At 43.4% G+C, this 245,613-nt stretch overlaps 9 protein-coding genes across 12 annotated transcripts; 1 reads left to right on the top strand and 8 right to left on the bottom strand.

Annotated features, from left to right (window-relative positions):
- Positions 1–3,935: 3,935 nt before the first annotated feature.
- On the bottom strand, positions 3,936–8,445 carry LOC121846383 (melanocyte-stimulating hormone receptor-like). Its single transcript, XM_042321100.1, has one exon. It carries the CDS (start codon positions 7,825–7,827, stop codon positions 6,811–6,813), a length of 1,017 nt encoding a protein of 338 aa, XP_042177034.1. The 5' UTR covers positions 7,828–8,445; the 3' UTR covers positions 3,936–6,810.
- A 6,770-nt stretch (positions 8,446–15,215) lies between these two features.
- On the bottom strand, positions 15,216–45,628 carry LOC112249246 (transcription factor 25). Its single transcript, XM_024419040.2, has 18 exons — positions 45,261–45,628; positions 44,730–44,879; positions 44,499–44,567; positions 43,583–43,704; positions 43,375–43,440; positions 43,207–43,289; positions 38,096–38,226; positions 34,950–35,049; positions 33,430–33,523; positions 33,193–33,285; positions 30,211–30,316; positions 29,851–30,010; positions 29,593–29,680; positions 27,408–27,566; positions 25,987–26,077; positions 25,239–25,318; positions 20,271–20,346; positions 15,216–16,457 (listed from the first exon to the last, which is right to left on the bottom strand). The coding sequence occupies exons 1-18, from the start codon at positions 45,480–45,482 to the stop codon at positions 16,290–16,292; spliced, it is 2,058 nt and encodes a 685-aa protein (XP_024274808.2). The 5' UTR covers positions 45,483–45,628; the 3' UTR covers positions 15,216–16,289.
- Positions 45,629–46,848: 1,220 nt separating this feature from the next.
- On the bottom strand, positions 46,849–50,914 carry LOC112249245 (cytochrome b-245 light chain). Of its 2 annotated transcripts, none has more exons than XM_024419039.2 (6): positions 50,784–50,914; positions 49,337–49,406; positions 49,006–49,080; positions 48,548–48,631; positions 48,259–48,340; positions 46,849–47,865 (listed from the first exon to the last, which is right to left on the bottom strand). In XM_024419039.2, exons 1-6 carry the CDS (start codon positions 50,803–50,805, stop codon positions 47,668–47,670), a joined length of 531 nt encoding a protein of 176 aa, XP_024274807.1. In that variant the 5' UTR covers positions 50,806–50,914; the 3' UTR covers positions 46,849–47,667. The 2 variants fall into 2 exon arrangements, with proteins under 2 accessions (XP_024274807.1, XP_024274806.1); XM_024419038.2 differs by lacking the exon at positions 50,784–50,914 and adding an exon at positions 49,837–50,074.
- A 3,614-nt stretch (positions 50,915–54,528) lies between these two features.
- Positions 54,529–58,675, bottom strand: LOC112249244 (diphosphomevalonate decarboxylase). The gene is made up of 10 exons (XM_024419037.2): positions 58,461–58,675; positions 58,077–58,147; positions 57,854–57,968; positions 57,600–57,746; positions 57,246–57,445; positions 57,049–57,123; positions 56,748–56,966; positions 55,766–55,881; positions 55,583–55,691; positions 54,529–55,329 (listed from the first exon to the last, which is right to left on the bottom strand). Exons 1-10 carry the CDS (start codon positions 58,534–58,536, stop codon positions 55,249–55,251), a joined length of 1,209 nt encoding a protein of 402 aa, XP_024274805.1. The 5' UTR covers positions 58,537–58,675; the 3' UTR covers positions 54,529–55,248.
- A 3,857-nt stretch (positions 58,676–62,532) lies between these two features.
- pdcd5 (programmed cell death 5) lies at positions 62,533–72,681 on the bottom strand. 2 transcript variants are annotated; one of them, XM_024419035.2, is made up of 7 exons: positions 72,488–72,681; positions 65,941–65,970; positions 65,110–65,153; positions 64,756–64,817; positions 64,536–64,627; positions 63,711–63,782; positions 62,533–63,635 (listed from the first exon to the last, which is right to left on the bottom strand). In XM_024419035.2, the coding sequence occupies exons 1-7, from the start codon at positions 72,551–72,553 to the stop codon at positions 63,588–63,590; spliced, it is 414 nt and encodes a 137-aa protein (XP_024274803.1). In that variant the 5' UTR covers positions 72,554–72,681; the 3' UTR covers positions 62,533–63,587. The 2 variants fall into 2 exon arrangements, with proteins under 2 accessions (XP_024274803.1, XP_024274804.1); XM_024419036.2 differs by lacking the exon at positions 65,941–65,970 and having other exon boundaries at positions 72,488–72,680.
- A 170-nt stretch (positions 72,682–72,851) lies between these two features.
- Positions 72,852–75,456, bottom strand: LOC112249755 (5-hydroxyisourate hydrolase). Its single transcript, XM_024419530.2, has 4 exons — positions 74,870–75,456; positions 74,387–74,526; positions 73,948–74,083; positions 72,852–73,719 (listed from the first exon to the last, which is right to left on the bottom strand). Exons 1-4 carry the CDS (start codon positions 74,945–74,947, stop codon positions 73,630–73,632), a joined length of 444 nt encoding a protein of 147 aa, XP_024275298.1. The 5' UTR covers positions 74,948–75,456; the 3' UTR covers positions 72,852–73,629.
- A 1,806-nt stretch (positions 75,457–77,262) lies between these two features.
- Positions 77,263–161,792, bottom strand: LOC112249242 (RNA-binding Raly-like protein). The gene is made up of 7 exons (XM_024419033.2): positions 161,490–161,792; positions 138,355–138,430; positions 86,977–87,027; positions 80,048–80,217; positions 79,660–79,773; positions 78,856–79,007; positions 77,263–78,258 (listed from the first exon to the last, which is right to left on the bottom strand). The coding sequence occupies exons 1-7, from the start codon at positions 161,527–161,529 to the stop codon at positions 78,220–78,222; spliced, it is 642 nt and encodes a 213-aa protein (XP_024274801.1). The 5' UTR covers positions 161,530–161,792; the 3' UTR covers positions 77,263–78,219.
- A 21,325-nt stretch (positions 161,793–183,117) lies between these two features.
- On the bottom strand, positions 183,118–207,178 carry LOC112249587 (C-type lectin domain family 18 member A). Of its 2 annotated transcripts, none has more exons than XM_042321098.1 (12): positions 206,930–207,178; positions 206,000–206,091; positions 198,885–199,115; positions 198,529–198,626; positions 198,196–198,317; positions 194,631–194,738; positions 194,379–194,471; positions 192,594–192,700; positions 192,386–192,515; positions 192,152–192,248; positions 191,514–191,605; positions 183,118–183,605 (listed from the first exon to the last, which is right to left on the bottom strand). In XM_042321098.1, the coding sequence occupies exons 1-12, from the start codon at positions 207,054–207,056 to the stop codon at positions 183,406–183,408; spliced, it is 1,497 nt and encodes a 498-aa protein (XP_042177032.1). In that variant the 5' UTR covers positions 207,057–207,178; the 3' UTR covers positions 183,118–183,405. The 2 variants fall into 2 exon arrangements, with proteins under 2 accessions (XP_042177032.1, XP_042177033.1); XM_042321099.1 differs by lacking the exon at positions 183,118–183,605 and adding an exon at positions 188,815–189,345 and having other exon boundaries at positions 206,930–207,174.
- Positions 207,179–216,823: 9,645 nt separating this feature from the next.
- On the top strand, positions 216,824–233,668 carry LOC112249241 (fibulin-7). The gene is made up of 8 exons (XM_024419032.2): positions 216,824–217,084; positions 220,467–220,626; positions 221,138–221,308; positions 222,091–222,216; positions 231,515–231,697; positions 231,818–231,955; positions 232,440–232,575; positions 232,696–233,668. Exons 1-8 carry the CDS (start codon positions 217,019–217,021, stop codon positions 233,057–233,059), a joined length of 1,344 nt encoding a protein of 447 aa, XP_024274800.1. The 5' UTR covers positions 216,824–217,018; the 3' UTR covers positions 233,060–233,668.
- The last annotated feature ends 11,945 nt before the right edge of the window (positions 233,669–245,613 follow it).

The raw sequence follows: 245,613 nt of genomic DNA, 5'->3' as shown, positions 1-245,613 counted from the left end.
CAGCCACCACAACCCCCTCCTCTCTGCCCCCTCAGTGTCTGCCAACCACTGCTGCTTAGCAACTAGATCTACACAATGTGAGCGAGCCTCCATCGCTAATCAGCCACACAGTGTGGGATAGCTGTTGATTTCCTGTTCGTCTGCTAATATAGCTGAGCTAACTGCTTTAGCAGAGGGGCGTTCACCTGTTAGAACATCAATGAACCATAGTGTCCCTCTAAAGATGACACTAACACCAATGATTACGCTATTGACCACACTGCCATAGACAAGGGAGTGGAAAACTAGATCAGAGGGATTATGTATGGAATCCGACTGGGTTTGAGAGCTGAAAGTTGAATCATGGACTATGTCACTGTTCTTTAATCCCAAAAGTATCCACATCCTGTGGGTCTCCAAGACCACATCTGTAGAACACTGGCCCATGCACTGCCAATTCCGGGGGTAGTGAGAAAAACTGAGGCTAAATGTTTTGCCAGCACTGGTCAAGAGTTGCTTGTCCACCCCTCCCATGTCTCAAAGCCAATATGGCCATCTAGTGGTCAGAAACTGCCAGAGCCTCTCTAACATGTTTGATGTAAAGGGCCCCAATAGTGGCACAGAGTGTGGTGAAGCTGATCAAATTGATGCTACTGTCATATAACCCTCCTTCAAAATGGTTAAATCATGCATCTCATAACTTATCTATCCTTCTCTGACTCTGCATCATGCCAGTAAGGTTAGAGAGGAGGATTGCCATGATGAGTCACACAGCACCAGTGGACTTGATGACAGGGTTATCTGGTCAACAGTTATAAAATGGCAGTTCACATCATGAAGCACTGTTGATGAGACAGTATCCATATTTGAAAGGCCTTAAGTGAGTTTAAGACTCACTTAATTTTTGGTCGATTCTGAGGACCTCTCTTATTCATGACAAAACCACTATTGAGATGTATTTTGAATGTCCGGTGGGAAATAAATTGTAAACCAATACATCTGAAATAACCTCTGTATAACCTCTCACCTCAGAAAGGGATTGAATGTGGAGTTTTCGAAACCCACACAAACACAATTAAACTGGGCACTTGGTATGACCCCATACCTAACATTTTGTCTCCCTAAGAGTTTCAAACTGTCCTTTATCTAACCTCTCTTTAAAAATGAGCATACCAGCTAATTTCAGCATTTCCCAGTAATGTCTCACTTTCAAATGAACCTATTGCTGACGAGAATACTGTAGTTAGATTTTCATGGAAGCTTCCATGCACAGAACTCAAACAAATACTTGTGCTATTTTTTTGATTGGGGTCGTATCATACAGTTTACAGTTTCATACTTACGTACAGTTGATTGTATAGACCATTGTTGAAAATATAACCTATACCGGGTTAGGCAGAAGGCATCAACAGGCAAGTAAGAATGTTGGTTACCTAATTTGATTCCAGTGTAACTAGGAGTCATTGGGTTCAGACCAGACTTTCTTGGGGAAAACACGTACAGTATGGAGCCGTACAATGGAGCCTGTACAATCAGGTCATTGTCAGGATTTCAAGCTCTCATTTGGATGCCAGCCACTAAATGATTACTGCACCCATCTCACCCCAACCTCAGTCATCCATCCATAACCCCTACATGCCTAATCGCCTCTATCGATGTTCTCTGATTGGATGTGGTGACCTCAGGGGCACTCAGTGACTGTGTGCATGCAGAGACACCCGTACATAAGGAGTGTGTTCCAGATACACATTTTCTGAGCAGTTTTCTGCGTAGACCCTTCCATCATTTTTACATGGTTCCTGAGATGTTGCACTTCTACTGTCATTGTACTGATTTATCTGCACAGACCTGCATAGAATCCCTGTACTTGGAGTGCACCCAAGGTCAAAAGGGGCATGACTGAGGTTACACTATGTCCACATTGACTTCATCATGTACTACACTAAAACCGAACTATTATAAAGCACTATGATGAATTTGAGTTTGAAGAGGAAATATTCTTCATTTATAGGACTCATTTGTCAGGAAGGGGTTTAAGCTTCCTCCATAGGTTGCAACAATGAGGGCAAGCATGTTGGTTCTTCAAGCCAAAGCAGTGGAAGATGTGAACAGAGCGGCTTTGTGTAGCAGAGCTAATGGAGAAGACACCAGTTGAGCGTCAGCCCCCCTATTGCTTCAGTGAAGTGACAAGAATTCCTATTTGATGCCTAATAAAGGGCCCCCGCAAAAAATTGTTGATATGAAAGCCCTCTGTTATTACAGTGCATTCCAGGCGCTCAGTCCTCCCAAAATACACAGCCTACCCCAGGGCCCACAACGACTGGCTACCACATGGAGAGGGTCCACAAAGTTCCAAAGGTTACAGTATCATCAGCACACTCTCAATCTCAGATGCTGCTCAACCACTTTTCTGTTTATTTGGTAGAAGGCTCCTGTCACATCTTTGCCTACAGCATATGGCTTTGGTTGATTTGGTTGACTTTGGTTGCCAATTGAAGTCATTCAACAAACAATAGTGCAAAGGAAATCTAGAAAGCTCACAGACAAACACGCTTTTCATTTCACCCCGAAGGAAAGGAACTAGGTGATTTGTGAAGGTTATGGTTCAAAAGCTTTGATTTTAAAACGGGGATCAGCAAATTATCCAACTTAATTAAGACGCCCAGAAGCAGCTTTTAATTTTCCCCATCAGTTTAAAAATGTCTCCTTCCATTAAAAAGCACCCCGGGGTCAGCTAGTTGAATGGACCTTGTGTATCAGAGGGCAGCTTAACTAAAAATAAATGCATTTTAAAATACATTGAAAATATAATTTGTCAATCCCATGATAGCAAGTATACAGCTGTATAGCCTGGCTCAAAACAAACTGTCCTCCTCTCTTCCTGGTCTTGTATCAGCCAGGCTAATTACAGCTGTATATAATTGTATTCTTATATTAAAAATAGTGTCTCCAAATATATTGATACCTGAAATAGAAAAAGGAAGTCATTATTATATTTCAAAATGATTTAATAATATATTAAAAGTGATTGAATCTTTCTTTGGAGGACTTAAAAGAGCAGTGGACTGTAGGCCTAGATAGAGACCTCTCCTCTTGTCTGAGAGAGGAGGCAGTTAGACAGACGGTCAGCCCAGGTTACACTGAGGACCTTCATATGGACAAGAGAGACACATACAGTATTTCAGAGGGAACTAAATTAATTCTCACATAACATCACTTGTGGCTTGAGAAAAGGTTGAAATTACACTTCTGGACCAAAATATTTTTTTAATGAAAATGTTTTTTTTTTATCCACAGGATCACATGCTGACAAAAAAAAATGAGGATTGACATCAACAAACATTACACGATTAAGAAATGTATGACATGCAATATGTACACTGTACATACAATAACAAGAGCAATACATAATTTTTGATTAATTATGTTATTATTAGTATTGCAATAATAATAGTAATTATTAATTATCAATATTACAACAATATTATAGCAACAAATGATATGACAACAATAATGTTATAATTATATTGTTATCATGCGTACTATCACTGTCCTCATTACTGATGCTGTTATTAAATAACACACAATCATGAAATAAAAAATAAAAAATCCCAGAAATGTTCCATACACACAAATAGCTTATTTCTCTCAAATGTTGTGCACAAATTTGTTTACATCCCTGTAAGTGAGCATTTCTCCTTTGCCATTATAATCTATCCACCTGACAGGTGTGACATATCAAGAAGCTGATTAAACAGCGGGATCATTACACAGGTGCACCTTGTGCCGGGGACAATAAAAGACCACTTTAAAATGTGCAGTTTTGTCACACAACACAATGCCACAGATGCCTCAAGTTTTGAGGGAGTATGCAATTGGCATGCTCACTACAGGAATGTCCACCTGAGCTGCTGCCAGAGAATTTAATGTCAATTTCTTTACCATAAGCTGCCACTAACGTTACTTTAGAGAATTTGGCAGTATGTCCAACCGGCCTCACAACTGCAGACCCCGTGTAACCACGCCAGCCCCTCCACATCCGGCCTGGGTGGTGGGTAGGCCTGGCTGACAAGTGGTTGGGCCTATGCTCTACAAGGCTCAACTATGGCTGCACCCCTTATTGGCTGGGCCTGGCTCCCCAGTGGGTGGGCCTGGCTGGCAAGTGGGTGGGCCTATGCTCTCCAAAGCCCACCTATGGCTGCACCACTGCCAAGTCATGTGAAATTCATAGATTAGGGCCTAATGAATTTACTTCAAATGACTGATTTCCTTATACAAACTGTAACTCAGTAAAATCTTAGAAATTGTTGCATGTTGTGTTTATATTTTTGTTCAGTACATATCAGTACAATTTGACCATAGCAAGACCATATGTTGAAATAAGGTAAAAAGTAATCAAATGTACACATTTACAATGAGATAAGTTTGAGCCTTGGTTTTGACACATAGCCATAAAATAGCATGGATTGTTTAAAGAGATGAATATTGATACCCTCGAGGCTTTTGAACATTTTATAAATATGTTGAAACATTCAAAGTATTCAGTACATCCATAACACAATTAAAAAACTTGCCTAGCCTACATTACATGTGCTACTTGTGAAATAAACATTGAAATAAACATTTTGTTTCTGTCTATGCATACATTATTATTTGCATTAAAATGGTGAGGATAATCTTAAAATGTCTGATCTGTTTTAAGATTACAGTAAAACTTTTTTTACACCAAATCCCAAAGATTTATTTCAATTTATAGGCAATTTTCGTCAAAGGCCTAAATCATACCGTGAAACTTCTTTGTACATACTTGGAAATGGGATGTTTACAAATAATGAGTGAATAAATAAAAATACAACTCTCTATATAGACCAATTAGGCTATTATTGGACTTCACAATGCACTCATTTTATTTAATCAAAACTTGACAGAATTGTTCTCTTGTACAAAACAACTTCATGACTAATTTTTGTGCATCTTTATTTGACTCCATACAAAGCATCAGGGCTAGTGTATATCATTAGGCCCATGGATTTTCCTTCAATAATAGCCTCTTTCAAACAACATCCTTTTCCCAACAACATTCCCGGGAAATTCTTTCCTATTTTAAATAGAACACTTTGCTATATCTTATTTAAAGTATATTTCCAGTGTTGGCTATATGATTAAAGCACACATTACTATTTGTCCTACATAGTACACTGTAAAATAATCATGTTGTTTTTATGCTAACTTACTGGCAGCCAGTTACCTGTAAATTACTTTAACACATTTTACAGTATGTTACCGTAGATTCCAAAGCAACTTTGGTTTAACAGTACATTAATGTAGAGCATTACTATAAAGTTTACAGTAATGTACTGTTAAACCTAAGTTTCTTGGTGCCTGAGAAAACTGGACCCGCAGCTTTTACAGACATTGGCATCTTTGAAAAAGTTGTGTCAGTTGCTGTTGTATGGAGATGATAACTACACAGCAAATTTGAGGGTGTTAAAATCTCAGTGTTGAGGTAAAAAGTGTTGTGAGTGTTATATCTGAGTGTTGATTCTGGTGGGGATAACACCAGTGGGATTGAAATAAAAAAAACACCTGCAGTGAATAAATGAAGATACTTGAATCACAGTGGAATCAACACTGTGTGGTGTTGTTGTTACTCGGCTGTGTTGAGTTAATTTCTGTTAACTCTCTCAGATTGAAGACATGGGAGGGTCCTCATTATCGTATTTCCCAGCATGATTTGTTGCAGGTTGCTTTTTAGAATAGTTTGTTTTAATATCTAGACCTATGTTTCTGCATGCACCTTGATTGATTCATTGATCTTATACTAAACAAAGATAAATAAATAAAACATCTAACTAATCCAATCTGTAAGTAGTTGGCCTTATTTCACCCGTTATTGAGATGATTGTTCCAGTTTAGATGGTTAAGGAAGTCTCATTTATCAATCTTTCCTACCTTGGCAGTCATTCTAACTGCAGTTGTGGGTGTTGGATATGCAAACTGACTAGATTCCAATAGGAATTATACAACACTTTGAAAGACAGAATAATGTGACTTGCTAATGTGGCCTGTACTGGGCACAGACTTCAAATCAATGTTTAGTCCATGTTGGTTCAACATAATTTAAAAAAAGGAATGTATATGTATTAACATAAATAATTACATTTTTATGATCAAATATTCACTTAGTCACTCACTAGGTGAAGGCTAGAAAACTAAAAGCCATCGAATGCAACAATCATTTCTCTGTCACTAACAAATACACAGAAAAAATAGTAACACTGGGAAATAAATGTGCAGTCTTTACACCCTAAAGTGTTAAAATAACACTCCAAAATGAGTTACTGTAACACCACAGGTGTTAATTCGCTAACACTGAGAAAGTAAAACAGCATCAGCTCTTATAAAGTGTTAATTTAAGTGGGAATTCGCAACACCCATTGTGCCAGGGTTGTTGATTTATCAACACATTTAAAAGTGTTAGTTTAACACTAGGCTATTTGAGATGGTAACATATGATTTCCAAGAAAGTGATACATTTAACACTATGGGTGTTACAATTCTGATCACACATTTGCTGTGTATAATTAGCTTCAGATTATGATTCAAGTATTTATTCGACACGCAAGAATAGCACATATGTATGGCTTGGCCTGCAACATGGAAGAGGCCAGGGGTTGGTAAAAGGTCCCATTCGTGGCTGTGCCGTTGTGCGCAATCCAACCTGAGGTCTCATTAACCATGTATTTCAGTTAATTCAACAACAACCGCAGGCATACGCCTAATAGTGCCGCAAATATCAAATAATCTTTTATTCCTGAACAAATCCTGCAGTCACGTGAACTTCCATGGAAATAGACACTCAAGTATGGAATCGCATCGAAAGGTGACGCAGGAGCAGAAGAGCAGCTCCTTGAGTGTCTTGCGCAGCTCCTGGCTCCTATAGGCGTAGATGAGAGGGTCGATGAGCGAGTTACAGATGATGAGGATGAGAAAGAGGTTGAAGTAGCTGAAAAAGCAGGTGCAGAATGGGGTCGTGGGGCAGGTGAGGATGAGAATAAGGTGGAGGAAGAAGGGTCCCCAGCAGAGGATGAAGACCCCTAGCAGGATAGTGAGCGTGATGGCGCCCTTCATGCTCGTGCCCTGGCGGCGAGACTTGTAGATGGCCATGATGCGCCGCGAGTGCACGTGCGCCAGGATGAACATGTGCATGTAGAGCACAGCGGTGAAGACGAGAGTGATGCAGAAGAAGGTGACGAGGCATACAATGACGGCGGTGTGCGAGTGGTAGACAATAAAAAGTATGCTGGCGGTGATGCTGGTCAGCCACACCATCGCGATGATGGTCACGGCGCGCTGCGTGGTCATAATGCTGTGGTAACGCAGCGCGTAAAATATGGTGATGTATCGATCGGCGGCGATGGTGCACAGGAAGGACAGCGACGACACCACCGAGCTGCAGTTCATGATGTCGATGACGTTGTCCAGGTGCCGCAGCATTTCAGGTGTGACAACTAGCAGCCCGTGTTCGGTGAGCAACATGACTATGGTCTCCACCACGTTGGCGACGCTGACCAGCATGTCGGAGACGGCCAGGCAGCATATGAAGTAGTACATGGGCGAGTGCAGATTGCGGTTCTTGATGATGGCCAGCACCACTAAAATGTTCTCCACCAGACTAATGAGGCCCAGCGTCAGGAACAGCTCCTGTGGAATGCGGAGCGAGCAGGTCGTGGAGTTCTGCTCCCTGGCGCCGGTGTTGTCGGTGCTGTTCTCACTGTACACGGTGAGGGTGCTCAGCTCCATGTGGTGGTGCATGATGAAGTTATGTTGAGACGTGTTGTCCGCCATGTCTGCTACTCTCTGCTGTAATAGGCTGCTGAATGAGGTGAAAATAAAATACCTTGAAATATTTTCTTTGTGGTCTCTATAGTGTAACAGAATTAACAAGTTATTCTATAGACATCATATCCTATTCAACTGGACTGTGACCGCAGGAAAAAAAAGAGCACAGAATGTGTGAGGTGAAAGTAGTTTAGGTCACGTTTATGCCGCAACCCTGAAATTGGAGTGATATTTTCCCACAAACGGAGGTCTCCAGAACGAACTTTAACACAGAGTGAAGAGCCCAGATGCTCACAGTGGAGAATCATCCATGTGAAATTGTCTCTTTCCCAAGTAACTGTTTAGATTCAAAGGTTTATCCAACTGTATTTTGCACATAGCCCATATATGGTACTTCCAAGTGATGAGAATCCTAGTCTGAGTCTGAATACAGCTACTTGGTGCTGGATCGCATGAGAGAAAATCCTCTACCATTTGGACGTCCAAGTAGGCTCCAAGCAATCCTAATGTGTGAACTGAGGCCTATCCAACTGAGCTCTCAGGCGCACAAAGTGACAGTGTGTTCTTAAAAGGGTCCACCGCCTCTCTAACTCCTCCTTTCTCATAGAGAAAGCCAACCGCATGATTCTCAGACCGACACAAACTCTAATGAACGCGTGATCCCGCATGGAAATATTTAACAAGATTAGGGAGTAAAATGGATGGAGAGTGTGTAGTATGGATGTACTTACTAATCTCCTGAGCATAATTAAGTAATTCAAAGACGTAATTGAGAACATGTCCCCCAGCACTAAAATATAATTTACCGCGCACTGTGCACAACTGATGTGGATGTGGTCAATTGATTTAGACAAAGCATACTTCACTTGCATCAAATACACTGTAAAAAACATTAGGAACACCCATGGGACACTCCAGACACTATGGAAGGGCTATTACTACACATGCATCTGCCTCAGCCCTGTGTCTTAGGCCTTTAGCCTTTATCTTATCTAGGATGTGGTGGTCATGGTATACACTGCGTGTACAAAACATTAGGAACACGTGCTCTTTCCATGACATAGACTTACCAGGTGAAAACTATGATCCCTTATTGATGTCACCTGTTAAATCCCCTTCAATCAATGTAGATGAAGGGGAGAAGACAGGTTAATGAAGGATTGTTAAGCCTTGAGACAATAGAGACATGGATTGTGTATGTGTGTCATTCAGAGGGTGAATGGGCAAGAAGGTGCCAGGCGCACCGGGTTGAGTCTGTCTAGAACTGCAACGCTGCTGGGTTTTTCACGCTCAACAGTTTCCCGTGTGTATCAAGAATGGTCCACCACCCAAAGGACACCCAGCTAACTTGACACAACTGTGGAAATAAGCATTGAAGTCAACATGGGCCAGTATCCCCGTGGAACCCTTTCGACACCTTTAAAAGGCCACGCCCCTATGAATTGAGGCTGATCTGATGGCAAAAGGGGGTGCAACTCAATATTAGGAAAGGGATTCTTAATGGCAACAATAATCAGTTAATTTAAAAATGACACGCTGCGCTCATTCCCCTGGCCTTTATCTGTATTTGGATGGGAACTTTATGCACCGTGCGCAATTGCATATGCATATAATTGATATAATTGCGAAATACATGTGTAATTACAATAAAGTTTTAAGAATAAATGTTGTAAAGGCTCGCAAACAAGATGTTTGTTCTCTGCCACATCAACGGTAACGCGCGCTATTACCCAAAACAAATGGGAGGGGATTTGGATAGACAAACCCGATTGAATGGGTTGGTTCATTACGCACGAGGGTTTTTGTAGTGACCTAGTTGCAGCAGAGCCATTAGGCATTTTGACAGGTTTTGTGTGTGTATGTGTGTGGGGGACTACCTGTCCTGTGTACGGAGCCAATTATAACAGAAGGTCGGGCTCTTTTCTCCGCTGCATTGAATCGGAAGTTTGTTTTCTTCTTCCTTACATCACTATTTGATTAAATGTTTTTATACCGTGTGGTTGAGCCACCAAGAAAGCGTTTTCCAACTTCAGAAACCCTTCGCCACACTACAAGCGGAGCCTCAGGTTAATGACGACGCATGAAGCTGGCCTCCAGGGAACACGTAGGCTACAGTAGCCTGCCTACACATGGACAAATTGAGTTCGTGTGTTGAACCTCATCCCAACCCCCCAATAACAACACACAGTGATCCATTCAGGACAGAGTTCTGACTCATGAAGCAACATCACTTTAAACCAAACCTAAACCATAACATGAAATATATCATTTAGTTGACAATGTTCATAAAATATGTCCAAAACAATATATATTTGTTAAAACTTGTGACAGCTGAGAAGTGAACACTCACTGCTGGAGGAAACCACATAGAGTTCTGAACAAAGTGCCAAGTGTTATGGCTCCAGCCTTTGAAACAATCCTTCTCAGTGCTTGCATACCCAGCCTCTTCCTCTAGCGATTACATGGGAGATATAACACACACAAACTGCAGTTTGTGCTAAAGGCAGCATTCTCTCACCTGTGGAGAGCAGCAGTGTCAACTGTAAGCAGCCAGACTGTCCATAGTCAGTGGGAGATAAGGAGTATCCTCCATTCAGTCAGAGCCAGACACAGATCTGTATCAGCCTCTAGCTGAGGAGCACCAATCCTACCTGGGACTACAACTTCAGACCTGACCAGACTGACTCAACATCTGGGCCTATCACACACACTCTGCAAAAGAGGCAACCAACTCCCATATGTGTGTCTGGACTGTCACCCTGTCTGTCCAAGAGAGAGACAAGAGGGGTTGGATGGGGTAGGGGGGACCCAATAGGACAGATGATAAGTGATGTGGCAGAGCCCCACCTGCTTTTAGCCCCATGTGTTTTGAATGTAATTTTGGCATTAATGATGTAACAATGTAAAAACTTGTTGTTTTTTACTTAACAAAGCCACATTCAAACATCTCGTTTGCTTTCTTGAGGAAGGCAGCTCCAAAATGCAGGTGTTTCAGCCTAGCTCAATGCTTTCTGTGGTGGTGGGACAGCCAGCAGAAAATATGGAGCGTAGGGGTTGGTAATGTTCTCTAGTTGCGCTGTGATTGGCTCAGTGTTCTGTCACTCATGGGGACACTTGAAAATTAAAGCCCCAAGAAAGCTCAAGGTCATTAGGTCACAGATATAACGTGATTTGACTCTTTTATCTACAGTAGCTTTGATTGGACTGATCATGTCAACATCATACTTTAAAAATCTTAGCTAGCAAGATAGCCGTCATCATCATGAATCAAGTCGACAATCTGGCAAATCCTTTTCAATCCTTGTTGTAGGAAGAGAAATAATGAAGATAATTTTTTTTGTGGTTAACTGCAAGCATTGCAAAGCAATCACTAGCCTGCTATTCAGTGGAGTGTGTGTGTTGTCCAAGTCTGCATTCAAGGGTCTCTTTTCCAAGCTTAAAAGGATAAACATTCAACATTGGCCATGCTGTCAATCCAGAATGACTTCAGCCGCGCTCAAAACTGTAAACTTGGAAAATCTCAGACTTCAGTGAGTTCAAAACAACTGTGAACTCTGAAAAGAATTAGCTCAGACTGGGGTAAAATACGCTTTAAACGAGTTCCCAACGAGTAGGGGAACTCGGACTCCTTTCTCGAGCTCCGACCTGAAGATCACGGACATCATCATGATTCAACCTTTTCCCCCCCAAGTTCCCAGTTGTATTGAAAGCACCAATATTCCAGAGAATGCCCGACTTTGATGACAAAATTTGCCCATAAAGGACAGCCGTGCCACCTTTCTGTTCAAGTGAGCACAGCACAGAGAGAATGCCAAGTGTGTGTAAAGCTGTCATCAATGCAAAAGGTGGCTATTTGAAGAAAATAGTAAAAATAAAGAAAAACCCTTGAATGAGTAGGTGTTCTAAAACGTTTGACCGGTAGTGTACGTTAACCCCAGTTCAACCTCAGTACACCGTTAAAGGTCTATTACAAGTGCTGATCAATGCTCCTGCTGTTTCACAGGGTGTTTCTTAGAACAACGTCTCATAACCAAATATAGTTATTTTACAATGGGCGTGAACTAACCATGTAATAGTACATCCCAGCAGGCAAAACTGTACCAGATTTAACTTTAAAATGCTAAACACTTACAATCAGGGGTGGAGATGGAAGAAGTCTGGGAACTCACCATTGTAAAATCTTCTACGTAACCCCCCCCCACACACACACACAGTTTTACATGACAAAATGATTTCACTTTGGAAACTTTCTAAAGCATTCCCCACAATTCCAACCATACTTATAATAAACCATTAGTAAAACATACTAATTAACACCTGTCTACATAACTGTAGGTGAAATGGAAAATATGTATACATCATTTAAACTTTTCTACCCACAGTTGATAGAAGAAAGCAATATGGAGAATGTTACAAGAAGAAACTGAATAGATCGAGATGTACTGAATTTATCGATTTCCCTGGATTTAGTTATTTACAGTTCTGAATGTTCAGTAGTTTCTCTAATCCAAGAGAAAGATTTACCCACGTTATAGATTTCTCTAGATTTCTCCATGTACTGTGATGTAGGACTTCAGTTAATTTTGAATGTTAAGAACCTTTGTCTTGCCCCAGAGGGAGATTTGACAAATTATAGATATGTCTCTAATAGTCCCATCCTCCTCTGACCCCGAGGCTCACATAGAGCTGGGAATGTACTTCATATCACAGTGAACACTACCAACCATTTGCTCGTGGGGACATGTCTTAGCAGGGAAGAGGGTAGACTTCACATGAACACCCCTCGTGACCCAGGCACTGCAGTAGCTCCAGGTAAACTCTGGAACAAGGCCCTCGTTTGAACAGCAGTCTACCAACTGCACCCACAGCATTACACGATGTGGTTCTATTCAAAACAGTACAGAGTGGATGTATGTGTGTTGTTGATGTGGGTGTCTTTTAAGCGAGTATGGTTTTTGAGTGTGTGTGTGAGCGGCGGTGTACCCTTTGACTCTGCTTTCATTTATACATCCTCTGATAGGAAACAGCATATTTCTGGACTATTTCAAGGGAATGAAAACTAGGCAATTATGCAAATGAGTATCATGGGATGGTCTCTTCCTTTTGCCAGATGGTCTTTCAAGGACAATAACTTGGACTCTTTTAAATCCCCAGGAAACATCTCACTTATCAAATTACTTGGAAGAATCAGCGACACACAACCAAAAGATGGAGGAAATAAATAATCAAAAGTAATATGGAACAGTGGTGGAAAAAGTACCCAATTCTCATACTTGAGGAAAAGTAAAGATACCTTAATAGAGAATGACTCAAAGTAAAAGCAAAAGTCCCCCAGTAAAATCCTACTTTAGTAAAAGTCAAAAGTATTTGGTTTTAAATATACTTAAGTATCAAAAGTAAAAGTATAAATCATTTCACACTGCTTATATTAAGCAAACCAGACAGCACCATTTAAAAAAAGTTTATTATTTACAAACAAAGCATGTGTTTAGTGAGTCCGCCAGATCAGAGGCAGTAGGGATGACCAGGGATGTTGTCTTGATAAGTGTGTGAATTAGATCCTTTTCCTGTCCTGCTAAGCATTCAAAATGTAAGGAATACTTTTGGGTGTAAAAAGTAGTTAAGTAAAAAATACTTAAGTATTACTGAAGTATTACTTAAAATTTTATACAACTTTTAAAAGTACAGATACCCCACAAAACTACTAAAGTAGTACTTTAAAGTATTTTTACTTAAGTATTTTACACCATTGCTATGGAGAAGGCAGTGGTGTAAAGTATTTAACCAAAAATACTAGCCTTAAATAAATAAATAAAACAAGAAAATGCTCCTGTCTGGTTTGCTTAATATAAGGAATGTGAAATGCTTTATACTGGGTGACTTTCACTTGAGTCATTTTCTATTAAGGTATCTTTACTTTTCCTCAAGTATGACAATTGGGTACTTTTCCCACCACTGTTCCATATTACTTTTGATGATTTATTTCCTCCATCTTTTGGTTGTGTGTCACTGATTCTGCTAAGTAATTTGATAAGTGAAGTGTTGTCCGGGGGTTTAAAAGAGTCCAAGTTATTGTCCTTGAAAGACTATCTGGCAAAAGTAAGAGACCATCCCACTTTTACTTTACTACATTCCTAAAGAAAATAATGTACTTTTTACTCCATACACTTTCCCTGACACCCAAAAGTACTCGTTACATTTTGACAGGAAAATGGTCCAATTCACACACTTATCAAGAGATCATCCCTGATCATCCCTACTACCTCTGACAATTTACAAACAAAGCATGTGTTTAGTGAGTCCACCAGATCAGCAATTCCATTTACTTTTGATACTTAAGTTTATTTAAAACAAAATACTTTTACTTTTACTTTAGTAGTATTTTACTCTGTGACTTTCACCTTTACCTGAGTCATTTTCTATTAAGGTATCTTTACTTGAACTCAAGTATGAAACTGAGTACTTTTTCCACGACTGGGAGATAGAACATTTGGTTGAAAATAATATAGAATATTCCCCCCAAAATGGGGAGCATAGCCAGCTAAAGAGGACACATGGCATCTTGAATTCATGAGAAATACAACACACCACATTTCAACGAATGAAGTTAATACTGAATATCATAACGCTTCGGTGGACAGATATTCCGTTAGAAACAGGTTAGCTAAGGTCACCAACAAGATCAAAGCAATGCTGTCAAAACAACTTTTGACACCCATGAGACCAGACAGAGAGAAAGAGTGCTCATGAATGCAGGCTGGCAAAATATGACTAATAAATATTCTGGTCATTCCAGGGTCATAAAAGGACACTAGGGATAGACTCAGTCATTTCCCTAGTAAACTGATATTGGAACAAGCTCCAATAGAACATACGTAAGACTCTCTATTGCAGGGCTTCCCAAACTCGGTCCTCAAGACCCCATAGAGTGTCCGTTTAGTTTTTCCCCTAGCACTACACAGCTGATTCAAATAATCAACTAATCATCAGGCTTTGATCATTTGAATCAGCTGTGTAGTGTTAGGGCAAAAACCACAACATACACCCCTTGGGGTGCCGGGGACCAAGTTTGGGTAACACTGCTCTATTGTAATGGGAACCTGAGAAGCAGATTGAGTAGTGGCAGATGCATTAGCAACAACTGACTGACTGCATATCAGATAACACTTACCAGTTAATCTTCTCAGCATCAAAGACTTCAAGAGAAGTGTAAGGACAGATATTTTGGGATGGTAGACACAAATAGCCTTGTTATTTCTAGACTGATTACCACTCACCATGCAGCGAACACTCATGATCAGGCGGCTTGGGAGGCTAAGACACAGAATTAACCCTCTATTGGCCTGGAAAGAGATTTAATTATGAAATATAATGTATTTTTACTCAAGTCAATATTGAACCATATGCACAGCAAGTTTATTGTCTTTACATTAGCTTGTGTAATAAATGATTTCTAAGCAGAGTATTTACAGTAGTGGGTTGGATGCAATCCCTTCCTGGTATTAACAGATGACTTGGGCCAGGAGTTTTTCCTGCCAACGTGACCTCATTGGGACCAACTTCGGGCCCTAGTTAAGAAACAGCCTAGAATTGATTTCAGGTAAGGTCAAAATACCTCTTTATAGAGAATCACAACAGAAAAATATCCTGATTAGTTTGAATTTAATCCTCAAAATCAGATAGAATTTAAAATGCTGTTGTCTTAGCAATAATGAACAGGGTTAATTGGGAGTCAAAGTTAAAAATAAAAGTTATGGCCAATATTAAAAATGGAATAAGAAGTTAAGTCCATTTGTTCCACTCATAAGGTGAATTACTGTATAATTCTGACTTTTATCAGACACTCATTAACCTTTAACCTGACTCTCATCAACCCATATGGCAGTAGACTGTCAATGCGTGTACGTTGGGTTGCTAAGACAACACCATAGGGATTTATTCAATCAGAAATGATTCCACTTCAAATATACTGTAGCAGTAGGGCATAATTATCCTTCTGATGAAACACAATATTCATTTTTTTGATAAGCAATGTTCCTTTAAAAAAGATTTAAAGAACAACTGAACACGTTTATTTGTTAATGAACGCAGCCTCCTGATCTTCTAGATCATTAAGAACAACTGTCCTGAGGAAAGAGAATGGGACAACATGAGGAAGGAGAGAGGACTGATGGACTGACTATGACAGGAGGAAGAGGTGATACTACTGTGCCTATATCAGAAAGGGAGAGTTGGTTTGATGTTTGGGTCATATAGATGACCTGCCATTTCTTTCTTTAAGGTTACAGTACATCTGTTATTGCTACCCTCACTGAATCTATTCCCTCACTCACTCTTCATCCTCCTACCACCCTGCTGTACTCCATCTCCATTCATCTTAATCAACCTTTTATTTTCTTCTATCCATTCCCATCTCTATGTACCTCTCCCTCAAGTCGCACTCCACCTCTCTCTGTATCCTCCTCATCTCAGTCCCACTCCCCCTCGTCTCTGTCAGGGTTGTCCTCTCTAGGTGGCTCCTGAAACTGGATGTTGGCCAGCATGTCCCTCATGGCCACCATCAGACGATTTACTTCCTGGTTCAGCTCCCGACCCGCTTGAGCTACTTCCAGGTCATCCTGCGGCATCGGCTCACCCTGCAGAGACAGTGACTAGAGAGTGAGCAGTAATTATAATCATCACTGAACATGATAATACGGAAGTGTGTGTGTGTGTGTGTGTGTGTATACAGTACCTTTGGAAAGTATTCAGATCCCTAGATATATTCCACATTTTGTTACGTTACAGCCTTATTCTAAAATGGAATAAATGGTTTTCCCCCTCATCAATCTACACACAATACCTCAAAATGACAAAGCAAAAAAGTTATATATTTTTTGTGTACAAAAAAGAATGATGGAGGCCCCTGTGTTATTGGGGACCGTCAATGCTGCAGAAAATGTTTTGCATCCTTCCCCAGATCTGTGCCTCAACACAATCCTGTCTTGGAGGTCTACGGACAAGTCCTTTGACATCATGGCTTAGTTTTTGCACTGAAATACACTGTCAACTGTGGGATGTTACAGACAGGTGTGTGCCTTTCCAAATCATGTCCAATCAATTGAATTTACCACAGGTGGACTCCAATCAAGTTGTTGAAACATCTCAAGGATGATCAATGGAGGGGCCTCCTGAGTGGCGCAGTGGTCTAAGGCCACTAGAGATTCTGAGTTCGAGTCCAGGCTCTGTTGCAGCCGGCCGCGACCGGGAGAAACATGGGGCAGCGCACAATTGGCCCAGCATCGCCCGGGTTAGGGGAGGGTTTGGCCGGGCAGGGATGTCCTTGTCCCATCCCGCACTAGCGACTCCTGTGGCGAGCAAGGCGCAATGCACGCTGACAAGGTCGCTAGGTGTATGTTGTTTCCTCCGACACATTGATGCGGCTGGGTTCAGTGTTAAGTGGGCATTGTGTCAAGAAGCAGTGTGGCTTGGCTGGGTTGCGTTTCGGAGGATGCACGGCTCTCGACCTTCGCCTCTCCCGAGTCCGTACGGGAGTTGCAGCGATGAGACAAGACTGTAACCACCAATTGGATACCATGAAATTGGGGAGAAAAAAGGGGTAAAAAAATACAAATAAATAAAAAAGGATGATCAATGGAAACACGATGCTCCGGAGATCAATTTCAAATCTCATAGCAAAGGGTCTGAATACTTATGTAAATAAGTTATTTGTTCTTATTTTTTTATAAATTTGGAACAACAATTTATTTTATATTATTTGATATTGTCTGTAGAAAATGTATTTAATCAATTTTAGAATAAGGCTGTAATGTAACAAAATGTGGAAAAAGTCAAGGGGTCTGAATACTTCCCGAATACACTGTATGTGTATGTGTTGCTTAAATTCACCAGGGAAAGCACAATGCCATTTCTAAAGAGCACCACATTATTCTCTCCTGTCTCTCTCAGGTTCAAAAGGTTTCAAATTCATTTTAAGAGACAAACAGGACCTTTGTACGAGCCTTGGTGACATACAGTATGTCAATGTTTTGTTTCTCAGGATTTTCACACAGAACATTCATTTATTAAATTAATATACTTTCCAACACGCAGGTCCTCTGTGATCATGGGCTGACTTTATTTTCCACACCTAAATTGTGATTTCAGACCTGTTGGATAACACTAACTATTCTAGTGCATTAAAACAACTGCAAGCAGACGGCATCTCTTCCTCCTAAACAGCCTCATTCTTATCCTAATTGCATCTCTTCCTCTTCCTAATCAGATAAGTCTCAAGATGCTTTAAAACTAGCTGCATAAAAACGCTGGGCATTGGTTAAAAAGCTGGGCATGTGTGCTTCTGTTGGTCAGTGGGTGTTTCTGGAACTTAGGTCGTCCTGTGCCACAACTGGCCATGTGAGGACACTGGAGCGCCCAGGTTGGTGGTCCACATTAGTGATTATCTTTACAATTAGCCACATATCCTCTAATCACGAGCATGGATAGCTACACACCGAACTAGCATGGGCATTGGAGTGAGTAAAATGGGACACGATGTTTGCTTCCTTCACATCACGTTGCATCCCACTGCACAAGGTTACACGGCAACACACTGCCAGTCAGTGTAGGACACCTTATCAAATGTAAAAAAATCACTCCCACACATGTATACTGTCCATTGATCTTTTGATCATGTGGATCTTTTTTTTATAGACAAATTTATGTTCTGAAGTAGGTCAACATGACGAGAGACAATGTGGTGTGTAAATATAGGTTATCCTCTGGTTGCTGGTGCCAGGCTGCTGAGTGCTTATCCTCTCCTCTCCAGGGGTGTTTGTCACCATCTGTCTCTTGTGTATTTCACCCTGTGTGACACTGCCCACTCTTTACCTCCTCTCCACTCTGCATGAGAAGCAGGGGGCAATGGGGCGGACAGTACATGCCCTCTCATTGGTTGCCATGGACAACACTGAGTCAGAGAGGAATCAAGACTCTCTCTTGAAATACAACAGTTTTCTGTTCTGCTTCAACAGGACTCAAGTAACGCACCATTACAAACAGTGCATCAAATAGAGGCTATGTTAGTCAATCCATAGCAGTAAACGGTTTCAAATCAAGCTTGACCATACAAAACACAGAGTCAATCAAGAGTTCTTGTACCAAAAGCCAAGTTTGCCTCGTCATCATGTCTCCACGATCTGTGCTGTATCAAATGATAGAGCCAAACTTTGTTCGGCCTCCGATGTCTCGTCACAAAGTGTCGGTTGTAGATCGTGATCAGATTGTGTCATCGGAAATCAGATAGAGGTCAGAGTCAGACACTACATAACATCATCAATGAGTCAACATCGTTCGGACCTGTCCAAAACGCGCCAGCAAACACTATTTCAAGACAAGAGCATGTTCTTCATGGGCCATATTGGTTACTTCCAACAGAGAAACCCGTTGTTCTGTGGCAAAGTTACGCTACTATAGACAATGTGGATAAGCTGCAGTAGATCTAGTGGAGTAGGAAGCTACTTAGAAGCACTTTCTCAGGCTTGGCCACAGCACAAATAGGCATGAAATGAGTTGTATGGTTAATCCATTCAGAAACCTCCAGAGTGTTAGGGAATAGCTACCCAAACTCCAGCTAATCAATGTTCCCTTCCATCCTGTCAGAACCCTATGATCCAACAGTAGCCCAGGATGTCTCCATTAGCTCAGCATTCCCAGAAATGTAAACAAAAACGTTTCGAGATGATTATGATGATGTCTCATCCCGCTGACCGTGGCCTTGCAACAAACTGGGCTAGTGTACGTGAGGAATCTGGGAGCTCTGAGGAGGACAGACCAGGTTCTCTGACTCTCGGTACACTTTATGAATGTTTTCATTGTCTGCTGCAGCAACGTGCCAATTGAAGGATCCTGTGATCTTTCTAATCTCTTTTTACACTCTTCCGTGTGAGGGAGGTCATATGCCTCAACAGCTGATGTTCCCTATTGGTCTCCCATTGGGAAAGGCACGGTGGAGATGCTAGCTATATTATCATTATAAGGCTGTGTTTCCCATGCCATCTTATTCAAGATCCCTGCCCTATGTTAAAAAACACAGACACACACACAGGCACACATTAGTGGGTTTTTATGAGGTCATTAACGGAAGATGGGATATTGGGGTCAAAGAACAAGCAGTCATGATGTTCTATGAAGCAGGGGACCTTTTCTTAGGTTTGCCACGCTTGGGGGCATGCAGCTCTGTCCTTAGGGACCACAGTGTCTGCTGATGTCCTCTTCCTCTGCTACTTCTTTGTCAAATCAATATCCATTAATGTCACTGATTGGAATCAGAGTTTTCCAGATCTAAATAATCAGGCACGGACTTGAACGAAAGAACCCAAGCCATCTGCCTGACACTGCAGCTCCTGAGGACCATGGTTGCACACCCCTGGTCTACTGTAGCTCCCCCTTGGCCTAGCTCACTCACTTACCTGCAGGTTGAAGTTTGGCAGCAGAGAGCGGAAGAACAGTGACAGGGTGCTCTCATTGGATTCTCCCAAACTCTGCCTGCAAAGACAGAGACAAGTGAGAATGCTAACAAGATAACACAAGCATGCAATATGTTTCTCACTCTCTTCTGCTGATAAGGATTCTCCCATGACCATAAATTATATCAACCATCATATACAGTGAGGTCCATGTTTTGTTGTTTTCACTCTGTACTCCTGCACTTTGGAATGTGTACATAGACCACACATTTTAGAGAACCAAAAGTATTGGGCAAATGTACTTATATGTGTATTAAAGTAGTCAAAAATGTCATATTTGGCCCCATATTCATAACACGCAACGACTGCAACAAGCTTGTAATAACTACAAAATTGTTGGATGCATTTGCAGTTAGTTTTGGTTATGTTTCAGATTATGTGTGCCTAACAGAAATACATGATAAATCATGCATTATTAACCATTCCAAAAATGGTGCCATATTCCAAGTACTTTTGGACCTCATTGTAGATGATTATAAGTAGGTCCAATAGTTTTTCTGAACCCAAAGAATGCTCTTCTTTTATGTTAACATTACTTCAACCACTTATACACCCCCAGTTCTTTATCAATCAAAACACTTCTCAGTGGCCATGTTTGTAAAGCTTGTATGGAAAAAGCAACCATCAGGAAGAAATAGGTGGGCTGTCCTCAGACATGGGTGGGCTGTCCTCAGACATGGGTGGGCTGTCCTCAGACACATGGGGGTGGGCAGGCTGTCCTCAGACATGGGTGGGCAGCTGTGGGCCTCAGACATGGGTGGGCTGTCCTCAGACATGGGTGGGCTGTCCTCAGACATGGGTGGGCTGTCCTCAGACATGGGTGGGCAGTCCTCAGACATGGGCTGGGCAGTCCTCAGACATGGGTGGGCAGTCCTCAGACATGGGCAGGTGGGCAGTCCTCAGACATGGGTGGGCTGTCCTCAGACATGGGTGGGCAGTCCTCAGACATGGGTGGGCAGTCCTCAGACATGGGTGGGCTGTCATTCTAAGTAGTTCTCACCAGAGATCATCAGGACAGGGTACAGTATGCTCCACACAACAGCCCTCAGAACATTAGGAGGTCTTCCCCACTTAAAACAAATACTACACTTTCTCTTGACTAGGAGTCAATTTGTCATGTTTTTAATTATCACCGTATTCACCTCTCTGATGGTTTGATGCCTCCCTACCATCCACCACTGACTCCGCTGGTTAACAGCTATCACAAGATGGGAGGAAAGAGGCCTCAGTCAGGAGCCCACAACACTCCTATAACCACATGCTATTTCAGAGAAACTGATGACAGCGAGAGGGGAGAAGAAAGAGATTGAAAAGAGGGATAGGTGGGAGGGAGAGAAAGAAGGGAGGTAGAGAAGGAAGGGTGTGTCAGGGATAGACCACCGAGAGGAGAGGTGCAAGCTGGTGAAATCAAGGCTACTCTTTATGCCAAACTTACATCAATGGCGTTTGCCACCATTGGCAAAGACAGAGAGAGGGTTAACTCACCTCCCCCGGTCTACATAACCGTGTGCCTTCCAATGTCCACACTCCTGAACATTACAAATGCATCACCACCATCCCCTTACACTGTACTCTAATATACCTTCTTTAGAGATCCTCAATGGAGTCAGTGGCCAGTGGGCCAGTCAGCCTTAGGTAGACTGAAACAAACCCAGCCTTATTGGTTCTGCTTAGGAAAACACTCTTGGTTTTCAGTCCAGAGGCACCAACATGATTGCTGATCCAAGTAGACATAGAGAAGAACCTAGTGATCTGAAGGAGCCACATTCAATAACTAGCTACAGTGCATTCGGAAAGTATTCCGACCCCTTGACTTTTCCCACAAATTTATGAAATTAATTGTTTTCCTCATCAATAACCACCAAGATACTATACCCCATAATGACAAAGCAAAAACAGGTTTAGACAAACATGTAAAACCTTCTTTACACAAGTATTCAGACCCTTTGCTATGAGACTCGAAATTGAGCTCAGGTGCATCCTGTTTCTATTGATCAACCTAGAGATGTTTCAACAACTTGATTGGAGTCCACCTGTGGTAAACTCAATTGATTGGACATGATTTGGAAAGGCAAACACCTGTCTGTAACATCCCACAGTTGACAGTGTATGTCAGTGCAAAAACCAAGCCGTAATGTCAAAGGAATTGTCCTTAGAGCTCCGAGACAGGATTGTGTCGAGGCACAGATCTGGGGAAGGGTACAAAACTATTTTCTGCAGCATTGAAGGTCCCCAAGAACACAGTGGCCTCCATCATTCTTAAATGGAAGAAGTTTGGAACCACCAAGACTCTTCCTGGAGCTAGCCGACCGGCCAAACTAAGCAATCGGAGGAGAAGGGCCTTGGTTAGTGAGGTGACCAAGAACTCGATGGTCACTCTGACAGAGCTCCAGAATTCCTCTGTGGAGATGGAAGAACCTTCCAGAAGGACAACCATCTCTGCAGCACTCCACCAATCAGGCCTTTATGGTAGTGGCCAGACAGAAGCCACTCCCCAGTAAAGGCACATGACAGCCCGCTTGGAGTTTGCCAAAAGGCACCTAAAGACTCTCAGACCATGAGAAACTAGATTCTCTGGTCTGATGAAACCAAGATTGAACTCTCTGGCCTGAATGCCAAGTGTCATGTCTGGAGGTATCCTGGCACCATCCCTACGGCAGAGCATGGTGGTGGCAGCATCATGCTGTGGGGATGTTTTTCAGCGGCAGGGACTAGGAGACTAGTCAGGATCGAGGGAAAGATGAACGGAGCAAAGTACAGAGAGCTACTCAATGAAAACCTGCTCCAGAGCGCTCGGGACCTCTGACTGGGGGCGAAGGTTCACCTTCCAACAGGACAATGACAAGACAACACTGGAGTGGCTTCGGGGTAATTTTCTGAATGTCCTTGAGTGGCCCAGCCAGAGCCTGGACTTGAACCCGATCGAAAATCTCTGGAGAAACGTGAAAATAGCTTTGCAGCAACGCTCCCCATCCAACCTGACAGAGCTTGAGAGGACCAGAGAAGAATGGGAGAAACTCCCCAAATACAGGTGTGCCAAGCTTGTATCGTCATACCCAAGAAGACTCGAAGCTGTAATAACTGCCAAAAGTGCTTCAACAAAGTACTAAGTGAAGGTTCTGAATACCTATGTAAATGGATTATTTTAGTTTAATATTTTGAATACATTTGCAAAAATGTAAAAAAACAACAGTTTTTGCTTTGTCATGAGGTATTGTGTGTATATTGATGAGGGAAAAAATAGATGTAATACATTTTAGAATAAGACTAACGTAACAAAATGTGGAAAAAGTAAAGGGGTCTGAATACTTTCCGAATGTACTGTATATATGGTGTATATATATACAGTTGAAGTCAGAAGTTTACATACACCTTAGCCAAATACATTTAAACTCAGCTTTTCACAATACCTAACATTAAATATTCTCTGTCTTAGGTCAGTTAGGATCACCACTTTATTTTAAGAATGTGAAATGTCAGAATAATAGTAGAGAGTGATTTATTTCAGCTTTTATTTATTTCATCCCCAGTGGGTCAGAAGTTTACATACACTCAATTAGTATTTGGTAGCATTGCCTTTAAATTGTTTAATTTGAGTCAAACGTTTCAGGTAGCCTTCCGCAAGCTTCCCACAATAAGTTGGGTGAATTTTGGCCCATTCCTCCTGACAGAGCTGGTGTAACTGAGTTAGGTTTGTAGGCCTCCTTGCTCGCACACGCCTTTTCAGTTCTGCCCACAGATTTTCTATAGGATTGAGGTCAGGGCTTTGTGATGGCCACTCCAATACCTTGACTTTGTTGTCCTTAAGCCGTTTTGTCACAACTTTGGAAGTATGCTTGGGGTCATTGTCCAATTGGAAGACCCATTTGCGACCAAGCTTTAACTTCCTGATTGATGCCTTGAGATGTTGCTTCAATATATCAACATAATTTTCCTGCCTCATGATGACATCTATTTTGTGAAGTGCACCAGTCCCTCCTGCAGCAAAGCACCCCCACAACATGATGCTGCCACCCCCGTGCTTCACGGTTGGGATAGTGTTCTTCGGCTTGCAAGCCTCCCCCTTTTTCCTCCAAACATAATGATGGTAATTATGGACAAACAGTTCTATTTTTTGTTTCATCAGACCAGAGGACATTTCTCCAATAAGTAGGATCTTGACCCCATGTGCAGTTGCAAACCGTAGTCTGGATTCTTTATGGCGGTTTTGGAGCAGTGGCTTCTTTCTTGCTGAGCAGCCTTTCAGGTTATGTCGATATGGGACTTGTTTAACTGTGGATATAGATACTGTTGTACCCGTTTCCTCCAGCATCTTCCCAAGGTCCTTTGCTGTTGTTCTGGGTTTGATTTGCACTTTTCGGACCAAAGTACGTTAATCTCTAGGAGACCTTGGCTGGTCTTGGCTGATTTCTTTTGATTTTCCCATGATGTCAAGCAAAGAGGCACAGAGTTTGAAGGTAGGCCTTGAAATACATTCACAGGTACACCTCCAATTGACTCATATTATGTCAATTAGCCTATCAGAAGCTTCTAAAGATGTGACATAATTTTCTGGAATTTTCCAAGCTGTTTAAAGGCACAGTCAGCTTAGTGTATTGTAAACTTCTGACCCATTGGAATTGTGATACAGTGAATTATAAGTGAAATAATCTGTCTGTAAACAATTGTTGGAAAAATTACTTGTCTCATGCACAAAGTAGATGTCCTAACCAACTTTCCAAAACTATAGTTTGTTAACAAGAAATTTGTGGAGTGATTGAAAAACAAGTTTTAATGACTCCAATCTAAGTGTATGTAAACTTCCGACTTCAACTGTATTGTGTGTACTATATAAAAACCTGCACTGGTACATACCTTACCTTGCATAAGATATGTATAATGACACAAGTTAGGACATGTTTGGAGGGTTACCTCTCAGGCCGGGTGTATGAGACCACTGAGTCCAGCGGGGGGAGAGGATCGAACCCCATCACCGACTGAGTGGTCACCTCCTGGGAGAGAACACACACAATTCCCCATTACAGTAAACATATTGAAGGCCTATCCTCACTAACACTCTGTTACTGTTGTAATTGTCATGCATCCAAAACATCAACGTTGATCTTGTTTGTGTTATGAGGACCTCTCGATGAGGATGTCCAATCATTATATTGGATTGCGTTCTTCATGCAACCAATAAGGAAGCCGTATGCCAGTGGTTAATTCCCTCTTTCAACTAGAGAACTACATTCTCAGCATAATTTGGCATGCTCTGTACTGTAGCGGTTGTGTATGTGTACGCTACGCTCATGCAAACCACATTTACTCTGTGGGACATTTCATGTTATAAACATACAGGATAAACATTGTACAGAATGAATGAATACAACCATTCATGATCATGTGATAAAGCGGTAAGGAAATTATACTATGATTAGATAAGTCACTCTATTCCCCTATATACTGTGTGCTACTATTGACCAGGGTTATGGCTGGTCAAAAGTAATGCAATATAAGGGGATAGGGTGCTATATGAGACACAGACATAATAATAGAGTAAAGCTGGTTGCCAAATCCATTTCTGATTGAACAAACAACATGGCAATGAATGACTGGGCTAAATCAGAAACAGAACTGGTGACCAGGGTATAGTAGAGTGGCTGTTGCCTGAGTCTCTCACCAGCGGTAGAGTGGAGGTGGCCTCTTTGATTTCAGACAGAATGACGTGGCGATGGATGTTCAGAGGGGCACTCTGGTACCTCTGCTTCCTCCTAGGGGGGGGGGGTGGAGGAGACAGGAGAGGAAACCAAAGTCAGAGACACATAGGTCGGGCCTCTTGAGTGGTGCAGTGGTCTAAGGCACTGCATTGCAGTGCTTGAGGCATCACTACAGCCCCGGGTTAGATGCCAGGCTGTGTCACAGCCAGCCGTGACCGGGAGACCCATGAGACGGCGCACAATTGGGCCAGCGTCGTCCAGGTTAGGGGAGGGGTTGGCCGGCCGGGATCACAAAAAAGGGGTAACAGTACAAAAACGATATAATAATAATAACATCAAAAAGAGACACAGGCTATGATGCTGCCACCACAATACTTGAAAATACAGTGGGTTTCACTCTGTGTTGTGTTGTATTGGACCCAAGCCTGTCATTTGTAATAGAGGCAAAAAAGCACATTTCTTTGCCGTGTTGTCTTGCAGTATTACTGAACGGCCTTGTTGCAAACAGAACGGATGAAGTGGACTGTTTAACACAGGCTTCATTCTTTTCACAATGCCATACATGCCAGATATGTGGAGTGAATGCAATGTGGTTTATCCTCTGTATTTTCAAGTTATGTGCTTGCAGCATCATGTTATGTTCATGCTTGTCACCTGCAGGGACTCGGGAGTTTGTCAGGATCAAAATAAATATGACAGGAGCAAAGCCCAGATAAAAAGTTAGAGGAAACCCTGTCTCAGTCTTCTGAACACATAACCCTGGTATAGTTTTATATTTCAGCAGGACAATTACACAAATTGTAATGCCGTAATTGTAATGCAAAGAGGTGTTGAGTGTTTCTGAATGGTCCATTCGCAGTCCTAATTTAAATCTGCTTGAAAATCAGAGACAAGGTTTGAATATTGCTGTCCATCAATGACTTCCAATCAAATTGACTGAGCTTGAGAAATAAAAAATATGAATAAAAAAATGGATATATGTTGCCCTAACATTTGTGCAAAGTATGTAGATTCTTATTCCAAATGTTTTACAGCTGTAATGGCTGCCAAATGTGCTTCCACCAAGTATTAACCCTGGGGTGTGAAGACATCCAGACATCTTAATTATATTTTATTAATTTGGAAAATGTTCTATAATTTTTCTTTCACATTGGAAATGTGGAGTGGAACAATGGTAGAAAAACAATATATTTTTGTATTTAATTTTAAGGCAGCAAGCTTGGAATCCACACTGAACATTGCTCCACTGAATCAATGAATATTACTTATTGAACAGAAAAACTCAGTGTGAATTTGAGGATAAAGGTGAATGGGGTAATGAGGAACAGTTTGCCCGGTTGGAAAGGTAATAATGCCAGTGGTCTAGAGTCCAAGGGGCTCTTACTTGTTTTGGCAGTCCTCCACCAGAGGGTCTTTAGCGTCGACTCGACGTAACACCTCCCTCACACACTCCTCCAGCCACAGCAGGACCCCTCCCTCTCTCCACAGGGTGTGCGTCCGCCCCACGTACAGAGACACCAGTTCAGCCAGGGCAGGAGTCTGCCTAGAAAGAGGGAAAGAGATGGGAAAAAGGAACAATTCAATTTGTCACTCTAATACAATTTCATGACAATAAATGATGATTCAATTCCATTAGGCTGACTGACACAGAAGAGGTGCATAGAGGGAAGACATGACAGACAGTGAGACATGATTCCATTAGGCTGACTGACACAGAAGACGTGCACATAGTAAAATGGCAGCAAAAGAAATGGCAGCAGTTTTACGGGCGCCTAACCAATTGTGCTATTATGTGGGTTTTTTGCGTTATTTGTAACTTATTTTGTACATAATGTTTCTGCCACCGTATCTTACAGCAAAATAGAGCTTCTGGATATCAGGACAGCGATCACTCACAAAGATTTTTCTTCAACAAGCGGGAAGCACAGGATATAATACTATGCTAACACCCGACAAGGACAACATCCACGTTATGGGCAAGAGAAAGAGACGCAGGTACAGAGGACACAGGGCAGGGTGCTTTGTAAGGATCCGCAGAAGACGAGTGTGAAAGCTGCCGTTACCTTCAATATTACTCGTCAATGTACAATCATTGGACAATAAATTAGACGAGGTACGACCACGAATACCATACCAACGGGACAAAACTGTAACATCTTATGTTTCACGGAATCGTGGCTGAATGATGACATGGATATTCAGCTAGCAGGATATTCTTCCAATTGCATCGAGGACGTCGTCCCCACAGTGCAGTGACTGTACGTACATACCCCAACCAGAAGCCATGGATTACAGGCAAAATTTGCACTGAGCTAAAGGGTAGAGCTGCCGCTTTCAAGGTGCAGGACTCTAAGCCGGAAGCTTATAAGAAATCCTGCTATGCCCTTCAGACGAACCATCAAACAGGCAAAGCACTAATACAGGGCTAAGATTGAATCGTACCACACTGGCTCCGACGCTCGTCTTATGTGGCAGGGCATTCAAACTATTACAGACTACAAAGGGATACACAGCCACGAACTGCCCAGTGACACGAGCCTACCAGACGAGCTAAATCACTTCTATGCTCGCTTTGAGGGAAGCAACACTTAGGCATTCATGAGAGCATCATCTGTTCCGGACGACTGTGTGATCACGCTTTCCGTAGCCGACGTGAGTAAGACCGTTAAACAGGTCAACATTCACAAGGCTGCGGGGCCAGACGGATTAGCAGAATGTGTGCTACTGGCAGGTGTCTTCACTGACATTTTCAACTTGTCCCAGATTGAGTCTGTAATGCCAACATGTTTTAATAAGACCACCATAGACTGTTCTCTTTACTACCGCATGGCAGGTGGTACCGGAGTGCCAAGTCTAGGACCAAAAGGCTTCTAAACAGTTTTAACCCCAAGCCATAAGACTCCTGAACAGGTAATCAAATGGCTACCCAGACTATTTGCATTGTGTCCCCCCCAACCCCTCTTTTACGCTGCTGCTACTCTGTTTATCATATATGCATAGTCACTTTAACCATACCTACATGTACATACTAGCTCAATTAGCCAGACTAACCAGTGCCTGTATATAGCCTCGCTACTGTATATAGCCTCGCTACTGTATATAGCCGCGCTACTGTATATTTTTTTATTTTACCTTTATTTAACCAGGCAAGTCAGTTAAGAACAAATTCTTATTTTCAATGACAGCCTAGGAACAGTGGGTTAACTGCCTGTTCAGGGGCAGAACAACAGATTTGTACCTTGACAGCTCGGGGGTTTGAACCCGCAACCTTCCGGTTATTAGTCACACGCTCTAACCACTAGGCTACCCAGCCTCGCTACTGTTATTTTTCACTGTCTTTTTACTGTTGTTTTTAAAAATGGTTTTACTTATCTACTGCTCACCTAATACCTATTTTCTACTTAAAAATTGCACTGTTGGTTAGGGCCTGTAAGTAAGTAAGCATTTCATTGTAAGGTCTACACCTGTTGTATTCGACGCACGTGACAAATAAACTTTGATTTGATATAGGGCCTGTAAGACATGAAAGACAGGGAGACATGATGCCTCGGTTGAAGCAGATGTTTTACCCCAACTGGCTTCTGGGTCCAAAGAAGTCATGTGACGATACAGCAGCGTCTGGCTGCACTGTGCACAGGTCCAACAGAGGCATCAACACTGGGGAACACACAAACAAACAGATATCAGGCATAGGTCTCTTTTCTGTGTGTGTGTGTGTCTGTCTGTGTGTGTGTTCTATATAAGCATCCACGGTAGAACACATTCTGACGGCTGTCCCTCTCAGGCCTGTGCATGTGTGTATGTGTGTGTGTGTGTGTGACTTTAACCTCCAGGGAACATGATGAGAGCGTCCTGCAGCAGCAAGTCAGCCTTGTGTTTGAGCCGTTCCCTCTCCTTTGACTCAGTCTGATCCTCCTGACTCAGGTGGAAGTGGCTCAGAGCCACAGAGAAGGCAAAGTTTGGCAACTGGGACAGGTTTCTGTGCACCTGGGAAACACACACACACACACAGGAATCAGACAATACACACACTACACAGAAATCAGACAATACACACACAAGCAGAAATCAGACAATACACACACTACACACAGAAATCAGACAATACACACACCACACACAAAATTCAGACACACTGTTATGAGGTCACACACACAGGGAAAATCTTGCACACACACTCGTCTCACCTCCCAATCCTGGTATAGCCGGAGGAGGAAGTTGTACTCTCGTGAGCGCAGGGAGAGGAAGTCAATGAGCAGCAGCATACAGAGGGGATCGCTGTCGGGGTCCAGACTTGGGAGAGAAAGGAGATGACGGAATAAAGCACACAACAGCTCCTCTTCTTCAATGAATACTTCATTCAGTTTCGCCTACATAACTTAGACAACATAACTATTATATAAATAAACATTACAGAAATAAAATAAATGGTTTCTTTATTAAAAGTGGACCCATGACAACCCGTGACCAGAATCTGTGCCATTGGAAATGTAATTGAATTGACACGGTCTCCAATCAATCAATGTCTGTGGTGCGTGTGATATAATTATTTACTATCATTTGGCAGGGAATACTATTTGTAGATTAGTGATTCTACACCTTATTTTGCTCAAGCTGATCCTCTCCAACAGACTTGGAAGTTGTAGCTAAAAATTCATAAATTGGGGTCAGTTAAAGGGGAGATTCAATGAAACCAACCATTGAAATACACTGTATGTAATTCGGGGGGTAGTAGCCCCAACAGATTCAAACCCGGATCCAGCAACTATAAAATCAACACCTGTTGGCTTGACAGTCACTGGATCTGGGTTTGTGGATCCGCGTTTGAGTCCCGGTCAGAGCTACCCTCCAAATTTGCTACATTGGTGTCAGAAGTGGGATTGGTGCACATTAGGCCATCCAAGTGGCATGTACTCGTGAGGGACTAGGCATAGCTTGGGGACACGCTCTCCCGAAGGAAGGGGGTAGTGAAGCAACCATAATCCAACACCTAGCGAGCTCGTCAAGAGGTTCGGACCTCTTGGAGTAACAGGTTAAGGGCTTGGCAGTCGCTGGACCTGGGTTCGAGTCACGGTCAGATATTGATTGGAGACAGCTTGTGTCAATTAAACAAGATTTACTATGGTTTTCTACCTCCAACACTATTGGATAATTCTGGAAATATCAGTAAAAGCAGTGCCTCCATTTCCACAACAAAAAGCAGGGCCCTCTATGGGGTATATGACAGAGCTGCTGCGGGCGGCAGGGCCGTTCATCTGGTATTCCTATCAGTCATCTACTGTAGCAGAGATAAGGTCCTCCTGATCATAACACAGCAGGCCTGAGAGGGCCAGCCGTCACAATGTGTTCCACCCTGGATGCTTATACAGAGCAGACACACACCACTGTGAGGGGAGGAAGCCAGTGTTTGACGGAAATCATAGATAAACTCTGAGTGTACAAAACATTAGGAACACCTTCCTAATATTGAGTTGCACCCGCTTTTGCCCTCTGAAGAGCCTCAATTAATCTGGGTATGGACTCCACAAGGTGTTGAAAGTGTTCCACAGGGATGCTGGCCCATGTTGACTCCAATGCTTCCCACAGTTGTGTCAAGTTGGCTGGATGTCCTTTGGGTGGTGGACCATTCTTGATAAACACAGGAAACTGTTGAGTGTGAAAAACCCAGGCACCTACGACCATACCCCAATTCAAAGGTACTTAAATATTTTGTCTTGCCCATTCATCCCCTGAATGGCACAGATACACACTCCATGTCTCAATTGTCTCAAGGCTTAAAAATCCTTCTTTAACCTGTCTACTTCCCTTCAATAAATGGCATCAATAAGGGATCATAGCTTTCACCTGGATTCACCTGGTCAGTCTATGTCATGGAAAGAGCATGTGTTCATAATGTTTAATACACCATGACCACCACATCCTAGATAAGATAAAGGCTAAAGGCCTAAAACACAGGGCCGAGGCAGATGCATGTGTTGTAATAGCCCTTCCCTAGTGTGTGGACTGTCCCATGGGTGTTGTACTGTCATACCGCTTAGCCAGGTTTTATGACCAGTAATGGATCCTTATAGAGGAGTCATTCCTGGGTAATATATAGAAATCTGACTTGGGTTTATGTTTGTTTAGTTGATATGAAGTGTGGTAAGACCTTTATTATGATAATATATGAGAATGAATCTTTAGAAGAGGACATTTTAGTTAACAATTGGGATCGGGCGCAGATTAGCAAAGCGCAGCCTTTGTAACATTTAATAAACTATAAATATCTCATCATTAATATATTTTATTTAAATTGTTTGAACAACCTGTTTTTTATAAATGACCAAAAGTATGTGGATACCTGCTCGTCAAACATCTCATTCCAAAATCATGGGCATTAATATGGAGTTGGTCCCCCCCTTTACTGCTATAACAGCCTCCACTCTTCTGGGAAGGCTTTCCAATAGATGTTGGAACATTGCTGCAGGGACTTGCTTCCATTCAGCCACAAGAGCATTAGTGAGATCAGATCTTAGGCTTGTGTGCGGCTGCTCTGCTTCAGCACTTAGCGAACCTGTTCTGTGAGCTTGTGTGGCCTACTACTTTGAGGCTGAGCTGTTTGCTGCTCCTAGATGTTTCCACTTCACAATAACAGTACTTTTTACAGTTGACCAGGGCAGCTCTAGCAGGGCAGAAATTTTATGAACTGACTTGTTGGAAAGGTGGCATCCTATGACGGTGCCATGTTGAAAGTCACTGAGCTCTTTCAGTAAGGCCATTCTACTGCCAATGTTGGTCTATGGAGATTGCATGACGGTGTGCTCGGTTTTATACACCTGTTGCAACATGCAACAATTTCAAAGATTTTACTGAGTTACAGTTCATATAAGGAAATCAGTGAATTAATAAACATGTATTAGACCCTAATCTTTTAAATGCACACATTTAGTCTTTCAATTGGCTCTTTTTGTCTGAATAAATAACACACATTTAGTCTTTATCTGCACTGTTTTGTCTTTCAATGGCTCTTTTTGTCTGAATAAATAACACACATTTAGTCTTTATCTGCATTGTTTGTCTTAGACCGTCGCTGTACTTCTTCCATTATGCGATTCTCACCTTCCCTCTACCCCTGACACCTGGGGTGCACACTGCACACTGCACACACACACACACACACACACACACACCTCAGGATGAGTCTGCAGTACTCCAGGGCTGTCCGGGGGCATCCCCTCCTCTCCAGGAACATCATGTGCTTATAACCAGCCAAGTAGAATGCCCTGCAGAGAGGATAAATATACAGACAAAGAATATACTTATTTAATAAACCTTGTCAAATTAAATATTCAATGGAAATTTAAGAAAAAGGCCCTTCATAACAGTGTTTGTGGAATGACCTGTATAGCAGAGATTTATTATCTAACCTGTTTTCTGGTCGCAGGTAGTCCAGTCTGCTGGTTCCTGACGTCAGACTGCACACAGGGTGGAATGCACACTCAAAGCTGTACAGGGCACGCTCTGAAACACACACACACACACACACCACACAGTCTTATATCAAAGACAAGTGAAAATATATAACTTTAGCCAGCACTACCTGGCTGCTAAATAGTATCAGTGATTCTCAAATGGTAGATCACCATACCCATACCTTCCACCTGTCTGTGTTTGTCTTTTGTAAAAACATAAATGTCTCCCTCTGCTGGAAGGCATGAAAACAGCTTTAAGTGAAACACCTCACCTTCTCCCTTGCAAGTTCCGGTGTCAACAACTACATCAACAAGACTAGCTACCTAGAGGTAGCAGCACTGGTAGGATCCCAATGTAATAAGCCCCTGCAAAATAAGATTATACAACTGTATAAAAAAATTCCAGAGCTGCTGTAATGAGTTGATTTGAGTAGGACCTCATTAGCAAGATCAGGAGCAGCTGACAGGATGAGAGGGGCTACACCCACACATCGAGAATCTTGACATGCACTTTCAGTCGCTATATTGGAACAATCAGTGGGTTGTTTGAATGTATTGCGTACAGTGCAAACACGTGGCTAGATAAACAATAAATATTCTAGATGGGTTCAATTCAGTTACGTGTGGTTGAAAATCTACTTTCACCTTGGAGGTCAGAGAGAAGTCACTGTAAATGGAAGCTGCTTTTGCTTGCCCTCTGTATTGATGTGATTTAGCCCTGACCAAAGCTCTGCTCAAACCTTAACTGTATTTATCAACTCATTTATAGATGATGTTAGCAGGCTAGTAGCGACAGACTTGGAGTAACAGTATGGTAACATTTCCTGCCTAAATGCATTACCTGAGGAATCTCAAATACGCTACATTGCATGCTGGCCCCTTGTTGTTATTTTCCCCCCCCAAGTTAGAGTCTTTCAGAGAATAAACATGCTGTGGATACAGCGGACTCAATTTAACTATTAAACCTTATCTAGATCAATTGCATAAGGCAGAGGTTCTTAAGCTTTTTCAGCTCGAGACCCAAATGAGAGATTTACTGTCCTCAAACCACCCAAATTAAGAAGAAATAGTGTGTGTTTATAAATGTTTACTCCTAACTCGCGACCCACCACTCACATGCTCAGGGCCTACTTTGGGTCCCAAACCATAGTTGAAGAAACCCTGGCATCAGGTAATATCTGACATACTAGAGCAATGTGTGGTATAGGTGTAACATGTACTGCCCAAAGTACACCAATGTTTATCAAGAATGTTGCATAAACTTATTCCAACTATTTATCTCGGACCGAGATTAAATTGTATAAGAGTCCAAGGAAACAGACCAAAGGGGTCTCATGACACATTTACAAACCTTGAGCAAGAGGATACAGCAGAGAGGATCCCCAACTAACCAATCAGAGCTTTGAGTATGATCCTCCTTGCCAACCAGAGCAAAGACTGGAGTCCCACTCACCAATCAGGTCCCTGATACTCACCGATTAGGTCCCTGGCCATTTCCTGATCCTCCTGTATGCGGCAGACATCAGAAAGCTGCAGCAGGGAGTCAATGTGGTAGGGGTTCATCTGTAGCAGAGCCTGGGGAGGGCGTAGGATGGGGGAGAACAGGGGGAGTATGGAGTGGACAGGGAGAGGTTGGGGAGACAAGGAAAGGGTAAGGGAGACAGGAAGAGAGAGGGAGATGGGGAGGGCAGGGGGACAGGGGGAGAAAAGTAGAGGGTGGGGGAGAGAGGGAGAGGGTAGGGTGGACGGGCAGGGTGAGGGAGAGGGAGAGGGGGAGACGGGGAGGTTGGGGTGGACAGGTGGGGAAGACAGGGAGACGGGTAGGGGAGTTGTGGGGGGGGGACAGGGGGAAGGATCACCGTTTGTCTAAACATTAGAAACCATGTTCAGTGGCAAGAAAAAGTATGTGAACCCATAAATTGTTGTGACCTGTGTAAACATTCACAGTGCAGGATGGAAAAGTATGTGAATCCTTGGATTTAATAACTGCTTGACCTTCCTTTGGCAGCAATAACCTCAACCAAACATTTTTCTGTAGTTGCGGATCAGACCTGCACAACGGTCAGGAGGAATTTTGGACCATTCCTCTTTACAAAACTGTTTCAGTTCAGCCATATTCTTGGGATGTGTGGTGTGAACTGCTCTCTTGAGGTCATGCCACAGCATCTCAATCGGGTTGAGGTCAGGATTCTGACTGGGCCACTTCAGAAGGCATATTTTCTTCTGTTGAAGCCATTCTGTTGTTGATTTACTTCTGTGTTTTGGGTCATTGTCCTGTTGCAACACCCAACTCCTGTTGAGCTTCAATTGGCGGACAGATAGGCTAACATTCCCCTGCAAAACAACTTGATAAACTTGGGAATTCATTTTTCCGTCGATGATAACAAGCTGTCCAGGCCCTGAAGCAGCAAAGCAGCCCCAAAACACAACGCTCCCTCCACCATACTTTACAGTTGGGATGAGGCTTTGATGTTGGTGTGTTGTGCCTTTTCTTCTCCAGAAATAGTGTTCCTTCCAAAGAACTCAACTGTAGTTTCATCTGCCCACAGAATATTTTGCCAGTAGCGCTGTGGAACATCCAGGTGCACTTTTGCAAACTTCGGATGTGCAGCAATGTTTTTTTTTGGACAGCAGTGGCTTCTTCCGTGGTGTCCTCCCATGAACACCATTCAACAAGAGCACCTCCTCCCAGCTGCCCACTGCACTGAGGCTAGGTAACACGGTCACCACCGATAAATCTGTGATAATCGAAAACTTTCAACAAGCATTTTTTAACGGCTGGCCATGCCTTGCTCCTGGCTACTCCAACCGCGGCCAACAGCTCCGGCTTTCGACTCTGTCAATCACCATATTCTTATCGGCAGACTCAGTAGCCTCGGTTTTTCTAATGACTGCCTTGCCTGGTTCACCAACTACTTTGCAGACAGAGTTCAGTGTGTCAAATCGGAGGGCATGTTGTCCGGTCCTCTGGCAGTCTCTATGGGGGTACCACAGGGTTCAATTCTCGGGCCGACTCTTTTCTCTGTATATATCAATGATGTTGCTCTTGCTGCGGGCGATTCCCTGATCCACCTCTACGCAGACGACACCATTCTGTATACTTCTGGCCCTTCCTTGGACACTGTGCTATCTAACCCCCAAACAAGCTTCAATGTCATACAACACTCCTTCCGTGGCCTCCAACTGCTCTTAAACGCTAGTAAAACCAAATGCATGCTTTTCAACCGTTCGCTGCCTGCACCCACACGCCCGACTAGCATCACCACCCTGGATGGTTCCGACCTAGAATATGTGGACATCTATAAGTACCTAGGTGTCTGGCTAGACTGCAAACTCTCCTTCCAGACTCATATCGACTTTGGCGATGTCATCTACAAAATAACTTCCAATACTCTACTCAGCAAACTGGATGCAGTTTATCACAGTGCCAACCGTTTTGTTACTAAAGCACCTTATACCACCCACCACTGCGACTTGTATGCTCTAGTCGGCTGGCCCTCGCTACATGTTCGTCGCCAGACCAACTGGCGCCAGGTCATCTACAAGTCTATGCTAGGTAAAGCTCCGCCTTATCTCAGTTCACTGGTCACGATGGCAACACCCACCCGTAGCACGCACTCCAGCAGCTGTATCTCACTGATCATCCCTAAACCCAAAACCTCATTTGGCCGCCTTTCCTTACAGTTCTCTGCTGCCTGCGACTGGAACGAATTGCAAAAATCTCTGAAGTTGGAGATTTTTATCTCCCTCACCAACTTTAAACATCTGCTATCTGAGCAGCTAACCGATCGCTGCAGCTGTACATAGTCCATCGGTATATAGCCCACCCAATTTACCTACCTCATCCCCATACTGTTTTTATTTATTTACTTTTCTGAACTTGTTCTCAACTAGACTACCTGGTTAAATAAAGGTGAAATAAAATTAAATAAAAAATACATTCTTGCTTACTGTTTTACATATCAAAGACTTGTCAACAGAGATGTTAGCATGTTCAAGAGATTTCTGTAAGTCTTTAGCTGATACTGTAGGATTCTTCTTAACCTCATTGAGCATTCTGCACTGTGCTCTTGCAGTCATCTTTGCAGGATGGCCACTCCTAGGGAGAGTAGCAACAGTGCTGAACTTTCTCCATTTATAGACACTTTGTCTTACCGTGGACGGATGAACATCAAGGCTTTCAGAGATACTTTTGAAACCCTTTCCAGCTTTATGCAAGTCAACAATTCTTTATCTTAGGTCTTCTGAGATCTCTTTGTTCAAGGCATGGTTCACATCAGGCAATGCTTCTTGTGAACTAGCAAACTCAAATGTTGTGAGTGTTTTTTAATAGGGCAAGGCAGCTCTAACCAACATCTCTAATCTCGTCTCATTGATTGGACTCCAGGTTAGCTGACTCCTGCCTCCAATTAGCTTTTGGAGAAGTCATTAACCTAGGGTGTTCACATGCTTTTTCCAACCTACACTATGAATTCACCTCTAGTTTCTCATGCCGTGACCTAGAATCTTAGTCGGGATTTATCTAGAATCTAAATTCATGCATATCAGTTGTCCTAGATATTTGAGACATGCATCATGGCTTTGCTGATCAATCTCCCTGAGACCGTGGGTGTAGCCTTACCACAATGTTGTTGGGATCCATGGACTCCACTGAGTCCAGGAATTTGAACTGAATCTGCTGGTAGTCCCGGCTGTGCTCGAAGGTGAAGTACTGTAGACCATCCCTGGACTCCAGTAGGGTCATTGAGATACCTGAAGGAGGAAATATTACGGACAGTATTATTCTATGTGAGTTATATGCAATGACGTATATAAACCCTGGATTGCTGATGCTATGTATTGCCCATTCAGAGGCTAAGTTTCTGCAACTGGGTCCTGGACTTCCTGACGGGAACAGGGTTGGAGAACAACACCCCCACTTCGCTAATCCTCAACACTTGGGCCCCACAAGGGTGTGTGCTCAGCCCCTTCCTGTACTCCCTGTTCACCCATGACTGCATGGCCATGCATGCCTCCAACTCATTCATCAAGTTTGCAGACGACACAACAGTAATAGGCTTGATTACCAACAATGACGAGACAGTCTACAGGGAGGAGGTGAGGGCTCTGGGAGTGTGGTGCCAGGAAAATAACCTCTCACTCAACATCAACAAAACAAAAAAAGCATTAATAGCATTAAAGTATTAATAGCTTCCAATTTTTTTATACAATTGAGGAGGAGTACCAAGATGGCTGCGCGGTGGCTTCAATACAGCGCCCCATCAGTCATCCAGGATTTATACACATTATTGATTAAATGTGAGCAGGTTTCATCAAGGATCACTCTGTACTTTACTCCGTTCATCTTTACCTTGACCGTGACTAGCCTTCCAGTCCCTGCCACTGAAAAACATCCCCACATCATAATGCTGCCACCAGCATGCTTCACGGTAGGGATGGTGCCAGGCAGCCTCGAGACATGATGCTTGGCATTCAGGCCAATCTTGGTTTCATCAGACCTGAGAATCTTGTTTCTCATGGTCTGAGAGTCTTTAGTTGCCTTTTGGCAAACTCCAAATGGGCTGTCATGTGCCTTTTACTGAGGAATGGCTTTCATTTGGACACTCTACCATAAAGGCCTAATTGTAGAAATGTTTTGGTATCCTTCCCCAGATCTGTGCCTCGACACAATCCTGTCTCGGAGCTCTACGGACAATTCCTTTGACATCATGGCTTGGCTTTTGCTCTGACATGCACTGTCAACTGTGGGACTTTATATAGACAGGTGTGTGCCTTTCCAAATCATGTCCAATCAATTGAAATTACCACAGGTGGAATCCAATCAAGTTGTAGAAACATCTTAAGGATGATCAATGGAAACAGGATGCACCTGAGCTCAATTTCGGGTCTCATAGCAGAGGTTCTGAATACTTATGTGAATAAGGCATTTCTGTTTTTTATTTTGAATACATTTCTATAACTCTATTTTCGCTTTGTCATTATGGGTCGATCGATGAGAAACAAAATATTTAATCAATTTTAGAATAAGGCTCTAACATAACAAAATGTGGAAAAAGTCAAGGGGTCTGAATACTTTCCGAATGCACCGTAGATATTTAAGTGGAATAAAAATTGCAATCTGTCCCATTCATTCCATGCCCATGTACAGTATAGCACCCTAGAATTTGAATGAACACACTTTGGGCTAAGGAGAGGGAAGCATTTCACGGTGACACAGCAGTCCTGGTGTACCACATTCAAGCCAAGGCACTGAGACCACTCAAAAAGTGAGAGGTAAAAGATAAAATCACCCATCTATATTTTGGGAGGGAAATGATATTTCCCAGACCAAATCTCCAGTCAGGTGATTGCATAAGCCTTGAGCTTTGGGAGCTTTAACACCCTGTGGAGTAGCTAACACTGACATAACAGAGACCCTGATTCTTCTCCAACTTCAGCTCTGGGTTAAACAGCCCAGTATCCCACAACACCAGGGGCACTATGGACCCAAACATCAATGGAGTCTTTCCCAAACATCAATAGAGTCTTTGAGGTCGAGGGCTAGGCAGCACTTGATTAATGATATGTGGTGATTGGACTGTTTTTTAACAAGACGTCATAGGGCAACGTTTAAAGCCACAGAACACAGCCTTTAGTGTGATCCTACCCAGAAAAGCTGTCTCTGTCAACAAGGCTTCAGGTTCCCACTGCTGTTAACATGTACTTTCTTCTGCTGCTACTCTTGATTGGTTATACGCTACCTAAACTGAACCAGGAGTTTTAGAGTCCCACAGATGACAATTCTAAATGTGATAATGTCGTCTTGTTGCTCAACACAGAGGCGTTAGCACGAGGAGATGGGGATTCAAATAAGCATAATTGATTAAATCCTAATAAATAGAAACTGGCATATCAACATGTATTTCAGAGAACTGGAGGTACAGTATAGTGGAGTCTGGAGCTATAGCGTGGTTGGCCCTTAAATGTACATTACACATAGAGCTCATTTCAAAAACTTGCCTGTAAATCTCTCCTGGCTCAAAGTAGAGGAGAGACTGACTGCATCACTACTTGTCTTTGTGAGAGGTGTTGAAAGCACCAAACTGTCTGTTCAAACAGCTAACACACAGCTCAGACACCCATACATACCCTACAAGACATGCCACCAAGGGTCTCATCACAGTTCCTAAGGCAGGGGTCTCCAACCCTGTTCCTGGAGAGCTACCCTCCTGTAGGTTTCCGCTCCAACCCCAGTTGTAAATAAGATGGTTCAGTTTACCAACCAGCTAATTATTAGAATCAGGTGTGCTAGATTAGGGTTGGAGTGAAGACCTGCAGGATGGTAGCTCTCCGGGAACAGGGCTGTAGAGGCCTGCCTTAAGGCCAGACCAGAGGTTGGGAAACGCACAGTACTTCATAGAGCCAAGACTACATGGAACTCTCTCCCACATCAGGTAACCCAAACTAGCAATACAATCAGATTAAAAAATATATAAAACAACACCTCACAACGTGGAGTGCGAAGAGATAGACATTGTAATATTGTATTGTTGTAAATTTTAGACTGTACATTTGTAATGGTGGAGCAGTGTGAATTTGTATAGTACACAATGTTTGTTGTAATGTATTGATTTATTTATGATGTAGACTATTGTTTTGATGTGTTGTTTTGTAGGGTTGGGCAGTATCCAGATTTTCTTACCGTCATACCGTTTCTGTACCATATCGGGGTATACGGTATTACCCAAAATGCATATAAGGGGCTCTATTTCAAATAATAATTAATATAAATAAAATAAAAATATATATTTTTTAATTTACACACAAAACCATTTAGGCAACATGGATCTTGATCCAGGAGATGATTGAATGTCTCTTCTGTAACCAAGAACCTTGATCTTGACATCTAGCCACTTAGCTAGAAAGTTAGGAAACCAAATGCATAGCTGGAGCCATGAGCTGGATATAATTTATTTGACACATCTTAGATTTCTTATAGTAATACTTAAATTATATTTATAAGCAGTGAAGTAGTATGCAACCTCACGAGGCAGGGGTGCCCTTAACCCAAAAAAGTATTTTTTATTATTCATTTCTGAACGGTATTGAAAATCATACAGTCGGTATTTTGAAATAAACCATTTATACTGCATACCGGGGTATCGCCCAAGCTTATTTGTCTGTTCCTGTTTGGACCCCAGGAAGGATAGCGGCTGCCTTGACAGCAGCTAACGAGAATCCTGTCATGCCTCTCGATTGTTTACATTAACTTAATTTATGCCATCATAGTTACAGTATTTTAGTGTATGAGGTAGGGCTAACCTCATTTAGTCGACTGGTCGATTGTTTGGTCGACCAAGATTTCTTTAGTTGAGCAGAAGCAAAGAAAAACAACAACAAAAACAATCATGCTGTACATGACACCTGTCTGATTTGCGCTTCTCTGAGTGGACTGATCCATTGTGAAGGCCGCGGGGATGGAACAGCCCATCAGTCTAAGACGTGATACTGGAATTGTATATGCTTATACTATGTAAGAACAATGGTGCAACAAAAATAAAATTATATTATTTTATAACTAATGTACTTTCTCCTGCGTTGGACAATGGTCGCTGTCTGCGGTTCTGAAACATCAGTGCGCTGTTGAATTCTCGCCTTTGCTTAGACCATGTTGCTAATAGCAAAGTTAACCGGCATATTGGTGTTGATAACAATGCAACAGAGGCAGCAGCAGAGTTAGGAGATGAGAAAACAGCCCTTGCCTTAATTGACTAAGTGAGGAGAGAGGAAACCTCAACTTAATTAGGTCTATAATCAATAGTCTAACTGTTAAACGTGCCTGGCTTTATAAATCATCCATATATATATCTACAGAAATAAGGCAGTTCCTGCTTCTGTTGCCTGTTTGAGTATTTATGTTACGGTGTTTGTCTTACGGTGTTCAGAGATTGTTATAACCAATTTATTGATGTGATTATGATATGCTATATGTCAGGCCCTATTGGTCACGTGCATGCTTTGCATACATGTGTCACGTAGAGAGAGCAAGGGTTGAGGGAATAGGGAATGTTTTTCCTAAACAAATGAGGGATTTCGGTAACATAACTTTTCAGTCAGAAATGGCTTCAGCAACATGGACAGTGCTATACACTGTTGATGTGTGTCTTTTGTGTGTCTTAAATATTTAATCAAACAGTTCGCTTAAAGCATCAGACAAGCTCAGTGCATATAGTTGATTTGATTAAAACACATAGCACATGTCATATATATATATATATATATAAAATTTATTTATTTAACTAGGCAAGCCAATTAAGAATAAATTCTTATTTACAATGACGCCTACACCAGCCAAACCCGGACGACGTGGGCCAATTGTGCGCCGCCCTATGGGACTCCCAATCATGGCTGGTTGTGATACAGCCTGGACTCGAACCAGGGTGTCTGTAGTGCCTTAGACAGCTGTGCCACTCGGGAGCCCAAAATATATGGAAAAATGCACGTTTTAGAATTTAGACCAATCAACTGCTCGAAAGAACAGACGACTCTTGGTTGAATGATCATTTTTGGGGTTGGGGACAGCCCTAGTATGAGGGCATTATCTTTTGTTTTGTGACTTTGTCATGGGAGATACTTAATTACATTTGCATCCACAAAAACATTTATGTTAAATGTTGCATAAATAGTATTTATTCACAAGGCTTTCAGCGTTCTGAGCGATGCCGAGTGTGAGAAGTTGAGTGTAGGTCTGACCTGGGCGACTGAAGCGTGGCCAGGTGTTTTTAGGGATGGTCATCCAGGTGCTGCGATGGAACTGTCTCTGTCTCTGACGAGGTCTGAGGAAAGAATGAAGAGATGTCCTCACACTGTAACCTTTAATAGTAGTAGTCCCACAGATAAGGAGTTCTGTGAAGATCTTACCTTTGATCTCCAAGAACTGCTCGAGCTCCAAAGTATCTCTTCAACTCCGTCTCAGGATTCAGGTTCCTAACAAACAAAATAGGGTATGTCCCAATAAAATGTATCACTGGTAAATGACTGCCATAAATTAAGTATATTATGATTGTATGACATTACCCCACTAAAAGACCTGATGTCTGAATGGCTGCTGTGCTGTTAACCTACTCACCTGTGTTCCACATAGAGCACAGGCCTGTTGTCCGAGGCTCCACAGCCCTCACTCTGCAGGGTCAGTCCATTAGACTGCTCTATGGTCTCCAGCAACGCGTCAATGTCATCCCCAGCTCCTTCCTGACAACCACACATAAGACAGAGCAGCCTATGTGACGGAGTGAGACGGCGTCAGGGCAGCACCCCCATAGCCTCAATACACAATAAAATGCTGCTAAAGCAAGTGGTTAATATGGCAATGTGCACAACAGTGGTTAATATGGCAATGTGCACAACAGTGGTTAATATGGCAATGTGCACAACAGTGGTTAATATGGCAATGTGCACAACAGTGGTTAATATGGCAATGTGCACAACAGTGGTTATATGGCAATGGCAATGGTTAATATGGCAATGTGCACAACAGTGGTTAATATGGCAATGTGCACAACAGTGGTGATATGGCAAACAACAGTGGTTAATATGGCAATGTGCACAACAGTGGTGATATGGCAATGTGCACAACAGTGGTTAATATGGCAATGTGCACAACAGTGGTGATATGGCAATGTGCACAACAGTGGTTAATATGGCAATGTGCACAACAGTGGTGATATGGCAATGTGCACAACAGTGGTTAATATGGCAATGTGCACAACAGTGGTTGATATGGCAATGTGCACAACAGTGGTTAATATGGCAATGTGCACAACAGTGGTTAATATGGCAATGTGCACAACAGTGGTGATATGGCAATGTGCACAACAGTGGTTAATATGGCAATGTGCACAACAGTGGTTAATATGGCAATGTGCACAACAGTGGTGATATGGCAATGTGCACAACAGTGGTGATATGGCAATGTGCACAACAGTGCCCTCACATTGGGGGACATATGTGGAAGTGATTTGTCAAGATGGACTGATGCTTTATACCTGTTTATCTCCTGTAGTGTTCTTTTTCTTCTTCTTTTTCTTCTTTTTCTTGCTTGTTTTATCTCCGGACTGACATCATAAGAAAATAAAAACTATTAGACAACTCTTCAAAACATTTTGACTAGATCGAGCATCCATAATAACAACAAGACTGAGGAGGAATGGGGCTCACAATACCCCATAGTACTGTGGAGGCTACAGTGTATCAGGGGTGTCCGTCTCTCTCCTCACCTTCGCAGCACCCGTCTCAGGCTGTGCATCTCTCTTCTCTGTTTCCCTGCTGTCGCTCTTCTCCTTGCTTTCATCACCATTCTGTTCTTCTGGCTTCACTGTGTCTTCATCCGTCGTGGCTTTCTCTGCTTCATTCTCTGCGTCACATATCTGCAGTGATGTGGTTCCAGCAAGAAGGACAGAAAGGCTCAGGTTAAGGTTGTATATCAGAGATTAAATCTCTACATTGCACAGTTTTAATTCATCTCTGGTCAGTCTCTGCCTTGATTTCCTGCCATTGGGATTCCAACCTATCATCGTGACATTCATATGGTCAAGGCATGTCTGGCCAGGCAAAATCGGTTAGTCAGTATAATGCTGGTTTGAGTGGTGACAGTCTGCAACTGTGTCCTGCTGCTTTTTTCATTGACTAGCATAGCTAGCTAGCTTTGTCACACAGTTATGTAGCCTAGGGGGTGGAGCTACGTGGCAGTTAGCGAGACATTTCTTAAACATTTTGCAATGTGTGTTAGAAAAGGAGAAACACTCCACCAGTTCGTAAATGTTGCTCAAGTTTTTCTTATTCTTCTTAGCTTTTCTGATGCTGCTCTTAACAGACTGGAGAACAGCTTCATCCGGTTCCTCTTCTTCTTCCTCAACATCCGCAGCCTGCTCCTCTGGCTCTGGCCCTTCACCTGGGACAAGATCACCGAGGTCCAGGGCCTCCTGCCCCCGCTGTTTCCCCTTCAACCTCCTCAGAGCACGGCTCGACATCTTCCCGGGACAGAGTTGTCACGAAGATGGGTTATGGTTCAGCTGGGATTTGACCCAGCTTCAGCCATGAACAACATGAGCAAAATACGCATGCCATAGAGTTTATTCTACGGGTGCTCCATGTAGACAAACTTGTAGCATGCCAACTATTTTCGTTTAAATTATCACAGTTCTCTGCCGTTTACCTTTGTACCACTAGGCAGCAGTAGTGCGTAAGGACAAACGCTTTGAAAATTCCTGAAATTCGTTAACACAAATGGGAACTACAGACGATTATTGGGAAATAAGACGATGGGAAATAAAACGATTATTTGCATGCTGGATGAGTGGCAACCACTGCCAAGGCTGTTGGTGTAAAGTCAGTTAATGGTTTCAAAGCCTATGACCAATGCATATTTTTGTTGTAAACAAGAGTTGCCATGGGTCTATCAATAACTTTTATTTTGTAAATTTTATTTAACCTTTATTTAACAAGGTAGGCTAGTTGAGAACAAGTTCTCATTTGCAACTGCGACCTGGCCAAGATAAAGCATAGCAATTCGACACATACAACAACACAGAGTTACACATGGAATAAACAAAACATACAGTCGATAATACAGTAGAAAAAAAGAAAACAAAAAAGTCTATATACAGTGAATGCAAATGAGGTAAGATAAGGGAGTTAAGGCAGTAAATAGGCCATGGTGGTGAAGTAATTACAATATAGCAATTAAACACTGGAATAGATGTGCAGAAGATGAATGTGCAAGTAGAGATACTGGGGTGCAAAGGAGCAAAATAAATAAATACAGTATGGGTATGAGGTAGATAGATGGGCTGTTAACAGATAGGCTATGTACAGGTGCAGTGTGTCAAGAAATGGCCGTTATAACTAATAAATTAGACGGAGTATAACACCGATAAATCACTGAGGAAGTTTCACCTGTTCCTGCTGCTGTTATGATGTAATGGTTGCTAAACTCAGAGCACTCAAGGAAACACACATTATATTCCTCATTCTTGAGGTAAAGGTCAACTGTGAACATAGGAATGAAGAAGTTGCTTCATATGGAGAAAATAAATGTATGTGTATGTCACAACCTCTGGAAATGTCATTAGGGTATATAAACATAATCTGTATAATCTGTTATAACTAATGTATGACATCTCTGTGGCTGTGTATGATCTGAATAGTGCACAAACTTCCAATGTGTCGTAATAAAGTGTGTGTGAGCGTCTTTGTGTGTTGCGCTGTGAGAAGGAACCCGTTAAATGCATAGGGTTCATAGGAACTATTAGAAAAGAGGAAATGTACAACTTGAGACATGACACGTAATTGTCATTCCAAACCCACAGTTCATCAATGATGAAACAGACAGAAACATTAATTGTTTCATGGTAAACATGCACATTTTAAATAACTAGAATAACAGATTGTATCAAAAGCATAAAACATAGACATACATTATTTTGTAGAGAGGTGAATACACAACTGTCCATAATACAGCTAGTTGACCACTGACATAGTAAACCGACCAAAAAGAGAAATAGATAAACAGCGCTTGCTTATAAACAATTAACATTCCAGTGTAAAATAATACAGTATATTTTGAGGATACAAAATGTAGAAATAGCTCTTCATTCTCTTTTTAAATAATTTCATTAGGTCTGTGCCAGTTAATGTGGTTGATTCTCATCCACATCCATTTGTTCAATTGCTCTCAAAATAACTTACTGTCGCAACAAGAATACAAACTTTTCCATTTACATTCCAAAGCCTTTTGGGGACCAAAATTATAACTGAAAGAGATGTGGCAGATGGTGCAGAGATATAGGACACAACCCTTTTGCAGTAACTAAGGCACAGCAACATCTCAGTTCAATACAATCCATTATACATCATCAAACACCAGCAGCAGTGTGTCCTCTCGACAACCCTCTACTCTCCGAGGCCTGATTGCTAACTTGATACCAGTCCATAAAAAATTCCCATTGACGCCAATTCCCAATTTACACAAAACCTAAGTTATGCAAGCTTATCCATCTCAATTTAGGATTCGGCCCTCAGCCAAAGGCAGTCGGGACTGAGCATGGCCTGGGTGGGGCTCCACTGTAGATCTGTTTTGGTTGGGGCTCAGTGGAACCATAAGCTAACCTGAGTGCGCTTAGCCCAACAGGCCTGAAGGAGGAACAGTAAGGGGATCTAGTCATCATTGGCAGTGACAGCGATGGGGTTGACATAAGCAGCCGCCTCCAGGTCCTCTGCCCGTTTCCTGCGCATCTCTGCGGGTGGGCGTGGTGGAGGGTTCTGGGGAGGGAGCTTGATGCTCTCTCCCACCGGTTTACGGGCACTCTCCTTCCTGGGCAGGATGGGCTCCCACTGCTCCCCTCGGATGGCCGCCTGGAAGACATACAGACACAATAGACAAAAGATCATTCAGGCTCCCTCAATAACATAGATAAATGGGATGCTCTGGTGCTGCTCTCTAGAAACATGCATGCAGTGGATTCCCAACAACAATAGGTGATAACAGCCAAGTTACTCCCCTGACAGGCTAGTTTCTTAACTAGCTAATAATGTTTCAACAAAAATACCAGAGGGAAAACAAACGCTTCCTTGTAAATCAAGTACAGTAGGTTCATACAGGAAACCTGAGTGTTGCATCAACTGATAGCATCAGCAGATATTGCACCAATTAGATTTATCACACTGCCTCTATATGGCGGTCAGACAACAACACTACCTTGTTGTTGTCTGACCACCTAACTTGGGTCAAATACTTGAAATACTAACCGCAAGGTAGATGAGGCTAGCTATGCCGAGGCAGACACAGCCAAGAACAGCTGCAAGGATGAAACCACCAGGAACGCAGATCCTATAAACACCCACAAACAGAGAAAGAGTGTTACAAAGGCAAGGCACTGATAATATGCAATGTGATATTTAAACAATGAAGATGGTGTCGAGAATGACTGTGCACAATGACACAACCTGTCTCTGATACAGCTGGAAGGAGACAGTGAAGGAAAAGAATGTTGTCTCAGCCCAGAGATCTGACTAGACTGACACACAATGTACTCACGCTGCATGTAGAAATGCTCTGACATAGTAGTTCCTGGTCAGTGGGCCGAATGACTTCACACAGACAGTGAAGCAGTACTGACCCCTGGAAGAATCACAATATTAAGAGTTATTTATCGTGAACTTTCAGTAATAAAGACTTGCTTATGACTTGCTTTCAACTGGTGGACTCATATCTGTTGCATCACTGTCAGAGTGACTTCAGAGTGTAACCGATGTGAAATGGCTAGCTAGTTAGCGGGGTGCACGCTAAATAGCGTTTCAATCGGTGACGTCACTCGCTCTGAGACCTTGAAGTAGTTGTTCCCCTTGCTCTGCAAGGGCCGCAGCTTTTGTGGAGCGATGGGTAACGATGCTTCGAGGGTGCCTGTTGTCTGTGTGCAGAGGGTCCCTGGCTCGAGCCCAGGTAGAGGTGAGGAGAAGGACGGAAGCAATACTGTTACATATGTGGGTACTCACGTCCTTTCTACACTGGTGCCCTTGTTTCTCTTGCCCCTTGGGTACTCTAGTAGACAGACAAACACCCCTGCAGCTCTGGGCACACCAGTCAAGGTTACTCAACAACAACAGGTACAACTGGACCTCACTATACAATGCAAATATACATTTGGGTCTCATCTTGACATAAATGCACAAATAAGATAAATGATGGTGTAGATGTCTATAATGCATCTACAAACATTTCCTTGTGACGTGTCAATGGTAACTCAGCATTTAATCACAACAATAGATACAATTTTGTTCATTGAATTATACTGTGAGAGACAGCTTTGCACCAGTGAAAGGATACATAGAATAAGCAGCAAACTCCCAGTCCCTGAACTGGCCGGCCACCCCCACTATGCCACCAGTAAGGAGAACTGAAATGAGGAAGTAGGAAGAAGAAATGTTTTGGTTTATCAAAACAGTTCCTGCAAGTCACAGATGAAGACACTTTTTTATATATATACTGTAACTTTCAAATCAAAATGTGCCAAGAACCAAATAATTTGTATACTTTTTTCCCCAATTTGATTTGGTGTTTTATACAGATATTTTTTACTTTTCCAATATTCTCACTACCAATATAATTTCATGATTTATAATACTTTTGTCTGGAAAATTTTATACATTTTGTTTTTGGTCGGTTTTAATGACCAATGTTTGTTACTCGTACCCTACTGGAAAAAACATATATTCTTATACAGTAATAACTCACACGTAATGGGATTATACATTCCTTTAACAGTTGATACCATTATACAAATGCCAAACTCAGATGTCTAAACTTGGCAAAAGTTCTCTACTCACTGAGCCCCGCCGCCAGAGCCTGTTCATTGGCCCACATAGCCCATTCTATTTTCCCCATTCTGTCTCCGTTCGGACCAACAGAACCCTCTCCGCAGTTATCCAACTGATCGCGGTTGTCACGTTCGATTATTATGGAAAGTGAAAATGTATAAATTTTGAAGGAAGAAAGGTGGGTGGTAGCAGCCGCCTTGTCCGGCCCTCGGTCTCGTAACTTCTGAGCGATAGGTAAAAGGGTTGGGGATGTGACCTGGGTTGAGTAAACCTTAAGCAGAGGAAGAGGCGAGGCGAAGCGAGAGCGCCTACTCGGCCAAAAATCTGTATGATACAAGCAGGTGACGTTGTTTGCACACACAGTATATAGACTTGTTTTTATATTGTGTTATTGACTGTATGTTTGTTTATTCCATGTGTAACTCTGTGTTGTTGTTTGTGTCGCACTGCTTTGCTTTATCTTGGCCAGGTCGCAGTTGTAAATGAGAACTTGTTCACAACTAGCCTACCTGGTTAAATAAAGGTGAAATACATGTTTTTTCTCGAGGTGGCTATGCATGAAGCTAGCAGCATCTCTCTTTCCATTGAATAAACGCGGTTGACATCAACAACACTCAACGAATATTCAAAAATTGTTAAACATCATGAGATGTATCCACCAAATCCAAAAAGAGGATAGGCAGAAGCTAGACAACCAGCTATACTTATTAACCTGTTCCGTTTTGTGGACAACGACTCCATTGTTAGGGTAGAGAGACAAGTAATTGCGCTCCGAACACTTAAAAGACACACCCTATACCCTCAAATTAAGTGGACACTTCTGATGACGTGTTTTATTTCTACAATTTAAAAAAGATAACCAAACAAAAACGTATTTACTTCTTATTTGACTTGTTTGTGCTGTCATGTGCATTAGTAGCACAATTTCTAATTGATTTGTATTTGTTTTTACTTACACGTGTATGTTGACTTCTCCATTGATGTTGTTTTTGAGTTCTCTGACTTCTCTTAGCGGACGTACAATCGTCGCGAATTGAATAGGGGCGTTTCAGGCCCTGGAGTGAACATAATTATACACTCGCAAAGCCGACTAAAAACGAGGGCTAAGGTGCTTACGTTGCAAATCCTCCCTTTCTTTGCTAATAATTTGGACCGCCACACCAAGGCAACTGGGATTCCCCCAAGGCCATAAGGCGAGGGTAAGTGGACGAGGGTGCGTCTTTTAAGTGTTTGGACCGTAACCCTTGTCATTCTATACATAATCTTTGCCTTAACTAACTTTGCTGCCTGACATGATTTGGTCAAAGGGGGAAACGTTTACCTGTTGTAATATAGAGCAGGCTCAACTTGCCCAGCAGACATACATTGTCCAACTTGCACTTAAACCAGGGTTTCCCAAACTTAGTCCTGGGCCCCCCACTGGGTGCACATTTTGTTTTTTGCCCTAGAAGTCAACAAAGCTTGATGATGAGTTAGTTATTTGAATCAGCTGTGCAGTGCTGGGGGAGAGGGGCACAGGACCATGTTTGGGAACCCTGTGTCACGTTCTGACCATAGTTTTTGTGTGTTTTCCTTGTTTTAGTGTTGGTCCCTGGGTAGGCAGTCTATGTTGTGTGTCTAGTTTGTCTATTTCTATGTTTGGCCTGATATGGTTCTCAATCAGAGGCAGTTGTTAGTCATAGTCTCTGATTGGGAACCATATTTAGGTAGCCTGTTTTGTGTTGGGATTTGTGGGTGATTGTTTCCTGTGTCAGTGTTTGTGCCACATGGGACTGTTTCGGGTTTTCACTTTGTTATTTTGTTTATGTGTTCATGTTCAGTTTTTCTCATTAAAAACCATGGACACTTACCACGCTGCATTTTGGTCCGATCCTTGCTACACCTCTTCAGAGGAAGAGGAGGAAATCTGCAGTGACAGAATCACCCACCACAACAGGACCAAGCGGCGTGGTGACAGGCAGTGGCAGCAGGAGCAGCGCAAGGAGGAATGGACATGGGAGGACGTTTTGGACGGCAAGGGTTGCTACACATGGGAGGAGATCCTGGCAGGTAAGGATTGCCTTCCATGGGAACGGGTGGAGGCAGCTAGGAGAGCAGAGGCAGCCGGAGAGAGGAGCTGGCGATACGAGGGAACACGGCTGGCAAGGAAGCCTGAGAGTCAGCCCCAAAAATGTCTTGGGGGGGGCACACAGGAAGTGTGGCGAAGCCAGGTAGGAGACCTGCGCCAACTTCCTGTGCTTACCGGAGAGCGAGAGAGACCGGGCAGGCACCGTGTTATGCTGTGGAGCGCATTGGTGTCCCCTGTGCGGGTGCATAGCCCGGTGCGGTACATACCAGCTCCTCGGCCGGGCTAGAGTGGGCATCGAGCCAAGTGCCATGAAGCCGGCTCTACGCATCTGGTCTCCAGTGCGTCTCCTTGGGCCGGTGTACATGTTACCAGCCTTACGCATGGTGTCCCCGGTTCGCCTGCAGAGACCAGTGCGGGCTATTCCACCTCTCCGCACTGGCAGGGCGACCGGGAGCATTCAACCGACCGGGAGCATTGGGCAGGCTCGGTGCTCAAGAGCTACCAGTGCGCCTGCACGGTCCGGTCTATCCAGTGCCACCTCCACGCACTAGCCCTCCGGTGGCAGCTCCCCGTACCAGGCTTCCTGTGCGTATCCAGAGCCCAGTACTCCCTGTTCCTCCACCCCGCACTCGCCCTGAGGTGCGTGTTCTCGGCCCAGTACCACCAGCGCCGGCACCACGCACCAGGCCTAGAGTGCGCCCCGCCTGTCCAGCGCCGCTAGAGCCTTCCTCCTCTCCAGCGCCGCTAGAGTCTCCCGCCTGTCCAGAGCTGCTAGAGTCTCCCGCCTGTCCAGAGCTGCTAGAGTCTCCCGCCTGTCCAGAGCTGCTAGAGTCTCCCGCCTGTCCAGAGCTGCTAGAGTCTCCCGCCTGTCCAGAGCTGCTAGAGTCTCCCGCCTGTCCATAGCTGCTAGTCTCCCGCCTGTCCAGAGCTGCTAGAGTCTCCCGCCTGTCCAGTCTGCAAGGAGTCTCCCAGAGCTGCCAGTCTGCAAGGAGCCGCCAGAGCTGCCAGTCTGCAAGGAGCCGCCAGAGCTGCCAGTCTGCAAGAGCCGCCAGTCTGCAAGAGCCACCAGTCTGCCAGAGCCGCCAGTCAGCCAGGATCCGCCAGTCTCCGCCAGAGCCGCCAGTCAGCCAGGATCCGCCAGTCAGCCAGGTCGGCCAGGATCCGCCAGTCGGCCAGGATCCACCAGAGCCGCCATTCAGCCAGGATCTGCCAGAGCCGCCAGTCAGCCAGGATCCGCCATTCAGCCTGGATCAGCCAGAGCCGCCAGTCAGCCTGGATCCGCCAGAGCCGCCAGTCGGCCAGGATCCGCCAGAGCCGCCAGTCGGCCAGGATCCGCCAGAGCCGCCAGTCGGCCAGGATCCGCCAGTCGGCCAGGATCCGCCAGAGCCGCCATTCAGCCAGGATCCGCCAGAGCCGCCAGTCAGCCTGGATCCGCCAGAGTCGTCAACCAGCCTGAGCTACCTCTCGGTCCTGAGCTACCTCTCGGTCCTGAGCTACCTCTCGGTCCTGAGCTACCTCTCGGTCCTGAGCTACCTCTCGGTCCTGAGCTGCCCCTCGGTCCTGAGCTGCCCCTCGGTCCTGAGCTGCCCCTCGGTCCTGAGCTGCCCCTCGGTCCTGAGCTGCCCCTCGGTCCGGAGCTGCCCCTCGATCCGGAACTGCCCCTCGGTTCAGAGCTGCCCCTCAGTCCAGTGGGGCCCTTTGTTAGGGTTCCCAGGCCAAGGTCGGCGGCGAGGGCCGCCACTCAAAGGACGCTAAGGTGGACTAAGACAATGATGGAGTAGGGTTCACGTCCAGTGCCAGAGCCGCCACCGCGGACAGATGCCCACCCAGACCCTCCCCAATAGGTTTAGGTTGTGCGGTTGGAGTCTGCACCTTGGGGGGGGGGGTACTGTCACATTTTGACCATAGTTTGTGTGTTTTCCTTGTTTTAGTGTTGGTTAGGACGTGAGCTGGGTGGGCATTCTATGTTGTGTGTCTAGTTTGTCTATTTCTATGTTTGGCCTGATATGGTTCTCAATCAGAGGCAGGTGTTAGTCATAGTCTCTGATTGGGAACCATATTTAGGTAGCCTGTTTTGTATTGGGATTTGTGGGTGATTGTTTCCTGTGTCAGTGCCACATGGGACTGTTTTGGGTTTTTACTTTGTTATTTTGTTTATGTGTTCATGTTCAGTTTCTCATTAAAACCCATGGACTTACCACGCTGCATTTTGGTCCGATCCTTGCTACACCTCTTCAGAGGAAGAGAAGGAAATCTGCCGTGACACCCTGACTTAAACAATGGGGGATGAAGCAGAAAGATCAGTTTTGGGCTATGCCTATTGGAATTCCTTACGGTTTTGTTGTTTTCAGTAAAACATTTTTAGCTGGGGCAACTTTAAAGCAGACTCAACTTGCCTGAAAGCTCAGTTCACTTGCCCCAGGCAATAGGGCAACCCTTAAGGTCCCTGCTAACACTAGGTTGTAGAGTTTTTGTAGTTTTACCTGGTTACCATCAGGAGAGAAAAAAATGCCCCCACCACTCTGGGACCTGTGGTGCCACCTCTGAAGATGACATGTAGGCTATATATCCAGCTCTTATACTAAAGCACTGACATTGTTCTCAATACTGTAATTTATAATCCTTTTGAATGGTTAACAATTTCAATTAGATTCTTATGATTCACTCACTCTAAAGGTGACTGTTAACCATTATATTTGAATAACATGGACATAATCTACATAAATCAAATCAACAGTTTACAGTTATCAAAGTACTAAAACATTTCTGATCATTCTCACAAGGCATCGCTACATCTTTAACATTACAAAACGTTTAATCCGAACTCGCAATAGGAAAAGTGTCCGAATGAAGCACTAGTCAACAGTGTTAGAGGTATTCAGCCGTGTGTGGTTGTTTCGCTCCAGTTAAAGGGGCAATCCTTAGTTTTGGTAAAAAGCTGAGGGATGGGGCTGGAGAAATGTAGCCACTCTCAAAATTATAGACAGTGCTATGGATGCAAGGACTGACCATGCATGATGTCAAAATTATAGTTATAACCATGTTTTAAATGTTTGTTTACATTTACTTTGTTTACAAACATTGTAGTAAAACAAGCTTATATTTTGAGTTCTGATGGGGTACGACAGTTGAACTAAACTCATGCAGCATTTATAAGTTATCTTCTTCAATGATTACATATAATACATTTATAAGTCCAAAAATGGATATAGCAACTGCAGATTGCCCCTTTTATGACTACATCTATGCATATGTATCCAATTGATTGAATTGGAATTGTTGATTGTTAATATGTCTGGTCTTTCTTTTCATCAAAGAGTTCTGTCTCTGCCCAGCTGGGAGGCTGGCTTGCATCATGCACTCTCCTTGGGCAGCCCGTCAGATCCAAGCAGATGCTCACTAGGGTCCTCCACCACGCGAGGTCCAGGTCCAGCCTTATACACAAATCAGAAATAATCCCTCAGACAAACCAACTTAATATCACATCAAAATGTAGCAGATCCAAACATAATGTGTGTGTTTATAGGATCTGCATTCCAGGTGATTTCCCGTAAGCTGGTTGGAGAGAGCATCAAGCTCGCTCCCCAAAACCCTCCACTACGCCAATGCGCAGAGATGCACAGGAAACGGGCAAAGGACCCGGAGGGTGCTGCCTATGTGTATGTGGTTATGTATGTGTGTGTGTACCTTAGTGCTGATTATATAGCAGATTCCCTTCACCATGGGCTCCATACCAATGGCCTGCTTCAGCTCCTCAGATAGTGTTGTTGGGGCAACCGGAAGACCCTTTAGAAACCTGACGTGGGACAGGTAAAGTCACAGGAGGGAGTGTTGTCTGACTGTCTGAGTGTGTGTTTGTGAGAAACTCACTGTCCTCCATTGGTCTCTGGTGGGAAGAAGTATTTGACCACCTGGACAAACTCTTCCACATTCTGCTGAAGAGTGTAGATCACTGCATTGGGACCTGCATCAAATGTGTATGCCACCTGGTGGAGAAGAGAAAACACCGGTCACTGCTTATACTCATGAAAAGAACTCTGGACCAAAGTTATAGCTTTGTTACAGCAGTGTTATAACAGTGTCAGAAGAAGGAGGGATGTGATGCTGCACTAGTCCTCTGAGACTCATGAAGAAGTACTAAGTCATAGACACGGTAAAGAGGTCAATAGAACGCAGAAGGATGGCGGACTGGTGCACATTCAACAAATCTGATCTAACAAAAGTGGATATTCGTCAAATCCGTCATGATCAATGTATTGTAACAGGCCCACAACGTGTTTACAAAGTCCGATTTGGATATACTTGGCTGTTTTCAATGCATAACATTTACAAGTAGTCTCTTTTCAGGTTCAGAAGAAGTGACTGCTAAATGCTAACTCCCGTTCGTATAAGCTGGTAGCATAGAGAAATCAGTGGTGGTAGTCAGTCTTTTTCTAACTGTAATGCAGTTGATTGGTGACGATGACATGAACATGTATTGTTGACATCAATACAAGCATTATACTCCGATTTTTACCACAATATAGTGTGAAATACACATAAACAATAGCCTAAATGTAGGCTAATTCCACTTAGGGGAAATAAGGAGGATTCTGGATCTTTCCATGGCGTTTCCATTGTTTTGGTCAAGTTCCATTGACTTCTTTACCACATCTATACTTGGGCTTGTTAACACATTTTCTGTTCTTCTTGAACTGTAGAAATACTACCAGTTTCATAATCTCTGAATATCAACAATTACTGCACCTTGTTCTGCTTCTTAGCTTAGACCCCTTGTAGAACTGTCAATGTTCCATATGACTAGCACATTTCCCTGACTAAAAGAAAGAACTAACTCCCTGATGGTGCTCACCTTTGTTTCCCTGTAGTGACGGTTATAGCGGTGCACAAGGTTGATAACACGGCGCGACACGTCGTTGAGGTAGAAGATGGGTGGGTAGGTGTCCAGGCAGGTGGCATGGAACTGATTGCTGTCCTTCATGGTCAGTTCAGCGAATGCAGTAAAGTCCCGCTTATGTACAGCCTCAATCATCTCCTTCATCCTGGCTGGGACCACAGAGTCTGCCCGGTGCTGAGGGGGAGAGCGCAAGGGTTAAGGGTAAGGGTTAATAACATATAACTCTGTGTGTGTGTGTGTGTGTGTGTGTGTATACCTTCAGGAGAATGCTTGTCTCTACACTAGTTTGCATGCCAGAAGTGCTGCCAACTGGTTTCCTCTCAGCACTGACCTAAAAAGAGAGAGGGAGACAAAGAGATGGGGGTGTTGAGATTATTAAAGACATGGGAGAAATGTATATGCCAACATTTGCTACAGAAAAAGCCAACTTCAGTAATGATCAGAGAGACCTACCACCAGTACAAGGACCCTGAGCTCAGGCCAGTGAGTCTCTGGTTCCACCTGCTGGGCCAGACTGTCCTTGCCATCTCCTTGCTGGCCCATAATCCACTGGACGAAGCCCCCATACATACTCCTACAGGCACTGCCTGAACCCTGCCTAGAAACCACAGACAACTCCCCCTCCACTCCCATCACCCGGGACAGGGTGTACACTGGAACAGGAGAGTGGAGTGAGGAGACAAGATGGAGAGACAAAAGGAAAAGAAGGAGTAAGCATAAAACTAGTTTCACACAAGCTTTTACTTCATTTGATCCATTTAATACTGTGTTAGGTACAAACCATTATGACGGGACACAGTCTCTTACCCAGACAGGCATAGCCGGCAGCAGAAGAGGCAAGTCCGGCTGCAGTTGGGAAGTTGTTGACAGAGCAGATGTGGACTTTATGGGACAAACCGGCCGTGTCTACATCAGCCTCCCCATCACTACGTCGCTTACAGGCCAGGCACCGAACTGAGGAAGGAAACCACCAAAAACAACACATCATTGCTTGTCCTCCCCCTTTGCCCTCTTACTCTTCCCCCTCTACCTCTATCATATCATTGCATATAGTAACTGACTCTCCCTAAGGCAGGACTGTAGTCTGGGCTGGGTTATGTCCTCCTCTTTGCCGTTGAGCCAGATACGATCCTCCTGGAACAACCTGCTGCACGCCACTGTTGTGGTCGTCTTGAGCTGGGAGGAATAAGGAAACAAGGCAGTAATCGTTAGTTTTTGTTGTTTTAACAAAACAGTAATATTTTGATATTATGCTGAGTGTCTGGTGTACAGTATTAGTCTTACCTGGTCTTGATGTAATGTGACACTCAAAGATGAATTTATGGGTAGAATCAACTCCTCATCCCTCTTCCCCCCTTTGAATCAGCAATAACAACAAAGCATTTACAATTCAATACATAGTTATTTTCAAAGATTGTACAGAGAACATTCTTTTCACATCATTGTGGCAATACATTTGTCATGTACCAATGCACAAACATCAAAGCCTGGCTACAGTGTGGCGAGCAAGAACTTTAAAGATTCAGTCAATGTTACAATTTACGTTACATGAAGCTAGATGTGGCCATCTAAGGACAGGCTACACTTGGTTGACAGTGTTCTTTGGTTGACTGAGTCAGACGATCAGATAGATGTCGTTAGTGGATTATACGAACATACGATACTCACAGTATTTGATAACAGCAATATTCACAGGCGCACTGCATGTTACCATGGTGAACTCTTTGCCGCTGTCCTCGTGCATTTTGATAAAAAGTAAAACCCGTATCAATAAAATAACAAAAATGACTAGAAACGCGAGACTGTCTACTATTTTGAGATCCACTGATAAAGTAATGTCTGCACAACTTTAGCGCTTTACAAAACGTCTCTGTTGATTGGAGGGGTAGCGCACATGACTAAACCTCCCACCAATTAGAGCCACTCATGTTCCTTAACTGAAACGAGGCAGCCAATCCTTTCGATCAGACCACGGTCGCCTGAAAATGAGGCCAGAGACACATTTAGAGGGCGTATCATGATCACAGCCATAAATGCAGTACAGTCGTGGCCAAAAGTTTTGAGAATGACACAAATATTAATTTCCACAAAGTTTGCTGCTTCAGTGTCTTTAGATATTTTTGTCAGATGTTATTATGGAATACTGAAGTATAATTACGAGCATTTCATAAGTGTCAAAGGCTTTTATTGACAATTACATGAAGTTGATGCAAAGAGTCAATATTTGCAGTGTTGACCATTCTTTTTCAAGACCTCTGCAATCCGCCCTGGCATGCTGTCAATTAACTTCTGGGCCACATCCTGACTGATGGCAGCCCATTCTTGCATAATCAATGCTTGGAGTTTGCCAGAATTTGTGGGTTTTTGTTTGTCCACCCGCCTCTTGAGGATTGACCACGAGTTCTCAATGGGATTAAGGTCTGGGGAGTTTCCTGGCCATGGACCCAAAATATCAATGTTTTGTTCCCCGAGCCACTTAGTTATCACTTTTGCCTTATGGCAAGGTGCTCCATCATGATTGAAAAGGCATTGTTCGTCACTAAACTGTTCCTGGATGGTTGGGAGCAGTTGCTCTCGGAGGATGTGTTGGTACCATTATTTATTCATGGCTGTGTTCTAAGACAAAATTGTGAGTGAGCCCACTCCCTTGGCTGAGAAGCAGCCCCACACATGAATGGTCTCAGGATGCTTTACTGTTGGCATGACACAGGACTGATGGTAGTGCTCACCTTGTCTTCTCAGGACAAGCTTTTTTCCAGATGCCCTTTTTTCCAGAAAGGGGATTCATCAGATAAAATGACTTTACCCCAGTCCTCAGCAGTCCAATCCCTGTACCTTTTGCAGAATATCAGTCTGTCCCTGATGTTTTTCCTGGAGAGAAGTGGCTTCTTTGCTGCCCTTCTTGACACCAGGCCATCCTCTAAAAGTCTTCGCCTCACTGTGCGTTTTATTTCACCTTTATTTAACCAGGTAGGCTAGTTGGGAACAAGTTCTCATTTACAACTGCGACCTGGCCAAGATAAAGCATAGCAGTGTGAACAGATAACAACACAGAGTTACACATGGAGTAAACAATAAACAAGTCAATAACACAGTAGAAAAGAAAGAAAGTCTATATACATTGTGTGCAAAAGGCATGAGGAGGTAGGCGAATAATTACAATTTAGCAGATTAACACTGGAGTGATAAATGATCAGATGGTCATGTGCAGGTAGAGATACTGGTGTGCAAAAGAGCAGAAAAGTAAATAAATAAAAACAGTATGGGGATGAGGTACAGTGGGGCAAAAAAGTATTTAGTCAGCCACCAATTGTGCAAGTTCTCCCACTTAAAAAGATGAGAGGCCTGTAATGTTCATCATAGGTACACTTCAACTATGACAGACAAAATGAAGAAACAAAATCCAGAAAATCACATTGTAGGATTTTTAATGAATTTATTTGCAAATTATGGTGGAAAATAAGTATTTGGTCAATGACAAAAGTTTATCTCAATACTTTGTTATATACCCTTTGTTGGCAATGACAGAGGTCAAACGTTTTCTGTAAGTCTTCACAAGGTTTTCACACACTGTTGCTGGTATTTTGGCCCATTCCTCCATGCAGATCTCCTCTAGAGCAGTGATGTTTTGGGGCTGTTGCTGGGCAACACGGACTTTCAACTCCCTCCAAAGATTTTCTATGGGGTTGAGATCTGGAGACTGGATAGGCCACTCCAGGACTTTGAAATGCTTCTTACGAAGCCACTCCTTCTCTGCCCCGGCGATGTGTTTGGGATCATTGTCATGCTGAAAGACCCAGCCACATTTCATCTTCATTGCCCTTGCTGATGGAAGGAGGTTTTCACTTAAAATCTCACGATACATGGCCCCATTCATTCTTTCCTTTACACGGATCAGTCATCCTGGTCCCTTTGCAGAAAAACAGCCCCAAAGCATGATGTTTCCACCCCCATGCTTCACAGTAGGTATAGTGTGTTTTGGATGCAACTAAGCATTCTTTGTCCTCCAAACACGACGAGTTGAGTCTTTACCAAAAAGTTATAAGTTTCATCTGACCATATGACATTCTCCCAATCTTCTTCTGGATCATCCAGATGCTCTCTAGCAAACTTCAGATGGGCCTGGACATGTACTGGCTTAAGCAGGGGGACACGTCTGGCACTGCAGGATTTGAGTCCCTGGCGGCGTAGTGTGTTACTGATGGTAGGATTTGTTACTTTGGTCCCAGCTCTCTGCAGGTCATTCACTAGGTCCCCCCGTGTGGTTCTGGGATTTTTGCTCACCGTTCTTGTGATCATTTTGACCCCACGGGTGAGATCCTGCGTGGAGCCCCAAATCGAGGGAGATTATCAGTGGTTTTGTATGTCTTCCATTTCCAAAAAATTGCTCCCACAGTTGATTTCTTCAAACCAAGCTGCTTACCTATTGCAGATGCAGTCTTCCCAGCCTGGTGCAGGTCTACAATTTTGTTTCTGGTGTCCTTTGACAGCTCTTTGGTCTTGGCCATAGTGGAGTTTGGAGTGTGACTGTTTGAGGTTGTGGACAGGTGTATTTTATGCTGATAACAAGTTCAAACAGGTGCCATTAATACAGGTAACGAGTGGAGGACAGAGGAGCCTCTTAAAGAAGAAGTTACAGGTCTGTGAGTGCCAGACATCTTGCTTGTTTGTAGGTGACCAAATACTTATTTTCCACCATAATTTGCAAATAAATTCATTAAAATCATACAATGTGATTTTCTGGATTTTTTTTTCATTCTGTCTGTCATAGTTGAAGTGTACCTATGATGAAAATTACAGGCCTCATCTTTTTAAGTGGGAGAACTTGCACAATTGGTGGCTGACTAAATACTTTTTTGCCCCACTGTAGGTAAATTGGGTGAGCTATTTACAGATGGACTATGTACAGCTGCAGCGATGCACTCACACCTGCCAGCTGCCATTCCTGAGCAAGCTTTGTACTGGTGGTGCCCCGATCCAGCAGCTGAATCAACATTAGGAGACTTGCTGGACCTTCTTGGGCGCCCTGAAGCCTTCTTCACAACAATCGAACCGCTCTCCTTGAAGGTGCAATCTTACTGGCAGCAATATCATTGCCTGTGAAGCCCTTTTTGTGTAAAGCAATGATGACGGCACGTGTTTCCTTGCAGGTAACCATGGTTGACAGAGGAAGAACAATGATTCCAAGCACCACCCTCCTTTTGAAGCTTCCAGTCTGTTATTCAAACTCAATCAGCATGAGAGTGATCTCCAGCATTGTCCTCGTCAACACTCACACCTGTGTTAACGAGAGAATCACTGACATGATGTCAGCTGGTCCTTTTGTGACAGGGCTGAAATGCAGTGGACATGTTTTGGGGGGGGGGGATACAGTTCATTTGCATAGCAAAGAGGGACTTTGCAATTCATCTGATCACTCTTCGTAACATTCTGGAGTATATGCAAATTGCCATCATACAAACTGAGGCAGCAGACTTTGTGAAAATTAATATTTGTGTCATTCATAAAACTTTTGGCCACGACTGTACAGTGACTGGATATGAATAGTAGTGTGGGGTATTTTTACCATATGCTGTATATTAACAGCTCTCGTGTTGTGTTCTTTTTGTACCGTCTGTGAAATTCTGTTATATAAAATTATGGTTACAAGGGAAGGAAAAACATACAGCCTGTGTAGTATAGTATTCTAGTGTATCATATCAGGAACACTTATTTTATGATCAAGAAGAATGACTCCTTGTCTGCTTTATCAATGCTGGCATTGATTTATTGGAGTGAACACTGAACATGAAACCAAATCTCCCATTAACCTATCTCCAAATATTCAGTTACATCTTGCTTGTAAGAACATCAATGTACTGTCAGATATTTAGTATTACCTGTGGCAGGTGTACAATAGAAGCAACCATTCATATATCTGTGGTCTCACCATACACCTGTACAATAAGAGTGAAGCAGGAAGTTCGTCAAGTGCTGTCGTAGACTAACAACTGAGATAATTTAACAAATCCTGCTACAAATACATCTCAGCCTCTTAAAGCACATATCGCATACATTTCAGAAAATAGCCTTTGAACCTAGTGAGTCAAACCAACTATGTCAAGCCTATACATTTCAATGTAATGCAACGTATAGCCTAATACACGACCTAGGAGGCCTTGTAAAGAATATTGACTAAATTTTAATACAAACTATATTTTAGACTTTTTTTCTTACAACATTGCTCTTATGTGATTATACTTGCATTTTTTTTAATGAAAGCAAATATAGTGCAAACCCATATGACCAATCAATGAGTCTTCAAGCACTCAGCTCAAAGACAAAATATCATCATGATAAAACTGTGTTGATTATTTGTGGAATAAGCATTCAAATGTAAGGCTTTTTTATTTTTTAAATGTAAAACTGTTGAAGATACAGGTCAGCAAAAATGAATGAAAAAACAATGACTATACCCATGTGCTCTGTCCAGTTTGATGGTTTCACTATTGCTGAGTAGCAGCACACAGACAGTATTCACAAAGCAGTCTCGAAAAATGCAGCAGCAGGAATATACCCTAAGTTGCATTTTGTTCTGCTTCTTCTGGTGGAGAAAAAGTAAAACGTGGTGAAAATTAATATAAGAGAGAATATAGTAACGAGTTCCAGATGCACACAGGGGCGGATGTGGTATCCCAGGGTACATCACTAATGCAGGGCCTTTGGCCGCCAACAAACAGAGCCCTGCTCCAACCTATGTCCTGAATCCCGCCCTAAGCCAGCCGTCTAACTGGCTCCTGGGCTCCTTTCAACGCATCAATCATCCTCCTCATCATCTGAGTCCATCACCTTTCGTCGGTTGAACTGTGGGTAGGAAGGGACACAGTCAGTTAAAAGCCTGTCGGAAATTGTGAAATTGTATTTGATCCATGGACTCACCTTGACAGTTGTCTTTTTTTCTGTTTGTTGACTAACTTTTTCTAAGATGTCGATCAAACCAGTCTCTGAAATCTGAAAGAGACAATCCAAATGTAAGGAAGAGCCAATAGCAGATGGGTCAAGTCAGTGCTTTTCATAGGGAATTTTTCTTAACGTTTAAAACTTTCTGTTAAACGATAAGAAAAAAAATCTGAAAATATTATGTGAATTCACGAGGAAAAATATGGTCCTGCGTATGCTGCTAGGGGGCAATGCAGTCACTAGTGAAGAGGAAGAACCGGCAGGCCTTTTTTTGTCCAAGCAGTTTAAAAAATAAATAAAGTGTTTACAAAACATTAGGAATACCTGCTCTTTCCATGACAGTCTGACTAGGTGAATGCTATGATCCCTTATTGATGTTACTTAAATCCACGTCAATCAGTGTAGATGAAGGGGAAGAGACAGGTTAAAGAAGGATTTTTAAGCCAAGAGACAATTGAGGCATGGATTGTGTATGTGTGCCATTCATAGGATCAATGGACAACACAAAACATGTAAGTGCCTTTGAACAGGGCATGGTAGTAGGTGCCAGATTTTTGCAACACTGCTGGGTTTTTCACACTCAACAGTTTCCTGTGTGTATCAAGAATGGTCCACCACCCAAAGGACATCCAGCCAATTTGACACAACTGTGGGAAGCATTGTAACAACATCAGCATTCCTGGGAAACACTTGACACCTTGTAGAGTCCATGACCCAATGAATGGAGGTTGTTCTGAGGGCAAACACAATAATAAGAAGGTGTTCCTAATGTTTTGTACATTGCTTTAGGTCCAGTTCTCTCACCTTTCCTCCCAGCTGGCCCATGCGGGCCATCTGTATGAGGTAATTCTCCACTGCTTTGGCCTTCTCTGGCTTCACCAGAGCCAAGTTACTCACTGCAAAACAACAACACATAGCAGACGTTTAGGCAATGGCGCCACCTATTGCTAACCATGTGTAGATACCGAAAGTTCCAATATCAGATCAATGATTCGTTCAAACCAGGGGGATATGAAAGACCTACATCTGGCGCGGGCGGACTGGTCTAGAACCTGAGCCAGCATGGAGTTCCTCATCTCTGTTTCCCTGTGAAAAGACCGAACAGAAGATTAGATAGGCCACAATGGCTGCATTTACACATGCAGCCTGTGTTAACGAAGCCAATTGTTTTATCACATTGACTAGCTTTATAAATAGTCTGTCACATAGTTCTTCATAAACCAGAGCTGCAAACTGCAGGTCAAGACATGCAACATTAGCAAACTACTGTGAACTAAACCAACATCAAGGGAGACATCTGTGTCTCTGAAATGTAGCTATACTCAGCGCAGAGTTGTGAATGCATGACAGGAATAAAAGATCGATAATGAAAACTAACCTCTGTTTGGCCTCCTGCTGCCCTTGCTGGTCATTTGAAGAGTCCTGGGAAGCGAGAGGAGAAAGAGACAGTCAGAAAGTCCACACATTGCTCTGCCTTTTTCTTAAATTGCATAAAATAAATATTTATTTTTAAAACAACAACAAGAGAACAGACCAGCCACTGAATACGGGCTATTTGAGAGAATGTGTTTTTTATTTGCATTAGCCAATAGGCTACTGTATCACACAGCCATGCTGAGAGCGCAAATCAGCTCGCTCTTGAAGAGTAGCCTATCCTAATATTGATATTCATTTTTCACACCCATGGCAAAGCGTTATAAAACAATGGGATTAGATCCTTGAACAACACAGTTTAACCTGTACCAAAACGTGGTTCAGAAAACAACCCTTTGCCCCCTCCCCTATCCCTACTCCTTTGGAGCTTGCAGATCTGAAGGAACCTATTGGTAGACTGGGTGGAGCCATCCCTGTATTGATTACACCTACCCGGTTCCTTCAAATCTAGCCTACCTCGAGGACAGGGATAGGGAGTTGGACTGTATTAGAGTAGAATAGAAAGTTAATATTTACAGGTTTCTGGAAAATATTTTTACACAAAAGCTTTCAAAATAATACAAGCTTGATAACCATGTCCCAAACCATTCACAATACTCCACGGTCTGGCATTCAAACATTTTATTGCAAACATACTTGGGTCACATTTCTCATGGAGCACAAGCAGAACTCCCAGACATGCTGCATTGCTCAGTCCAGGTCATTAATTATACAGCCTTTTGCCATGTCACCGCCATCACACAATGTGCAGTACAGTAGCTGTACAGCAGCTTACCCCCGGATTCATTTGGTTCCAAGACAGACTCTGAAAAATTAGCAACTCAAATTCAATGAAAACATCTGTTGGATGAAAGGATTCCTAGTGTGACTATGTCCATCCCATTCCCAATCTTTTGATTGATAATCTCTGTCATCATGTCACTCATATTTAGGTTTAACCCATTCATAGACGCTAACAACCTTTAGCGCCTATTGAGGATAGTAGGGGTGCATGATATATCGGTGAACATATCGGAACCGGATGATATTAGCTCAAAAATGCCAACATCGGTATCGGCCGATGTCTAGTTTAACACTGATGTTAAAAACCGATGTCAAAGATACTATGCATACCTATATAACGGCACGTAAAATTTTGCGCTACACGTGCAACACAGCATTCCTAACCTAGCCTACACAATGTCTGCTGTGTGGATCGAGCAGTCAAAAAAGTCTAGCAGTCATTCGAAAGACTAAGAACATTTCAGCGAGACAACTCAAAGGCGAATCCATTAAAGCCAAGATAATGGGATTCATTGCCCTTGACAATCAACCGTTCTCTGTTGTGGATGATGTTGGCTTTCGCCGACTGGTCGAGCACCGGTACACACTACCAAGTGTGCTATTTATCAGATGTTGCCCTACCAGAGTTACACATTGATAGTGTTACTGCTATTAGCTTCACAACATACATACTATGGAACGCCGTTTGGGTCTTTGCGTGTCAAAGAATATACAGTAGCACTGTCAAATATGTAAAAAAAAATCTGCAAACAAGCAAACCCTGGCCACAAACGATGTGTTTACAATACCACGTTGGTAATAAAGCATAATTTCTTCGATCGCAACTTCTGGGGTAGTTAGCTTTAGCTTGGTACCTAGCTAGAACTAATACAACCAGCCTGAAAACAATGACCAGTAGAAACAAACTGCAGTCCTTTTCATTATTCTTAGCAATGATTTAGGAAGCCTTGTGAGTAAGTATTAGCTAGGTTGCCACTTGTTGTTCGCCTATTGAAATTGAACTTCAGTTCATGAAAATAAAAAGCTAGCCAGCTACTTAACCCTGTTGCCCAAAGCTAACGTTATAAGCAGCCAGCTAGCATCAACTGGCTAGTGAGGCTCGACCGACCGGACCGGGTTGTGACGCTAGCCACAATAAGGATTAGGCACAATAGTGGAATTTGCGGTTTGCCTTCAAAATAAAAGTATATCATTGACAGTGATACAAATGAATACAAATAGAATTATGCCATACTTTTATTTAAGGCTAACCGCAAAGTCCACTATTGTGGCTAATCCTTATTGTGGCTAGCTTTATTTCTGTATAGGCAGTGGCGACCCATGATATCTCTAAATATATAATTATTTATTTTTTGGGCTGTTTTACATGTTATTTTTGCATTATTGCGTGTCACATATCAGTTTGCAAACAATGTCATGTTTTGCTTTCTTGAGTAAGGCAGCTCCAAAATGCAGGTGTTTCAGCCTAGCTCAGTGCTTTGTGGTGGAGTGTCAGAGCAGAAAATACTGAGCGTAGGGGTTGGTAATCTTCACTAGTTGCGATGTGATTGGCTCAGTGTTCTGTCACTCACGGGGACATGGGGACAAGAAGGCTCAAGGTGATTGGCCACAGATACAATGACGTCAAATCACGTCCAATCAATAACATGTCATCATCATACTTTCAAAATCTTAGCTAGCAAGCAGTCATCATCATGAATCACGTCGACACGTCTACTGACAAATCCTTTTCAAGCCTTGTCATATGAAGAGATATTATAGATAAAACGCATTGGTGCTCATCGGCCATAAATATTACACAACAAATTGGAAATCGCAAATTCATCAATGTGTGATTTGGAAGGAATCAGTGGCTAACTGCAAGCGTTGCAAATAAATCACAATGTTGCTTCCCCTGCTATTCGGTGGAGAGGGTGTGTGGTCCAAGTCTGAGTTTAAGGGTATCTTTTCCAAGCTTAAAAGGAGAAACATTCACACGCAACACCATGGGCCAGAAAAGGTTGAATACATTGGCCATACCATCAATCCAGCATGAGTTCTGCCGCATTCAAAACAACTGGAAACTCGGGAGGGGGAAATCTCAGACTTCAGTGAGTTCAAGACAACTGGGAACTTGGGAAAAAAACGAACTCTGACTGGGAAAAAAGATTTTGAACGGTCATCCAACTCGAAATTCCAAGTCGAGAACTCTTTCTAAAGCTCAGACCTGAAGATCACTGACGTCATGATTCAACCCTGTTTTTTTCCCAAGTTCCCAGTTGTCATAAAAGCACCATAAATCCAGACTTTGATGACAATGTTTCATGACAAAATTTGCCCACAAGAAGGACTGCCGCGCCACCTTCCTGTTCATGTGAGCACAGCACAATGGTGAATCCAAACATGTATTTTATTAAACTGCATAAATTATGCAATATGCCAATGAGATATGCATAATGTAGCTACGAAAGTAAATACTGAGTGTATGTTGTGTAGTAAGCCGTTACTAGTCCATGTGCCTCACCCTAATAATTTGGTCCCTTTCCCCTTCATAACTTAGCCTACTGTTCTGACTTGGTGGTGCACATGTAGCCTATAGCCTGTTTTAGAGAAATGTCATCATTGAATATTGTATTAGCTTTCATTGTCTGCTTATATACCCCCTTTATTTATCCCAAGGTTCTGACTTGGTGTACAGGAATAATACTGTAAGAATGGCCAATGTTCTGAAATCTGTTGCTGTACATTTCAAAAGTGCTCAACAAATAGTTACAGTGCCTTGCGAAAGTATTCGGCCCCCTTGAACTTTGCGACCTTTTGCCACATTTCAGGCTTCAAACAAAGATATAAAACTGTATTTTTTTGTGAAGAATCAACAACAAGTGGGACACAATCATGAAGTGGAACGACATTTATTGGATATTTCAAACTTTTTTAACAAATCAAAAACTGAAAAATTGGGGTGCAAAATTATTCAGCCCCCTTAAGTTAATACTTTGTAGCGCCACCTTTTGCTGCGATTACAGCTGTAAGTCGCTTGGGGTATGTCTCTATCAGTTTTGCACATCGAGAGACTGACATTTTTTCCCATTCCTCCTTGCAAACCAGCTCGAGCTCAGTGAGGTTGGATGGAGAGCATTTGTGAACAGCAGTTTTCAGTTCTTTCCACAGATTCTCGATTGGATTCAGGTCTGGACTTTGACTTGGCCATTCTAACACCTGGATGTTTATTTTTGAACCATTCCACTGTAGATTTTGCTTTATGTTTTGGATCATTGTCTTGTTGGAAGACAAATTTCCATCCCAGTCTCAGGTCTTTTGCAGACTCCATCAGGTTTTCTTCCAGAATGGTCCTGTATTTGGCTCCATCCATCTTCCCATCAATTTTAACCAGCTTCCCTGTCCCTGCTGAAGAAAAGCAGGCCCAAACCATGATGCTGCCACCACCATGTTTGACAGTGGGGATGGTGTGTTCAGGGTGATGAGCTGTGTTGCTTTTATGCCAAACATAACGTTTTGCATTGTTGCCAAAAAGTTCAATTTTGGTTTCATCTGACCAGAGCACCTTCTTCCACATGTTTGGTGTGTCTCCCAGGTGGCTTGTGGCAAACTTTAAATGACGCTTTTTATGGATATCTTTAAGAAATGGCTTTCTTCTTGCCACTCTTCCATAAAGGCCAGATTTGTGCAATATACGACTGATTGTTGTCCTATGGACAGAGTCTCCCACCTCAGCTGTAGATCTCTGCAGTTCATCCAGAGTGATCATGGGCCTCTTGGCTGCATCTCTGATCAGTCTTCTCCTTGTATGAGCTGAAAGTTGAGGGACGGCCAGGTCTTGGTAGATTTGCAGTGGTCTGATACTCCTTCCATTTCAATATTATCGCTTGCACAGTTCTCCTTGGGATGTTTAAAGCTTGGGAAATCTTTTTGTATCCAAATCCGGCTTTAAACTTCTTCACAACAGTATCTCGGACCTGCCTGGTGTGTTCCTTGTTCTTCATGATGCTCTCTGCGCTTTTAACGGACCTCTGAGACTATCACAGTGCAGGTGCATTTATACGGAGACTTGATTACACACAGGTGGATTGTATTTATCATCATTAGTCATTTAGGTCAACATTGGATCATTCAGAGATCCTCACTGAACTTCTGGAGAGAGTTTGCTGCACTGAAAGTAAAGGGGCTGAATAATTTTGCACGCTCAATTTTTCAATTTTTGATTTGTTAAAAAAGTTTGAAATATCCAATAAATGTTGTTCCACTTCATGATTGTGTCCCACTTGTTGTTGATTCTTCACAAAAAAATACTGTTTTATATCTTTATGTTTGAAGCCTGAAATGTGGCAAAAGGTCGCAAAGTTCAAGGGGGCCGAATACTTTCGCAAGGCACTGAATATTGACTACATCCATCTTACCTCGCTCATTAATGTCTTAGTCAAAATTACAGATTTCCTCTTATCCGCTCATCATTCCTTTAAGCCATAGTTCGTACATCTCAATTGTCAGTAGAAACCACATCTGTTTAAGCAAGTCAGCCATATAAGCTATGTTTTTAAAAAAGGCAGTAAATGTGGCCAAATTAACTGTTTTGCTGCCAGACAAGGCTCAGCTGATAGCCAGGTGTAGCGGTGGTAAGGATTCACCCCATGGTGCTGAAAAGAAAGCTCTGCAGTTGGGACTGATTTATGTAGGCCCTAACAGTTTGTGGGTAGTGTTTGTCACTGTTATAGTGCAATTAATATATTGTTTAGTGTTGTGGCTTTGCTGGCGTACATAAAACATCATAATAATGAGTTTTCCCCACCAAGATTTACATGCTAAAATCACCATTTTTATACAGATAATCAATCTTTACTTGCAACTCTTTCATTTTTTAAAGGCCAACTTATCATCAATCCAAATGCCTAGCTACTTATAAATGGGGACGTAGCTAATTTTGGGCTCCTCTCAAGGTCTTATGCATCAATTTTACGAGACCTGGAGAAAAACAAACGTGGTTTTATCAACATTTAGCATTAATTTAAGACCGGCAAGCAATTCTTGAATTGAATCAAAGCCAAGCTGAAGGTCATGAATGGCCTGCTGCACTGAGGGGGCACGGGAATAAATAACTGTCATCTGCATGGAGATGTAAGCCCCAGTTATTCTTCTTCTTCTTCTTCTTCTTCAGGGACAGACCAACATTATTCATGTAAATAATGAACAGTAAAGGGCTTAGTATTGAGCCTTGTGGCACTCCTTTGGTTATGTTAAGAAAATTAGACTGAACTCCATCAGAAGATATACATTGACTTCTGTCGTGCAGTTGCCTGAAAACCGGACGTTGAAATGCATTGAATTCTAAGTTGGGCAGAAATGAGCGGTTCAGTCAAGAATGTTTCCTCTCACGGCCTCTACAAGCTAGAATCTTGAATAAAATATTATAATGTACTTAACCGGCAGTAGGAATGTGAAACAATATATCCACAGGAAAGTATAATTACATAAATGTTTCAAAGCGCTGGTAATGTGTTCAGACTTTATCACATGAAGCATGAGCAGAACCATGTAATCACATGCACGAGCTCAGCAAGTACCCACACTTCTCGTGCATGTATTTTTATCTTCTGTGACTGTTTCAGGTGATAGAAATCTGAGAAGCACTTGTTGTGCTAATTAGCTCTCTGCGCTTTGAACACCTGTGCGTAAACAGAAGGACGCCACAAACGTGTTGTCACTGAAAAATACTATTGGCTGCAACTGTTAAAACAGAATACAGTAATGTGTACATTTTGCATTTCTGAAATTATTTAAATGTGATTTGAAGGTTGAGGGCTTTAAGTTCTGGTGACTATTTTGGCTGCCACAGCCAATTCACCTCTAAACAGAACATGTAAGGTCCTTGGACTAAAAGGTGTGATTTTAGGCACCTTTAGTCCAATATTGGGCTAATCTAGGTATATCTATTCAGTAAAGTGTTTTGCTTAATGAGCTGTAGAAATCAGTGCCAAACAGGCTTGCTAGATAATCCAGACAGAGGGTGGGCTACTAACAATGGTGTTCAGTTTATTGTTACAAACTAGGTCTGAAAAACTGACATTCACACTACTCTCGCACATGTTCACCTAAACACCTGGGCACATGCACTCGCACCAGGGGAGTGGTAGGGCGGGCACGCGATTGTCAACGCAAGCGCCAAAGTCAGCTAGTTAGCTGATCATTGTCCTGTTCATTACTTAAATGTACGTTTGTTTCGTCTATTCATAAATGCTGATTACATTATATAGCTTACTAGTTACTGGTAGTATAATTCGTTTCTCACTATGGCATGAGTTAGCAAGCTAACGTTAGCTAGCTATCTAGTTACAGTATCTTATAACTACTTTAGCTAGTTAAGTACAGAATTATCTGGCTGCTATGCAAACATGCAATGAACAGTAATAGAGAATTCGTTAGGTTAAAATACTATAAACTTGAACTATAAAGCTAACACTAGCTAGCTAGCGACAGACTGAACAGTGGATCTCCATATATGGTCGGAACTATGCATTTTTGGTCCCCTCAGGTTCTCTCCTTACCCCATGTTTTGACTGCAGTTCGGCCATGCGTTGCCGTCTGATAGCCTCCAATTCGTCGTCTGCCATTGTGTTCGAATTGATAAAGAATAGGCTTTATCAATGGTAAAATAAGAAAATCTCACTTCACGAGTTTTGTGGATCTGTTTCGTTAGGGGCCGGGCCCTGTTTCAGTATAATGTAATCGATCTCAGAATAATCCAATATGCATCCAGAATAAAGCAATCGAGCCACAAACGGATGATCTAGGTAGAAATGATGAGGGGCTGGACACCTTCGGCCTGCCCATCAACCAGTCACACTTACAACATCAAATATAATTAATGTAATCATACAAAAACATAAGATTGTAATTGTTTATTTTGCAACCCTACTGTCCAATAAAGCTTATACATTTTGTTAATATCAGATCAAACTTTTTAAAAAGTGTTTGCCGTCATCTAAAGGCCGGTGAAACAAATGACTGGGATCTCAGAGAATGTCTACTCTCTATCCTTTCTAGGTACCACATAGAAAGGATAGATTTATTGTGTTCTGTACTCAATAACTATAATAGTATAACTAGTATTACAGAAGAGAGTGCTTTCTTAGGTACATTTCTACCCATTGTAACTGAAGGATGACTTTCAACCACCTGAATAGGCCCAGGTGACAGGTGCTGGTCACAGTCAGCCCGGGGAGCATTCATCAGGACACAACGTTTTGGAACGTTCAGATGTTTATTCTTCATAACATATTTCTATCTGACATGTAGAACAAGGAATCATGTCAACTGGTCATGGAATTTCTATCTGCAACGTTCGACAATGTTTAATCTCTCGTGGACAGACTACGTAAACATAAATGGTTCCGTAGATCTGGCATGATTACAACGGGGTGCGTGAGATAATGAGCAGCATTAGTTCCGGTGCTTTGAATTAATCTCAAATCGAATTTTGGAAGGAGACATTTGAACCACAGACTGGCAAAGCGAGAAGGGTGGAGCTCTTTGTTCCGGTTCCGATCTCTTCCTTTTACACATATGGACCCGGAATTTAATCAAGCATCTGACAATTACGCAAGACATCAGTTCTGGGTTACCCGGGATTAGACAACGTTTGGCAACTGAACGTGGCCCAGGTGAGAGATGGTGAGTGACAGACTCTCTAGCTTCCCCGGTAGGTAGTGTAGGAGAAGCGGCTGCAGAGCAGAGGAACATGGAACTTCTGACTGTGGACCGTTATGGTGAAGATTATCTGCAGATAAACACAGACCACCGATGTGTTAGTAACCACTCAGCCAACCAATAGGAGTTACTGAATCATTTAGCGTTCAGTTAGCGATCGCATAGCTGACAAGGAAATAAACATAAGCTGATTCTGTAGATATAAAGAAATATTTATGTCTAACTTTATATGTCCAACAGTTGTACATTTAAATACACATATTATTTATGATAAAAGCATTGAATGTCTTCAACTAACCTCGACGTATGGGTAGAAAGAGCTCTCTCCCAGACTCCCCCAGTATTGGCCCGTCTCAAAGCGCATCTTGTACACGGCTGGGGTGATATTTTCTCTGGTGATGAGTCCTGGGCAGCGCCCATCATCATTCGTAGTCCTGAGAATAAATTATATAAAATACTGAATACATTCGACATTGTATTGATGTGATCCTGAAATAAGCTTTGGCTCCTTAACATTACTACCGGTATATATTTATATTTGATAATATTATGCAGCCCTACTGAAAGAGGCTGTAGGGGTGAATCTGAAATTGCTAAAATAAATACTAAATGTGTATTTGTCAATTAAATGGATTATTATGAGGCTGCTAAGAAATGATTGTGTTAATTTCCATTCTATGTCTGTTAATTGGTGCTACAGCACCCTCTGTGGTGAAATTACCCTGTGTTGAGGTTACCCTGTGGTGAGAAGGTTCCAGAGTGAAGTGGAGGGATCCATGCGATGCAGGCTGAGGGCCACGTGGGCTCCAGGGACGCCCATCCCGGTGTTCAGGACGTGAGTGGTCAGGGGGCAGTATGGAGCTGCCATCTCTGCACTCTACAGCGCATACACCGACAGCATAGTGAGTAAGCATTATGGACATATGGCTACTGTAACTTTGCACAATATATACAGAACGCTGTAGGCTAACTGTAGCCTATAAATTATGTATTATTTGGGTTAAAATAGAAGGTAGGCCAAGCTGAACACTTAGTGTTTATGAGCTGAACAAACCCAACATTTGTTATATTGCCCATCTTTTACTTTCGCTTTATTACTTTCAAACATTTCATAACAATCCTGCAGACAAACGAATGTCACATGCCAATAATGTAGGTTTATAATATTGTAATACAAAAAAATACTATTTCTAAAAATCAAAAGCAATATATTAGCCTACCGTGTATTCACCCCCCAAAAAATAATCCTTTATGTGCTGTAATCTGCTGGTACTCATGTGCGCTGCTTTCAAAGTCATCCCAAACCAGTTTCCCCCTCTCGTGAAAAGTATGGCATTTACAGTGAATTAACTGTAACAGATTTTAAGCACAAGTTCAAAACTCACAAGGTTATTCATATGACTAGGGCTGCTCTGTTTTTTGTTGTAATTGACATATCTCGTTGGGAGGAACATCAGCATTTATTAATGGTTAAGAATATGCAAACATCCCAGTCACAAATGGCCCTTTAACATTTTTGGAAACAGGCTTGGGTCAAAGTGCACACTTTAGATAAGTCCTTAATAATGATAATAGTGAGGATGTTAGGCCTAAATGTCATTATTAGCATAATTGTGTAGCCTAACATCTGTTCAGTCAGGGTGAATAACATATCGCCTACTGCTCTACACAGGGGAGCAAGCTTAAAAACATCCCAACACTGCTCTATAAGTTGCTTTATTTCCCTTTCAATCCAGTTTAGAAGCTAGTTGTATATAATGAACTGTGCATTCAGAAAGTATTCAGACCCCTTGACTTTTTTCACATTTTGTTACTTTACAGCCTTATTCTAAAGTTGATTACATATATTTTTTCCCTCATCACTCAACACACAATACCCCATTATGATAAAGCAAAAACAGTTTTTGTTAGAAATGTTAGAAATAAAAATAAATAATTACATTTAATTACATTTAATTTACATAAGTATTCAGACCCTTTATTTAGTACTTTGTTGAAGCACCTTTGGCAGTTATTACAGCTTCGAGTCTTCTTGGGTATGACACTACAAGCTTGGCACACCTGTATTTGGGGAGTTTCTCCCATTCTTCTCTGCAGATCCTCTCAAACTCTGCCAGGTTGGATGGGGAGCTTCGCTGCACAGCTATTTTCAGGTCTCTCCAGGGATGTTCGATCGGGTTCAAGTCCAGGCTCTGGCTGGGCCACTCAAGGACATTCAGAGACTTGTGCCGAAGCCACTCCAGTGTTGTCTTGTCGGTGTGCTTAGGGTCATTGTCCTGTTGGAAGGTGAACCTTCGTCCCCAGGCTGAGGTCCTGAGCACTTTGGAGCAGGTTTTCATCAAATATCTCTCTGTACTTCGCTCCATTCATCTATCACTCGATCCTGACTAGTCTCCCAGTCCCTGCCTCTGAAAAACATCCCCACAGCATGATGCTGCCACCACCATGAATCACCGTAGGGATGGTTCCAGGTTTCCTCCAGACGTGACGCTTGGCATTCAGACCAAAGAGTTCAATCTTGGTTTCATCAGACCAGAAAATCTTGTTTCTCATGCATGGTCTGAGAGTAATTTCGGTGCCTTTTGGCAAACTCTTAGCAGGCTGTCATGTGCCTTTTACTGAGGAGTGGCTTCTGTCTGGCCACTCTACCATAAAGGCCTGATTGGCGAAGTGCTGCAGAGATGGTTGTCCTCCTGGAAGGTTCTCCCATCTCGACAGAGGAACTTTGGAGTTCTGTCAGAGTGACCATTGGGTTCTTGGTCACTTCCCTGACCAAGGCCCTTCCCCCCTGATTGTTCAGCTTGGCTGGGCGGCCAGCTCTAGGAAGAGTCTCAAGGATGATCAATGGTAACAGGATGCACCTGAGCTCAATTTCGAGTCTCATAGCAAAGAGGGTCTGAATAATTATGTAACATTTTTTAAATATATATTTTTTAATACATTAGCAAACATTTTTAAAAACTGTTTTTGATTTGTTATTATGGGGTATTGCGTGTAGATTGATGAGGGAAAAAATGTATTTAATACATTTTTGAATAAGGCTGTAACTTAACAAAATGTGGAAAAAGTTAAGGGGTCTGAATACTTTCCAAATGTACTGTATGTAAACTTTGTTGAAACTCCACTGTCTGTATTCTGTCTCTAAATGTTGTCTATCACTAGCAGCTGCAACAACATATCACCAAATAAAATTCTGAGTATGTGTAAATGTACTTCGCAAATAAAGGTGATTCTGAGAGATAAAAAGCATCTTGCTCTCCCCATCCTCTCTGTAACACTCACATACTGTACACACACAGTTTACACAAGTTCCGCTGTGTCTGATATTGAGCTTTACAATGTTTGTTGTCCAGGCAGCATTACACACACTACAGCATTGCCTTTCATCCTGTTTCCCTTTATTACACACACAGACACGGGAACCAAGCAACTGATTCCTATTTTCCCTAACCACAAACTCTAAATCTGACTCCTAACCCTAATTGTAACCCTAACCGCTAAGCCTTAAATAACCTATTTTCTTGTGGGGACTGGCGAAATGTCCCCACTTGTCGAAAACATCCTTCTGGCCCCCACAAGGATAGTAAAACCAAAACAAACAAACACACACACACACACTAAAAAAACACTCCTCCCAGAGGTGTTTTTAATCAATATGAAAATACCTTTACTACTGTGACAGTGTGAGTAGTGTTTCCACTTGGCTTCTTCATGAATGCAAACAGAACTAACAAAACATCTAACACCACTGGAATTATAATAAACAATTATCATTGTTGTTTTCTTCTCGCTTTAAAAAACACAAACAAATAAAAAATAAAAATGCTGGATTAAAATCGTACAGCTGACCTAATACAGTAAAGTTTTACAGTAATACACAATATTACGCATGGACCGGGCCGGGGCCTCTCCTCAGCTCATAGCGCCAGGTACATAGAGGAAGAGATGGGCTACTGTCTCCTCATACCTAATACAGACAGGTAGTAATACAGCAGGGAGATAACATTACACAGACATAAGGGGGGGGGGGATTAACTGATGGACAAGTATCAACTGATGGACTCATGCTCTGGCAGTGATATGATACACATAAAACAAAGTAACTCAAGTCACCGAAAAACTATGATTGCGACATCTACAGTATGCTCATTTCAAATACCCTCAGTCTCTCAATATACATGTCAAATTCATACGAACTGATAATCAGAATGTTTTTCTGGAAAATATGAAAACGGGCTAAAAAGAACATAAGAAAATTATGAATATAGAAATTATTTCACTTTCCTGTTCTGGTTAAGAATTACACTCTACAGATAAAATGTGTGTGTAATCTAAGCTGATCTCAGTGGTGAATATCCAAGGGAGATACTTGATTTCTGATCAACTGTAATTACAGCGTGTCTGTGTATGTGTGCTGTTGATGTATATGTGGATATAGAATACAATGTAACTGGTTGGTTCGACAGGAGTGGGGCCTCTGAATCAGTTGTTGGCATGGTAACTTCTTGACAAGACAGATGTTCTCTTCCTCTATGTCTGGCGCTCCTCCGTTTCTTCTCTGTTTCCATCCTCACATCTCGTCCTCAGGGTCAGAGCTGTGGTTATTCATCTGTAACACACACACACTCAATCAGCAACAGTGTGTCAAAACACCAAAGAGTGTTTTGTTCAGGTAAGGCTCCCCTCTCCAGGGTGATTATACACAGTGATGAGGAAGGTCTGGAGGATAATAGTCTTCTATATAAACACCCACTCATCTGTCAGGGTAAGAGTATCCTGTCCTGCTTTCGTTTGTCCTATTTTCAATCTCTCTTTCTTTCGCTCTCTTGCTTTTACTCTCATATGTTCTTTGTGTGTTTGAGTTGCATGTCAGTTATGAGTGTGAACTGTGCGTGGGTGAGATGAACCCAGAATGAGCTCTTCAAGTCTCATGCTATTGATGTGTCTGTATTACTCAAAATGACTGATGGCTATGGATTTGTTGCTCTTGTCACTGTTCTCTTTGTGTGTATGTGTGTGTGTGTTTCTGTGTTTATGTGTGTGGCGATAAGCACTTTATTTCTGCTGCATGGCGAATCACTCAGACAATAGCTAAATCACAGCCATCCATAGGACATGCTTAGGTCCTCATGTTGCTCTGAGACAAGGAGAAAGCACTCCCACACACATTCAGAGATTCTCCACACACAGACATCAAGCCAGTTACCGTGTGATCATCGTCGCTGGCCTCCCCCAGTTCGGGGCTCTCTCTCTGGATGCAGTGGCGTGGGGGGGATAGGGGGGAGGGGGAGCGGTCACCGCTGCTGGCGGAGGGGGGGTACGGTGACCCGGCCAAACTGCCCTCCCTCACGGGAGACCCTAAAAAACATGGCGAGAGAGGGAGTGAATAGGAGTGAACATTCACTAAGTTCCCTCTATAGGGCAGATAAGTGTTGGTGTGCCTGTGCTCACTTTCAATCTAAACTATTGATGGTCAACTTTAATACACTATTTGACAGACGAGAGGAGAGAACAAGAATGACAGGATTAGGGAGAGATGTGGAAATAGAGTGAGAAATGGGAGAGGTGAGAGGGAGACAGAAAGGAGAGATGAAGGAGTGGGGGACTGAGTGGAGGAGGATCGTAATTTACGCTGGAATAAATGAATATGAAGATGAGATCAGTCAATCACCCAAAGGCAATGCACACAGATAAGAGATAGAAAGGATGAGATGACACACCCACTTCTTTCTTTATTTGTCGGTACAGTATGTGTGTCATTGAAAGGGCAAAGGTGCAGTTTGTCCATGTGGCCACATGAGAGCAGCAGCTACAACACTTCCCTGTAGGACTTTGTATTTATTCTCCTATAAGCCTTCTTTCGCCATCGCTGTACTTCTCACTGTCATTCCTCTGCACTGATTCATAAGAACTATACAGGTGAAAGCACACACTGTGGCTTCCCCTATCATGCTTTACTGCTGTTTCCCCTGTCCACTCCCCTGTCTCTCTTTCTGATTGGTTGTCTCACCTGTGTGGTCCTGCCTCTGTGTGTCCATCCTGTCCAGGTTGTCGAGCAGCCCGTCAATCTGTGTCTTTATCAGGGTCAGCTCCCTCTTAATGACCTGCAGCTCCTCCATCCGCACTACAAGGAGGGAGAGGTTGAGGGAGGGGGGGGATATAGAGAATGAGAAAGGGGGAGAAGGAAGAAAAGGATCCAAAGCAAGTTTCTCAAGGTGATGAGGGTGGGTATTAGAACAACATATACACTGCCTATTGGTTCTGCTCTGTTGATTTGGCCTAATAATGCGACCTGATTGGCTAGGATCAATTAAGGAAAGAGGCTGCTATGGAAGTGTTGTAATGAGAGAACCATTTTGAGTGTAGTGTGTGACTGTGTGTGTGTGTGTATTACTCACACTTGGCCCTGTTGGAGCTGGTGGAGTGGGCTCTGGAGCTCTTGGAGGGGGGCCTGTCTCGGCTACGTCTGTGCCCAGAGGAAGTGGAGGAGGAGCGGGGTCGTTTGGCCAGGCTAGGTCCCTGGGACAGGGGAGGTAGGGAAGCTGGCACACGCTGGTAGTCATACATCCTGAAGAGGGAATCATCCATACACACTGTCATCCAACTACAAGTACTTTGTGTAGTATTGTCAGTGTGACTAGATGTGTATGTGTACGCATGTCAGAAAAGTACAGTGGCAGGATGTTTGTGAGTGAGTGTGTGAGCAGGCAAGCATGTGTGTGTTTTTGCGTGTATGGACAGTGGTTGGATGGATGTGTGTGTATTTGTGAATGTATGTCTCCTATGATGAAGGACACAGAGGGAGAGGGTTGACAGGATGGTGTAATACGATCTGACAAGCAGAGGGAATATACACACACATACAGAATGTGTACACATGTGAGAAAATAATAAGAAATAGTATCTGATAAGGTGAGGCAGAGGATATCCAAGATAGGGAATGAGGAAATGAAGTTGAGCAGGTTGTAGACCCTTGATACTCCTCACACAACCATTATAGTATTACCCTACAGGTTGAAGACCCCTGGTACTCCTCACACAACCATTATAGTATTACCCTACAGATTGAAGACCCCTGGTACTCCTCACACAACCATTATAGTATTACCCTATAGGTTGTAGACCCCTGGTACTCCTCACACAACCATTATAGTATTACCCTACAGGTTGAATACCCCTGGTACACCTCACACAACCATTATAGTATTACCCTACAGGTTGAAGACCACTGGTACTCCTCACACAACCATTATAGTATTACCCTACAGATTGAAGACCCTTGGTACACCTCACACAACCATTATAGTATTACCCTACAGGTTGAAGACCCCTGGTACTCCTCACACAACCATTATAGTATTACCCTACAGGTTGAAGACCCCTGGTACTCCTAACACAACCATTATAGTATTACCCTACAGGTTGAAGACCCCTGGTACTCCTCACACAACCATTATAGTATTACCCTACAGGTTGTAGACCCCTGGTACTCCTCACACAACCATTATAGTATTACTCTACAGGTTGAAGACCCCTGGTACACCTCACACAGCCATTATAGTATTACCCTACAGGTTGTAGACCCCTGGTACTCCTCACACAACCATTATAGTATTACCCTACAGGTTGAATACCCCTGGTACTCCTCACACAACCATTATAGTATTACCCTACAGGTTGAAGATCCCTGGTACTCCTCACACAACCATTATAGTATTACCCTACAGGTTGAATACCCCTGGTACTCCTCACACAACCATTATAGTATTACCCTACAGGTTGAAGACCCCTGGTACTCCTCACACAACCATTATAGTATTACCCTACAGGTTGTAGACCCCTGGTACTCCTCACACAACCATTATAGTATTACCCTACAGGTTGTAGACCCCTGGTACTCCTCACACAACCATTATAGTATTACCCTACAGGAAAACAGTGCCACTGGATATAGAAGTCTCACCACATCATGTGACAAAATACAAACAAACTACAAATGACTAATGAGTGTAATGACTACTAATGACTGAACATACTGAAGGAGAGGCGAGGTATGGAGGGATTGAAGGAGAAAATGGGAATGGAGATGAGTTGAGGAGAAGGGGAGAGATCTACTATGTGACAGAAGTTAGATTTGGATCAGTCTCCACTGTCAGTCCCCCTTCCTCACTCGTTCCCCCATCCCCTAGCTCCGTATGCCCATCTATAGCTAAATCTAATTGGTTCTGTCAATAGCCAATCAAATGCTCTCTGGCAGTGCAGCGAAGCAGGTGACAGGAGAGAGTGTATCACACACTCACTATATTACAGAAACATGAGAGAGTGTATGTTGTATGTGCATGTGCGTGTGTGTGTGTGTGGGATTGGAGAGGCCAGAGGCTGTGACAGAGAGAGGTGGCGTTCAGCCAGGGGGAAGGACAAATCAAATCAAATTTATTTATATAGCCCTTCGTACATCAGCTGATATCTCAAAGTGCTGTACAGAAACCCAGCCTAAAACCCCAAACAGCAAGCAATGCAGGTGTAGAAGCACGGTGGCTAGAAAAAACTCCCTAGAAAGGCCAAAACCTAGGAAGAAACCTAGAGAGGAACCAGGCTATGTGGGGTGGCCAGTCCTCTTCTGGCTGTGCCGGGTGGAGATTATAACAGAACATGGCCAAGATGTTCAAATGTTCATAAATGACCAGCATGGTCGTATAATAATAAGGCAGAACAGTTGAAACTGGAGAAGCAGCACGATCAGATGGACTGGGGACAGCAAGGAGTCATCATGTCAGGTAGTCCTGGGGCATGGTCCTAGGGCTCAGGTCCTCCGAGAGAGATAAAGAAAGAGAGAAGGAGAGAATTAGAGAACGCACACTTAGATTCACACAGGACACCGAATAGGACAGGAGAAGTACTCCAGATATAACAAACTGACCCTAGCCCCCCAACACAAACTACTGCAGCATAAATACTGGAGGCTGAGACAGGAGGGGTCAGGAGACACTGTGGCCCCATCCGAGGACACCCCCGGACAGGGCCAAACAGGAAGGATATAACCCCACCCACTTTGCCAAAGCACAGCCCCCACACCACTAGAGGGATATCTTCAACCACCAACTTACCATCCTGAGACAAGGCTGAGTATAGCCCACAAAGATCTCTGCCATGGCACAACCCAAGGGGGGGCGCCAACCCAGACAGGATGACCACATCAGTGAATCAACCCACTCAGGTGATGCACCCCTTCCAGGGACGGCATGAGAGAGCCCCAGTAAGCCAGTGACTCAGGTTAGAGGCAGAGAATCCCAGTGGAAAGAGGGGAACCGGCCAGGCAGAGACAGCAAGGGCGGTTCGTTGCTCCAGAGCCTTTCTGTTCACCTTCCCACTCTTGGGCCAGACTACACTCAATCATATGACCCACTGAAGAGATGAGTCTTCAGTAAAGACTTAAAGGTTGAGACCGAGTTTGCGTCTCTGACATGGGTAGGCAGACCGTTCCATAAAAATGGAGCTCTATAGGAGAAAGCCCTGCCTCCAGCTGTTTGCTTAGAAATTCTAGGGACAATTATGAGGCCTGCGTCTTGTGACCGTAGCGTACGTGTAGGTATGTACGGCAGGACCAAATCAGAGAGATAGGTAGGAGCAAGCCCATGTAATGCTTTGGAGGTTAGTAGTAAAACCTTGAAATCAGCCCTTGCTTTGACTTGCGAGTCAGGACACATGTCAACCTACTGTTAAAGGCTAAAAACGAACCAATAAAACCCCCGAAAGGGGTCTCAGGAGCACAGCCAGCCAATCAGATTCCTCCGAAGGGTCAGAGCTAGCCAATCACACACACCACACACTTTACAGGAGTCAGCACTCCAATCAGATAACAACCATAGGCTGTAAGTCAATTTAGTCACAGCTTGACTGGGACCTATGTTAACCTGTAGGCCCTATAACCACAGCTTTAATGAAAGTCTTCCACTCTAAAATGAAGTACAGGACTGCCTACCTGGCTCCAGTCTACATTATCTAAGGGCTGGCTTTCATCCTAACTTAAGCTCTGCCACCTAATTAAATCCTGCGAGTCTGACTGAGTCAGACTGAGTCACATTCCAACCTGAATGCCTTTCATATGGTATCTGCTTACAGCATCAGAGAGCCATTAGGGCTGAGAGCCAGACAGACAGAGACCTGGGCACTGGCTCCAGTTCTTAAAAACTGAGAGAGAGGAGGGAGGAGGAGGGGGAAAAGGAGGTTTGGAGCAAAACAGAAAGCAAGAGCGAGAAGGACACACCACCCTCCATACACACCAAGAAGATCCCGCACCACCAGAAACCCACCCCAGGAACCATAGCCCTGTTATCCAGTGCCCTGACTGTAGCCTACAGCAAAGCAGGGCTCAGAGACTCATGGACAGATTGGTTATTGTTTATTTACATGTCCTATGTAAGCCTGAGTGGCCTTTACACAGGCAGGGCTGTGTGGAGATAGCCACCCTCTCTGCAGTAAGGCTCCAGGCAGAGTGCTGAGGAGAGAGAAACACACTTTAAACCAGCTGCAAACAGGATGCCAGTCGGGAAGCCTTGAGGTGTGATATCAGTTTGGGTTCAGTGATTGAGCTGTAAATCGCCAAGAGAGACAAGACTTTAGCGTTCAGTTGAGGAACGTGTGTTACCCTTTTATTGAAATATATCTCACACTTCAGTTCCCTTGTCTCAGGATAATGTATTACCAGTATATAACCAGATACAGCCACCTCACTGTGCATAAAGTATATCAACCGGCCACCAATGTAGTGAGAGGGCTGGGACCGTTGCCTTTCAGCAGAGACGCTGGGAGACTAAAGACTTATGGGAGTTTAAAGTCCTTTAGTGGAGTTTGCAGTGTGCTGCTACTGTCACACCCTGGTTCTCAATCAGAGGCAGGTGTTTATCGTTGTCTCTGATTGGGAACCATATTTCGGCAGCCATATTCTTTGAGTGTTTCGTGGGTGATTGTTCCTGTCTCTGTGTTTGTGTGCACCAGATAGGGCTGTTTCGGTTTTTCACGTTACGTTTAGTGTTTTTGTATTGTTCGGTATTATCTTTATTAAAGATGTATCAAGATAACCACGCTGCGTTTTGGTCCAATCCCTGCTACACCTCCTCTTCAGAGGAAGAGGAAGAAGAAAACCTTAACAGCTACAACGACTTTGAAGTGTAGTTTCAGAGAATAGGAGCTCGCGAAACAGACAACGAGAGAGTGTAGATGTGTGAGGATTAGAGAAAACAGAGCGAGAGTGTGTAAGTGTCTGTGCGTGTGTGTGCGTGTGTGTGTGTGTGGATTAGAAGAGAGATTATAAAAGAGGCTTTGTCTCTGCCAGAGCTGTTATCTGTGTGTAGAGGCAGACATTTTCTCATATGCACACAAACAGATGTACAGACACACACGCACACACAGACACTAACACACACAAGCTGTCGATGGAGAAAGCCAGCCACGTAGGGCAAAATCATGTACCGTGTTTGAAGCAAATTGAAAATCAGTGGTGAGGGTTTTTCCTGTGTGAAGACAGAAAAATGCAGAGCGTGGCAAAACAACAAAATGCAAAGAAAAGATGACAGCGTCAACTCACAGCTACAGTACTGTGTGTGTGTGTGTGTGTGCGGAACTCGTGTATGGACATGTTTAACTAGAAGTCCCCACTAGAATAGTAAAAAAAATGTTTTGACCAACTGGGGACATTTTGTTAGTCCCCACGAGGTCAAATGCTATTTCTAGGGGGTTAGAATTATGTTAAGGGTTAGGAGCTATGGTTAATTTTAGGGTTAGGAGCTAAGGTTTAGGGTTAGGACTAAGGTTAGGTTTTTGGGTTAAGGTTAGGGTTAGGGTAAGAGTACGGGTTAGGGTTAGGTTAGGGGTTAGGGAAAATAGGATTTTGAATGGGACAGAATTGTGTGTCCCCCACAAGGTTAGCTGTACAATACTGTATGTGTGTGTGAGAGAGTGAGAGAGATAAAGGGAGGTGGAGTTGTAATCTCTATGTTTGACAGCCTGTTTCTCTAACCACCCTCCTTACACTCTCTTATTTTATTTCTGCATGTTTGTTTAAACTGAAGATAGAAACATAAACATAGAGGACGTCCTCAACTCTTCTGTGCATAACTACATCTACAGCATCTGACTGCCTCTGAGTGCATTCACACAGAGGACAACAAGGTTGTTCAATGTGTGTGTGTTGTGTGTGAGAGAGAGAGAGAGAGCACTCTTTATTCAAATGTGCTGAGTGCTGTGTTTATGAATGAGCCGTGTCACCTTCAGTGTGCCTGATGGAGGTGGAGAGCTCCCATAGCAATTACCTGAGTGACTGACCTGGGTGACGAACCAGACAGAACCGGACTCAACTGGACTTGGCATAACTGAGTCAGACTGAACAGGACTGAGCTGGGTTAAGCCATGCTGAACTGGACTGATATGGACGGAATCCAACGGGATCAGAGATCATCAGACTGAAAGGCATTGAGCAAGACTGGAGTGGACTGAACGGGATTGAACTGTGACCTGGGTAGGGCCGTACTAAACTTGAATTAATTGTGTTGAACCGGACTGACTGTCAAATTCTGGCTTGGAATCTGAACTGAGGTCATGATCTCTTGGCTGGAGCTGGAGCGAAAACACTCCACAGCTCCATGTCAAAACACAGTACCATCTACAGTACAGTACCGCTGGAAAGTGAACAGGTACTTTATGGCAGTTTTCCAGCCTACAGTTAATTCTCTATATGCTTCAGTTACTGTAATGTAGCCACCCTGACCCACGGCCCAGCCTCTGCTGTGAGCCACAGAAAACTAACCTGAGCTTTAATGGAACTTGTAATATAAGCTGCTGCACTTAGAACAGTTTAAGCTGACTCATAATTATTAGAGACTCAGCTAGCGTTAGAGTGGCTTACAACCTGACTGGTTTCCTTATAGAGGCCACACAGCACATATCAGCTCCCTGTGTGTTGATGTGTGTGTGTGTGTGTGTGTGTGTGTGTGTATGTGTGTATGTGTGTGTGTACGCTTGCACAGGATGTGGGTTCTTGTACAGTATGTGGGTGTGTTTGTTCATTCATATGTGTGTGCCTCAAGCACCTGCCAGGCCGAGTGGAGTGAAGATTTACCAAGGTACGATTAGTGGGCAGTGACAGGCAGCTCTGTTAGCAGAGACACATGACTGACAGCTCAGTGACAGGCAGGGGGAGGAGGGAGAGGGCCAGCAGGAGACAGGGGAGACAAGAAGGGTTAAGTGTGTGTTTTAGACTTTTCCTTTGTCCGACTCTGAAAATTCAGGGTTTGTGTGAGAGGTGCGGTGCAGAGCGGGCTGACAGTACCTGTCATAGAGGTCCTCCTGATAGCACTCATAGTCCAGGTCATAGTCAGATCTGCAAAGAGAGGGGGGAGAGAGAGAGAGAGAGAGAGAGAGGAGAGGGATAGAGAGAGAGGAGGGGGATAGAGAGAGAGGAGGGGATAGAGAGAGAGAGAGAGGGGGATAGAGAGAGAGGAGGGGATAGAGAGAGAGGAGGGGGATAGAGAGAGAGAAGGGGGATAGAGAGAGAGGGGGGAGAGTGAGTTGACAGTGGCCTGACACAAAACTGAGAGATCAAACAACATCTATCTCGGATACAAGCAGCCTTTCAGATCTGTTCCTCATTAGGTGAGCTAAATATGCCATCAGAGATATTTCACTCTGTAAGCAGGCTGCTGGAATAGTGTTTACATAGTTAGAGCAGGGCTCTGGCAAGTGGAAGGAATATGCTATTCATGATTTCTAGCCAGCTGGAAAAAGACATTGGATTTGTTGTGCAACAGCACCCAAGGTGAAAAATCCATAGAAATTGTCCTGCGTTATGCACCAATGACCACAGGCTGCGCACTATGTGCTTCTACATATTCCAGCTCATTTACTGTGAAGTTGGACTGTCAGGTGAGTGTGTATGTGTGTTGGAGTGTATGCACCCATCTGTGTATGTGCCTGTGTGTGTGTTTGTGCATCTCTGTGTGTGTTTGATTAGACTCAACTTGCTCACACCTTTCCCTATAATATATGGGCAGAGTTTGCTGTAGGTTGTAGTTTATAGTTTACCCTATACGGTTTGCTGTGTAGAGCAGACCAGGGCAGAGAGAGGAGTGACACTAAGCCTGATGGTAAGTAGCACATACCCTGGTGTGTAGTTAAATAGAGCTCAGCATTTCTCTGTGCGTTTAATCCCTGCCTGGCCACTGATACCCCAGCCCTGAAGTCTACACACACACGCATGTAAGTACGCACACACAAGCATACACACACATGCGCGCACACGCAAGCATACACACATAGACATTATCAGCAAACACCCTCCACTTTTGCTTTCTGTAAAACTTTCAACCATAGAGAAGCAGTGTATTTATAGGTGCTTGAAAGGTGACTCGTTCCCATACTAATTCCTATTTATTACACATATATTTATACACTGTATAAATAGAGCCATCAGCATGGCCTCTACTGAATCTAATACATGATCACCTCAAAGTGAGTAGCATACAGTACATGGGTTCATCAGAGGCTCTCAAACAGATGGATCAAACCAGACACACACGACATACAGATGACACACACACACACACATGAATGACAGACACATAACACACTCTCATCACACACACACACACACACATGAATGACAGACAGACACATAACACACTCTCATCATGTCCACACACACACACACACACACACACACACACACACACACACACACACACACACACAAACACCCCTAAAGCCCCTCTGTCCTATCTATCTCAGCAGAGTGCTGTAATCATGCTGTTGACTGGAGGAAAGTGATGTATCAGTAAACATGTCAGGAAGTACAGCAGGAGACTAAACAGCTAAAAACATACAGTACACACATGCATGAGCGCAGACACACAGACAGATGTGCTGCACACACACACAGACACACACTTTCTCTCGCTCACTCTGTATGTAAATGTGATTCAGAATGTAGCAACCCTGTCTCTGAAGTGTTGAGATAACTAGCAGTGTTGGTATAAAAGTGTGTGTTTGTGTACCTGAGGTGTGTGTGAATTCCTAATGAATTCTCCTCCAGCTACCCGCGCCAAACTGTTTCTGGTTTTCTCCCCTCGTCTGAACACACACACAGAAGACAGTTGGTTTTTCTGAGCTCCAGATTCTGACAGCTTCAAATAATCTGTAATAAGTGTAAACATTTACACCTCCCTCATCATGCTCTTCTCCAACTTTGTTTTATGATTTAGCTTGAGGTCTGATCAATTTGCAGAAAGCCTTCTGTTATTCTAAATAACGGTAGGCCTTTCATGTGAAATGGTAGACATCTATGTTTCCAGCTATCCCTATTTAACACGATGGAAACTTAGTCCTCTGTAGGGGAGCACACTCTGGTTGAAGGTTTCTTTCCATGTCCATATGTGTATGTGGGTCTGCACAGTGCAGTGTTGGCTGTGTGGATTAGGGGTTACAGTATGTGCGTTGTACTACTGAACCAAAACAAAACCACTCTACTTAGCCAGTTTGAAGACCCTGACAAAACTGTTCTCTTTAGCCACCATTGAAACTGAACTTAAGCAGAACCTCTCCACTCAGTCTGCTAATAGGACCCAACTGAACACAACCTCTCAACCTCTACCCACAGATCCCCTGCACTCAGCAGAACACCATGAGCTAACAGATCTGGCGGCCAACAGAAGTTCTGTGATCAGGCAGGGAGGAGAGACAAAGTGAGCAATCGGGAGAGAGAGAACAGCGCCACGGTCCCCGGCACAGATGAGGGGCTCTGTGTCCTAATGGGGAACTCGAGCGAAAGACAGAGAAAATAACAACTATTTGCCAAACTCTCACAGCAGGAAAACTAAGACAGACTGACTCACTCTAACTCTCTTTCTCCCTCTTTTCCGCTATCATTTTCTCTCCCTGCAGCAATGTTCTAGTTGGTAATCTGTGTCATTTAGCACTGGGAGGAGAGAGAGAGAGTCAGGACAGAAAACAATTTCCAATTCCTCTTCCATTATCCAAGCCATCTTCTGTTATTAGAGTGGCTAAACTCTTCAACCAAGTCTGAGACAAGCAGACAGACATGCCAGGTATTAGTGCCTTTCTGCAGTTTGAAAACATAGGAGACCATACAGTGCATTACAGTATCATCATCCTTTTAGCCGAGCACTTCGGAGAGGCATTGTGATTGTAACACTACCTGCCTGGTGAAAAGACTGATTCCCGGCTCCAGAATGGTCACTATGACCAAGATGACTGCTGGGAGACCATAAATCAGTGCTATTCCCCTAGTGGGGTCGTGGGGGACTTCAATGGGGTAGGCATTTTTTAAATATATTTTTAATGCAATGAATTGAAGGTTATTTGTTGATGTAAAATTCGAAATGTACCAATTTTAAGGTCTTAAGGTTTAAGGTTAGATTTGGCGTGGGATCACTAGAATTTTTTGGGGAAAGAAGAAGAAGAAATGAAGAAGAAATTCTGGCGGAAAAATGGGGTCCCCGCTGAAAAAGTTTGAATACCACTAGACATAAACGGTATCTATTAGAACCACAGCACATCTCTCGACCATAATGTTGAGCGATTAGTGCTTTTTTTGAGTTTCGGTTCGATTCTAAAAATAAAAAAATCTCATTTTTTGATACCACTAGACATAAACGGTATCTATTAGAACCACAGCACATCTCTCGACCATAATGTTGAGCGATTAGTGCTTTTTTTGAGTTTCGGTTCGATTCTAAAAATAAAAAAATCTCATTTTTTGATTTCGGTTTCAAATGATACTTTTTAAAATTAATTACACTGCGTTATGTGGGTTGAATGCTGTAACAACAGATAATAAAAGTCCCATGATGGTAGTACATGACAATTACTACTTATCATTTATTCACTTTACTTTAATAAAATATTTTAGTTGTGTATATTACATTTGTTTTATTTGATGACTTTATTATTTCATTCCAAGTCATCCTCTCATCTCTATAGAGCTGTTGCCTATGCTGTCTGACAAAATCCCTATTTTTTTCCCAAAGTAAATAAGGCATACTTTTACGACTGCTGAATACCAACTATCAATCCCTTATATCATGTATTTTCAGAAAGAGATACCTAGTAAAATGTTGGTTTATTACTCAGCACTACTCATACAGCAACACAACCACCTGGAGTAAACCAATCACACTCTGGATTGTCTCTTTAATGACATAATGGTCTCTGGAATGGAAGCTTTGTTGCATAGACAAAGCAAGGTGCCCCTGCACACATGAAGCTTCCATTCCCCCTATCGCAAGGTATTTATAGCTCTATAGAGCTGCTGCCTATGCTGTCTGACAAAATCACTATTTTAGTAGTTCTTCAAAGTTAATAAGGCATAATTTTATGACTGCTGAATACTAAATATCAATCACTTAGATCATGTATTTTCAGATAGAGATACCTCGTGAAGCAACTGCTCTCTATCTCTCTCGACCATGCATTCTTCTGTCTCTTCTCTCCGTGTCTGTGCGCTCACGCATAGATCGGACAAGTAGGCGAGCAAGGGATTGTGGTCATTGTAGTTAATTACCAAGTTTTCAGCACCAAACTAGTAGAATATTGGCCTGTTGGAAACTACAACTCCCTACTACATTGCACAGTTCGATCTGATTTATTTCTAGAGAAAATGAGCTTTGAGCTCACAGAAAAACAAAAAACAAAATGGAATTCTAATAACTGAACCAACATTGGTCAATAAGTTGTTTATAAAACAAAAAATAACTGACATTTCTGTTAATGGCTCAGCAACAGAACCACCTTAAGTAAACCAATCACACACTGGTTCTCTTTAATTACATAATGGTCTCTGAGTTTGTGAGTGGAAACATCTATTTGAGATTTGAGAGAGAGAGAGGGGTAGCTTAGTGAAGGGTAGTGTGTGTGTGTCTGTGTGTGTGTGTGTGTGTGTGTGTGTGTGCAGGGACAGCCAAATGGACAGCGGGGTCGCTAAAGTCTAATTAATTAATTTTCATAATTTCTCGAGTGCCCCGGCAATCCATTAGACATGCCTGGCTACAAATCATCTCACCTTGCTGGTCGCATAGCGTGTGTGTGTGCGAGCGCAGATGTGGAAGGTGGAGGTGCTGTCTGTGGTAAGCATTGATACTTCCCCCTGTCAACACACAGCATATACTAACACATCCCTACATACACTATATGTTGATATAAACAGGATGCCATGATCATCAATCCCTTTGATCAGGAAACTGGCCTCATGAGTATGTGCTCATTGCTCTTAGGGGATTAGCCTAGGGAGGAACATGCGCCCTCATCTACTCTCTCCACACTAACAGCCAAGTCATCCCATGGCATAAGGACACAACCTTACTTACTCTCACTCCAACTCCCCCAGAAACAAACACTCTCATAAATATCCTCCCCTACTCCCCCCTCTCATTCTGTCCCAGTAGTTTGTCGTCATCAGTGTAATGGTGTGTGTCAAGTGTTCATATAGATCTGTGTTTGACGAGCCCCGTAGAAGAGTGAGCACAGTCCCACGTCATCCACAGGATGGATTGCAGCTCACAAAACAAATGCACACACGAACGCACACATGCTTTCTCACGTTCTTCCCCCTTTCCCTCTCTCCCCTTCCTTTTCCTTGTCACGTTCTGACCTCAGTTGTTTTGTTATTGTCATTGTTTTAGTATGGTCAGGGCGTGAGTTGGGTGGGTTGTCTATGTTAGTTTTTCTATGATTTGGTATTTCTGTGTTTGGCCTGGTATGGTTCTCAATCAGAGGCAGCTGTCAATCGTTGTCCCTGATTGAGAACCATATTTAGGTAGCCTGGTTTCACTTTTGAGTTGTGGGTGATTGTTTTCTGTTTTGTGTCTGCACCAGACAGGACTGTTTCGTTTCGGTCATTCTTCTTTGTTATTTTGCTTAGCGTTCTTGTGATAATAAATTATCAGTATGGACACTTACCACACTGCGCATTGGTCCTCCTCTTCTTCCACCAACAACGGCCGTTACATACCTCTTATTCTCTCTCTCTCTGGTTTTCACTGTGATGGTTAATTGCTCATCTGGCTGGGGAGTGGGGCAATGGGCCAGACAGAGCACATATTTATCTATTCCAGAGAGCCGCCAAGCCCAATCTGCCCCCTCTGCCCAATCACACGACAGGGGGAAGGGTCAGAGGGCATTTTGCCCAATCACACGGCAGGGGGGATGGGTCAGAAGCCACAGAAGTGATTTCAGCGTAATAATTGTTCTGCTGTTCCGGGTCGTTCCATGAAAGGAGACCCTTTTGCGTCACTTTGATATTTTAAGTACCAATTGTGCCCCAATATTGAATTGTAAAATACTGTTATATTAAATAAAGTCCCTTTTAATATAGACCACATGGATAATTCAATAAATATGATTTTTTTTATATGAATAAAGAATTGCTAAAATGACAAAATTCAGCATTTGACATTTCACTTTGTGCACCCTCTGTGACATCTAGGAAGATTTAAGACTCTTAGGGGAAATCTGTAGTTGCTTCATCCATTTTGGGACTTCTGGATTAATAAAATGTTCCCATATTGATGAATATAATTTATAAATGCCTCATGAGCTTAGTTCAAATGTCATACACCATCAGAACCCAAAATAAGCATTTTCACTCCAATGGTTGTAAACAAAGTAAGGTAAACACACACTATGAAGCCTCAAAACATAGTTAAAACTAAACTCAGCAAAAAAAGAAATGTCCTTTCACTGTCAACTGTGTTTATTTTCAGCAAACTTAACATGTGTAAAAATGTGTATGAACATAACAAGATTCAACAACTGAGACATAAACTGAACTAGTTCCACAGACGTGACTAACAGAAATGGAATAATGTGTCCAAGAACAAAAGGGGGGTCAAAATCAAAAGTAACAGTCAGTATCTGGTGTGGCCACCAGCTGCATTAAGTACTGCAGTGCATCTCCTCATCATGGACTGCACCAAATTTGACAGTTCTTGCTGTGAGATGTTACCCCACTCTTCCACCAAGGCACCTGCAAGTTCCCGGACATTTCTGGGGTGAATGGCCCTAGCCCTCACCCTCCGATCCAACAGATCCCAGACGTGCTCAATGGGATTGAGATCCGGGCTCTTCGCTGGCCATGGCAGAACACTGACATTCCTGTCTTGCAGGAAATCACGCACAGAACGAGCAGTATGACTGGTGACATTGTCATGCTGGAGGGTCATGTCAGGATGAGCCTGCAGGAAGGGTACCACATGAGGGAGGAGGGTGACTTCCCTGTATCGCACAGCGTTGAGATTACCTGCAATGACAACAAGCTCAGTCCGATGATGCTGTGACACACCACCCCAGACCATGATGGACCCTCCACCTCCAAATCGATCCTGCTCTAGAGTACAGGCCTCGGTGTAACGCTCATTCCTTCGACGATAAACACAAATCCGACTAACACCCCTGGTGAGACAAAACCGCGACTTGTCAGTGAAGAGCACTTTTTGCCAGTCCAGTCTGGTCCAGCGACGGTGGGTTTGTGCCCATAGGCGACGTTGATGCCGGTGATGTCTGGTGAGGACCTTCCTTACAACAGGCCTACAAGCCCTCAGTCCAGCTTCTCTCAGCCTATTGCGGACAGTCTGAGCCCTGATGGAGGGATTGTGCGTTCCTGGTATAACTCAGTCAGTTGTTGTTGCCATCCTGTACCTGTCCCGCAGGTGTGATGTTCGGATGATCCTGTGCAGGTGTTGTTACACGTGGTCTGCCACTGCGAGGACAATCAGCTAGCTGTCCGTCCTGTCTCCCTGTAGCTCTGTCTTGGGCGTCTCACAGTACGGACATTGCAATTTATTGCCCTGGCCACATCTGCAGTCCTCATGCCTCCTTTCAGCATGCCTATGTCACGTTCACACAGATGAGCAGGGATCCTGGGCATCTTTCTTTTGGTGTTTTTCAGAGTCAGTAGAAAGGCCTCTTTAGTGTCCTATGGTTACATAACTGTGACCTTAATTGCCTACCGTCTGTATGCTGTTAGTGTCTTAGCGACCATTCCACAGGAGCATGTTCATTCATTGTTTATGGTTCATTGAACAAGCATGGGAAACAGTGTTTCAATGAAGATCTGTGAAGTTTTACAATGAATATCTGTGAAGTTATTTGGATTTTTACGAATTATCTTTGAAAGACAGGGATCTGAAAAAGGGCAGTTTCTTTTTTTGCTGAGTTTATCATTTTGATATCATGGTCAGTCCTTACTTCCATAGCTCTGTCTATGAATTTGAGAGGGGTTCAATTTCTCCAGCCCTATTCCTCTGACCGAAACAGGGGTGGGGAAGAACCCGTATGTCACGGTCGTCCTCCTCTTCATCTGAAGAGGAGAGGCGAGAAGGATCGGAGGACCAAAATGCAGCGTGGTATGTGTTCATGATGAATATTTAATAAAAGAAAGTACTGAACACTGAATACAAAAACAATAAACCAATAACGACTGTGAAGCTATAAATGAGACCTGTGCTGACACAAGCAACTAACATAGACAATCACCCACAAACAAACAGTGCAACCCAGGCTATCTAAGTATGATTCTCAATCAGAGACAACTAATGACACCTGCCTCTGATTGAGAACCATACTAGGCCGAAACATACAAATCCCCAAATCATAGAAAAACAAACATAGACTGCCCACCCCAACTCACGCCCTGACCATACTAAATAAATACAAAACAAAGGAAATAAAGGTCAGAACGTGACACCGTAGTTATTTTGTTGCTTTGACAAAGTTATTTCTGAAGAGTATTATTCATTTCATGTGATTAGTGATTCATATTAAGGTTTAAAAAAATGACGGCAACCCTGTTGCTGTCACACCTGCTTCCGCTCCCCCTCCCTGGCACTCAAAGGCACCAGGCTCCCCAGCGTTACTCACTCCTGCCACCATCATTAGGCTCACCTTCACGAGCATCAGCAATTATTGGACTTACCTGGACTCAATCACCTGTGTCACTACCTCCCCTATATCTGTCTGTTCACAAGCTCTGTTCCCTGCTTCAGGATTAATGTTAGTATGTAGTTATGTTACCCGGGGCTGACGCTGTTCCTGTCCTGTTTAATGTCTGTGCTGTGTTAAATGTTGACTCCCTGTACCTGCTTCTCACCTCTAGCGTTGGTCCTTACCGTTGCATGAAATTATTTGTTTTAATATGGTGAAACTATTCCTTAGAAAAACAATCTAAAGAAACATTGAACATCTAATAGCCAAATCCTTGTGTAAAAGCAGGTGAGCTGGTTCTACTCTTTTTGGCCAATGTCTGGTGTTTTGTGGTGGGAAACCGAGTGGGTCGAGCACAACACGTCAACCCTGTTACCTATAGACAGGCTAGAAATGTTTTAACAATTTATATTTTGAACCATGCATTCAATTGCCCATCCCTGTTGCACACAAGCTTCCATTTATGACTGATTTAAGATTAAATCATTAACCCTGTTAAGATCAACCCGGTTACTTTATTTGGCACTTAATAAGCACTTACTATAGTATTTTTTTAAATTGAACTTGAGATGGGAAAACCTGTTTTTTATTAAGTTGAACATGTGCTACCAAGTGACACTACCAAGTTACACTACCAAGTGACACTACCCAAAAGGGACTAATTTTGTGGAACAACCCTTCCACTGTTTGCTCTCTTCCTACTGCCTTCCACCTCCCTCTCTCCTTCAACATCCTCCCCCCTCCCCCTCCTTCAACCTCTCCCCCTCCCCCTCCTTCAACCTCCTCCCTCCCTCCCTCCCCCCACCTTCCACCTCCTCCTCCCTCCCTCCCTCCCTCTCTCCTTCCAATTCCTCCCCCCTCTCTCATTCCATCTCCCCTCCCTCCCTGGTGTATTAGTTGTGAAGTGCTGTCTTCGTCCCTCTCCTCCCTCAGGCCCTTGTAGGCAGGTAGCAGGTGATTTATGTTCAGATAAAGTTCCCACTCCGACCTGAGCCATGCTGTGCTGGTGTAAATCATATCAGTCTAATGCAAGGGGAATGGAACTAGCCTCTTAAACACAGGGGAGGAGCATCAGCCCTAAGTTATGACTGCCAACGGTCAGAGAGTCGTACAAGCATGCTCACACTCAACTCTTACAAGAGAACGTCCAGAGAGCCCAGTCCAAGTCTCTAGTCTGACACAGAAAGGAGAGTGTGGTAGAGGAATGGAACACTCTGAAGCCTTAACTCAGGTGTGTTTTACTGAGCTTGTAGCGCCTCACTGCTCTCTGCCAGCTTCACACTTCTCTTTGATGTACTGAGCCTTTCCTGCTGGCCGTGCAGGACATCTCCGCTTATTGCTACTAACGTGGACGTAGTGGAGGTAAGAGACATCAATCTCACTGCCGTGACTTGTCGAGTGCTGTACGGGCAGGCTAGGTTATAGAGTTGGGGGAAATGCTCTCTCTCTCCACTGGGGCTGTGTTTAGAGGGCTATTAGAGAAAAGTGCTGACCGCTCCTGCATTGGTAAACATGGGATTTAGCAGGGCTCCTCTGCTCTCAAGCTGGGGCACAACTATCTGTGCTGTACACTCTGTGCACAGCAGGGGGGAAGAGTATCATGCAGTGTTAAACACGTACATGTATACATACAGTGAAGCACAGTACACTGACATTTTTGCACTGTATATAGTTTAGTACTGAACACAATCCAAGTGGGTGCATTCTATAGGCTCCTACACAGAACATTTGAGATCAGAATTTTAAACACCCACAGTGTTCCATTTAACACTTTCTTAGTGTGTATTTGTGACCCACCAAAAGAGTATTACATTAACACCTTTCAAAGTGTTGATAAACTAGCACCCCTAGGGTGTAGGGTCCCTAACACCATGGGTCTTGCAAATTCCAACTTAAATTAACACTTTATAAGAGTTGATGCTAACACCTGTGGTTACACCTTATTCCCAGGCTGCCTTTTGAATGAATTGTCTAGGTACCAGTACCAACCATAACAGTTTTTGCTAGTGACAAGAGACATTATTTTTTGCATTTGATGGCTTTCAGTCCTGTAGCCTTCACCAGGTGAGTGCCTAAGTTAATATTTTATCGTAAAAATGTAATTATTCATTACAATAAATTACCTTTTTTTGACAATATCATACTTTGACAGCCTAGTTTTACCCTAACACAGTGGTCTGAAACTCCTGGTTTGCAGGCCACATCGGCAAGTCATATTATGCTCTCTTGCAAGGTGTAATATACAGCGCCTTCAGAAAGTGCTTCTACAAAGTATTGACTCAGGGGTGTGAATACTTATGTAAATTAGATATTTCTGTATTTGATTTTGTAAAAACTTGCTCTCTCTTTGTCATTATGGGGTATTGTGTGTAGATGGATAATAAAAAAAGACTGCAACACAACAAAATGTGGAATAAGTCAAGGGGTATGAACACTTTCTGAAGGCACTGTAATTCCTATTGATATCCAGCCAGTTCAGATATCCAACAATTGGAACTTTTAATCACCCACAATCTCCCATTAGAATGACTGCCAAGGTAGGGAAGATTTTGAAATTAGACTACCTAAACCATCTAAACTGGACAAACCATCTCAATAACGGGTGAAATAAGTCCAACCACTTACAGATTGGAAAAGTTTAGAAAAATGTATATTATTTATGTTTGTGTAGTAATATATCAACGAATCAATCAATGTGCATGCAGAAACATTGATATTAAAACAAAATATTCCAAAAATCTATCTGCAACAAAGCATGCTGGGAATTAAGATAATGATGCCCTTCCAATGTCTTTTTCACTCTGAGAGAGTTAACGGAAATTAAGTAAACACATTCAAGTAACAACAACACCACGTGGTGTTGATTCCACTTGATTCAAATAACACTTAATTTATTCACTGCAGGTGGTGTCAATTTCAATCCCACTTGTGTTAACCCCACTAGAATCAACAACCTCATATATATATAACACTCACAACACTTTTACCACTTTTTTAACACCAAGATTTTCTAACACCCTCACATTTTCTGTGTATGATAAAGGTCAAATTCACCACAGTGAGAGCTATAGGGAGTTGGGCTCAGAGATAAGAGCTCTCCACTCTGCTTGTTTCTCCCTACCACCCTCTCTTCAACCCCCCACCCCCCTCCATGAATCTCCCCTCTCTTATCCTTTCTCTATGATCTCCTCTCCCTCCTCCCCTTTCCTATTCTCTCCCAACTTTTCCCTTCCCTATCCCCCTTTCATTCAGTCTCCCCTCTCCTCTCTGCTCCTGTCCTCTCCCTCAGTATGGTCCCTGCAGTGTGTCTATCTGTGGGACTGGCCTATTGGACTCTAGTTGGATTAGCAGAACATTGAATAGAGTCAAACTATTTCACACTGACTCATCTGATAATCTGTTGATCCTAGCCAGAGACTCCAGGCAGACAGACAGATACACAAAGAGACAGACAGCTGCAGAGATACAGCAAACCTGGAGGCATTTCCGCATCATCAGCCACAGCCAGAGGAATACGTTATTGTTTTGTTGCTGTGGCCTTTCCAACTTTCCACCATGTGCCCAATAATGTTCCCTCGTAAACCCCTGATCCCCCACTGTGAGCCCTGGGTAAGAGACCGGCCCAGGCTGGTAGTGCTCTGTGTGGTGCTGGCTGTGCACCCTGCCCAGCACTATTATTACCAGTACCATGCTGCAACTAAACTAAGCATGCAGCTGCAGAGCTATACAAGGCAAGGTGTAGGCTCTCTGTGTAGGCTCTCTGTGTCTAGGCTCTCTGTGTAAATCTCTAATTTTTTGTCATGCTCTCCATTTTTCTCCCTCTTTACAACTCAATGTTTTTCTCTAAACTCCACCACTTTCTCCCCCACCCCACCCCCACCCCACTCTCCCCCACCCCACCTCATATGCCCCTTTCTCTCGGCTTTCCTCCAATCTCTGTTTCCATCGTTCTATCTCTATATCTCTCTTATTTTGCCATTTCAGAGATAAAGCATAGAGGAATCCATGCGCAGCTTACAATTTCTCCTGCCTTCTATCAGATGGTATATCTGCCCCTGGCTCTCTCTCTCTATCAGTCATATCCTCAGCCTCTATCCATCTCCATCATCTCGTCCAACACCATACATCAAACCACAAGGGACATGGACTGATAATGGAAAGAGAGAAAAACCTCCCAGAGAGGCTTTGTATCTCATATTGTCATCATAGGAACATGCACTGAGTCTCTCTCACTGAGTCTCTCTCACGGAGTCTTTCTCTAACATAGACAGACAGTTCCTCTTTGGAACATCAGTGTGCACTGTGCATGCTAAGGGATAAAGAATTCCCCCTTAAATATTACACTAACCTCAACACTTCTGTCTGACTGTGCCTGAGTTGCAGAGTGACATATGGTGACTTCAGTTTTTAGATGTGCATGAGCAACTAAGGCCGTGTCCAAATTCTGTCTTACCTACTACTTACTAAAACTGTACTAATCGTACTAAATAGTATTTAGAATGTACTGTTAAGTAAAAATGTATGTAGTAAGCAACAACAACATACTAGCTTCATCTATACTGAGAATGTGTCATCTAATGTACAGTTACATTGTTTTATCGCCATATGTTCATTTTGGTACAGCCAGTCCCCTTACCTGATTATCAGCTGTTGTCAACACACGTGGGTCGGCTGGGACTGCAAGTTTATGTTCCTTTTTTTGCGTGGATTCCGCGAATGCTAGCTGGCTGTACTACAGATACCTGTCATCGTCGTGGGAATGACTCATTGCTATTTTTTCGTAAAACAACTGGTTGCAGTAAAGAGCCAATCTGGATACTAAGGAGATCCGGAGGGAAATCGCAGATTACCAACAGCTTTACGCTATGGAGGAACAACATACTCCATCATGGAAAGATCCGACCACCTCACAAAAGAACTTTAACCTGACAAAAAAAAGAAAAACAGATTCATGTACAGACATGGACGATTTACTTACCATTGAGGTAGAGGCTAGTGCTCTGGCTGGAATCCATGCAACACTAGAAAAGTTGTGTGAGGAGGTAGCAGGGCTGAGGGGGAGTTTAGAATTCAGCCAGAGTGAAATTCTCATGCTCCAAAGAGAAAACAAGACACTCGCAGCCAAGGTAAAAATCCACGATTCCAACATGGATTGTTTACTCAGGGAAAACAGGGTGATGAAGTAGTCGCTACTAGACATACAAAGTCGTAGCATGCATGAAAATCTATTTTTTTTTCTGGGATTCCTGAGGACGCATCCAATAATCCAGAGGGCGCGATCAGAGAATTCATGCAATCCACCTTGAAACCTTTTATAGAGACTGTAAACAAGGTGGCTTTCCACCGAGTACACAGACTTGGAGCTCAGAGCGACAAGACCAAGGGTCCCCGACCGATCATCGCAAAATTGAAACACTACCAACAAAAGGAGCTCATCAAAAGCAGGGGAAGGGAGCTTAAAGGGACCAAATTCGGTCTCAATGACCAGTTTCCAAGGGTGATAAACGAATGTCTTATTTAAGAGACTGTATCCGGTACAAAGACAGCAAAGGGAGAATGGTAAGTGTGCCTTTATCATTGTGGACAAACTCTTTATAGATGGACAGCTATCCCGAGACAGCTCCATAACACTGTGGCTGTACTAAATTCTACAGGGTCTTCAGGTTACGGGGAAAAAAGAAGGTATGGGAACTGTAACAATATCTGAACATTATGAAGTGGATATGAACACACACGTACTCAATTACATGCTTGCTTAGACATACAGACTTATACTTACACACACACACACACACCTGATCTCGCTCTCATCTCTCACTCTCTCTCTCTTCTCTTCTCTTCTCTCCCTCTCTCTATTGTCGAGAACTGTTTTATAATTTAATTTGTTTATTTTTTGTCTATTTTTTATGGATTTGTCTTCAAGTTTATATACATTTATAACAATCAAGGGGAAGATATCAGAATAGGGGCATTGGGGAATAATAACATATTGTACGGAATACATTTGTACTGTAGTGAAGCCGTCTCTAGAGTAATGCAAGGTCTCTTTCATGATCATGGGAAACGTCAATTACTATGGAAATGCTGGGATGTGTTTTCAATTATGTTAATGGTAATTATGATGCAACTATGATGGTGATACGATATGGATTACAAATATCATCATGAATATTAAGACTATACGCACTACATTTTACACACAAACACTCAACCATGCAAATTGGCAGAGTTATTATTTATTTGGACATCACACACTATAGTCTTACTCTTATACAGACATCGTACACACTCACTATATCACATCCAATATCATACGCATCAACCTACTCAGATTTGCTACACATAAAATATCTTGTCTCAATGTTCTAACATCTGTGGCATTGACTCACAGGAAAACAGGCAAGGGAATAAAACAAATATTGCTAGAACCTATTTCTTGAATTCTAAATATCAGACATTTGAAAGCACTAGTTTTGATCTTTAGCTCAGTTACCTCTGTCAATTTAGCCTGAGAATAGTATCTAGTTATGGTAAGGGGTGAAATAAGTATAGCCAGTAATAATTGTAATGGTTTAGTAGGTTATAAAGAAGAAGATCAGTCTTTACATGGCTAAAAGAAAAGGAATGTAACATATACTGTTTACAGGAAACTGGTGAAGGTGAAGTTGTGTGGAAAAAGGAATGGGATGGTGAAATTATTTTCTGTCATGGACAAAGGAACTCAAAGGGTGTGATGATATTAATGAACAAAAATGTTGATCTGAATGTGCAAATAGTCAGGAATGATTCGCAAGGAAGGTGGATCCTTTTAAATATGAAAGGGGATGAAAAAGAGATTTGACTCATTAATCTTTAAGGTCTAAATCAGGATGATCCACACTTCTTCGAAAACATTTATAACAATTTATTGAACTTACAGGCAACAAATGATCTAATCGTTATGGTAGGAGACTATAACACAGTGTTAAGTACCTCAATGGACCGCAAAGGTAATCACTCTACAAACTATCATCACTGTGCCCTTAAGGAAATCACAAATATTATGGACACATTATAAATAGTGGATATTTGGAGACTAAATAACCCTGACCTAGTGAGATATACATGGAGGAGACTTAATCAAGCTAGTCGTCTTGACTACTTTCTTGTCTCTTTCTCTCTTGCATCAAAGGTTAAAAAAGTTTTAATAGGAGACAGAATGCGATCGGATCATCATCTAATTGGCATTCACATAACTCTAATAGATTTTTCACGTGGACGGGGATATTGGAAATTTAATTAAAGTTTACTGGAGGACAACTTATTTTTAACTAAGACAAAATCATTTATAACTGAATTTTTCCAGTATAATATACAGTTGAAGTCGGAGGTTTACATATGCTTAGGTTGGAGTCATTACAACTCGTCAAGATGGGTTAGGGCAGTGTGCAGTGTGATTGCGATTGCGTCGTCTGTGGACCTATTGGGGCGGTAAGCAAATTGGAGTGGGTCTAGGATGTCAGGTAGGGTGGAGGTGATATGGTTCCCTCCGCAAGGCAATCAAACTAGCTAAGCGTCAGTATAATTCAACGGCTCAGACACAAGAGGTATGTGGCAGGGTCTACAGTCAATCACGGATTACAAAAGGAAAACCAGCCCCGTCGCGGACCAGGATGTCTTGCTCCCAGACAGACTAAATAACTTCTTTGCTCGCTTTGAGGACAATACAGTGCCACTGACACGGCCCACTACCAAAACCTGCGGACTCTCCTTCACTGCAGCCGACGCGAGTAAAACATTTAAACGTGTTAACCCTCGCAAGGCTGCAGCCCCAGACGGCATCCCCAGCCGCGTCCTCAGAGCATGCGCAGACCAGCTGGCTAGTGTGTTTACGGACATATTCAATCAAACCTTATCCCAGTCTGCTGTTCCCACATGCTTCAAGAGGGCCACCATTGTTCCTGTTCCCAAGAAAGCTAAGGTAACTGAGCTAAACGACTACTGCCCCGTAGCACTCACTTCCGTCATCATGAAGTGCTTTGAGAGACTAGTCAAGGACCATATCACCTCCACCCTACCTGACACCCTGGACCCACTCCAATTTGCTTACCGCCCCAATAGGTCCACAGACGACGCAATCGCAACCACACTGCACACTGCCCTAACCCATCTGGACAAGAGGAATACCTATGTGAGAATGCTGTTCATCGACTACAGCTCAGCATTTAACACCATAGTACCCTCCAAACTCTTCATCAAGCTCGAGACCCTGGGTCTCGACCCCGCCCTGTGCAACTGGGTCCTGGACTTCCTGACGGGCCAGGCCCCAGGTGGTGAGGGTAGGTAACAACATCTCCACCCTGCTGATCCTCAACACTGGGGCCCCACAATGGTGCGTTCTCAGCCATCTCCTGTACTCCCTGTTCACCCATGACTGCGTGGCCATGCATGCCTCCAACTCAATCATCAAGTTTGCAGACGACACTACAGTGGTAGGCTTGATTACCAACAACGATGAGATGGCCTTCAGGGAGGAGGTGAAGGCCCTCGGATTGTGGTGTCAGGAAAATATAACCTCACACTCAATGTCGACAAAACAAAGGAGTTGATCGTGGACTTCAGGAAACAGCAGAGGGAGCAGCCCCCTATCCACATCGACGGGACAGTAGCGGAGAAGGTGGGAAGTTATAAGATCCTCGGCGTACACATCACAGACAAGCTGAAATGGTACACCCACACAGACAGCGTGGTGAAGAAGGCGCAGCAGCGCCTCTTCAACCTCAGGAGGATGAAGAAATTCGGCTTGTCAAAAACACTCACAAACGTTTACAGATGCACAATCGAGAGCATCTTGTCGGGCTGTATCACCGCCTGGTACGGCAACTGCTCCACCCACAACCGCAAGGCTCTCCAGACCTCCAGCGAGGTCTGCACAACGCATCACAGGGGGCAAACTACCTGCCCTCCAGGACACCTAAACCACCCGATGTCACAGGAATGCCAAAAAGATCATCAAGGACAACAACCACCCGAGCCACTGCTTGTTCACCCCGCTATCATCCAAAAGGTGAGGTCAGTAGAGGTGCATCAAAGCCGGGACCGAGAGACTGAAAAACAGCTTCTATCTCAAGGCCATCAGACTGTTAAACAGCCATCACTAACATTGAGAGGCTGCTGACAACACACTGACTCAACTCCAGCCACTTTAATAATGTAAAAATTGATGTTATAAATGTATCACTAGCCACTTTAAACAATGCCACTTTGTAAAATGTTTACATACCCTACATTACTCATCTCATATGTATAGACTCTACTCTATACCATCTACTGCATCCTGCCTATGCCGTTCGGCCATCACTCATTCATATATTTTTATGTACATATTGTTATTCATTCCTTTACACTTGTGTGTGTATAAGGTAGATGTGAAATTGTTAGGTTAGATTACTTGTTAGATATTACTGCATGGTCGGAGCTAGAAGCACAAGCATTTTGCTACACTCGCATTAACCTTTGCTAACCATGTGTATGTGATAAATAACCACTCCACAAATTTCTTGTAAACAAACTATAGTTATGTCAAGTCATTTAGGACTAGAGGTCGACCAATTAATCGGAATGGCCGATTAATTAGGGCCAATTTCAAGTATTCATAACAATCAGTAATCTGCATTTTTGGACACCGATTATGGCCAATTACATTGCACTCCACGAGGAGACTGCGTGGCAGGCTGACTACCTGTAATGCGAGTGCAGCAAGGAGCCAAGGTAAGGTGCTAGTTAGCATTAAACTTATCTTATAAAAAACAATCAATCCTAACATAATCACTAGTTAACTACACATGGTTGATGATATTACTAGTTTATCTAGCTTGTCCCGCGTTGCATATAATCGATGCGGTGCCTGTTAATTTATCATTGAATCACAGCCTACTTCATGAAACGGGTGATTTAACAAGCACATTCGTGAAAAAGCACTGTCGTTGCAACTAAAGTGTACCTAACCATAAACATTAACGCCTTTCTTAAAATCAATACACAAGTGTATATTTTTAAACCTGCATATTTAGTTAATATTTCCTGCTAACATGAATTTCTTTTAACTCGAAAAATTGTGTCACTCTCTTGTGTTCTGTGTAAGCAGATTCAGGGTATATGCAGCCGTTTGGGCCGCCTGGCTCGTTGCAAACTGTGTGAAGACCATTTCTTCCAAACAAAGACCATAATTAATTTGCCAGAATTGTACATAATTATGACATAACATTGAAGATTGTGCAATGTAACAGCAATATTTAGACTTAGGGATGCCACCCGTTAGATAAAATACGGGGGGGGACAAAGTTCTAAGGTCAGGACGTGACACTGAGACCAGAAACAGGCTACCTGAGGGCAATATCAAAATAAATGGTCTATTGATTCTGTATCCTCACAACAAAATCTGCAGAGTTTCGATGATTTTATGCCCTCAATATTCAACATTTTGTTGGTGGCAAGAATTCTATATAATAATTTTAGCTGAAAAGCACAACGTTTTGAATCTTGCATTGTTTTATATATTAACTCAACATGGAATCGGTAAATCAAAAATCTCTTCCCAATGATTTGGCAATCTGTATGGCACAGTTGTCAACATCCTGGTCCTCAAATGAAACTGGTATACTTTCCCATTTATGCTATTTTTATTCCTCCGCAAGTTTTGATCCTTTATATTGGGCAGACAGACCAGTTCCCTACCTCCTCCCGCTGCCACCTGCCTCCTCCATTTTTGGGGTAATGCTGTAAACATTTGGTTGTACCCTTGGATTGAACAGACCTTTCCATAAAATTCTGATAACTCCACGAAGGACATAACTCTACCATTCCAATTTACAACATCATTTAAGAACAAAATACCCTTTTCAAACATCTTTCCCATAAATACAGGTATTTTATCAACCAGCACATTTGAGTTCAGCCATAATATTTGTTGTAATATTTGTTTTATCTTTTCAGGGGATGAAATTGAAATTGTAGCCAGCTCTGCAATGCTTGTTTGAAAAAGAGAGATACTTTGAAAAATGTATAATTTTCAATTAATTGAAAATGAGACATGGCAATCTGCATAAAGGCAAAAAGGCTATTTTTAAACAATGGATGAGCTTTTTTAGTAATCTACTTGAGAACAATTTAGGTTTCAAATAAAACTTTTGAATGAGTGAAGCTTTTAGGGAGGTTTAGTGCTTTTATATTTATTAATCTCAACCCACCCAATTCATATTCATTATATAGATAGGCACATTTTATTTTGTCTGGTTTAGAGTCCCAGATAAAGCTAAATATTTTTTGCTCATATGATTTGAAAAATGAATCATCAGGAGTAGGCAGCGCCATAAGTAAGTGAGTAAACTGAGATATGACTAAGGAGTAAGTCAGGGCAATTTTTCCATAAATAGACAGGTATTTACCTCTCAATAGTTACAGGATCTTGTCTATTTCTACAAGTTTTCTATTTAAATTCATTGTGGAGAGGTTATTTATGTCTTTTTTGATATAAATACCGAGTATGTCTACTTCACCATAAGCCCATTTTATTGGTAAACTGCAGGGTAATGTCAAAGTTGTATTTTTTAAGGATCCAATACATAATATTGTACACTTATCATAATTAGTGTTTAGTCCAGAGAATACAGACAAGTTATCTAGATCTTCAATGAGACATTGCAGGGATCTAGCTCGCGGACTTAATATAAAACTTGAGTCATCGGCATACATGGACACCTTTGTTTTTAAGCATAGGATATCTAATCCTCTAATGTTGTTGGATCCGATTTTAATAGCTAGCATTTCAATGGCCATAACGAATAGATATGGTGACAGTGGACACCCTTGTTTAACTCCTCTTGAAAATTCAAAACTCTCTGAGAAGTACCCATTTTATAAGAGAATTACCCAAATTGATCAAATCCAGGCATCTATAAATAAAATCCAGTCTTACTTTATCAAATGCCTTTTCAAAATCCTCTATAAATACCATTCCTGGCTTCTTATATGTTTCATGATGTTATATTATTTCTAGTAGTTGTCATATATTATCTCCAATGTATCGTCCATGTAAAAAAAAACCTGTCTGATCAGGATGAACAATACCTGGTAAAACCCTTTTAATTCTGAGTGCTATGAATTTTGCTAGTGTATTTGCATCACAACATTGAAGTGTAAGGGGCCATTTTTTTTAGATAGACTGGGTCTTTATATTTTCCACCTGGGTCTTGTTTTAATAATAGAGAAATCAGACCTTCCTACTTAGTACCTGACAGACTACCATTTCTATAGGAGTAATTAAAACAATATAACAATGGAGCTTTTAGTATATCAAAAATTACTTGATATACCTCTACCTGTATGCCATCAAGTCCTGGGGTTTTTCCAGACTGAAAGGATTTAATAGCCTCAAAAACTTCTTACTCTGTAATTTGGCCATCACACTGATCTTTCAGTACATTTGTTAATTTAAATTTTTTTATATTACAGTGCCTTGCGAAAGTATTCGGCCCCCTTGAACTTTGCGACCTTTTGCCACATTTCAGGCTTCAAACATAAAGATATAAAACTGTATTTTTTTGTGAGGAATCAACAACAAGTGGGACACAATCATGAAGTGGAACGACATTTATTGGATATTTCAAACTTTTTTAACAAATCAAAAACTGAAAAATTGTGCGTGCAAAATTATTCAGCCCCCTTAAGTTAATACTTTGTAGCGCCACCTTTTGCTGCGATTACAGCTGTAAGTCGCTTGGGGTATGTTTCTATCAGTTTTGCACATCGAGAGACTGAAATTTTTTCCCATTCCTCCTTGCAAAACAGCTCGAGCTCAGTGAGGTTGGATGGAGAGCATTTTGAACAGCAGTTTTCAGTTCTTTCCACAGATTCTCGATTGGATTCAGGTCTGGACTTTGACTTGGCCATTCTAACACCTGGATATGTTTATTTTTGAACCATTCCATTGTAGATTTTGCTTTATGTTTTGGATCATTGTCTTGTTGGAAGACAAATCTCCATCCCAGTCTCAGGTCTTTTGCAGACTCCATCAGGTTTTCTTCCAGAATGGTCCTGTATTTGGCTCCATCCATCTTCCCATCAATTTGAACCATCTTCCCTGTCCCTGCTGAAGAAAAGCAGGCCCAAACCATGATGCTGCCACCACCATGTTTGACAGTGGGGATGGTGTGTTCAGGGTGATGAGCTGTGTTGCTTTTATGCCAAACATAACGTTTTGCATTGTTGCCAAAAAGTTCAATTTTGGTTTCATCTGACCAGAGCACCTTCTTCCACATGTTTGGTGTGTCTCCCAGGTGGCTTGTGGCAAACTTTAAATGACACTTTTTATGGATATCTTTAAGAAATGGCTTTCTTCTTGCCGCTCTTCCATAAAGGCCAGATTTGTGCAATTATACGACTGATTGTTGTCCTATGGACAGAGTCTCCCACCTCAGCTGTAGATCTCTGCAGTTCATCCAGAGTGATCATGGGCCTCTTGGCTGCATCTCTGATCAGTCTTCTCCTTGTATGAGCTGAAAGTTTAGAGGGGCGGCCAGGTCTTGGTAGATTTGCAGTGGTCTGATACTCCTTCCATTTCAATATTATCGCTTGCACAGTGCTCCTTGGGATGTTTAAAGCTTGGGAAATCTTTTTGTATCCAAATCCGGCTTTAAACTTCTTCACAACAGTATCTCGGACCTGCCTGGTGTGTTCCTTGTTCTTCATGATGCTCTCTGCGCTTTTAACAGACCTCTGAGACTATCACAGTGCAGGTGCATTTATACGGAGACTTGATTACACACAGGTGGATTGTATTTATCATCATTAGTCATTTAGGTCAACATTGGATCATTCAGAGATCCTCACTGAACTTCTGGAGAGAGTTTGCTGCACTGAAAGTAAAGGGGCTGAATAATTTTGCACGCCCAATTTTTCAGTTTTTGATTTGTTAAAAAAGTTTGAAATATCCAATAAATGTCATTCCACTTCATGATTGTGTCCCACTTGTTGTTGATTCTTCACAAAAAAATACAGTTTTATATCTTTGTTTGAAGCCTGAAATGTGGCAAAAGGTCGCAAAGTTCAAGGGGGCCGAATACTTTCGCAAGGCACTGTATTTGGAAAGAATTCCTTACCATAATATTCTTTCAGTGGGAAAGGATGAGACGGAAAAGAGAACATCTGCCTAAAATAATTATCTTCCTCTTTTAAAATATAATTCGGAGAACGATAGATGACTTCGTCTTCAGTAACGAGTTTCTGCAAATTCTTTTTGTTAGCGTTCCTGTATTGGAGATTCAGGAAGAATGTTGTGCATTTTTCTCCATATTCCACCCAGTTTGCTTTATTTTTGGAATAGATTACATTAGATAGTTCTTGAATAAGGTCCTCAAGTTCTTTTTGTTTTTCCTCTAACTTATTTTGTATCTCAGTAGTATCGTTTTTATTGCTATCTACTTGTACTATTTGTTCATGGATTTCCCTTGTTAGTCTTGTCTCTTTAGCTAGAAACTGCTTATTAATTATTGATCAATATTGAATTGGATGACCCCTGAAGGTACATTTAAAGGTATCCCAAACAATAAGTGGATTTGCTGAACCTTTAGTTGAAGTCGGAATTTTACACACATCTTAGCCAAATACATTTAAACTCAGTTTTTCACAATTCCTGACATTTAATCCTAGTTAAAATTCCATGTATTAGGTCAGTTAGGATCACCACTTTATTTTAAGAATGTGAAATGTCAGAATAATAGTAGAGAGAATGATTTATTTCAGCTTTTATTTCTTTCATCACATTCCCAGTGGGTCAGAAGTTTACATACACTCAATTAGTATTTGGTAGCTACCCGACACATTTGACCCAAGTTAAACAATGATATATATTTTTTTTACAACCAATTCCGTGGTATCAAATTGGTAGTAGTTGCAGTCTTGTCTCATTGCTGCAACTTCCATACGGACTCAGGAGAGGCGAAGGTCGAGAGCCATGAGTCCTCAGAAAACACATCCCAACCAAGCCACACTGCTTCTTGACACAATGCACATCCAACCCGGAAGCCAGCCGCACCAATGTGTCAGAGGAAACAATGTACACCTGGTGACCTGGTCAGCATGCACGGCGCCTGGCCCGCCACAGGAGTCACTAGTGTGCGATGAGAAAAGGATATCCCTGCTGGCCAAACCCTCCCTAAACCGGACAACGCTGTGCCAATTGTGCGCCGCCCCATGGGCCTCCCGGTCGCGAACCCAGAATCTCTGGTTGCACCGCTAGCACTGCAATGCAGGGCCTTAGATCACTGTGCCACTCGGTAGTCTCAAGTTAAACAATTTAAAGGCAATGCTACCAATTACCTATTGAGCGTATGTAAACTTCTGACCCACTTGGAATGTGATGAAAGAAATAAAAGCTGAAATAAATCATTCTCTCTACTATTATTCTGACATTTCACATTCATAAAATAAAGTGGTGATCCTAACTGACCTAAGACAGTGAATTTTTTACTAGGATTAAATGTCAGGAATTGTGAAAAACTGAGTTTAAATGTATTTGGCTAAGGTGTATGTAAACTTCCGACTTCAACAGTAGATGGGATGGCCTGAGGGAAGCTGAGGGTTGGTATGTGTAATTTTATTTATTTTATTTTATTTCACCTTTATTTAACCAGGTAGGCTAGTTGAGAACAAGTTCTCATTTGCCACTGCATCCTGGCCAAGATAAAGCGTAGCAAATCGACACATACAACAACACAGAGTTACACATGGAATAAACAAAACATACAGTCAATAATCGAGTGGAACAAAAGAAAACAAAAAGTCTGTATACAGTGAGTGCAAATGAGGTAAGTTAAGGAAATAAATAGGCCATGGTGGCGAAGTAATTACAATATAGCAATTAAACACTGGAATGGTAGAGCGGCAGAAGATGAATGTGCAGGTAGAGATACTGGGGTGCAAAGGAGCAAAATAAATAAATAAATACCAGTATGGGGATGAGGTAGGTAGATAGATGGGCTGTTTACAGATGGGCTATGTACAGGTGCAGTGATCTGTAAGCTGCTCTGACAGCTGGTGCTTAAAGCTAGTGAGGGAGATGTGAGTCTCCAGCTTCAGAGAATTTTGCAATTCGTTCCAATCATGGGCAGCAGAGAACTGGAAGGAAAGACGACGAAAGTAGGAATTGGCTTTGGGGGTGACCAGTGAGCTATACCTACTGGAGCGCGTGCTACGAGTGGGTGCTGCTATGGTGACCAGTGAGCTGAGATAAGGCGGGGCTTTACCTAACAGAGACTTGTAGATAACCTGTAGCCAGTGGGTTTGGCGACAAGTATGAAGCGAGGGCCAACCAACGAGAGCATACAGGTCGCAATGGTGGGTAGTGTATGGGGCTTTGGTGACAAAACGGAGTGCACTGTGATAGACTGCATCCAGTTTGTTGAGTAGAGTGTTGGAGGCTATTTTATAGATGACATCACCGAAGTCAAGGATCGGTAGGATGGTCAGTTTTACGAGGGTATGTTTGGCAGCATGAGTGAAGGATGCTTTGTTGAGATATAGGAAGCCAATTCTAGATTTAATTTTGGATTGGAGATGCTTCATGTGAGTCTGGAAGGAGAGTTTACAGTCTAACCAGACACCCAGGTATTTGTAATTGGAGACAAGTGGGAGTGGAGTTGCTGTGTAGGAGATAGAATGATGGTCGAGGATAAAAGTTTAAACAATATATATTAAAAAAGTCTAAATAAAACATAATAAAAAGTACATTTGAATGACACTAAGTGGCAGTGTTTTTACAACTAATGTTTGCCTGAGGCTGATGCCATGCAGGTGTTTGTACATATGCATATATACACACACTCTCATTCAAATAAACACAGACAAGAACACACACACATACATGTAATAGTGCCAGACATGCACACAAACATATACAGTTGCATTGCTGTTATCATTTTAGTTGTCCTTGATGTCCTTTGTTTAAAATGTATTATTTTGTTTAATTTGTATATATTTTTTTGCATTGTTTGCTGTTTTCTTCTGTCTTTTCCTTTTTTCTCTTTAGCTCATTCTCAGGGTTGTTGGTGCATTGGGGGGTTTTTGGGAGTGGGGAATGGAATTCGTTGTATTTTTTCTTCTTCCTGGGAGGGGTGGGAGGGGTCTCGAATGGTTGAGGGACAGCTATTGGGGAACTGTGGGGGGATCTTGGAGGGTTCAGGTTCACGTTTTTTTGGCCTGGTGCTAGATCTGTCAACATGCCCTTGAGCAGGGATTTGACCCTGGACGCTTCTGTGTGTCGCTCTGAATGGGAGTCTGTTGGATGACTGGTATGATGTTGTTGTTAAGTGGCTTCACTGCAAGTATATTCTATGTTTCGAAAATTAAATGTAAAAAAACAACACAAAAAACACACGTGGGTCTGAAAAGACGGTTCTCTTCCTAAATAACATGCTAGATAGATTCATAGATTCATCCTAGATAAAAACCTGAAAGGAGTATGGCATCCTGGTATTTAAAGCATACTCAATCAAAATGTGACATACGATAAAACATATTTTCAAACAATGAATCAGCCTACTATTTAGAATGCAAGTATGGATATTTGGACATGACCCAAGAGATGTCCCAGCTCAAAGTAAACATACATGTCCCCTCTTTAGGAAATAATGAGATATTTATTTCAATGAAGGATGAAATAGAATGAAGGATGAAATAGAATTAAGGATGAAATGGGTAAAAAGAGATGGAACTAAACATGCTGCTGGAGAAAGGCTGGTACATTATGTGAACTAAACGTCAGAGCAGGCCACATTATGCAGAAAGAAAGAAAGAAAGAAGAACAAAATACTGAAAAAGAAATACTGGTAGCTACAGGTCAGTATGACCCAGATATAGGTGGAGAGAGGTGTGGGTGTAGGAGGGAGAATGGAGGAGGGAGAGGGCACTGAGGCATGGGATTTCAGACCAGCCTGTTCTCCTCAAACAGCACACACCCTAGGGAGATCCTCCGGACAAGGCTAATCTTCTCTCTCCCTCATTCAATAACTCTCCCTCACCCGCACTCATCTTCTCTGGTCTTCTCTCCTTTACTCTCTCTCACCCCTCCCCCTCCAGACACACACACACACACACACATTTCCCCCCATGTTGAGAAGAACAGTCAGAGACACAGCACGTCTACAATTCTAGACATTAGGTTCTGAGAGAGACATAACCTTAAATCTTTCAATCTCTCATCTGAGCCACTACCAGTGAGAGGCAATACTTAAACAAACAGTTATCAGCATCATGCATCATCAATGGCCCCTTACACTAAATCTGAATTTGTCCTGCTAGGTGACCTAAACTGGAACATGCTTAAACCACCTGACCAAGTCCTAAAGCAATGGGAGCTAAATCTTTCTCAGATTATTCAGAATCCCACAAGGTATGACTCCAAACACCCAGAAAAGGCTACTCTCCTCGATGTTATCCTCACAAATAATCCTGATAGGTATCAGTCTGGTGTTTTCTGTAATGACCTTAGTGATCACTGTTTTTCAGCCTGTGTTCGTAATGGCTGCTCAGTGAAACGACCTGTCTTGATTTGTCATAGATGCTTGCTAAAAAACTTTAATGAGCAAGCCTTTGTAAAATGGTACAGAATCAGCTTGATCCCCTCTGTCAAAGATGCTTGGACCTTCTTTTTTAAACATTTTCAGTGGTATTGTTAATAAACACACCCCATAAAGAAAATTTGAATTAATAACAGGTTCAGCCCCTTGTTACACCGTGATCTTGCAGAGTTACTCCACCTCAAGAATTGCACTTGGTGAAAGGCTCAGCACATGCATACTCAGGCTGACTGGCTATCGTTCAGGCAAATGAGAAATAAGTGCACTCAGGCTATCTGGAAGGCCAAAGTTAGTTACTTTAAGGAGCAGTTCTCTCTCTGTGGGTTTAACCCCAAGAAGTTCTGGAAAATGGTTAAAGACCTGGAGAATAAACCCTCCTCCTCACAGCTGCCCATGTCCCTTAATGTTGATGATGTGGTTGTTACTGACAAGAAGCACATGGCTGAGCTCTTTAATCACCACTTCATTAAGTCAGGATTCCCATTTGACGTAGCCATGCGTCATTGCCTGTCCAACATTTCCTCATCTCCCACCCCTTCTAATGTGACTATCCTCGACGCTTCTCCCTCTTTTTCCCCTGCCCCGCTACAAAGTTTCTAACTGTAGATAGTCACTGAATCCGAAGTGCTAAAGGAGCTCCTTAAACTTGACCCGAAAGAACCATCTGGGTCAGATAGTTTAGACCCTTTTTTCTTTAAGGTTGCTGCCCCTATCATCGCCTATCTCCAACCTTTTAACCTGTTTCTCCTTTCTGGGGTGGTTCCCATTGCTTGGAAGGCAGCCACGGTTTGTCCTTAATTTAAAGGGGGAGATGAAGCTGATCCTAACTGTTAGGCCTATTTCTATTTTGCCCTGTTTATAAAAAATGGGTTGGAAAAACTTGTCAATAAACTGACTGGCTTTCTTGATGTCTATAGTATTCTCTCGGGTATGCAATCTGGTTTCCGCTCAGGTTATGGATGTGTCACTGCAACCTTAAAGGTCCTCAATGATGTCACCATTGCCCTTGATTCTAAGCAATATTGTGCTGCTATTTTTATTGACTTGACCAAAGCTTTTGATACAGAAGACAATTCCATTCTTGTGCTCCAGCTAAGGAGTATTGGTGTCTCTGAGGGGTCTTTGGTCTGGTTTGCTAACTGCCTCTCTCAAAGAGTACAGATTATAAAGTCAGAAAATCTTCTATCTCAGCCACTGCCTGTCACCAAGGGAGTACCCCAAGGCTCGATCCTAGGCCCCACAATCTTCTCAATTTACATCAACAACATAGCTCAGGCAGTAGGAAGTTCTCTCATCCATTTATATGCAGATGATACAGTCTTATACTGAGCTGGCCCCTCCCTGGATTTTGTGTTAAATGCTCCACAACAAAGCTTTCTTAGTGTCCAACAATCTCTCTACCCTTAACCTTGTTCTGAACACCTCCAAAACAAAGGTCATGTGGTTTGGTAAGAGGAATGCCCCTCTTCCCAAAGGTGTTATTACTACCTCTGAGGGTTTAGAGCTTGAGGTAGTCACCTCATACAAGTACTTGACTAGACGGTACACTGTCCTTCTCTCAGCACGTATCAAAGCTGCAGGCTAAAGTTAAATCTAGACTTGGTTTCCTCTATCTTAATCGCTATTCTTTCACCCCAGCTGCCAAACTAACCCTGATTCAGATAACAATCCTACCCATGCTAGATTACGGAGACATAATTTATAGATCGGCAGGTTGGGGTGCTCTCGAGCGGCTAGATGTTCATTACCATTCGGCCATCAGATTTTCCACCAATGCTCCTTATAGGACACATCACTGCACTCTATACTCCTCTGTAAACTGGTCATCTCTGTATACCCGTCGCAAGACCCACTGGTTGATGCTTATTTATAAAACCCTCTTAGGCCTCACTTCCCCCTATTGGAGATGTCTACTGCAGCCCTCATCCTCCACATACAACACCCGTTCTGCCAGTCACATTCCGTTAAAGGTCCTCAAAGCACACACATCCCTGGGTCGCTCCTCTTTTCAGTTCGCTGCAGCTAGCGACTGGAACGAGCTGCAACAAACACTCAAACTGGACAGTTTTATCTCAATCTCTCAATCATGAACACTCTTACTGACAGTTGTGGCTGCTTTGTGTGATGTATTGTTGTCTCTACCTTCTTGCCCTTTGTGCCATTGTTTGTGCCCAAAAATGTTTGTACCATGTTTTGTGCTGCTACCATGTTGTGTTGCTACCATGTTGTTGTTATGTTGTGTTGCTACCATGCTGTATTGTCATGTGTTGCTGCCTTGCTATGTTGTTGTCTTAGGTTTCTCTTTATGTAGTGTTGTGTTGTCTCTCTTGTTGTGATGTGTCTTTTGTCCTATATTTATATTGTGTTGATTTTTAATTTTTAATCCCAGTTGCCCGTCCCCGTTCCCATCCCTGTCCCCGTTCCCGTTCCGTTCCGTCCCAGTTCCCGTCCCCATTCCCGTCCCGTAACAATTCCCGTCCCCCGTCCCAGTTCCCCGTCCCAGTTCCCCGTCCCCGCAGGAGGCCTTTTGTTTCCTGGTAGGCCGTCATTGTAAATATGAATTTATTCATAACTGACTTGCCTAGTTAAATAAAGGTTAAATACAATGAAATGGTGCCTCCTCTACAAAGCCTAATCAATAACACAGAACAATGTTTTAATTTTTATTAATTTAACCAGGCAAGTCAGTTAAGAACAAATTCGTATTTACAATGATGGTCTACCTCGGCCGAACCCTAACCCGGACGACACTGGGCCAATTGTGCACCTCCCTATGGGTCTCCCAATCACGGCTGGTTGTGATACAGCCTGGAATCAAACCAGGGTCTGTAATGACACCTCTAGCACTGAGATGCGGTGCCTTAGACCACTGCGCCACTTGGGAGCCATGTAATCTAGTGCTCAACATCCATTACTGACCGACCCACTGGTCAGCAGCAGAGGGACACAGGGTGGTCTGGCTGCTGAACATCGACTCTGGATGATCACAGCAGCATCTTCTAGTACATGGTGCAAATCTCCCTGTTACATCAGTGCATGATTGATGCAAAAGTCTGAAACACGAATATGGATCTGGCGAGATGATTTGTCCCTGAGAGAGTAAGTGAGTGCACCACAAGAGGCAAGTGATGTATTAAGTCAGGATAAATGCAGTATTCATCATTAGCTACTCAGAGTCAGACTGAGTGAATGAATTGAAACCTCAAGGCACCCTGTGTCTGCTGCTCTGTACTGAGTAGGCCTGACTGATGCCCCTTCACAGTTTGACTAGAAGAGCACAACTAAAAGAGAAGTTAAAGAGGTTGATAGAGATGAATGGGAGTGTGCTGCATTGATAAGGCATTGGAGCTAGAGTAAACGCTGGGCCCGGAGCAGCACAGATAGAGCAGACAGCTGTGCACTGGAACACAGGAGACTGGGACAGACAGAACACAGAGGAACACAGGAAATTGTTTAGGATAGGAGGTTGTGAGGAGTTGGAGTTTGTCTGCAGGGTTTGGGTCTTGAACATAGAATGCAGGTATGCAAGCACAAACACATGGACACATGATGCACCTACACACACGCGCGCGCACGCACACACACGCGCACATGCGCAAACAAGCACACACGCACGACACACACACCTCTCCCTGGGGGGTTATTGCTGTTTCCTGAGAATGAGCTGACAAACCAACTGGGAGGGACCAGCCAGTGTGGTGTGGGTTTGTGCTTGTGCAGAGAGTCAGATTGTTCACTCTCTGTCTGAGTATTGATGGTCAACAGTGGGGGGCCCTGTCCTGTCCTGCCCCCTGCTCCTCTGACATTCACCTGCTACTATCTCACCAGTCACTCCCCTTTCACTGCTGTGCTCTACTGTGTTGTGAGGGAGCAGGACTATTACTGCTTCTGTATCCTTATTTCCACGAAAAACCCACCACTGGTGTGCGTGGCCAAAGGGCTCTATTTTCATGTAATCAAACAAATGTAAATGCCTGGAGTTTTCTAAACGAGATTGGCACTTGGAACCGGTGCTACGGTCAGATGACATGAAAATAAATCTCTTTGGCCATGTACACCAGTACCTACTGTAAAATAGTGTGGTGGATCTTTGATGTTACGGGGCTATTTTGCTTCCACTGGTCCTGGGGCCCATATTAAGTTAAATGGCATCATGAATTTTACCAAGTAAAATCAACATTTTGCAATGGCCACCTCAGTCTCCGGACATGAACACCATTGAAAACCTGTGGTTTGAACTGGCAGTCCATAAGTGCAGACGAAGGATGTATGGAGGAATGGTGGTCTAAGATCCCTCCCAATGTGTTCTCCAATGTCATACAACAGTATCGTTATCCCCGCAAGGTGAGGTATTGACAAGTACTGGAGACAGGGGTGCCAATAATTTTGAAAACATATTACTTGCTAAACAAAATCTATTTCTCTGAACAATCGTATTAGAACAAAATATGATTTGTGAGATAACATTGTAACAAATTATGTTTACAGAGGTAAAATATTAAGAGAAGGAGGGAATAGAAAAAGAAAACAGGAGATGAGGAAGAGAGGAGGACCTAAGAGAAGATAAGAGAGAAACAATTAAATCAAAAGGAGAGAAGAAGAGGGAACAAGAGGTCCAAATGACTCCCTCCATAGTGTGTGTATCAAAGCAGTAGTGTGGTCCAGTGTATGAAAGTATATTTTAAAGCGAGAGAGGGAGAGAGAACGAATTCTGGGCAACAAAAGCTCTGGCTGGTTAAACAACAGATTAGCATTCATTTGCCTTTCAAATCAGCCCAGGTTACAGGTGTTTACTGTGATTACCAACCAAACGCTGTTATTATAATTACTCACTTAGGCTCCTGGCAGAGAGAGAGAGAGAGACAGAGGGGGAGAGAGAGAAAGAGAGAGGGGGGGTATATGCATACCATCCTGCCTTTTCCTGGTGGAAACACCTACAGGTAATCAGATACAATGATAGATTGAACTAATCTCTTTGTGAAACAGGAGAGGACGACAGGAGGCTGCAAACAAGAGGGTGCTTTACTCTAAACACTCGCAACAAAGGAAGTACATCTTAAGGCATGTGTGTATGTGTGTGTGTGTGTGTGTGTGTGTGTGTGTGTGTGTGTGTGTGTGTGTGTGTGTGTGTATCAGAGACATTCCTCTTTTGGTTTTTCACAGACTAGATTCATCTTTCTGGAGGCAGAGGGCCGTTTGGTGTGGGATGGGCCTGCATGGCTAGAGACCATCTGGACAGATCCCACAATGTCCTCAGGCTAGCTTTGAGCTAACTTTCATCTAACTTTGGCAAAGAATCCAATATGTTTTGCTTATTGCCACAGAAGAGGGACAGTTCTATCTATAGAGAGAATGAAGGACCCGTTATTGTCTCATTGTTGACATCTTTATTCAAAAAAGGAGAGCTTTTTGGCCACTCAGAGCTTCGGTACCCTCTTCCACTGAGAGAGAAAGTGGAATGATTACTGTATTTGACAATGATAAAGCCCCAGAATCATCTCACTAAAACACCCCCTATGTCTGGAAGAGGAGCACAGTCTACAACATCTCTGACTGCTTGTATGTCCTAAACAATGTACCTCAGATGGCATCCTAAAGGTCTTTGTTCCCGAGAGACCCCCCCCCCGCTACCCACCTCTCTCTCTCCAAACCCCCACTTTCTCAGACTTTTAATAATCAGGTATAGTATGACCTCGCTGTAACCATGGTGACACATGACCCTCATAATGTTCAGCGAAGATTATGAGTGCGTGTGTGTGAGTCTCCTCTCCAGTCCCAGTCACAGCTTTGTCCCTTTATGGTCTGTCTGAGCCCAGGAACAAGGGACAGAACAGTAATTGGACATTTCAAATATGAAAAGCATTCATTAGGATGGTTAGTGTTAATTAGGAGCATTGGACAGTAGTAAGGTGACGAGTAACAGTGGAGGGTAGTGTGTGTGTGTGTGTCCTTCCCCCCCACCACATCTCTGTCTCTAGGAGAGGATACTGTTCAGGGAGATCAGAATGTTCTCTGTTAGAGATACCTTAAAATGTCACTGTAAAAGTAAAAACACTAAATTAAAAGGTTGTCAGAAACTGGCATCCTTTAATATGCCATACCCAGATAAAGGAGAGTTTAGCTCTTTCATGTCCCTGTAAGTTGTTCTGAAATGATCTAGCAACCCTAGTCTATGACCATGTCCAAATCTGTCACAGTGAACTACAAGTCAAAAATATGAAAGCACTACTTGAAAAGTGAAAAACTCTTCCTAACTTGACTTACTAACCACTCACAGAATGAAAACTGTGAGAGCCCATCTGTAAACCCTCTACACAGGACACATCCTATTTAAGACAGAAACCAGCCCGCCTCCTTCAGTTCCTGACCCTTTAAGAAGGACAGTAAAGCATCAGCTCAACAGTAGAGGAGAAAACTGGGGGGAAAAAACCTCTAGGGCAAATAATAAGCTGTCAATCAGAGCAAGGAGCTATCAGGGGTTTAGCTGTGATTGACAGGTGGGACATTTGCTGAGTCGACCCCACACTGCAGTCTGAGATCCTCACAGGAGGAGACTTCCACCTGGGCCAAGAGCTCCCCAAAACTTACTGACCCCCCTCACTCCCTCTCTGTCTGTCTGTCTCTCTCTCTACTTCACTCTCTCTCTCTCTCTCTCTCTCTCTCTCTGTCTACTTCACCTCTCTCGCTCTCTCTCTCTCTCTACTTCACCTCTCCCTCTACTTCACCTCTCTCTCTCTCTCTCTGTCTCTCTCTTTCTCTCTACTTCACCTCTCTCTCTCTCTCTGTCTACTTCACCTCTCTCTCTCTGTGTCTACTTCAACTCTCTCTCTCTCTCTACTTCAACTCTCTCTCTCTACTTCAACTCTCTCTCTCTCTACTTCACCTCTCTCTCTGTCTACTTCACCTCTCTCTCTGTCTACTTCTCTCTCTCTCTCTCTCTGTCTACTTCACCTCTCTCTCTCTCTCTCTCTCTCTCTCTACTCAACTCTCTCTCTCTACTTCACCTCTCTCTCTACTTCACCTCTTTCTCTCTCTCTCTGTCTACTTCACCTCTCTCTCTCTCTCTCTGTCTACTTCACCTCTCTCTCTACTTCACCTCTCTCTCTCTCTGTCTACTTCACCTCTCTCTCTCTCTCTCTCTCTCTCTCTACTTCACCTCTCCCTCTACTTCACCTCTCCCTCTCTCTCTCTCTCCCTCTCTCTCTACTTCACCTCTCCCTCTACTTCACCTCTCCTCTCTCTCCCTCTCTCTCTCTCTCTCTCTCTCTCTCTCCCTCTCTCTCTACTTCACCTCCCTCTCTCTCTCTACTTCACTTCTCTCTCTCAATTCAATTTAATTTCACGGGATTTATTGGGATGGGAAACATATGTTTACATTGCCAAAGCAAGTGAAATAGATAATAAACAAAAGTGAAATAAACAATAAAAAATTAACAGTAAACATTACACTTACAATAGCTCTAAAAGAATAAAGACATTTCAAATGTAATAATATGTATATATACATAGTGTTGGAATGATGTGCAAATAGTTAAAGTACAAAAAGGAAAATAAATAAACTGGTTGCCCTTTTCACTGGTTGCCCTTTTCTTGTGGCAACAGGTCATAAATCTTGCTGCTGTGACCACACTGGTATTTCACCCAATAGATAAAGGAGTTTATCAAAATTGGATTTGTTTTCGAATTCTTTGTGGATCTGTGTAATCCGAGGGAAATATGTATCTCTAATATGTTCATACATTGGACAGGAGGTTAGGAAGTGCAGCTCAGTTTCCACCTCATTTTGTGGGCAGTGTGCACATGGCCTGTCTTCTCTTGAGAGCCAGGTCTGCCTTTGGTGGGCTTTCTCAATAGCAAGGCTATGCTCACTGAGTCTGTACAGAGTCAAAGGTTTCCTTCATTTTGGGTCAGTCACAGTGGTCAGGTGTTCTGCCACTGTATACTCTCTGTGTAGGGCCAAATAGCATTCTAGTTGGCTCTGTTTCTTTTGTTAATTCTTTCCAATGTGTCAAGAATTTAATGTCTCTTTTCTGGATTTGGATAATTAGCGGATATCGGCCTAATTCTGGTCTGCATGCATTATTTTGTGTTTTATGTTGATATTTAGCGTTTTACGTTGATATTTGGTCTTTTCTCATGATTTGGTTGAGTCTAATTGTGTTGCTGTCCTGGGGCTCTGTGGGGTCTGTTTGTGTTTGTGAACAGAGCCCCAGGACCAGCTTGCTTTGGGGACCATTCTCCTTATTTATTTCTCTGTAGGTGATGGCTTTGTTATGGAAGGTTTGGGAATCGCTTCCTTTTAGGTGGTTGTAGAATTTAACGTCTCTTTTCTAGATTTTGATCATTAGCGGGTAACGGCCTAATTCTGCTCTGTATGCATTATTTGGTGCTTTACATTGTACACAGAAGATACATTTTCAGAATTCCGGTGAGCGGACCCCAGATCTCACAACCATAAAGGGCAATGGGTTCTACAACTGATTCAAGTATTTTTAGCCAGATCCTAATTGGTATGTCGAATTTGATGTTCCTTTTGATGGCATAGAATGCCCTTTTTGCCTTGTCTCTCAGATTGTTCACAGGCCGAGGTATCTATAGTTTTTTTGTGTGCTCTAGGGCAACGGTGTCTAGATGGAATTTGTATTTGTGGTCCTGGGAACTGAACCTTTTTTGGAACACCATTATTTTTGTCTTACTGAGATTACTGTCAGGGCCCAGGTCTGACAGAATCTGTGCAGAAGATCTAGGTGCTGCTGTAGGCCCTCCTTGGCTTGGGACAGAAGCACCAGATCATCAGCAAACAGTAGACATTTGACTTCAGATTCTATTAGGGTGAGGCCGGGTGCTGCAGACTGTTCTAGTTCCCGCGACAATTCGTTGATATATATGTTGAAGAGGGTGGGGCTTAAGCTGCATCCCCTCTCTCTCTCTTGCTCTCTCTCTATGTCTGTGTGTCTCTATGTCTGTGTGTCTCATATACACACACTTTTTCACAGCACAGAGCACACACACACACGCACACACGCACACATACAAGTCTGTCCTAGAGCTAAGAGAAACCCACTGAATGCCAAAACGTCCTAACACACCTTCACTGAGAAACGCAACAGAGAGAAGGGGTGGGTGGGTTTAAAGACAGAGCTGCTGTGAATACAGAGGAGCAAGGAGGCCTGCTGCTATCAGAGCCAGATAACAAATAACAGCCATTAACAGAGAGCTGCACAGTGTCTCAGGGCTAATGCAGCAGAACTAAAGGCACAGATATGGCCCACCCCTACTGCAGCTCTTCCTTTGTATATGGAAATGTACTGTGAAGAAATATGAGTGTATGAGTGTGTGTGTTTGGGGTTTTGCGGGGGGTACAAGTGGTATACAGATAGTGTGCATAGTGTGTGTGTGTTGTCTGAAGGACATCTATGTGTTCATTGGTAGGCACCTCAGGTCTGTGAGTGGGAATAAATGGAGTGTGAAGCAGGGGAGCGGGGGATGGGGGGCTTTGAGAAGACAGGGTGTGTGTGTGTGTGTGTGTGTGTGTGTGTGTGTGTGTGTGTGTGTGTGTGTGTGTGTGTGTGTGTGTGTGTGTGTGCATGCGTGCGTGCGTGGGTGTATGTGGCCTTCGTGGCGGCCAAAGATCAACTGGGGTCAAACCTAATTTTCCTGCAGAATTAATTTCCAGATGCACACAAACCTCTCCTCTGTCTCTAAGAATTCCCTCTAAGAGTTTTAGCTCAGCAAGGTTTTGTGTGTGTGTGTGTGTGTGTGTGTGTGTGTGTGTGTGTGTGTGTGTGTGTGTGTGTGTGTGTGTGTGTATGTGGGTGTGGGTGTGTTTGTGAGCGTGTAGGGTTAGATTTTTCCCTGGTGTCAGTACTGTAGTCCTGGGTACAAGCATCTCTGATGGGGTCACTGGCACCACACAACAACACACACGCACATACATACATTCTCCCCCATTACCCCACAGTGCTGACTGGGAGCTGTTACAGGACACTCAAACACTGACACACTCAAACTCCCTCTGTCTCACTCTCTCTCTCCCTCTATTGCCCTTTACTCAATTCCTCCATCACTCTCTCCCTCTGTCCATCCGTCACTGGATTGAATTGGACATTATTTTCAGTGTGTTATCGTTTCTGATCATGCACTCTTAAAAAGCATGTCAGCTCCACTCTGGTGACCTAAGCACATCGGACAACGAATACAAAACACGTTCTAGCTCCTCCCAGCAGCCTCCTCTGGTGCTGTAGCCACAGTGTTGGTGGTTGAAGATATCCCTCAAGTGGTGTGGGGGCTGTGCTTTGGCAAAGTAGTTGGGGTTATATCCTGCCTGTTTGGCCCTGTCCGGGGGTATCATCGGATGGGGCCACAGTGTCTCCTGACCCCTCCTGTCTCAGCCTCCAGTATTTATGCTGCAGTAGTTTATGTGTCGGGGGCTAGGGTCAGTCTGTTATATCTAGAGTACTTCTCCTGTCTTATCCGGTGTCCTGTGTGAATTTAAGTATGCTCTCTCTAATTCTCTCTTTCTCTCTTTCTTTCTCTCTCTCGGAGGACATGAGCCCTAGGACCATGCCTCAGGACTACCTGGCATGATGACTCCTTGCTGTCCCCAGTCCACCTGGCCGTGCTGCTGCTCCAGTTTCAACTGTTCAACCTGCGGCTATGGAACCCAGACCTGTTCACCGGACGTACTACCTGTCCCAGACCTGCTGTTTTCACCTCTCTAGAGACAGCAGGAGCGGTAGAGATACTCTTAATGATCGGCTATGAAAAGCCAACTGACATTTACTCCTGAGGTGCTAACTTGTTGCACCCTCGACAACTACAGTGATTATTATTATTTGACCCTGCTGGTCATCTATGGACATTTGAACATCTTGGCCATGTTCTATTATAATCTCCACCCGGCACAGCCAGAAGAGGACTGGCCACCCCTCATAGCCTGGTTCCTCTCTAGGTTTCTTCCTGGGTTTTGGCCTTTCTAGGGTGTTTTCCTAGCCACTGTGCTTCTACACCTGCATTGCTTGCTGTTTGGGGTTTTAGGCTGGCAGGAGCTGAAGTAGTCTCCTGAAGCTGTTATAACCCAGGAAGGTTAGACTGTGTGTTTTCTCTCCTTTTCTTGTCCTTGACTTAACAATGAATGAGAAAGATGTATGAACGTATTTATGTTCAGGCTTTTATGTGCAATGCCTTCCCTTGATATTCCATGTTATACTACAATAGAAGCACCTGGCCATGTTTCCACAGTCTTGGGGTGGCAGCGTAGCCTAGTGGTTAGAGCATTGGACTAGTAACCAAGAGGTTGTAAGTTCAAATGACAAGGTACAAAATCTGTCGTTCTGCCCCTGAACAGGCAGTTAACCCACTGTTCCTAGGCCGTCATTGAAAATAAGAATTTGTTCTTAACTGACTTGCCTAGTTAAATAAAGGTAAAATAAAAACATTTTCTGAAAGTCAGTGTTTATTTATGTGTTTTATACAGAGAGAGAGAGAGAGACAGAGACAGAGAGAGAGACAGTGTCACACCCTGACCTTAGTATTCTTTGTTTTCCTTGTTATTTTGGTTAGGTCAGGGTGTGACATGGGTGATGTATGTGTTTTTGTCTTGTCTAGGGGTTTTGTATGTTTATGGGGCTGTCTTCTTTCTAGGTATAGTGTATGTCTATGGTTGCCTAGATTGGTTCTCAATTAGAGGCAGCTGTCTATCGTTGTCTCTGATTGGGAACCATATTTAGGCAGCCATATTCTGTGGGTACTTTGTGGGTGATTGTTTCCTGTCTTTGTGTTCTCTGCACCAGATAGGTCTGTTTTGGGTTTTGCCACGTTTGTAATTGTGTTCATGTTGAGTTTCTCATATTAAAAACCATGAACTCTAACCACGCTGCATTTTGGTCCTCCTCTCCTTGAGAGAGAGAGAGATTTATTTTCCCTGGGAGCTGATTCTCTGTTTAAATGCATGGCTGTATTGATCTTCCACCTGGGCCTCTCTCAGAACAACACTAAGACCCGCAGGTCTCAAATCACACCTGTCGGACTCATCATGCATCCATATGTAGCACTCCTGCTAACCTTTCAGGACATAGTCTTTGGTTGTGTACAGATGACCGGGTTGTGTATGTGCCTGTTTGTTTGTGTAGTTGGAAAGGGAATGTGCGTGTGAGAGATTCTGTGTCTGTTTCACCTGGGGTGTGTGTTTTTGGGTTGTACTGTGTCGGTGTGTTTGCATTTGTATTTGAGGGCAAGATATACATCTGAAACATTTGGCAACGTGTATCATGTGTGTGTGCGCTCTCATTGAATTAAGTGTGTGTAGCAGGGAGCTGGTTGGGTCCCCTTGCCGCCCTGGGGCTTCAGAGCCCATTTCCCGTTGTGCAGTGTGATAAGTTTCTCTGTCAGATCCTCCCAGCACCACTATATTTCTGATAAGCTCCGCTGCTAGTTTTCCAGACCTCTGGCACAGAGATCAATTTGAGATTGATTCGGAATGCCCTGCTGGGCCGAGCTGGGAGATCAATTTGAGATGGATTGTTCACGCCAGGGGGCAAACGGCACACAGCTCTCTCTCCTTCTCCCTTACTTGCTTTCTTTACCTCCCGTCACACTCCCCCCTTTCTCCTCATCCCTCTCTCCCTCCCTTCTGCTCTATCTTTTTCTCATCCTCCATCACTCTAGGTCCTTTCCTACATTGCTCTTCCCTCTCATCTCTCTCTCTCTCGCTCTCTCTCGTGACAGTAGAATCTCTCATTTCCATCTCCCCTTCCCATACTCTGTAACTCTCTACCTCTCCTCTCCCCCTTCTCTCCTCTCCCCCTCTCCCAGGGTGTGTATGTGTGTGTCAGGCAGACTGAGGAGCAGTAGGGGTAGGAATGACTCCATTAGCTCAGGGCCAGCTCCTGTGGAGTGATAAGCCTCAGGCCACCACAGATAACTCATCTGGCTTGGTAATGTACACACACACAGACCACAGAGAATACGAATGGATACCCCCCTGGCCTCACAAACACACAACCACACACAAACAAGGAAACACACACACACATAGCATAGGCCAGTTCCATTATCCCCAGCCAAGTGACCATGGTCAGCCAACCTCCTAGCCTGTCACCCCCAATGGATTCTGAACGTATCTCCACACAATTTTTTAAACATTTTTTTATTTAACCAGGTAGGCCAGATGAGAACAAGTTCTCATTTACAACTGCGACCTGGCCAAGATAAGCAAAGTAGTGCGTCAGAACCACAACACAGAGTTACACATGGGATAAACAAACGTACAGTCAATAACATAATAGAAAAATCTGTATACAGTGTGTGAAAATGAAGTAAGAAGGTAAGACGATAAATCGGCCATAGTGGCGAAGTAATTACAATTTAGCAATTAACACTGGAGTGATAGATGTGCAGATGAGGATGTGCTAGTGGAGATACTGGTGTGCAAAAGAGCAGAAAAACAAAAACAAATATGGGATAAGGTAGGTAGTTGGTTGGATGGGCTATTTACAGATGGGCTATGCACAGCTGCAGCGATCGGTAAGCTGCTCTGACAGCTGACGCTTAAAGTTAGTGAGCGAGATATAAGTCTCCAACTTCAGGTGATTTTTGCAATTCGTTCCAGCCATTGGCAGCAGAGAACTGGAAGGAAAGGCGGACAAAGGGAGTGTTGGCTTTGGGGGTGACCAACTAGACCCTGACCTTATCTCCAACTAGACCCTGACCTTATCTCTATCTAGACCCTGACCTTATCTCCAACTAGACCCTGACCTTATCTCCAACTAGACCCTGACCTTATCTCCAACTAGACCCTGACCTTATCTCCAACTAGACCCTGACCTTATCTCCAACTACACCCTGACCTTATCTCCAACTAGACCCTGATTTTTCTCCAACTAGACCCTGGCCTTATCTCCAACTAGACCCTGACCTTATCTCCAACTAGACCTTGAACTTTTCTCCAACTAGACCCTGACCTTATCTCCAACTAGACCCTGGCCTTATCTCCAACTAGACCCTGGCCTTATCTCCAACTAGACCCTGACCTTATCTCTAACTAGACCCTGACCTTATCTCTAACTAGACTCTGACCTTATCTCTAACTAGACCCTGACCTTATCTCCAACTCGACCCTGACCTTATCTCCAACTAGACCCTGACATTGTCTCTAACTAGACCTTATCTCCAACTAGACCCTGACCGTATCTCGAACTAGAACCTGACCTTATCTCTAACTAGACTCTGGCCTTATCTCCAACTAGACCCTGACCTTATCTCTATCTAGACCCTGACCTTATCTCCAACTAGACCCTGACCTTATCTCCAACTAGACCCTGACGTTATCTTCAACTAGACCCTGACCTTATCTCTATTGAGACCCTGACCTTATCTCTATTGAGACTCTGACCTTATCTCTAACTAGACCCTGACGTTATCTTCAACTAGACCCTGACCTTATCTCTATTGAGACCCTGACCTTATCTCTATTGAGACTCTGACCTTATCTCTAACTACACCCTGACCTTATCTCTAACTAGACCCTGACCTTATCTCCAACTAGACCCTGACATTGTCTCTTACTAGACCTTATCTCTAACTAGACCCTGACCTTATCTCCAACTAGACCCTGACATTGTCTCTAACTAGACCTTATCTCTGACTAGACCCTGACCTTATCTCTAACTAGACCCTGACCTTATCTCCAACTAGACCCTGACCTTATCTCCAACTAGACCCTGACCCTATCTCCAACTAGACCCTGACCTTATCTCTATCTAGACCCTGGCCTTATCTCCAAATATACCCTGACCTTATCTCCAACTAGACCCTGACCTTATCTCTATCTAGACCCTGACCTTATCTCTATCTAGACCCTGACCTTATCTCCAACTAGACCCTGACCTCATCTTCAACTAGACCCTGACCGTATCTCTATTGAGACCCTGACCTTATCTCTATCTAGACCCTGGCCTTATCTCCAACTACACCCTGACCTTATCTCTAACTAGACCCTGACCTTATCTCCAACTAGACCCTGACCTTATCTCCAACTAGACCCTGACCTTATCTCTATCTAGACCCTGACCTTATCTCTATCTAGACCCTGACCTTATCTCTATCTCTAGACCCTGGCCTTATCTCCAAATAGACCCTGACCTTATCTCCAACTAGACCCTGACCTTATCTCCAACTAGACCCTGACCTTATATTCAACTAGACCCTGGCATTGTCTCTAACTAAGGTCAGGGTCTAGTTAGAGATAAGGTCAGGGTCTAGTTAGAGATAAGGTCTAGTTAGAGACAATGTCAGGGTCTAGTTGGAGATAAGGTCAGGGTCTAGTTGGAGATAAGGTCAGAGTCTAGATAAAGATAAGGTAAGGGTCTAGATAGAAATAAGGTCAGGGTCTAGTTGGAGATAAGGTCAGGGTCTATTTGGAGATAAGGCTAGACCTTATCTCCAACTGTACCCTGACATTGTCTTTAACTAGACCTTATCTATAACTAGACCCTGACCTTATTTCTATTTAGACCCTGACATTATCTCTATCTAGACCCTGACCTTATCTCTAACTAGACCCTGACATTGTCTCTAACTAGACCTTATCTCTAACAAGACCCTGACCTTATTTCTATTTAGACCCTGACATTATCTCTATCTAGACCCTGACCTTATCTCTAACTAGACCCTGACCTTATCTCTAACTAGACCCTAACCTTATCTCTAACTAGACCTTATCTCTAACTAGACCCGGACCTTATTTCTATTTAGACCCTGACATTATCTCGATCTAGACCCTGACCTTATCTCTAACTAGACCCTGACCTTATCTCTAACTAGACCCTGACCTTATCTCTAACTAGACCCTGACCTTATCTCTAACTAGACCCGGACCTTATCTATATTTAGACCCTGACATTATCTCGATCTAGACCCTGACCTTATCTCTATCTGGACCCTGACCTTATCTCCACACCAGCTCTGGAGCCCACAACACTGACTGGGCCTGTTACTGTAGATAGCACTGACCTTTACACTCAGCCTAAGGATGTGGAACACTGTACAGCAGGAAGGCTGCATTTATGGAACAGAGGAGGTGGAAGATGAGTGTTTGAGAAGAGGAGTGTACAATGTTTGGGTCACCTTTTATGGTTTACTTGTCTGACCTCGCAGAGGCCTCATTTACCTATTGACCTGACCCTGTTAGCAGTCAGGACCATACTTTATCTAGACAAGCACAGGGAGAGAAGAAGTGAGCCAACAAATCCCAGAGACTAACCTTATACCCCTGGCTTGTGGACCACCAGGAAAGGGGGCTGAGGTCATGAGCCGTAGCCCAGTGCGGTGCCCTTGGCTGGGTTGCCCATGCTGCCAGAGTCCCTGCAGGGAGATGGAGCCTCCACACCTGGGTGCCTCTATAAGAGCCTGTCACCACTTTATTAATCAGACTAACCTGGACGCCCGGCCTGGGCTGAACAGTAACAGGACCCAACGCTATGTGACACCTCATTACACTAAAGGTTTTATTCTCTCTCATTCCGGGAGTTACCACCCTCACCTCCCAAATACCACACTAGATATTATATTATACCCACCACACCCCTACCCTCCTCTGCCCCCTCTACAGCACTTTTGTTTGCCAAGAGTGACCACCCTCATCCCCAAATAACACACTCGCTAATCCTCCATGGTATCCTCCCACCCCGTGCCCCGGTGGCTGGTTAGGGCTCTGGCTCTGGCCCTAACCAGCCAGTCTAATAGGGAAGTGAAGTGTGGTGCGTGCCATCGGCCCCAGCAGCTGCAGATAGTTCATGCCCCTATTCCACCCTTGCGCCCACCCCCCTGACCCCCTTTCCATTTCTGATCCTGTGACAGATGGATCTGATCTATTATTACTCCCCATCCAATCGCCAGCCCCCCCAGTAATGAAAACAGATGATGCCACATTAGAGGAATGGAGTGCATGGAGGGAGAGCAGAGTGAAAATACACAAGACCAGATGCCTAGCACACACTGCCCTGAGTTCAGTCAGACCCTCCTCTCATGCCTCATCACATTCTCCCCACTGAGGGAAAATGGAGCAGACAGTAATGGCCGGTGTAATTCCAGGGTCCAAGCTGGACCTTTATATTTACAAGTGAATGCTTACATGGCCACAGAACAGTGCTGATGAGTGTTGAGGGTTTAGAGTGACTCCCTCAGATGAAAAGGCAGGGAATTATTTTTGTAAATGTCCATGTTAAAACGTATAGCATATACAATAATTACACAATAACAAATGTGATTATAATACAAACTGATTCCACTCATCTTTGCTTTCCCATACACATGAAAAACTATAGTTTGGAGCATTTTTGTTTCCTAAATATGTTACAAATGTAGTGGAAACAGATTATCAAGTAATTTTACATGCCATGGAACATGTTAGAATGGCAAATGCAATGTGCTCATTTTGTGAATTTCCAGTAGGGAGAGGTAATAAGCAACATTTGTGGCTTTATGCAAAACGGAAGGAGTGTAGTTCGTCTTCACTCCCCTGGGCAGTTGTTTCATCCTAGTGATTCAGGGCTCTGAAATACAGAGATGTCTTATACTCCCCACATTCCTCAGCCTTTATAAACTCATTAACTAAATCATCTGCTGTTCCATAAAAGCACAATTAAGAGAGAAGAGCTGTTTGCTCATACAATAATTTACTGCTTACATGCTCCCTGCGCTGCCTCAAACTTCCAGCTTTGTGTGCCATGGGAATGTGCGTACATGTGTGACGTGTGTGTGTGTGTGTGTGTGTGTGTGTGTGTGTGTGTGTGTGTGTGTGTGTGTGTGTGTGTGTGTGTGTGTGTGTGTGTGTGTGTGTGTGTGTGTGTGTGTGTGTGTGTGTGTGTACAAGTGTGTGTGTGTACAAGCGTATGTGTGTAGAGCGTGAGAGAGACGGTTGGCTTTTCATAGCACCTGAGTCTCTGTGTACAGGACAAACAGTAACGTGAGCTTTTGTAGCGGTGCACTGGAGCGAACGTGCAATGGCAGCTGTATCTCTGCCCCAAACAGTGTGAAACTGTGCCCCCATTCCTCATCCCACAGCTGGGCCACGCAGAGCCACATAGCCCCTGTCACCGCCTGCAGTCCTGGAGGAAACAAATGATGACAAAACCCATCCACTGTCAGGGTCATCCAAGAGCAACGTCTTCAGTGAGACAGATGAGAGAGAGAGCCAGAGAGAGCCAGAGAGAGCCAGAGAAGAGAGAGAGAAGAGAGAGAGAGACAAGAGAGAGAGAGAGAGCGTGCCAGAGAGAGCCAGAGAGAGAAGAGAGAGAGAGAGAGAGAGAGAGAGAGAGAGAGAGAGAGAGAGAGAAGAGAGAGAGAGAGAGCGTGCCAGAGAGAGAAGAGAGAGAGAGAGAGAGCCAGAGAGAGAAGAGAGAGACAAGAGCGAGAGCCAGAGAGAGGAGAGAGAGAGAAGAGAGAGAAGAGAGAGAGAGAGCGCGCGCCAGAGAGAGAAGAGAGAGAGAGAGACAGAGAGAGAAAGAGAGAGAGAGAGAGAGAAGCTATAATATGACGTGATGTGTGTGGTCAGGTGTGTTGCTAGGTGTTTGAAGTCCATTGCTACTTATCTGAACTGCCAGGTGTGTCTATTTCTGCTAGGTGTTTGATGTCTATTTGAAGTCACACTGGACTACATGTATGAGCTGTGTCATGGTGGGAATGCTGCCTGCTTGAATGTCAGGTGTCTCTCTGTTATCTTACTCTCTTCTACATTCCATCACCGAAGTGTGCCTTTGCTGTGTTCAAAGCCATGTCTATGTCTGTTATCTCAGGTGTGTGTTACATGTCCTACATCAGTGGAGACCACTCTGTTGGAGAGAGGTGAGGGTGACAGGTGCAGGGGGAGGGGACTGGGGTAGTGTGGGAGGGGGTGGGCGTGGAAAGAAAAGGGGTTCCATTGGTATGAGGGAACAGCGGGTTGAGGGTTAGGGTTGTACCAGGATGTGGACATGAAGCTAGGGTTATGGTTAGAGTGGTGGTTGAGGCTAGGGTTGACCTGAGATGTGGACTTGAATCTAGGGTTAGGGGTTAGGGGACAGGGCTGGTCAGACAGAGAGGGTGTGGTAGAGAGCAGAAAGAGGGAGGTGTGGTGCAGATTAAAGGCACCTGAAGGGCAGGGTGTGGGCGGAACATTCCTGCTATAATCACATACGATACACCAGTGTGATTCCCGTCCTTGGGGTGATCCCTGGAGCTCCCCGGGATGGACAGGGAATACTGGCATCACCATAGTAACCTCTAGGGTCACATACCACACAGTTTTAAAAAGAGAAAACAGAACATTCTGCTCCATTTCAGTCCATTGTAAAGCGTGGAAATATATTTGACCATGTTGCTGTCCTGATATGACATATATTCCTCCCGCTATCTCAGCACAGTTACCATAACTCTGGTGTAGCTGCAGGGCTGCCTATCCAATGGCTAACAGGCAACAATAATCAGATCCAATCACATGCATGGACTTTATCAAGAGATTGATTAAAACATTGACTAAGACAGCCCAGATAGAACATACAGTATGTAAGGGATAATCAATGAGGGGCTATGCGTTCTATGGAAAATAATGAATGACGTGCAAGGTATGCTCCACAATGTGTTAGCGGAGTGGAACTGACCTTCCACAGAGTTGCATTATTTTCCAGAGAACGCATAGAGTAGGATGACCAGACGTCCCCGTTTTCCGGGGACAGTCCCCATTATTGGTGGCCTGTCCCCGGCTGGAGCTGTCCCCGGAAATGTCCCCGTTTTTAACTGTGCGTTAAAAACAGACTGTAAAGTGAAATAATATTTTACATGGCAAGAAAGACCGGGCAGCAGAGCCTACCGGTTGACGTCTCAATCGCGTTGTGCTTGTATTGTCCAGCAGAGGGGGCTGCTCCCTATAGCAGCTTAATTCACTCTTCTTCTACTAACTACTTGCTCGCGCTAGTTTTAGAGAAAACTGCTGTGGAAAACTTTGTCAGAAGCTAGCAAGTGTCAAGTGAATCCATAACATCACCACAAACCTCTTTTCAAGCCAATTGTTTGAGATACTAGGAAATGATGTTATAATGTCACAATTTATTATATAGATAGATGATCTGCTTTATAAGGCATAGGTTATGCTAGCTAACGTTATCTATGTCGACTAAGTTAACGTTATCTAGCTAGGTTAGCCAGCTACTGTCATGGTAGCTAGGTTAAAAAACGTTCACGTGTAAACATGCAGTGGACGGACTATTTTGAAAATATGATTATATTAAAGTAATGCATAATTCTGAGAATATTTATTTGTAGATTACAATTTTAATGGTTTGGCATTATAAGTAGTGTGAAAATATATGTAGAAATTTTCATGGACAACATTAGCATAATGTTTTCTGTTAGAGTGGAGAGGAGGAAGACTGGATAGGAAGAAGAGTGAAAGAGAGGAGGAAAGGTAAAGATATGATTACAGAGCCTGCCAATTTATTATTCTAAACAATGTTTTTGAGATAAAATACAAAAATGAGACAAGCAAATGGGAATCCAAAGTATTTTATCTAATAGTGTACTATTTATTATTAAAGCTTGGAGAAGGAAAAATGAATGGAGTAAAAAGAGTGAAGCGAGGAGAGTGTGGAAGAGTGAGGTGGAAAGGTAAAGAGAAGGAAAGGAAGAAAGAGCAGGAAGACGAGTGAAGAAAAGAGGATAAAGATTGGAGGAGAAGAAAAAGTTAAGAGAGTAAGAAGAGTGACACAAAGAGAGTGAAGAAGAGCAGACAGAGGAGGTACAATGGCTCTTTCCAAGAAACGGAAATGCCATTTTAATGGCAACATGATGAGAGAATTTCCATTTATACGCTCAGGTCAAGACGATAGAATGGTTAACTGCACCCTTTGTAATTCCTCTTTTTCAATTGGCAGCGGGGGAAGAGCGGCAATGGTAGAACATCAAACAGACCAAAAAGCCTCTCTGATTGCCCGTGTTGGTATGCCCTGTGTCACCACATTCTTCAAGAAGGTAGAGCCTTCCCAAGAAGAATATGATTTGGGTGTGCAGGAGGGTGTCTTTGCATACCACACTATGCGACACAATCATAGTTACAGATCTATGGACTGCACAGCACAACTCACATGGAAGCTTCATGAGCCAAAGTTTACATGTGTTAGGACAAAATGTAAAGCCATAGTGAGTAACGTGTTAGCACCATGGGCAACTACTTTGGTAAAACAGGACCTAGACCAGGTTGAATTTGTGTCCCTGTCCATTGATGCGTCCAATCATGGACATGTAATGCTGCTGCCAGTAGTAGTCAGATATTGTAAGATATATGATGGCAGCACATCTGTGGAAACAAAACTGCTTGATTTTGTTGAATTGAAAGGAGAATCAGCAGAGGAAATTGCAGCTGAGGTCCTGGTGGTCATCTAAAAGTGTAACCTGGAAAACAAAGTCATGGCATTCTCTGCCAACAACACAAATACCAACTTTGGAGGACTGAATAGACTGGGGAGGGTCAATGTCATACCAAAGTTAAAAATGCTCTGCAGCGGGAGGTGATTGGCTTAGGTTGTCCTGCCCACATCATTCATAACATGGCCAGAACAGCTTTGGATATGATTCCCCTTGATGTTGAGAACCTGCTCACAAAGATATTTGGATATTTCATATTTTCACTGTCAGAGTAGAAAGACTGAAGAGCTTTTGTGAGTTTGTTGGCCAGAAGTAGCATAACATTTTAGGACACAGCAATGTTTGCTGGCTGTCCATGCTCCCTGCTCTAGAAAGAGTGCTGAAAATGTATGTGCCATTGAAATCCTTTTTTATTTCTGAAGACAAATGCCCTGTTGTCCTGCGAACAATGTTCGAAGATCCCACTGACTGAACTTTGGCTGGCCTTTGTCCATGGAAACTTGACTGTATTCAGTGACATGATCAAGATGCTTGAAGGCCAGGACCACTGTGATGTGGAGTCAGCTGCAATTCTGAGAAACGTTGAGGCAAAATTGACTGCAAGACGTGATGACGACTGCAAGACATGATGACAACTTCATTCCAGTTTTGGTCAGAGAACTTCTGAGAGAGCTAGAGGGAAATGGAGCAATGTCTAAAGAGAGCTTTCTCAAAACATCCCAATCATTCTTCACTACGGCTGTGAACTACTTGCAAGCATGGGGAAAGCACACAGATAATCTAAAATATTTACATGGTCTCCTTTTAAAAAGGCAACCTCAGCGTGAAGAGATCCAGAAGGCAGCAGGCACACTGCAGGAAAAATGCCCCAATGTGACCATCAATGAGGATGCATTGTTTGACGAGGTTACTGGCCTGCAAGAGTTCCTAAAGGGGGGATCGCTTGAAGAATGGAAAACATCTGAGACACCGCTTAGTCAGAGATGGAGCACGGTGGTTACCCACTTCAAAGAGAACGACATCCCACACACTAACCTGGCTAGATTAGCGTTTGTTGTCATGTGCTTACCTGGAAGTAATGCACCAGTCGAGAGAGTGTTCTCCCAAATGAATGATATATGGACAGCAGCAAGAAATAGGTTCACTGTTCCTACCATCAAGGCCATGCTTATTGTGAAGACAAACTTCAACCTCCCCTGCCAGGAGTTCATGGAGAAGCTGGCCAATGACAGAGTAATCCTGAAGAAGATACATTCTTCTGAGAAATATACAGATTAGGTTGGTATAAGTATACAATGTAGGTACCAACCTCATCATAAATCTTATTTCTATATTAAGTTGTTACATATTTCACATATACTATTGTCAGTTTTTTTTCTTCAATTTTGCTCATGTTCTCTTCTGCTCTTATTCTACCCAGACTACAGGACCACTGAATGGCTGTTCAGATCTGACAGTTCTGTCTTGTCTGTAGTGTTTCTGTAGCAGTTGTTTTCTCTATCACAGTGTGCCTGTTAGACTAAATACATGAAACCGGAATAGTCCCCCTTTTTTATTTCATAGATAATAACATTGGATATTTGAATTATATATTGACCACCGAACTGGAAATGTCCCCGGTTTTAATTTCAGAAATCTGGTCACCTTAGCATAGAGCCCCACATTGATGATCCCTTTTATACCATGACTATAGTTTAACACATTTGCTGCTAAAGATGGGTTCATTTGCAGGTAGAAATGTGTTCAACCTCCACTGCAGTAGGTAGCAAGTTTACTAGATAGCTACAGTAGTTGCATTGGTAACCAACCAAACAGACTTGCTAGTTTAGCTAACTAAACTGTTGTGGAAAATTTGATCCAAAAATTAAGGCAGAGGCCATTTAATTGTATAACAGAAATATCTTCAATCAAGTAGCTGCATGGGAGATCTATCTCTGATTCCACAGGGAACAACTCAAAGAATAAATGGTTTCATGCCCCTTATATAGTGAGAGGTCATAATACAATCATACTGTTTACGCAACAGATCTTTTCTAAGAGCAACAGTTCCAGAACACAATGGCCTTGTGTTAGGGTGTCGACATAACAGGAGTCTACGCAAGGCATAACATCACAGTTCAAAACAGAAAATGTTCATTGAGAAGTTACAACAGCTCACCCCAAATTCTGCTACAACAAAACCATCAGTTCTAGCTTGCTATTAGGAAAATCGAAATTAACAATGCCAATAATGTCAATGCGACTTTTGATTTCAAATGCAACTCAAACATAGAACATATAAGATTGAACTAAAGCCATTGAATTCTACCGTGCAAATATACTGTGCTTTATATGGAAATAATGCACGCTCTAGAATGTCCTTCAAGCCAATCAGAAACGAGTATTCAACAATGCCATGGTATAAATTATTATATAGTATAAAATATATATATATAGTGTGTGTGCGTGCATGCGTGCGTGCGTGTGTGTGTGTGTGTGTGTTCGTGCATGTGTTTCTCTGGTTTATCCCCATTTCTCAGCAGGGGCAAACACATCCAGCAACAACCTTATTTCATTACCCACAACCCATCACGAGGTGGGATATTTGCCACGGCAACAGGGGTGCTGCTGTAGGGCACACATAACAGAGAGAAGAGTGTGTGTGTGTGTGACATGCAGGTTAGCAGTTTAAAGTGATGTGAAAGTGTATAAACTGATATGAGACTCACCCGTATGGATTGCTGCTGGGTCTCTTGCTGCTGGTCCTGGAACGGCTGGACTTCAGCTCTCCACTCATGCTAATGTCTGTAAAGAACAACACAACCATAGTCAGGTGTGAAAAGGCATGGCACAGTATGGAATAACTCGCACCAGCACTACGAATACCAGGCTGTTTCTGCTTTAACCAACCATATCTTTTCTGTTTTTACTCTAGCAATTGACTTTTGTTGTTGTCGTCATGTGGCATGAAAACGACAGTGGTTGGCAGAAACAGACTGTCACCCAGGCTGTTTAGCTACACACTGACACTAACTGTGTCTCTGTTGGCGCCAACCAGCATCAGAAACACACATCTCTGTACATCAAGAGACTCTTGTCACAGCACATTAGCTCACTGGCGTTGAGACACATGGCATTGGTCATTCCGTCTTGCACACATATTTGCGCACACACACACACACACACACATACATTCACACACATACATGTACACACACACACACACACACACACAAAACATTCACACACCGTCCCCACGGCTCAATTATACCGGAGCCATCTTGATTATTGCACATGCCAGAGCACCTCTCCCTTCATGGCGTGTGAGAGGGGATGGTGGTTCAGAGAAGAGAGGCCATTCTAACATGGACAGATGGGAGAGGGGACTAGAGCGTGACTGAGCCGGCTGCAGAGAGAGAGATGTAATGGGGGACTGTGCATCTTTGTGTGTGTGGTGGGCTTGTATTATTATCCTTGTGGGTGCTGTAAAATCCCCCAAATCCCCACAAGGATAGCAAAACAAGGAAAATTCACAGGTCCCCATGAGGGCACAGACTATTTTAGATTTAGGGTTAGGATTACAATTAGGGTTAGAATTATGGTTAGGGGTTAGGTTTAGGGTTAGGAGTTAGGGTTAGGTTTGGGGTAAGGATTTTAAATGAAAGTACATTTTAGGTCCCCACAAGGATAGTAAAACATATGCTGTATGTGTGTGCCTTTATGTAGGTTTGCCCTCCCCTTTTTATATCCTGACCAAGCTAATTTGCCTGTCCTCCAGGGTCTGGGTGTGACCTAGGTCTCCTCCACTGCATGGCCCGGCTCGGGCTCTCCCTGCTGGGGTTTGGCAGGGTGGGTCAGGCTGGCAGAGTGGCAGTACTCTGGAGCTCATGCCCATGGCCAGCCTAGCCTCCCACAGTTACAGCATGCCTCATAAGCGGAGCTGTGCTGCCTAATTGCCCTCCGTCTGTCACAGGGAAATGTATGGGCTCTTAGTCTGCAGAATTTTGACAACGCACCCCGCCGTCCGCTGCCTCCGGTCCACATCCAGTGGCACACATGGGTCAACAACCACCTACAGACAGATACAGTATGCACAAACAAGCAAAGTATACACACTGCTGGTAGGAATATGCCTTGGTGAATGTAATTTCTAACAATTTCATGTCTTCTGAAGAGACATTTAGAAGAGCATTTGAAACCACCCCCCAAGCCCACAGCTACAGTGGCTTGCGAAAGTATTCACCCCCTTGTCATGTTTCATATTTTATTGCCTTTCAAACTGGAATTAAAATGGATTTGTGTGGGGGGGGGGTTGTATCAATTGATTTACACAACATGCCTACCACTTTGAAGATGCTCAGTGTTTTTTATTGTGAAACAACCAGGAAATAAGACAAAAAAATGAAAACTTGAGCATGCATAACTATTCACCCCCCAAAGCCAATACTTTGTAGAGCCACATTTTTCAGAAATTACAGCAGCACATCTAGCCATTGGGACATCTAGCCACATCTAGCCACATCTAGCCAGCTCCTTCAAGTTGGATGGGTTCCGCTGGTGTACAGCAATCTTTAAGTCATACCACAGATTCTCAATTGGATTGAGGTCTGGGCATTGACTAAGCCATTCCAAGACATTTAAATGTTTCCCCTTAAACCACTTGAGTGTTGTTTTAGCAGTATGTTTAGGGTCATTGTCCTGCTGGAAGGCGAACCTCCGTCCCAGTCTCAAATCTCTGGAAGACAAACAGGTTTCCCTCAAGAATTTCCCTGTATTTAGCGCCATCCATCATCCCTTCAATTCTGACAAGTTTCCCAGTCACTGCCGATGAAAAACATCCCCACAGCATGATGCTGCCACCACCATGCTTCACTGTGGGGATGGTGTTCTCGGGGTGATAAGAATTGTTGGGTTTGCGCCAGACATAGTGTTTTCCTTGATGGCCGAAAAGCTAAATTGTAGTCTCATCTGACCAGAGTACCTTCTTCCATATGTTTGGGGTGTCTCCCACATGCCTTTTGGCAAACACCAAACGTGTTTGCCTATTTTTTTCTTTAAGCAATGGCTTTTTTTCTGGCCACTCTTCCGTAAAGCCCAGCTCTGTGGAATGTACAGCTTAAAGTGGTCCTGAGGACAGACATTCCAATTTCCGCTGTGGAGCATTGCACCAGATCTTATTTAGGGGCTTCATAGCAAAGGGGGTGAATAGATATGCACACACCACTTTTCTGTTTTTTTTTAAACATTTTTAAATGGTTTGAATTTTTTTTTAAATTTCACTTAACCAATTTAGACTATTTTGTGTATGTCCATTACATGAAATCCAAATAAAAATCCATTTAAATTACAGGTTGTAATACAACAAAATAGGAAAAATGCCAAGGAGGATGAATACTTTTGCAAGGCACTGTATACCCTATCAAATCGGTTAGCTGCATCACTATAATGTTAAACCTACAGGCTTCAGTAGTGACTACAACACGGTTGGGGGAATACTGTCCCTCTTGTTATGTTTACTGAGCTGAGCTGAGCTGAGCTGAGCTGACCTGAGCTGAGCTGAGCTGAGAGAGAGAGAGACCCCCCCTCCCCCCCCATGCATCCTGCTTTACAGGGGACCAGCCTCAGGAGGGGGGGATGTGCTGTTTGGTAAACACACTACAACTCAAGGCAATTACATTTCCCTACTGCCTTCTCCATTTCAACACAAAGCAGGATGCCTCAATGCTAAAAAAAAACATAACTACAAAGCTTTCAATGTCTGCAGGGGACAGAACATGATTAGCGTGCCAATAATTTAGACTTTTTTGTTGATGTGTTCTTTTGTTTGGCTGTTCAATCTGACCATTGTTGAGTAGATGGTTTGAAGTACAGTAGACCAACATGGAGACTAGAGGAAACCCATCACCCTCATGAACCTGGTTGTATAAGTTCAAATAGCCACCAGTATGTTGCTACATTTTCATTCAATTTCACATGTTGCAACTCTCAATGTCTCATCTCGCCATAACTCTGCACTACAGAAAACTCCTGTATAGTTTTTGATCATTTCAAAGATCTCATTTTGAGTGGGCAAGACTGCTCCACATGGTTCCATATAGTTAAACCTAGAGTAGTCGAAATGGGGAAGATGGGTGAACGAGGCAGACTCTGAGCTGGGGGAATGAGACAGGCTATGAGCTGGGGGAATGAGACAGGCTATGATATGGATGAATGAAACAGGCTCTGAGCTGGGTTAATGAGACAGGCTATGAGCTGGGGGAATGAGACAGGCTATGAGCTGGGGGAATGAGACAGGTTCTGAGCTTGGGAAATGAGACAGGTTCTGAGCTTGGGGAATGATACATGTTCTGAGCTTGAGGAATGAGACAGGTTCTGAGCTTAGGGAATGAGACAGACTCTGAGCTGGGGTAATGAGACAGGCTATGAGCTTGGGGAATGAAGACTCTGAGCTGGGGGAATGAGACAGACTCTGAGATGGGTGAATGAAACAGGCTATGAGCTAAGGGAATGAGACAGGCTATGATATGGATGAATGAAAAAGGCTCTGAGCTGGGGTAATTTTTTTATTTTTTTATTTAACCTTTATTTAACCAGGTAGGCTAGTTGAGAACAAGTTCTCATTTGCAACTGCGACCTGGCCAAGATAAAGCATAGCAGTGTGAGCAGACAACACAGAGTTACACATGGAATAAACAATTAGCAAGTCAATAACACAGTAGAAAACAAAGGGGGGAGTCTATATACAATGTGTGCAAAAGGCATGAGGAGGTAGGCGAATAATTACAATTTTGCAGATTAACACTGGAGTGATAAATGATCAGATGGTCATGTACAGGTAGAGATATTGGTGTGCAAAAGAGCAGAAAAGTAAATAAATAAAAACAGTATGGGGATGAGGTAGGTGAAAATGGGTGGGCTATTTACCAATAGACTATGTACAGCTGCAGCGATCGGTTAGCTGCTCAGATAGCTGATGTTTGAAGTTGGTGAGGGAGATAAAAGTCTCCAACTTCAGCGATTTTTGCAATTCGTTCCAGTCACAGGCAGCAGAGTACTGGAACGAAAGGCGGCCAAATGAGGTGTTGGCTTTAGGGATGATCAGTGAGATACACCTGCTGGAGCACGTGCTACGGATGGGTGTTGCCATCGTGACCAGTGAACTGAGATAAGGCGGAGCTTTACCTAGCATGGACTTGTAGATGACCTGGAGCCAGTGGGTCTGGCGACGAATATGTAACGAGGGCCAGCCGACTAGAGCATACAAGTCGCAGTGGTGGGTGGTATAAGGTGCTTTAGTGACAAAACGGATGGCACTGTGATAGACTGCATCCAGTTTGCTGAGTAGAGTGTTGGAAGCCATTTTGTAGATGACATCGCCGAAGTCGCGGATCGGTAGGATAGTCAGTTTTACTAGGGTAAGCTTGGCGGCGTGAGTGAAGGAGGCTTTGTTGCGGAATAGAAAGCCGACTCTTGATTTGATTTTCGATTGGAGATGTTTGATATGAGTCTGGAAGGAGAGTTTGCAGTCTAGCCAGACACCTAGGTACTTATAGATGTCCACATATTCAAGGTCGGAACCATCCAGGGTGGTGATGCTAGTCGGGCATGCGGGTGCAGGCAGCGATCGGTTGAAAAGCATGCATTTGGTTTTACTAGCGTTTAAGAGCAGTTGGAGGCCACGGAAGGAGTGTTGTATGGCATTGAAGCTTGTTTGGAGGTTAGATAGCACAGTGTCCAATGACGGGCCGAAAGTATATAGAATGGTGTCGTCTGCGTAGAGGTGGATCAGGGAATCGCCCGCAGCAAGAGCAACATCATTGATATATACAGAGAAAAGAGTCGGCCCGAGAATTGAACCCTGTGGCACCCCCATAGAGACTGCCAGAGGACCGGACAGCATGCCCTCCGATTTGACACACTGAACTCTGTCTGCAAAGTAATTGGTGAACCAGGCAAGGCAGTCATCCGAAAAACCGAGGCTACTGAGTCTGCCGATAAGAATATGGTGATTGACAGAGTCGAAAGCCTTGGCAAGGTCAATGAAGACGGCTGCACAGTACTGTCTTTTATCGATGGCGGTTATGATATCGTTTAGTACCTTGAGTGTGGCTGAGGTGCACCCGTGACCGGCTCGGAAACCAGATTGCACAGCGGAGAAGGTACGGTGGGATTCGAGATGGTCAGTGACCTGTTTGTTGACTTGGCTTTCGAAGACCTTAGATAGGCAGGGCAGGATGGATATAGGTCTGTAACAGTTTGGGTCCAGGGTGTCTCCCCTTTGAAGAGGAGGATGACTGCGGCAGCTTTCCAATCCTTGGGGATCTCAGACGATATGAAAGAGAGGTTGAACAGGCTGGTAATAGGGGTTGCGACAATGGCGGCGGATAGTTTCAGAAATAGGGGGTCCAGATTGTCAGGCCCAGCCGATTTGTACGGGTCCAGGTTTTGCAGCTCTTTCAGAACATCTGCTATCTGGATTTGGGTAAAGGAGAACCTGGAGAGGCTTGGGCGAGGAGCTGCCGGGGGGGCGGAGCTGTTGGCCGAGGTTGGAGTAGCCAGGCGGAAGGCATGGCCAGCCGTTGAGAAATGCTTATTGAAGTTTTCGATAATCATGGATTTATCGGTGGTGTTACCTAGCCTCAGTGCAGTGGGCAGCTGGGAGGAGGTGCTCTTGTTCTCCATGGACTTCAAAGTGTCCCAGAACTTTTTGGAGTTGGAGCTACAGGATGCAAACTTCTGCCTGAAGAAGCTGGCCTTAGCTTTCCTGACTGACTGCGTGTATTGGTTCCGGACTTCCCTGAACAGTTGCATATCACGGGGACTATTCGATGCTATTGCAGTCCGCCACAGGATGTTTTTGTGCTGGTCGAGGGCAGTCAGGTCTGGGGTGAACCAAGGACTGTATCTGTTCTTAGTTCTGCATGCTTATCTAAAATGGTGAGGAAGTTACTTTTAAAGAATGACCAGGCATCCTCAACTGACGGGATGAGGTCAATGTCCTTCCAGGATACCCGGGCCAGGTCGATTAGAAAGGCCTGCTCACAGAAGTGTTTTAGGGAGCGTTTGACAGTGATGAGGGGTGGTCGTTTGACTGCGGCTCCATAGCGGATATAGGCAATGAGGCAGTGATCGCTGAGATCCTGGTTGAAGACAGCGGAGGTGTATTTGGAGGGCCAGTTGGTCAGAATGACGTCTATGAGGGTGCCCTTGTTTACAGAGTTAGGGTTGTACCTGGTGGGTTCCTTGATGATTTGTTTGAGATTGAGGGCATCTAGCTTAGATTGTAGGACTGGCGGGGTGTTAAGCATATCCCAGTTTAGATCACCTAACAGAACAAACTCTGAGGCTAGATGGGGGGCGATCAATTCACAAATGGTGTCCAGGGCACAGCTGGGAGCTGAGGGGGGTCGGTAGCAGGCGGCAACAGTGAGAGACTTATTTCTGGAGAGAGTAATTTTCAAAATTAGTAGTTCGAACTGTTTGGGTATGGACCTGGAAAGTATGACATTACTTTGCAGGCTATCTCTGCAGTAGACTGCAACTCCTCCCCCTTTGGCAGTTCTATCTTGACGGAAGATGTTATAGTTGGGTATGGAAATCTCTGAATTTTTGGTGGCCTTCCTGAGCCAGGATTCAGACACAGCAAGGACATCAGGGTTAGCAGAGTGTGCTAGAGCAGTGAGTAAAACAAACTTAGGGAGGAGGCTTCTGATGTTGACATGCATGAAACCAAGGCTTTTTCGATCACAGAAGTCAACAAATGAGGGTGCCTGGGGACATGCAGGGCCTGGGTTTACCTCCACATCACCCGCGGAACAGAGAAGGAGTAGTATGAGGGTGCGGCTAAAGGCTATCAAAACTGGTCACCTAGAGCGTTGGGGACAGAGAATAAGAGGAGCAGGTTTCTGGGCATGGTAGAATATATTCAGGGCATAATGCGCAGACAGGGGTATGGTGGGGTGCGGGTACAGCGGAGGTAAGCCCAGGCACTGGGTGATGATGAGAGAGGTTGTATCTCTGGACATGCTGGTTGTAATGGGTGAGGTCACCGCATGTGTGGGAGGTGGGACAAAGGAGTTATCAGGGGTATGAAGAGTAGAACTAGGGGCTCCATTGTGAACTAGAACAATGATAACTAACCTGAGCAACAGTATACAAGGCATATTGACATTTGAGAGAGACATACAGCGAGGCATACAGTAATCACAGGTGTTGAATTGGGAAAGCTAGCTAAAACAGTAGGTGAGACAACAGCTAATCAGCTAGCACAACAACAGCAGGTAAAATGGCGTTGACTAGGCAACGGGGCCGACAGATAAAACATAAACAAGCAGAATGGAGTACCGTGATTAATGGACAGTCCAGAGTGCATCAGCTATGTAGCCAAGAGATCAGTGTCCAGGGGGCAGCGGTGGATGGGGCAGGGAAGCTGGACTGGCGAGTGTTATCCAGGTTGAAAAAAGTTAACAATGACTAAATAGCTTGTAGCTAGTTAGCTGGTTAGCTTCTGGAGGTTCTTGAGTGTGTTCTAAAAATTAAAAATAATAGCGATTCCGTATCACATTGGGTGAGGCAGGTTTCCGGAAAGGTATAAACAGATTAAAAATCAAGAAGAGATAGAAAGTAAATATGGGTCCGGTGAGTGTTTGGGACGCGGCGATTCAGACGGTTAGCAGGCCTTTGCTAACAAGCTAACAGTTCGTAGGCCCGGGCTAAACAAGTTAGCAGTTAGCGGACCGGGGATAGACAAGCTAGCAGTTAGCAGGCCGAATTTAGCAAGCAGGGAGATAGCGAGGGCTAGAGAGTTAGCCTTTGGGGGATGTCGCGATGGGGTGAGTCTGTTTATTCCTCTTCATGCGGTGACATCGATAGACCGGTCGTGGGCCCGGGTATTGTAGCCCAGGAGTATGCTACGGTGGTAGCACAGGTGCGCTGGCCGGGCTAGCTTCACGCTAAGTGGGTGGAAACGCTAGCCAGGAGTAATCATCCGGGGTTGCGGTTTAGCTAGATAGCTAGTTGTGAAGATCCAGCTGAAAAATGTTCCGTTTGCGGTGGGAATCCGGGGATGAATCCGGGGATGAAAAATAAATAGGTCCGTTATGCTCTGGTTAGAGTCGCGTTGTTCGAACTGGCGAGAGCTTTCGGAGCTAAAGGTTATCTTAGCTGATGACCGGTTAGCTGAAGACCGCTAGCATAGCTGGTGGTTAGCTGGCTAGCTTCAGTTGAGGGGTTCCGGTTCCGAAGTAAATATAAATACTTTAGGAAAAATAGCTACATTGGGTGAGGCGGGTTGCAGGAGAGTATTTGGAAGCTTAGGTTTAGCAAAATGTTTTTAAAGAGATATGCGAAGAAAAATATGTAAAAAACGAAAAAGAAACGATATATACAAGGGACACGACGCGACAGGACGACTTACTGCTACGCCATCTTGGACGATATATGACGAGACAGACTCTGAGCTGGAGTAATGAGACAGGCTCTGAGCTTGGGGAATGAGACAGGCTCTGAGCTGGGGGAATGAGACAGACTCTGAGATGGGTGAATGAAACAGGCTATGAGCTAAGGGAATGAGACAGGCTCTGAGATGAGTGAATGAAACAGGTTCTGAGCTGGGGTAATTAGACAGGCTCTGAGCTTGGGGAATGAGACAGACTCTGAGCTAGGGTAATGAGACAGACTGAGATGGGTGAATGCACGCATAACTAGACTTACTGTAAGTGCAAGTTGCTTTGAAAAAAAGTGTATGTTAAAATGGCATATATTATTATATTCCCAGCTCCTGAACCATTAACAGATTACCAAACCATATTCCCCACCCCTGAGCAATCTACAGACAACAAAACCATCTTACCCACTCCTCAGCCATCTAAAAAAATACCAAAAAGGCTGTACTTACACAGGCAGTTCTGATATTTTTTTCTGCTAATTGGTCTTTTGACCAATCACATCAGGTATTCTCATATCAGATCTTTTTCAGAGCTGATCTGATTTGTCCAGAGAGCAATTAGGGGGGGGAGTGGAATCAGAATTGGGCTACCTGTGTAAATGCAGCAAAAGTCTTCCCCACTCCTGACCTATCTACAGCAGACCACACTGCATGCGCCCCCGTCCAAGCGAGACCAACTGTCACTCATCAAGAGCTGCTAATCAGTGGGAGCACTATCTGGGTGCGTTCCACTGCCAAGTTGGAAAATTGCATCAACAAATGGTGAATTCCTGCCAGTTCACGCTGGGTTAAAAAAAAGGTTACAGTTGTCCACCAAAAATGACATTGCCGACTTAAGTGCAAAAGGCTTCAAATTGCTCATTGAACAAAGGGATGTTTGGGGGAGTGTTGTGCTAATAATCGCCATCCACACGGGAGGTGTGAATTACAGACAATTACCACATGCCATGTGCTCAGATAGAAGCCATAGCTATTAGCCTAAACAAGGAAAACCATGTTTTAAAGTGGCACTCCAGTCTGCTTTTTACCTCATTTATCACCTGATTACAACCCGTAGCAGTGCCTGAGTAAAATAACTAGGGAAGCTAAGCCCCTCCCTACCCCCATAACCTGTTAATTAATATGCCTTGCGACTGTGATATATAGGCCTAAAGGCCGAGACAATAAGAAGACACAGTGGCAGAATAAATTCAACCACACATTTCTTTTTTCACAAAACGGATAGCAACCTCTGTCCAGTGAAGTCCACAAAGCATATTGCATGTACAGTAACAGAGCTACAGCATGGTCAAGCAAGTTAATGTTTCTGACATTTTCGGACCACTAAACAACTACTGATTTAGAACCATCGAGAGCTATCGCAGGTCGCAAGAAAAACAGGAACTGCCTCCACTATTCCAGCACCATTTCAACTTCAACATTTCAACATCATCAAATCACCTCTGCTTAGTCTAATACAGTGACAACAAAAAGATACCAAAAATAATTATGTCCAATCAACATAAGCTAAATATGATGTGGCTGTCCATGGTTCTGATTTCTGTGCTTGTGTGTGTGTGTGCGGGTTTGTGCAAGTAGAGAAACATGTTGACTCACCCTACTTCTAGAGAAACGCCAATGCCATCCTCCTCTCTTTCATGTTGACGAAACGGTCTATGACTGTCATACAGTACATGCTTTTATTTGTTGTTGTCCTAGGCTACCTGGCTAAAATGCTTGCTCGCTAGCCTAACTTCCATTTATGGGCAATGTTAGCTAGTTAACTTTAGCCTTCTACATCTAGCTACATATTGAACTTCCATTCTCTCAGGCCAGGGGCGCAACTATGTATGCATTAATGGTTGGATCAGAATCACTGTTATAATCATTGCCCAATATGGAGAATTAATTAAAACCACAAGTCCAAATCCCTATCTCTATCCATGGCTAATTTAGGAAAGGGCCAATTTTAGCTAGCTGGCTAGCTAGCCACTGGAAGACAACAACACAATAAGATGCAACAATTAAAGTTTTTCTGTCAATTAATTTCAATGGGATTTGATAGGAGGGAAGCCAAATCCAAGCTGGCTTCCCTTGACACTTTTTTTTTGGTGTGCCAGGACCATTCACAGTTAAGCTCACTCAGTACAGCTCAATGCGGATTGGCAAATTTTGTATACTATTTTTGTCAAGGGAGGCCAGATGCCTGCCTTCAATACTACAGGGGGCATCAATGTCATATTTGTTTGGACCAAACAGCATCAGCTAGATAGCCTATATGAAAATTATGAAACACAGAGAGATGAAAGATACATTTTTTATTTATTTTTTCTTGGTAATTGTTTATACACGCCACTGTTTACAAAACAAGAGGCACATCTCAATAGGTGGTCCAGGTAAGTCATGACATTTCAGTGATGGGGTGGGCCTTTCCTCTTTTGTTCTCTTCTGCTCCTCTATTTTTCCTATTTTAATTTATTTTATTTCACCTTTATTTAACTAGGTTGGCCAGTTAAGAACAAGTTCTCATTATCAACTGCGACCTGGTCAAGATAAATCAAAGCAGTGCGACAAAAACAACAACACAGAGTTACACATGGGATAAACAAACGTACAGTCAATAACACAATAGGCAATAAATAGGCCAATAGTGGAGAAGTAATTACAATTTAGCAATTTACACTGGAGTGTTATACAGTGGGGAGAACAAGTATTTGATACACTGCCGATTTTGCAGGTTTTCCTACTTACAAATCATGTAGAGGTCTGTAATTTTTTATCATAGGTGCACTTCAACTGTGAGAGACGGAATCTAAAACAAAAATTCAGAAAATCACATTGTATGATTTTTAAGTAATTAATTTGCATTTTATTGCATGACATACGTATTTGATCACCTACCAACCAGTTAGAATTCCGGTTCTCACAGACCTGTTAGTTTTTCTTTAAGAAGCCCTCCTGTTCTCCACTCATTACCTGTATTAACTGCACCTGTTTGCACTCTTTACCTGTATAAAAGACACCTGTCCACACACTCAATCAAACACACTCCAACCTCTCCACAATGGCCAAGACCAGAGAGCTGTGTAAGGACATCCGGGCTAAAATTGTAGACCTGCACAAGGCTGGGATGGGCTACAGGACAATAGGCAAGCAGCTTGGTGAGAAGGCAACAACTGTTGGCGCAATTATTAGAAAATGGAAGAAGTTCAAGATGACGGTCATTCACCCTCGGTCTGGGGCTCCATGCAAGATCTCACCTCGTGGGGCATCAATGATCATGAGGAAGGTGAGGGATCATCCCAGAACTACACGGCAGGACCTGGTCAATGACCTGAAGAGAGCTGGGACCACAGTCTCAAATCATTAGTAACACACTACGCCGTCATGGATTAAAATCCTGCAGCGCACGCAAGGTCCCCTCCCCCCTGCTCAAGCCAGCGCATGTCCAGGCCCGTCTGAAGTTTGCCAATGACCATCTGAATGACCCAGAGGAGGAATGGGAGAAGGTCATGTGGTCTGATGAGACAAAAATAGAGCTTTTTTGGTCTAAACTCCACTCGCCGTGTTTGGAGGAAGAAGAAGGATGAGTACAACCCCAAGAACACCATCCCAACTGTGAAGCATGGAGGTGGAAACATCATTCTTTGGGGATGCTTTTCTGCAAATGGGACAGGACGACTGCACCGTATTGAGGGGAGGATGGATGGGGCCATGTATCGTGAGATCTTGGCCAACAACCTCCTTCCCTCAGTAAGAGCATTGAAAATGGGTCGTGGCTGGGTCTTCCAGCATGACAACGACCCGACGACACACAGCCAGGGCAACTAAGGAGTGGCTCCGTAAGAAGCATCTCAAGGTCCTGGAGTGGCCTAGCCAGTCTCCAGACCTGAACCCAATAGAAAATCTTTGGAGGGAGCTGAAAGTCCGTATTGCCCAGCAACAGCCCCGAAACCTGAAGGATCTGGAGAAGGTCTGTATGGAGGAGTGGGACAAAATCCCTGCTGCAGTGTGTGCAAACCTGTTCAGGAAACGTATGATCTCTGTAATTGCAAACAAAGGTTTCTGTACCAAATATTAAGTTCTGCTTTTCTGATGTATCAAATACTTATGTCATGCAATAAAATGCAAATTAATTACTTAAAAATCATACAATGTGATTTTCTGGATTCCGTCTCTCACAATTGGTGTACCTATGATAAAAATGATAGACCTCTCCATGCTTTGTAAGTAGGAAAACCTGCAAAATCGTCAGTGTTTCAAATACTTGTTCTCCCCACTGTATGTACAGATGAAGATGTGCTTGTAGAAATACTGGTGTGCAAAAGAGCAGAAAAACAACAAAAATATGGGGATGAGGTAGGTAGTTGGTTGGATGGGCTAATTACAGATGGGCTGTGTACAGCTACAGCGATCGGTAAGCTGCTCTGACAGCTGACGCTTAAAGTTAGTGAGGGAGATATGTCTCCAACTTCAGTGATTTTTGCAATTTGTTCCAGTCAATCGTTCCAGGCAGCAGAGAACTGGAAGGAAAGGCAGCCAAAGGAGGTGATGGCTTTGGGAATGATCAGTGAAATATACCTACTGGAGCGCATGCTATGGGTGGGTGTTGCTATGGTGACCAGTGAGCTGAGATAAGGCGGAGCATTACCTTGCAAAGACTTATAGATGACCTGGAGCCAGTGGGTTTGGCGACGAATATGTAGCGAGGACCAGTCAACGAGAACATACAGGTCGCAGTGGCGGGTAGTATATGGGGCTTTGGTGACAAAACGGATGGCACTGTGACAGACTGCATCCAATTTGCTGAGTAGAGTGTTGGAGGCTATTTTGTAAGTGACATCGCCGAAGTCAAGGATTGGTAGGATAGTCAGTTTTACGAGGGTATGTTTGGCAGCCTGAGTGAAGGAGGGCTTGTTGCAAAATAGGAAGTAAATTCTAGATTTAACTTTGGATTGGAGATGCTCAAGCAAGGGGGAGGCCGATGACATCACAGGTTCCCATCAGACCAACTCATTGAATGTCCTACTCCTAAAGTTTACAGTTATGTCTAAAAAAAACACAATTTTACTCAAAACATAATGTTTTACCCTTTTGTGTCTGCACTTTACTTTATTTTTATACTAGGGATATCACTTTTCAACAGTAAACGTTCCTACATTTCTGGAGGACGTCTTTAAAATGTATGTGCATCCAGGTGTACTTATGTGGGTGAGTCAACTTATTTGAATGACATTATTTCCCTTTCCTGCAGTCAAAGGACCAAATGGCCCTCTAGAGGCTTCATGTGTGGTATATTATTCATATTTTTCATAAATTCATAATTAATAAACATGATAAAAAAAGAACACCAAAAATCCTGTGTTTCTATATCAAAAAGGTTTCTGTGATGCATATAAAGTCTAATATTGGGATGCAAACTCAAAATGTAGTTCATTTCAACTTTTTATCTGACATGGTACAGGTGTGTTACCATCTGTGTGAGGTGTATACTTTTGTTTCAAAGTAGATTTGTTTAAGACTACCCACTGCAGTTTAACAAAGTGTGCTCCATTTGAAGTAGAAATATTTTTTTTACATAAAACAAAATGTTTAATAATTTTGAGACTACAGGAAATAGATTGACTGCTATGTTAAACAACTGCGGTCATGGCTGCTTTGGTTCTCAATAGCCTTGTGGCTGTTGTAATATTTTCACTGTAGAAAAAACAGATCTCTTAAAATACATTCTACAATGATTTTTTTACTTTTCCTGTTGAAGGTAAAAGTTGCCCCTGACCGCCTTCTCACTTCCTGCTCTGCATTTAGCTATTCAGATATTTTGTATCTTTATTGATTTTGTAAGAACGGACATTGCAATGTTTTCAGCTGATAGCAACCTACAATGGTGTTATGCAAAGTGTGCTTGTCAAACATGATGTGAGTAATTTTGCCTTCCATAGCCAATGCTATGATGAGAACATGTACTATATACAAATGGCCTGTAACACAGTCAAATGCAATGTGACAATAAAACTCAATTGGTTTCAAGGAACAACGATAATGACAGGGAGAGATGAAAGGAAACAAAAGCAATACAATGCAATTAGCTTTCCCACTGTGATCTCAATCCAAACACATTCCAGGATGCCTCTCAACACTAAAAACATCTAAAAACACTACCACAAAGCTTTTAATGTCTGCTGGGGATAGAGCAGGACTAGAGTGACAAGAGTGACCATTTTTGGCACGTGTTCTGTTGTTGTTTTCTAAATGGCAGGCTTCCAGAGGTGGCATTAGCACTATGGGGGTGGAAGAGCATTTTGTGTTGAGGGGTTTGTTAACAGAGGACCCACCTGCACAGCGGACACAGATTGAGAGTCTATTAAGGAAAAACCAGGGAGGATGCTAACAGACTCAAAGTGGTCACATACACATACAGTACATGGATGAGGCTATTGGACAGTCACCACAGTGCAGCCAGTGCACACACGAGTTGGCCAGGCACCCTGAGCAGATTAGTCAACCCAGAGTCAGGATGTGGGATGGACATACAAACACGTGTAGGGTTGCAAAATTACGCTTATGCAAACTTTCCCAACATTCCGGGGGTTTTCAGAAATTCCGTTTGAAAGATTTCTGAAATCAGGAGAGAATGAGCAGAAATTTCAGAAACCTCCAACCAGGATTTCTAAAAAATCTGGGAATTTGGGGAAAGTTCCTGGGATTTTTCAAGCCTACACAGATTGTACTTTATAACATGAACACGGGCCTACAGTAAAAAACAAACAGCCATCGACAAGATGTTCTATGCATATTTTTCTATTTAATTCCTTATGGAATTTCTGATCACAGTACGACAGCAGAGGTAGGAATTAACTATTGTAAGAAACACTAACTCCACTTTTTCAACCCCACTATTGATGTAACATGGAAATCATACAAATTCCAATTCAGTTCCTAATCTGACAAAATGAACAATGCATTGACCTCGATTCTGATTAGCCCTTGTTCATGAGTTTATCTCCACAATCTGTGTGTTGAAGTCTGTGAACATGATGACAAAGAGGCCAGAAAGGGTGGAGGACTCGGTATAGAATCCCATCAACCACGAAACCAGTAAACTGAAACAGAGATGCTTCATCAAACAAGTGGCTGCAGCCAGTGACTGTCTGTCAGTGTGACCAAAACCAAGGTCACATGAAATGAGTTGTAATCATAACCACAGGATTATAAATCCATAATCCCTACTGCCGTGTACTGACTGACTGTTGGCTCCTGCCTCTCCCACTGACCTCTACTCTGCCTCACCACCAGCTATGGTAAATGCTCATATCTAAAGCCAGCTTAATCACATTACCTGGAAGAGAGGAGGCTATGCATAAGCAAAAACATCCTACTTGGAATTAGGATTTGTTTTTTATTCGTTTTTTACTCAGGCAAATGCTGTGACCTCTTAAACTGGGAGTCAAGCCCCCGATGTGGAAAAGATGATGTAATGAGAGCCCTGAACTGTGTAGAGAGTGGAGTGACATTTTGGCAGTTTTGTGCGCTCCAGGAACAGATGAATTGTGGGGGATCCTGCACAGCGTGGAGCCCTGTGTGTTTTTGGCAAGTGGCATTGCCTATCACACATACACGAGGCTGGCATTCTGCAGTGGCAGAATGGGTAGTTAGTCAAACGAGACTGTTAAAGCACAGCCCACCCTCCTGCCTGTCCACATCATGCTGACACAATGCAAAGTCTCTACCATCGTGCTGTTCTCAGATCTGACTTCCTGGATCACTCCCATCTGCTTTCTCTGACAGCAGTCCTGGTCCATTTGATCTCAGATCAGAGTCTGCTGACAGGGTTCTTACTGACGATATCACAAGCTGAGCAACCACCAACATCACTGTCATAACAATAGGCCTAACAAAGCAGCATGACGGGGAGTGGGCGTGAGAGGGAGAGAGAGGATGGAGAAAAAGATGGGGGGGAGACTGTTGAAAGAGAGAGAAAGGGGGATAGAGGGAGAGAGAATAGGTTAGAAAGACAGTAGAGGAGGTACATCACAGCATTCCTGACAGTTGCATTATTGCCCTTACAAAACAACACATGAAAAAATCATGTGGGGAAAAAAACATTATTTTCGGACACGTGTGAAATTTTCATGAGTCAGATACGTGAAACTCAGCCACTCCAGTGGTTCTGCTCTTTGTTTCTGATACAAGCTGCCTGATTGTTTTTCACATATAAAACTGCAAATTCTACTTAAATTCTTGCAGAAGCAATGTTTCCACCGGTTGGAATTAGGGTGACGAAATCTTAAAAAACCCAAATGCGGGACAAGGGAAAGATTTTGCTTGACATTTGTGGAACAGTGGACAGAAAACATTTCTGGGGACAGGTTAACGGATCACATTGAAATGGACGACATGGTTCTGCTGTATAAAGGTCACTGCCTGTTAAAGGGGCAATCCGTAGTTGCAACACATTTTTGGACTTATAAATGAATGATATGTACCCATTGATTCTTGAATAATATAGGAGTATACAGAGCCTTCAGAAAGTATTTACACTCCTTGACTTTTTCCACATCTTGTTGTGTTGCAGCCTGAATTTAAAATGGATTCAATTGAGGTATGTTTTTGTCACTGGCCTTCACACAATACCCCATAATGTCAGTCGAATTATGTTTTTACATTTTCTTACTAATTCATTAAAAATTAAAAGCTGAAATGTCTTGTGTCAATAAGCATTCCACCCCTTTGTTATAGCCAATTGTAACAGATACCGTACCTTAATTTAAAATGAAATCAAGTAAAAGTGAAAGTCATCCAGTAAAATACTACTTGAGTAAAAGTCAAAAAGTATTTGGTTTTAAATATACTTAAATATCAATAGTAAATGTAATTGCTAAAACATCATTAAGTATCAAATTCCTTATATTAAGCAAAACAGATTACATGATTTTTTATGAATTTTTATTTACAGATAGCCAGGGGCATACTCCAACACTCAGACATGATTTGTGTTTAGTGAGTCCGTCAGATCAGAGGCAGTAGAGATGGCCAGGGATGTTCTCTTGATAAGTGTGTGAATTGGACCATCCTGTCCTGCTAAGCATTCAAATTGTAACTAGTACTTTTGGGTGTCAGGGAAAATGTATGGAGTAAAAAGTTTTTAAAAATCTTTAGGAACGTGGTGCAATAAAAGTAAAAGTTGTCAAAAATATTAATAGTAAAGTACAGACAGATACGACCCAAAAACTGCTTAATTGGTACTTTAAAGTATTTTTACTTAAGTACTTTATACCACTGGTTATGGCAAGCCTAAATAAAGTTCAGGAGTAAAAATGTGCTTAACAAGGCACATAATAAGTTGCATGGACTCACACTGTGTGCAATAATAGTGTTTAACATGATCTTTGAATAACTACCGCATCTCTGTACCGCACATATACAATTATCAGTAAGGTCCCTCAGTCGAGTAGTGCATTTCAAACACAGAATCATCCACGAAGACCAGGGAGGTTGTCCAATGCCTCAAATCCAACTTTAAATGCACTTTCAATAAAGTTTGATTTGATTTAGTCCTATTCTTTAACTTAGATTTTTGGTTGTAATGGAGACATGAATCCAACATATCAATCATTAATTTACAGACACGCAGTGAATGAATAGTTATTAAGAGATCTCTCCATAATCATTTTCACGATAGTGCATTGGTAGTAGTCAGTGACAAATATAAAAGATGGGTTAAGTTTAAACCCTGAATGGGAGAACAAATGAATAGTTGCAGATCAACTCTCCAGTAGGAGGTGCTGCCCAGTTTTTTTTCTGATAGTGGTTATAACGTTGAAGATCTAATGTTGTTTCAAAGGTTCAACATATTTTATACAAGGAGTATAATTTTCTATGTTGAAAATTGGTTACAATTATGGCGTAATGCTGTGGTTGCAATTTCACCCTCAAATTGTCACCCTCAAAACAATAGTTTATGTTGATGTTTTTTTTATTCAATGTATTTTCCACATAGATTCCATGTCAAAATATGTTGACAAATTACATTGAAACCATTTTGATTTTACCAGTTTGTGCCCAGTGGGTCCTAAGTTCATGTGCTTAGTTTACTAAACACACGAGAGAAGAACATTTGGATCTAGTTCTGTTCCAGATCTCTATTTTTTTGCTCTCTGAGGACTATTCCTCCCTCTCTCATCCTCTCACTCTATCTTTCTATCTTTTTCACTCTCTGAGGACTCTTCCTCCCTCTCTCATCCTCTCACTCTATCTTTCTATCTTTTTCACTCTCTGAGGACTCTTCCTCCCTCTCTCATCCTCTCACTCTCTTTCTCTTTTTCACTCTCTGAGGACTCTTCCTCCCTCTCTCATCCTCTCACTCTCTCTCTCTTTTCACTCTCTGAGGACTCTTCCTCCCTCTCTCATCCTCTCACTCTCTCTCTCTTTTTCACTCTCTGAGGACTCTTCCTCCCTCTCTCATCCTCTCACTCTCTCTCTCTTTTTCACTCCCTGAGAACTCTTCATCCCTCTCTCATCCTCTCACTCTCTCTCTCTTTTTCACTCTCTGAGGACTCTTCCTCCCTCTCTCATCCTCTGACTCTATCTTTCTATCTTTTTTGCTCTCTGAGGACTCTTCCTCCCTCTCTCATCCTCTCACTCTCTTTCTCTTTTTCACTCTCTGAGGACTCTTCCTCCCTCTCTCATCCTCTCACTCTCTCTCTCTTTTTCACTCTCTGAGGACTCTTCCTCCCTCTCTCATCCTCTCACTCTCTCTCTTTTTTTCACTCTCTGAGGACTCTTCCTCCCTCTCTCATCCTCTCACTCTCTCTCTATTTTTCACTCTCTGAGAACTCTTCATCCCTCTCTCATCCTCTCACTCTCTCTCTCTTTTTCACTCTCTGAGGACTCTTCCTCCCTCTCTCATCCTCTCACTCTATCTTTCTATCTTTTTCACTCTCTGAGGACTCTTCCTCCCTCTCTCTCATCCTCTCACTCTCTCTCTCTTTTTCACTCTCTGAGGACTCTTCCTCCCTCTCTCATCCTCTCACTCTATCTTTCTATCTTTTTCACTCTCTGAGGACTCTTCCTCCCTCTCTCTCATCCTCTCACTCTCTCTCTCTCTTTTTCACTCTCTGAGGACTCTTCCTCCCTCTCTCATCCTCTCACTCTATCTTTCTCTTTTTCGCTCTCTGAGGACTCTTCCTCCCTCTCTCATCCTCTCACTCTCTCTCTCTTTTTCACTCTCTGAGGACTATTCCTCCCTCTCTCATCCTCCCATTCTGTCTCTCTCTAGCTTTTTCGGTTATTTTTGTAAATAATATTCTTTCACTGTTCCTTAAAAGCTCTATAACCCTTAAAGGTCCAATGCATCTGTTTTTTATTATCTCAATATCAAATCATTTCTGGGTAACATTTAAGTATCTTACTAGCTAAACTTCCATCCATTTGGCGACAGATTTGAATGCGGATATTAAAACAATATATGTGCATTTTCCCACCAGATGTTTCAATCAAACAGACTTTTTAACAAATAAAATACTGCATGTGATGACAGTCCACAAAAAAAGCACTTTTGCACTTAAGGCCTAGATTCAATCAGATCATGCACTAACACCGTATAGCGATGTTTTGGCGGTGTTGGCTGTCAAATCAGTGAGCAGCTGCTCTTGCGATCATTGTCACGAAGCCACACCCGCCCCACTCGAATAAGAAGTTCAGAGCAAGAAAGCGTAGGCTATATAGAAATAATTACTCTTAAATTGAAAAATCATTAAACTAGATCATAATGATTTCTATCATCCTAATGGAGGTGTAGATTACATCTCACATTCCAGTGTTCCACTTGTAAACAAGGCTGCATGGTATTTCTGTTAATGCTACTCTGTGCCGCCAATGGTAATGTCCTCTTTAGGTATAATGCCGAGAGCCACTTTTGACAGCTGTAATGAAGTTCCACCTAAGACATCGTCAAAACAACTGCTATGTGGATGTTGGCTAAAGTGGATCTGATTGAATCGAGCCTTAAGTTTCATTTACTGAATAAAAAACAAACGTTTAAATGGTTTCAATTGCATTTTTAACACTACGTATAGTTTTGTCACAAAAACTGCGAAAAAAATTGCGATAAATAGCATTAGAACCCAATCTGGTTTTGGCCCATACTCTTTAGACAAAAGTTAACTGATAAAGTTGACAGTGTAGGTAATAAGATGATATGGATAAAAGCAAGATCCTTTTTAATTTTTAGAATTGGCAGCCAAGCACCTATCATCATGACATCAGCATCATTTAAATGATAGCCTACCCTCAATATTTATTGGAAATTGTTCATCATAACTTATTTTATCTGCCTATAAACTGAATTGTTTTCCATGTCGTGGTGGTAGTAGGCTACAACATCATCACGTGACTCCAAGTTTACTGAGGCATTATGGTTTTTCTGTCAATATTTGCGCATAAAAGCTTTTCCACCGCAGTTGTTGCATAATCTATTTCAAAGACAAAATAAATATCCCACGTTGTCTAGCGTATTTCGTTTTGTCGACATTGGGAAGTTTTACTGACAAATTAGCTGTTTCCATAAGGCCTGTCATGATTTTTTTATGCATCAGGTCATTGTGATTGTTTTCAAATAAAATGGTCAAAAAGAAAGATAGCTTCTTAGCAAAGGGCAATTTCTCAAGCAAGAATTTTGCTAGAACTGTCTGGGAGTGGTCTGAGTTGGGAAGGAAAAACTGACAATTAGCTGTAATTGGCAGAGAGGTTTGGAACTCTCTGTCTTATTGGTCTATTAACTAATTTACCACATCGTGATGTCACCATTGAAGGCCAAAACTCCATCCCACCAAAACATAGCCTACGCTGTCTTGTTCTGAACTTCTTATTCGAGTGGGGCGGGTGTGGCTTTGTGACAATGATCGCAAGAGCAGCTGCTCACTGATTTGACAGCCAACACCGCCAAAACATCGCTATACGGTCGTCTGCTTTCGCAGGTTAGTGCTTGATTTGATTGAATCTAGGCCTTAAGTGCAAAAGTGCTTTTATGTGGACTGTCATCACATGCAGTATAAAAAAAAGGGCATTATCATAATTTTTGACAATTTCACAGTATTAACCTCATAGTGTGGTAATATATATAAAACATAGTCAAATCATGTATTTGACTGCAGTGGGCCTTTAATAAATGTCTTCTCGCCCTTTCTCTCTTTTTCTGGACCGTCTGATATTCTAGTTATTTTCAGGACAGTCCGATACTCTAGTTAAAGACAGCAATACAGACAAACAGACATACCAGTATCTAATAACTACTCTGTCAAAGGTGAAAATGAACCTCATTCTGTGTTGGCTCACTAACCAGAAACAGTGGCATCCCCCAAGGCCCAGAATCATACACATGCACACACATACACGCATGCAGTGGCTAAGATGTGCAATAGAAATAACATCTTCCCTGTGAACCGATGTAATCCCAGTCTCCACAGTTATTGACAACTCCAGTGAAGGCTCAGCTGGGTAGAAGTTTCAGCTCTAGCCCTCGGTCTTAAAGACTCTCTCTCTGTCCTCTCTGCTCCAGTGAGAGAGAGCTGACACTGTGCCCTTATTCTTCCTCCTGAGCTGCTTTGGTCTAGGATCGATTCACACAGTCTAGCAGTGCAGGAGAGCCTGTCAAGCACACAGCCTGACGCCTCAGAGAGTCCAAAACCAGCACCATTCTGTTGGCCAGCACACTATCACAGTTACAGACATCTGTCGTAACTCAATCTCATGCACCCATGCTCACACATACTGTAGCATGTATGTAGACATGCATAAGTGATCTCTTTCTTCCTCTCTGGCTGGCTGTCTCTGTCTGGCTATCTCTGTCTCTCGCAAGCATCCACGTACACACACACACACAGATGAATGACAGATACATAACACGCTCTCATCACGCCCACGTCCTCTCAAACACACCTCTCCAGTTCTTGGTTAAGCACAGCTGTGTTCGGAGAGTAAACAGTCGAGTTCCTGTCACCTCAACTCGGGATCCTTTCACTACCTCACTCACTCACTCCTCTCTCCTTCTCTCGTTCTGTCTCTCGTTCCATTAGACAGGGTTATCCCTGGCCAGGCGTAAGGTTCGGCATGAGGAAATACCAGAGGGAGAGAGAAAGGGGGATAGAGGAAGGAGAGGGGAAATAGGGACAGGGGATTTAGGGAATAGAGAGGCAGTGGGAGAGAAACCAAGAGAAAGTAGAGAGGAAGGAGAAAATAGATGTGAAAGAAAGGGGAGTGAAAAGTAGAAAAAGGGAGGTGAAAAAAGGGATAGACAGGGAGAGACAAAAATAGGGAAGGAGGTATAAGGTAGAAGGGAGGTATAAGCAGAGAGAGAGAGAGTGAGTAGGAGATGCGTACATACACACTAAAATATAGAGACAAAGACACAGAGTGGTATCTTTTGCCTGGCATACTCACATAGTGGGCTGCGGTGGTGCTCACTTTTAAACAGGGTCATATCAGGAACGCCAAACAAAGAGGGCGGCTGTGGCTTTCAGACTGGACAGACAGATGGCTGGATGCTTTCCCTGCTTCTCTCTCTCACAATCAGTCTATTTTCCTCTCTCCTTATGTCCTCTCTTTCTTTCTTCCTGCTTTGGCTCTCTCTCTGCAGGCAGGCAGGCTGTGGACTGACGACTGTGTTACTACTGAATCAATGACAGAGCAGTTAGAGCAGCACCAACAGTATGTACCATCTGTCCCTCTGCAGCGGGGGTGGACAGAGGAAGCACTGGGTTAGCCCATTAGCTCCAGCAGGCAGGGGGGTTAGTGTGAGTGTGTAAATTGTTTTTTCACAGCAAGAGGAGCCTGGCTGGGGCTCAGGGTTTATAGAGCCTGCCCAGGCAAAGAGAGAGCTGCCAAGAAGTGTGTGTGTGTGTGTGTGTGTGTGTGTGTGTGTGTGTGTGTGTGTGTGTGTGTGTGTGTGTGTGTGTGTGTGTGTGTGTGTGTGTGTGTGTGTATATGTATATATGCGTGTGTGTGCGTAGGGTGTGGTGAAGTGAGTGTAACTCTATCCACAGCCGGGGGCTGAGAGAGTGAAGGGGGACAGGGGAGGGCAGGGGTCTAAGAGAGGAGCATGAATCTGAGGACAAAGCAGAGCCACATACAGAGAACACGAGAGGAGCTCACCACTGACCTCATATCACAGAGGGATGGCATTATTCACAGGCACTCACACGCACCAAACACACACACGTCATACAGAGAATGTGGGTGTTGTGGGTGACAACTGGATGAGTTAACAGTGGAGATACTTGAGGATGAGGGGAAAGGGGGAGGGAGACAGAGAGGGCGGGCCGGCGGGGAGAGCGAGCGATAGAGAGAGTGGGGGGAGTGATAGAGAGAGAGAGAGGAATGGGGTGGGAGAGAAAGAGAGAGGAGGGGGAGAGACTCACCTCCCTGTTGTGGAGAGAGCAACATTAATTAAGCCTTATCTAAGACAGAGTCATTCTACTGAGGCTAAGACACACACACACATGCACGCAATCAAATGCTCACACACATACAGTATAAAAACAGGCAGTGTCCCTCGAGTGCAATGTGATTAGGGTGAGGAGCTAGATATTACAGACAGGTATAGCAGACCTCTGGTGTTTGTTCCCCTGCACTTGATTAACCAGTCATTTACTCAACAACAGAAACACGTCAATGCATAGTGGACCCCATCAGACAACTCCACAGTGTGGACACCTACCTTCAAACACGCATACAGTGCCTTTAGAAAGTATTCACACCCCTTGACTTTTTACACATTTCCACAGCCCAAATTGAAAATGTATTATATTTAGATTTTTGTGCCACTGATCTATACACAGTACCCCACAATTTCAAAGTGGAATATTGTTTTTTGAAATGATTACAAGTTAATAACAATGTAAATCTGAAATGTTTTGAGTCAATAAGTATTCAACCCCTTTGTTATAGCAAGCCTAAATACTGTACATTCAGGAGTAAACATTTGTTTCTGGTCTGGCTGTGTTGTTGTCTGGCAGTAGCCAGCTTGCTAAATCAGACCCTTTACTAAGCCATGGATGGAGATGGGGATTTGGACTTGCGGTTTTGACTTAATTCTCTGTACAGGCCAATGATTATGATGTCGAAGATTATGAGACGATTGAATTTCTATATGTAGCCTTGTAGGTTCAAGTTAACTAGCTACCTAACTTAGCTGTTTCATTGTTGCCCATGCAAGGAAGTTATCTCTGTAGCCTATGACAACAAAAACTAAAAGTGTACTGTATGACAGAGCCGTAGACCGTTTTGCCAACATGAAAGAGAGGAGGATGGCATTGGCTTTCAACTAGTCTACAAGTAGGGTGAGTCAACTTTCTTTTTTAACTTGCACACGCACACACACACACACACACACACACACACACACACACACACACACACACACACACACACACACACACACACACACACACACACACACACATAGAAATCAGTACCATGGACAGCCACATGATATTTAGGAGCATTGATTGGACTATATTGTTTTTGGTATCTTTAAGTTTGTCTTCACTGTATTAAACTAAGCATACATAGCCTAGTTGTTTGATGATGTTGAAATGGTGCTTGAATAGCGGAGGCAGTGCTCCTGTTGTCTTTGTGCTGACTTGCGGTAACTCAGTGGTTCTATAGTAGTAATGGTTTAGTAAACTGTATTAAACATTGACTTGCTTGACCATGTTGTAGGTCACGTAACTGTTTGTTACAAGCAATATTTGCTTTGTGGACAGATGTTGCTCTCCGGTTTTGTGAAGAAACACATCTATTCCTCCTGTGTGTGACTGTCTGTTTGTTGTCTCGGCCTTATGGTGTATCACAGTGGCGTATGAACGAATGGGTTATAGAACAAACAACACAATTATCACAACAGAGGGTGTAATATGGCCTTTTTACTGGCTTGGCTTGTCTTCCCCAGTGATTTTACCCACACACTGCTACTGCTCTATGTGCAATAATAACGGTTAACATGATTTTTGAATGATTACCCCATCACTGTACCCCACACATACAATTATCTGGAAGGTCCCTCAGTTGAGTAGTGAATTTCAAGCACAGATTCAAGCACAAAGACCAGGGAGGCTTCCCATGCCTCACAAAGAAGGGCACCGATAGGTAGATGGGTCAAAATAAAAAAGCAGACATTGAATATCCCTTTGAGCTTGGTGAAGTTAGCAATTAGACTTGGTGTATCAATACATCCAGTTACAACAAAGATGTTGTATTTATTTATTTCACCTTTATTTAACCAGGTAGGCCAGTTGAGAACAAGCTCTCATTTACAACTGTGACCTGGCCAAGATAAAGCAAAGCAGTGCGACACAAACAACAACACAGAGTTACACGTGGAATAAACAAACATACAGTCAATAACACAATATAAAAGTCTATATACAGTGTGTGCAAATGAGGTAAGATTAGGGAGGTAAGGCCATAAATAGGCTGTAGTGGCAAAGTAATTACAATTTAGCAATTAAACACTGGAGTGATAGATGTGCAGAATATGAATGTGCAAGTAGAGATACTGGGGTGCAAAGGAGCATACAGGTGACCTTCCTAACTCAGTTTCCAGAGAGGAAGGAAACCACTCAGGGATTTCACCATGAGGCCAATGGTGATTTTAAAACAGTTTTAAAACAGAATTGAATGGCTGTGACAGGAGAAAACTGAGGATGGATCAATAACATTGTAGTTACTCCACAATACTAACCTACTGGAGTGAAAAGAAGGAAGCCTGTACAGAAAAAATATTATAAAACATGCATCCTGTTTGCAATAAGGCAGTAAAGCAATACTGCAAAAAATGTGTTGAAGAAATACACTTTTATCCTGAATGCAAGCATTATGTTCAGGGCAAATCTAACACAACACATCACTGAGTACCACTCTTCATATTTTCAAGCATGGTGGTGGCTGCATCATGTTATGGATATCATCGTCATCAGCAAGGACTAGGAAGTTTTTTTATGTATTGACTCAGGGGGTTGAATACTTATCTAATCAAGATATATTAGTGTTTTATTTTTCATTCATCTTTAAAAATATATATGTAAAAAAAATCTTCCACTTTGACTTTACAGAGTATTTTGTGTAAATTGTTGAAAAAACAACAACAATTAAATCCATTTTAATCCTAATTTGGAACACAACAAAATTTGGAAATAGTCAAGGGGTGTAAATACTTTCTGAAGGCACTGTATGTACATGCATCTATGCAGATATAGGCAAGCAATCATGCACACGTGCACAAACACACACACACACACACACACACACACGCACACACACATACACATACACACACACACGCACATACATATACTGTATAAATCAATCCATGAAGGCCTAGGATAAATACTTATGCTGTAGCTCCCTGCACCATTAATATCACCTAGGCCTGTGTTTACAATCATCATAACCATTAACACCAAAATCAACTGAATCCATCTGTAACCATCAGCATCGTTAATAGTTGTTCCTTTGTTTAGTGTACTGTTGTGTATACAGGCCTGTAGAATGTAGCACTGATGGTCCCAGGGTAGAGGCTTTCATCTAGGTATTTAATTAGGCTATTAAAAGTCAACACAGAGTAGACTGGCTTTAGGCTGAGAGGCTGTTGTTGTCAACACTTAATAACACTTTGTAAAGCCGTTAGAAAACCTCTGATTTCTACTGATCCGTATGATAACAGTTGGGTTTGTTTGCTCATGACTTGGGGTTGTGGTTTGGGAGGGAAGTGGTAAACACACACACACACACACACAGGTATTAAAGGGTATGAAGCATGAGTTTCTACACACCAAAGTAACAACACAGTTTGGTCAAAGACTTAGTAACTTAGTTGTAGTCACAATCTATATAGTTACCTATAACTACAAACATAGTTATATTTGAGTGTTTTTAAATATTTCTTAGCTTTTTTCTGGATATTGTTGGAACTACCCACAATGCACTAATTCTCAAAGTCATATGGAGAACCGTTGCTACCTAGCTAATTCCAGCTGGCTAATGTTCACTACTTGCGATGCTAGCATGTAATTACATTCCAAACCAAGTGTTGACACTGGTGAGCTACAATGTACATCCACAAAGAAGAAACCATATACGTAAATGAATGCGGGAAAACTGCAACTCCTGTGCGTTTGGTAGTGGAAGTTGAGCGAGTGAGTGTTGTAGTAGTTTTGTTGTTTGTAACTAGTGCAGTAATACCCACATAGTGCAATAATACCCACAAGGAAGGGGTTACAACTTATTTGTGGCCCACTCATTTGTGACCCAAAAACGAGTAGCTTTGAAGTCGGAATGGATTTTCCGGTTGAAGCGAGCAGATTGGAGAATGGGAACCATGCACACATCTACTGTATGCGATGCTCATTTCACCCTGGAGGACTTTCGATGGCTTAGTATAACCAGTGGAAGGCAGGTTTAGAAATGAGACTCTGACTGAAACCAGGTGCTGTGCCGAGCATGAATGTGAAGCCTGCAACCTCTATTTCCTACTGAGCTACTGGTACATTGCGAGTGTCAGCAGTGATGGCGATAAACCGGGTAAATTCAATATGTCAGTATATCACTATTGGATTAGCTAGCTGATGCTCCCTCTGAAGGCCTGTCCTTGGCTCTTCTATGACTTTGGTAGCTAACAAACAGTGTAGCTATTCCCTCCGCAAGGTAATCAAACAAGCTAAGCGAAATCAAATCAAATCAAATCAAATTTTATTTGTCACATACACATGGTTAGCAGATGTTAATGCGAGTGTAGCGAAATGCTTGTGCTTCTAGTTCCGACAATGCAGTAATAACCAACAAGTAATCTAGCTAACAATTCCAAAACTACTACCTCATAGACACAAGTGTAAGGGGATAAAGAATATGTACATAAAGATATATGAGTGAGTGATGGTACAGAGCGGCATAGGCAAGATACAGTAGATGGTATTGAGTGCAGTATATACATATGAGATGAGTATGTAAACAAAGTGGCATAGTTAAAGTGGCTAGTGATACATGTATTACATAAAGATGCAGTAGATGATATAGAGTACAGTATATACATATACATATGAGATGAATAATGTAGGGTATGTAAACATTATATTAGGTAGCATTGTTTAAAGTGGCTAGTGATATATTTTACATCATTTCCCATCAATTCCCATTATTAAAGTGGCTGGAGTTGAGTCAGTGTGTTGGCAGCAGCCACTCAATGTTAGTGGTGGCTGTTTAACAGTCTGATGGCCTTGAGATAGAAGCTGTTTTTCAGTCTCTTGGTCCCAGCTTTGATGCACCTGTACTGACCTCGCCTTCTGGATGATAGCAGGGTGAACAGGCAGTGGCTCGGGTGGTTGTTGTCCTTGATGATCTTTATGGCCTTCCTGTGACATCGGGTGGTGTAGGTGTCCTGGAGGGCAGGTAGTTTGCCCCCGGTGATGCGTTGTGCAGACCTCACTACCCTCTGGAGAGCCTTACGGTTGTGGGCAGAGCAGTTGCCGTACCAGGCGGTGATACGGCCCAACAGGATGCTCTCGATTGTGCATCTGTAGAAGTTTGTGAGTGCTTTTGGTGACAAGCCAAATTTCTTCAGCCTCCTGAGGTTGAAGAGGCGCTGCTGTGCCTTCTTCACGATGCTGTCTGTGTGGGTGGACCAATTCAGTTTGTCTGTGATGTGTACGCCGAGGAACTTAAAACTTAATACCCTCTCCACTACTGTTCCATCAATGTGGATAGGGGGGTGTTCCCTCTGCTGTTTCCTGAAGTCCACAATCATCTCCTTAGTTTTGTTGACGTTGATTGTGAGGTTATTTTCCTGACACCACACTCCGAGGGCCCTCACCTCCTCCCTGTAGGCCGTCTCGTCGTTGTTGGTAATCAAGCCTACCACTGTTGTGTCGTCCGCAAACTTGATGATTGAGTTGGAGGCGTGCGTGACCACGCAGTCGTGGGTGAACAGGGAGTACAGGAGAGGGCTCAGAACGCACCCTTGTGGGGCCCCAGTGTTGAGGATCAGCGGGGTGGAAATGTTGTTGCCTACCCTCACCACCTGGGGGAGGCCCGTCAGGAAGTCCAGTACCCAGTTGCACAGGGCGGGGTCGAGACCCAGGGTCTCGAGCTTGATGACGAGCTTGGAGGGCACTATGGTGTTAAATGCCGAGCTCTAGTCGATGAACAGCATTCTCACATAGGTATTCCTCTTGTCCAGATGGGTTAGGGCAGTGTGCAGTGTGGTTGAGATTGCATCGTCTGTGGACCTATTTGGGCGGTAAGCAAATTGGAGTGGGTCTAGGGTGTTAGGTAGGGTGGAGGTGATATGGTCCTTGACTAGTCTCTCAAAGCACTTCATGATGACGGAAGTGAGTGCTACGGGCGGTAGTCGTTTAGCTCAGTTACCTTAGCTTTCTTGGGAACAGGAACAATGGTGGCCCTCTTGAAGCATGTGGGAACAACAGACTGGGATAGGGATTGATTGAATATGTCCGTAAACACACCAGCCAGCTGGTCTGCGCATGCTCTGAGGGCGCGGCTGGGGATGCCGTCTGGGCCTGCAGCCTTGCAAGGGTTGACACGTTTAAATGTTTTCCTCACGTCGGCTGCAGTGAAGGAGAGTCCGCATGTTTTAGTTGCGGGCCGTGTCAGTGGCACTGTATTGTCCTCAAAGCGGGCAAAAAAGTTATTTAGTCTGCCTGGGAGCAAGACATCCTGGTCCGTGACTGGGCTGGTTTTCTTTTTGTAATCCGTGATTGACTGTAGACCCTGCCACATACCTCTTGTGTCTGAGCCGTTGAATTGAGATTCTACAAAGTTGGGGAAAGCTGAAAGCATTTTTTAAACTTCTTTCTTCTCCATGTCAGTCAAACAGTGAAATCCAAGTCCCTACAAGCCCAACAACTGACTCAGTGAGGGTAGCTAGAGTAATTATTGTTCAGAACCTCACTGGTCAGTTACACACATTCTAGTTCGTGACATTGACTTGGATCATCGCTCCAGACTTTCTCCCAAACTTTTTAAACGAACGTAATGCACCTGCCAGGATTAGAGAGAGTGGGATAGGGGGAGGATTAGAGAGAGTGGGATAGGGGGAGGATTAGAGAGAGTGGGATAGGGGAGGATTAGCGAGAGTGGGATAGGGGGAGGATTAGAGAGAGTGGGATAGGGGAGAATTAGAGAGAGTGGGATAGGGGGAGGATTAGCGAGAGCGGGGATAGGGGAGGATTAGAGAGAGTGGGATAGGGGGAGGATTAGAGAGAGTGGCATAGGGGGAGGATTAGCGAGAGTGGGATAGGGGAGGATTAGAGAGAGTGGGATAGGGGAGGATTAGCGAGAGTGGGATAGGGGGAGGATTAGAGAGAGTGGGATAGGGGAGGATTAGCGAGAGTGGGATAGGGGGAGGATTAGCGAGAGTGGGATAGGGGGATTAGAGAGAGTGGGATAGGGGGAGGATTAGCGAGAGTGGGATAGGGGAGGATTAGAGAGAGTGGGATAGGGGGAGGATTAGCGAGAGTGGGATAGGGGGAGGATTAGAGAGAGTGGGATAGGGGGAGGATTAGGGAGAGTGGGATAGGCGGAGGATTAGAGAGAGAACCAATGGAGTAGAACTCTCTGACACGGCCCAGAAAACTGATCCAGAAGGTGGGAGGGGGGAGAGAGGTGGGCGTGGTGGGAGAAGAATGAGAGAGGGGTAGGAGACAAAGGAACAGAGGCAAAAAGGAACAGGCATTGGGAGAAGGTGAGACAGTGTTAGTGAGGGAGAGAGTTGGAGAGGCAGTGAGACATAGTTAAGGGATAGAGGGAGAGGAAGGTGAAGGATAGGGAGAGAGGAGGATAATTGGCATGATAACTCAGAGGTAGTGTGGAGGAGAAAGAAAGTGGAGAGAAAGAGAGAGGCACAAGGGAAAGAGAAAAATATAGAGGAGTGAGGGGGAAGGAGAGTGAGCACTGAGGAACAAGGCCAAAGAGAGGGGGAAGGGAGGAGAGGGAGGGAGGGGGAGGGAGGGGAGGGAGGGAGGGAGGGAGGGAGGGAGGGAGGGAGGGGGGAGGGAGGGAGGGAGGGAGGGAGGGAGGGAGGGAGGGAGGGAGGGAGGGAGGGAGGGAGGGAGGGAGGGAGGGAGGGAGGGAGGGAGGGAGGGGGAGGGAGGGAGAGGGAAATATGGCCAGGGAGTAGAAGAGGGAGGGAAGTGGTACTTGCTATGTCTGGACACATCTATTCTCATCAGAGGGGAAATCAGAGCCAGTCACACACACACACTCACATGCGCACACTCATATGCACACAGAAGTAAAAAGTATTCATATGCACCCCCCCCACACACACACACATACACACACACAACTGATGTCGAGTGTTCACAGATGTATTACTGAGTCTTGACATAATAATCTTCTCTTTAAATGCACCACTACTCCCCTCCCAGACGCTACAGATCAGAAAAGGCAGCTCATACATTATCATTGACTGCCTTTCTCTTTCTTTTCCCTCCCCTTTCACTCTCTTTCACTCCCCCTTCTCTTCTCTCTCTCTCTCTCCCTCACCCTCTAACTTTTCCCTCTCTCACATATTCTCTCCATTTCCATCTCGCTCTGTCTGCCTGTATTTCCTGCTTTTTCTCTCTCTCCCTCCCTCAACCCCCCACTTTCTGTCTGTCTCCCTCCATCATCTCTCTGGCTGGAGTGTTCTGTGTGCGAGAGCCTCATTATGTCCGGTGTAGAGGTGCCATCTCAAGTGGACAAAGAGTCAGAGTCTGGGTCTCTAAGCCTTGACCAGCCATCTGTTAAAACTTGCCTGGGCGAGAAGGGAGTATGTGTTTGACTGTGTGTGTTTGAGATTGATGCCACTTGATCAAAGAGCCAGTGCCCAGATATGGGGGGTAACCGTGGCAGCAGTGAGTGTTGGAAGGGCTAATGGGAGAAGGACTGCAGCCAAGCTTTCATTCCACTAGAAGGCTCTAACCAAGTGATCCAACCCAACCTCCCATTCACTCTACAGTCCACACTACAGTACCTCCAGTACAGCCCACTACACTGTACACTCAAACCTGCACTGCATATCAACTGATGTCCTGTAGGGCTGTTTATGATGGAGTTTCACCCTCCATACTGCAGCACTTACTACACTGTCATTAATAAGACAATGGCCCTTCTTGAATACATCCTACGTGCGTCATTCCTTCCCCCTTCCTTTGACTGATCACTGATCTGACAAGACTGGGTCTGTAAAACCTGTAATGGAACTCTGCCTTTCACCCATCCAATTTAATTTCACCCATCCCATCCCATTTAATATTCACATGGAAAAGTCCACAGACCCACTCCAAAAGGCTTTCGGAGCCATCATCGACTCAGTGGGTTTTGTCCAACATGTCTCTGGACCCACTCACTGTCACAGTCATACGCTGGACCTAGTTTTGTCCCATGGAATAAATGTGGTGGATCTTAATGTTTTTCCTCATAATCCTGGACTATCGGACCACCATTTTATTACGTTTGCAATTGCAACAAATAATCTGCTCAGACCCCAACCAAGGAACATCAAAAGTCGTGCTATAAATTCACAGACAACACAAAGATTCCTTGATGCCCTTCCAGACTCCCTCTGCCTACCCAAGGACGCCAGAGGACAAAAATCAGTTAACCACCTAACTGAGGATCTCAATTTACCCTTGCGCAATACCCTAGATGCAGTTGCACCCCTAAAAACTAAAAAAAATTCTCATAAGAAACTAGCTCCCTGGTACACAGAAAATACCCGAGCTCTGAAGCAAGCTTCCAGAAAATTGGAACGGAAATGGCGCCACACCAAACTGGAAGTCTTCCGACTAGCTTGGAAAGACAGTACCGTGCAGTACCGAAGAGCCCTTACTGCTGCTCGATCATCCTATTTTTCTAACTTAATTGAGGAAAATAAGAACAATCCGAAATTCCTTTTTGATACTGTCGCAAAGCTAACTAAAAAGCAGCATTCCCCAAGAGAGGATGACTTTCACTTTAGCAGTGATAAATTCATGAACTTCTTTGAGGAAAAGATTATGATTATTAGAAAGCAAATTACGGACTCTTCTTTAAACCTGCGTATTCCTCCAAACCTCAGTTGTCCTGAGTCTGCACAACTCTGCCAGGACCTAGGATCAAGAGAGACGCTCAAGTGTTTTAGTACTATATCTCTTGACACAATGATGAAAATAATCATGGCCTCTAAACCTTAAAGCTGCATACTGGACCCTATTCCAACTAAACTACTGAAAGAGCTGCTTCCTGTGCTTGGCCCTCCTATGTTGAACATAATAAACGGCTCTCTATCCACTGGATGTGTACCAAACTCACTAAAAGTGGCAGTAATAAAGCCTCTCTTGAAAAAGCCAAACCTTGACCCAGAAAATATAAAAAACTATCGGCCTATATCGAATCTTCCATTCCTCTCAAAAATTTTAGAGAAGGCTGTTGCTCAGCAACTCACTGCCTTCCTGAAGACAAACAATGTATACGAAATGCTTCAGTCTGGTTTTAGACCCCATCATAGCACTGAGACGGCACTTGTGAAGGTGGTAAATGACATTTTAATGGCATCGGACCGAGGCTCTGCATCTGTCCTCGTGCTCCTAGACCTTAGTGCCGCTTTTGATACCATCGATCACCACATTCTTTTGGAGAGATTGGAAACCCAAATTGGTCTACACGGACAAGTTCTGGCCTGGTTTAGATCTTATCTGTCGGAAAGATATCAGTTTGTCTCTGTGAATGGTTTGTCCTCTGACAAATCAACTGTAAATTTCGGTGTTCCTCAAGGTTCCGTTTTAGGACCACTATTGTTCTCACTATATATTTTACCTCTTGGGGATGTTATTCGAAAAACTAATGTAAACTTTCACTGCTATGCGGATGACACACAGCTGTACATTTCAATGAAACATGGTGAAGCCCCAAAATTGCCCTCGCTAGAAGCATGTGTTTCAGACATAAGGAAGTGGATGGCTGCAAACTTTCTACTATTAAACTCGGACAAAACAGAGATGCTTGTTCTAGGTCCCAAGAAACAAAGAGATATTCTGTTGAATATGACAATTAATCTTAATGGTTGTACAGTCGTCTCAAATAAAACTGTGAAGGACCTCGGCGTTACTCTGGACCCTGATCTCTCTTTTGAAGAACATATCAAGACCATTTCGAGGACAGCTTTTTTCCATCTACGTAACATTGCAAAAATCAGAAACTTTCTGTCCAAAAATGATGCAGAAAAATTAATCCATGCTTTTGTCACTTCTAGGTTAGACTACTGCAATGCTCTATTTTCCGGCTACCCGGATAAAGCACTAAATAAACTTCAGTTAGTGCTAAATACGGCTGCTAGAATCCTGACTAGAACCAAAAAATTTGATCATATTACTCCAGTGCTAGCCTCTCTACACTGGCTTCCTGTCAAAGCAAGGGCTGATTTCAAGGTTTTACTGCTAACCTACAAAGCATTACATGGGCTTGCTCCTACCTATCTCTCTGATTTGGTCCTGCCGTACATACCTACACGTACGCTACGGTCACAAGACGCAGGCCTCCTAATTGTCCCTAGAATTTCTAAGCAAACAGCTGGAGGCAGGGCTTTCTCCTATAGAGCTCCATTTTTATGGAACGGTCTGCCTACCCATGTCAGAGACGCAAACTCGGTCTCAACCTTTAAGTCTTTACTGAAGACTCATCTCTTCAGTGGGTCATATGATTGAGTGTGGTCTGGCCCAGGAGTGGGAAGGTGAACGGAAAGGCTCTGGAGCAACGAACCGCCCTTGCTGTCTCTGCCTGGCCGGTTCCCCTCTTTCCACTGGGATTCTCTGCCTCTAACCCTATTACAGGGGCTGGGTCACTGGCTTACTGGGGCTCTCTCATGCCGTCCCTGGAGGGGGTGCGTCACCTGAGTGGGTTGATTCACTGTTGTGGTCATCCTGTCTGGGTTGGCGCCCCCCTTGGGTTGTGCCGTGGCGGAGATCTTTGTGGGCTATACTCAGCCTTGTCTCAGGATGGTAAGTTGGTGGTTGAAGATATCCCTCTAGTGGTGTGGGGGCTGTGCTTTGGCAAAGTGGGTGGGGTTATATCCTTCCTGTTTGGCCCTGTCCGGGGGTGACCTCGGATGGGGCCACAGTGTCTCCTGACCCCTCCTGTCTCAGCCTCCAGTATTTATGCTGCAGTAGTTTATGTGGGCTGGGGTCAGTTTGTTATATCTGGAGTACTTCTCCTGTCCTATTCGGTGTCCTGTGTGAATCTAAGTGTGCGTTCTCTAATTCTCTCCTTCTCTCTTTCTTTCTCTCTCTCGGAGGACCCGAGCCCTAGGACCTGAGCTCCAGGACTACCTGACATGATGACTCCTTGCTGTCCCCAGTCCACCTGGCCATGCTGCTGTTCCAGTTTCAACTGACCTGAGCCCTAGGACCATGCCCCAGGACTACCTGACATGATGACTCCATGCTGTCCCCAGTCCACCTGGCCATGCTGCTGCTCCAGTTTCAACTTCCACCTGACTGTGCTGCTGCTCCAGTTTCAACTGTTCTGCCTTATTATTATTCGACCATGCTGGTCATTTATGAACATTTGAACATCTTGGCCATGTTCTGTTATAATCTCCACCCGGCACAGCCAGAAGAGGACTGGCCACCCCACATAGCCTGGTTCCTCTCTAGGTTTCTTCCTAGGTTTTGGCCTTTCTAGGGAGTTTTTCCTAGCCACCGTGCTTCTACACCTGCATTGCTTGCTGTTTGGGGTTTTAGGCTGGGTTTCTGTACAGCACTTTGAGATATCAGCTGATGTACGAAGGGCTATATAAATAAATTTGATTTGATTTGATTTGATTTGTGTTAGATCAGTGATTACTTCAAGGAAGATAAACAGAGTTACAGAGTATAGCATATGGACAAACCCCACTGCAGCACAGCGGGACTGACATCTGAAGTTATGCTACAAACACATGAGATGTATATATGGTTGTATACTGAATAGATGGATGCATGTTAATGCTCAAGGTGATATTGATCAGAGTCCTGCAGGCATTGTGGAGATGCACCCTGGGATATGGGACAGTCAGACTGTCCAACAACACTTTCCGAACTTGTGATGTGCTGAACAAAGAGAGCAGGCCCAGCCAAGCTCCAGCCGAGCCAGGCCCGGCTAGGTTCCTCAGTGGAGAATAATTTAAAGAAAAGTGTTTCATGTGATGACAAGTTAGCTAGGGGGAGGCAGGCAGATTAAACTATGTTTTGGGGTGGAGAGATGGAGAGATTTCTTAATTTAAAAAAATGGGATTTGTGTGTATTGTTTTGTATTGCTAGGTATTACTGCACTGTTGGAGTTAAAAACACACATCTACAAATATGTGTATGTGACCAATACAATTTGATTTGACTTGATTTGAGAGAATGAAAGGCAGTTAACTTTGCATTAGCACCTTCTTGGTCGCGACAGAGGGCTGGCTGGGTCTAATGAGAGAGAGGCAGTGGAGAACGCTTTAGAACAGAGTAGCGTTCACTGACACCCCCATTTATCATCCTCCGCAGCCCTGTCTCTCTCTCTGTCACGCCAGAGCCTGGTAGGCTCTCCCTCCCCTCCCGGCCGGGACGATAACACTCTAACCAGACGTCTCTAACAACCAGCGCCACGGCCACAGAGCCAGATGAAAATCAGAATGGAGGGAGAGAGGAGAGAAAGAGGGGAACAGAGAGAAAGAGACACTATATGGGAGAAAGGGAAAACAATATACAGCCAAATTGAATATATATTTAATGGGTTTCATCTGCACACACAGAAAACTAGAGGCCAAATGCAATTAGTGAGTTGTTTTTCAGTGTAAGGGATATGTCCCTACACAGTGGCTCAGAGGGAATCACACACTGAGGAACTCACACACAGATGCACACATACACAGAGGCACACATACACACGCAGACACACACGCAGACACACACATACACTGATCCACTGAGACAGCAGCTCTGAAAGAGAAGAATCTCTCTAATCCTCGTAGCAGAAGTGATTTTCTGATTCTGCCAGCTCATCTCTCCTTTCCCACTCTCTTTTTCACTCTCTCTGTGCAGAAGAAGAGAAGGATGATTAGCTGGGGAGAAGTGCGGCCCACTAATATAATAAGCAGGAAAATGTTTTTTCTAAGTGGGAGGAAGATATTAGGTGCCTTGTAAGTCCAATTTGCGCCCACCATCACAAACAAATGATTATCTCTCTCTATGCAAAAGAAATCAAAGCACTGATTATGTGGAAGAGGCTCTCGGTCGCCGAACAATGTTGGAAATGAACATGCTTATGGATGGAGGGTTTTGTGTGTTCTAAAGAGCATACTTGTAAAAGCACACAGAAAGGACATGGAAACTACATATATTTGTGTTTGAATTGCACATTTTTGGTCATTATTTTTGCCATTATTTAATCAAGTTTGTCCCAAGTGTTTCTGCTTGTGTTGGCTGCTTGTTCTGTGCATGACTCATACGGTTAGTTGCTCTGGATAAGAATGCCTGCAGAGTAAAAAAAAGGTGAAATCATCTCAAACCAGTGTCACTCTTTTTCATTGATGGATAACCTTTCACAAAATAGCATTCATTCTCTCGTTCTCTCTCTCTCTCCCTTTTTGTCTGATCATCAAGTTGAAGGTTGCTCAGTTACAGCTTCCCACTGTCGAAGCTTTTCCACCTGCCTGGTTTAATAGTTTTACACCGTCATCCTCTCTGTCTCTATTCTCGCCACAACCTAACGATCCACTCCTTCTCTCCCTGCTGTAAGTGATCTCAGCACTGTCAAGGTCAGCTGCAGTGTGTCCACACTACGCATGAGGAGCTTTTACCAGAACTCACTGTAAAGGAGGGTGAATATAGCAAAAATATCTCATAGTTTCCCTTCAATAGTTGACGTATTATTGGATGACCGTCTATTTTTGACACATTATTTCCATGTGGTTACATGGAAACAGAAACAACTCAAAGGGTTTCGTTTAGGTATTCATTCTGAGAGGTTAAGGTTAGGGCTATGGTTTGGTGAAGGCTTAAAACAAAATAATTAAAAACAATGCACTATTACTATCAGGTATCATCAGTATTCACAGTATTCTTGCAGCTTGTAGAGCATTGTGAACTGCCATAGCGTGGTGGTCTAAACAGTGTGTTCTGGTGCCGAGCATCACCAGTTGGCTCCCAGTGCTGGGCAATCGCTTACATTTTGGGGGGTGAGTGGCGAGGAAGGCATATATTGACGTTGTCATGACGTTGGCCTGTTGGGGGAGGTTTATGACCCCATAAATACCTTCCACCGTTTCTCTCTCTCACTACTCTATAGAGTTGACCTTTGAAAAGCCCTTTGTTAACAGAGAGTCTGGGAACATCAAAAGGTGGGAAACGGAACCATATTTCGGTATCCAACCAGTTGAAAATATGCGTTGGTACTTAATGAATATGATGTCAGATCAGTTGGCGTACTGATAATAGGACGACATAAAGTGTATCTTGGAAAGTCGACACATTCTAGTTATCAGATTCACATGGAATTGTTGTGCAATTTAAATGTTTAAATATGAAACTATTTGTGAAAAGATGAAACGTAATTTTTAGCTTCTTAATGAGAGAACGGTTTGTCAGAAGAACACCACTCTGCTCAATCAGAGGCCCCGCCCAAGGGAACAGACATGAGTTGAAAACTATGAAACACGCCCTTCTTTCACCACTATATAAGCCCTGTTACGAAAATGTAACTTCCTGTTCCAAGGACGTAGGACTTGTGGTCCCCACGTTGAAAGGACAAAGACCACCTACAGAACTAAACCAACCTCAGCAAGAACCTAACTAAATTAGCATCACATTTCAACGTGAAGGTGACGACCTACACACTGGAAGGATGAATTTCGACTATACCAGCCAGAATATAGCATGAGCATATAGCATGGTAACTTGGTATGAACTTTGAACCCTTATTCACTAAAGAAGTGATACCTCCTAGCCGTTGCGTTAGCGCAGCAACTGTAGACGTGGGCTAGGAGAGGACGGACAGAGTATCTATCTACCACACGACGACGGTACTACCAAGTATCCAGTTTACCAACAGAGACATTCTTCATAGGACAAGAGATCCCTGCTGGGCAACCCGGCCTACTATCTACGACCAAGCTACCGAAGCGTAGCTCAGAGTAAATATTTATTGCATTTTCCATTTTCAAATGGGCGGTAATTTAAAATGCATAAGATACTGTACACACAATCTTTTTTGTTCCTCAGTCTTCCCGCTCTTTCATTCAAAACCCAACCCCCTTTCTTTGTGTAACCAGCCGTCATATCTGTTCCATCCGCTAGGGACGTTTCCCTTTATGACATAATTTGTAATCAATGTATGATCCATTCTGGGTAGATGTAATTTTGTGTGATTATTTAGGTATTTAGTAAATAAATATTTAAACCAAATTTTGTATTGCTGATTCAACTTGTTAGCCAGGGTTTGTGAAGATTTTCAGATGAGACTAAATAAGGTGACGATTAAATATTGACTGCTATTGAGGTAAAAGATTACCAGGTCTTTAAGAGTTTATTCGGAAGATAACAGCTCTATAAACATTATTTCGTGGTGCCCCAACTTTCTAGTTAATTACATTTACCTGATTAGTTTAATCAGGTTATATTAATTACAGAGAAATTATTTTATAGAATAGCATGTCATATCACTTAATCCGGCATAGCCAAAGACACGACAATGTTCTAAGGACCTCTTCAGACGTCCAAAACCACATTGTGTTTCTAGTGATCAGTCTGCAACAGTCTGAATAGAGAGGGATGTATGAGGAGAGTGATGGGATGAATATGGGGAGTTGTGAGTGTTTGTATGTTTGCTGTAGAACAGTATATGTACAGTATAACAGGAATCAACATACAATCAGATAAAAGGATAAAGGGTATTAAAAATATGAAACATTTAAATGAGAAAATAGTGACAGGAGGAGTAATGGAAAGAGTGACAGGAGGAGTAATGGAAAGAGTGACAGGAGGAGTAATGGAAAGAGTGACAGGAGGAGTAATGGAAAGAGTGACAGGAGGAGTAATGGAAAGAGTGACAGGAGGAGGAATGGAAAGAGTGACAGGAGGAGTAATGGAAAGTGTGACAGGAGGAGTAATGGAAAGAGTGACAGGAGGAGTAATGGAAAGAGTGACAGGAGGAGTAATGGAAAGAGTGACAGGAGGAGGAATGGAAAGAGTGACAGGAGGAGGAATGGAAAGAGTGACAGGAGGAGTAATGGAAAGAGGGACAGGAGGAGTAATGGAAAGAGTAACAGGAGGAGTAATGGAAAGAGTGACAGGAGGAGTAATGGAAAGAGTGACAGGAGGAGTAATGGAAAGAGTGACAGGAGGAGTAATGGAAAGAGGGACAGGAGGAGTAATGGAAAGAGTGACAGGAGGAGTAATGGAAAGAGTGACAGGAGGAGTAATGGAAAGAGTGACAGGAGGAGTAATGGAAAGAGGGACAGGAGGAGTAATGGAAAGAGGGACAGGAGGAGTAATGGAAAGAGTGACAGGAGGAGTAATGGAAAGAGTGACAGGAGGAGTAATGGAAAGAGGGACAGGAGGAGTAATGGAAAGAGTGACAGGAGGAGTAATGGAAAGAGTGACAGGAGGAGTAATGGAAAGAGTGACAGGAGGAGTAATGGAAAGAGTGACAGGAGGAGGAATGGAAAGAGTAACAGGAGGAGTAATGGAAAGAGGGACAGGAGGAGGAATGGAAAGAGTGACAGGAGGAGTAATGGAAAGAGTGACAGGAGGAGGAATGGAAAGAGTAACAGGAGGAGTAATGGAAAGAGTGACAGGAGGAGTAATGGAAAGAGTGACAGGAGGAGGAATGGAAAGAGTGACAGGAGGAGTAATGGAAAGAGTGACAGGAGGAGGAATGGAAAGAGTAACAGGAGGAGTAATGGAAAGAGTGACAGGAGGAGTAATGGAAAGAGTGACAGGAGGAGGAATGGAAAGAGTGACAGGAGGAGGAATGGAAAGAGTGACAGGAGGAGTAATGGAAAGAGGGACAGGAGGAGTAATGGAAAGAGTAACAGGAGGAGTAATGGAAAGAGTGACAGGAGGAGTAATGGAAAGAGTAACAGGAGGAGTAATGGAAAGAGTGACAGGAGGAGTAATGGAAAGAGTAACAGGAGGAGGAATGGAAAGAGTAACAGGAGGAGTAATGGAAAGAGTAACAGGAGGAGTAATGGAAAGAGTGACAGGAGGAGTAATGGAAAGAGTGACAGGAGGAGTAATGGAAAGAGTGACAGGAGGAGTAATGGAAAGAGTGACAGGAGGAGGAATGGAAAGAGTAACAGGAGGAGTAATGGAAAGAGTAACAGGAGGAGTAATGGAAAGAGTGACAGGAGGAGTAATGGAAAGAGTGACAGGAGGAGTAATGGAAAGAGTGACAGGAGGAGTAATGGAAAGAGTGACAGGAGGAGTAATGGAAAGAGTGACAGGAGGAGTAATGGAAAGAGTGACAGGAGGAGTAATGGAAAGAGTAACAGGAGGAGGAATGGAAAGAGTAACAGGAGGAGTAATGGAAAGAGTAACAGGAGGAGGAATGGAAAGAGTAACAGGAGGAGTAATGGAAAGAGTGACAGGAGGAGTAATGGAAAGAGTAACAGGAGGAGTAATGGAAAGAGTAACAGGAGGAGGAATGGAAAGAGTAACAGGAGGAGTAATGGAAAGAGTGACAGGAGGAGTAATGGAAAGAGTAACAGGAGGAGTAATGGAAAGAGTAACAGGAGGAGGAATGGAAAGAGTAACAGGAGGAGTAATGGAAAGAGGGACAGGAGGAGTAATGGAAAGAGTAACAGGAGGAGGAATGGAAAGAGTAACAGGAGGAGTAATGGAAAGAGTAACAGGAGGAGGAATGGAAAGAGTAACAGGAGGAGGAATGGAAAGAGTAACAGGAGGAGTAATGGAAAGAGTAACAGGAGGAGTAATGGAAAGAGTAACAGGAGGAGTAATGGAAAGAGTGACAGGAGGAGGAATGGAAAGAGTAACAGGAGGAGTAATGGAAAGAGTAACAGGAGGAGTAATGGAAAGAGTGACAGGAGGAGGAATGGAAAGAGTGACAGGAGGAGTAATGGAAAGAGTGACAGGAGGAGTAATGGAAAGAGTGACAGGAGGAGTAATGGAAAGAGTGACAGGAGGAGGAATGGAAAGAGTAACAGGAGGAGTAATGGAAAGAGTGACAGGAGGAGTAATGGAAAGAGGGACAGGAGGAGTAATGGAAAGAGTGACAGGAGGAGTAATGGAAAGAGTGACAGGAGGAGGAATGGAAAGAGTAACAGGAGGAGGAATGGAAAGAGTGACAGGAGGAGGAATGGAAAGAGTAACAGGAGGAGTAATGGAAAGAGTGGGTTGTTTTCTTTGGACATTCAAATAGCCATTTTGTCCAGTGTGTTTGTCTTTCTCAGACTGAATGGAATTCTCCTTCACTGCCTCTAATCTGACCTAATCCCACCTCAATAATCCTGTTGGTCTTCATTGATTTGGGCTAAATAAACTGTGAAGTCACTGTGTGTGTGTGTGTGTGTGTGTATCTGTGCGCTTGCACAGGTGTATATTTGTGTCTTTTCCCACCACTCTATTCCCCTCACGTCGAGACACCCAGTTTAAAATGTGGTCTTTCCAGCACTGAGGGGAAATCAATATGGCACGACGCTAAATACAATAGAGACGACTAGCTCCACACAATAGAAAGCTGAACAAATGCCCCAGAAAAGAAAAGCTCTATCCTCATACCAATGGACCTTTTGATGAAGACTACAGTGTTTAGCTACTCTATCAACACATGGATACTCTGTGGTATGAGAGAGAGAGAGAGAGAGAGAGAGAGAGAGAGAGAGAGAGAGAGAGAGAGAGAGAGAGAGAGAGAGAGAGAGAGAGAGAGTTCCTCGCTGCAGGGAGTAGAGTAATAGAGCTGTGTAAAGTCATGCCACTCCTCCTGCACCAACCGCCTGCACAAACAAACAACAACAAACTCTGTCAGTCTTCTTTCACAATCAACTGATGAAGAGGATCAAAGACAAATAAATGTTTCAAAAGATTTATCTGTCATCAGCTCCATTCTTGTCTGCTCCTCTCACTCATAGGTCAGAGTAGGTGGGTGGGTGGTATCCCTTTACACAGGGTTACACCCTTTCATCCTCTCTTTCCCTCCTCATCCTCACCCTTCTTCATTCCTTTCTTCCCACTTCGACTAACAATAACCCCCCCCCCCGTCGCACTGCATCGCCCTTTGAAGTTAATGAGACAAACTATCAGCCGTACCGATTTTAATTAGAAAACGGACAGAATGATTACATTTTTAATTGAAGCTGTCATTTTCAATTAAGATATGAGGTCCTTGAGAATCCCTCTCATCTCTCCCTCCGTTATTTATTCATTTATTGGCACACTCCCTCACTTTTTTACTCCTCTGCCAGATCCCCTGCTCCCCTCTATCTCTCCTCTTCCCAGAGCTAAAGACCCGTCTCATCAGTTGACCAGGTGCACCTCTCCACTGTAGAGGACCATCCTCTCTCTCCTCTATGCCCTTTTCCACCCTTCCTCTCTCTCTCTCTCCAGTCCAAACTCCTCCCTCCTCTTATCGCTTCTCTTTTCCCCTCCCATCTCCCCTGTTTCTGCCTCACGCTCCGCTCCATGTTTTTGCTTCCTCCCTCACTCCTCTATCTCACTCCTTCTTTCCTTGCTTCTCCCCATCTCCTTGTTTCTCCACTCCTTCTCCTCCACATCCCACTTTCACTCTACTCTTCTCGTCTATCTCTGTATCCCTCCCACTCTCCAACACTCCTCATCTCTTCATCCTCCCCTCTCCTCCCTCCCTCTCCAATAAATGGTTCTAATCAGAGGGCTGAAGAGATACATTAGCCTCTCTGGCGTGTCTGAGACGAGCCCTGTCTCTCCCTGCCTCGCCATCTTTTCTTTCCACACACACAAACACACACAAACACACAGCATTCCAAGTTAGACCACATTTAACAGAAGAATGCTTGCAACTGATTTTATTTTGATCTGATCGGAGGCTGACGATGATTTCGTATCCTCCTTGGGGCCATTAAGTGTTGAAAAATCAAATGCAAAGGAAGATTTTATTGGGATGAAGTAAACAGCAGATCAAATCCATTATCTTCACAGTAGAGGCTCATGGACATTCTGAAATGTTCTCAATGTCCATAATGTCCATAAAGACACTGGGACTAAACGTTGGAAAAACAAAAAGTCATGAGAGATGCTCATTAAAATAAATAGATTTTATACTTTGCTTAGGAGAATTATGAGTTCTATGAGTTGCAACGAGCCTAGTCTGTCTATCATGGCTTAATATCATCAGGTGGAACTAATGCATCTAAAGCAAACCAATCGACTCTATTTCCCATGTCCCACTCCAGTGCAAGTTGAATATCTTGGCCTGAGATGAACACGACCCTCTTATAAAGAGTGTGGTTAGAGGTCCCATCCAGGTTAGCTGCTGTAGATTCTGAGGACGTGGGACGCCATTTTGAGATAAAACCTGCAGCCGTGAAGGAGAACATGTAAACAGAGGGAGAGTAAGTCAAATGGTTAATAACAAGACAAAGTGGTCACCGACTGAAAACGTACGGTTCCTCCCCCCTCCCCGTTATCATCCGACCTCTTCCTGTTCCTCCCCCCTCCTATTGCCAGACATACACTAGCTGGAGTGGGCAGTTCTTTTCTCTCCATCTCGTGGTGAGGAGGCTCTCAAGAGCAGCCAGGGCCATTCTGTCCTCACAGCACAATGCTGCTTTCTCATTAACTCTTATCAAAGTTCATCTGGCATCCAAATGCAATGTGCCGGGCGCTCGTTCTGCAATAAAGAGAGGAGTAGACAAAGACAGAAGGAAGAGAGAATAGAGAGAACATGTTCCCATAATGTAGATAAAGGGCTAAAAGATATCGGTTTAATGATGAGGGGAACTGTAGCGTATTCACAAGCTCCCCTTTTGAATAGATTCAGTTATTGGTTTGGGCTAAAATTAGTTACTGTTCCTATTAGGCAGTGGGCCCTGATAATTCTCTCTCCCCATAACCATATAATTGGCTTTGTGTGTATGGATTTGGAGGGCTGGGAAATACATGAGAAATGCATTAGTACCTTGGAGAGAAATAAAGATGCAACCGTATCAACCTATCCTATACAGTAGAGTGTTTCTCTGAGCAGTGGCATGTTATTTACTCTTCAACTAGTTCTCCCAAACACATTGAGGTTATACAGGGGACAAGGGGTTCACATCTGGGTGAACGTCGGGGGCAGCACTGGGGCGGCAGGTAGCCTAGTGGTTAGAGCGTTGGACCAGTAACCGAAAGGTTGCTAGATCAAATACCTGAGCTAACAAGGTAAAAATGTCATTCTGCCCCTGAACGGAATTTTAAATAATAATTTGTTCTTAACTGACCTGCCTAGCTAAATAAACAAATAAATAGTCTCTGATGGTGGCCCTTAATTGGGCAATCAGGGCCATTGATTGGTTGGAGAATCCACTCACCTGCTGTCTCAGGTCTTAATCAGTTAGTAAAAGGTAGGGATGAAAACCAGAACACACTGCATCCCCCAATAACTGGAGGGACATAGGTTTATGCTAACTCTATAGGCCTTGTCTGCTAATGTCTATATCCCCTACCATCAACCTCCCCATAAGAGTTGTAATCAAACATCTCTCTCTCACCCCCTCGTTGCAGGTGGGCATTGGAGCCCTCATTACCATTGGAATTTAAAATGCTTTAATTGACTACTGATTGCAGCCTTCAGTAGCCCTGCTGCTTTGACATACTTATACACCCAGAGAGAGAGAGGAGAGAGGAGAGAGAGAGGAGAGAGAGAAAGAAGAGAGAGAAGGAGGAGAGAGAGGAGAGAGAGAGGGGAAAGAGAGAGGAGAGAGAGAGGAAAGAGAGAGAGATGGAAACGGTGGGAGAGAGAGAGAGAGAGAGAGAGGAAAGAGAGAGAGGGGAAAGAGAGAGGAGAGAGAGGAGAAAGAGAGAGGAAAGAGGGGAAAGAGAGAGGAGAGAGAGAGGTGAAAGAGAGAGGAGAGAGGAGAAAGAGAGAGGAGGAAAGAGAGAGAGAGGAGAGAGAGGAAAGAGAGAGGAGAAAGAGAGGTGAAAGAGAGAGGAAAGAGCGAGAGAGAGAGAGAGAGGAAAGAGAGAGGAGAGAGAGATAGGAGAGAGGGGAAAGAGAGAGAGAGAGAGAGAGGAGAGAGAGAGGAAAGAGAGAGAGATGGAAAAGGTGGGAGAGAGAGAGAGAGAGAGAGAGAGAGAGAGAGAGAGAGAGAGAGAGAGAGGAAAGAGAGAGAGAGGAAAGAGAGAGAGAGAGATGGAAAAGGTGGGAGAGAGAAAGGGATGGAAAAGGTGGGAGAGAGAAAGGGATGGAAAAGATGGGAGAGAGAGAGAGAGAGAGAGAGAGAAAGGGATGTAAAAGGAGGGAGAGAGAAGCAAGAATGAGGAACAGAGCGAGTGAATATAATAGAAAAAGTAATAGAAGGACAGAGAGAGAAACACCTCCAGAATAAATGAGCCATAGCGGAGAAGAGGAGAGGAAGGGTTGGGTCTGAAGGGGAGCTCAGTTATCTGTGAGCTCTGAGTAATTGGCTCTATTGTTGTGGCTGATTATCAGCCGCTGGTTTAACCAGACTAATCTGGAGCTCTCCTCCCCGCTGAAAGGCCCACATATCTCCTCCACATGCCGCCAGCTACACTACCACTACGCTGCTATTCAGGTACTTTATTCTTCTTCTGTGAAAGAGAGCAGTGAACGGCGTCACTATTTTTACCCCTGGCTTCCTCCATGGTGATTCACACGGCACTTCGTTGTGTAGATAAATATCTGTAGGAATCAGAGGAGACTATCTGATCCCATAAACACCACAGGAGCGTTTAATCATGACGAATGGTGTCTGTGGGAGGTGATCCATGCAGCTCAGACGAACCCCCACCTCATTATGAAGTCCACAAACCCAAATATTTAAACGAGACTCGGTGTAAGGTTAAATCAGACTCCGCTAGAGTTATGCATGTGTGTATCTGAGAGAATTCAGTTGGGGGGTGTTGTGTGAGTGTGTGTGTGTGCGTGCGTGCTTGTGTTTGACAATGAGAAAGAAGTGCCTCAGTCTGTCCCTCTTAACATGTGTGTATGCTCGAGTGTGTGTGTGTGTGTGTGTGTGCGTGTAAGAGCTGTGGGTTTTGGGGATGCTGCTCTTCCCCTGCTCCCTCTTTAATTGGCTCCTGGCCCATTGGCCTTGCTTGAATGGAGAGTCATTTAGAGACTTTCCCTCTCACACACAACAGTAATTGTCATCCTCCTTCCGCTCGCTGCCCCAGGAGAAATTGCATTCCTGTTTCCTTACAATGGTGGGTCGGTGGCGGACTAGGGCAGTAATATCACTGTTATTACCATGACAATGGGAGCTAATTCCACTGGCACTGCCTCCATTCTGAGGCGAGCTACGGCGCCAGCTTATCAGAGGGCACCATGAGACCAGCGGGCTGCAGGCCGGACAGCCACGCTAACACTGGCTCTAGGATAGGGCTCTGTCTCTCACATGGAGCATTTGCGCACAGTCACACACACACACACACACACACACACACACACACACACACACACACACACGTGAAGGTACTCTCATACACACACACACACACACACACACACACACACACACGTGAAGGTACTCTCATACACACACACACGTATAGAACATGGGCAAACACACTTTCTGTAACATACATGATACACACATACAGTAGTATATCCAGTGCACGCTATGGCTGTGCGATCACATTCATTTGGTTCATTCAAATGTACGTTTTCGATATTCCAAATGCCTGTATTACATTTTCGCTTTAATGAACGTTTATGTCCTCATGTTGTCTTTTTGGTCTCGTCTCATTCACTCGTTCTGTGCCGTGTCAGAGAGGAAGAGGCAGAGCGAGACGTTTCACTCTCTCCAGAATCTGTCCAAAATAAACTCTATGCGTTTCTACGGGCTTATTTTGGACCTAAGCTTGTCGCCGTCCTTCCCACCTTTGGGACAATGACTCCCATTGTTAGGGTGGAGACATGAGTATCTCATCATTATAACTCTGGCGGTGTGCACCTTCCCATTTACACACACACACCAAGCCCCTCCCCCTGCCTCCCAAAACAACAAAGGTGACATCACTTCTTCCTCTCTGATAAGCGGTTTCAACACGCTATTTGCATTTGAAGTTTGGTGGTCCAACAGAATCGGTCATATGGACACAGAAACCCATTGAGATATTATTTTACTGTAATAGAGTAGAAGGTATTGATACTCTTTTTATGTCTCAACGTCTCTTAAACTGGAGTCTCAATGAACATTGATTCTGGAAATGTAATGCTCTGCACAGAATGACAGTGGACAGGCTGACATGCTGTTCAAACAGTTGGAGACGGACAGAAGGATGTGTTCATGACAAATGAACGGTTTTGCCTTGTAAGCTAGCAAAACAACTGGAAATATAAAGATTAGTTTGAGACCTGTGTTCATTTTATATAACGCCTGCTACGTTAGTCATTATTAGTGAATGTACACTATGCACGGTTTTTAACAAAAATGGCTTTCTCATAGACAGACTTGAAAGCCAGATCAGTGATTATTGCAAAAAAAGCCAGTTAAACTATTTAGATAAAGTAATTATATATAGCCTAGTCAATTTCACAAGCCCATTCGATTATTGCTGACTGTTTGAAATGCAGTGTATTTGACCTTTAATTGTACAACAAAGCTTAGCTAGAAAAACCTTAAAATAATCTAGATACTGTATATCATGAATTGCCCATAAGTGAAAAGGCATTATCAGCCAGCCCTAGTGCACCCACACACATTACATGAATACATGTAAATCAAGACTCAGTCACAGCACACGCATTGTCATACAAACAGTTAGAAGCTCGAAAACCAGTTTCATCTGCATTATGGCAGGCATGCCTATCACATGAACACAGTATCTACATTTCTCACTGCATCTACAATCAATACCACGTTATCAGTTTGTTCAATGTAGAGCAGAACAACCCCGACTATGAACAACTGTAAGTCAAAATGCCTCCCTGTATTCTTTACTGTAAATTCATAGGGATTTCTCAAGGCTGATTTCTGTGTGGTGAATATGGGTGATTGTACTTCCATTTTAAAAACAACTATTTCAGTAGTTTTGTCTTTTGTACCAATCAGCTGTTGAGTGGCAGCGCGGCTACGCAGTGGAGCTTGGCATTAACACCACTGATTAATGCAGGTATGGTAAACACACACACACTGTTGCTCGTCTTCCTCCTCCACTGCCCACCTGTTAACCTGGTGACCTTCTCCCAGCTTTGTTCATTTGCATGATTCCACTGCAGGTTGGTTTAATCCCTCTCTCTGCAGCCGACTCCTCCCCTCATCCTCCCACCCTCATCCCCCTCTCCCCTCCTAGTGCTGCCTGCCAGACAGCTGAACACACTCATCCCTGGTCCATAGGGATTGCTGGACACTGTCTGTGATGTCACCTCAGAGACGCTCCCAACACACAGGAGTAAAACTGGCCTCTTCCCAAACTAGTGTAGGACACACATCACAGTGCCACGTTCACAAACAATTCCAAACAAACACTCACATACTAGAACACAAAAGTATCACTAAAAACCATACACACTCACAGAGACCAATAGAATTACCCAGTCTGAAAAAATACCCTACAACACATTGTAGCAAACCGTTTTAATTCACTTACTGGATGATTGAGAAAGCAAAAATAGTGGTTGTCATGGTACTGTACATTCAGTGCATTGGGGAGAATTGTACAATCAAACTGACAATGAAGGGAGGCAGTTATGGCAAACATCCAAATGAATCATAATTTAGCTAAGTCTGAAAAAAATAATATGCAATACAAAAAACAGTACAGTACAAAACAGATTTGTGCTGCCATGGACCATCTACAGTTGAGCTCAAACTCTGTTGGTTTGGAAGTTCTCCCATTGTGTGCTTTTTTCCTGCACTGGATAGACAGGCCCAGTCCTGACCAGCAACAGGGGATATGTGCAACAAGGGTTAGCGTGAAAAATACTGGATGAAATAAGACCAATAAGACCAGCTTCTGCTTGACACACCCAGACAGGGTCCAACGAACGGCCCAAAAAACCCACCTCCCCAACCCCTCCAATGCTGTGCTCTCCACCCTCGAGTGCCGAGTTCATCACCGACCAACCTCCCACAGGGCTATGTGCTCTGGACCTGTGGACGTACACACACACACACACAGAGGAGGAATAGAGACAGACAGAGTAGAGGGAATAAATGGTATGGAATGTATCCCAAATCCCCAGTAATCGTAGCCTGGGCTCCATTCAGACGTGAGTGTGCAGAGAACATTAATATTCTACAACACAGCAGAGGAGGCTAATAATGGAGCACCTTTTCTCTATAGACTCATACTGTACACACCCACACACCACACATACTGTACACACCAACACACCACACATACTGTACACACCCACACACCACACATACTGTACACACCCACACACCACACATACTGTACACACCCACACATACTGTACACACCCACACACATACTGTACACACACCACACATACTGTACACACCCATACACCACACATACTGTACACACACCACACATACTGTACACACACCACACATACTGTACACACACCACACATACTGTATACACCCACACACATACTGTACACACACCACACATACTGTACACACCCACGTGTACACACACACACACCACACATACGGTACACACCCACACACCACACATACTGTACACACCACACATACTGTGCACCCACACACCACACATACTGTACACACCCACGTGCACCCACACATACTGTACACACCCACGTGCACCCACACATACTGTACACAACCACACACCACACACTGTACACACCCACGTGCACCCACACACCACGCATATGGTACACACCCACGTGAACACACACACCACACATACTGTATACACACCCAAACCACACACACTGTACAAACCCACACACATACAGTACATACCCACGTGCACACAAACACCATATATACACGAGTCCAAACAAGCGTGCACACACGCACACAAAACTATTTTCTAGTAATCTCTCATTGGGCCTTGTTTTCATTTTGGGCAATGAGGGCCCAAAATGGAACTATACACACACACACACACACACACTGTATCTGGGTAATTGTGTGGACCCCTCAGGCTCCCTGTGCTTCCACTTATCATTTTGTTGCCAATTAACAGAACACATCAATGCAGCTTCACGATTATACCTTCAGGGGGGTACGAGAGAGAGAGAGAGAGAGTGTGTGTGTGTAGGGGAGCTATTAATCACAGTCAAATCCATTCATTTCACTCTTTGTTGCTCCAATGAATCTTTTGTTTTAGCGTGCTTGTGTAGAGGGGATTGAGCTAAACATGATCCCAGCTAGTCCAGCTGTGTTCTCATATGTGTTCTGTTTTCACCAGCCTTATCACTCCACTTTGAGCTCTGGTCCCACCCACCCACCCACCCACCCACACACACACTCCTCTCCAATCCTCTTTACTGACCCCTCTCTACACAAAGGCTTCTCTCTCTATAAGAAGAGAGAACCGATGGTTTTCCATCAATCGGCACCAGGAGATTCAGAGCTTTTAAACGGTGAGCTGTTAAAAACGTCTAGCAACACTGACTGGATTAGTACAACCCTGGATGATCAATATGAGATTGCAGCGCTCGCCACCTGCCTAGAACACACACAATTAACCAAAACCAAACAAACAATACCACCCTCCAATTCTGAATCAATCACACAGGTGAATTATAGAGGGGAGAAATGTGTGTGTGTGTTTAGACACTTGGTGCCATTGTAGGCCTGACGTATATCGATCTCTAGAAGGCTCTTTATGAGGAGCCCTGAGTGCCATTGATTCCGGCTGAGTGTATCATTAAAACGCTTGGGCCGTGTCACACAGCCTCTCACTAATAAACACAGACGGTAAACACAGCACCCAGATCAGGAGTTAGGGCTGTGATGTGTTTATGTGTTCTCTGTTCGGGTTTTATACTGAACACTCACTCCAGTATCCCTCAGCCAGAGAGACCAGGTATGTCAGGATTTTTTACGAGCTGCTGTCAGTCTCTCTCTTAATCTGTTGTCATGGTGATGTCAATGTCCAACAGGTGTTTTAAACCACCTGCAGGTTTAGAGAGTTTTAAGATATATCAGTGAATGCTACATCTAATGGTAATGAGTCTGGATGCAGTGTGAGGACAGATTCCCTTGATTAGAATATCTCAGCATCTCTGTGTTTCTCTCTACCTCTCTCTCCCTCCCTCTCTTTTCACTTCTCTTTGTCTCTTTCTGTCTCTCATAGAGTTGTGTTCTCTCACCGTACTGGCAGATGTGTCGGTTGCGTGTTTTACAGCGCTGGTCGTTCCAGTTGAAGGCGCTGGAAGCCTGCAGCTCCACACAGTTCCCAAAGCTGCAGGGAGAGAGACACAAGGGAGAGGAGAGAGGGAGGAAGAGTGAGATGGAGAGACGGGACACAGAGACATCTGGTGGTCAGACAGTAAATAACAGTTCTGCTTTCAAACACAGTAGCCTCAATGTCCAGGGCCCGTATCCACAAAGCATCTCAGATAAGGTGTGCTGATCTAGGATCTGTCCATATAATCATATTCATTTGATCTAAAAGGAAAAACTGATCCTAAATCAGCACTCCTACTCTGAGATGCTTTGTGGGTATGGGCCCAGGCTTCTCTCCTCCTGACACAGAGGGTGAGGTGATAATGTTAGGCTACGTGAGACTATACCTGTGTTCTACACAATATAGAATAACCATGACGGTATCAATATGTTCATTCCAGTAAAAAATATAGTGGAGTGCCTCATTCCACCTGCTTACTGTAGATTCTGACTACAATAATATTATTTTATGATTATCCATTCAACAAGGTGACGTGATAATACAAAGTTATAATTGTTGTTACTATTATCATTAAGTTGTCAATAGTTATGACTCTCTCACCCCAGGTTGTTAGGCTGTCCAAAGGCGAAGCTGTTGTATGTGGGGATTTCTCCTGAGTCCCAGCGGAAAGAGTCCTTCAGGTGTTTATATGTCAGCCCTGGACACAATACACACAACCTTACGCTTATCCTTATCTCACCTTTAGATATCTCAATGCTGCTCACACAAACTCCCAAAGTCAGTCTGTCAAAGCTATTTGGCTGTACGTATAGAAGGACAGTGAAAGTGACGTACCGATCCAGAAGTTGCGTGTCTCAAAGTCAGGGTCTGTGACCTCGTTGCTGGGCTCCAGCTGGCTGAGGTAAAATGTGAGGATATCCTGAACTTTCTGGTTGTGGATCTGGGCCAGAATCCCCCCTCGCTCCTGGGGTCCAAACACATACCACAATATGGGTTACACACACTCACTCACTCACACTCTCTCACTCTCACTCTCTCTAACCTGACAGCGGGTCTTGGCTCCATAGTAGGTGTCGACCTCTGGAGACACCATGAAGCACTCTCCATCTATCCTCACGTCACAGCTGTGGAAGGGAAACTGCTGCTTCTCTACAGAAACATAAGCAACATACATTAGGCCTCAGTAAAGGAGACACCAGGCACTGACCATCCAGCTTGGCTCAAACTCAATGTATAGACCGCAGTCCATTGTGGTCACAATAAACACTACGACCTTTTTATCATTTTGACTTGCTCAACTCCTACGTGCTCTCTCCTCCGTCCTCACTCGCCTCCTTTTGAAAACATCAAAGTTAATCGAGGAGAGTCGGCAAGCAGAGTGAAGGTGGATGAAAATGCAATCGCTTGAAATGAGACGGTCCTTCAACAATTGTGCGTCAATAGGCAAATGATGTTTACAGAGGTGGATCCCATAATAAATGTGTAAAGTGATCAAAAGAAATTAAGTGAGTTGTGGAAGATATTTTATAGATAAAACAATGAGTAGCATATTGTTTTTCAATGTGTGCATGTTCTTAGTCTCTGACAAAACAAAAGCTGATTCAAAGGGAGGGGGTGTGACAGACTTCAAAACTCTTCCGCGGTAGGATACACAAGTATCATCGATGAAAGGTGGCTATCGAGGAGGGGAGGACACTCTTCCTACTGACGAATTGACACACTGCTCGACCACTCGATCACTTATCGGTTTCCAGGTCAAGGAGGAGAGAGGATGGAGGGAGAGAGGACAAAGAAGAGAGGATGGAGGAAAATCTTTTGCCCAAACAAGAAAAACCCCTGAGATGCATATGGCTTGATAACACAGTAAACATTGGAATCCATACTGGCTCAAACTAGCAGATACAACTTGAATCTAATCAGGCTGAAGCTTAATAGAAAAAGGGTGCATTGGCTTAGATACAATGATGACAGGAGTCTGGTTCATTCTGGTTAAAAGTAATGGTGAGACAGTGCCACATTAGCTACATAAACTTATTCCCACCAGGGTTGGGGTCAATTACATTTAAATTCAAACAGTAAAGAATTGGAATTTCAATGTAACTCATGGATTGACTGGAATTAAAATAGAATTGACCACAACCCTGATTCCCACACACATACACACTCACCTGCACACTCAGCACCCCCTTAAACAACATCACACTCAGCACCCCCATAAACAACATCACACTCAGCACCCCCATAACCAACATCACACTCAGCACCCCCATAAACAACATCACACTCAGCACCCCCATAAACAACATCACACTCAGCACCCCCATAAACAACATCACACTCAGCACCCCCATAAACAACATCACACTCAGCACCCCCATAACCAACATCACACTCAGCACCCCCATAAACAACATCACACTCAGCACCCCCATAACCAACATCACACTCAGCACCCCCATAACCAACATCACACTCAGCACCCCCATAACCAACATCACACTCAGCACCCCATAACCAACATCACACTCAGCACCCACATAACCAACATCACACTCAGCACCCCCATAAACAACATCACACTCAGCACCCCCATAACCAACATCACACTCAGCACCCACATAACCAACATCACACTCAGCACCCCCATAAACAACATCACACTCAGCACCCCCATAACCAACATCACACTCAGCACCCCCATAAACAACATCACACTCAGCACCCCCATAAACAACATCACACTCAGCACCCCCATAACCAACATCACACTCAGCACCCCCATAACCAACATCACACTCAGCACCCACATAACCAACATCACACTCACCTGCACACTCAGCACCCCCATAACCAACATCACACTTGCAGGAGCACTCCTCTTCCTTGTAGCGGCCGTGCACACACTTCACACTGCAGCGCACTGAAACACACACACAGTCACATACAGTATATCAACCATGATGCACCTACAGAGATACCTGAACACACACACTGCAGAGCATGGCTAGTCAGACACACAGAGATAATAATAACTGTAGTAGACTGTCAGACTGGTAAACACAGGCACATAGACTGGTACCCTGACAGAATCGTCCAGTGAATCTAGGTCCACAATGACACTGGCAGGAGGAGATGTTCAGACGACCATGCTGCCCACAGCTCATACGACATGGGTTCCTGGGGGTCTCTGGAACACAGATACATTTTCTAAATACCTTTGCTTAAAATCTTCATTTTTTCATGAATACATTTAGCCTCCAGTTGGTGCTTGTTATCTGACAAGGCCATAATTGCATGGTAAGTGGTTAAGTGTTGGCTATACTGTTAAACCGGATTAGGTGAAAACCCCTGCACATGACAATATTTTAAGTGAGGCAAAAAATACACTTAACGTCTTTGGCTCAAAATAGATAATGAACTGTCATCCTCAATAGAGGTGATACGTTGCTTTTAGTGCACTAAAGAGATTCTAAGAAAAAAATCTGTCGAGAACAGAGTTGGTTGAAATAGATACTACTTTGAGTAAGGAACAGCTAATATGATTAAAATGCTAACATTTTTCCCTAATTTAAAGATAGACTAATTTATATGACATATGTTCACAAAATAAACAGCATAGTGGGTCAATTTCAGCAACAACTAACACGGAGCTTATAAACTAAGGTGTCATTGCACTCTGATGCTTCATGTTTTCTTTTAAAACCACAATTAGAATCTCTCCCCGGCCTCTTAGAGGATCTAGATACTTTGGCTAACCTCTCTGGATTAAAACCAAATGATGTATTACATATTGGATCACAAAAAAATGCACATTTTACATTACCATGTAGTTTACCAATTAAATGGTCTGACGGGGATGTGGACATACTCGGTATACAAATCCCAAAAGAAAGAAATGATTTCACTCCAATACATTTTTATAGAAAGTTAGCAAAAATAGATAAGATCTTGCTACCATGGAAAGGAAAATACCTGTCTATTTGTGGAAAAATCACCCTGATTAACTCCTTAGTTATATCACAGTTTACCTATTTGCTTATGGTTTTGCCTACACCTAGTGACCTGCTTTTTAAATTATATGAACAAAAAATATTCAATTTTATTTGGAACGGCAAGCCAGATAAAATTAAAAGGGCCAATTTATATACAGAATATGAATTTGGTGGGCAGAAATGATTAAATATTAAAGCATTAGACCTCTCACTAAAGGCATCAGTCATACAAAAGTTATACTTAAATCCAAACTGGTTCTCTAGTCAATTGGTACAAATGTCTCATCCTATATTCAGGAAGGGCCTTTTTCCCTTTATTCAGATTACACCTGCTCACTTTGGGTTGTTTGAAAAGGAAACAATCTCCAAAATATCTTTCTTTTTTAAACAAGCCTTAGAAAGTTGGTTGCAAATTCAGTTTAATCCACGTGAAAGGACGGAACAAATAGTACAACATATATTGTGGTTGAATTCAAATATACTAATTGATTAAAAAACTGTATTTATCGAAGAAATGTTTAAAAAAGGGATAATTTTAGTGAATTATATAAATAGGACTGGTGGAGTTATGTCACACATGCAGCTAACACAGACATATGGAAATGTCTGCTCTACCCCAAATTACAACCAACTAATTGCAGCATTACCACAAAAATGGAAGAGGCAAGTAGAAGGGGAAAAGTAAGGAACTTGTATGTCGGCCCTGTATTAAAGAACATAAATGGTTAAAGAAAAGTGTGATAAATAAAAACATTTACCAATTTCATTTAAGGACCAAAAAAATGACAGCTGTGCCATATAAATTGCAAAATAGTTGGGAAGAGATTTTCATGTACCCATTCCATGGCACATGGTTTATGAATTGATACGCAAAACAACGCCGGATTCAAAACTTAACATTTTTCAATATAAATTACTATATAAAATTCTTGCAACTAATAGAATGTTATATATATGGGGGATACAATCTTCCCAGCTCTGCAGATTCTGCTGTGAGGAGGCATAGACATTAGATCATTTATTTTGGTATTGTCCATATGTAGCTGGTTTTTGGTCATAGGTCCAGGAATGGCTGAAGAATTGCAACATTTGCCTAGAACTAATGCTACAGATAGCAATAATGGGTGATTTGAAAAGCCATAGTCAATCAATCAATAATATAAGAATTATTTTAGCGAAACATTTTTTATTTATTTACAATCTGTAGAATCTACGAATCTATGAGAATAGGAAGGTTCAATTATTTTGTGAAGCATCACAGCACAGTTGAAAAATATATGGTAAATAGAAATCCGAAATGGATGATGTTGAAAGATAGATGGGAGGGGTTGAATGGAGCTGAAGGGTGGGACTAATAACAAGATAAACAATACATACGGGATCTGTAAAATGTATATAGGTTCGGAACTTCTGTGAAATAGCATAGTTACAAATAGAAATCAAACTGGATGGACATCAGAAATAGAGGAAGGACTAAGAACAAACAAGAGAGAACTATTGTAAAGTAGACTGTGTCTGTAAAATGTGTATAAAATGTATAAATTGAAGGTAGAAGCAGAAGTGTTTATTAGTTTACTCCAATTGGGGGATCGGCGGAAGGGTTTGCGGGGAATAACAATAAAGGTATATTCTTTTTAAAAGTATGTATGTCTATATAGGTATGTGTATGTATATGTATGCATGCGTGTATGGATATATATATTTGCCCAAAAAATATGGGGGATTGGAAATGATGCAGACAATTACATTGGAAGCAACATTCTTTCCGCCATATTAAGCTGATCCTCCCTCAAAAAAAAGAAAAGAAAAAAAGAAGAAAAAAAAGAACACAGAGCCCAAACAGGCTGCACGTGTGCGCCATCGCGCATACATTTATTTTATCCCCCTACACCAAACGCGACCACGACACGCAGGTTAAAATATCAAAACAAACTCTGAACCAATTACATGAATTTGGGGACAGGTTGAAAAGCATTAAACATGTATGGCAATTTAGCTAGTTAGCCTGCACTTGCTAGCTAATTTGTCCTATTTAGCTAGCTTGCTGTTGCTAGCTAATTTGTCCTGGGATATAAACATTGAGTTGTTATTTTACCTGAAATGCACAAGGTCCTCTACTCCGACAATTAATCTACACATAAATCGGCCAACCGAATCGTTTCTAGTCATCTCTCCTCCCTCCAGGCTTTTTCATCTTTGAACTTATATGGTGATTGGCATCCACACTTTCATAGTATTACCATGACAACCGGCAAAACAGTTCGTCTTTCAATCACTCACGAGGGTATAACCAATGAGGAGATAGCACGTGGGTATCTGCTTCTATAAACCAATGAGGAGATGGGAGAGGCAGGACTTGCAGTGCGATCTGCATCAGAAATAGAAAGGAGTTCTATTTTAGCCCTTGGCAACGCAGACGCTCGTTGGTGCGTGCGAGCAGTGTGGGTGCAATAATTGAATAACATGGATTTCAAAATTGATTTTGCAACGCATGTAAGAGCGTTGAAGTGCGAGGCTAAACTTCACCACTGTAACAGTGTGCACATGCGCAGATACTCTCACTCATCGCAATATCTGCGGTGCTGCTCGTGGCAACATAATATCACTGAGTCTACCTTTAATGAATGAGAGTGTTCTCTATAGGGGTCTCACCACACAGTCCTCCCACATGGTCCCACAGTCTGAAGCAGCCTGACATGGAAGAGGTGCAGAGAGAACAGGAGAAACCAGCCACATAGGGCACCACCAACCTCCCATTCACTTCCCAGTTACCCCTGCAGAGAGACATATCACACACACACATGTATATGTGTACACACACACACACACACACACACACACACACACACACACACACACACACACACACACACACACACACACACACACACACACACACACACACACACACACACACACACACAAAGGCTGAGTACTAAAACAGGAGGAGAAGTCTGACATCAGGTATATAAGTAGTGTTCTTACCCAGGGGAGTATGCACAGACAAACAGTTCCCAGAGAGCATCACCCCTCAGACACAACTGTCTGGCACAGCCCACATTACTGGAGGTGGCCCACACCAACTACAGCAGAGAGAGAGAGAGAGAGAGAGAGAGACAGACGGACAGACAGACGGACAGACAGACACACAGACAGAGTTGGAGAGAAACAGAGTGGGAAAGGGAGTATATTGGTGACACAATGTATTGGCATGTGGGCAACATAAACTCAATCCTGCCAATTACTCAAATTGAATTGAGAGTTGAATTAAGACGTCTTGTTTTGACGAAGTTACTTAGGGTTGCTGCACAGTTGGCAGATCCAGTACTGTTAACCATTACCTGTGTGTAGTGTTGGCAGGTAGCATTCTCTCTGCATTGCCCACTCAGGTACATGTAATCCCGCCCTTCCTCGAACCATGAGTCAATGACCTCAGCAAATGAGCTGGTAGCATGAGCTGAATGATGGGTGTTCCAGCCAATGTGGCGGAGCAGTTGGTCCTGAGGAGCGGGATTTGTGTGGCAGGACTTTGCCCTCTCCTGGGCAAGTTTGACCAGCTTCTCACTCCAGTCCTAAAGATATGGGGAAGAGGGGGAGACAACACACACACATGTTTAAATGAATACAATGGGGAACTACCTTCCCATGACTGAGGGTGACAGACCGACTTCCTCTCTTTGTGACCTAAAGGGCTCTTTTTCAGGGACACATTTTGCTTTTGGGACACTCCCATGCCAGGTTCTCCATTTAACCTCCTACTGTTAATGTTCACTGACAAGGTTTCTTCTGAAGACTTAGTCGCAGGGCTCTGAAAATCGATAGCCTAAAATGGATGCGGTATTTAGGCAGGGACAGATGGGGAGATCGATAAAATGATAGACTGTGTGGGAGTATGGGAGAGAAAGAAATAAAGAAAGTTGGTTGTATGAGCACAGACCATGGCACAGTGACTCTGCTGCTCTGCCAGCTGACCATTAGGTCACTGAGTACACTATCTCATCCTCATAGGCCTTAAATAGATCAACAACAGCAAGTGTGCTATCCATCGCTAAAGGCCAGCACAGGCCATGTGATGGTACCTGATCTTAAACAAGACAGTCCTAAATAAACTACACAGTCAGGATGGTGAACAGCGAACACCCTGGGAGGCTGAAAGGTGATCTCTGCTTTCTAAGCTGGTGCACTTAGGGGAGGATTCCGGCTAAGCAAGGTGGCGTACGAGCCCTGTATTTGTATTTATTATGGATCCCCATTAGTGCTACTCTTCCTGGGGTCCACCACAATTAAGGCAGTTATACAATTTTAAAGACATTGCAATACATTCACAGCACACTGTGTGCCCTCAGGCCCCTACTCCACCACTACCACATATATACAATACAAAATCCATGTGTACATGTGTGTGTATAGTGAGTATGTTTTCGTGTGTGTGTATGCATGTGACTGTGCCTATGTTAGTGTTTCTTCACAGGTGTTTCACAAAGTGTATTTTTAGCTGTTTTTTAAATCTAATTTTACTGCTTGCATCAGTTACTTGATATGGAATAGAGTTCCATGTAGTCATGGCTCTATGTAATACTATGCGCCTCCCATAGTCTGTTCTGGACTTGGGGACTGTGAAGACCTGTATTTAACATGAGATCCTCTCTAAGCTTTACAGGAATGTGGTTCTGAATATAAAACAGCAGCACCTCCACCATTGGCATTTCTGTCTTTTCTGTAAATGTTATAACCTTGTATTGCTACCACTGTATCATCAAAGGTATTATCTAAGTGAGTTTCAGCGATAATATGAATGTCATATTATTGATTTCATGAACCTTGTTTCTTAAGCTACATATGTTAATGTGGGCTATTTGGAGCACTTTTATGGGATGCTTACTTGTTTTCATTGCTTTACTGGAAAATTTTGCAGAAGTAGATATGCTCATGTTATGTTAGTGCAGGGTGAGCTGCACACAGTGGACTTCCTACTAGGGCACAATGCCTCAGTGCTAACAGTATGAATCTCATCATAGGTACATGATTACTGCATAGTACATTAGCTGTAGGTTCAGCAAAGTCAGTTAGAGGAGCATAAATTAGGTTAGTTACATTGTCTACCAATTCCCCTGGTATAATGTACATTTGCTGAAGCATTATGACAACTCAGTGTCACAATGGTAGGGAATAATTGAGCTGGGCTTGGGATATTGATGAGTCATTGTCTCAACGCAGCCTTATAATGCTGTGAAAGGATCCAGGAATCAAAATGATTTTGGGGGATCCCATCCTCCTTACAAAACATGTTTTGTATCCAAAAGGTATCGAAATTGTCAACAAAAGTTACACCCATTGAGCTCCTCTATGTCTCTCCTCTCACTATGAGAGGAGGGACAGAGACACTGGTGGACTGGGATGTAGGGGGAGAGAGATGTAAGGGGAGTTGGAGAAGGGGTCATGGAGTGTAGGTGTAAATGGGGGTGGGGAGTAGGGGACCACAGGTGGGACAGTCTGGACGGGTTAGCATCCTTTAATAATGCCCTGGTCTGGTGAGAGGTGTGTCTCTCTAAAGTGGAGGGATCAAATGAAACCCCAACATCACACACCTATTAACATACTCTCCTCTCCTTGCACAGAGCCTGCTACAACATAGACAGACTCACAGGGTTATGCTTAAAGACACAGTACAGTCAGAGACATGATGGGCCTGTCAGTATCAAGTACTGAGTAGGGATATCCACCCACTAAAGAGAAACAAGGCACTGAGGCAGATGAAGAACTGAGTGTCTAAACAGTGTCCCAGTAGACACATTTATAAGCATACAGTGCATTCGGAAAGTACTCAGATCCCCTTCACTTTTTACACATTTTGTTACTTTACAGCCTAATTCTAAAATGGATGATATTGTTTTTCCCCCCTCATCAATCTACACACAATACCCCATAATGACAAAGCAAAAACAGGCTTTTAAAAATGTTTGCAAATTCGTAAAAAATGTACGTGAGGATATATTAGTGTGTTCTTGGGGACCTTCAATGATGCAGAAAAAGATTTGTACTTCATGTTGTCACCTTTTAAGTTAATCTTCCTCTGGCACATTAGTGTTAATATTTAAGGGCCTTCTAAAAGGGAACACTGACCCGTTTGTCAATTATTCAACCTTGCAGTGAAGTAAGAGATTCTCAACACTCAGAAACACTAACTGGAGATATGTGTTTCAATTTATTAAGGAAAATACCTACTAAAACTCAGATGGTCTTATGACTGACACATGAAAACATTGGAGAGAATACAACAGGCCCAGTGTATGGGAGTATTCATGCCATACTATAAAGAGCTTGGAAAGGATGATGTTGCTTCCTGTAGGACTAACTTCATCATTAGCACTACTTCCTCATCATAGGACATTTGTTGTTTGATGAATGGAGGCATGTCCAGATGTCAGGGGAGTGACAGCTAATTAAGAGTCTGTGCTAAGCCCCTTTAAGCACATTGTTCCCCCTGATGTCCTCTGGTCAAAATCATTAGCGCACACTTTGATGGTGCCAGAGGGGAGCAGGGTCACCGGGCAAGTCCCCTTCTTGAATGTTCCATTTAAGTAAGTACAGGAGTGGAGCAAAGACCAGACATAAGAGTATGTTGAGTCTTACTCTGTTATGGTCCGTAAAGTCAACAACTTATAGCTGAGGAATTGATGTTGGCAAGGAGTGCAGTCCATAAAATAAGCCAAGACAGCACAGAGCTTTTAATAGCAAAGTGACAATCAGCAGGAACACTGTTTCCCAGGCGATATTTTCATGCCCACTCAAAACTGTCTTTTAGCCGTGGGAGTCCTCAGCTAAGTGGAGACATTAAGTGGGTTGAACTTTGACCTAAAGTACTGTAAATGACTTAGCTACAGATGCACACATAGCCTATACACTTTCTCTCGCACATACCAGCATGCAAAACTTGAAATGACGTCATTACAACGAGAAAATTAGTTTCTGCAACGAGTAGAAGTAAAACAAACGCCTCCCTCTCCTGTCTTACACCAAAAGAAAATACTTAATTTCCATTTCTGTATTTGAAGCAATGTACCTTCTATTGTCAGACAGGCTTCCCCAGCCCTCGGTGAACCTCCAGAGGTTATGGACTGAGTACAGAGAGAGAAGTGCCTCATTTGTGAAACTGTGAAGCGCTGCTCTTTTATCTCCTGAAGAGAAGAAGAAGAGGGAGGCTGCTGCAGGGCCACACTATAATATCTTTACCAACACAATGAGACAGCACTTACCCACGCCTGCTGCCCTGCCTGGGTGGAAATTCCTCAAAGAGAATCACAAACGCAGCTAAAGCCCTGAGCCTTTTAAGCGTTTATCAGGAAAGCTCCTTAATATGCCTCTTCAGCTCGCCCGGGATTCCTCCATCGGCCTTCGCAAGCAAATGACCTGTAATTCCACAGTCCTGAATGCAGCATGATAATATCCTCATCCTCTTTTTCTCATTACGTGTTATCAGCTATGTGCAGTTTGCAGATGCTTAGCAGCAGTCTAGGAACTCTGCTCTATCTGTGTACATGGGCTTTGAGAACACAATCTATGATAAGTGACGGTTTTGGACCAAACAGCCATTAGGCCTCTAGGACATACACTATTCAACCCCACTGTTTTGTGTTTCATTATCCACTGATTGTCCTCTGTCCTTATGCAATGTAAGCTTGAGATAAGGGAGATAAGACTGGCACAGTAAAAGTGTCACACCCTGATCTGTTTCACCTTTCCTTGTGCTTGTCTCCACCTGTCCTTATGCTTGTCTCCACCCGCCTCCAGGTGTCGCCCTTCTTCCCAATTATCCCTGTGTATTTATTCCTGTGTTCTCTGTCTGTTTGTTGCCAGTTCATCTTGTTCATTGAAGCTTACCAGCATTTGTCCTGTCAGCTCCTATCATTTCCCAGCCTCTTTCCTCGTCCTCCTGGTTTTTGACCATTGCCTATCCTGACCCTGTAGCCGCCCCCCTGAGTCTGCCTGCCCTCCTGTACCTTTGCTCCACCTCTGGATTACTGAACTCTGCCTTTCCCTGACCCTGAATCCACCTGCCCTCCTGTACCTTTGCCTTACCCTGGATTTTCAACCAATGCCTGTCTTTGCCTGCCCCTGTGCCACAATAAACATTATTACTTCGACAGACTGCATCTGAGTCTTACCTTGATCCCTGATAAATAGATGGCATCAGATATGGAGAAAATGCCCAGTGGTTCTCATTGACTCAACAAACAGGGGGATTATCATTGGAGGCTTGTCACACATTAGTGTTGTTTCAGGCTGCACAGTGCCTACCCACACTATTCACTCAGTCCTTGGGTAACATGCTTGTTTTGTCTCACTTTATCTGAGTGTTTAAGTGGAAATCATGAGACTATTCCTGAGACCGTTAGTCTGCATTACCTAATCAGTGATGAAAACTACAACTTCTTCAATTAGGTTCAATTAAGTTCAGTTAAGATTAATTTACATTGCCTTCAGAAAGTATTCACACTCCTTGACTTTTTCCACATTTTGTGTTACAGCCTGAATTCAAAATTGATTACATTGAGACTGTTTTGACACTGGCCTACACACAATACTCCATCATTTAAAAAATATTAATTAAAAATGAAAATCTGAAATATTTTGACTCAATAAGTATTCAACCCCTTTGTTATGGCAAGCCTAAATAAGGTACGGAGTAAAAATGTGCTTAACAAGTCACATAATAAGTTGCATGGACTCACACTGTGTGCAATAATAGTGTTTAACATGATTTTTGAATGACTACCTCATCTCTGTACCCCACACGTACAATTATCTGTGAAGTCCCTCAGTCGAGCAGTGAATTTCAAACTCAGATTCAACAACAAAGATCAGGGAGGTTTTCCAAAGCCTCGCAAAGAAGGGCACCTATTGGTAGATGGGTAAAAAAATTAAAAAGCAGACATTGAATTTCCCATTGAGCAGGGTGAAGTTATTAATTACACTTTGGATGGTGTATCAATACACCCAGTCACTACAAAGATACAGGCGTCCTTCCTTACTCAGATGCCGGAGAGGAAGGAAACCGTGAGTGAGTTACAGTTTTAACTTAAATCTACTTGAAAATCTATGGCCTGAAAATGGCTGTCCAGTTGTAATTCACAACCAATTTGACAGAGCTTGAATAATTATGAAAATAATAATGGGAAAATGTTGCACAATCCAGGTGTGGAAAGCTCTTTGAGACTTACCTACCAAGAAAGACTCTCTGCTGTAATCGCTGCCAAAGGTGCTTCTACAAAGTATTGACTCAGGGGTGTGAATACGTATGTCAATTAAATATGTCTGTATTTCATTTTCAATACATTTGCAAACATTTCTAAAAACATGTTTTCACTTTGCCATTATGGGATATTGTGTGTAGATGGGTGAGAGGGAGAAAAAAATGTAATCCATTTTGAATTCAGGCTGTAACACAACAAAATGTAGAATAAGTCAAGGGGTATGAATACTTGCTGAGGCACTGTATACAACTAGTCGCTGTAATTTTCACATGACTAGTCAGTCTGCGGGCAAACAACGATTCTAAAAGTGAGGAAACCCTAAATCTAACTGAGCCACCAGGGAGGCGCTGCCATTGACTTCATCTACACACACTGATATAACATCTATCCTGCCTTTTAGTTTGAGTAGAGACAGAGAGACACAGCATGTAATCCTCCTGGTCCCTAACAGATATATCTATCTCAGAGCCCCAGGGACAGATCCCAGATCCACCCCACACAGTGCTTATGGCCTTCAGCATTAACACCCTGCCAGACAGCACCATACAGAACAGCTGTGATGTCAGTGCCCCCGTGACTGGAACATGCACTGTCTACATTTACACACTGATCCCCACTGTCTCTCACTGTTGGGAATATCAACGTTTCAACAGAAGATACCCTGTGAGAAATCTCTGGTGTCGCTGCCTTTGTTTAGTTGTTAGAGATGGGGAAATGGGGATACCCTCAGAGAGGGAGGAACTGTGACTACTTATGAGGATACGATTTCAACTGATCTGTACAGTACCTTTGGATATAATATATAGCTTTGTTATAAATCATGGATCAAATGGAGGGCCTTTACCAAGGGCTCGGTTAACCAAGAGACAGACTCTGTGACAAACTGTAATTGGGAGCATGGGAAAGAGCACGGGGAGGGTTTCTGGCAGGGCTCTATTTCAGGTGACCTTGGTGTCCAGCAGGCAGCAGCAGCCATGTAACTCAGTGATGTGTTTCAAAGGGGCCAGCCTGCATGGCAGCACGGCAGTCGGCATAGTTACATTTGCTTACAGCTCCGGGTAGAAGTTGCCATCATAGAGCTAGGACCAGCCTATCCTCCCCAATCAGACGGGCAGACAGACAAACAGACAGACAAACTGACACGCACACACACACACACACACACACAAGAAATATAATGAAAGGCAGGCAAGGCAACTAACCATTTTCTGCATGTTAGCGGCCATGGGGGTGACCCAGCTGCGCAGCCTATTGTGCTGTGTAACAATCAGAAAATGCTCCTTCAACCCAAGTCCTGGAATAAAGAAAAGCACACAATTATTTAGGACTGGTCGCCATGGCAATGGAATGCAAGTGTCTGTAAGGGGGGCAAGGGGGTTGGCTGAAAGGTCTGATACAGTAGCACTCCACAACATTGGGACAGTGTATATCCACAGCCTGTACATGCCATAGGCTAAACAACTTTGTATGGCCTATCATTTGGAGAACTGAAATGTGTATGGCCTATCATTTGGAGAACTGAAATGTGTATGGCCTATCATTGGATAACTAATATCTCTATTCAAAATATAGGCCTTGTAGCCTTACTGAGGAGGTTTTTCCCAAATAGGATTCTGACAGAAATATAACAAAATCTTACATTTTTCACAATCCTATAGCATTCTTTATTTTATTGGGAAAGAAGAAAAATCGCATAGGTTATATTGATTAAACATAGCATAGCATAATTTACTAATGAATATTAACGGCTGTTTAGCCTAAATGCTAATCACATTTGAGCAATTTACAAGTTAAGATGGAATGCAGGAAACAGATGACAACTTACAAGTTGTATCTGCTTAAAATGAGTTAGTTAGTCCAGTATGGTTAGTCCAGTTGATAGAGCATGGCGCAAGGGTTGTGGGTTCGATTCCCACTGGTTCCCAGTGTGAAAATGTATGCATTACGATAAATCGCACTGGATGAGAGGGTCTGCTAAAATGTTAGCAGACCCTCTCAGGGTCTTTGCAAGAGAAGTTAATAAAAACAATCACACTTTTCTTCACATATACTGTATCGCGTGCATCGGTCCACTGATGTTTTCCTCTGACCAGCGCTAAGCCGAACACAGAACAGGCGATGCGCACTCTTACCGCTCTCAGATGAATCAGCGCGGCCCGGTTTCTCCGTGATTATCCGATTCGCGTGGGTGCTGTTCAGGGTCTGGAGGGTCACCGTGAAAAACAGAAGCAGACACGAGGGACCAGTTAGAGGCCCCATTGCTACTGAGGTAAATCGTGCCAAGTACTCTAAACTCCTCGTGGACAAGTGGCTCCCTCTTTTCCCCTCCTCTTCTCTCCCTCTCTTTCACTCCCACTCACTCTCTCTCTCCCCTTCCCACAAGTTGTCAACATTTTGCAACTGTTCTTATCCACTCACACGCACACAGTTGGCCGCTACTCAAACTTTAGTTGAATGAATGATACACGATCAGCAATAAACCCACACGGACAACCAAACTTCTAAAAGCTTGGCTGACCTTTTAACCACATAAATCAAATAAGTATTAAGTCGTGCAGTGGTGACCCGGTGGGGCTGTTTAGTCTGTTTAGCTAATATATATATATATACAGTACCAGTCAAAGGTTTTGACACACCTACTCGTTCAAGGGTTTTTCTTTATTTTTGATGTTCTATATTGTAGAATAATAGTGAGGACATCAAAACTATTAAATAACACACATGGAATCATGTAATAAGCAAAAACCTTTTAATAATTTTAAATAATGTTTAAACTCATATATTGAAAGGTTTCTAGTTTGCTCAGTTAATTTATTCAATTTCTTTATTGCTCTAAATCGAAATGTTCTTATGAAGACCTGATTCACAGTCTCCTCTGAATAGTTGATGATGAGATGTGTCTGTTACTTGAACTCTGTGAAGCATTTATTTGGGCTGCAATTTCTGAGGCTGGCAACTAATTAACTTATCTGCAGCAGAGGTAACTCTGGGTCTTCCTTTCCTGTGGCGGTTCTCATGAGAGCCAGTTTCGTCATAGCGCTTGATGGTTTTTGTGGCTGCACTTGAAGAAACTTTCAAAGTTCTTGAAATGTTCCGTATTGACTGACCTTCATGTCTTAAAGTAATGATGGACTGTTTTTTTTCTCTGCTTATTTGTGCTGTACTTGCCATAATATGGACTTGTTTTTTTAACAAATAGGGGTATCTTCTGTATACCCCCCTACCTTGTCACAACACAACTGATTGGCTCAAACACATTAGGAAGGAAAGAAATTCCACAAATTAACTTTTAACAAGGCACAGCTGTTAATTGAAATGCATTCCAGGTACTACCTCATGAAGCAGGTTGAGAGAATGGCAAGAGTGTGCAAAACTGTCATCAAGGCAACGGGTGGCTACTTCAAGAATCTAAAATTTAACATCTCTTTTGATTTGTTTAACACTTTTTTGGTTTCTACATGATTCCATGTGTCATTTAATAGCTTTGATATCTTCACTATTATTCCTCAATGTAGGACACAGTAAAAATAAAGAAAAACCCTTGAATTAGTAGGTGTGTCCAAACCTTTGACTGGTACTGTATATATCGTTATAATCTTTTGTTGTTGCCTGTTTCGCATGTTATTTTTGCATTAATTCATGTCAGTTTGCAAACAATGTAAAAAATAATTAATGAGTTAATAAAGCCACATACAAACATCTTCTCTTTCTTGAGTAAGGCAGCTCCAAAATGCAGGTGTTGCAGCCTAGCTCAGTGCTTTCTGTGGTGGAGGGGCACCCAGCGGAATATACAGAGCGTAGGGGTTGGTAATCTTCTTTAGTTGCGCCATGATTGGCTCATTGTTCTGTCACTCATGGGGACACTACGTCACCACAGAATCTACAAGGAGTGCTAGACAGTTCAAGCCCGCTTGGGTGCTGCCATAGATTTACATTAGAAGTGCCCATCCAAGAAGGCTCAAGGTCATTGGCCACAGTTAAAATGACGTCAACTCACATTATATCTACCGTAGCTTTGATTGGACTGATCATGTTACTTTCAAAATCTTAGCTAGCAAGCTAGACAAGCAGTCATTATCATGAATCAGGTATTGGTGCTCCTTAGCATTGGACATAAAAATGTCAAGTCGGAAATTGTAAATTCAACAATGAGTGGTTGTGAAGGAATCCGTGGCTAACTGCAAGTGTTGCAAAGCCATCACTATTTTGCTTCCCCTGCCTGCTATTTGGTGGAGAGGGTGTGTGGTCCAAGTCTGGGTTTAAGGATATAAAACATCTGTCTGAAATGATCTCTTTTCCAAGCTTGAAATTATACTAATTCACTCACAGTACCATGGGCCAGAAAAGGTTGAGTCATTGGCCATGTTGTTAATCCAGCATGACTTCTGCAGCATTCAAAACAACTGGAAACTCAGAACTGGGAAATCTCAGACTTCAGTTCAAGACAACTGGGAACTTGGCGAAAAAACGAGCTCCGACTAGGAAAATACGTTTTGAACGGTCATCCAACTCGGAATTCCAAACCGGGAACTTTGGCCTCTTTCTAGAGCTCCAACCTGAAGATCACTGACATCATGATTCAACCGTGTTTTTTGTTGTTGTTTCCAGTTGTCTTGAAAGCACCTTTGATGACCAAATTTGCCCACAAGAAGGACCACCGCACCACCTTCCTGTTCAAGTGAGCACAGCGCAACAACGGTGAGTCCAAAAATGTCTTGTATGCCGCTGCATAAATTAGCTCATGTGCTTTTCTTCACGAGGAGGGATACTATATAATGTTGTTGGGTCTGTAACCATGTTTGCCAGTGACAGTCTCTTTCCATTCAAATATTTGTTTTCAACAAAAAGTTCAGTAATAGACCCGTGTAACTCCAGTTGATATTGCGAGCGTTGTTTTTTGTTTTCTTGTCACCATTATAGTGCAATGAATGTATTGTTGTGTGTTGTGTTGTGTTGTGTTGTGTAGTGGCTTTGCTGGCATGCATAAAAACAATGGTTGAGTTTGCCCCACCAAGATGTACATGCTAAAATCGCCACTGGTCTCATATGTGAAAATGTTTAGTCTGTTCCTCAAAATTGTAAATGTCAACCATTCCGATTAAACATTAGGTGAGACAATTCAACTCAGTCAAGTTGTCTACAGAGAATATACAGTGCATTCGGAAAGTATTCAGACCCCTTGACTTTTTCTACATTTTGTTACGTTACAGCCTTATTCTAAAATATGTATTTTTTAAATCCCTGATCAATCTACACACAATACCCTATAATGACAAAGCAAAAAAAAAATATATTTTTATATATTAGCAAATTTATTATAAATAAAAACTGAAATACTTTGTTTATATAAGTATTCAGACCCTTTCCTATGAGATTCGAAATAGCCACTGCTTCCTTCCAAACCACTTTTGCGATTTCCGACTTGTTTTGTAATGTTTATGTCCAATCAAAGCTACGGTAGATAAAACGTCCTTTGATCTGTGGCCAATGACCTTGAGCCTTATTGGACGGGCACTTCTACCATAAATCTATGCCAGCACCCAAAGGGGCTTGAACTTTCTTGCTCTCCCTGTAGATTTTGCGGTGACGTAGTGTCCCCTTGAGTGACAGAACACTGAGCCAATCACAGCGCAACATTACCAACTCCTACGCTCTGTATTTTCCGCTGGCTGACCCACCACCTCAGAAAGTACTGAGCTAGGCTGAAACACCTGCATTTTGGAGCTGCCTCACTCAATAAAGCTAAAAAGAGAACATGTTGTATGTGGCCTTATTTACATTTGTTTTTACATTGTTTGCAAATGGATATTTGATATGTAAAAAATACATATATAGTACCAGTCAAAAGTTTGGACACATCTACTCATTCAACGGTTCTTTATTTTTTACTATTTTCTATATTGAGAGAATGCCAAGAGTGTCTTCACAAGGTCCTTTGCTGTTGTTCTGGGATTGATTTGCACTTTTCGCACCAAAGTACGTTCATCTCTAGGAGACAGAGCGGTATGACGGTTGTGTGGTCCCATGGTGTTTATACTTGCGTACTATTGTTTGCACAGATGAGCGTGGTACCTTCAGGCATTTGGAAATTTATCCCAAGGATGAACCAGACTTGTAGAAGTCTACAATTTTTTTCTGAGGTCTTGGCTGATTTCTTTTGATTTTCCATTGATGTCAAGCAAAGAGACACTGAGTTTGAAGGTAGATCTTGAAATACATCCACAGGTACACCTTCAATTGACTCAAATTATGTCAATTAGCCTATCAGACGCTTCTAAAGCCATGACATCATTTTCTAGAATTTTCCAAGCTGTTTAAAGGCACATTCAACTTAGTGTATGTGAACCTCTGACCAACTGACTATCCTTCCGATCCTCGACTTCGGCGATGTCATCTACAAAATGGCTTCCAACACTCTACTCAGCAAACTGGATGCAGTCTATCACAGTGCCATCCGTTTTGTCACTAAAGCACCTTATACCACCCACCACTGCGACCTGTATGCTCTAGTCGGCTGGCCCTCATTACATATTCGTCGCCAGACCCACTGGCTCCAGGTCATCTACAAGTCCATGCTAGGTAAAGCTCCGCCTTATCTCAGTTCACTGGTCACGATGGCAACACCCATCCGTAGCACGCGCTCCAGCAGGTGTATCTCACTGATCATCCCTAAAGCCAACACCTCATTTGGCCGCCTTTCGTTCCAGTACTCTGCTGCCTGTGACTGGAACGAATTGCAAAAATCGCTGAAGTTGGAGACTTTTATCTCCCTCACCAACTTCAAACATCAGCTATCTGAGCAGCTAACCGACCGCTGCTGCTGTACATAGTCTATTGGTAAATAGCCCACCCATTTTCACCTACCTCATCCCCATACTGTTTTTATTTATTTACTTGCTCTTTTGCACACCAATATCTCTACCTGTACATGACCATCTGATCATTTATCACTCCAGTGTTAATCTGCAAAATTGTAATTATTCGCCTACCTCCTCATGCCTTTTGCACACATTGTATATAGACTCCCCCCTTTGTTTTCTACTGTGTTATTGACTTGTTAATTGTTTATTCCATGTGTAACTCTGTGTTGTCTGCTCACACTGCTATGCTTTATCTTGGCCAGGTCGCAGTTGCAAATGAGAACTTGTTCTCAACTGGCCTACCTGGTTAAATAAAGGTGAAATAAAAAATAAAAAAAATAAAAAAAATTGTGATACAGTAAATTATAAGTGAAATAATCTGTCTGTAAACAATTGTTGGAAAAAGGACTTGTGTCATGCACAAAGTAGATGTCCTAACCGACTAGCCAAAACTATAGTTTGTTAACAAGAAATATGTGGAGTGGTTGAAAAACGAGTTTTAATGACACCAATCTACGTGTGTGTAAACCTCCGACTTCAACTGTATATATATATATATATGTCATGACATGGCCCTCTTTGGGTATAGCATGCCTTCCCCCTCTCTTTCTCGCCTACACCCAGACTGCTGTTATCTCAGGTCGTAAATCCCTGGAGGACACTCTCTTCCTCATGGCCAGACAGTATAGAGAGAGAGAAGGTTTCACAGGAGAACAAAGGAACCTCTTCTCCAGCATAGAACTTGAGAACTAAACAATGTACATGTTTTGGAGAAGGTGTACACGGTCGGGGAAGAATCCAGCTACGACCGGTCCATTTCGTTTACTGTTTGTGAAACTCATGAGAGACAATACAGCCACATTACCATAACTCTGTTTGTACAAGAGTCTCAGTTATGAAGCTTGCATCTAATCGTTGAATAAAATGAATGAGTAAAGATTAAACTATTTGTGAACTTGTGTAATGTTAATTTAAACTGTTTAAGGGAACCCAATTCCCTTTAAAGTTAACTAAGTCATTGGCCCGCCCCATGAGCACAGACATTGACCTGGTGTCATGGAACAGCCATTTTCTGCTCTTCCGAATATACCCCCACCTGGAGAATCATCTGCAGACCAAGCTTACCTCAATTACGAGAGGGCTACGGTTTGAGTAGAGACCAGCTTACCTCGATAACCGAGAGGGCTAAGGTTTGAGTAGATTGCTGAATTCTTAACCATACCACATGGTTAAACTCTGAGACTATCGATACCGACAGAATAAGAACAAATCTTTGATACTAATTACTAGTCTGCAGCTAGGAATTCTGTACCATTGAACGCGAAGACCGACAACCGCCAAAACATCTATCTACAAGAACATTTCTGAAATGGGACTCTGAAGTATCCATTCTAGCCACGAGAGACGATCAGGCGAACTCTCCAACAGAAAGACGGACGATTCCAACAGATATTAGGACGACACACTCAGCGTAAATATATATTGATTGCAATTATTCCCGAATGAGTGACCGTTCATGTGCAAAGGATTAGCATTTAAATTAATATAATTATCAAGTGTGTAGTGACTCATTTGTGTAATTCCCGTCTTTCTCAGTCGACCCCCACTTCCCTTTTGTCCACCAAGCCGCAATACCAGTTTATCCCACTAGGGAAACTCCGCTATCATTTCCTTGTAACCATATCTACTGTTGGTTTATTTATGCATTTCTGTGATTATTTAGTTAGTAAATAAATGATTTAAGACAATTGATGTATGGATGATTCATAGAGAAGACTGGGTTCGTGCAGATAACCAACAATTTACGACTTTTGGAATGAGACTAATGTGAGGTAAAGAATAATTCATTAATTAGAAGACTAATTGATCAGATATTAAAATATCTGAAAGTTATATTAGGAAAAGTATAACTTTGTGCCCCGACTTCCTAGTTAATTACATTTCATGATTAAGTTAGTCACGTAATAATAATTACAGAGAATTTATTTGATAAAAATAAGTCTTCGGTTTAATGATGCCAAAGACACGACATATATACAGTATATTAGCTAAACAGAGCCCCATCTGCCCTGAATGACAGGTCACCACTGTAAAACACATAGGATGTGTGTATATATAGAAAAATAGACCTTAAAAAATGTCCAACAATCGATTTGGTCGAAAGGGCAGACGACTTTTGATCAACCAATAGTTTTTTTTTGTCTGGACCAGCCCTAAGGCCAATGTATACCTATGTAAAACAATCAAGAAAACATAAATTAAAAGCCAAAGGTGACTGTCAGTAGGCCTATCTGAGTGATCCCAGGTGTGGTGTAGGGCAAGCTATATACAACAGTAGGTTACATCCGTGTTAGCACAAGTCAATTACTGTGGCCTAAACTCTTTATTAACAACATATACTGTACTTGAGAGATAGACAAGAAGCCCAAACAGAGCAGAGATCACTGTCACGATCATCGTAAGAACATTCGGACCAAAGTGCAGTGTGATATGGGTTCCACATATTTATTGATGTGAAACACACAAAACAATAAAAAGCAAAAGATACGTGAAGCTATGGAGTGCTCACAGGCAACTACACATAAACAAGATCCCACAATAAAACAGTGGGGAAATGGCTGCCTAAATTTGATCCCCAATCAGAGACAACGCTAAACAGCTGCCTCTGATTGGGAACCATACCAGGCCAACATAGAAATAAAACAACCTAAATTACCCACCCTAGTCACACCCCGACCTAACCAAAATAGACAATAAAAAGGCTCTCTGTGGTCAGGGCGTGACAGTCACTGATCCATGAGAATAACATCTACAACTTCTACACTCACAATGAAAATATTTATGTTTCACTGAAGGCAACAGACATATCTGACATGTGGCTTTTTTTAAATTAAGGTTTTCCAAAGAACATATATTGTGTGTGTGTGTGCATTTGATGAGACTGGGCTACAAATGACTGGCATTACAGTCCTGACTAAGGCATTCATTTGGAGAAATCTGCACCGCTTGTCCTATTTCCTCAGGATAGGTAACTACAGTGATTGCAGGGTGTAGCGCTGAAAGAAATAGCTCAGTCCGCCTTTATGCAATAGTGTGTAACACTGTGAGAGAGACCAAATAATCAGAGGTGTTCCTATGCCATCTCTATACGGCCAATCTCTGCAAACACAAAGTACAACTCTGCAAACACAAAGTACAACTATACTATAAGTTTCAATAATCAGGGATGCTCACACACCATGATGAGAAATCTCACCCATCTTTCAGGAATCCTTTGTTACGTTGTGGTCTACTACAGCAGTAGATCCCCACAAAGTCAGCAAGACAATATAATCACCACAGTGAAACCATGAAACGTCTGCTGAACAGAAGAGTTCGGATACCCAATCATTCTCCATCATCACATCAAAACCCAACATTTCCAACTACACCCCCGCCACACGACACACAAACACATCAAATGTCTTAACCATTAGTAGCAAATAATATGCGCACATGTAATCAAAAATTAAATTTCACATTAAATCCCTCCAAACTTGTGTATTCTTAAGACTCTGATTTAATTTGAGGGTTCGTACTGTATGTGTGTGTTCCCCACAGAAACTGAAGGACAGTGGGTAGGGGGTGTGTATTGGGGAACCAGTTTCAACAGAACCTCAACTAACTGTGCTGTTCTGCTTCTCATTACAGAAGGATCTCACAGGATTGAGAGCCATCTCGTGTTTCCGTATTATATTCTCAAAGATATAAAAGAACAGACATTGTGGAGTGAGACACCAATCAGTCACAAACCACTCACTGGTCATGGGCTATCGATTCTACATGCAGCTCTCTTCCCATTATCCTCCCATAGTGACATCACCTACTAGGATTAGGGAAGGTACTGTAGTAGCGCCGAGTCACCTCAGTGAGTAGGACAGAGATTCAGACATGGAAGTGATGCTTATATCACATCCTGGGCCTAGTGAAGGGCTTTCAGTAGGATGGTTTACTGTACATGGGTGGGTGGGTGGTAGTGGGGAAGTTACTGTTGTGTGACTGTTGTCTTCAGTCCTGTCCAGGGGGATTTGAGACCATCATGTCAATGAGTCGTGAAAGAGACATATTTTACCCAAGAGGGCGGGTGCGGAGGTCCCTGTGATGAGAGTGATGCAGAACCACAAGCCCTGGAATAGAATGGAATGCAGAAGGGATAAATGTGTATCATCATAATGGACAGTGGGAGAGAACTATAAGCTGAGCAAGCAGGCAAGCAAGGAGCAGTAAAGTAGAGGCCAGTAAATGCAGTACAGTTCAGTGCAGGCACAGTGGGTCTATACTACGTGGGTGGGTGGTTGGATCAGTTACAGGTGGAATCAGATCTAACTCACTGACAGGTCTGTGCTGAAACAGGACTATTGATGCTTCAGCAGTTGGTGATTTACTATCTGGAGCTGATTATGGCATGAGAATGTTTTTATGGTATGAGAACGTTCACCAGGCTGGGGGTACGACAGAATAACTAACCTCAGCTATACTTCCATGGTAGTGGTGGTGTTAGGTGTGTTCTGCAGGGGAGATGAGAACAGGACCGTTGTATTAGATGATGGCAAGGTGATGGACACTTACTCCCTGCAGAGGGCACACCTTCCCCACTTTCTATGCTCATTCAACAGTACACTTTTTCTCTCAGGATATCTGCCATTCAAGATAACAAAAAAACACATTGGAACACAGACTCATTGTCCATTAGGCTACTGTAATTACCTGGTAATAAGCACAAGGCTGAGTTAATTCAACAAAATGTGTGCTGCTCAAGTAGGTTATATGTATTCCTGTGTTACATAGTTATTTCCCCAATGAAAGATGGGTTTACATTTCCTCGTAAATCATGAGAAGATGCAACCTGTATGAGTTGTGTCTCACATCACCCTGCTTGTCCCCTTCCCACAGTGCCCACTGCCCAGTGGAGCTTTTGCCTCAATCCATCCAAGCTTCCTGATAAATTTGTTTTTCTCTTCAGTTTACAAATTCCACATCTGAGAGGCTTTCATGAGGGAGGAAATTTGCCATGTGCCTTCCAAAAAAAGGAAAAGAGTTAGAAAAAATACACATGCCTACGCAATGGTTATTTTGTCAAATGTGGTCAACAGGTCTTCTAGTCCCATAACCTGATTGGTTCTCGACGAGTAAACCCTACATTCCATAAAGTTTTGCTTTGGCATCTTGTCTGACATGTGAATGAATTAATAGCATTTCTCACAAATACCACTGAGGTGCTTATAAGCGCATTTTACACACTGGAAATTCACTGTACCCAGAAGATACCCAACCCAGAGCGCTTCGGGACTGAGTGTAAGCGCAGTACAGGATTAACTGAAAATGATTTGGATGCACGCTGTCATTGTGTTCCTGTGTCTTTGTCCAATCCTCGCTGCATTTGGGCAGGTGAGTGTTTCCTGCGGTTGTCAGTGTCATGAGGGCACCTTGGCCACTATTAAGAGACAACATATGGTGTTTCTTGGATTTATTTTGCACAGCTGCTTGGTCCAAACAAAAATGTAACTGATTTAAAAGCACATATCACACTACATAACACAGAGTAAAGCGTCAAATCTATGTAAATTAACTGAATTTGTTATGATCATGGGTTACCATTATAATCTCTATGAGTGTGTTACGATTTAATGTAGTCTATTGTGGTTTCTGACATGCTTTAGGTAGTCCATTAATGTAATAAACTCAGAAAACATTTCCAGACCAATTAACTATCACATATACAGTATCCTCGGGACATAGTTAACATTCTTGTCATTATCTGTAATGACCTGAAAAGACAGTGGGTAAATATCACACAGATTTACAACTGAGAAAATAGACCTGAGAGAAAGGTTGTCTGAATGCCCTTTTCGTGGACAGGCTTTAATTCAACATCTACCACTGAGGGATGCAGCAGTGATGCCTGGGTGTTGTTGAAGGTCAAAACGCATCAAGTTGAAGTGTCAATCTCTTGTCAAAGTCAGGAGCCTGCAAGTCCAGCTATAAGGTCATTATCCATGCATCATGACATGGACAGACACCCATTGATAGAACTGGTGTTTGGTCGACCTCAATTCCCAGGCAAGCTGCACAAACGATTACTAAGGCCCCTTGCATGCATGTCCAGACACCGAGAGGCCCATCACCATGAATAGACCCAAAACCTCTGACGTGTTTCAGCACAAAACTGCTAAACCTCTCTACCTTGTCCAAGGACAAGGGCCTATATTACAGCAGGTTGGTGTGTGTGTGTGTGTGTGTGTGTGTGTGTGTGTGTGTGTGTGTGTGTGTGTGTGTGTGCTATGCTGTACTCTTTCGGTTGTTCAGTTAGAAATTCATGTGGAATGTCAAATTTGGACTCAATTTAGTTTTTGTCCACATTGAGTTAAGATCATGATGTATTGTGTGGTAATGAGCTGTGTGTATGAGGAGTCTGTTCAGGTCTCGTTAGTGATCTTTGGCTTGTTCTTGTCATGGCACAACTCACACTGCAGAACTAAAGCCATGCAGTGATTACATAATTGAACAAGGTCAGCCAGAGTATTATTAGCTACAGGACACTTTTCCTTTTATGCAAAACCTTTCTGCATCACATAATTCACTTAGAACAATTTAGAATCCTTGGATTAGATCACCATGCTACTTTGGCCTTCATCATTGCACTGCACACCTCTCGACTCAAAGAGCAGCTCAGAACTTACTGAAGGAGGCTATAGGTACTGTATGTTACCTAGGCACACCAAGATAATGTCACAGACACATGAAATGTTTTGCAGCGGAGGCAGAAGGAGGACATTATCGCCGGGGCACACAAACAGCAGCCTTTCCCTCCCTCCCTCCCTCCCTCCCTCCTGACTGATTTCGCTCCAGCAGCCCAGCTCCCTGCTCCAGTTTCAATCAGCCAGGTGTTTTCACAGGATGACCAAATATTTACTTTTCTTACATAACTTCTGCCAGATGAAAACACTAATTGGCTCTCTGAAAACATTCATGAGAGGACAGAGAGGAGGAGGGAGAGAGTTGAAAGAGAGAGTGAGAGTTTAGGAAAAATATACTACTAACACTCCCTGGTTTTCTCAGCCAATGGGAGGAGAGGCTGTGCCTCATACACAGGTGATGTTTACCCTCTGGGTGTTTATTCCACACCATCTGACCCCAAACAGCCTCCCTACCCTTTATCAAAACCACCAGTACACCCACCCCTGCATCAACACCTACAGTACACCCACCCCTGCATCAACACCTACAGTACACCCACCCCTTCATCAACACCTACAGTACACCCACCCCTTCATCAACACCTACGGTACACCCACCCCTTCATCAACACCTACAGTACACCCACCCCTTCATCAACACCTACAGTACACCCACCCCTTCATCAACACCTACAGTACACCCACCCCTGCATCAAACAATGAACGCTATGAGCAAGCAACATTTTTTATGCCTCCAAGGAGATCATTCCACTGAATGTCAGAACTTTCAGAGACTTATGGGCTAAAAAGATAGAACAGCCGAGATAGGCTGGGATATGAGAGAAGACAGACTGGGAGGGGCTTTCGTGTGATGGGAATCTGTTGTGAGAATGAGTCCAGATAGGATTGGAGCCACTCTTTCTCTCATGGAGTGTGTCTTTAGTGTTTCACAGCAACCCCCTTAGACCGTACAGGAGGCCTACAGGACTTCTCTCTAGCACCATCAAGTAACACCACCAGGGGCATAAGCACGCAACCTCCAAAACATAAAACTACTACCACTAGAGAACAACTCACTTTGCACAAAGGCAAAAGCCTACCAGCCTACCAACACTACAGCCACCTCTGACTTCAAGCTCCCCAGCTGGTGGTAGGGGTTGTTGAGATGCCCATGCGTGCTCAGAACTCTTGGTTCACTTGTACAGTAGGTCAGACAACCAGGGGGATGATGTCGCCGGCTCAATTAATTAATTCACCACATCGACTAGGCTGCCTACTGTGTACAGTGAGATTAAAAACATGACCATCTGAGTGCTGATGTAGTGTTGAAGCAGGTACAGTGTATGTCTACTCTGATGTCTCTACTCTGGTCTCCCTAGAAACCCAGACCAGTGACCATATGCCTTTTTAGTAACTTTTAGGTACTGTACACTACATTCTTTAACTTTCAGTGCTATCTTAGGAAAACCCCTAAAATACTTTCTAATTGCAGTAACAAACCACTTCAGGTGGCTCACCAGATGCTAGTTTATAATTCATAACTCAAGCCAATGTACAGTAGCTGCTGTACTTCTGTCCTGTTATTCCAACATTAACTTGTTGGTGAGGTCATTTCTCTGTTCTTTCCAGTGATTAAGTAGTGAGGACATTTGCTTTTGCAGTGAATGTGGTTTGTATAACTGAGTGATGTCAAATTCTAGAAAGCTAATATAAGAATGAGTTCTGCCTCCATCTTCTGACCAAGTCACCTGTGTCTCACGGTCCCTAACTTGAGTTTAAATTAGGCAGTCACCTATCAACTGTAACTGCACTTCATTAGGCAATGAATGTGCTCTGTGTAGCCTATGTTAGCATAGGAAAAATAAACTTGCATGTTCCTTATGTTCCTCAACCCATGTTTGTAACGTGCCCCTTCGCTAAAATGCAATTAAGATCTTCCTGTATTACGGCTTTTTAAAATACAGTACATTTCCTTTTTGGAGATGACTCTCTTGTCAAGTTTTTCCCTTTTGAACTCTTCTACTGCCCCTGAATTCCCCTGTTTCTGTTGGACAAAAAAGTGTTCACCTGCCTACCATGCCCTGTCCCTGTAGGACTGTCCCAGCAGGCAGGACATGCAGAGCTCCCTAAAGCAGGTCCAGAAGCTGCTGTCGACCCACGAGGCTGCATACCTTCAGAGCCTCCGCACCCTGAGGAAGAAACTCAACTTGCTACAGAACACAGCCACCAAACAGACTGGCAAAGCAAACAATGGTAAGTCTGCACACAGCCCAAACATCGGTTGAAGAAGCAACATGTAGCCTACAATTTTAGCCATAGGTTTATTTCTTCATGTTTTTTTAAGTACACTGAAATGCCTAAAATGGCTTTTAGTAGGCCTGCTGCTTTTTATTTTATAATCCAAAAAACACCAGTTGCAAGAATGTGAAGAAGTTTTATATTACTAATGTTTTTGCTATTGTTGTCAACCTCATGAATGAGAACCAATCGTGATTCAGTAAATTGTGTAGGCCTACACACAGCACCAGCCGGACCGACTAGTCCTGGTAAAAATGCTAATTAGCTGTAAAAATGCAGTGTCACGCTGCGTTCTAAAAATGTTTACTCTGGTGGATTGTTATTCCTTTGCTACTACTGGTATGTCATTTCACATTTGGTGGTTAGCGGTAGGTAGAAATGTTAAATTGAGCTCCTATGGACCTATGGCTGGAGAGTTAAGTCTTGGCTTATGTCCCCCTACCAACTGCCCCCCACCGCTTTACAGATACCTGTCTAAAGCTGGACACGCCTGCCAACAGCAGGAAGTTGGGAAAGGCGCAGACCCCAGGTCACGAGGTTCACTTTCTGTGTGATGCGGGTTATGAGTTGGTGGGAGCAGAGAGCAGGATGTGTCAGGAGAGCCTCACCTGGAGCGGCCAGCAGCCCACCTGCCGCAGTGAGTGACCCTACCATCTGCTACAGATTACCCTACCCCTAATCTTAACGTTAACCATTAGGGAGACACACATCTGACGTGAAATCACAATCTTTTGTCACTACTATCTACTTCTTCTCTTTCTCTGGCATCTCTTCCCCCCACCCTTTTCTCTTCTCTTCTCTGTCCCGTCACTCATCTCTTTATCTGCTCTTCCATCTCTCTCAAGTCCTTGTCAGCATCCTCTTTGTGTCCCCCTCTCTTTTCTTTATCTCTCTTTCCCCCATTTTAAACTTCATGCATATTACTAACATTTATCTAGATAAGATGACTTGCATCCATATGAGTTTCATTATCACATTTCCTTTTTATGTACTTTCATGGCCATCCAGAATGGGTTATTGAATCCAGTGACTGTGACACATAGTTATAGCAGCCCTCTGTCTTGACAGCTCGCTAACATTTAGATAATGCTTCAAAGACGTTCTGTGAGACTAAAAGTCAGGCCATCCCTTTCGCTCCGGTTATGTGGGGTACTCACACGCATGCACATTCACGCTCACGCACACACACACACACACACACACACACACACACACACACACACACACACACACACACACACACACACACACACACACACACACACAGAGAAGGAGCTTTTCTCTTTTAGTTCATGCATCAGAGCTATAAGGTTCCACCTGTGCTTGTCAGTGAGTTAGCTAGCCAACATTTACATCAGGGCTAATATTACTTCATTCTCCTCTCTTGACTAATCCCTTACTCCTTCTGTCTTTCCTCAGACATAAATGAGTGTGCCTCGTCTCCCTGTCTGAACGGGGGGACATGTGTGGACGAGATGAACCAGTTCTCCTGCACGTGTACCAAAGGCTGGGCCGGAGCCACCTGCCAGAGCCCTGTGCCAACATGTAGGTAGAGATGCTTAAGCAATAAGGCCCAAAGGGGTGTGGTATATTGGCCAATATACCATGGCTAAGGGCTGTCCTTATGCACGACGCAAAGTGCCTGGACTCAGCCTTTAGCCGTGGTATATTGGCCACGGCTAATATATACAACAAAAACCTTGAGGTGCCTTATTGATATTATAAACTGGAACCAGGACTTACAGTCCTATATATCTCTATGCTATGGCTAACTAGTAACAACAACACACAAGGGCCAGACTCCGAGGGAGACCCAGGTCCACTCCCTCTCGCTGGTTCTGGCTGGCTGGGCTATCATACACACTCAGGGCTCCAGGCAGAGCCAGCGAATCAATACGGCCCAGTTAGGTTTTGTTTCTCTCTGTCTATTTGTTTTCATTTCTCCCCCCTGTGTACAGTACACTGCTGTAAGTGAGAACCACACACAGACTAATGGGGATTTAGATGGACTTTGACCATGACTAACACTGCTTGCACTGTGTGGGAGCCTTCTATAAGTCTATCATCCCACACACACAGCCCACTGATAGAGGGCTGCATGGTGCAATGGATGTGAACACTGAGGTCAGGAAATGTTGGGAAACTACAGTGTTGCATGAATGTTTAATATTAAAAGTTTAATGTAGCCTAACTTAAGTTGCAAGTAAGTCGAGACGACTGCCCGTCTGGTCGCCAGACATTTTGAGTATCTCATCTCTGTGTCCAATACATTTGTGCTCAGTCTTGACTCAGTCTTGGATAGTGACAACTGGTCATTTCTTCTGGAGACCAGCCGAGACCAGCGCAGTACAAAACTCCTAATTATCATCTTCCATTCAGTCAGCACATAAAACCGCTTTGCCTTGCCAAATATATACACTCCTTTCTTGAAACATTAATACCTGCAGTCTTTATATCTAGTATAGACATGTTTGCGCAGTGGCGAACCTATTGGACCTAGGCCTTCAGTGGCGAACCTATTGGACCTAGGCCTTCAGTGGCGAACCTATTGGACCTAGGCCTTCAGTGGCAAACCTATTGGACCTAGGCCTTCAGTGGCGAACCTATTGGACCTAGGCCTTCAGTGGCGAACCTATTGGACCTAGGCCTTCAGTGGCAAACCTATTGGACCTAGGCCTTCAGTGGCAAACCTATTGGACCTAGGCCTTCAGTGGCAAACCTATTGGACCTAGGCCTTCAGTGGCAAACCTATTGGACCTAGGCCTTCAGTGGCAAACCTATTGGACCTAGGCCTTCAGTGTGTGACAGGTTCTTGACGCTGAAAGGACAGCAATCGTCATACCAGCGGACTCATTTAGGATTGCACTTTATTTTTTAAACAAAGGGCCAGTGGCGTAGTGGAGGCTATATGCAGGTATACACCGTATGTATACCTACTGTTTTTATGGGCATTGTGTATACTCACTTCTTAATCCCCAGTGATGCGTATCAAAGTAGTGTAGTGGAGGCTATATGCAGGTATACACCGTATGTATACCTACTGTTTTTATGGGCATTGTGTATACTCACTTCTTAATCCCCAGTGATGCGTATCAAAGTAGTGTAGTGGAGATATACAGCTTATCAATTATGTAGAACAATAAAGAAGCCATGCATAAAGCAGCCTATAAAGTAGCCTATGAAGTAGCCTATAAAGTAGCCTATAAAGTAGCCTATAAAGTAGCCTAATCGCAAAGTACGTGACATACAGCTCTGGAAAAATTTGAGATCACTGCAAAATGATGAGTTTCTCTGGTTTGACTCAAATCAAATCAAATTTTATTTGTCACATACACATGGTTAGCAGATGTTAATGCGAGTGTAGCGAAATGCTTGTGCTTCTAGTTCCGACAATGCAGTAATAACGAGCAAGTAATCTAACTAACAATTCCAAAAAAACTACTGTCTTATACACAGTGTAAGGGGATAAAGAATATGTACATAAGGATATATGAATGAGTGATGGTACAGAGCAGCATAGGCAAGATACAGTAGATGATATCGAGTACAGTATATACATATGAGATAAGTATGTAAACCAAGTGGCATAGTTAAAGTGGCTAGTGATACATGTATTACATAAGGATGCAGTCGATGATATAGAGTACAGTATCAACGTATGCATATGAGATGAACAATGTAGGGTAAGTAACATTATATAAGGTAGCATTGTTTAAAGTGGCTAGTGATATATTTACATAATTTCCCATCAATTCCCATGATTAAAGTGGCTGGAGTAGAGTCAGTGTCATTGACAGTGTGTTGGCAGTAGCCACTCAATGTTAGTGGTGGCTGTTTAACAGTCTGATGGCCTTGAGATAGAAGCTGTTTTTCAGTCTCTCGGTCCCAGCTTTGATGCACCTGTACTGACCTCGCCTTCTGGATGACAGCGGGGTGAACAGGCAGTGGCTCGGGTGGTTGATGTCCTTGATGATCTTTATGGCCTTCCTGTAGCATCGGGTGGTGTAGGTGTCCTGGAGGGCAGGTAGTTTGCCCCCGGTGATGCGTTGTGCAGACCTCACTACCCTCTGGAGAGCCTTACGGTTGAGGGTGGTGCAGTTGCCATACCAGGCGGTGATACAGCCCGCCAGGATGCTCTCGATTGTGCATCTGTAGAAGTTTGTGAGTGCTTTTGGTGACAAGCCGAATTTCTTCAGCCTCCTGAGGTTGAAGAGGCGCTGCTGCGCCTTCCTCACGATGCTGTCTGTGAGTGGACCAATTCAGTTTGTCTGTGATGTGTATGCCGAGGAACTTAAAACTTGCTACCCTCTCCACTACTGTTCCATCGATGTGGATAGGGGGGTGTTCCCTCTGCTGTTTCCTGAAGTCCACAATCATCTCCTTAGTTTTGTTGACGTTGAGTGTGAGGTTATTTTCCTGACACCACACTCCGAGGGCCCTCACCTCCTCCCTGTAGGCCGTCTCGTCGTTGTTGGTAATCAAGCCTACCACTGTTGTGTCGTCCGCAAACTTGATGATTGAGTTGGAGGCGTGCATGGCCACGCAGTCGTGGGTGAACAGGGAGTACAGGAGGGGGCTCAGAACGCACCCTTGTGGGGCCCCAGTGTTGAGGATCAGCGGGGAGGAGATGTTGTTGCCTACCCTCACCACCTGGGGGCGGCCCGTCAGGAAGTCCAGTACCCAGTTGCACAGGGCGGGGTCGAGACCCAGGGTCTCGAGCTTGATGACGAGCTTGGAGGGTACTATGGTGTTGAATGCCGAGCTGTAGTCGATGAACAGCATTCTCACATAGGTATTCCTCTTGTCCAGATGGGTTAGGGCAGTGTGCAGTGTGGTTGAGATTGCATCGTCTGTGGACCTATTTGGGCGGTAAGCAAATTGGAGTGGGTCAAGGGTGTCAGGTAGGGTGGAGGTGATATGGTCCTTGACTAGTCTCTCAAAGCACTTCATGATGACGGATGTGAGTGCTACGGGGCGGTAGTCGTTTAGCTCAGTTACCTTAGCTTTCTTGGGAACAGGAACAATGGTGGCCCTCTTGAAGCATGTGGGAACAGCAGACTGGTATAGGGATTGGTTGAATATGTCCGTAAACACACCGGCCAGCTGGTCTGCGCATGCTCTGAGGGCGCGGCTGGGGATGCCGTCTGGGCCTGCAGCCTTGCGAGGGTTAACACGTTTAAATGTCTTACTCACTTCGGCTGCAGTGAAGGAGAGACCGCATGATTCCGTTGCAGGCCGTGTCAGTGGCACTGTATTGTCCTCAAAGCGGGCAAAAAGTTATTTAGTCTGCCTGGGAGCAAGACATCCTGGTCCGAGACTGGGCTGGGTTTCTTCCTGTAGTCCGTGATTGACTGTAGACCCTGCCACATACCTCTTGTGTCTGAGCCGTTGAATTGAGATTCTACTTTGTCTCTGTACTGGCGCTTAGCTTGTTTGATAGCCTTGCGGAGGGAATAGCTGCACTGTTTGTATTCAGTCATGTTACCAGACACCTTGCCCTGATTAAAAGCAGTGGTTCGTGCCTTCAGTTTCACACGAATGCTGCCATCAATCCACGGTTTCTGGTTAGGGAATGTTTTAATCGTTGCTATGGGAACGACATCTTCAACGCACGTTCTAATGAACTCGCACACCGTATCAGCGTATTCGTCAATGTTGTTGTCTGACGCAATACGAAACATCTCCCAGTCCACGTGATGGAAGCAGTCTTGGAGTGTGGAGTCAGCTTGGTCGGACCAGCGTTGGACAGACCTCAGCGTGGGAGCTTCTTGTTTTAGTTTCTGTCTGTAGGCAGGGATCAACAAAATGGAGTCGTGGTCAGCTTTTCCGAAAGGGGGCGGGGCAGGGCCTTATATGCGTCGCGGAAGTTAGAGTAACAATGATCCAGGGTCTTTCCACCCCTGGTTGCGCAATCAATATGCTGATAAAATTTAGGGAGTCTTGTTTTCAGATTAGCCTTGTTAAAATCCCCAGCTACAATGAATGCAGCCTCCGGATAAATCGTTTCCAGTTTGCAGAGAGTTAAATAAAGTTCGTTCAGAGCCATCGATGTGTCTGCTTGGGGGGATATATACGGCTGTGATTATAATCGAAGAGAATTCTCTTGGTAGATAATGCGGTCTACATTTGATTGTGAGGAATTCTAAATCAGGTGAACAGAAGGATTTGAGTTCCTGTATGTTTCCTTCATCACACCATGTCACGTTGGCCATAAGGCATACGCCCCCGCCCGTCTTCTTACCAGAGAGATGTTTGTTTCTGTCCGCGCGATGCGTGGAGAAACCCGCTGGCTGCACCGCTTCGGATTGCGTCTCTCCAGTGAGCCATGTTTCCGTGAAGCAGAGAACGTTACAGTCTCTGATGTCCCTCTGGAATGCTACCCTTGCTCGGATTTCATCAACCTTGTTGTCAAGAGACTGGACATTGGCAAGAAGAATGCTGGGGAGTGGTGCACGATGTGCCCGTCTCCGGAGTCTGACCAGAAGACCGCTTCGTTTCCCTCTTTTTCTGAGTCGTTTTTTTTTTTTTGGTCGCTGCATGTGATCCACTCGGTTACACTGGTTGTAAGGCAGAACTCAGGATCCGCATCGCGAAAAACATATTCTTGGTCGTACTGATGGTGAGTTGACGCTGATCTTATATTCAGTAGTTCTTGTCGGCTGTATGTAAAGAAACCTAAGATGACCTGGGGTACTAGTGTAAGAAATAACACGTAAAAAAACAAAAAACTGCATAGTTTCCTAGGAACGCGAAGCGAGGCGGCCATCTCTGTCGGCGCCGGAAGACTATTTATAGGTATATGTTTGGGTAAAATTATCAGTTTCTATGGTTTTACTATTTATAGGTGTGTGATGGGGTAAAATGATCAGTTTCTCTGGTTTTACTATTTATACGTATGTCTTTGGGTAAAATGATCATTTTTGGGGGTTTTCTCTAAACTACTGTCAACATTTCTCCCAAATTCCAAATAAAAATATTGTAATTAAGAGCATTTATTTGCAGAAAATGACAACTGGTCAAAATAACAAAAAATATGCAGTGTTGTCAGACCTTGAATAATGCAAAGAAAATAAGTTCATATTCATTTTTAAACAACACAATAGTAACTTAGAAAGAGTTCAGAAATCAATATCTGGTGGAATAACCCTGATTTCCAGTCACCCAAACACATACCTATAAATAGTAAAACCAGAGAAACTGATCATTTTGCAGTGGTCTCTTCATTTTTTCCAGAGCTGTATATTCACATGTGCGCAGCACACACAGCCTAGTTTCAACGGAATGTCGCCTGCAGCCAGCAAGAATGCACAGCTCTCAACTATTTTTTTGGCAAAGAGCAGCTCAAAGAAAAGTGATATTGGTAGCCTGTAGGGTAGGTAGGAAATACTTTTCAATGTATGATATCTACCAGTATATGCTAACTAAGGCAACAATGGGTATGCAAATAAGGTATTGAAAAGGTCTGGTCTGAAGTCAGTAGGCTATTGTGATGAGCATTCAGTCATCATACCCTGTTTGCATCAGTGGCGTAGGCATTGGTGGGCCTGGGTGGACACCCAATCAAGTTTGAGCAAAAAACAGAAAAATAATACATGATTATATATTATATATATATTATTTATATTGTCAGACCTCCAAAAGCATTGTTGTGGACTTAGAACATCACATTTTAGTTGTTTTTCTATTTAAAAAAAGGTGTGATTTAGAGATTGCAAATCTAAAAAACATAAGATTTTTCCTTCACTTGGCAGGCCATGAGGATACCTACTTCTCCAGGCTACACTACACCACGGCATAGGGCCAATGGAAAGACAGCAGTCACACACAGCATGATGTTAAAGAATAAGCAGTCCAATCACTCTGACATAGTAAGCCAGTGGGTTCCAATCATCAGAATACTAAAACACAACCATTAGGCTAAGCATTTCTTAATCGAAATGTACAACTATTACTTTTCATTGCAAAAAATATTCCACGTTTAGCACACAAAGTAACCGGTGACCTAAAGTTTAAATGCAATGCAGTTATTTTCAAAGAGATGGTTAACAACAGCAAGGGAGCTGAAATAAAATAAACAGTTCTACTCAAAAGATGAGGATAAATGTTAACTTATTCAAGAAGTTATTCTTGAAAAGGGAGAAGCTAACAAATTAGCAACATCCTCTTCTATAACACCTTCTGCAGCCGCTAAAAACTAGCCTACAACAAAAGATAGTTAGCTACATCATAGGAAAACTATTGCTTGCTATTGCGCAGTGACCTGTCAGCCTTTCAGAAAGCAGAGGTTTCCAGATTTGTTTTGTAAAAAACGGTCCACCCATTAGAAGTCAAAATGTGATTGGTTGATTCCACTGTCACTCCAAAATGTTGACCTGATTCAGTTGAATGGCAGATGCCTTCTATCTATCTATTTTTTATTATTTTAATTTCACCTTTATTTAACCAGGTAGGCTAGTTGAGAACAAGTTCTCATTTACAACTGCGACCTGGCCAATATAAAGCAAAGCAGTTCGACACATACATCAACACAGAGTTACACATGGAATAAACAAACATACAGTCAATAATACAGTGAAAAAAATTAGATATACATTGTGTGCAAATGAGGTAAGATAAGGCAATAAATAGGCCATGGTGTCGAAGTAATTACAATATAGCAATTAAACACTGGAGTGATAGATGTGCAGAAGATGAATGTGCAATTAGAAATACTGGGGTGCAAAGGAGCAAGATAAATAAATAAATAAATAAATACAGTATGGGGATGGGTATGGGGATGGGCTATTTACAGATGGGCTGTGTACAGGTGCAGTGATCTGTGAGCTGCTCTGACAGCTGGTGCTTAAAGTTAGTGAGGGAGATATGAGTCTCCAGCTTCAGTGATTTTTGCAGTTTGTTCCAGTCATTGGCAGCAGAGAACTGGAAGGAAAGGCGGCCAAAGGAGGAATTGGCTTTGTGGGTGACCAGTGAAATATACCTGCTGGAGCGCGTGCTATGTTTGGGTGCTGCTATGGTGACCAGTGAGCTGAGATAAGGTGGGGCTTTACCTAGCAATGACTTGTAGATGACCTGGAGCCAGTGGGTTTGGTGACGAGTAGGAAGCGAGGGCCAGCCAACGAAAGCATACAGGTCGCAGTGGTGGGTAGCATATGGGGCTTTGGTGACAAAACGGATGGCACTGTGATAGACTGCATCCAATTTGTTGAGTAGAGTGTTGGAGGCTATCTAGCTTCTGATGGCCTAGCCATTGGCTGACTTAGCTAGCTAGATGTATCTCCCCAGAGACCAGCAAAGAAAAATCCTGATTGGATATTTTTTTCTCTCCAGTGTTTGTTTCCTTTCCAACGAAAACTGAAGTGATTAAATAAGAACTTAATTGAAAATAATAATATAATTAATTATAGTTATTTTATAAATCCTTAGCCCTTCTCTGAAGGCGTAGAAGGCCCTCATTATTTCACACTGTGTTTGGGTTATTCACAAATTGTAGAGTGGCTCTATTATCACTCAGTGTGTATGAATAAAGAATGTATGTATAAAGATGTATAAAGAATCCATATGTTCTTCTGAAATATGAACACAGAAATACTGGACATTTTGAACTGCTATTATTGTGGCAATTTGACAAAATTACAATCATGGTCTTGAATTGGACTCCCATTTTTCTGGTCTCGGTCTCGTACCCCTTGTTCCCCTCTGGTCTCGGTCTGGACTCGGTCTCGTACCCCTTGTCCCCCTCCGGTCTCGGTCTGGACTCGGTCTCGTACCCCTTGTCCCCCTCTGGTCTCGGTCTGGACTCGGTCTGGACTCGGTCTCGTACCCCTTGTCCCCCTCCGGTCTCGGGCTTGACTCGGTCTCGTACCTCTTGTCCCCCTCTGGTCTCGGTCAGGACTCAGTCTCGTACCCCTTGTCCCCCTCTGGTCTCGGTCTGGATTCGGTCTCGTACCCCTTGTCCCCCTCCTGTCTCGGGCTTGACTCGGTCTCGTACCCCTTGTCCCCCTCCGGTCTCGGTCTGGACTCGGTCTCGTACCCCTTGTCCCCCCCTCCGGTCTCGGTCTGGACTCGGTCTCGTACCCCTTGTCCCCCTCCGGTCTTGGTCTTGACTCGGTCTCGTACCCCTTGTCCCCCTCTGGTCTCGGTCTGGACTCGGTCTTGTACCCCTTGTCCCCCTCTGGTCTCGGTCTGGTCTTGGTCTGGACTCTGTCTCGTACCCCTTGTCCCCCTCCAGTCTTGGTCTTGACTCAGTCTCGTACCCCTTGTCCCCCTCTGGTCTCGGTCTGGACTCGGTCTCGTACCCCTTGTCCCCCTCCGGTCTTGGTCTGGACTCGGTCTCGTACCCCTTGTCCCCCTCCGGTCTCGGTCTGGACTCGGTCTCGTACCCCTTGTCCCCCTCCGGTCTCGGGCTTGACTCGGTCTCGTACCCCTTGTCCCCCTCCGGTCTTGGTCTGGACTCGGTCTCGTACCCCTTGCCCCCCTCCAGTCTCGGGCTTGACTCGGTCTCGTACCCCTTGTCCCCCTCCGGTCTCGGGCTTGACTCGGACGAGATTTGCTCCGGTCTTGGTCATGAATTGGTCTCGCTTTAGGTGGTCTCAAACACAACACTGTTCCAAACACTGTGGTTACCCTGGGAACAAATAGTTAATTTGTAACTCTTTGTTCACATGGTAACCATAGGGTTTTATAAAGAAATAAGCTGCACTGTACTGATTTGAAGATGGAGATGTTTAGATGGCCATGCCCTAAGACTGCAGTCAGAAACCTCCATATCAATGAGAATCATCCTTATTTTCACTCTTCTCCTCATTCCTCTCCTTCTTTTTCTCACTCTTTCTTTTTTCTCCAGTCTTTGTCACCATGACGAACACCTCGTCTGCCACCTCCTCTGCGGCTGCTGCCATCTCTCCCCCGGCTGTGACTGTTGGTCCGTTTGTCCGTCCTTCTCGCTGTACGCAGGTCCAGGGCACCACCCACTGCACCTGTGACCCCGGATACACCATCTCTGGGCGTGACAGCACCACTTGCACAGGTACACCACAATCAGCTACCATTGCTATGGTAACATAAAAAGACACACTGTCTGACCACATAATGTTATATACTGTAACTGACATCAATGGCAATTGATGTGTGTGTGTGTGTGTTTCAGACATTGATGAGTGTGAGTTGTTCCACATGGGTCAGGCTGGCCGGCTGTGTTTACATGCCTGTGTTAACACCCCTGGAGGCTACCGCTGTACCTGTCCTGCTGGATACAATGTCACCCGCGACGGACGCAACTGCAAAGGTGAAAGGAGACCACCCACACACACACACACTGTACCAAAGTCTCAAATGCTGAACACACACACACACTGTACCAAAGTCTCAAATGCTGAACACACACACACACACACACACACACACACACACACACACACACACACACCATCATATCCTCTGCCTCAAAACATGCCAGTTATACCAGATGAATACTAAACATTTGAATAGTCTACCACAAAGAGAAAGAAGATAACTTGGCTGAATGATAATGAATGTTTCCTATTATTTCCTATCCGTTGTATCTGTAATTCCATGCAATTCTGTTATCTACTGGCTGAATAATTAAACAAACCCTACATCTGGTCTGAATAAATGTTTGTTTTTGTAGGCAACTACAATAAATCAGTTATTTCTCTGTCTCGCTCTCTCTATTTTCTCTCTGTCTTTTTCTATCTGTCCCTCCCTCACTTTTCCACACATTATTCTCCCTCTCTCTCCATGGCCTGTAGACATAGATGAGTGTGCCACCAGACTGAATAACTGCACCTGGGACCAGATGTGTATAAACACCTACGGAGGGTTCCAGTGTGTACGTGTGGACTGCCCCCGCATACGAAACTCCACCTACAGCAAAACCTCACCCCTGTGAGTACCTTCTCTTATAGTTAATCAAGAATAGATTTGATAACATGTAACTCTTTATCACTCTCTTGCAATAATACATCTCTCAATGCCTATATAATCTTCTCTTTCCCTGTTCCCCAGGCGTTGCGAGCGTAACCCCTGCTCTGTGGACAACAAGGTGTGCTCTCAGGCCCCTAACTCCATCTCCCACCACTACCTGTCTGTCGTATCCAACCTGTCAGCACCACGCACCATGTTCCGTGTGTCGGCCCTCCGCCTCATGGGCGACACGCTGCGTTTCTCCCTGCTGGGCCGCGGGCAGGCCCGACGCCACTTCACAGTGCAGCGGTCGGACCGACAGACAGGCCAGCTGGTGCTGGGGAGCCCGGTGCAAGGCCCTGCTACACTGGAGGCAGAGGTGGAGATGACCGAGCTGGAGAAAGGGGTCCAGCTGGGTCGGTACATCACCAAGATCACCATGTTCATCTCCCAGTACGAGTTCTAGAGAGGGAGAGAGAAAGGTAGGGATTTAGAGGGTGGAATGAAGAGAGGGAGGAGGGAGTACTGTGGTAAGAGTTTTGGAGTGTGGCAGCGGATAGGGCTGGGAGGCTGGGAGGGGTGAGGCACTAAGTCCTAAGGAACAAAGCAGGACTAAAAGGAGAGGGAAGTTTAGTCGAGACATACAGGTATGGCAGGAACGGATGCATTTGGTAGAGTTGTATCAATTATAATGACAGAAAGGGAATGTTTCAGGTAAGGTTTAGGGGGGTGAGAAATTAGGGAGGGTCAGAGACACGAAAAGGAGAAAATGGCCACTTGTGGTGGAGATTGAATGTTTCCTCACTGAAGCTGAGAGAGTGAGAGAGAGCTGTGTATGTAAATATGAGCTGAAGTCCTTAACTGGTTCATTGTTTTACATCCAACATATGACAAAGTGACAATCAATATCTGTAAGATGAGAAGACATGACGCTACACATTGACAATCCTATATTTCTTGGTCTTGTGTTCAACTTGTTTTGATATATTTATTTTGAAGGTGTTGTAAACCCCTGTTTGTGAACTGCTTTTTATTTATCTGAGAAAGCACTATTAAACATTTAATCAAAACACTACTCTATGATTTCTAGGGTTTCATAATTTACTTTTCCTATATACTTATGTCTCTGCACAGGACTGTATAAGGGGCTTGCCTTGAACTGTGACCTGTAGATGATCTGTCCATCATAGTGGATTAAACAGGAGTATGATGTACAGTATGAGTAGTGCAGGTCTGGGGAAGACATCAGGCATGGCTGTACAGAGCTACACTGTCTAGCAGACAGACAGCCAAAGTCACTCTGCTCAAAGAGCTCCTAGAGCCTTACAGTATATAGCTAAACCAGCAAACACAGTGTATATTGTTACTTAATGAGATATGACAAATTGAAATGCTCTTTTACACAATGCTTAGGGGTCCATGCGTGTGCGTGTGTGTGTGTGTGTGTGTGTGTGTGCGCATGAGTGCGTGCGAGGAGATGTACTGTAGATTTGGCTGGTGTTGTTGTGTGGGTTGTAGAGGATGCTGATGAAATGTTTCACCCCTGTCTCAGGCTGCCCACAAACCTTCCCCACTCTCTGCACTCTATCATCTGGACGGACATGAAACCCCTGGTTAACACCACACCACACATAGGGCCAATGCCATGGACACACACGAACAAGATTCATGTGAGTAGTGGTGTGAGAACGCATACACACAAATTCTTACACAATAAATGACCAGTAGTGTATAAGATATCCCACATCACAGCTCCCTCAACATAGAGCCCCCTGCAATGACCACAGCACAGTGAGTGTACTTTATATAGGCACTGATGTAAGTGTAGAGTGTGAGGGGTTAACCAGCCCGGTGCAGCCACGCAGAGCCTGGCAGTGTGTATCAAGGCACAAGGCGAGACCCAGATGCAGACACAGGAGGCAGATGGTTGGAGTCTTATAATGTTTATTAATCCAAAAAGGGGTAGGCAAGAGAATGGTCGTATACAGGGAAAAGGTCAAAGCAGTTTGGAGTCCAATAGGTACCGAAGGGCAGAATCAAGGTCAGGGCAGGTAGGATGATCAGGCAGGCGGGAAAGTAGTCCAGAGTCAGGCAGTGGTCAAAACCGGGAAGACTATCAAAAAGAGAATAGCAAAGGAGTACGGGGAAAAACACACTGGTTGACTTGACTAAATATACAAGACGAACTGGCAATGAGAGACAGGAAACACAGGGATAAATACACTGGAAAATAAGCGACACCTGGAGGGGGTGGAGACAATCACAGGGACAGATTAAACAGATCAGGACGTGACATTGTGCCTCAGACAAACAGGCACTAACACACTGAACCCAGCCCCACCTCGGAGTCACCATATTGGGCTGAGAGAGAGACGAGGAGGGACTCCCCTGACCTGGCTGAGACCCACTAGGGGACCACAGGGGGGGTGAGGATCCAAAATGAGATTGCACACAGAGGGACAGGGGGAAATGATAGAGAGATAGAGGAAGAGAGAATGATGGCTGAATAGAGTGGTATCAATAGCAGGCAATTCACAGCGAGACTCTATTTCTGCTCTGAAAGAGACCCCTCACTGTTCTTCACTCTGTCTGTATCTCTCTCCCTTTCTGTCTTGATGAAAGGAAGGGACAGAAAGAGAAAGGAAGAAAGGAGATGTATAGTTGAATGGCATCCTGTCCCAATGTTGTCGTTCCCCGGGGGAGGAACAAAGCTGATGTGGTGATGAGTCAGTCCCCACATCCTCTCTGACCCCCTCCACACCTCTCCTCTCCTCACCCCCTCCTAACCCGCTTGTCTCTGCCCACCCAGGACTACCTGTATCTCACCCACACCTCCTCCTGTCCTGAATACAAACCCTACACCCTGACCCCACTCTTGTCCTCTTTTCAATTAGTCTCAGACCCCACACAGACACATTAAAGGTCCAATGTAACTGTTTTTTTTATATCAATATCAAATCATTTCTGGGTAACACTTAAGAACATTACTGTAATAGATTTCCATTATAATGGGCAAAAATTCTAAACTATTTCTCAAGCAAGAATTTAATTGGTCTATTAACCAATTTACTGCACGGTGATGTCACCATGGAAAGCCCAAACTCCCGCCCATACAAAACCTGCTAATTATAAGGTCCTGTGTGGAAGATTGTATTTTAATTCAGCAACTATCAGGAGATAACACTGATACATGTTTTCACACTTTTACAGTGTTAGTTTCATCAGTTGCACTAGGCCTTTAAAACACAACCATATAGTATACAAACATGCATGAACACCCACACACACTCACACACACAAACAAACACACACACCCTGGGTCTGAGTTGAAAACAGAGTTGGGAACAGTAGCCAGGGTTCCAGTACTCTTTATCTATTAGTAACCTTAGACAACCATTCCATTCCAACAACATCAAAGGGATCCAAGCTCTCTTCCTCTGTACCCCCCCCCATACCCACATACACACACACACACAGTACAGCCAATAGGGTGCTCTGATGATTTCATCTATCACTGCCTGTCTGTGGGTGCCCATGTGTCAGGTCTAGAGTGTCTCAGCTTCCCTCCATCTCTCTTTGCCTATCCCTCTCTCTCTCCTCTCTCTTTCCCTACATCTTCCATCTTTCTCTCTCTCCCTCTCTGTCTGATGTGGTGGAAGAGTCACCCTCTGAGCAGATAAACCTCTGAGTGCCAGCGGTGCCAACTCTCTGAAATCAATATCCTCATTCCAGCCCGGCCTCTCCACACAATAAGAGCTTATACTCCTATAGGCCTTTACCTAGTTCTCTTTGAAGCCCCTCTCAGTCAGACATCAGGATTGTATGTGAAAGGGGACACTCCGTCCCTGTCGTAGGTTTAAGGGGAGGAAGGAGAGTTTGGGCCCAGACCCTTGTATGTTGACTGGGCCCAGGCAAACTGAGACATGGCCTAGATCTAGAGCCAGAGTTTGGCTGGCACAGGCCCAACCTGGGTGGGCGCGCTGGGCAGGTGAGGGGGGTTGGTATGCATGGCAGCAGTGCCCAGCTGTTACAATGGGAGGTCTGTGAGAAGTACGGCCGGGACCAACAAAGCCCTGACTGTGCCCACGTCAGTCCCCCAATCCTTGAGCCAAGAACAGGTATCATATGCAGCCAAGTACGGCAAACAGGATGTGGGGGTGTAAGGAAGGTGGGTGTGGAGTGGGGGAAGGGGAGGAACTGTTCCATAAGATGTCTGATCTGACCTCTAACTGTCCTTTACTCCTCTCCCCGGGACACTCTCTCTGACTGTCTGATCTGACCTCTAACTGTCCTTTACTCCTCTCCCCGGGACACTCTCTCTGACTGTCTGATCTGACCTCTAACTGCCCTTTACTCCTCTCCCCGGGACACTCTCTCTGACTGTCTGATCTGACCTCTAACTGTCTTTTACTCCTCTCCCGGGACACTCTCTCTGACTGTCTGATCTGACCTCTAACTGTCCTTTACTCCTCTCCCGGGACACTCTCTCTGACTGTCTGATCTGACCTCTAACTGTCCTTTACTCCTCTCCCCGGGACACTCTCTCTGACTGTCTGATCTGACCTCTAACTGTCTTTTACTCCTCTCCCGGGACACTCTCTCTGACTGTCTGATCTGACCTCTAACTGTCCTTTACTCCTCTCCCCGGGACACTCTCTCTGACTGTCTGATCTGACCTCTAACTGCCCTTTACTCCTCTCCCGGGACACTCTCTCTGACTGTCTGATCTGACCTCTAACTGTCCTTTACTCCTCTCCCCGGGACACTCTCTCTGACTGTCTGATCTGACCTCTAACTGCCCTTTACTCCTCTCCCCGGGACACTCTCTCTCTCCCCCTCCTTGCTGGTGACTGTTATCAGCACCTCACCATCCTTCCAAGCTGCACACTCCACTCCCAATCCCCCACGGCCGAAGCCTGAGTGTGTAGGAGCACCTTAGACCGTCTTCTCAAACTCTCCCTGAACTGTGTGACCCTGATTGATAGTTGCTACGGGTCACGTTGTTAGGGGCCCGGCACCTGGCAGCACTTCAGACTGTGCAGGCCACTATCTCCTCACTTCTCTGAGTGGACTTGTGGATTGGAGTGCAGAAAACCACATCCTTCCCACCACATCCTATTCAAATCAAAATCAAACTTTATTTGTCACATGCGCCGAATACAAGTGTAGACCTTACCGTGAAATGCTTACTTACAAGCCCTTAACCAACAGTGCAGTTCAAGAAGAGTTAAGAAAATGTTTACCAAATATACTAAAGTAAAAAATAATAAAAAGTAACACAATAACATAATGATAACAAGGCTATATACAGGGGATACATGTAGGTAGGGGTGAAGTGACTATCCATAGATAATAAACAGAGAGTAGCAGTGTACAAAACAAATGGAGTGGGGGGGGGTCAATGTAATAGTCTGGTGGCCATGTGATTAATTGTTCAGCAGTCTTATGGCTTGGGGGTAGAAGCTGTTAAGGAGCCTTTTGGTCCTAGACTTGGCGCTCCGGTACCACTTGCCGTGCGGTAGCAGAGAAAACAGTCTATGACTTGGGTGACTGGAGTCTCTGTCACCCAGTCTATGACTTGGGTGACTGGAGTCCTCTGACACCGCCTATTATATAGGTCAGGATGCTCTTGATGGTGCTTCTAGCCTCAAGCCATAAGACTCCTGAACATCTAATAAAATGGCTACCCAGACTATTTACATTGCCCCCCCCCTCTTCATGCTGCTGCTACTCTCTGTTCATTATCTATGCATAGTCACTTGAATAACTCTACCTACATGTACATATTACCTCAACTACCTCGACTAACGGCTGCCCCCGCACATAGACTCTGTACTGGTACCCCTGTATATAGCCTCGCTATTGTTATTTTACTGCTGCTCTTTAATTATTTGTTACTTTTATTTCTTATTTTTTTCAGTATTCTTTAAAAAGCAATGTTGTTTAAGGGCTTGTAAGTAAGCATTTCACTGTAAGGTCTACACTGGTTGTATTCGGTGCATGCGACAAATACAATCCGATTAGATTTGATTTGAAGATAGGTTTACCAGTCAGTCACATGGAGCTGCACTGCTCCCTAGTGTCAATAACAAGGCACTTTACCAGCCTGAGGGGGTTTATGCATGGGTTTAAGTGGAGGCATCATCTTAATGGAACAGCACGATACCCCCCTTGTTTAATTGATGTAAAATTATTAATTACTGGGTGTGTAAGATTGGTCAACAATAGTGTTATACCACTAGGTGGCAGCGCCAGCGAACATCAAATCAAATCAAATCAAACATTGATTCATTATTATGGTGAAAGGTGGCCTGAGCTGCTACTGCTTCTCCACAGCTCCTAAAATGAAGTTAAAACGGTTTCCCTCGCTGTGAATTCAATATCAATTTTAAAAGGACTCAAATCTCACAATCATCGCATCAAATTAATCAATAAAGTACTTGTAACACTAAAGTTTCTCCTGTTATTGATCCTAAATGTTGATATCAGGTTAATCAATGGTTTCAGAGAAGTTGATGTTGTTTCCTGTGACTGCAGCATGGGAGACTCAGATGTTTTTCCATCTATTAGCTGTTGTTCATCAGAAAATGGAGCCTGCAGTTTGTTATTCTTCCTCATCCCTCTCGTACTACCTCCATCACTTATTAGACAGTCAAGCTCACAAACAGGTGGTCGTTCATATCTTTCTACCTTTACTGTGTGGGAGAGAGCATGTCTGTGTGATTACTGTGGCTCAGTGACAGAAATAACACAAGCTTTCCCAATTACAGCTCCAGAGTTAGGCCACCTGTTTCTTTCTCAACATCATGCTCAGGGTAACTGTACTTGCAGGTATGATGGCTTTAAATACAGACATGACACTATGCAAATATTTTGCAATTAGTAAGCCTAACATGTAATCCATATTGACTTTTTTATATATATTTAAAAGTATATTATATATATATGTATATATTGTCCTCTTGCTCAGTTGTGCACCAGGGCCACCCACTCCTCATTATATTCTGTTTAGAGCCAGTGTGTGCTGTTCTGTGAAAGGAGCAGTACGAGATCTTCAGTTTCTTGGAAATTTCTCGCATGGAATAGCCTTCATTTCTCAGAACAAGAATAGACTGACGAGTTTCAGAAGAAAGTCTTTTGTTTCTGACCATTTTAAGCCTGTAATCGAACCCACAAATGCTGATGCTCCAGATACTCAACTAGTCTAAAGAAGGACAGTTGTATTGCTTCTTTAACCAGGACAACAGTTTTCAGCTGTGCTAACATTATTGCAAAAGGGTTTTCTAATAATCAATTAGCCTTTCAAAATGATAAACTTGGATTAGCTAACACAACATGCCATTGGAACACAGGAGTGATGGTTGCTGATAATGGGCCTTTGTACGCCTATGTAGATATTCCATAAAAAATCTGCCCTTTCCAGCTACAATAGTCATTTACAAAATTAACAATATCTATACTGTAATTCTTTTTAATTTTACCCCCTTTTCTCCCCAATTTCGTGATATCCAATTGTTAGTAATTACTATCTTGTCTCATCGCTACTACTCCCATACGGGCTCGGGAGAGACGAAGGTCGAAAGCCATCCGTCCCCCGAAACACAACCCAACCAAGCCGCACTGCTTCTTAACACAGCACGCCTCCAACCCAGAAGCCAGCCGCACAAATGTGTCGGAGGAAACACCGTGCACCCGGCTACCTTGGTTAGCACGGACTGCGCCCGACTCGCCACAGGAGTCGCTGGTGTGCGATGAGACAAGGATATCCCTACCGGCCAAACCCTCCCTAACCCGGACGACGCTAGGCCAATTGTGCGTCGCCCCACGGACCTGGGCGCGAGCCTAGAGTCTCTGGTGGCACAGCTGGCGCTGCGATGTAATGCCCTAGACCACCAGGAGGCTGCGCCACCCTGATCAATTTGATGTTATTTTAATGGACAGAAAATGTGCTTTTCTTTCAAAAACAAGAACATTTCAAAGTGACCCCAATCTTTTGAACAGTAGTCTATTATATAAATATTTATTTATTTATTGTATTCTCGATCTTGACCAACAGTGCTATGCCTCTAATAAAATTAACAGACATTTACACATATTCCTTAGCCCCAATATCTATATTCCTCAGCCCACTTACCCACACACCTAAACCTAATTATCCACACACCCCAGCCCATGTCCTAACCCTAACACTCACAAGCCAATATCCTAATAGTGATACAATAAAGTACCGATACACTCATTTCCTAGCCCTAAATGCCCTATTTGTTATTCATAGACCCAAGTTCCATACAAACCTGGTCTACACTCATACTTCAGCCCCAATATTCTTACAGACCAGGTGTACACCTGCATGTCTAACCCAAGTACTGATTTAAAAAATAAATAAACAGGAATACTCCTTCATGTTAGCCCCAATTGTCAAAAAAGTGGTGTACTTCTGCATTTCAGCCCCAATACTCATACAAACCAGGTCTACCACTGTACTTCAGCTCCAATTTACATACCTACAATGTCTGCACCTGTGCTTGAACCTAATTAGTCAACTAAGCCAGGTCTAAATGTGTGTGGCTGGCTTCCGGGTCAAGTGGGCATTGTGTCAAGAAGCAGTGTGGCTTGGTTGGGTTGTGTTTCAGAGGACGCACGGCTCTCGACCTTCGCCTCTCCCAAGTCCATACAGGAGTTGCAGAGATGAGACAAGACTAACTACCAAAAAAGGGGTATCAAAAAAATTCAATAATGTAACTTTAATAATGTTTATATATCTTGCATTACTCATTTCAGATGTATATACTGTATTCTATACTATCTACTGTATCTTAGTCTATGCCGCTCTGACATTGCTCGTCCATATATTTATATATTCTTAATAAAATTAATTTACTTAGATTTGGTGTGTATTAGGTATTTGTTGTGGAATTGTTAGATATTACTTGTTAGATATTGCTGCACTGTCGGAATTAGAAGCACAAGCATTTCGCTACACTCCCAATAACATCTGCTAAACACGTGTATGTGACCAATACAATTGATTTGATAATGTTATGAGTATGCTTGAAAGGACTGGGGAGTGTTTCAGGATTTTTTAAAAGAACAGCACAGGTAAAATCCTAGAGGAAAACCTGGTTCAGTCTGCTTTCCACCAGACACTGGGAGATGAATTCAACTTTCAACCTGAGGAGGCTGGTGGGAGGAACTTTAGGAGAACAGGCTCATTGTAATGGCTGGAATGGAATAAATGGAATGGAGTCAAACATGTGGTATCCATATGTTTTATGTATTTGATACTGTTCCATTCATTCCATTCCAGACATTACAATGAGCCCATCCTCCTATAGCTCCTCCTACCAGCCCACTAGTTTCAACAGGACAATATCACTAAACACAAGGCCAAATCTACACTGGAGTTGCTTACCAAGATGCCAGTGACTGTTCCCGAGTGGCCGAATACAGTTCTCTCTGAAATCTGCTTGAGAATATATGGCAAGACTTGAAAATGGTTGTCTAGCAATGATCAACAACCAATTTGACAGCGCTTGAAGAATTTTGAAAAGAATAATGTGCAAATGTTGCACAATCCGGGTGTGGAAGAGACTTACCCAGAAAGACTCACATCTGTAATTGTGCCAAAGATGATTCTAACGTATTGACTCAGGGGGTTGTATACTTATCTAATCAAGATATATTGTGTATACAAAATAATTAAGAACACTTGCTCTTTCCTTGACATAGACTGACCAGGTGAATCCAGGTGAAAGTGTCACGCCCTGACCTTAGAGAGCCGTTTTATTTCTCTTTTTGTTTTGGTCAGGGTGTGATGTGGGGTGGGCATTTATGTTTTGTATTTCTTTGTGTTTGGCCGAGTGTGGTTCCCAATCAGAGGCAGCTGTCTATCGTTGTCTCTGATTGGGAATCATACTTAGGTAGCCTTTTTCCCACCTATGTTGTGGGATCTTGTTTTTGTACAGCTCTTGTAGCCTACGGAACGGTAGGTCGTTTTGGTTTCACTTTGTTATTTTGTTGCTGGTTCTCATTTAAATAAATATGATGACCACAAATTACACTGCGCCTTGGTCTCCTTCAAACAACGCACGTTACAGAAAGCTATGATCCCTTATTGACGTCACTTGTTAAATCCACTTCAAATCAGTGTAGATGAAGGGGAGGAGACAGGTTAAATAAGGATTTTTAAGCCTTGAGACAACTGAGAATGTGTGCCATTCAGAGGGTGTATGGGCAAGACAAAAAATGTAAGTGCATTTGAACGGGGTATGGTAGTAGGTGCCAGGCACACAAGTTTGTGTCAAGAACTGCAACGATGCTGGGTTTTTCACAATCAACAGTTTCCCATGTATCAAGAATGGTCCACCACCCAAAGGACATCTCTCTCAATTCAATTAATTTCAATTTAAGGGGCTTTATTGGCATGGGAAACATGTTACATTGCCTAAGCAAGTGAAATAGATAATAAACAAAAGTGAAATAAACAATAAAAATGAACAGTAAACATTACTCACAAAAGTTCCAAAGGAATAGAGACATTTCAAATGTCATTATGTCTATATACAGTGTTGTAACGATGTGTGTGTGTGTGTGTGTGTGTGTGTGTGTGTGTGTGTCTCTCGCTCCCTTTCTCTCTCTCCCCCGCACCTGCCGTCTCAACCTCTGAATGCTCGACTATGAAAAGCCAACTGACATTAACTCCTGAGGTGCTGTCCTGTTGCACCCTCTATAACCACTGTGATTATTATTTGACCCTACTGGTCATATATGGTTTGAACATCTTGAAGTACGATCTAACCTTAACATCCATTTACTCTTATATTCGACACCCATTTACTCTTATATTCGACACCAGCACAGCCAGAAGAGCACTGGCCACCCCTCAGAGCCTGTTTCCTCTCTACGTTTCTTCCTAGGTTCCTGCCTTTCTAGGAAGCTTTTCCTAGCCACCATGCCTCTACATCTGCATTGCTCACTGTTTTGGATTTTAGTCTGAGTTTCTGTGTAGCACTTTGTGACATCGGCTGATGTAAAAAGGGCTTTATAAATATATTTGATTGATTGATTGATTGGAGTCAACATGGGTCTGCATCCCTGTGGAACGCTTTTGACACATTGTAGAGTCTATGCCCCCAAACGAATTGAGACTGTTCTGAGGGTAAAAGGGGTGCAACTCAATATTATGAAGGTGTTCATAATGTTTGGTATACTCATTTTATGAGTGTTTTATTTTTCATAATTTTTTTACACATTTAATTTTTCTTTCACTTTGACATTAAGGAGTATTTTGTGCAGATCAAAAAAATCCATTGAAATCCATTTTAATCTCAATTTGTAACACAACAGATGTGGAAAAAGTCCAGGGGTGTGAATACTTTCTAAAGGCACTGTAAATGAGACCTTAGGTCTGGAATGTGGTGATGACATATGCAAACAGATGTCCTTATTTTATTTATGACAAGGAGGAATATTGGAATACTGCTGAAAGGTTATGGCTATTTATGTTGCTGATTAATTTGCCTATCTTAGATAGCTGTCTGACTTCTGAACTGAGAGGGTGTATTGCAATGAATGCAACGCAATCAAGGATGTCTACACCTGTACTTCAGCTCCAATGTACATACCTACAAAGTCTGCACCTGCGCTTGAACCCAATTAGTCAACTAAGCCAGGTCTAAATGTGCCGAAGCCTGACTACTCATAAACTGTAAACCCGGACTACACCTTTGACTTAGTTCCAATACTAATATAAACCAGATCTACATACGAACCAGGTTTACACCTGTGGCTATGTCCCAAAACTCTGATAAAGCAGGTTTATTACCCTTGTAACTATTAAGCAAAGGTTTTCCAATGCCTCACAAAAAAGGGCACCTACTGGTAGATAAAACATTTCTTAAAGACAATGAATATCCCTTTGAGCATGGTTGTTAATTACATTTTGGAATGTGTATCAATACAACCAATCACTAGAAAGATACAGGCGTCCTTCCTAACTCAGTCACCAGAGAGGAAGGGAATCATTCAGGAATTTTACCATGAGGCCAATGGTGACATTAAAATGGTTAGAGTTTAATGGCTGTTAAAAACGAGAATGGATCAACAACAAATCTAGTTCCTCCACAATACTAACCTTAATGACAGAGTGAAAAGATGGACGCCCGTACAGACTAAAAATATTCAAAAAATATGCACCATGGCACTAAAGTAATATTGCAAAAAATGTGGCAAAGCAATTAACTATTTGTCCTGAATGCAGAGTGGGGCAAATCAAATACAACACATTACTGAGTACCACTCTCCATATTTTCAAGCATTGTGTTGGCTGCATCATGTTATGGGTACGCTTGTAATCGTTAAGAACTGGGGAGTGGTTCAGGATACAAAAGAACAGCACTGTCACGCCCTGACCTTAAAGATCCTTATTATTCTCTGTGTTTGGTTAGGTCAGGGTGTGACTCGGGTGGGAAAGTCTATGTTTCCTATTTCTTTGTTTTTGGCCGAGTGTGGTTCCCAATCAGAGAAAGCTGTCTATCGTTATATAAGTTGTCATTTTCCTTTTGGGTTTTGTGGGATCTTGTTTTCTGTTTAGTGTTTTTTGCCTTATAGAACTGTGCGCTTTCGTGTTTTCGCTTTTGTTATTTTGTTTGAGTGTTTTTGAATAAAATAATCATGAACACTTTCCACGCTGCGCTTTGGTCTACGCTTCCAACTACCAACGAGAGCCGTTACAAGCACAGGCAAAACCCTAGAGGGAAACCTGGTTCAGTCTGCTTTCCTCCAGACACTGGGAGATGAATTCAACATTCAACCTGAGGAGGCTAGTGGGAGGAACTTTAGGAGAACAGGCTCATTGTAATGGCTGGAATGGAATAAATGGAATGGAGTCAAACATGTGGTATCCATATGTTTGATGTATTTGATACTGTTCCATTCATTCCATTCCAGACATTACAATGAGCCCATCCTCCTATAGCTCCTCCTACCAGCCCACTGCTTTCAACAGGACAATATCCCTAA

This window comes from Oncorhynchus tshawytscha, linkage group LG04, assembly GCF_018296145.1.
Source record: "Oncorhynchus tshawytscha isolate Ot180627B linkage group LG04, Otsh_v2.0, whole genome shotgun sequence".
In the NCBI taxonomy this organism is placed as follows: Eukaryota; Metazoa; Chordata; class Actinopteri; order Salmoniformes; family Salmonidae; genus Oncorhynchus; species Oncorhynchus tshawytscha.
The sequence above is the reverse complement of the archived record's forward strand: the minus strand, read 5'-3'. Positions and strand labels throughout refer to the sequence as shown.

Bases quoted from the DNA above. Each gene is read 5' to 3' on its own strand.
- LOC121846383 (XM_042321100.1), bottom strand. From the start codon at position 7,827: ATGGCGGACAACACGTCTCAACATAACTTCATCATGCACCACCACATG.
- LOC112249246 (XM_024419040.2), bottom strand. From the start codon at position 45,482: ATGTCGAGCCGTGCTCTGAGGAGGTTGAAGGGGAAACAGCGGGGGCAG. The intron at 44,880-45,260 runs GTGGAGTGTTTC...ACATCACTGCAG, and splicing joins TGAGCAACATTTACGAACTG to ATATGTGACGCAGAGAATGA. The intron at 38,227-43,206 runs GTCAGACCTACA...TTCCTCCTTCAG, and splicing joins GCCACGCTTCAGTCGCCCAG to GTATCTCAATGACCCTACTG.
- LOC112249245 (XM_024419038.2), bottom strand. From the start codon at position 49,894: ATGGGGAAAATAGAATGGGCTATGTGGGCCAATGAACAGGCTCTGGCG. The intron at 49,407-49,836 runs GTGAGTAGAGAA...TCCTCATTTCAG, and splicing joins GGCTCTGGCGGCGGGGCTCA to TTCTCCTTACTGGTGGCATA. The intron at 48,632-49,005 runs GTGAGTACCCAC...TGATTCTTCCAG, and splicing joins GGCACCAGTGTAGAAAGGAC to GGGTCAGTACTGCTTCACTG.
- LOC112249244 (XM_024419037.2), bottom strand. From the start codon at position 58,536: ATGCACGAGGACAGCGGCAAAGAGTTCACCATGGTAACATGCAGTGCG. The intron at 57,446-57,599 runs GTAAGAGACTGT...CTCCTGTTCCAG, and splicing joins TGCCGGCTATGCCTGTCTGG to TGTACACCCTGTCCCGGGTG. The intron at 55,882-56,747 runs GTGAGCACCATC...CTTCTCCACCAG, and splicing joins GTCACTACAGGGAAACAAAG to GTGGCATACACATTTGATGC.
- pdcd5 (XM_024419035.2), bottom strand. From the start codon at position 72,553: ATGGCAGACGACGAATTGGAGGCTATCAGACGGCAACGCATGGCCGAA. The intron at 64,818-65,109 runs GTTAGTTTTCAT...GTCTTTTCACAG, and splicing joins CAGCAGGAGGCCAAACAGAG to GGAAACAGAGATGAGGAACT. The intron at 64,628-64,755 runs GTAGGTCTTTCA...GTTGTTTTGCAG, and splicing joins CCAGTCCGCCCGCGCCAGAT to TGAGTAACTTGGCTCTGGTG.
- LOC112249755 (XM_024419530.2), bottom strand. From the start codon at position 74,947: ATGACTTTGAAAGCAGCGCACATGAGTACCAGCAGATTACAGCACATA. The intron at 74,527-74,869 runs GTAGGCTAATAT...TATGCGCTGTAG, and splicing joins TTTTGGGGGGTGAATACACG to AGTGCAGAGATGGCAGCTCC. The intron at 74,084-74,386 runs GTAACCTCAACA...ATTTATTCTCAG, and splicing joins TGGAACCTTCTCACCACAGG to GACTACGAATGATGATGGGC.
- LOC112249242 (XM_024419033.2), bottom strand. From the start codon at position 161,529: ATGACCCTGTTTAAAAGTGAGCACCACCGCAGCCCACTAT. The intron at 138,431-161,489 runs GTGAGTATGCCA...TGTTCTTTACAG, and splicing joins GCACCACCGCAGCCCACTAT to ACATTAGCATGAGTGGAGAG. The intron at 80,218-86,976 runs GTACTGTCAGCC...TTCCCTCTTCAG, and splicing joins CAGGAGGACCTCTATGACAG to GATGTATGACTACCAGCGTG.
- LOC112249587 (XM_042321098.1), bottom strand. From the start codon at position 207,056: ATGGGGCCTCTAACTGGTCCCTCGTGTCTGCTTCTGTTTTTCACGGTG. The intron at 192,516-192,593 runs GTTAGAGAGAGT...TTTGGACCCCAG, and splicing joins GAGCCAAGACCCGCTGTCAG to GAGCGAGGGGGGATTCTGGC. The intron at 183,606-191,513 runs GTGAGAGAACAC...TCACGGCTGCAG, and splicing joins CCGACACATCTGCCAGTACG to GTTTTATCTCAAAATGGCGT.
- LOC112249241 (XM_024419032.2), top strand. From the start codon at position 217,019: ATGATTTGGATGCACGCTGTCATTGTGTTCCTGTGTCTTTGTCCAATC. The intron at 221,309-222,090 runs GTGAGTGACCCT...GTCTTTCCTCAG, and splicing joins CCAGCAGCCCACCTGCCGCA to ACATAAATGAGTGTGCCTCG. The intron at 231,956-232,439 runs GTGAAAGGAGAC...CATGGCCTGTAG, and splicing joins CGACGGACGCAACTGCAAAG to ACATAGATGAGTGTGCCACC.